The sequence below is a fragment of the Geotrypetes seraphini genome, chromosome 11 (genome assembly GCF_902459505.1).
Source record: "Geotrypetes seraphini chromosome 11, aGeoSer1.1, whole genome shotgun sequence".
NCBI classification, from domain to species: domain Eukaryota; kingdom Metazoa; phylum Chordata; class Amphibia; order Gymnophiona; family Dermophiidae; genus Geotrypetes; species Geotrypetes seraphini.
The window spans coordinates 26,347,992-26,591,807 of NC_047094.1; the positions used below are offsets into that span (position 1 = coordinate 26,347,992).

Consider the following 243,816-nt stretch of genomic DNA (forward strand, 5'->3'; position numbering starts at 1 on the left):
TTAATTACACACTTTTTCCAAATCTGAGCAAGGCAAGCTACATATTCAGGTACAGCTGATAGATCTCTGCTCAAGACTACTTCAAATCTAAGTTGTACCTGAGGACATTGTTCACAGAAAGCTAACTGCTAAATTAGGAAATAAATGATAATGTGAAATGAAAACAACAAAATTAAGGAGCCCTTTCCTTAAAGTACATTATGGACTAGAGAATGACACAGGGACAAATTTGTCCCCATAGGAACTCAATTTTTCCACTCCATGTGTTTTGTCACTGTTCCTATCCCTGCCCCATTCCTGTAAGCTCTGCCTTAACCGCACAAGCCTCGAACACTTATGAGTTTAAAGGGTTTGAGGGCTGTGCAGATGAGGACAAAGCTTAGGCATTGGTGGAATGAGGTATTATGACATCACAATCTGAGCTCTAGAATGTTGCTACTTATGATTTTAAAGTGTTTGAGGCTTGTGCAGATGAGGACGGAGCTTAGGCATTGGTGGAATGAAGCATTATGACATCACAATCTGAGCTCTACTTATGCTTTTAAAATGTTTGAGGCTTCTGTAGATGAGGATGGAACTTGCAGGAATGGGGCAGGGACAGGAAAAGAACTTATGGGGATGGGATGGGAAAATGAGTCCCTGCGGGGACAGGGAAAAATTTATCCCCGTGTCATTCTCTATAATGGACATGGCAGGGAGGGAGAGGGGAACAATAGATGCTACAAATAGCTAGGGGCAGCCCATGGCTGAAAGTTTGCCAGCCACAGAATACCAGAGTATAGCCAATGGTATTTCTAAGCCACTCCATGCTGGCATTTTCCATCAAATCTGTAAGTAGAGTTTTGAGTCAGGACAGGTATACAAATAAATACAACCTTCCTGGAAATATCCAGTTATCTTCTGTAATCCACCTAGAACTGCAAGGTATAAGCGGAATAGAAGTCACTAATGTAATGTAATGTAATGTAAAGTGCTCAATTTCCAGCTAGGGGTGCATTGAAACCTTCAATTTAAAGAAGCGCCAAGTCTTACTGACATATTTCACATAACAAGAATAAAAACCCTGGTTTTCTGTTAGCCCACTTCAGTATATGAAATATAAGGTCAAACAAATTCATGCATTTTCATTGTGGCTGTGGCAACCTCCAATGGCAGTCTCATGAGATTGACACTGGGTTTACGGCAGCCATTTTGATGGGGGAGACAGTATAGGCAGGATTGACTTGGGATCATTCCTGCCCAAACTAGCCACTAGTGTTTCCCAAGTTGATCCGGGAGTATTTCCTTGCCAGTCCGTTTTTCAGGCTATCCATAATGAATATGCATGAAAGATTTGTATATAATAGAGACAGTGTATGCAAATCAATTTCATGCTTTTTCATTGTGGATATCCTGAAAATCTGACTGGCAAGGGGGTACTCCAGAACAGACTTGGGAAACACTGCACTAGCCCACAAGAACTCTAAGGTAGGCCCAGGAGGCCTACAAGTGGGTTGGGCGGTAGGGAGCCAATAGAAGCGCATACACTGCGCTAAACTTTCATCCAAAATCAAAACAGGGCCAAATTCAGATTTTGGATCAGTTCCTCGGCATCGAGCCCAAAATTCAGCCAGCCTCAAGTGTATTTCACTGACACCGATCATTCTTTCCCCGCCACCCATCACAGATTACTGGAAGGATTGCCATCATTTGTCTGTATGTATACCAAAGTTTCATTTCACATATCTTTCCTGTGAATAACTGCGTGGTCAGTGTACGAGGAAACATTTGCAAGTTTTCCCATATGAAAACAAACCCTATTTGTTCAATAAATATTCAGAATTCAGCACCTGGTATGCACATTTGCTACAGGCCGGGGCTTCCAAGCTACTTTCAGCAAAACTCTCCTGACCACGTTGGCACTATCCAGATAGTGTCATGGCGGTCTGTGGGTGGAGCACAGGCAGCCCTTGGGAATTGTCTGGATAGTGGCGATATACAACCCCATATCCAGATAAAGTTAGGACAGCAAAAAGGCTATCCGGATATTTGCACCACCCACCATCGGGAGAAGGACACTGAATATTTTATTTAAAGACCTCCAAAACTTGATGACATGCCTCAGAAAATAGCTGAAGCTTATTACAGCTCAATATAAAACATAACATCCAGATTATATTTGGCAGCTGCAGCCGGCACTTAATCAAAAATGTCAACTGGCAGCTGACTATTGCCCCGTTTAAAAAAAAAATACCCTTGCTATTATGCAAGCCAAAATAAAGGTCGACTCCCCTTACATAACAATCCCCCCCAAAGTAACACAAGATCCTCATCTGTAAAAGTTAAATATACATATCAAAAGTCAAGTTAGTAGGTATTGCAGCATTGAAATGCATTACCCCATGCATGTAAAAATATATTACTCCCCACTCCTCCAGTTTGTTCTTGAATTCATTTCCTTAAAGTAAACCAGAATTAGAAAACTTAGACAGTACAAACACAAATTTAAACACAACACAAATAAAATAAAACCCCTTCCCCCAATCATAAGAAGTCTGTTTTTTCACAGAATACACGAAATGAGCTGCAGTGCTCCTACGGTTCTATTCCTCCATCATCGCCCAGGCCTCTTCGGCTTTCTGGTAGTATTGATTGGCTAACCTGCCCTTCATGGCTTCCATGGCTGCCTCTGCTGCTTCTGTAAACAGGTCACCTGCAAAGAGCAAAGGTCAGAGGTCAAAGACATTTCTGTTCCCACTGGACAGCAAAATCCTCCATCCTTCATTAAACAGAACAAATTAAAGGTATCAAGACCAATAAGGCAATAAGTCTGGCAAAGTGTTCTGTGGCAACACAAGCAATTGGACTGATTTTTTTCTATAGACTAGTAAGACACTGTTCTACGATATGGGTCATTAATTGAATTCCTACTTTTACATGGTGCTAGTAAATAATAGAGGGCAACCAAAAACAATTTTTTTTTTGTTGAAATCGAATCTGTAGAGACAGTGGCGTAGAAAGGGGAGGGTGAGGGGGGGCAGTCTGCCCCGGGCGCCATCTTCCTTGGGGTGCTGGCACCCCATCTCCTTTCCACCCCCCACTGCACATGTGCCTCTTCCCTTCCCCTGTACCTTTTCAACTTGCTTGCCACGTTGGCATCGGCACTCTCTCTGATGTCACTTACTGGGACCCACACCTAGGAAGTGATGTCAGGGTTTAGCACCGAAGCTGACGTGGACAGTAAGTTGGTGGCTGCTCACCCCAAAGTTAAAAAGGTGCGGGGGGGGAAGGGGGGAGAGGGCCAGGGCGCTGCTCACCCTCATTACACCACTGCTTACAGAGTGACCAAAAATGTTTTTTTTAATTTTCTGTTCCTGCTAAAACTGAATCTGCAGCTGAAATTCACTGCTCGGTTTTTAGTGCTCCAACCTAGTCTGCCCTGCCCCCACACAGGAGCAGCCACACTCTGGGACCCCTCTCCCCTACCTTACAAGGCCTGGTGATCCCCAGTTGTTCCTGCTCATGCCGGCCCAAATCTTTGTTTTTCACAGCACATTATAATAGAAATTATAAAATTGAAAAACCAACAAAAAAAATTAAATTTGAGAGTTATTTATTTAAAAAGTTCTTTAAGCTACATATGGGTAATTGTAACAATGGTGAAACCTGCTGGGTTTTTAGTGCAAATTAACTCAAAATGCAGCTCAGTAGTCGACAAGCAAAAACCATCATCCACCATCTGCAGTCGTTCTCTTTTTTTTTTTCGATTTAATTTCTGTCAGAGCTGAAAATCCAAGTTCACAAAGATAAGAAGATCCAAATGGTAACAAAGCCTTGGCTGCTTTGTAGACTACACTTTTATAGACTACTACGCTGGTTGCCAATGGAAACGCAAATAATGTTCAAATTTGCATGTATTTTGTTTCAAGCGCCTTCTTATCTTCTACCACATTTCGTACTACACAACCCCACACGGTCAACCAGAAACTGCAACGCATCTGCATACCCAAGGATCACCGGCTTGTAAATACAAATCCTTTTTGGATAGATCTTTCATGTTCCAAGCAAGCAAACAGCAATCCTCGCTGGGTAACTACATCAATAGAGCCAGGCTGACCTACAGCGCCTTTCGGAAAGTAATTAAAACCGTACTGTTTGACCGATTCATCTCCTAATCAGAAGCCACACCAAATTTATTTTTTCCTTCTGTCTATTCCTCATGAAATATGTTGTACCTTCACCATTTGCTTTCTGTAATTCGCCGATTGCCCAGCTTTATTCCCCGGGTTGCATACTTGAGATCCATATTGCATACTAGCGATTCATATTTTCCTCTTATCTATTTCTTGTGTAATAAGTTGAACCCTCACTTCTCGTATTCTGTAATTCGTTGATTGTCCAGTCCTCTTCAATGTGAACTGCCTAGAAGTCATCTGACTATGGCGGTATAGAAGAATAAAATTATTATTATTATTATTCTAGTGTCCACTTATGAAGGGAATTTTAAAAATTAAAGTAAAATTGTGGAATCTCTCGTGACACACCGAGAATCTCTTTGGTGCACTCCACTGTGCCGTGGGCACAGAGTTTTAGAAATACTACGAGATTGACTCCGGTGACCTCCAGCAGCATTTTGTCAGTGGAGATGGTAAGGGCAGGAGCAACAGGGAATCTGGATGCAAGTGCTCTGCGACACAGCGCAAACTTTCAGTTTCAGAAGGAGAACACACTGGCATTGTCCTCCAAGACCAAAACAAGGCCAAATACCAGTTTCAGCCGATTAACTGTGCAGGAAGGCACCTATTTTTCATCAATTTTATAAAGACACGTAGCTACTTTATAAAATACTAGTAGCAATGCAGCATAAACGATGCCTAGATTTTGGGTGCTGACAGCTATGCCTTCTCAGAAGGTCTAAATAGTGGCATTGCAAAGGGGGGGGCAAGGGGGATGGTCCGCCCCCTCCTCCTAACCACATGCGACCCCCTTTCCTTTCCCCCGTACCTCTAGTTGTTCGCCGCTGAGAACAACAACTTCAACGTGTTCCTTGCAAACGCATCAGCTCTCCCGCTGACGTCACTTCCGGGCGCCACGCATAAGAAGTGATGTCAGAGGGAGAGCCACCGGGGTCTCTAGGAGCACGTTGAAAGTTGTTAGTTGTGGCGGTATGGGCAAAGGGAGGAGGGAGGGGCATGTGCAGCAAGGGAAGGGCGAAGATGAGGGTGGGGAGGGGCCTCGCTACACCACTGGGCCTAAATATAAAGTATTCGAATAGCACATAAACTGTAACACCGCCCATTCCTACCCACCTCCACCTGAGCAGGTCTTCAAGTTCATGCAGGCTTGCACCATGTGTATTTTATACAAAACTCTTCACACGTATTAATCCGTGTTGTTCTTATCTGCACTATTTCCACCCAACAGATACATATGAATTAGTTTGAGCTATCTTTACTTTCTTCACAAAAAAAGACTACTATGTGGATCACATTGCTGCTGATACCACCAGATCCTCCCAAAAACTTAAACTATCCTTCCCCTCGCTAAAAGGTATTCTCTATGCAGGAAAAATTAGGGAAATCTCTCTTCTTCAGAATCACTGAGCTTTGGAATAACCTTACTGCCCCACTTTGGAATCTGGGCTCCTTCCAACTATTCCGAAAGCATCTGAAAACTAGACTATTCACAAAAATGTAATGCTCTCTTCCCTCCTACTCACCCTCCAACCTCACTAAGTTGTTTCTTCCTTATATTAAGCTCTCGTAAACCGTGCCGAGCTCTAAAATTATGGAGAGGATGCGGTATATAAACTTAAGGTTTAGATTAGATTAGCTTCATTAGGGTATTTATCTAAGATTCAGAAAAAAACTGAAGGCCTGGTTGTTTTACTCCCTTCTTTTTAATGTAACTAATTTTAAAATGAATTTTTGAGATCTTCTTAATCTTCTTTTTATTTCATTTCACCTATTTTCTACATTATACTGTAAGTCACATAGGGGTTCATTTGCAAAAAAAAAAAAGACAGACGTCCGAAAGACGGCATAAACCGGCATTTGGACGTCTTACTAGTCAAAACGTCCAAGTGGGCATTTTTGAAACTGACTTTTTAAGACGTCTTTCTGGTTGTTTTGTCTCCAGTGCATCTAAATCTTAAGGGGTGTGTTTTGGACAGGATTAGGGCGGCCTTAGCGCTTGGATATTTTACAGTGATAATCAAACATTTTACAAAACGTCTGGGACACAATTTGGGTGTATTGGGCTAGGCCTGTTTTTAAATGAATAAGGGTCGAAAAGGTACTCAAACTGACCAGATGACCACTGGAGGGATGGAAATATGACCTCCCACACACTCCCCCAGTGGTCACTGACCCCTCCAACCACCCAAATATCTGCATGAAACAGTACATATCTGTCTCTATGACAACTGCAGATACTATGGCCAGTCCTAGTAGAGCTGCAAGCAGGTCTCTGGAGTAGCCTGGTGGGCAGTGCAGTGACCCATATGCCACCCTAAATAGTATGTTTATGTTTATTTAAGACTTGATATACCGCTCCTGCATTTTACTGACCTAAGCGGTTTACAATGTATCAAACTCAAATGAAATTAGGCCCTTGAGAAAAATGACGCTATCTGTCCTGAAGGCTCACACTCTAGCTAAAGTACCTGATTAAAATAAAAATATGCAATACATTTCCAAGCTCAAAAATCAAAGAAATAGAAAATAGAAATAATGAAAGAAGATTAAAAAAATTAAAAATAAAATAAAACAAATTTAAGAGATAGAAAAGTCTCTGAAGCAGCCTGATAGCAAACAGTTATATTTTAGGGCAGGTCTTAATACAATTCCCGGCGCAGCCCACTTCACAGATCCGTTGCTGGCAGAGCTTGAGAGCATCCAAGAAATGAATATTTCTAAAACATATCCACTAAAATTGTTATATGAAATAAGTAAACCCAAATCAACACGAATCAGTACAAATTAAGGCAGATTGCGGTCTCATTTCATTCTTCAATTCGGGAGAGCCATTTGAAAAAAAAAATGTGTCTCTTAAAATTTTGAAATGATTCTTCCTTAACTCTACTGATAAATTGTTCCACAATATTGGAACCAAGTAGAAAAATGCACCATTTCTGGTTGAGGCAAGGTGAGCCTTTGAGATATGGGGAACAGCTACTCTTGTCATTTAAAGATCTCAACGAGCGACTAGATGTGTAAAATAACATTAGATTAGAGAGATATAATGGTTGTAACTCAAAGAATGCCCTATGTGCCAGCATCAGGATTTTAAATTTAATTCTAAATTCCATTGGCAACCAATGGAATTTCAAATATAATGGAGTTACACAATCGTAGATGTGTGCGCGACCTAACAGCCGAAACATGGTAGAAAGTATGAGCACACAAAACCCATTGTACTGCCAAATAGGTGTCACCTGAAGAAACTGGGGTGGGTCATATCAGTGGGATATTGATGGGTTATATAGTTCTCACCCCTTTATTGAAATGTCTGTCCTTAGATCAATCTGTTCCAACAAACTATTGCCCAATTGCTAAAATACCGTTATCCACCAAATTGAGTCCATAATCTCTAAGCAATTATCAAGTTATATAGATAGGTTTTCCATACTATCTCCATTTCAACATGGCCGAAACTACCTTTGATAAGAAGGATGGGACCGTGCGTAAGGACAGCCCCACTTCCATGAACCTAAGGAACGGCTCCTTGCAGGAAACTGGATTCTGCTTTTCTATTTTATTTATTTAGATTTATATTCTGTCCTTTTACATTCATAGTGTTACAATATAGGGTTTACATTAGAGAATGACACGGGAACAAATTTTTCCCTGTCCCCACAGGAACTCAATTTTCTCGTCCCATCCCCGTGAGTTCTTTTCCTGTTCCTGCAAACTTTGTCCTCATCTGCACAAGCCTCAAACCCTTTAAAATCATAAGTAGCAACATTCTAGAGCTCAGATTGCGATGTCATAATGCCTCATTCCACCGATGCCTAAGCTCTGTCCTCATCTGCACAAGCCTCAGACACTTTAAAATCATAAGTGTTCGACTCCTGTGTGCTTAAGGCTGAGCTTACAGGAATGGGGCAGGGACAGGATAGTGACAAAACTTGTGGGGTTGGTAAGGGGAAATTGAGTTCCTGCAGGGATTGGGAAAAATTTGTCCCCGTGACATTCTCTAGTTTACATACAGTGTGAGGTCTGTCCCAGTACAGCAGCTATGTTTTTAATCCTAGAACATATTTCTGTCTACCCCCCCTTCTATTTTTAACTATCTAAATTTCATTCAGCAAATGGGTTAGAAAAAATTAAGCAGTCTGCAGTTTTGAAAGGCTAACATTTGTCTAAACGATTCTCAAAGTCATCCAGACAAATTTGAATATCAACCCCCTGGGTGAGACTTACTGCTTAATTTAGCTTTACTGTTTGGCCACAAAAAAGGTTAAAAATGGATACAGAAACGCTTTATCAATAATAAAAAAAAAAGACAAGGGCCGATGAAGTCCTTTGAGAATACTGTACCTGATCTCTGAGGGTCTTTTTCTAAGTTGAATCCTCCAGTCATTAACATCTCTGCTTCCCGTGCCAGGAGAAGATATTTGGGCTCATCTTGAGTTCCGTCGTACTCGCCGCCCTCGTCATAATCTGTCATGTTCAGGGCCAAGTCGTACCAATTCAGCGCCTCCTGCCAGTCTTTCATTCTGTTTTATTAGCAAGATAAAGGAAAACAATCAATGTTGCAACTTGGAAACCCAATACAGTGGTACCTCGGTTTACGAGAGCACCAGTTTGCGAGTGTTTTGCAAGACGAGCAAAACATTCGCAAACTTGGTGCCTCGTAAACCGAGCTTGCCTCGCTATACGAGCGCCCCCCCCACCATGATCCGGCATCCCCCCCTCCACCGCGATCCTACGTTCCCCCCCCGAGCAGTCAATGACACTTCCTTTACCTGACTTGGCACCAGTGCCGGTGCCCGAAGATTCTCCCTCTTCCTTAAAAACAAAAGGGGCAGTCAAAGGGTCTTTGGCATACATTTTGGTTTTATCACCAGGGTATGCGGTACCTTTCTGGCAACCTTAAGACACCGATATGCAGGAGTCTATATTTAGCATACTAAAAGAACTCTCTTACAGAAATCCACAAAAGTTAGCTGTAGGCCTATTCTCTGGCGTCCATATTGGTGACCGCCTTAAAAGCGGCCACCAATCGCGCGTCAATCGCACATCGGCACCGTTTTCAGAATTGCACCCACGTGAAAGATAGGCGCTGGAAATGTATGCCAAGGTGTTCCAGGCCTATATGTTCGGCACCTACCTTCGTGCGAATTGCACCCTTGTAGGGCGCTTCAGGCTAATGATCTTTCGAGCAGGGACTGTTTTCTTATTCTTTGCGACTCTGTACAGCGCTGCTTGCATCTGGTAGCTCTATAGAAATAACTAACAGTAGTAATGCCTACTTTGGCGTTCAGTGGCCTAAAGCACCTATGTGGGTTCTGGAAGGCACTTCCTACATCACCGTTTTTCACCGTTTCTAACAGCGTTCTTCAATTAACTTAGGTGCCGGTTTGAGAATTTTACCCCATTATGCCACCGTCACGGAACAACTGGGCTACGAAAATCAAGTGAAACGATTTCAAATACTTTGGCTCTTGGACGACAGGGTCCCGAGAGCAGAACTGTATAACCAGGCTGTGACCTGAGAGGGGAATCGGAGAAATGCCGAGAGGAGAAAGATGGTTTTGGCATTCAACCCTCCCCTCCCATCGACAAGGCGTTAAAGCTATACAGTGACCACCATGGGCTCCTTTTGCAAAGCCGCGCAGGCGGTTTTAACGCACGCACCGATTAGCACGCGCGAGTCGGAAATCTACCGCCTGCTCCAAAGGAGGCGGTAGCGGCTAACGCATGCGGCAATTTAGTGCGCGCTATTCTGTTCGTTAAGGCCCTAGCGCGGCTTTATAAAAGGAGCCCTATGTACCCACTGCTATTTGATGGACTATGCCAAAACGCTGTTCTAACAAGCCCGAAGCACACAAAACCAAATTGCCACTTTTCCTTCCTATGGTGGTGCAATAGTGAATTCTCTCTTAGAGCATTTCTCGTTCCATCTCTATTATGTAGCCTTCGTTTCAGTCCCAGTGTATGTCCCACAGTTAAATAATTTAAACTTTGCTCCCTTCCCAGAATCCCCTCCCCCCAATTTAGAAAACCAACCATGAAAGTCTAATGTTCTCTCAATGGCCTACTTTCCTCAAAAGTTTGGTTAAGCTAGGTGCATCAATTTAAAAGGATATTAATGCATAGTATCTACCCTTTTTTTTTGCCTCAAGTCAATCTGGATAGAGAAAGCAATAGGCCCCTGTTCCCCAAATCACTATGGTTGAGATACCTGTCCGAGCCAAGGTTTGCGCCAGTGTCGTAGGATCTGGCGACGTGGATCATAGACGGCCTGTCCCCGGCTTCTGCTGCCATCAGCAAATAGTTGAATCCTTTTCTCCTGTTTTCCTCTGTAGCCTGCAGAAGCGAGGAGCAGAAAATGACCAAATTAGTCAACAGATAACTTCAGCTGTTGCATGGCAAACCCAAATGGTTTGACCTCTTATACTGGAACGGCACTGCAGAATGGAGTATGACAACAGTTCTCCCGCGACATATTCATGGGAGACTTAACCTGACATAGCACCTTCATTTCATATCACTTATGGCGGAATCTGTTCTTAGTTTGGCCCCGCCCCACAATTGGAGCATATCGATCTTGATGTGACTGACATTAAGCAGCCAGGGCATGACCTATAGTGCCTCCTGGACATGCCATTGCCTCCCCCCCCCCCCCCAGTGTAATTTTTTGTAAAATGGAGTAATATGTTCAGATTTTTTTAGACCAAAACTCAATCGTATCGCTGTGTTTTGAATAATTCTCAATCTCTTGATGGGTTTTTTTTAAAATAGGATCCTAAGTAGATGATATTACAATAATCCAAAGTATTCAATATGAGAGACTGAACCCGAAACCTGAAAAATCAATGTATGATTTTAAAGAACGCAATTTCCCAAAGAGTGTGATAACACTTTTTAACCAGAATATCCGTATGAGCCACAAACGTTAACGACTGATCTAAAGTAACGCCTAAGATTTTTATAGTGGGGTTAATGATGTAATTTCTCCCATTCAGTATTAAATGGGTGGTGGAAGAGGCAACAAAAACAGGAAAAGACCGCAGATAAAACTGCAAATGAAGCCTGGCTTATTTATTTATATTTCTAAATCATTTGTCATAGGGAATGGGGAAGGCTCTGACTGGCTTGAAAACACCAAACGAGGAAGCAGCCAGGAGGGAAAACAAAACAAAACCAAAAAAAAACACAGACACAATACTTTTGGGGAGTATTCCAACGTACTTCAACGTTGACATCGGTAAGAATGTGATGTGGGAGTTGGGAATACATGAGCCCCAGGCCGACTATAGCTTCCAGTTCACCACAGTGGGCCGCATGCTCCAGGTGAAAAATGGCGGATTCTTGGTCCCACTCTTTGTCTTTGTCACAGAAGCGTCCACCTTCGTGGTAGCGAACCATAGCCAAGTGAACCTAAGAACAGAACTGGCGTCATTACCATGTGGAAACTATGAAAAAAAAATATCACCATTTCAACCTTGCTGAAAAAGCAACTACTTCTCTCAGTTCAATTTACATAGTAATACATTTCTTTTTTAAAGTTATACAGACTTTTTAATTAAGCTGTAATGTTTGCCCTGCAGTCCTGAATGCCCTCTGCCCCCTGGCAGAGATAGATTAGCAGCTCTCTGCCAGAGATTCAGTAATGCTTAACAGCTAACAAGGGATAAAAGTGGGGGCAGTGATGTAGTAAAAGGGGGGGCGCAGTCTTGGTAGGGGTGCTGGCACTCCGCCCCCCTGCTCCTTTCTGACCCCACTGTCACACGCATGTGCCCCTTCCCTATAATTTTCCCTGCACAAGCGGAATTACGAACTTGCTGCCTGAGTTGGTGTCGCTTCTCTCCGACTAGACACGTGTCTAGGAAGTGACATCAGAGGGATAGCCGACATGACAAGGGCAGCAAGTTCGTGAATTTGGTCCCACCTGGAAAATTAAAAAGGGAAGGGGGAAGGGAGCGCATGCACGGCAGGGGGGGTTGGGAAAGAGGGGGGCAGAGAAGAGGACCAGGCGCCACTCTCCCTAGCTACGACACTGAGTGGGAGGATGGAGCCATTTTGAGTATGTGCTACCATTTTTTTTTTTTTTTTTTTAAAGATGTCAGTCTTCAAGCTACTCGCGTATTTCAGCCTTACACCTTGCTTGCTTCCTCATTAGAGTGTGTGTGTTTTACTTTTATCTTATTTTTGGCTTTGACTGAAGTCTCTGTGCCCCTTCCTGAAGCTGTTGCCCCTGACAACCGCCTACTCTTGCTTTACGGTTGTCTGCAGGTAACTTTTCACCTGTTGCCTCTGCAAGAATAGGCAGGATGGACGTACATACATTCTTTTTCAAAATTTCCTAAGGAAAAAGTGTCCACACACATCTGCATCTGCCCCATCCCAACTTTAAGCAACTTTTATCTCCCTCTCACCCCCTCCGTGTACCTGTTAAGTCCCTGGTGGTCCAGCGGTGAACCGCAGCAGGAGCGTCCTTCCTTCGCTCCTGCCCGTGCAGAGCCGCTAGCTGATTGGCTGCTGTGAATTCTCGCACACAATTGACGATATCCTTTAAGTGGTATGTGTTGCTTGGCAACGTGCCCTTAGCCCGTCTTATGATTGCCCCTCTTATAGTTGCATGTTAAAGCACTTACATGTCACCTTACAGAACAGTGCCTACTGCCAATTAATGCCCCACTTACAAGCAGCTGGTTACCAAACTGTCCTTTTGCAACTAAGAAAGAGCAGAGAAGCTCATCACCTTCCCGAGAATTGACTTTCCAATTTTCTTTTCAAGTTCCAGAGCGTTCAGCCTCTGCACCTCCACTGCAACACAGGAGGGTCGATGAACGTGAACCCGTGAGGAATGATATAAATTCCACTTCTCCACGCTGACCTAAAAGAAAGCAGCATTCGAAATTAAGGAGTCACAAGATTCACACTGCCACAGGCTTTTTACCACACAAAGCCAGCCAGCTAAGATTGCCAACTATCGGCAAATTTGTACACCGAAGACTTTAGTTCAAAGCTAGTATGTTAGTGTCTCGGTAATAAAACAAACAAATCAATGGTTTAAACACAAACGTACACATGGGTGTCGTTCCATTCCAGTTTCAACCCCAGAGTCAAGGCAGCAATAGATACTTTATTGCACAGCACAAGCGGGCCAAAATAATAAAAGAAGAAAAAAAAGCCACGACCATGTTTCCCAAGAGCATATTAAACGCAGGATATCATGGAACCGGCATTTAAAGGAATTTGTAGCTAAGCTAATGATAATATTAGTATATATAGAGATATGAGAGGATGGTTGCTGAAAATTGCTAATAAGATTGTTAGAATAAGCTGCTGATTGCCCTTTCTTGCTTTATAGAGGGAAATCCTTGAAACAGCCTACGTCGGAGTATGTGCCCCTAAATGAGTACTGTTTACATTAAATTATAAATTATAGATAAGAGCACTATTAAGCACTTTATGAAAATAGAAAATGGACCAATGACGAGGCTGGTGCTTATAAACTGTGCGTGTCAAAACTTTATAGTATTGAATGTTCAAAACCAAGATGTCTTACTATCAAGCGATGAATACCAGTACATTTTCTTTTTGTTCATTGGACAGTTCGGGTCATATGATAGGGGGGGTTCTTTATCAGCTCCACTCTGAACGCCTTGGATAACTTTGCCACGGACTAGTGTTATGTTATAAATCCCGGATAATTCTGGAAAATATAACATCAAATAGTTGTTTTCTATGTTTTTTTACCCGGTTTGCTGATTTATTGATTATCTTGCAGCTCTTCATGTCCCCGACCCTGAAGAAAACCTTGAAACGCGTCGGTGGGGAATGAAGCAGACCCGGTTCAAAAGCTAAGTCACTTTAATGCACAGAATATTCAAAAATGTTTGCTTTTAGATAATATCGTCACTTTATAAATTATTAATCACAGTACGTAAATAAGTGCACATTAGTTCAAAAATATCACATAATATAATGTTCCAGTGAGGATGTGTGACCACACTATTCCTTGGTGTGGCATTCTGAGGAGCATATGTGATTTGAACATGTGAATTGTGGTGTAAAGTGGTGTACTGGTATTCATCATTTGAAAGTAAAACTTTATAGTACACACAGGGGCACCACTGAGGTCCCAGAGAGAGAGTGATGTTTAAGGTAGAAGGTCTCAAAATAATAAAGGCCAAAAATACGCTAAAGAGAGACTCAAATACGTCTGTCAGTTTATGTGCATAATTTGGAAACAGCACGTTGTTTGACAAAGATTTAATTTCTTGAAACTTTATGGACTAGAAACAATTCCGTCAAAATCACTAACACAAAAGCTTTTTGTAAAAAGCACTGTGGAGCTTTTTGAAAGTGTACATTTTTTTTGCTTTAACAATTTTTTTTCTGAGAGTCCATCCCCATTGTAAAATATGAAAATACTGGTTAAGAAATGCACTATTTCACATTATGCAAAATGCACCCTCGGAGCTTTTTGGAACTTTTCTTCACCCTTGAATTTAGGGGTCCTTTTATTAAGGCGCACTAAATCAGTTAGCGCGCCTTAATAAAAGGACCCCTTAAGTCTCAGGCCCTCTTTCACTAAGGTGCGCTAATCGATTAGCGTGCACTAATCGATTTAGCGCGTGCTAAAACGCATGCATGTTAATCTATGGACGCGCTAGCATTTAGCATGCGCTAATCAGTTAGTGCACCTTAGTAAAAGAGGGGGTTAGTGTGTGAGAGATGAGCCCTTCTAAACACAGCTCCTAAGAGACATTTTCATCAGGTACAAAGAAATGGAACCCAGCAGGATATTCTACCCTCCCCCATTTCTTCTTTCTGACCCTTCTCTATTTTTCTCACCAACCTCAATCCTTCATCCAATGATTCTTCCTTCAACCCAATTTGTCTCTCCCCCTCTGTCTTCTCAGAACCCAGTCTCCTCCTCCTTCTCTTCTTCAATGCAACTTCTTTCCCTCCAATTCCTAACTCAGGGCTAGAGGTCTGCACGGGAACGGAGATCGCGGGAATCCCCCCCTAACCCACGGGACTCCCACGGGGACCCCCCTCTGGCCCACGGGACTCTGACGGGGACCCCCCCTCTGGCCAACGGGACTCCCACGGGGATGGAAGGCTTTAGAAGCAGGGTTCATCCATATAATATAATGGACACGTCAGCCTTAGTAAAAGAGGGGGGGTTTATAAGTTAATTACCTGAACAGAAAACAAAAAAAGGGTTCCACCAAAGAGATTCCACAAAGAAAACAGCAAAAGAAACTGTGGAATTGATGATCCTGTCAGAAGTAATTGCTGCTTTTTATGGGGACGGGCGGGGATGGAGGTAATTCCTTGCGGGGATGGGTGGGGACGGAGAGGATCCTGGTGGGGACGGGTGGGATTTCTGTCCCCGTGCAACTCTCTACACAGGGCCAGATTCTCAAAGTTCTGGCAACCCGGTAAAAATAGCAGGTTGGGAGTGATTTTTTTTATCAGGTGATGCTCAGCACAGATAGTATGCAAATTATATGCATGTTATTTGTGCAGAGTGGCCTGGTAAAAGGGGGGGGGAGGGGCATCTGCTCAGAAGAACAAATTGTTAAGCACGGCTCTTTCCCCTGTCCCTTGCCTACTGCAAAGTCCCAAACTCTTCTCTTTTCTCCTGCCCGCGATCAGCTGAGCCCGCACAGTCATCGCAACTTCGTATCAGCTCAGCTGAGCGCAGCTCTTCAAGCAGTTTAGGACCTCCCCCTCCCCCCCAAAAAAGCTAAAAATGGGCACAGCTGTTGTGCGTGTGTGTCCTGCGCATAAGGCAGGTCTTGAGAATTTTGCCGTGTAAAAGGGGTGGGGGGTGTTCCCTTTTGTGCATCACAAAGACAGCTCATTTAAATACTAATGAGCTCCTTCTAATGCATTTGCATAGGGTTCTCAGTGGCTGCTACCGGAATCTGTAAATGCCCCCAAGAACCCTTCTGAGCATCAAAGGCTGAGTTTCCGAGCCTGCAAGACTGATTTCGAAGTGTCTCATTGGCATAGAAAGCTTTTGAGAATCTGGCTCTCAGCCTGTTCCCCTCCTCTCAAACTCTGATGTGAGCTAAGATATTACAAAAAACGAAAAACAAAACAAAAACTGCAGGAAATGTACAAGATGCAGGCACTATTTATTGCAACGTCAATGGTATACAACCTTATTACCAACCAGAGGACCCGACACGGTCCGTGTTTCGGAAAACACACCTTCTTCAGGGGTCCATGGTAAATAAGGTATTGAAGGTATTGAAACACACAGCAGTGAATAGCACAAACAAGTGCCGCCATAAAGCACAGTTATTTACCGTAACCGGTGTTATCCAGGGACAGCAGGCATATATTCTCACATGTGGGTGACGTCATCTACGGAGCCCCCATGCGGACAGCATTTCAAGCAAACTTGATTGAAGATTCAAGCTTGCTGGCTGCACCACGCATGTGTGCCTCCTGCTCCACTAGAGGGCGCATCCCCTCCTCGTGGTCTCCAGTTCACATGTCCAGCAAAGAAGCCAACCCTGGGGAGGTGGGCGGGTTGTGAGAATATATGCCTGCTGTCCCTGGATAACACCTGTTACGGTAAGTAACTGTGCTTTATCCCAGGACAAACAGGCATGATATTCTCACATGTGGGTGACCTCCAAGCTAACTGATAAGGGATGGAGGGAGGTTGGCAATTCAAGAAAATAGGTTACGTAAGACCGATTGGCCAAACCGGCCATCGCTCCTGGACAGTGTATCCAGGCAGTAGTGTGAGGTGAAAGTATGAACCGAAGACCACGTGGCAGCCTTGCAGATATCCTCGATAGGCGTGGACCTGAGGAAAGCTATCGAAGCTGCCATCGCTCGGACCTTATGTCCCGTGACTCGGCCATGCAGCGCGAGACCAGCCTGAGCGTAGCAGAAAGAAATACAAGCAGCTAACCAGTTGGACAGGGTGCGCTTGGAAACTGGGCGCCCCAACCTGTTGGGGTTGAAGGACAAAAACAACTGGGGGGCTGTCCGATGGGACTGGGTGTGTTGGAGGTAGAAGGCCAACGCCCGCTTGCAGTCGAGAGTGTGAAGCGCCACCTCTCCGGGATGAGAGTGGGGCTTGGGGAAGAACACAGGTAGAACAATGGACTGGTTGAGATGAAAATCAGACACCACCTTAGGCAAAAACTTAGGGTGAGTGCGGAGGACCACCTTGTCATGGTGGAATACCGTGAAAGGTGGGTCCGTCACCAAGGCCTGCAGCTCGCTAACCCTCCGAGCAGAAGTGAGAGCGAGTAGGAAGATCACTTTCCAAGTGAGGAACTTAAGATGACACTTATCCATAGGCTCAAATGGAGGTTTCATCAGTTGAGCTAGAACCACATTGAGATCCCAAACCACCGGAGGCGGTTTGAGGGGAGGATGAACATTCAGGAGCCCCTTCATGAAACGGGAAACTAAGGGATGGAGTGAAAGAGCCTTCCCTTCCAGGGGCTGATGAAAGGCAGCAATGGCGCTGAGATGGACTCAAATGGAATTGGTCTTCAGGCCAGAGTGAGATAAATGGAGTAAATACTCCAGAACCAAGGTCACAGGGACCGACACCGGGTCCTGGCGGTGAGAGGAGCACCAGGACGAGAATCTAGTCCACTTCTGAGAATAGCAGAGTCTGGTTGAGACCTTCCGAGAAGCCTCCAACACGTCCCTGACCGACTGAGAAACAGGGAAGGAAGTCAAGGGGAAAGAAACCAAGCAGTCAGATGAAGAGACTGAAGATTGGGATGTAACAGTGAACCCCGACTCTGAGATAGCAGAGAGGGAAAGACAGGCAGAAGCAGAGGTTCCCTGACACTGAGTTGAAGTAGTAGGGAGAACCAAGGCTGGCAGGGCCATCGAGGAGCGATCAAGATCAGAGTGGCCCTCAGAGATTTTAGATGGACCAGCGTCCTCAGAATCAGAGGAAATGGCGGGAACGCATAGAGGAACTTTCCCTCCCAATCTAGGAGGAAGGCATCGGCCTCGAGACGGTCCGGGGAGTATATCCTTGAACGGAAGAGAGGCAGTTTTTGATTGTCGGGGGAGGCGAACAGATCTATCTGGGGAGTCCCCCACGTGTCGAACACCTGTCGCAGCACCTGAGAATGCAGGGACCACTCGTGTGGCTGGAGGAGGTGGCTGAGCCTGTCCGCCAGGCAGTTTTGTTCCCCTTGGATGTAAACCGCTCGAAGGGAGATGTTTTGGGAGACCGCCCACTCCCAGAGCTGTAGAGCTTCTTGGCAGAGGGACCAGGACCCGGTCCCTCCTTGCTTGTTTACGTAGTACATCGCCACCTGGTTGTCCGTACGGACGAGAACCACCCGGTCGTGAAGCAGGTGTTGGAAGGCCACCACGGCGAGGTAAATGGCCCGGAGTTCCAACACGTTGATGTGGCAGCGACGGTCCTCTGCGGACCACAGACCTTGAGTGCGGAGACCGTCCACATGAGCCCCCCAAGCGTACTCCGACGAGTCCGTGGTTAGGACCTTGTGGTGTGGAGGGGCGAGAAAGAGCAAACCCTTGGAAAGATTCGAAGAGTCGGTCCACCAACGGAGCGATCTTCGCAAGGAAGGAGTCACTATCACGTGGCAGTTGATCGGGTCCCGATCCTGTCGCCATTGTGATGCCAAAATCCACTGTGGTAACCGCAGATGAAGGCGAGCAAGCGGGGTAACGTGGACTGTGGAGGCCATATGGCCGAGGAGCGTCATTATTTGTTGTGCCGAGACCGAGTTCGATCTCAAGACTTGTCGGCTCAGGTTTACCAATGCCTCCCGACGCTGAGGGGGGAGGAAGGAGCGAAGGCGGACCGTGTCAAGCATGGCCCCGATGAATTGTAAGGACTGAGAGGGGCGTAGCTGGGATTTTGGGAAGTTTATCTCGAACCCCAGACACTGAAGGGAAGTGATAGTCTGTTGGGTCGCTGAGATAGCCCCCTCCCTGGTTGAGTCTTTGATCAACCAATCGTCCAGGTAGGGGAATACCTATAGACCATGGGAGCGTAAGGCAGCCGCGACCACTACGAGGCACTTCGTGAAGACTTGGGGGGGACGAGGACAGGCCGAAGGGGAGGACCCGATATTGCAGGTGAAGGTCTCCCACTTGAAAACGCAGGAACTTGCGGCAAGCAGGGTGCACCGGAACATGGATGTAGGCCTCCTTCAGGTCGAGGGAGCAGAGCCAATCGCCCTCGCTGATCAAGGGGTAAAGAATCGGAAGTGAAAGCATCCGGAACTTTTCCCGTACTAGAAACTTGTTCAGGCGTCTCAAGTCTAGGATCGGGCGCAGGTCTCCCGTCTTCTTCGGTACCAGGAAGTAACGGGAGTAAAACCCTTGGCCCCTTTGATTTTGGGAGACCGGTTACACCGCCTGCAGGCGGAGGAGGTCCTGTGTGTCGGAGAGGAGGAGGGGCAACTGCGCTCGGTTTGGAGGGCACGCGCTCGGTGGACTGTCGGGGGGTACCTCTTGAAAGTTGAGCGAGTACCCTGATGAGATCACGCCAAGGACCCATGAGTCCGACGTGATGGCTTTCCAGTGAGGGTAGAAGGCTTGAAGGCGGCCCCCGATGGGGACGGGGTTCGGTGGAGGTGCGGAGGGGGCCCGCCCCCGTCCGCTCATTCCGTCAAAAGGACGGAGATGGCTTCGCCGACGCCGTGGGCTGTGACTTTGGTGGAGCCCTAGAGTGAGCCTGGGGGCGTCGCGGCGGTGGTCTGGAAAAGGCCGTTGTGGACTTCTGGGGGTAGCGTCGAGGTAATCCCCGGAAGGGGCGAGAGGTCTGTGGTTTAGGCTTCTGTCGGACAAGAGACGCGAATGAGCGTTCGTGTTCAGACAGCTGTTTTGTAGCAGCTTCGATGGTGTCGTCAAAGAGTTCCTTCCCGACGCAGGGGAGGTTGGCTAGTCGATCTTGCAGGTTGGGGTCCATATCGACGAGTCGTAGCCATGCCAGCCGGCGCATGGCCACCACGAAGGCTGCGACCCTGGAAGATAGCTCGAAGCCGTCGTAAGCGACGTGGAACAAGTGTAGCCTGAGATTGGAAAAATCCTCGAGGAGGAGGCTGAACTCTGTCTGGCGAGGGGTGGGTAAGCTCTCCGAGAAGGAGGCGAGCCGCCCAATGAGGTGCTTCAGGTATGGGGAAAAAGTGAAGGTGTAGTTCAGGACTCTGGCGGTCATCATAGAGTTCTGGTACAACCGGCGTCCGAATTTGTCCAGTGTCCGGCCTTCACGTCCAGGGGGGACCGCCGCGGACACCCTCGAGGGGTGAGCTTTTTTCAAAGATGATTCCACCAGCAGGGATTGGTGGGACAGCTGCGGTAGCTCAAACCCGGGTGAGGTACCGTCCGGTACTTAGACTCCATTTTGGATGGGACCGCCGTCACTATGTAAGGAGTCTCGAGGTTCCTGATAAGGGTCTGCCCGAGTACCGGGTTCAGTGGTAGCCGGAGGGACTCTCGGGGCGGGGAAGGCATATCCAGCTCCGCCAGGTATTCCTTGGAGTACCTTGAGTCAGATTGTAGGTCCAAGTCAAGGGCACATCCCATGTCCTGGACGAACCTCGTGAAGGATGGTCGATGGGGTCCCATGGCCCCTTGCGGGGACGGTGACCGAGACCACCGTTTGGCTGAGAAGGAAGGAGAAGCCTCCCTCGAATAGCGGGGCTCTCGCTCGGATCCTCGGTCCGATACCGGAGATGCACTGTGAAAGCGCTCCGGGGTCGAGGACCTGCGTCACCTCGAGGAGCCCCTCGGGGACGACGCCAGGGTTCTGGGGACCGACCGGTGCCTGGTCGGGGATCCCTCCCCGGACTCCCTCGGCAAAAGCCTAGGGCCTCGGACCGGAGCTCCGGACCGAGGGGGAGTCAATAGGAGCTGTGGGTTGGTAAGAGGGGGTGCACCCTCGTACCGGAGGGGAACTCCGGGCTTTCTTAGAGAGGGGTCTCGATTTTCGTTTTGAATGCCTCGAATGCCTCGGGGAGGAATCCGATGAAGAGGAGAGGCGACGAGAGCGGCGCGGTTTTCCTCGATAGGTCTCGGCGCGTTGCTCAGGCTGGTCCGGCGCATGCGAGGTCGAGGCCGAGGCCAGTTGAAGGTGAGCCATGGCAGCGGATAGCTCCGTTGTGATCATCGCTCAGAGCAGTTCCTGGAATACGGGCACGGACAGCATCGATGGCATGTCCAAGGCCGCTGTGCTCTCCACCGGGGGCGATCTCGCTTCGGAGCATTCCCGAGGGGTGGAGGCACGTCCCGAGGCCTTCGGGGTTTTCGCCGGGGCCGTAGGCAAGGAGTTTCCACTCTGTGCGGCCGTTGTCCCCGAGGTTGGCTTCTTTGACGATGTGGAACCTGAGGATGGAAGAGGGGACTTACCCGGGGCAGAGGACTTATGAGAGCTCGAGGTCGAGTCCCGAGGCGGGGCCGATGTACTCGAGGCCGAGATCGAGGCCGGGGCCGAGGCTGATCTCGAGGCCGAGGTTTGATCGGTAGCGAATAGCTCTGCCATGCGGGCCCGTCGGAGGCGGAGCGCCCGCTGTTGAAAAGTTGCACACCGGGGGCAAGTTTCCATTGGATGGTCGGCCCCCAGGCAAAAGATGCACCAGCGATGCGGGTCTGTGAGAGATAGAAGACGCTCGCACCCGGTGCACTTTTTAAAGCCCGTAATGGGCCGGGACATCCAGGCGGCCGCGGCCAAGGCGATCCGGGAGCCCCCGGATCGCAAGAAAAAGGCGCGAAAAGCGCTCTGAGCAGGAAAAATAAATTTTTTGTTATGCACAGCGACTTTTACGACGAAAAACAAAAGAAAATAATAATAAATCGCGGTGCAAGAAGGCACTAGGGCAGCGCTAAGAAAAAACGTGTCTGCTTAGCACAGCGGAAAAAATCGAACTGGAGACCACGAGGAGGGGATGCGTCCTCTAGTGGAGCAGGAGGCACACATGCGTGGTGCAGCCAGCAAGCTTGAATCTTCAATCAAGTTTGCTTGAAATGCTGTCCGCATCGGGGCTCCGTAGATGACGTCACCCACATGTGAGAATATCATGCCTGCTTGTCCTGGGATAACTCAGGTGCTAAGTACAATAGTACCATGGACCCCTGAGGAAGATGTGTTTTCCGAAACACGGACCGTGTCGGGTCCTCTGGTTGGTAATATGGTCGTATACCATTGATGTTGCAATAAATAGTGCCTCAAAACACACTTTCACAAGAAAGATACAAAAAATGTCATATACAACGTAGACAATGCTGCTTTGGTTTCAATGGGATGCGTTTCAAAAAATGGAGGAAAAGCCTCAGACTGAAGCCCTCCCACCACCACAACGGTGGTCCAAGGTGATTGGGTGATAACCTCACTGGCAAAAAAACCTCCATTGCACTCCCAAAGTATAAAAACCTTAAACAGGGCTGTCTATGCAAGTTGATAGAAGAAAGAAACTTATCTTCAGTACACTGAAGGTATAGGCTGGTTTGAAAACTCCCATTCACCAAGGAAATGCTAATATCCAGAAAAGGCACTTGATGATAATCTTTAGTCATGGTAAATTTCAAGTTGACATCACAACCGTTAAGCCATGTTAGAAACTGATCTAATTCTTCTGCGGTACCCGTCCAAACTCCCAGAATGTCATCAATATATCGCTTCCAAAACATGAGGTGTTGCTAATGTACTGAAGGATATAGAAAAGTTTGTTCAAACTTAGAAACGTAAAGGTAGGCTGTGGACGGGGCCATTTTAGCTCCCATGGCTGTGCCCTTAAATTGCTTATAAAAGGTATCTCCAAACTGGAAGTAGTTCATGCCTAGCGCAATGGAGGCTAATCTCGTTAAAAATTTAATCCTGATGTCAGAGATAGTCAGCGCCTGTAATTCAGATTTGATAATATCTATTGCTTCACGTTGAGGTATATTCGTGTACAAGGCTGTGATATCCAAAGTGAAAAGTATAGCACTGTTTGGAATGTTATTGAACGTGGCCAAAAATTTGATCATGCTTGCAGAGTCCAAAACATATGAAGGCACTAGGGGAACTCAATCTTTGAGGTATAAGTCCAAAATAGACGAAAGAGGTTCTAAAACTGACCCTATGCACCTTCAGTACACTGAAGATAAGTTGAAAGTTTCTTTCTTCTATCAACTTGCATAGACAGCCCTGTTTAAGGTTTTTATACTTTGGGAGTGCAATGGAGCTTTTTTGCCAGTGAGGTTATCACCCAACCACCTTGGACCACCGTTGTGGTGGTGGGAGGGCTTCAGTCTGAGGCTTTTCCTCCATTTTTTGAAAGCATCCCATTGAAACCAAAGCAGCATTGTCTACGTTGTTTATGACATTTTTTTTGTATCTTTCTTGTGAAAGTGTGTTTTGGAACATTATTGAGTTTTCACATATCCGAGTTTATTTTGCAATAAATAGTGCCTGCATCTTGTACATTTCCTGCAGTTTTTCTTTTGTTTTTTGCTTGCTGCTTGTTTAACTGCAGTTTTTGTTGGAATATCTTTTTTGTGTAGCTAAGATATTACCCCATACATTATCTGTACTTGAAGCGCAAAGGGTAAGAAATGCTTTGACAAATATCACAGAAAACATGCCCATGTATTCAGGAACAGTTATATCAATCAGAAGAGAAATTTGCAGCCAGACGCTGTGACATAATGCAATGAGAATAGCCAAGTGTCAGACAGTCTGTGAAGATGAGGACAGAAGGCAGGAGGGTCAGAGAGCCCGTGTAGACAGGACATAGGCAGAAGGGTCAGAAAGCTATGCAAACGTGACAAGAGGGCAGGAGGGTCAGGCATCCATGCAGAATCACCAGAGTATGCCGGGGATTGTTTTTAGGAATCACAGGGGGTTTATTTAGGTCAGCTTTTCTCTAGTTGGAAAAAAAAAAAAAAAGAAGGAACACAGATGATGATTAGAAATGAGATTAATTCAGGAAAGCAGATGTGAAAATGAAATGTTTATACTGGGGCATGGGATGGTAAGAAGAGAGGAATGGACTATTTTCTGCTCTCTTTACCTTTCCAAAACTGTCATCATCAGATTCGCAGTGTCTTCTGATGTAGTGCAAATGACCCTGTGTTAATGTAACAAGGACAGTGTGTGAGACTGGTCCATATGGGACTGACAAGCAACAAACAAAACTAATTATGCTGTAAACCATTAAACCCAGGCACCTGAACATAAAACTGTAAAACAGGCTTGTCCAATTTGTGGTCCACAGGACGAAACTTGGGCCAACCTCATTTTTCTGGCCCGCACCAACTTACTGGAAATGTTAATTCCTGCAGCAGAATCCCTGCTTCCCTGCTGTAACTAAACTGCGAGCTTCAAGTTCAAAGTTGGTCTCACACTTTCAAGTCTCGTGAGACTTGAAACTGCAAAACCAACCTGATCAGCATCCCAGCATACCCTCAACGTCCCATCTCTGAAGATAATTGGTACTTGTCGCTCCCTTATTTTTTCAGTAACCGCCCCTTTGACTTGGAACTCTCTTCCTTTATATCTAAGAGCAGAATGTAATTTGTAGAAGTTTAAGAGTGGTTTAAAATGTTTTCTCTTCAAGGATGCATATAATTGCTATTGAGTTAGCTACCTACCTTAAGAAATCCAAATGTTTTTTATTTTCAGGCCACCAATTTTCTAATCTTTTTCATGATTTTAATTCCCTTCTCCTATTGTATTTCCCTTTAATATATTTTTGCTATAAAATTGTATTTCCGCCCCTTCCCCTATTGTTTCAAAGATTAGTGTTTGTCTGTTTAGTCCTGGTTTGTCTAACAATTTAATATATATGTTTTATATTGCAGATGCGTCTGTCTTTCTGTAATTTTTAAATTTTGTTCAACGCTTTGTACTGTTGGATAAGCGTTTAATCAAATATTTTAAATAAAGATAAAATAAAGATAATGTCCAGTGCCGCACAGCTCAAGCTCGAAGTCAGAGTTGCAGCAGGGATCCTGCAGGAGGAATTTGTCACCAAAGTCAAGCGAGCCAAAAGAAGGCTTTAAAATGACTGCATATGTTTCTGGAGAACTAACTTTGTAACACAATCAAAGCATATTGAGAGGTGCTTTGCTGCTACATTTATGATGGAACATGTGCGCCCACCAAAACCTTACTCTACTGCCATATAGCTGCCACCTGCAGCCATAAGGGCTATTGGGGTTGTAGACAGGTGAGTATAGTGGGTCTTGGGGGGGGGGCTCACCATAACCTATAAGGGAGTTCTGGTGAGATGTTTATCTGGCACTCTTTTTGTGAAGTTCACAGCAGTGCCCTGTAAGGTGCCAAACAGCTCTGTTGCCATGTTTGTATGGCCAGTCCGTTACAAGATTGGCCCCTCCCACATCCAAATGGTCTTGTTCTGGGTATTTGGGACTGTGACAAAATTTTGGTTGAAAATGTGGTATAAAGACAGACATCCTCGTGGTCTGGACACATAGCCTGAACATCCAGATAGATGCTTCCTGGAAAAAAAATTTCTAGACGTATTTTTCAAAAATGGGCATTTTCCCACTGCCGACTTTGGGCATCTAACACCATCCGCCCAAATCGGACTTAGACATATGTTTTGATTATGCCCCTCCACATTACTAGGGATTTAAAAAAAAAAATTGTAATTATATTCTGATATTTAGTTTTGTATGTGGCGCATTGGTTGGAGCTATAGCCTCAGCACCCTGGGGTTGTGGGTTCAAACCCCACGCTGCTCCTTGTGACCATGGGCAAGTCACTCAATTCTCCATAGCCCCAGGTACATTAGATAGATTGTAAGCGCTCCGGGACAGACAGGGAAAATGCCTGAGTACCTGATTATAAAACCACTTAGATAACCTTGATAAACCTTGATATAAAAACCTAATAAATTTGAATTCATATTGATTTACTGATTACTGTCGAGACTTGATTATTGCAATTCCCTGTACCTTGGCAAAACAAAGGCAAGGCGTAGGGCATTGCAGGTTATACAAAATGCAGCAGCAATATTGATAATGGGATTGGCAAAATATGATCACATTTCGCCACATCTTCAACAACTGAAACTGGCTACCAGTCATCTTCAGAATGCAATATAAAAACAGTAATGATTTGCCATCGATTCTTGTATGGAAACATACTAAAATTGTTTAAAAAATAATATGCTTAGCTACACACCAAACAGATCACTACGCTCTGAGAATTTAGCTCTACTGAAGCCGAATGTGAACTCAAGGCTTGTTGAAACTGGCAAAAAGACTTTATGCTGTGCAGGAGTTAAAATATGGAACTCCCTTGTAGGCCAAATACGAAACTGTAGTGAAAAGGGCATGTTTAGAAAATTACTCAAGATGCAATTATATTTAGATATCTTTTTTAGCCAATAATTTTCCTCTCTGCACAGTTGATGAATTATTCATGATTCTCATTATATAAGCTGTGGTATTAGTTTGTAGATATGATTTCTGAGGATTGTTTGTGTGTCTGTTTTTACAACATTATGTATGTAAATTATGTAAACCGGTTAGTTTTAAACGGTACAGAAATTTTTAAAACAAATAAATAATTTTTAGGATGTATTTATTTTTTTAACATACCGAGTGCCAATATTACCAAGAGAAAGGTGTGATCCTACCAAAATTCAGTTCAAATTCAGCTGAATCAAACCTTTTTTTTTAGGATTATGAAAGAAAAAAAAGTTGGTAATCTTCAAGTACATTTCTTATCAACATAAGAAAATAAAATATAAATCCTTTTTCTGTCCCAGAGCATGGGGAGCTGAGGAAATCAAGGAAAACAAGGTATGTTATAGTTCCTACTTTCTCTCTGGGGTCCATATCTTCAGATTCACTTCTCCGCTCACTCGGACACCCACTGTCGCCGCCGTTTTCAGAGTCCTGTGCAAAGAACAAAAGACGTTACTGGTCTGTGCAGGTGAAACAAAATCCCGTGCCTGAAGCTCTGTTTGTGAGAAATGCTATATAAAACACTGCTGTGTTGCAACTACCGTGTTTCCCCGAAAATAAGACAGTGTCTTATATTAATTTTGTGTCCAAAAAATGCATTAGAGCTTATTTTCGGAGGATGTCTCATTTTTTTTTTCATGTACATCACTCACCTCTCCCTTCCTCTCCTCCACCCCAATTCTTCCTCTTTCCTTTCTCCTCCCCCCACCAAGTCCAACATTTTTCCTCCCCTCTCACCCATCCCCTTCTGCAGCATCTTTTTATCCCTCCCTCCCATCCGCATGTGCAGCAAAACCCCATTGACTCTCCCACTGTGAGTCCGCTCCGAGGCCTCTAAAAACAGCAGCGGCGGCAGTGCTCTGAATGGGCTGCTTCGCGGTCTTTCCCACCTCTTCGAGACTGCTTTCAACTCCTAGCTCCTCTCACCTCGGGTTCTGCATCCTTGACCCTCTATGTCATGTCTGTCTATCCAAGTTAGACTGTAAGCTCTTCTGAGCAGGGACTGTCTATTAAATATCAATATGTACAGCGCTGTACACGCCTTTCAGCGCTATATAAATGATAAACAGTAATAGTAATTATCAGTGCTGATTAGCTTGTTCACTGATTAAGTTGCACGTGCAACTTGGGTCGCACCATACAGAATCTGGGCTTTAATGTTTACTGACGAACAGATATAAAGAGTTTTAACAGCAGATGCTTCCCAGCATCGTTTCCCGTACTTACCCTCTGATTATCCAATGTATCGCTATCATCATGAACCAAATTGTCATCGTTGAAGACAGGCCAGCCTAAGAAAAAAGTAAGAAAAAAAAAATAAGGCGGTGTTCTGTATAACAACACTCCTAAGAAAAAGATGGGCCAAGTGATTTGAAAGCTAAACTCCCACTGATGCGGACACTTCCTAGAGGAGGTGGTGCTTGGCCAGAAGTAACAGCACCAGCAAAAGGAACACAGGCTCTCCTGAAGTGGTACAGGAGGGGGACAAGTTGCAGATTTAAGTCTAGGGTTCATCTGGAGCAGGGGAGGCAATACCAGTCAAGAGCCACAGGTAGGCCAGGTTTTTCAGGATATCCACAATGAATATATATGAGATGGATTTGCACGCACTGCCTCCTTGAGATGAAAATGCATATTTATTGTGGATATCCTGAAAACCCTGACCTGCCTGTGGCTCTCGAGGACTGGAATTGCCTAACCCTGATCCAGAGTAAACAAATCCCCAGACACTTAGAAAACTGCTCTCAAACAAGAGTTATTTCTCCAATCGAGGGGATACAGTGCACTTGTACTGTTAGAATTCAGTGTGCTCTCAGTCTCCACCTGCTGGCAGAGGAGTGTAAACCCATCCGTCTGTTCCGGTCAGGAGGGACGCTAAAGAACAAAAGAGTCATTTCTCCAATTGAAGGGATATAGTGCAAAGTTTCAAATCAGCACAGCCAAATGGCTCCTTGACATGCTCCAGAAAACTCAAAATAAATGTCAAAATAATAATCTCTGGCTTGCTTACCAAGCAAGTCGAACTTATGGCCCTGTGGTGTGGCGGAGGAGGGGGAGCAGGGCAGGGAGTCAAAGGCCACGTCGCTCATGGTCTCATCTCCAGAGTTCTCGGAGAGGCGCGAGAGCAGCGGCGGGCGGCTCCCCGATATGGTCCTCACCCGGCTGCTGCCACACTTCTCCTCCGAGCCCCGCAAGACTGTCTGGGCAGATTGCTTTAGCAAAGGAACAGGAGAATTCCATTACTTATGCACCACAGGATAACCACGCCCATATCAAAAAGGACACTGATAGAGGCTGCTCACTAAAATATGCTTTTGGGTGGGGTGGGAGGAGGTAAATCTTGCTCCGTGGATTGTATGGATTTTATCGGTCAACATATTTCATGCTTTTATGAATACCAGAAGCAAGTCGTCTCACTGCCTGAACCATCAGAACTGTACTGTCGATATCTCGATTCTGCAGTCGGTACAGTCATGTTATTGATGATCCAAGTTCTGAATTAGCATTTTTCTTTTTAACCCAGCAGCTTCCACTCAGTGACTTAGTAAGGGGGGAGTGGTGGAGGGTGGGGGTGCCGGCACCCCCACAACCACGTGCATCCCTTCCTTTCCCCCGTACCTCTAACGTTCCTGGCGCGAGCAGCAACCCTAAGCTGCTGCTTGCGCCAGCATCAGCTCTTCCTCTGACTTCCTGGACCCACGTCTAGGAAGTGACATTCACTTATGAAGTCAGGGGGCAGCATTTCCATTATTCTAAACTCCTACTAGCAAAATAAGTGGAAATCAATACTTACCAGAAGCTTATTAGAATGGTCTAAGGCAGCTTTCTCCTTGGGGGAAAGGTCAAAGGGTGTAAGTTTCATGCTTTTGCAAATCCTGTTGCAGGCATGTGAATGAAAAAATAAGGCCATGCCTCGCACCCCTAAAAAATTCCAAAGCAAAGGATTTTAGGTGGTAAATGCATATGGTGTAGATAAAAAACAACTTACGGGATAAAAAGTAAATTATGATGCAGAAAGAAATGTTCATCAATAAATCTACAAAGAATCTCGTTTCTTCAACATTACAAATCATTGCAGCAATCTTTTAAACATATCAAAGAATTTAGTAGAAAAATGCACATATCAAATAAGACTGCCAAAGCCACAAAACAGAATTGGCGTTAAGCCCACTGACCTATGGCTCCATCTTGGTGCCAAGATTCTGTTATGGAATACTGGCAAAAAGGTCAGGATTGGAAGGTCTATTGCAAGGACGTCGTCTAATGGTGTACGTTGACGTACTTCGGGGAGTCAAGTGACATGCGTAGTTTATAGCACTCTCTAAACTTCGCGCCTATGTCACATGTCCATGGCCCACCCATGCTCTACCCACACGTAGCGCCCTTTCAGTTATTTGCTACCTTATAAAGTCATGCCTATTGCCCACAGGTGCCTAACTATCAATCTGATGGCACCCTTGATGCACATATTTGGTGAATACTTCTAAACAGAAAAAAAACAGAAGACAAACAAATTATCCGCAGAACACAAACAGGTAAACAGTAAAGGAGACACAAACTAATAGGCTATGATAGAAGAAATTTATTTGGCGATTAAAAATGACTCAACATGATTCATGTTTCGGCCAAAGGCCTGCATCAGGAGTCAAAAGCATAGAATGGATTGGTGATGTTTCAACCTCTTTTAATCACAATAGTAAGGAGATGGCACTCAGTGAGCGTCCCACAGTAAAAGCAATTAAATATATTGTGATTAAAAGAGTTTGGAACATCACCAATCCATTCTATGCTTTTGACTCCCGATGCAGGCCTTTGGCCGAAACATGAATCGTGATGAGTCATTTTTAATCACCAAATAAATTTCCTCTGTCATAGCCTAATGGTTTGCCTCTCCTTCGCTGTGGTATTGCCTGCATACTTCTAAATCCCATTTTATATCATTGCTCCTTACTGTGAGAGTGTCAGCACCCAGTTATATAAAAAACATTTTAAGTCTTTCCGAAAATACTCTTGAGTAAGCGCCTGAATTTGGCCTCTTCGGTATTTTGGAAAAAGTTTACCGCAATGCTCGGTGACAACTCTTGGGCTTCTAACCATCAACTGTTTTACACCAATAATAATTCCAAGTCTAAAACCACGACCAGGCCATACAGAATTACCAGTTTTTACCTAAGTTCCCATCTCCAAAGTCTGTTCCTCTGTCTGTGTGGATCTGTGGATCTGTGTAGAGATCGCCAACTCCCTGAATATCTACGACAATTAGCTGATGCCCTGAGCGTTCGAAGGTAAAGTGACTGAAGGCCTGTAACAGTTAAACTGAAAATTAGAGATAGAGGAGATAATAATGCTGAATAAACATTTTGCCCAGAACAAGGAAAAGAGTGTAATGAAATTTTACTGTAGGAGTACAACAGTAGAAAAAAAACGTAGTCATGAGGCCTTAAAAGCTTGTGCCAAAAGTACGGATTCATGCTCTTCTGTCCATGGCAAGGCAGCACTCACTACTTTCCCAAGAGGGATCTTTGATTTTTCAGGTATGTACATACATGAGACTGTTCTCAGGCAGGAACCCAAAGAGGTAAGTTGGAATTAAAAGGGGGGGGGGGGGGAAAAAAAAAAGGATGGGGGTTGGGCAAGGAAGAAAGTCTTGTAAGTAAATGGAGAACACGGAGTTAAGTCTTAATATTTTTTTAGGGAAATGTGTACGTGAATTGTGCACCAAGTGGCATAAAGGCACAAAAAAAATTAAGGCTTTCTATACTGTTTGTTAAACTCCATGTTCTCCATGCACTTACAGTCTCCAAGGTTTTAAACAGTCCAAGTAACTTAGTAAAACAATGAGGTCAATTGGCAAGCCAGTTCTTTCAAATTCAGTTCCATGAGGGTAATTCTATAAATAATCAATCCTAGAAAAAAGGTCATTAGTTCCAATGTTGTGAAGCAAGAGTGCCCAAGCTCAGTACTCAAAAGCAGCAGATAGGCTGGGTTTTCAGGATATCCTTAATGAAAATTCATAAAATAGATTTGTAGGCAATGGAAAGCATATCCTGAAAGTTCGACTCTTTCCCTAGAGCAAGGAGCACGTGCAACCCTGCCATAAAGCAAATAAAGTAGACACCATTGTGTGACAAGTTCACGTCAAGCTAAACCACAATTAAATATCAGCATCACATTACCATATTAGGCACAGGTCCCCCGAATACTATAAAGCTGTGCGCAAATCCTAGAAATGCTCCTAACTTGTCTGGGTCTAGGAAAATTCATTGCAGCCATTTCAGTGTGATGAACTGGTTGCGTTGAATCCAATTCAGCATTTTTTTTTTTTTTGGGGGGGGTGATGTCCCCCATTCCCCCCAAAATTAGGCACAGGCTGCACGGCGAGGCTGGGAAGCAGACGGCGATGACTGGCAGGAAGCCTAGGCCCTGAAGCTGCCACCAGAGCTGCTCTTGCAGTGGTGGCTGGCAAGGAGCCCAGGTACCCGAGAAGGGGCCGGGGCATCTCCGTGGCGGTGGCTGATGGGGAGCCCAGGCCGTAGCTTTCAGCTGTTCATCTCCCTATTCCACCCATGCCTACATCCTTATTTTCCCCATATTTAACCCTCTCCTGGATCTAAAAGGATGGAATGGAATTCTTGGCCTGAAACACTCCCACTGGAAGAAGATGACTCATCACGGCTGTTTCATCGTAGTCATGCTGAAACGTCCTGCGATGAAACAGCTGCAGTGCATCATCCCATTCCGAACTTGCCCACACCCCTGCCAGGGCAACGCTCTCTTTTCAGATCCACGCGGAAAAATTTATATGCTTATCTTTATAGAATAGCAAGTATAAATTATTGGCGCTAATTGGATCATTAAGCAAGCGCACAATATAGAGAATTAGGGTGTTTCTGTTCTTTTGGAAGCTTTCATTAATATATAGAACACCCTCCCCCAAGAGAAAACTAAACCTATTTCTAAGTTATTTTGAGAGCAACATCTATTAGTTTCCTTGTTTAAAAAAAAATCAACAAAAGCATTAACCAAAACAGTCTTGAAATCATATGTAGGACCCCAATTTGTCCCTTATCCATTTAGGAATAAAACTAAGATATAGGTGCAATTAGCCCCCCATGTCTTTAACATACTTTATAATTAGAGGTAAATCAATTAATTACTTAACTGCACCAAGTGAAGGCAAACAGTCCAGCAAAAACAGAACAATTATTCCAAATGCACATCATCAGAATCTCTCACCTGTGGCGTGAGGCGGATATTGTCGTCCCGCACAAATCCCGAATTTGAATTATATTTGATGTATTTCCCTTCTATGTAATGTTCCAAATGAAACAAGGGTTTTCCGGGTCTGCTTTTCATCTCGATAATGCACATCTGAACAATATCAACCTGGATAAAAGGAGTAAATAAAAGCAGTCATAAATGGTAAACAGTGACCTTGCTCTGATGGTTACTGTTTGCCTGCTGCACTAGGGAACACTTGAGAGATAACTGAACCCAGGAAAAACGTCAGCTAAGCAGCTTTATCTGCTTGTGTACGAAACCCTGTGTGCGTTGTAGAAAGTTCCTGTTAAACAAAAGCTAAGAGAACTGCAGAGACACATACAATGATGCAGACTAAATTTATTTGTATAAAAATAATTGAGTGCGGTTAATAATACTACCTTAGAAACAAACCTAGGGACCCAACACGGTCCGTGTTTCGGTTAACACGCCTTCATCAGGGGTCCCAGGTCAATAAAGGATCAAATAAAACCGCAAACAAGAAAACTGTGAAAATAACCCGTAGCCTGATAAAATAGCAAAAAACAAAACAAAACAGGAACAGTCTGTGGAGATTGTAAACGCAAGGCCGTAGCCTGTAAAGTAGCAACCATCAGGGGACCATCCAAATGGGTTGCTACTTTACAGGCTGCACACTGCTGCAGCTGGAAAGAGAGAGGGAAGGGAAGAGAGGGAATCTCACCTCACCAGGCAGTAGGGCGTCTCTTGTAGCTGTGGGGCCCAAGGCAACTGCCCTGTTTGCCCACCCCCCAGGACAGGAAGTATAGTCAACACATGTGCAGGGATCAATGATACTCCATATCCACAACATACATCATTTTCATAGGCCACAGGAAGTTTTCCTTTGGAAAACAAGTTTGCTTGTCCTCCAAAACTCCAGCTGATATACTGTACCTGAGATTATCTGACAACCAGTGGGTGACTGGGGCCTGTGCACAGTGGCAAGCACAGCTCTAGTTACCTTGTTGAATGAGGGTTTTTTATCTGCTATCATTTACTTTATCTTTATTAATTTTCAATTCAAAAACAGTGCATAAAGTCATACAAACAGTTAACATCACAGAGAGCACTTAGAATCAAGCAAAGAATGCTACAAAATATTTCCCCCCTCACCTTCCCTGCCTTAAGAACATAGACAAAGTGCTTTAAATATCACAAACAGCACTTGTATTCAATCCATAAATAGCACAAAATATATAACCTTTCCTGGATGTGTGAATCAAAAAAGAAATTAAAGGTCTAATCCAGCTAATCAGAGTTAACAAAATTCGCCAATGAACCCCAAGTTAATTTAAATAATTTGTTATGACATGACATTTCTGAATTCATTTTTTTCATATTTATAACATAAACATAAAGTTTCCCACCAAAAGGAGAAATTAAGTCTATCCCAATTTTTCCAGGTCTTGGTAACCATTTGTATGGCTATCCCAGTCATGATGCTAAAGAGGAGGAGATTGAGAGGGGACCTGATTGAAACATTCAAGGTACTGAAGGGGATAGACTTAGTAGATAAGGACAGGTTGTTCACTCTCTCCAAGGAAGGGAGAATGAGAGGGCACTCTCTAAAGTTGAAAGGGGATAGATTCCGTACAAACGTAAGGAAGTTCTTCTTCACCCAGAGAGTGGTAGAAAACTGGAACGCTCTTCCGGAGTCTGTCATAGGGGAAAACACCCTCCAGGGATTCAAGACAAAGTTAGACAAGTTCCTGCTCAACTGGAAAGTGCGCAGGTGAGGCTGGGCTCATTTAGAGCACTGGTCTTTGACCTAGGGGCTGAAATGTGAGCGGACTGCTGGGCACGATGGACCACCGGTCTGACCCAGCAGCGGCACTTCTTATGTTCTTATGTTTTATACATTCTAATGGAAGTTTAGTTGACAACAATGTCCCACAGATAACCACCTCAGAGGACAACGGAATCGAAGACTCCAGTATCAAATTAATTTGTCCCCATATTGAATTCCAAAAGTTGAGTATCAAAGGACAATAGAACAACAAATGATCCAGGGTTCCTGCTTCAAGATGACAATGCCAGCATCTATTAGACTTTGAACTGTCTAACTTTTGCAAATGATTTCGTTTCGTTTGTTACTTCCAACAAATTAACTCATGCAAAACATTATCAAACTCAAGATAAAGAAGAAAGTGCAAGCTGGTTAACACTCAAATGATTAACAATTGTTTTGAGCAAAGGCTCTCACCAAGCATAAGTCTTTCTGCAATATTTGTTTTTAAGGTGACACAAGATCACTACAAAAAAAAAAAAAAATCCACAAAGCTCTCTGCAAACACAGCGAGGCAAAGGTAAAGAACGCAGGAACCTTTACGAGTTTCTGGGCGGGACTAGCAGAAAACACAGCCATCGAATACAACAGGGACATTAAACCGAGTTTTCTCCAAATGCAAAAATTCTTGAGATACGCAATCACCTCAACTCATGTGGGGAAAGAGACCCACCAGGCTTACCCAAATTCTGCTACAGACCTCTCTCCGGCACCAGTACAGTCTTTAATGTTATGGGCAGCAAAAAGGTAGTAGAAAAAAGTGGAATTGTCCAATAAGAAAAGGTGCACAAAATAAAAGTGTCTTTTAACTCATCTGGTTAATCTGGTTATTCTTTATTCTTCCAAAAATACTCGACCCGACATGTACATGTTTCGGCCCTACGGCCTGCGTCAGGAGTCTACAAATCATGTATAAAATCATATGAACACATATAGAAACATATAAACAATATGATGATAAAATATATAATAATAAAAAATATATATAGTAATAAAAACATTATGAAGAAACAGCAAATTACATGTAAAAGTTTAAAAATATAAATGCAAAACAACATATTCTTTAATGAACAGAACATAAAGGATAAAAATGAATAATGACCAATATCATATAAATTTATCATATGGGCAGCAAAAAGATCACATTTCCCCCCAACTTCTCCCAGAGGTAGCCTCTGCTCCTTGTTCCACAGCAAATCCTCCAGCCCAAGACTGCTTGAAGGAGCTGCTAATTAACCGAAGGGCACTTGAGGGGTCTCAGAAGAAGGGGAAAGCTGCTAAGTAGGTTTTTCAGTGCTTTAATAACCAAAATAATGCAACTACTCTCTGACCCTTGGATACTCTGTAGGCCTGTCCACACCATGCTTCCCTGTTTTCCATGGCTTCTATCAATTGCTTGATGTTCATTCCTGTGTCATTCTTGACGGTATCCAGCCAATGGGCCTTTGATCTCCCCTGCTTTTATCATTGACCATTCCGAGTAGCACCTCCTTTTTTAGTGAATTCACCCTCATCACATGTCCAAAATAGGTCAGTTTCTGTCTGGTAATCTTGCCTTCCGGGGATAATTCCTAACATTCTATTTGCTTTCGTAGCAGCCACTGAACACTGAGCTGAGGGTTTCATCATATCCTCAACAATGACACCTAGATCTTTTTCCCGGCAGTGACTCCTAACACAGAACCCAGGTTGAAGCTTGTGCAGGGAGCGGCGCAGGGCCAGGTAGCAACGCGGAAAACTCGCTCCTGCCGATACACCGCTGGACCACCAGGATTTAAAATGGTGCGGGGGGGGGGGGGGGGGGAACACGGAAATACCATAACGATGGGCATTCTTAGACCGGGGGTGGGGGGGGGTGTAAAAACATGGAAATACCACAGCGAGGGGGAGGGATGTGGGACAGGGTACGCCATTTGGTTCAGAATTTCTTTCCCTTGGTTTTTCCTCCTCTACACTTAGGTGCATCTTATGGTCAGGCGCATCTTATGGAGCGAAAAAAAAAAAGCAAATAAATATGGCTACTCCTCAAACCTGCCTGTTGCTCTGTTAAGAATACCCTTAATACCTGAAGCTGTCATACAGCCTGGTATCCCTTGTCATTTCATATTTAGGGGGAAAGGGGAATGCAACCACTGGGGGATTAAGGAAGCTACTACTACTTATCACTTATATAGCGCTGAAAGGCGTACACAGCGCTGATCATTTTAACATTTATAGACAGTCCCTACTTGGAAGAGCTTACAATCTAACTTGGACAGACAGACACGACATATAGGGTTGAGGGTGCAACCTGGACAAGTACCAGGTCTAAATAATAAAAATCCATCTTTTTAGACATCCCCCTTCCCCTTCTGTTACTGGAGTTAGATGTCCATATTTTGAACCTTCCCTAGTCCTACCCAAACCACGCCCCCTTGCAATATGGACGTACTGCAGTGTTCGACATCCACAACCCGTCTTTGTAAAATTGGGATTTGGATGTCCATGCAGTAAGTACACCTAAATGAATATGAGGCCCTTAAGAGGCTGTCACCTGAAACTATGAGTGGCCAGCTGCATCCAATTCAGGCTGCCAATACCTGCTTTGGCGGCTTGTGTCTGTTGTACTCCTCGCCCCACAACTTCGCTTCCATCTGAAGCCGGACATCCTCGAAATACACATCCCTGTCCACCGTCTCTATGTAATGCTTTGCCACGTAGTTGGAGGCTCCCTTCCACTGCAGCTTGTGGGAAAAATTGGAGAGTTTTTTCCTGGTGGAGGGGGGGGGAAAGGAAGAGAAGGGGGGGAGAAAGAAAACCACCCTTTTAACCAGAAAATACAGGATTGCTTTTGCACAAGCAAAGACAAACAACTCTCCCTCCATATTTGCGGTTTTGGGATTCGCAAAATCAGTTATTTGCGGGTCTCAAAACAAGCAGCCTCCCTCCCGCCTCCACAGCTTACCTTTAAAGCCCTGGTGGTGCAGTGGTGAAGTGGGGCGGGAGGGATATTCCTATGCACCTGCCCAGGGCAGATCCGCTATAAAAAATGGCTGCCTCAAGGTCCCGCATTGGTCTCGCGAGTTCCCCCTCCTGTCCCGCTTCACCACCAGGGCTTAAAAGGTAAGCTGTGGAGGGGTCCGGCAGGCAGGAGGGAGTTGGAGTGGGGGCCCTAAAGTTATTCGTGATTTTTTTGGTGTTCGCAAAGGGGCTGTTCCCCTAACCCCTGCAAATACATAGGGAGACCTGTATTAATATATCACACACACATCTCCTCGATACCCAAGAAAGATTATCTGTTTTTTTGTTGTTGTTTTTTTAAACTTTGCTGCTACATGTAGTGGTAAAATAACATGTCTGGTCTTGCATTATTCAGTAGACAACATGCATGAAATTCACCAGCATTGACTGGTTTCAGTTTTGCCTTTACCCACTTCCCCTTGAGGAACAGGCATATAAAGTTTTTGACAAGACTGCTGCTCAGTTTAATCCTGCTCAGATCCGGTGCAGCGACAGTATGGACTCTTTATCAGAGCCTTACAGAAAGCACCACAGTGACATGGTGCAGCATACACAGCCAGGGAAGCTCGAAAGAGAATGACACAGGGACAAATTTTGTCTCTGTCCCTGCGGGAACTCAGTTTCCCGTACTCTTCCCGCGAGTTCTGTCCCTGTCCCATTCCTAAAAGCTCTGTCCTCATCTGCACAAGTCTCGAACACTTTAAACTCGTGAAGTGCTCAAGGCTTGTGCGATTAAGGTAAGGTAACCTGGCAAGAGCAGCTGGAGAGGCAGAAAAAAAAAAAAAAAAAAAATCAATCACATGGTGTATATGTATCTCGCCTTCCAGCTGCAATAGCAGATACCTCCTGGTCATAAGACCGTACTGTGCACAAACACAAAGCCATGTCCCCTGGCCCTGTATAACCTGTTCCATACCCAGAACAACACACTTTGTTCCAATAGAGAGCCAGAGAGGCGCCTAGTTTCCAAATCTCCCTCCAAGTGCGCTGGTTCTTATTTTCAGATCACTGGTTTCCCTGCAACAAGGCACTGCCAATGAAACCACATGATCAGACACTCTGGTGCCTAAAGGCAAAATGTCCACCGTTTCCTTCCTGCCCATTGTCCCCAATTCAGAGAATAACAGATTAGAGATTGTCACGGGGACAAATTTGTCCCCATCTCTGAAAAAACTCAATTTCCCCATCCAATCCCCACATCCAATCCCTGTCCAATCCCCACATCCAATCCCTGTCCCTGCCCCATTCCTGTAAGCTCTGCCTTAACCGCATAAGCCTCGAACATTTATGATTTTAAAGTGTTTGAGGCTTGTGCAGATGAGGACGGAGCTTAGGCATTGGTGGAATGAGGCATTATGACATCACAATCTGAGCTGTACTTATGCTTTTAAAGTGTTTGAGGCTTGTGTAGATGAGTACGGAGCTTGCAGGAATGGGGCAGGAACAGGAAAAGAACTCTCCGGGATGGGAAAATGAGTTTCTGCGGGGACAGAGAAAAATTTGTCCCCGTGTCATTCTCTAATATGTAGTCCTGCGAAATAAGTCTTTTCTTCATAAAAATTCTAAAAAATTACCCCTGCAATTTCCCAGCCATGGTACGCCCTCACCTGGAGTACTGCATCCAGCACTGGTCGCCATACATGAAGAAGGACACGGTACTACTCGAAAGGGTCCAGAGAAGAGCGACTAAGATGGTTAAGGGGCTGGAGGAGCTGCCGTACAGCAAAAAGTTAGAGAAACTGGGCCTCTTCTCCCTCGAACAGAGGAGACTGAGAGGGGACATGATTGAAACATTCAAGGTACTGAAGGGGATAGACTTAGTAGATAAGGACAGGTTGTTCACCCTCTCCAAGGAAGGGAGAATGAGAGGGCACTCTCTAAAGTTGAAAGGGGATAGATTCCGTACAAACGTGAGGAAGTTCTTCTTCACCCAGAGAGTGGTAGAAAGCTGGAACGCTCTTCCAGAGGCTGTTATAGGGGAAAACACCCTCCAAGGATTCAAGACAAAGTTAGACAAGTTTCTGCTGAACAAGAACGTGCGCTGGTAGGGCTAGTCTCAGTTAGGGTGCTGGTCTTAGACCAGAGGGCCGCCGCGTGAGCGGACTGCTGGGCATGATGGACCACTAGTCTTACTCAGCAGTGGTAATTCTTATGTACTTCTAATCAGTGTCCCCTGGGCTGACAACTCTCATGAGGACTATTGAAGTCATTTCAGATCGCTAACAGCATTCATAGACATTGTCATGTCTTGCAACTACATCAGATATTTCAGGAAAATCCATGCTTAGCGTACACGCGGGGGAGAAATTTGTCAGACCATCTGGTCACCTCAGATTACAGGACAAGGACTCAGTTTTTGGAAAATATGGACACTCATTCAACCCATACGGGTCATCATGGACCTTGTGGCCACTGTTCAGTATGTGACACTTCTCACGTGGGGAACCAATGGACTCACCCTATTACAGGTAATGTTTATAGATTGAGATCAAACACGTCTTGTTCCTCCATGTTTGTAGTTTATGTAATCACAAGTCCCTGTGGCCAAATTTACGTGCGATGTACGACAAGAAACATTAGGAAAAGATTAATTGAACATTGAAGTTGTTTAATTACTCAGAAAATGTCAGCTCTAAGTCTAATAGATGCTGGCATTGTCATCTTGAAGCAGGGACATTAGATCATCTTTTATTCTATTGTCCATTCATATTAACATTTTGGAAATCAATTTGGCCCCAAATCAATAGGATGTTAGAAAATCCTGTAGCCTTGACATACGATACAATTCTATTTGGTACTGCAATGAGATCTCAAAGTCAAATTTCATCAAATAACAACAAACTTTTATTTATAATGACTGGAATAGCAGTACAACAAATTACACACAATTGGAAAAATTGTGACAGATTGAACTATAATTTTTGGTGGAACTCAGTTTGCCATATATATAAAATGGAACATACATTTGCAACACAAAAAGGATATATGGATAAATTCAAAAAGATTTGGGGACCATTAACAAAATATTGTAATAATTGAATTTCATTTTCCCATAATAAGAAAATAGTTAAAGAAGAAAGGGAGGGAGGGGATATGGGAGGGGGATTTATACTCTTTATTATAAATTATAAATAAAATATTATTAATAGATGGTATTCTTACATGAAAACAATATAATAAAGGGAGGGGAAAAAGGTTAATAATTTAAAAAATAATTGATAAAATCATTACAATATATATGTTGCATAACTTTATAAGAAAAATAATTACAGTTATATGATATATAAAATCATAAGAAATATAAGATAAGAAATGTTATGTATAAAATACATTATAGAAATATCAAGTGTATTATTAAGATAATTGTATGAAAATTTATGACACTTGTTGTTAAATGAAAAAAAATCAATAAAAAAACTTAAACAAAAAAAAAAAAAAGAAAATGTCAGCCCCTATGGTGACTCATAACGTTATTCGCAATCATTCCTTTTCTCAACTTCACTGGTGTGTTTTAGAACAAATTCCCACCAGTTTTAATGGCGATAAGAACTCCCGTTTACTTACACGTGAAAATTACTGGATTTTTCATCTAAAAGTCTTTCCCCCTTTGGGACATAATAAGAATGTGGACCGGTGTTTCTCAACATGATTATATTCAGATTTCAAATATCTCCTTTTTTTCATGTTCATGCTATTTCAAGCATCAAAATCAGGGTTATGTTCCTGTGGAATTTCTGCTTGTTTAAATAAAGTTGCATCGATGACATCATCATTGTTCAGTCGCCATTACTGTTTTTTTTTTTTTTTTTTTTAACTTGAAAATCTTTATTAAAAGTTTTGTATTATACAAGCAAAATATGGATATCAAGGCTCAAGCACTCCATAGTATTGAACAAAAGACAACAGTCTCAGAAATCACAATACAGCAAAAGAAAACATCATTGCCAAACAGATATCCCCTGCAATGAATCACAAATCCCCCCACCCCTCCCAAGAAAACTGAAATATACAAAGCGGACACCCCCCTGTTGTTCCTTCAGGAAGTTATCCCCACAACAACAATCCCCCCAAACCCCCCAGCCCCAGTAAACTTAAACCAAAGTATCAATCTTGTCCATAATAACAGTCCAAGTTCGCATAGATGAAAAGTAGTGCCCATGACGTTTAGCAATTGATAGTTCCATGGTACACAATTGATGAAACTGCAAATACCATTCTAACATAATAGGTGCCTCAGATCTTTTCCAGGATTTAGCAATTAAACATCTAGCTGCAGCCAATCCCCACCTGCGGAGTTTAGTTTGCCAAGTGTGTTCCACTGGCACCAACGGGAGCACAATTTGTAACAATTGGGATAAACAGCCAACAACCTGTTTCCAAAAGATTTGTAAAGGAAGACAATCCCACCAAATATGCAAAAAGGTGCCAACGGCCCCCCCACACCTCCAACACATTGCAGAAGATCTCGGAAACATTTTATGTAACCTAGCAGGGGTATAATACCACCTGGTAAACACCTTGTAGGCATTCTCCTGTATAAGAACACAAGAGGATGCCTTGCCCACCTCAAGACAAAGTTGGGTCCACTCCCTCTCCGAGAAAGAACACCCCAAGTCCCGTTCCCAAAGACCTTTGTATTTAGGGTGGAAAACAACCGAGCCCCTAAAATATTGATAGATAACTGAAATGGGTTTGGGCAGGTTACGAAGTGTAAGCCACAAATGTTCCAAGGGAGCCCTCGTCCTGATCGGTTCCCCAGTCCAGCCCTGTGATTGAATAAAATGTCGGGTTTGGGAGTAAGCTAAAAAATCCCCCTTAGGCAAAGCTGCACACTTCCGAAAAGCCTCAAAGGACACCAGGATCCCCCTATGAAGGGCATCCGAGAACGTCCGGAGTCCCTGACGTTCCCAGCGCTGAAAAACCGAGCTCTCCCTACCCGCCGGAAAAGATGGTTCATCCCCCAACGCCCCCAGCAGCGAAGGCACCATCCCTGCTCCCCATTTCTTCCGCGTCTCCCACCACATCCGCAAAAGGTGCGTCAAAATTGGGTTTCTCAAAGTTCTAAAAACCACCCGTGCAGATAAAGAGGACCAAATCAAGGTTCGTAAAACCCGGGTACCCATTAATTGCTGTTCCAATTGTACTACACATTTTTGTTCCGCTATATCCCAATCCAACAAAATTCGCAATTGTGCAGCCCTATAATACCAGAACAAATTGGGAAGTGCTCGTCCCCCAGATTCACGGGGCAGCCACAAACACTGACGAGAGATCCGAGGCGGTTTCCCCTTCCATATAAACCGGAAGAAGAGAGCATGAAGTTCTTTTAACACCCCAGTCGGGAGCGGTATAGGCAGTGTTTGAAAAAGAAATAATAAACGAGGCAAAATATTCATTTTAATAACCGCTATCCGTCCCCACCAAGACAACCACAGCCCAGACCACCGCTGCAAGTCCCCCTTAATTTGCCTAATAATGGGGGTATAATTTAAAGTGTACAGTTGAGACAGATCCCGAGAGATATAGATCCCCAAATATTTCAGCGCCCCAGAAGCCCAACGAAACGGGAATCTCCCCGACAGTCTCCTCTCGTCATCGGCAGTCAAGGTGATCCCCATCAATTCCGACTTATCCGGATTAACCGTAAAACCAGACACCACACCAAATTCAGCAAAAATGTCTAACAAGATAGGGAGGGAAAGTTCAGGGTCACGCACATATAACAAAACATCATCAGCAAATAACGCAAGCCGATGTTCCTGAGCCCCGATCCATAAACCCCTCATGTCTGGATGTTCACGTATGTGGATAGCTAAGGGTTCAATAGACAGTGCAAACAAAAGCGGAGAGAGAGGGCACCCCTGACGTGTACCCCGTTCAATTGAAAAAAACTCTGTGTAGTCCCCATTCACCCTAATAGTCGCCCTCGGTGACCGGTAGAATGCTCGCACCCAAGCCAGAAAGAAATCCCCACACCCCGTCCGCTCCATGACCTGCCATAAAAAGTCCCAACCCACCTGATCAAAAGCTTTCTCCGCATCAACTGCTAAGAGAGCTACTTTATCCAAAGTGTGCTGCGCCTCCCAGAGAAGATGCAGCGTTCTTCGGATATTGTCCCCAACCTGACGTCTTTGAATAAACCCCGATTGATCCATATGAATCAGGCTAGGCAAGCATTTCCCCAGCCTGAGGGCCAAAACTTTAGCCAAAATTTTTGCATCGGTGTTCAATAAAGAAATGGGCCGATATGCACCACAACTATCAGAATCTCTCCCCGGTTTAAGCAATACCGAAATACCCGCGTCCCCCATCGATGGCGGGAGTGAATTCCCTTCCCTCACCCCATTAATAACCCGTACCAATAGAGGAGCTAGATGGACCCGATACTGTTTGTAAAAACTATTAGTGTACCCATCTAAACCCGGGGACTTTCCCAATTTCAGCCTGGTGATCACCCCCAGTACCTCCCCCAAGGAAACAGGACTATTAAGATATCCTATATCCGAGTCTCCCAGGCATGGCAACGTCACTTTATCTAAATACGCCGTGATAGAGTCCAAGTGTACCCCCTCCACTTTCCCATATAAGTTGGTGTAGTAGGAAAGAAAAACCTTCTTAATGGTCCCATCAGTACACTGCATTTTCCCCTCCATATCCCTAATTCGGGTAATAGCGGTTCTGGCTTGTTTCAATTTAATGTATCGAGCAAGTCGCGAGCCCGCTTTATTGCTATATTCATATATCGTCTGGCGCAATCTTAGTCTATAAAAATCAATCTCTTCCATCTGTAGAAGAGAAAGTTCATGTCGCGCTCTCAGTAGCCGTGCAAACACTTCTGGGTCAGGAGAGCACTGATGTTGCCTCCCCAAAGATATCAAAGTCTCCCGAAGGGATATAGTTCTACGCTCCCGCTGTCGCTTAAGGCGCGTCCCCCATTTAATAAAGACCCCACGGATCACAGCCTTAAGGGCATCCCACAATATGGAGTCACCCACCTCGCCATTATCATTGTCATGTAGATAATTGGTAATAGCCTCTCCCACCTCCCTGTCCACCTCTGTATGCTTTAACAGTGATTCATTAAGCCTCCAAAAGGTCCGATGATGCCCCACATCCCAACAGCCTTCACAAGCTATCCAGACAGGCGCATGATCAGAGATATGTTTAGCTTCAATTTCAGCAGTTCTGATTCCCCCCCATTGATTACGATGAGTCCAGATACTGTCAATCCTAGCATAAGAACCATGAACAGATGAATAATGGGTATATGCCCTCTGGGAAGGGTGATGCAAGCGCCAACTGTCAATCAAGCCCAAGGAGGACATCAGGGCAAGAAAAGCCTTTCGAGAAGCTCGGGACGATGATCGAAGTCCTCCCCGGGAGTGATCCAGCAGCACATCCGGAGTGACATTAAAATCCCCCCCCCAAATATACAGACCCCCTAACAAAATTGACTAAATCATCTGTAAGAGAACCATAGAAGGCCGCCTGACCCCCATTAGGACCATAAATGTTAATTACAGTGATAGGACGGCCCTGTATTGTACCCTGCAGAGCCAGACACCGTCCCCCAGAATCTCTATACACCTTCTGAACAGTAAAACCCAATCCCTTTCGGATAAAAATTGCCAGTCCTCCCACCTTCTTAGCAGACTGAACACTTTGATGCGTCCATACTTGCTCAAAGTAAGAGGATCGCAAGATCCCCACATGTCTGGGTCTCAAATGAGTTTCCTGCAGCATACATATATCCCATTTTAATCTATTCAATTCACGATATACTATACTACGTTTACCCGGATTGTTTAAACCGTTTACATTCCATGATCCAATAGTAAGAAGTTTACTTTGACTCCCTCCCAACCCCCCCCCCTCCCCCCATACCCGAAGCTGACCCCCTCAGTGAAGGTCTAGCCAACCCTTAGAAAGTGAAAAGTACCCCAGGCGACTAGCCCAAGCAGCTCCCCATGTCAACAACACAAAACCAAAATTTGCAGCAAAACAAGCCGCCAGTAAAGCTAAAGAGAAACATCAGAAAGTGCAGAGTCTCTTTCCAAGAATCAGACCGGAGATGGCACACCACTCAGCACCTCTCCCAGTCCATGCCAATCAAAGTGGCCTCGTTAAAGAATAGTCTAGATGGTAAGTCCTCTTCATCATCAGGTCCCCTGTTTAGCTGCTCGCTTGCCAGAGCGCAGAACTGTAGACCAAGCGCCAGGTACTCCCGAAGTACTAGCTGTAGCCGGCGCTGGCACCGTCTCCGGGATATTCACACAACCCAGCTCTTTCATAGCTATCCAGGCTTCCGTGACCGTAGCCACCTTTCGAGACCTCCCGTTGACAGTAAGCCAGACTCCAAAGGGGAACAGCCACCTGTACTTGTGGCCACCATCCCTCAGCACTTGCGTGACCTCTTTGAACGCCCTGCGCTTCTGTAATGTAGACCATGCTAGGTCCTGGTAGACACCCACTTCCAACTCTTTCCAACGAAACCGGGGGTGGCGCCGTGCCATCTGCAAAATCTTCTCTTTAAGGGAAAAATCCGCAAAGCAAGCGATGATATCTTTATAGCCAGGACTTCTCACAGGACCCAAGCTCCAATGCGCTCTCTGTAGTTTAATCTCCTCAGGTATCTCAGCTCCATCCACACCTAGGAGGCTCTGACAAAACTCCCGCACCACAGTCTTGCAATCACGATACGCCTCCCCCTCCGGGATTCCCTTAAATCGCAGGTTACACCGGCGTGACCTATTCTCCAGATCCTCCACCTGCGCCTGTAGTTCCTGCAGCTCAGATGTTAAATGGTCTGTGGATTCCTTGACCCCAGTAACTGTGGCAGACAGAGCCTCCACGTGCTCTTCAGAGGCTATCACTCTGGCTCCCAACTCCCCCACATCCGCACGGAGCTCCGCCAGGGCAGCTTTCACATCCACTCTCACTCCTACCATTTCATCCTTCAGGTCCTGGAACCACGTTTGAAAAGACTTGTGCACCGTCTCACTGAGCTCCCCCGAGATCGCCAAAGTCCCAGCCTCAATCAGCTCTGCCGGCGCCGACGGCCCCGCGGCCATTTTAAGCGCATCTCCTGCACTCCCCTGTGTCTCACTCGCTGTTTTCTCTCCTCCATCGCCGAAATATTTAAATTTGTCAAGTTTCTTCCGCGTCGCCATGGCTTCACCCGCGAACCGCGATTTTAATAATAAGCGCGTTTTAGCGCTAGAAGCTGAAAAAGCTCTTTTTCTCACCGGCCCCTACGGAGCTCCCGAGTTAGGCAGCCATGCGCTGGGATGACGTCACTTCCCTCGCCATTACTGTTTTCTAATGTGTGGGCTGTAGCGATAGTAAAATCTCTTCGAGTACTCACCTCTTACATTTAATTTTGAATAGATTTGTTTACCGCCAAGAGCGCACATTGATTTGAAAGACTTCAGTCGGAGGAGGTTCGACTCTTGAAGAAGAAAGCGAAACAGAGCACTGTCGGGCACACCATGGACTTACCTTAGAGAGTCATGGACTTTTTCAACTTTTTTACACAGATAAGTTGAATATTTTTTGTGTTGAATTCTTATTATATTTATTGCTATACATTGTGCTGGTACACCTTCATTGGACATTCATTATTGAACTTTTAATTTTGAGGACTTATCGTTGAAAGAGAGAGATGAATGAATGAATTATGAATTTCACATATTTTTTCACTGATTTTGATTAAGTTTTTGATTTGCATGTTATGCAATAGAGACATGATGATGTATTGGGCGAACTCACTCGGGCTTCAATAGTCCTCATGAGAGTTGTCAGCCCGGGGGACACTGATTAGAAGTACTGAATTGTACTATAGTTCCCTGATACTGAAGTCTCTTACACTTATAGATTTATCACATAGGAGATCTTTCATAGACATTTTCATTCACCCCCTTCTTCTTGAGTATATGGGAAGAGGTGTCCTCTTCTCCCCATATTGTTTGCTGATTTTGTTGAGTTTATAGTTTAACAACAAAACAGAAGCACAGACTTTGGTACTTACGTTCTGTAACATTCCCTCATCGCCCCGCGACCAAATGGCTGGGAAAATAAAGAAAGAGTATAAGCATAATGGATAAATTCACAAGTCAATGTACCACTGGCTCTCCCAGAAATACATTTTTAGCAAACCTCAAGTACCAATCCACCCCTCCTCCCTGATCAGAAAATAAATAGGTTTTCACAAGGGGACTGAAATATGGCCATATTCTGTGCATGGATTCTGTCTGGATTAGAGAATGACACGGGGACAAAGTTTTCCCCGTCCCCGCGAGTTTTGTTGCTGTTCCTGTCCCTGCCCCATTCCTTTAAGCTCTGCCTTAACCGCACAAGCCTCGAACACTTAGGATTTTAAAGTGTTTGAGGCTTGTGCAGATGAGGACAGAGCTTAGGCATTGGTGGAATGAGGCATTATGACATCACAATCTGAGCTCTAGAATGTTGCTACTTATGATTTTAAAGTGTTTGAGGCTTGTGCAGATGAGGACAGAGCTTAGGCATTATGACATCACAATCTGAGCTCTAGAATGTTGCTACTTATGATTTTAAAGTGTTTGAAGCGTGTGCAGATGAGGACGAAGCTTGCAGGAAAAGAACTTGCAGGGACTGGAAAATGAGTTCCCATGGGGACGGGGAAAAATTTTTCCCCGTGTCATTCTCTAATCTGGCTGTTACCTATCACTAGACAGGTATGGTTCTAAAATGCCGCTCTGCAAAATCCCAACGCAAGTATAGGTATGCAGGTTAACGTGTATGAATAAACCACCCTTAAATCCACAAAGCTCCTTACTACTACCAAAAATTGCTCTCTGCTCCCTCCAGAAGAAATCAGGCCTCAGCAGAACTGGTACAAGAATTTTAAGTACCCCAGGCAAGCTTTCAGCCTTGCGCCCCCCCCCCCTTAGATTAAAGTTAAGTCATGATTACTCAAAGCCAACACTCCCAAAACAATCATGAAGACGCCTAACTGGACATCACTCTTAAACATAAAATTTTCTTTCATTTGTATTTTGCTTTGAGGCAGATTTCTTCATGGTTTTTATCCTGTCAACATCTCTCCTGTGCTCATCGCAACAGGCACCAGAATCCTTTGAACGTTGTCGCGCTCTATTTTGCTTTCATTACAAAGTAACACCTTGGACCCTTAAGGAAGATGTTTTAGTCGAAACATGGACCGTGTTGGATCCTTGTTTCTCTTGAACGAAGGTGGACCACTTCGAAAAGAACGTTTTATTGATGCAATAAAGTGCCTGCATCAAGTACATCAGATCTGTGGTTTCCTTCTTGGTTTTATGTGTGTACACAAACACAACATAACAAATTCACTTAAATACCGCAGTAACCTCTCAGTTCAACACGGTTAACAGAAATTAAGAGAATGTACAAGCACAATGTATTAAAATCACATTCAGAAGAATTTGTCAAAAAAAATAGGTCTTTAGCATTTTTCTAAAGGAAAGATAGGAGTTGGAGTTTATCAGGACAGAAAAGGGTTTATCCCATGATCCAGTTTGAAATGATCAAATTCTATGGAAAAAATTTTTTGTACAGAATATGCAACCTTTTACATCACACACACACACAGGCATCTTGTATGACTTATGGAATTTTATATTTTGATGTATGTGTGGGTTTGGCCAGTTTTGGCCTTAAATGATATGCGACGTGTATGTTATATGTAATTTGATTTGATATGTAAGTATGTAATTTGTTATAGTGTGTCTCTGAAGTGTTTTGTACGATAAATGTAAATCTTTTATTTTGTATGTTAATATGTAACTTGCCCTGGATAAGGGCGGGTGAGAAATAAACAAACATACCCATTTTAGGAGGGCAACTTCTGAAAGTCGTTTACCTTCTTTATGAATAAAATGTATGCACTGATGTTTGCCAGGATCTATTGCTTTGCTGACTGCAACATCTCTCTCTCTCTGCCATTCCCAGATGCTGCCACCATTTGCATTCGCCCAGTCTGCATAACAACTAAAGCTGGGCCTGGGTCTCCAAACTGCACTAACCACCCCCCTTTACAAAACCGCAAAAGCAGTTTTTAGCGCAGGTCGGCGCAATGAATGCTCTGCGCTGCTCCCGATGCTCATAGGAACTCTATGAGTGTCAGGACCAGCGCAGCGCATTCAACGCCAAGAACTGCTTTCACGGTTTTGTAAACAGGGGGGGGGAGGGTAAGAGTAATACTAGAACTGGAAAAACCAACACCCACCCCAGCGTTAGGCAAGATCCTCTTCTCACCTGTGCAGCCATTTTTATAAGCACTTCATCTTCCACCCACTCCCCAGTAACGGCATTGTACCTGCAAAATCCAGAAACAAAGCAATTAGTCCAAGCTACCAGGAATATCTTCAGCGTAAAAGTTCATTAACTTCTAAACCAAATGCCATTCAGTTATATAAAATTAAAGCAGCAGGTAATACAAGGTCATTTCTTCCACTGAACCAACATTTTGTCACAAACTTTATGCTTTTAAAACGGGATGACTTGTGAGAAAGCTTTTTTTTTTTTTTTTTTAATCTTTATTCGTTTTCATATCTTACAACAAGTGTATAATATTCAATCAAAAATAAATTTTCCAAATCATTTTACATCCTTACTTATAATCATCAAAGCATAAAAGAATCCCTCCCCACCCATCCCACCCATTAGTAATAAACCAGTTAAAACAAATATCATATATTTATTGTGCGAAAGCTTTTGAAACAAGGCAGAGCGACGTTTTAAATTGATTTCTCCCCGGAGCCATTGGCAAATTGCCACGTGCAAGCCTGAACAGTGCATGTCGAGGCCAGGTGCGATTTTAACCTTGCTGGTAAGCTCTAGCCCTCCCAGGGAATCCTCTCTATATAAAGCACAGCGGTGGTCACACAGGCCGAGCACAAGAGCTGCTGGGAGAAGCTGCCAAGCTAAAGCATAGCTGCAAACCTCTCACATTCCACACTGGAAACGTTGGTGCCCAAACCAGGGTGTACAAATCCATCCAAGTCCTAAGCTAAACACAATGCTTTTTCAAGACAGCAGGATGAGCAGGGCAGAGTGCTACTCCCTTCTAAAAAAATGCCCCATTTCACCATCTTAACTATTAGGAGTGGCTGCTTGTGTCAGATGGTTTGGAATAAAATCTGAACCTCACCTCACCAGGGCCGCAGTTCGGTAGATACTTGCAAGCAATGATGACGTAAAAGTTCTCACCTACAGGCTAAAGGGTGGGCATTAACGCAGCTGTGAGGGCCGATTTCCACTGTATTGGTCGATTATACAACAAACTAATGGGAGTACAGTATTCTGTTGTTTTTTTTAAAATCAGAAGTTACATAGTAACATAGTAGATGACGACAGATAAAGACCCGAATGGTCCATCCAGTCTGCCCAATCTGATTCAATTTCAATTTTTTTTTATTTATTTTTTTAAATTTTTTCTTCTTAGCTATTTCTGGGCAAGAATCCAAAGCTTTACCCGGTACTGTGCTTGGGTTCCAACTGCCGAAATCTCTGTTAAGACTTACTCCAGCCCATCTACACCCTCCCAGCCATTGAAGCCCTCCCCTGCCCATCTACCACCAAACGGCCATACACAGACACAGACCGTGCAAGTCTGCCCAGTAACTGGCCTAGTTCAATATTTAATATTATTTTCTGATTCTAAATCTTCTGTGTTCATCCCACGCTTCTTTGAACTCAGTCACAGTTTTACTCTCCACCACCTCTCTCGGGAGCGCATTCCAGGCATCCACCACCCTCTCCGTAAAGTAGAATTTCCTAACATTGCCCCTGAATCTACCACCCCTCAACCTCAAATTATGTCCTCTGGTTTTACCATTTTCCTTTCTCTAGAAAAGATTTTGTTCTACGTTAATACCCTTCAAGTATTTGAACGTCTGAATCATATCTCCCCTGTCTCTCCTTTCCTCTAGGGTATAAATATTCAGGGCTTCCAGTCTCTTCTCATACGTCTTCTGGCTCAAGCCTCCTATCATTTTCGTCGCCCTCCTCTGGACCGCCTCAAGTCTTCTTACGTCTTTCGCCAGATACGGTCTCCAAAACTGAACATAATACTCCAAGTGGGGCCTCACCAATGACCTGTTAGTTGCTAATATTTCATAAAGCACAACAGCAGGCCTTTATTGATGACTTTCCTGGATCTCTCTCTAGTTTATTGTATATGGTTTCCTCCTCTGTGCTTATAATTCTTTTCTGATTCAGGAAACGGTGTTCAACGGTCACCATCTATATAGTTTAGTAAGTTACTCAGTTTTAGATTTTGAATAATGTGTACTAAATTTGTTAAAAAAAAAAAACCCCCATCAACAGAAGAATGCTTTTTCTTAAAACTTTTATGAGGTAATTCTGATTTCGAAATGTGAGCGTATGTTGCAAGAAATATACATTCATGCACAATTAATTGATTCTGTGAGGAGTGGCCTCGTGGTAAAGCTGCTGCCTCAGCAACCTGAGTTTGTGGGATCAAATCCCAGCACTGCTCCTTGTGACCCTGGGCAAGTCATTTATTCCTCCATTGCCCCAGGTACAAAATAAGTACCTGTATATAGGTAACGTGCTTTGAATGTATAACAACAAAAGGGTGGTATACAAGTCCCATACCTCCTCCCTCCCTCCTACAAGTCATAGGAGGGAACTTCCCTCTCCCCGATTGTTTCTGCCCAAATCCACCCCTCTCCCATCTCACTTCCACCACCAACCCACCGAGCAGCTGCAGATGAAGCAAGAAAATTCAAATTTAGGTGCGCAAGCCCTCATGCCCCCCCTGCTCTACCTCCCCCTCCCCCCCTTCAGCACGGGTGTCCTGTTAACATGGAAATTCACCTGAAGGGCAGGGCAGCTCAGGCATGTCAGTGCCTCAGGGTGTGGAGACTCCACTCCAAACTGTCCTGCTCCAATGCTGCGGCAGGGCTGGGACTGCGCATAACAGCGGCAATCACACCTCAGCAACAATACACAACTCATGCACAAGGCAACTGCCTACATTGCTTGTAGCCAATTCTCACCGCAGCTAAATGGCCCTGCTGGGTTTAATACTCTTCTAGTTAGAGCGTAAAATACCAGCTATCAACCAAATCTATCAGAATTATCCCTGTGCCACCTAATTTCTCTCTCACGTATTTCCTGTTATCCCTCCTTAGCTGAGTAATCAGAAGTCCAGAGGCTGTGCATGCCACGATTTAAATTATGCAAAACACATAGATATCTAATATAGGTCTTCATCAGGCAGTTTTGGACTGGTTCTCTAAATTTCTTCAGTATCGTTCCTACTCAAGTGAATTTTCTTGGTAATACTTCTAATTTTTGGCAGCCCCCTTGGGTTCCTCAGGGTTCCCCCACTTTCTCCAATCTTATTCAATCTCTATATGACCACCTTGAATATTTTCAAGCTGCCATCTTGGCAAACTCTATTCACTTATGTGGACGATATTTTTATTTTGATAGAGATAGATCCGGACATTACTGACCTACCATCTAAAGTAAATCTTTGTATTTCAAAACTTCAAGCCTGGGCTCAGTTCGCCCGGATGAAGCTTAATACAACTAAAACCAAATTACTATGGTTAGGCCCAAAACTGGACTGTCTTCCTCTTTCTGTAGTTTTAGTTTCTGGATTCTCCCTTCAGAATGAGTTCTCTGCCAAGGTATTGGGAGTTTTTCTTGACTCCTCTCTCTCTTTTAAAGATCAAATTAACTCTGTGGTCAAGAAATGTTTTTTTAATCTACGTATGCTGAGGAAGGTTAGACATCTCTTTCATCACCGTCACTTTTCCACTTTAGTTCAGTCAATTATATTATCTCGTCTTGACTATTGCAACTTTATTTAACTCGGTGTTACAAAAACTTGCCTCTACAGATTGCGATTAATTCAAAACACTGCTGCGAAATTGATTTTTGGGAAACGTAAATTTGATCACGTGACGCCGTTGCTTCAGAGTCTTCATTGGCTCCCAGTTTGTTTTAGAGTTCAATTTAAGTGTGCCTGTGTTGTTTTTAAAATTTTACCTGGCATTTTTACTCCTCTCCTTCCTCTATCCTGGAATGTTTATAGATTTTCTTTTGCAAGAGATGATTAACAATTCAAATTATCTCTTCCTTCCAAAAAAGGGATTAAGGGAGTTAAGTTTTTCAGTCAATCTTTGATTTTTAAGCTAGCTCAACTGGGGAATGACCTTCCACTTCTTTTAAGGAGTTCCGGCTCACTTCAATCTTTTCGCAAATCCTTAAAAACTACTTTATTTACTAAACACTTTGAAAATTAACTTCATCAAACTTAGTCTTATTCTTTCATGGTTCTCTGTTCGATAACTTAACTATTGTAAACCGAGTCGAGCTTTCCTTGAATGATGATTCGGTATATAAAGTCAAGCATTAGATTAGATTAGAAAACTAAATAAACCTGAAATATGGTCAGACATGCCCAAGGCCGCAAGGTGTGGAAACAAGTTACATGAAAGCTTCAGCATAGATGCAGCACCTGTACAAATACCCCTAGCACACACTCACTGTCATGAGAAGCACGGGCGATTGCTACAGACCTGTGACGCGTCGCATGCTCTGTGGCAATGTCTTCCAGGTGGAATTCTGCCCAGGGGTCAGGCATCTGTTTGGCTTTCTGAATGGCATGTTTCCAGGCCTCCTATAGAAACGACACAGGACTTTGTCACAGGCGTACCAACATAATAAAAACTTGATATACTGCCTTTCAACAGAGTAATCAAAGCAGTTTCAAAATTAAAAACACTACAAAATTTTTTTAAATTGCCATATGCTTAACCCTTTCAGGACCAAGGGACATATTTGTCCCATAACTTTAAAATCCTATACATTTTGATTGGGATAGTCTACAGTTCTAAATTTGATATGTACGGATTCCATAGGATACTGCCTTTATGTAAACAAACTGGTTCCGACATTCATTCATTAGCGTCGTTGCCAGATTGACGAGAAGATTCACTTGCCACACTGTCCATAAGCCAGAAGTGTGATTTTTTTAAAATAAAAATAATGATATTTCACAAAAAAAATCAATTTTTTGGCATCTGCAAGCCCTTTTTACCATAAAAATGTCGTCAAAACCACAAAAATTGGCCTACGATCCTTATGGTCCTGAAAGGGTTAAAAGTTAAATAGTCAAAGAATGGGGTAACATGGTTTTTGCTTGTTTGGTTTTGCCAATCTCATTCGTGTGCGTTTAAAATGACACATGCAGGGTTACTGGCACGCTTGAGTATTCTCTGGTTAGTAAACAGACAAGACAGAAATCACAGGGAAAACGTTGGTACAGATTTTGCTACTACCTGCACACAAACACAACATGCGGTAGCAGAGCAATTATGCAGGGGTCCTTTCACAAAGCTGCGGTAAGCAATTCTTGCATGGCAAATGCAACAAAGCTCATTCAATTTCTACGGCAGTCTCTCTCAAACCTTTTTAGCTCTGGCACACTAAACGGAGCAAATGTTTTTCACGGCACATTATAACTGAAATTATAAAATTGCAAAACCAACAAAAAAATTAAATCTGAGAGTTATTTAAAGTTCTTTAAGCTATGTACGAGTAATTGCAACAATGGTGAAACTAAAGTAGATAGAATAGAATTGTTAATCAATGCGATGGATGTGCTTGTTTTTGAGAGCAAATTAACTCAAAACACGGCTCGATAGTCGACAAGAAAACACGCATTTCATTATCCACCATCTGCAGTCGTTCTCTTTTTTTAAAATTTAATTTCTGTCAATGCTGAAAATCCAAGTTCATAAAGATGACGATCCAAACAGTATCAAAGCCTTGATTGCTTTGTTGCATAAAAAACAAAAGTAAAATTACTTGCCGTTAGTTTTCAAGGACCAATCACGTCAAAGAATGATGCTTGTCTGGGTGGTTACATCCTTACGCACACAGGCGTTCATAACATTGACAGACTCTTGCGTATGCGACTCGCATGTCATCTATTCTAGTGTATATTTATAAAAGGAATTTTTTAAAAAATAAAGTTAAATTCTGGAATCTCTTTGGGCACACCACTGCGCTTGTACTTTTGTTGCCTTTAAGACTGTACCATTTTGCCTACTTTGGATTTGACCTGGTAGTTGCCCAGATTACTGTGAGGTTGCCCACACAATTTTAATCTATTTTTATTAAACTGTTCCTGGTTCACCCAGGAACAACAGTTCCAACATTAGCGTGCTGAAAATAGAAAACTGGCCGTTTTCTGGTCACAATAAAGGGCTGCAGAAAGGTGTAAAAAGGCCACTTTTTGCCGCAGCCTTGTAAAAGGGTCCCATAATTTGTTACCTGATTGGTAAATTCCAAATAGCTATTTAAGGGTTCCTTTCACTAAGGCACACTAACCGATTTAGCGCGTGCTAAATGCTAAGGCACCAATTCTATTCTATGGGCGCCTTAGAATTTAGCGCACGCTACCTCGATTAGCGTGTGTTAAATCGATTAGCACGCCTTAGTAAAAGGACCCCTAAATCTCAATGAAGACACACGAGAATCACTGAAATTTGATGATCCGAGGGGGCATTAAATGCATTTCAAGTGGTGTAGTAGAGACTTTCCTGACACAAACCCTCTCCTAGGATGCTTTATTTGTACATTCTGCGACAGAACCTGAAAACTGCTAGATTTTCTTTGCAATTTTAGCAACGAGCAAATTAAATCAAGAGTAAAATGCTAGCATTCAAACATGAACTCCAAATTCTGCTCTTTTATCGACATCCCAAAGCAGATTTATCCACTCTGAAATATTTTGCATCAAGGAACAGTCCTTGGACAGTTTGCCAAAGTCCGATTGTAAAAACGCCAACTAGGAGGTGGATGCTGGTATGAGGACACTGTGAAATGGCGTACGTGTTCCACTTCACGCAGAAATGTGAAGACAGGGAAAAAATATTAAAGAACGCAAAGATGCAGCCTACTTGGTCACACTATTAGTGAGAGAATTAGAAGAATGGGTTATGAAAAGTGACGATTCAGTTGCATGTGACATACCCGACCTCGTTCAACCAAAGAATCCAGCTTAGGCACCTCTGAGTCAGTCTGGAGAGCACATGAGAAACATTAAAAGGAAGCAAATTCACGTGAAAAATGTAAGTTATAAATAAGCTCATATTTCCCTCTATTTGTTGTACAACTGGGCTGGCATTCAGTAGTTCATCAAGCCTAAAATCAAAGTACAATTACTGTAAAAAATAAATAAATAAAAGAAAGCATACATCCCTGAAGACATTATAGAGATGAGAGCATGTCTATGAACTTCATGCTATCTTCCTAAAACAAAAAAACAAAAAAAAAAAAAACAACAACTTTGCTTCAACCAGTAATATTAACCCTCCTCTTCTATGAAACTGCGCTCCCGACGCGCATAGGAACTCTATGAGCGTCGGGAGCAGCGCAGGTCATTCAGCGCGGCTCTCTGCACTACAAACTGATAGCGCAGTTTCGTAGAAGAAGGGGTAAGTTAAAATGATTTCCTGCACTTCACTTCCCTAGCTGCAGAGGGGGTTGTTTTCCTACCCAGGCATTTGGCTTTTATTAAGTACTCTTGATTTCTGAGATCTCTAACCTACCTGCTAACCTATTTATTTGCAAATTATTAAGAATTCTATTGAGCGTCAGAGCAGCGTTGGAACATTTAGAGGGGCATAATCGAAAGGGACGTGTAAGTCCATTTACGTCCATCTAGCAAGTCATCCAAAGTAAAAAAAACAGCTTAAGACACATTTTTGAAAAATACGTCCAACTTTTTTTTCGTTTCGAAAATCGTCTAATTATATGTCCTGCTGATCTGATCGTTCAAGCCGCTAAATCGTCCATCTTTATACCACATTTCCGTCCAACTTTCCGTCCAAGTCCAAAACGCCTAGAACAAACCCTGTTGGACATGGGAGGGGTCTGCAAAGTGATGGATTGAACACCCAGACATGCCACCTTACAGGGCACTGCTATGAATGTCACAAAAAGGGTGCCATGTCTTCTCCTCCCTACAGCTCCCTTATAGGTTACAGTGAGCCCCCCAAACCACCTCCAGAATCCCCTAGACCCACTATCTACCACCCCAATAGCCCTTATGGCTGCAGGAGCCACTTATATGCCAGTAGAAAAGGGTTTTGAGGGTGTATAGAGCAGTGCACATGTTTAAGTATCAATGCAGTGATTACAGGGGCTTATGGGCATGGGTCCTCCTCTCTATGGGTCCTTAACCCACCCCCAAGATGACTTAAGCCACCTCTGTGCTGGACGACTATGCTTTCCTATGCCAGATGGCCAGGTGATGATGGTCTGGAGGCTGAATTTTAAAAGTGTGATTAATATTTTTATGGGGGTGGGTCGGTGATCACTGGGATAGTATGTGTGGGGGGGTCTGTTTTATGTGTTTGCAGTACTTATCTGGTGAGTTTAGATGGGTTTTTGTGACTTAAGACGATGTTTTACATGGTCTAAGTCACAACGTCCAAGTTCCGTCGATCGCTGGGTGTATAATTTTCGGTTATACATGCTGTACGATTAAGTCTAAACTGGCCCACGTCCCGCCCAACTCCCGCCCTCAACACTCCTCCCGAAATGCCCCGTTTAGCTTTGGTCGTTCAGCGGCACTATGAAGGCCTAGGTCGTTCAGAAATATGTCCAAAACCCGTTTTTAGTATCGGCACTTGGACGTATTTGAGAAATGTTCGTTCAAGTGCCAACTTAGGACGGTTTTTGGATGTATTTCTCTTTCGATTATGAGCCCCTTAGCATTCCGAGCTGTGGTAGAAACCTCTACCACAGCTTAATAAAAGGGGGAGTAAATTAATTCCTGGTAATATCGTTCAAATGAAAGCAGCTATAACCTCTACACTCTAAGTGCTATTTTAATGACATATTTTAAGTCTGGATTCTTCTTTGTAGGGCTCTGGAGTGGAGGTTAGTAAAAATGTCCCCACTCTGACTCCAGCTTTGAGAGACACTGATCTAGGCACAGTCTTTCTCCATATTGATCTTTAATTCTACCTCATGATACATAAAAAGGGCAGGGAGAACAAATTTAAAGAAATACACCTGATAAAGCCCTGGTATTAGAGAACCAAATTAACTGCAAGTTTGGAAAAGCACATGCAGCAATACATGCAGCCTGTTAGTAGGACAAATAATACAAGGAGTAAGAAAGTTTTACATGAATGCGTGGCAGAGGTTTGGTTTTTTTTTTAATTTTTATGAAGAGCTTACCCTAAACTGAAAAGAATTCCTGGGAGAAGAGCTGCTTCCATAGTCCTCGTTTCTCACCAAGTTGTTGTAATAGTTGGAGTTTCTGCCATCAGACGCTTTGTTGGTTGCTGGGTCATCTGTTATGGGACAGATGTAGTAACCATCCTCCTCTTCCTCGCTATCGGAATGGCTGTAATCTGCAGAGCCTCCTCTGGTTGGTTGGGCGTTCTCGATGCCCTCCATGCCAAAAATAAGCTCTTCTTCGGCCATGGTTATAGTAGAGGCGTTGTATTCGCTTACTGCTGGAAGCCGCCAGAATTACGGTACGCTATGCAAAAGGGTGAAGGAAGCCTGCCAAAAGAAGAACACCGAGGTCACAAGCAAGCCAGCATAAAAAAACTCTCAAAAGAGCCCCCCTGTCACAAGAATAACATGCAGCATATGTATTTAAATTTATAGATCACTTTCTATCTCTTTAATAGTTTTTTAATTTGCAATTTTTGATTTATGCTATTGTACTAAAGTTTTGTGAACTGCTTTGATGTACAGTATGAAGAGAAACTAATCAAGTTCAACTCAAAGCAGTTCACAGAAAAAAAAAAGTACAATATATTAGACAAGATGCATAATGCAATACAAACAAAAAAAAGCAAAAATGAAAAACATAAATTGATAATCATCAGATGACCCATTTGAGTCTAGGGATGTGTAGGCCAAAAATGTTGGATTTTATTTAGTTTCCTCCATCATTTATAGCATTTTTCATTTCATCTGGGGTTTTTAAAGATTTTCTTGCGTTTCAGGGGCATAGTTGTCAATAGTTTGTCTTATTCCTCAGCAGAATATCTATTTGTAAACAGGTCGCAAAGAGGAACAGTGCTGTCCTTTCCACAATTCGTATCGATTCACTGATTCAGTTTGGCTGAATCGAGTCAAATCGATTTGTTTTGAAAAATAAAAATTGAACTAGCTGATTCAGGCTTTCCCTCTGCCAGAGTCCTTTCTTTTCATGTAACTTCCTGTTTCGTCAAACAGGAAGTTACATCAGAAGGAAGAACTCTGGCAGAGGGAAAGCCCAAGAACAGGTCTGTACAGATTGGCGGTGAGGACTGAGAACCTCTGATACTGTATGTGCTGCTTTGGCCATCGGATCCACACTGCTTTGAGTCCCACACAGAGGGGGAGGCACTGCCACTGCCAGACTCGGACCCACACAGGAAGGGGGTGTTGCTACCGCTGATGGATCTGGGGGGAGCTGGAAGCTGGAAGGAAGGCCCAGAAGGGAGAGAGAATGCCGGATTTGTGTGTGTGTGGGGGGGGGGTGCGTATTTGATCAGCTGAGGCTGGAGCTGGTAGAAAGAGGAAAGACAGAGAGGGTGCTGGCCACATGGGGTGGAGGGGCTGGAAGGAAAGGGAGAGAAATGATTCTGGTACCTCACAAACTGCCAGAGGTAGCTGGGGGCAGAGAAGGACATAAGAGGGGACAGGCACAAATTTTTCCTTAACACTGGACCCTTGGAGGGGGGGTGCTAGACCTGCAGGGAGGAGAAGAGAGAAGGGAAGGGAAGACACAGAGATGGACGGGAAGCACAGAGAAAATGTGAAATGGGTAGGAGACCCTGGCAAGCAACATAACAGAAGACAAACAGAAACCAGAGGCTGGGGCCAACATGATTTGAATAATAAAATCGCCAAACAACAAAAGATAGACAAAAATAATTTTATTTTCTATTTTGCGATTACAATAGGTCAGATTTTAAATGTGTATCCTGCCAGAGTTGATGTTAGACAGCGAGTGTGAACCAGGACCTAACAGTGTTTGTTTTATTTATATTTGACAGAGCCGGCATGGGGTTGGAGAGGGCAAAGGGGGGTGAATTGGCAAAATCAAATCGATCATTTTATTCCTGAATCAGACAGTTCTAGTGTGCACTACTGACACAGAGAAAAAATATCATCAAATAACACAGGCAATGCTGACATTTCCCGTGTGGTTTCAAACAAAAGTACATAGGGCACTACATGCAGTAGGTAGCCATTTTTAGCTTTGCAGGCCTTTCCTGGGGGGAAGAACCAGAGATCTTGTTTACAGCCTCATCTGCCTCGAGTCTCTCCCGATTTACTGATGCTTTGGTCAACATTGCAAAAATACGTCAAATGTACATTGGTTTCTGTGTAACCACGTGCAAAGTTCAGTTCCTAAAATACACTCTTTTTCTGTTTGGTTTTCAAGACTAGCAAAGGAAAGGCATACCCACAATTTAAAAACCCCTAAAACAAAACCACCCAATGTTTTATTTCTGAAAAACAAACAGACAGACAGAGAAAATGAGAGTAGATGAAGACCATATGGCGTATCCAACCTACCCATTTACACCAACTGCTCAACTCTGCAATGCATTTCCTCTCTCTGAGATCTTCTATATTTGTATCATGCCTTCTTGAATTTAGACCCTCTTCTCTACTGGGAGGCTGATTCATGCATCCACCATCCTTTTTATACCCTCTTCTTTACAAAGCCTTGCTAGCGTTTTTAGCGCCGGCCAGAACTCCGATGGAATTCTATGAGCGTTAGAGTTCTTACCGCCGCGGCCAGTGCTAAAAACATTAGCGCGGCTTTGTAAAGGAAGGGAAAAAAAGAAATATTTCCTTTGATTATTCCTGAATAATCAACCCTCATCCTACGACCCCTTTTCCTTTCAAAGAGGCCTGCCTCCTCTGCATTTAGACTATGGAGATTTTTAAATGTCTCTATAACCTCTCTCTGGACCTGCCTGTACTCTAAATACAGTGGTACCTCGGAATCTGAACTTAATACGTTCCAGAACCCCATTTGAGTTCCAAGACAATTTTTCCCATTGAAAATAATAGAAACTGGATTAATCCGTTCCTTGGTCCCACAAACTCAGATTTTCCGCTGGACACATGGCTAATATAGATGGCCTGAGGGCTGTGCAGGAACAATGCGCTGTGGCATAGACAGCAAGATAGGGCCCCCACCGGCAGACAGCAAGATCGGGCACCCCGACTGGCAGAGACAGCAAGATCGGGCACCCCAACCGGCAGAGACAGCAAGATCGGGCACCCCAAATGGCAGAGACAGCAAGATCGGGCACCCCAACTGGCAGAGACAGCAAGATCGGGCCCCCACCGGCAGACAGCAAGATCGGGCACCCCGACCGGCAGAGACAGCAAGATCGGGCACCCTGACCGGCAGAGACAGCAAGATCGGGCACCCCGACCGGCAGAGACAGCAAGATTGGGCACCCCGACTGGCAGAGACAGCAAGATCGGGCACCCCGACTGGCAGAGACAGCAAGATCGGGCACCCTAACCGGCAGAGACAGCAAGATCGGGCACCCCAAATGGCAGAGACAGCAAGATCGGGCACCCCAACTGGCAGAGACAGCAAGATCGGGCCCCCACCGGCAGACAGCAAGATCGGGCACCCCGACCAGCAGAGACAGCAAGATTGGGCACCCCAACCGGCAGAGACAACAAGATCGGGCACCCCCACCGGCAGAGACAGCAAGATCGGGCACCCCAACCGGCAGAGACAGCAAGATCGGCAACAGCAACTACAAGCAGTACTCCGCTCAAAGCTTCCCTCTGACATGAACCGCCCAGGCGGTAACAGGAAGCTGTGTCAAGAGGGGAAGCTTTGGGCTGAGCAACACTTGCACTTCCCGTACGTTCGGATTCCAAAGCAGCGTTCGGATTCTGGGGCAAAATTTAATTTAAAAAATAGTTCGGATTCCAAGTTGTTCGAGTTCTGTGGCGTTTGGATTCTGAGGTACCACTGTACAGATATTGAGATCTTTAAGTCTGATCCAATATGCGCTACGATGAAGACCATGGACCTCAGCAAATGACCTCTGAACAGACTGCATCCTACTTATATCCTTTTTAAAGATGTGATCTCTAGAATTGCACGTGGTATTCAAAATAGGTCTCACCAGACACTTAAGACACAATCCCCCTCCATTTGTCTGAAGACCATTCTTTTCCCTATACACGCAAACATCATAAGAACATAAGAGTTGCCTCCGCTGAGGCAGACCATAGGTCCATCCCGCACCCACGGCGGCCCATCAGGCCCATTGCCTGAGCAGTGGTCCCTGACTATTTCTATAACCTACCTCTACTACTATCTGTGCCCCTCAATCCCTTTGTCCTCTAGGAACCTATCCAAACCTTCTTTGAAGCCCTGTAGTGTGCTCCTGCTTATCACATCCTCCGGCAGCGCATTCCATGTATCCACCACCCTCTGTGTGAAGAAGAACTTCCTGGCGCTTGTTCTAAACCTCTCCCCTTTCAATTTCTCTGAGTGCCCCCTTGTACTTGTGGTTCCCCATAATTTGAAAAATCTGTCCCTGTCTATTTTTTCTATGCCCTTCATGATCTTGAAGGTTTCTATCATGTCTCCTCTAAGTCTCCGCTTTTCCAGGGAAAAAAGCCCCAGCTTCTTCAGTCTGTCAGTATATGAGAGATCCTCCATGCCCTTTATTAGTTTAGTTGCTCTTCTCTGGACTTTCTCAAGTACTGCCATGTCCTTCTTGAGGTACGGTGACCAGTACTGAACACAGTACTCCAGGTGCGGTCGCACCATTGCGCGATACAGTGGCAGGATGACTTCCTTCGTCCTGGTCGTGATACCCTTTTTAATGATACCCAACATTTTGTTTGCTTTCCTTGAGGCTTAGGCGCACTGCTCCGACGCCTTTAATGTTGTGTCCACCATTACTCCCAGGTCTCTTTCAAGGTTGCTCACCCCTACGCGGTGATCCCCCCATTTTGTAAGTGAACATCGGGTTCTTTTTCCCTATATGCATGACCTTGCATTTCCCTATGTTGAAGCTCATTTGCCACTTTTTGGCCCATTGTTCTAGTGTTGTCAGATCCTTTTGGAGATCTTCGCAGTCCTTCTAACGTTTCCTATTGTCTTAAAATATGACACAAAACATCTCCAGATCCTTCCGTTCTTTCGTGACCAGAACTTCAACCCGCACTACAATTGTCCCCTTGAGTTTTTACAACCAAAATGCATGACCAAATTTTTTTTGCATTGAACCTTAGTTGTCCAACTCTTGACAATTCTTCAAGCTGCTCTAGGTCTCTTCCGACTGTTATCCGTACTTTCCAGGATTGCTTCTTTGTAGATGATACCAAAACCTGCATCTTTCCCGACAGCCCTTCAGTAAAAAATGTTGGTAAAAAGGGATCAAGGACCAAATCCCCAGGGCACACTATTTGCAATGTTCTTTTCCTCCGAGTGAGTCCATTGATCACCACCCTTTTTCACCTTCCACTCAATTAGTTTCTAACCTAGTCAGTCACCTCAGGGCCCTTATCATGGCCACCTGGTTTATTTATAAGTCAATTAAATAAATATATATCAGGAGGAATAATTGGTTTAACTCTGTGATGAGAATCAATATATTGATATTTTCAATAATCACAGCTCTTATAAACAATACACCATAAATAATATTCTAAATAAAATGTGAAGTGCACAGAACCTTATAACCTGTGTAGCTTAGTGTAATCACTAAAACGAGGTTAACAAGGGGACCATCATAGCCTTCACAGTCCCCTGACCACCTGTAGTTATATGAAGAAAGAAAGATGTACTTATCTTGACAAGGTGGTCGTTGGTAAAGGTAATCCTCGTTCAAACCAACTGAAAACGTGTAATGTGACTTTAAAATTTTTTCTCAGCTTGAGCTGTTCAGCCTATGGTCCCAGTCCCCCCGACCTAGGTTTCGTCTCTTCGTCAGGGAGGGACATCAATGCTATTGCTGGGTCACTAAGACTGGACCGGACCAAAGAATCTGCCCTTCTCTTTGGTCCGGTCCAGTCTTAGTGACCCAGCAATAGCATTGATGTCCCTCCCTGACGAAGAGACGAAACCTAGGTCGGGGGGACTGGGACCATAGGCTGAACAGCTCAAGCTGAGAAAAAATTTTAAAGTCACATTACACGTTTTCAGTTGGTTTGAACGAGGATTACCTTTACCAACGACCACCTTGTCAAGATAAGTACATCTTTCTTTCTTCATATAACTACAGGTGGTCAGGGGACTGTGAAGGCTATGATGGTCCCCTTGTTAACCTCGTTTTAGTGATTACACTAAGCTACACAGGTTATAAGGTTCTGTGCACTTCACATTTTATTTAGAATATTATTTATGGTGTATTGTTTATAAGAGCTGTGATTATTGAAAATATCAATTTATTTATAAGTCACCCATATGGAACCGAGTCAAATGCTGGCTGAAATCTAAGTACATGGCATCCAGCACTGTCCCCTGATCCAACTCTCTGGTCACTAGGTCAAAGAAATTGATTGAATTCAGGCAAAGATGATCTTGTCATCATGTCCTATCACCATGACAGGAGGCAGAGCGATTTTGACCTAGAAAAAGCTCACTGTGTAAAAGGACCTACATCATCACAGGCAAGGTTTCAACACAGTCAAGAATTCAGCTGTGCTTAAATGCCGCATGCTGTCACTTTAACAGATGCTTAACATATTCTGTCACTGGCTAATATTACAACTTGGCTTTGTATATGACTAATGTGTGAATGCAGTTCAGCAAACATATTCCATAGCTCGCTCCAAGAAATAAAGAAATTTTAACCTCAAGGAGAGACCAATTTACCTTAAGAAATAAATTTACTGAGGTTGGGGGGTTTGGGTACAATGCCAAGGTTTCAAGTTTTCTTTATTTTTGATATATCGTTTATCAGTCGGTATGTAAACGGTTTACAATAAAATGAGATTTAAAATAAAATGTCAAAATAAAAGAAATAGCATATCAAAAGTTAAAAAGTACGGGAGCATAATCACTCTGACTTACATGAGACGAGGGGGAAATAAGAATAAAGGGAAGTGGAGAAGGGAAATACATTAAGGTAGGGCTCACTTCAAAAGAAGCGTTTTGATTATCCAAATTACTTCAGAGCGGGTTAAGTGTAGGTGCCACACATGGCTCAGGATTTATAATCCACAGGCAGCATTGAGGTCTTTAGCTCTGGAAGAGTACTGCCTTTCTGGACTTTGGTCAAGGAATGAGACCCAAGTTGCTTGGACAGTCCTAGGAGGTTGGGATAAAAATGCCCCCCCCCCCCCTTCCAAAGGTCTGCTGCTCATGGTTTTTGTTTTAATATAGGATAAGTATAATCTGTATAATTTGTATTGTATTATCTGTTTTGTTATATGACAAAATTCCATAAAATATATTACCGTAAACAGAATATTGTCAGAGATGGCTTACGAGAGATATTAAGGAAGGTCTCGTGGTTAGTGGTCTGCTGATTTAGCTAAAAGCAAAAAAAATCTTTTAACATGAATTAGTAAAAATTAAAGATGGGCAGTAAAAATTCATTGTCAAGAAACATACATAAACCATGGGCCAATTTGTCTCTAAAGACTCCTAGATGGGTGTCTTATCACGGTCATGGATCAAGATCTTTACGCATCAGTAAACTTTCCTGGAAAGAGGGGGGCGTGTGGGCACATATTTCATTGTTCAGACGGCAGCAGATCTTTAAAATGTTCAACCAGGGGAAATGATAATTACCAACGCAGAGACATATTGTAAGCATGCCTGGGAGAGATAGAGAGAAGAGTTAACCCGAGTTGGGAGGAAAAGACTAAAGACCAAGGCCTGGATTCTATATACGCAACCACCGGTCGCCGCTCATGTGTCAATCATGCGACGGCACTGTTTATAGAATCGTGCTTTCGGGAAAGGTAGGCCCCAGAAATCTAAGCCAGGGTTTTCCAAGGCCTACATTTCACGTGAATCTCACCTACGGAAGAGCTTTACGATGCCTAACACCACTTCCGACATTAGCCACGCCTATAGTGGTGTTAGGTGTCCTAACATGCCTCCATAGGCATGATTCGGTGCCCACATTTTTTTTTTCTTTTAAATGGTTGGGGTTTTTTTCTTTTTTAAACAGCGTTTTCAACCTAAGTTAGGCACCTAACTTAAGGTGCCATTTATAGGATCCGGACCCAAATATACAGATCCTGAAGCAACTGGGCAGCTTCTGTGGATCTGGAAATTAAACCACATCACTGACCTTTCCAAACCTGAGCTCAGGATTAGCTGCGTTCAGGTTTATTTTAAATGAATAAAGTAGTTCAGAGCTGAAGAGGTGGTAAGGGACTATAGAGGGGATGGACAGACATATGTTGGTTTGGATTTAAATGCAGTTTCAAAAAAAAAAAAAAAAAAGAATAATAATAACAATTTATATACCGCAGGACTGTGAGGTTCTATGCAGTTTACAATGATTAAAAGATGCTACAGACTGAGTGGAATTAACAAAGTTCAGAGTTAGTGATTAACAGTTTCAAAGATCATTTGTTGAGGACTAAGATTGTATAGGTCAGTTACCTAAGTACTTCAGGAACAGATGTCTTTTTAGGTGTTTCCTGAATTCCCTATAAGTAGGCCTGAGCAGTTGTTCCAGATCTTTACCCCATAATGCTGCTTCATGTGAGAAAAGATGTTGGTGATGACTTTTAAATTTACAACCTCTAAACCAGGGGTAGGCAATTCCGGTCCTCGAGAGCCGGAGCCAGGTCAGGTTTTCAGGATATCCACAATGAATATGTATGAGATGGATTTGCATGCACTGCCTCCTTGAGATGCAAATCTATCTCATGCATATTCATTGCGGATATCCTGAAAACCTGACCTGGCTCCGGTTCTCGAGGACCGGAATTGCCTACCCCTGCTCTAACCGGTGGAGAAACAAAGTTCGGATGTGAGCTTCTCTTATGTCTGTTGGTTGTGAAAGAGAAAAGGTCTGTTATATATTTAGGGGGCTAAACCGTAAAGTACCTTAAAGTAGGGATCTCAAAGTCCCTCCTTGAGGGCTGCAATCCAGTCGGGTTTTCAGGATTTCCCCAACGAATATGCATTGAAAACAGTGCATGCATATTCATTGGAGAAATCACGAAAACTCGACTGGATTGCGGCCCTCAAGGAGGGACTTTGAGACCCCTGCCTTAAAGCAAAAACAACCAAATACGTAAGTTTTCAGCCTGGATTTGAATACTGCCAGAGACGGAGTCTGATTTAATGAGCCAGGCAGCTCGTTCTAGGCATGCAGTGCAGTAAGGTAGAAGGAGTCCTTTCACTAAGGTGTGCTAATGTATTTAGTGCAGGGGTCTCAAAGTCCCTCCTTGAGGGCCGCAATCCAGTCGGGTTTTCAGGATTTCCCCAATGAAAATGTATGAGATCTATTTGCATGCACTGTTTTCAATGCATATTCATTGGGGAAATCCTGAAAATCCGACTGGATTGCGGCCCTCAAGGAGAGACTTTGAGATCCCTGATTTAGTGCATACTAATAATAGTGTGTGCTAAAAATGCTAAGAAGCCCATAGGTATAATATGTGTTAATGATTAACACGCCTTAGTAAAAGACCCCAAAGTTTGAGCCTTCAAGGAACAGAAAAAATATATCTTGTGTCTGAATGTACAGCGCTTCAGTAGCTTACAGGTGTGCTGCAGTGGTTAAAGCTACAGCCTCAGCGCCCTGGGGTTGTGGGTTCAAACCCACGCTGCTCCTTGTGACCCTGGGAAGTCACTTAATCTCCAGAGACAAAACACCCCATTTCAGAGTGTCCAGTATAAGAAAGGAGGGTAGAAGGTCTCGGAAACCCGCTTAATTAACACATCAATTTGTAATATCAAGACTTCAAGGGCTAGAGCAGGGGTGTTAGACTCGCGTTGCCTTTGCGATCTACCGGGCCAATCAGCCTTCTCCCCGACGTCAATTCTGCCGTCAGAGAGGAAGTTCCGGGCCAGCCAATCGCTGCCTGGCTGGACCGGAACTTCCTCTCCGACGGCAGAATTGACGTCGGGGAGAGGAATGCTGGTTCTAATCTGCAGGGAGAGCTTGGGGCAGCGGTGGCTTGGGGGCCTGTTTCCAGATGGCGGCGGCATTGGCTTGGGGAAGGGCAGGGAGAAAGAAAAAAATGAATGGAAATAGAAAGAAAGAAAGGGGGGACAGGGAGACAGAAAGAAAGCGGACATGGAGAGAGAAAGAAAGGGGAGGGGGCAGGGAGAGAGGAAGAAAAAGGTGGGGGAGGGAATGAGGTCTGGACGAGAGGAAGCATAAAGGAGGCTGAAAGAAGGGAAGAAATATTGGATGCACATTCGGAAGAAGAAGTGCAACCAGAGACTCATTAAATCACCAGACAAAGGTAGAAAAAATTATTTTATTTTCAATTTAGTGATCAAAATGTGTCCATTTTGACAATTTATATCTGCTGTCTGTATTTTGCACTATAGCCCCCTTTTACTAAACCGCAGTAGCGGTTTTAGCGCAGGGAGCCTATGGCGTCAAGAGCAGCGCAGGGCATTCAGTGCAGCTCCCTGCGCTAAAAACCACTATCACGGTTTAGTAAAAAGGGAGGGGGTATATTTGTCTATTTTTGTATGGTTGTTACCGAGGTGACATTGCATATTTTAAAGTCATCTGCCTTGACCTCTGATAAAACCCACAAATACAAATGATAATTAACATTTTCTCTGTGTAGTATGCTTTGTGTTTTTTAAAAAATGTTATTGTTGGTAGATCATTTTGACTTGGTCATTTTAAAAGTAGCTCGCAAGCCCAAAAAGTGTGGGCACCCCTGGGCTATGGTATTAATCATTGGCCCATATTACCACCTCCTCCTTAATGTCTTCCTTAACACTTGCTGTTGTTAACTGATTACATAAACCGCTCTTAATAAGACATTAAGTATTTTCACTTATCTTTAATGTGCTGGCTAGTGATATTCTGCACACTAAAGATAAGTGAAAATACTTACTGTTGTGATGTCTTATTAAGAGCAGTTTATGTAATCAGTTAACAACAGCAAGTGTTAAGGAAGACATTAAGGAGCAGGTGGTAATATGTGCCAATTATTAATACTCTAACCCATGAAGTCTTGATATCACACACTGATGGGTTTAATCAAGCGGGTTTCTTAGACCCTCTACCCTCCTTTCTTATACTGGACACTCTGACGTTACAGAATAGGTTGCGCCTTTGGGAGTCTCTTCCTTTCTCGCTTTTGGGTCGAGTACACCTGTACAACATGCTACTGGTCCCCTGTTGGCTTTATGTTTTCCAGGTTCTTCCCCTTTATTTGACGTTTCGGGACGAGCGCCGCTTGGAACGACTGGTCCAAAAATTTCTTTGGGCAGGGAAGAGGCCTCGCTTGCTTTATAAGCGGGCGGCCACTCCCTGGTATAGGGGTGGCTTGGGATTACTGAATCTCCGCTATCTGATAGTTGGTTGTGGAATGAGGCATATTAATGATCTTTTAAGGGGTACTTCGGCATTCACTAACTCAGCTCTGGAGCTTTCCTGCTTTTCTTCTACTCATTTCAGTGCATATCTTCATTCTGTCCCTTCTTCAGAACCTGAATCTCTTTCTATGAAAGTTTTACATCGACCCTTAAGGAAGGTTTGGCGTTGGGTCTGTAAATTTCACTCTCTTTCTCCTTCTGTCTCTCCCTTCCTTCCTATTCGTTTCAATGGTTCTTTCTTACCTGGGATTGATGGGCCGAGCTTTGCTCGGTGGGAAACAAAGGGCATTCATTATCTATTTCACTTGGTTAATGATGAAGGCGCCATTAAATCTTTTGCTCAGTTGCGAGCTGAATTTGATCTCCCTGCTATTGACTATTTTGCTTACATGCAAATCCATCATTATATTTCTTCCTTACCTTCTAGCTCCTTGAAGGCCGCTTGTCATGAGACTTTGTCCACGGCCTTTACCCTTGGTTCTCAACAATCGGTCCCTCTCAAGTTTCATCACCGCCACTTGAAGGATGAATGCCCTTTGTTTGACCATTCTAAGCTGCGAGATGCTTGGTCCGGTGATCTTGCTGTTGATTTGCCTTCTGATGTCCTTCTTCAGGCTGTCCGGCGACTGCCTGCTTTTCGTAAATACACTACCTTTTGGGAGCAACATTTTAAATTGATTTTTCGTTTATATATTTCTCCTAAAAGGGCTTATTTGGCTCACTTCCGTCCCCATGCAGCCTGTCTTCGATGTCAGGCTCCGGAAGCCAGCTTAGGCCACATGTTTTGGTCTTGTCCTCAGATACAACTGTTTTGGACTGCTGTATTTGCTTTTGTGGAGTCTATTTGGCATGTTACTGTTCGCAGTTCTCCTTTGCTTTTATTTGGGACTGTTCCTCACTACTTTCCACGTTTCAAGGGAGTTGCCGCTTTCCTCAAGTGGTCTATCCTGATTGCCTTGAAATGCATCCTGCTGAAATGGATTGAAGCTGAGGCACCGGACTATTCCCTTTGGAGGAGCCGCATGATCGCTCTTTTGATGTGGGAGCGACGAGATGTGTCTGACTTGGCTTCTCGACATGGTCGTCTTTTCCAGACCACTTGGGAACCTTTCTGGAATACTTTGACCCCTCTGGCTCGTAGCCGGATACTTAATTGATGCTTTGTCTGTACTTCCCTTTTATGCCTTTTTTGTATAGTTTGTTATTCCATTCTTTGTTAATTTGTGTTTCGAAGGAGGACCCAGGGGTGGGTATGGTGGGGAGGGGGGTTTGAGGGGGGGGGTGGTTCTTTTGGGGACTGTTTCAAAAAACAAAAAATTTTGAGCTGTTTCTGTACTTTGTGTTACTATGTTGTGTTTTTGCTTGCTCAATAAAATATATTTGACCATACTGGACACTCTGAAGTGGGGTGTTATGTCTCCGGGGATGGTTCCAGTTAACCTCACTTGACCATCTTCTGTATCCTGTTAGAAAAGTCACTTAATCCCCACCCCTTGCCCCAAGTACATTAGATAGATTGTGAGCCCACCAGGACAAACAAAGGAAAAACGCTTGAGTACCTGAGTAAATTCATGTAAACCATTCTGAGCTCTCCTGGGAGAACGGTATAGAAAACTGAATAAATAAATTTTATATATAAACAGTTAAATAACATAAAGTACAGCCAAAGCACTGGCCTTCACAACCTCCACTGGTAGACCACTTCAGACTTCAGTCTTTTTACATTACATTAGTGATTTCTATTCCGCCATTACCTTGTCATGGTGTCAGGTCAAAAGCGCGCCGGGACAAATGCACGCCCAGACAATTGAGCGCAGCGCGCGCCACCGCACCGCTCTAAATTACTGTTTTTAGTGCTCCGACGGGGGGTGTGTGGGGGGAACCCCCCCACTTTACTTAATAGACATCGCGCCGCGTTGTGGGGGCGTTGTGGGGGGTTGTAACCCCCCACATTTTACTGAAAACTTCACTTTTTCTCTGTTTTTAGGGAAAAAATTCAGTTTACACCCCCCCAAACCCCCCATAACGCCGGCGCGATGTCTATTAAGTAAACTGGGGGGGTTCCCCAACAAAAACCCCCGTCGTAGCCCCTAAAAACTGTAATTTAGAGCGGCGTGGCGGCGCGCGCTGCGCTCAAATTGTCAGCACGCGCTTTTGTCTTTCACGCCGTTGTCTATGAACCCCTTGTCATGATATTACTAAACACATAAGGAGTAGTTTGAACATTTTAGGTTTGCTAAGGAGTAGACAGTATTGTAGGTGGGACAGATCTGGTTGCGTTATATAGGTTTTATGTATTTTTTGAAGAGTAGGGTTTTTGTTTCTTTTTTGAAGTCTGTGGTCAATGAAAGCAGATTGGCGAGTTGTCCGTCTAGTTTTGCTGCTCTGGTGGCCAATAGGTTGTCATACAGTTTTCTTCGTTTGACATTTTTGGTTGGCGGGTGTGTGAATATTGTGTGGTTTCTCCTTTGTCTGGTTGAGGTGGATTGAGTTAGTCGGTTGTTCCAGTAGGTTGGGCTGTCTCTGTTTATCGCTTTAAATAGTAGTCAATGGAATTTGAAGTGTACCGTATTTTCGCGGATATAACGCGCGCGTTATACGTGATTTTACGTACCGCGCATACCCCTCGCGCGTTATATGCCTGAGCGCGGTATACAAAAGTTTTTAAACATAGTTCCCACCCCGCCCGACGCCCGATTCACCCCCCCAGCAGGACCGCTCGCACCCCCCCCCCCGAACGACCGCTCGCACGCGCTCCCACCCGCACCCGCATCCACGATCGGAGCAAGAGGGAGCCCAAGCCCTCTTGCCCGGCCGACTCCCCGACGTCCGATACATCCCCCCCCCCGGCAGGACCACTCGCACCCTCACCCCGAAGGACCGCCGACTCCCCAACAATATCGGGCCAGGAAGGAGCCCAAACCCTCCTGGCCACGGCGACCCCCTAACCCCACCCCGCACTACATTACGGGCAGGAGGGATCCCAGGCCCTCCTGCCCTCGACGCAAACCCCCTCCCCCCAACGACCGCCCCCCCCCCAAGAACCTCCGCCCGTCCCCCAGCCGACCCGCGACCCCCCTGGCCGACCCCCACGACACCCCCACCCGCCTTCCCCGTACTTTGTGTAGTTGGGCCAGAAGGGAGCCCAAACCCTCCTGGCCACGGCGACCCCCTAACCCCACCCCGCACTACATTACGGGCAGGAGGGATCCCAGGCCCTCCTGCCCTCGACGCAAACCCCCCTCCCCCCCAGCCGACCCGCGACCCCCCTGGCCGACCCCCCCACCCCCCTTCCCCGTACCTTTGGAAGTTGGCCGGACAGACGGGAGCCAAACCCGCCTGTCCGGCAGGCAGCCAACGAAGGAATGAGGCCGGATTGGCCCATCCGTCCTAAAGCTCCGCCTACTGGTGGGGCCTAAGGCGCGTGGGCCAATCAGAATAGGCCCTGGAGCCTTAGGTCCCACCTGGGGGCGCGGCCTGAGGCACATGGGCCAAACCCGACCATGTGTCTCAGGCCGCGCCCCCAGGTGGGACCTAAGGCTCCAGGGCCTATTCTGATTGGCCCACGCGCCTTAGGCCCCACCAGTAGGCGGAGCTTTAGGACGGATGGGCCAATCCGGCCTCATTCCTTCGTTGGCTGCCTGCCGGACAGGCGGGTTTGGCTCCCGTCTGTCCGGCCAACTTCCAAAGGTACGGGGAAGGGGGGTGGGGGGGTCGGCCAGGGGGGTCGCGGGTCGGCTGGGGGGGAGGGGGGTTTGCGTCGAGGGCAGGAGGGCCTGGGATCCCTCCTGCCCGTAATGTAGTGCGGGGTGGGGTTAGGGGGTCGCCGTGGCCAGGAGGGTTTGGGCTCCCTTCTGGCCCAACTACACAAAGTACGGGGAAGGCGGGTGGGGGTGTCGTGGGGGTCGGCCAGGGGGGTCGCGGGTCGGCTGGGGGACGGGCGGAGGTTCTTGGGGGGGGCGGTCGTTGGGGGGAGGGGGTTTGCGTCGAGGGCAGGAGGGCCTGGGATCCCTCCTGCCCGGAATGTAGTGCGGGGTGGGGTTAGGGGGTCGCCGTGGCCAGGAGGATTGGGGCTCCCTCCTGGCCCAATATTGTCGGGGAGTCGGCGGTCCTTCGGGGTGGGGGTGCGAGTGGTCCTGCCGAGGGGGGAGAAGAATCGGACGTCGAGGGGGGGCATCAGGCTTTCAGGATGGGGACAGGACTTCAAGGGGGGACAGGCAGATCTTCAAGGGGGACAGGCACGGAGAGGCGGGGCAGTGCACCGAAAGTCAGGGCGGGTGAACGGTGAGTCGGGGCAACCAGAGGAGAGTCGGGGCAGTGCACCGAAAGTCAGGGTGAGTCGGGGCAACCAGAGGAGAGTCGGGGAGGGCGAAAGGAGAGTCGGGGTGGCCAGAGGAGAGTCGGGGAGAGCGAAAGGAGAGTCGGGGTGGCCAGAGGAGAGTCGGGCAGCATGCGCGTGATATGCCTGAGCGCGGTATAGAAAAGTTTTTGTACATATCAGCGTGATTTCTGCGCGCTATACCCCTGTGCGCGTTTTACAATGGTGCGCGTTATATCCGCGAAAATACGGTACTCTTGCTTGTACTGGGAGCCAGTGTGAGTCGTGGCATGCCTCTGTGATGTGGTCGTATTTTTTTCAGCGAACAGATGAGTCTTAGGGCTGTGTTTTGTATTGCTTGTTTTATCATGGTCGCTGGGCAGGGGAGGTATAGTAATGTTGCTTTCTGAATCTTTTAAGGCCCCCACTAAATTTAGCACCCAGGCCCCCCTTCTGCATCTTATTACCAAGTTTTCTAAAAATACACACATAAAAACTAGTGAGATTCCTAGCTAAATTATCTGGTGTCCTAAGTTTAGGCAGCAGAGAATGACAAGGCCCACACACTCTTCCTATTGAAATACCACAGGCCTGAAGAGATATCCAATTTAACCCTCACTTCCCCAGAGCTCAGAATCCTTTCTACTCATTTTGTGCTTTTTCTCTCTCTCTTATGACTGTTTTTGCCTCCAGTACCCTCATTAGGAGGCTATTTCATGCTTCTACTACCTGTAAAGCCATATTTCACCTTACCTCAGTCCTGAATCCACCCCCTCTAACCTCATCTGAGAATCCCTCATTCTAGCATTTCTCTTCTCACAAACAGAACATCACAACAGCGGATCAGAGCCGCTGTTTCCTTTCTGTTGCTTTTACGGTGTGCACAATGGAATAACACAATAAATAGACTGCAATCATTGAACAGGAAAGAGTAATGTCACGCTAGGAGACAACAGCTCAGCTGGAGAACTCGAAAAAGAACCGCTTTAAAATCCCTCTTAAACTTAAGCATCTGCCACCATCCACTACTAAATCAGTTCAATATAAGCACTATATATTGTCTGGAGCCATCATGTCCTTAGAAAATTGGACCATATCAAAAATATTCTTCCACTTGGGTAGCAAAGAGGTGATGAATGGGGCAGCTTTGTCCATGCCTCTGACAGAAGGACTGATTCAGCTCAGACAGATGCAGCGACAGCAAGCTTAGAACAGAGGGGTTCCTCATCTTTCATCCCTGCAGAAGTTATGTTGATTGAGCTAAAGGGGGAACTGAAAGCAGACATTTGCTCAATAGCTGCTGAGGCAAGGGAACTGATCTCTAAGCTGCATCCTGAGGCTGTTGACTTGGGGAGAAGAATAGAGGGAGCGGGCAAAGTTCTCTCAAAGTTGTACAGGAGTGCTCCGTAGGTGGCGCTGCATCAACATCATGTTTCCAATGGCTAGGGACAGAAAGATTCCATGGAATCCTGCAGAGCTTTACCTGTCCTTCACTACTGAAAACAGCACGTTCGGTGGCTTAGCAAGGGCATGAGGCGTCCTCCCACCTCCACACGCTTCTTCCTCGCCCCTTCCTTCCACACAAGCGGTTTCCCTTCCCCCCGTACCTCTGTTAATGTTCATGGCGCAAGCAGCAACCCCCCAACCTGCTGTCGCGCCAGCTCTTCCTCCGACGTCACTTCCTAGGTGCGTGACATCAGGTTGAGTGTTGCTGCTCACGCCAGGAACGTTACAGAAGTACAGGGGAAGGGAAGCGGCGCACGGCGGTGGAAGTGGAGAGGAGGCCGGGAGTTTGTGCCCTCACCAAGATGGCGCCCGGGGCAGACCGCTCCCCCTTCCTTACTACACCCCTGAGAACCCTCCGGTATCAGGAATATAGTTGGAGGACTCCTGCACAGCTTAGAGCAGTGTATTGCAAACAGTGTGGCTCCTGAGATTCCAGGTGTGTCGTGGCACACTGGGAAGAAGGAGAGGTACCGGCCGACTCTCACAAAGAGAGGCACGTCCTGTAGGCAATCAGCCGGTGCCTCTCCTGCTCTCTGGCCCTTTTCCTTGCAGGCACCCCCCACTGCCGATGCAGGGCCCATTTGAAGAGCCTTTGAGCATGTGTGTGTGACATCATCACGGAGACGTCATGCACTTCCAAGTGTCGCAAGCCGCATACACTAGGTTTAGTGTGCCCTGGCTCGAGAAAGATTGCGAGACGGTGGCTTAGAGGGAACACCGGAAGCAGAGCAGCAGGTGGAAACTCAGGAGCAGAGGTAGCCACCATCAGTAAATACACGGACAGATCGGAGACAGTGTCGAGCGAGGCGCAGGCTAATCTGAAAGATATGGAGAATCACACGGGAGGGACAGACCGCCCCAGGCGCCGTCTTGGTGGGCGGTGCCTGCACCTCTCCGCCCCCCCCCCCCCCCAATGCCATGCCCTGAGGAGTAGTGGCTTATGGCCAGTAGGGGGTGATGTTTATGGGACGGTAATGGAATGGATATCAGAACATGATAGTGCAGTATTTTTGTGGAGTTTTTCTACAAAAGTGCCTGTTTTTTTGTATGATTCTGGGTACTTCTAGTTAGATACAAGCATATGTGTTAGTTAAGGCCACGCCCAATAGAAGCGTACGACAAACTGGTGAATAAAAATTTGAATAAAAGAAGCTAAAGCCAGAAAAACACATTACAGATTAATATAAGGGAAAGAATGGTGTTCTTTTTGTGTACTTTGCTGTTAGGCTAGATCATGGAAGAAATCATAAAGGATACATGGAATCCATTTTGGGTTCTTTGTTTTGCTATATCTGCTCTGTCTTTGGACACCATTTTATGCCAGTGACTAGTTTCTGTCTTCTTTGTCCTCTCTGTTTTTCTTTGTTTAGTTTTCCCGCTCCCAGCATCGTGGTGTTAATTAATACCACATGTGTTTTAGGCTGGTTAGGAAGATAACGTGTCCCAAACTAAGATATAACAGGAATTAAATATAGTTATGAATGAAAATTATGAATGTATGGAATGCTTGGCCAAGCAAATATGACTGAAGTATGTGATTGTGTGACTGTGTATTGAACAAAAGAATGGGTTTTGGAAAAGCATGTTGTGTATCTTTGCAACCTAAAGAAATCCTAAAACATCTGGAAATGAGTAACAGTTTCTAGTGAAGAGAGGGGGGAGACCAGCCCCTCCTCCTCCTTTTCTAGGAAGGCTTCTGTGTAATGGCTATGTAATTTGAACCTGTCAGTTTAGGGAGAGCTTCTCTTTTCCTCTAAGGCTGACTAATTTTCAGCATGGTTCATAGGGCTGAGAACATTTCAGCATCTTTTTAACAAATAATTTCTCTTAATATACTTTTGTGAAAATTATGATTTATATTCAGAAACGACTATAAGCAAACAAATGTACTTTTCTGAAACTTTTGTCTTTGTCTAATTTGAAACACCTCTTTTGTTGATTTTTATTGGTTGTCAAACTGATGATGTCACTGAGCCAAAAGTATATAATAGAGGGTCATGAGATCCTGAGGTGAACTCATTATTCGAAAGCCAGTATTTGGCAACTATAACGATCTCCCATTAGCGCAACTGTTAATGCAAGCAATTATGCTTTATTCTTTTGAATCTCATAATGGAAAAATAGAAACAATAACTCAATAAATCTTAATTATAATTTTTAAAACCTTGCGCTGGTGTCATTTTGCATGTTTTATTATTTTTCAAACCTTGAGCTTTCAAGAAGGCGTCGATGTCCCTTGCTCAGCCCATGCCCTCCCTTCCCTCTTTAAAATCTTCGCCAATGAGAGCAACTAGTCTGGTTGCTGCCCGCACCGGCCTGGCTCCCTCTGAAATCTCTTGAGTCGCGGGGTCAGGAAGTGACATCGGAGGGAAATCCTTGCGCTGGCGAAGATTTAAAGAGTTACGGGGCGGAAGGGAGGGCGCGAGTATGGGGTTGGAGCGCAGCGGAATGAGTGGGGAAGCAGAGAGGAGGGCATGGGGGGTTAGTGCAGAAGGAGCGGGGGGGGTAGAAGACATAAAATCAGACATACAGACGTACTGGTACAAAAGGAGGAGGGAAGAACTACATGTCAATATCGGACTGAAATACATTGAAAGGTAGTACAGTAGAAAGGAACCTGTCTGAATTTGTGGGAATGGAAAGAGATTTGATTAAAAATCGAATGCGTCTTTAAAAAGGAATGTTTTTAATTTGGTTTTGAAGCAATCTAATATTGTTTCTTTCCATAGTTCTGTGGGCATTGAATTCCATAGCGTAGGGGCGGTGACCGAAAATATGTTAGAACGGATCGTGCTAATGAGATGCATCGATGGAATACCAGGGGTAGGCAATTCCGGTCCTCGAGAGCCAGAACCAGGTCAGGTTTTCAGGATATCCACAATGAATATGTATGAGATGGATATGCATGCACTGCCTCCTTGAGATGCAAATCCATCTCATACATATTCATTGTGGATATCCTGAAAACCTGACCTGGCTCTGGCTCTTAAGGACCAGAATTGCCTACCTCTGGAATAGATAGAAGGTGTTGGGTGTTAGATCTTAATGTTCAGGAAGGGGTGTATGGGATGACGAGTCTTGTCAAGAATTTCTAGAAATTTTGTGGATCGTGTTTTGAATGTTAAGAGTAGTATTTTATGCGTGATTCTATGGGATATTGGAAGCCAGTAGGTCTTGATTAGAAGTGGTGTCACATGGTCAAATTATCTCGTATTTTCTATAAGTTTTATTGCTGTGTTTTTGGATCATTTGCAGGCGCCTAAGTTCTTTTTGGGCGATTCCTTTGTATAGCGCGTTGCAGTAATCTAACCTGGAGATGACAAGATGTTTCGGTCTTCCTCCCACTTCCCCCTATCTGATGTTACTTTCCCATGGGGGCTACTGGACCTTCTCTGTTCCTTTATCTAATGCTACTTTGCGCTAGAGCCTTTTGGACTCTCCTTCGTAACGTTTCCTGCATGACCTGATCTTGTACGAGTGCTCCTTTTCTGTCCAAATACTGTAGTTCCTTTCCTTATATTTTGTTCACTGTGTAAACCACTTTGTTCTGCCACTAGCCAAGGCGGTATATCAAATTTAAATAAATGAAATGAATAATGCAATGTATTTTTTTTTTTTTGTTGCCAGTTAATACTGTCTTTCTTTGTTTAAATTACCATCATGTTCCATGACTGGATTTTACATCATAGTTCATAAGGCATTTCATTACTTGTCATATTGTTGTACAGTAAAACCTTGGATTACGAGCATAATCCGTTACAGGAGAATGCTCTTAATCCAAAATGCTCGTTTATCAAAGCAAAGTTTCCCATAGAAAGTAGTGGCAACAGCAACGATTCGTTCCAGAACCCGGGGTCTGTACCTGTCGGGTGCCGGGTGCTGCAGCGCCATCTCCTCCATCCGTCATCCAAAGAAGAACCCCACAATGCCGCTTCGGGGGATGCCTCTAATGTCCGCCAGCCGCCGGAAAACCCCGCAGTGCCGCTTCAGAAGGATGCCTCCTCCATTCGCAGGCCAGCGAGCCCCCACCCGATCCCACGCAGCCGAGTGCCGACCCACCCGCACGCCGCCGATGATTGACGCTGTGCGCGTCACACACAACGCGCAAACGGGATGGCACCCGGCCGCGCAGGCCCAGACAGAGGTCCTCCAACCTACGGAAGGCACCCGACGTGGAAGGCTGGCCGGAAGACGGAAGAGGAATCCCCCGAAGCGGCGTTTCCTGGACTGTAAGTGCTCGTTTATCGGGGTAGTGCTCGGTTTGTAAGTCAAAAGTTTGCTGAGTGTTTTACTTGTTTTGCAAAACACTCGCAAACCGGGTTACTCGCAAGCATGTTCCACTGTAACTTGGTATGCAAGAGTTTTGCAAGACAATCAAAACATTTTATCTTGACATACAAGCAAGGTCTTGCAATACGAGTATATACAGTATACACGCGTCACATCATCACAACTAAACTGATGGTTCTTCTTTCTCCAACGCTGCGGGAGTATAGTGACTGTTCTAAACAAGCAAAGTCTTGCAATACAAGTACATACAGTATACACGCGTTACATCATCACAACTGAACTGATGGTTCTTCTTTCTCCAATGCTGCGGGAGTGTAGTGACTGTTCTAAACAAGCAAAGTCTTGCAATACAAGTACATACAGTATACACGCGTTACATCAGGGGTGCCCAACGCGTCGATCGCGATCGACCAGTAGCTCAGGAAGGCAACGCGAGTCGATCGCGGAGCCTATCCCGGGTTCTGTGATAGACTCGTGTTGCCGTCCTGATCTACGGGCCGATCAGCCTTCCTCTCCAGTTTTCTTTCTCCCTAGGGCCTTTTAGCTGGGCGATCCGCCCAGCTGTCATCTGCCGCTGCTGAACAAAAAACCGGGTCCTGCCTTCGCGGAAACAGAAAGTAGGCAGGACCCGGCAGGAAGAAGAACAAATGCTTGTCTCCCGCATTAGCCCGTAGCGAACGCTTGCTTCAGGGCTCTCAACATGTGCGTGCCGGCTTCTCTTCTCTTCCCTCCGAAACCGGAAGTTATGTCCGGGGGGGGGGGGGAGGGGAGAAGGGAAGCCGGCGCGCACATGTTGAGAGCCCTGAAGCAAGCGTTCGCTACGGGCTAATGCGGGAGACAAGCATTTGTTCTTCTTCCTGCCGGGTCCTGCCTACTTTCTGTTTCCGCGAAGGCAGGACCCGGCAGCATTTCCCCTAATAGGTCGATCGCGATCTTGGGCTGATCAGCCTTCCTCTTCCCGATGGCAGAATTGACGTCAGGGAGAGGAATGCTGGTTGGCCGAAGCAGGGAGAGCTTGGGGCCTGGTCCCCGATGACAATGGCAGTGGCAGTGGCTTGGGGGAGGGCAGGGAGAAAGAAAGAAAAAGGGCAGGCAGGGAGACAGAAGGAAAGAAGAGAAACAGAAAAAAATGAAAGGGAGGCAGAGAGAAAGAAAGGGCAGGGAAGAGGAAGGAAAAGTTGGGGGAAGAAATGAGGTCTGGAGGAGAAGAAGCATACAGGCTAAAAGAAGGGAAGAAAGATTGTATGCACAGTCAGAAGAAGAAAGTGCAACCAGAGACTCATGAAATCACCAGACAAGGTAGGGAAAATGATTTTATTTTAAATTTTGTGATCAAAATGTGTCTGAATTTATATCTGCTGTCTATATTTTACACTAAGGTCCCCTTTTACTAAACCGCAATAGAGGTTTTTAGCGCAGGGAGCCTAGGAGTGTCGAGAGCAGCGCTGGGCATTCAGCGCAGCTCCCTGCACTAAAAACTGCTAACGTGGTTTAGTAAAAAGGGAGGGAGTATACTTGTCTATTTTTGTATGGTTGTTACTGAAGTGATAGTGCATAGAGTCATCTGCTTTGACCTCTTTGAAAACCCTGGAATAGGAATGATGATTAACATTTTCTATGCGTACAGTGTACGTTGTGTTTTTTTTTAATTTTATTGTTGGTAGATCATTGTGACTTGGTCATTTAAAAAGTAGCTCGCAAGCCCAAAAAGTGTGGGCACCCCTGCGTTACATCATCACAACTGAGCCAATGGTTCTTCTCTCTCTGAAACTGCAGGAGTGTAGTGACTGTTCTAAACAAGCAAAGTCTTGCAATACGAGTACATACAGTATACACGCGTCATACCACAACTGAGCCGATGGTTCTTCTCTCTCTGACGCTGCGGGAGTGTACTGACTGTTCTAAACGAGCGAGGTTTTGCAATACAAGAATGTATAATATTTTGTATTAAAGTTTTTGGGTTGTGGAGTTCCATTATTTCTTAAGGGAAAATTTGCTTCGATATACGTGTGTTTTGGATTACAAGCATGTTTTCAGAACGAATTATGTTCGCAAACCAAGGTTTGACTGTACTTTGTTTTGCTATTGCAGCTGTGTTTGCTATGATTCATTTAATAACATGAAGCTATTTTAAACAAACAATCTTACTCTTCTGTGTAATTACTTCCTTAGTATTTTAACAAATGATGCCACCCCACATTCCCTATGTTGTGTGCATCCTACCCATAAAAAAGATCCATACTCTTGTCACATGATTGCTTTTACTGTTTGCATACAGCTACTTCAAATCTGTTTATTTTTAGCTAGTCAACAGAAAGGAGACAGTGTCATTAATAGGTGGATCTTAATAAAGATCCGCCATAGGGAAATAGTCATATTACATAATATAACATAAAAATGTGTTTATATACCCCGGTACCTTAGGAGTTCTATGCAGTTTACAAAAGAAAATTGAAACAGTGACAATAAAAAACAAATGACCTAGAAAGTACAAAAGATTATTAAATAAGTAGGTTTTCATTCACTTCCTGAACTGCTGGTAAGAGACAGAGCTAACAGATTTACAAACGCTTTATCACAAGAAGCTGCCTGAAAAGACAGGAGTCTTTGAAAATAGCTCTTGTATGAGCGACCCTTTACCGATGGAAAAGCAAACAAATTACAATTATGTCTTGGGCGTTGTGAATTAATGAATAAAAAATGATCCGGAAGATAATCAGGACCAAATAAGACTTGGTGGCATATACAACCACATTTAAATCTGATTCTGGCTTCGACTGCGAACCAATGCAGTCTTTGGTAATAAGGTGCGACATGGTCTGATTTTTTTCACATTGAAAATTAATCGGACTGCTGTGTTTTGTTTGATGCAAAGTCTATGAAGATTTTTCTGATAACCTGCTGAGTAAACTATATTACAGTAATCCGAAATACTTAGAATTAATGAATGTACCAACAGTCTAAAAGAAGAATCCTCAATATATGGTCTAATAGCCCATAATTTCCGCAACATATAGAAACCTTTCCTTACTAACCCCCCTCTTTTTTGAACGCAAAGCGCAGATTTTAGTGCCAAACTACGACGGGAGCTCAAGGCAGCCATTTCCTATGAGCGATCTGCATGGGGCAGGAGCGTGGGAAGATCGCTAGACCACCAGGTAAGGCTTAAGGGGGAGGGCTTAAAATAGCCGGGGGAAGCGGGGGTTAGGAATAGAACCAGCCCGAATATTATTCACGGTTTTTTTAATATTCACGGGCCGGCTCTGCCTCTATCCCCCGTGGATACGGAGGGAGAAGTGTATCACTGTATTATGTACATGGCTGCAGTTCATTGCAAATACAGTAGTACCTCGGTTTACGAGTGCACCAGTTTGCGAGTGTTTTGCAAGACGAGCAAAACATTCGCAAATTTGGTGCCTCATAAACCGAGCTTGCCTCGCTGTACGAGCGCCCCCCCCCTGCGATCCGGCATTCCCCCCCCCACTCGTGTTGCCCCCCCCCCCCGAGCAGTCAATGACACCCTTTACCCGACTTGGCACCAGTGCCAGTGCCCGAAGATCACCCCTCCTCTGGCGCGGCCTGGGCTGGGCGGTGCGTCGGAGATCCTCCTTCTTCTGGGCTGGGCTGGACTGGCTTTGACCATTTGTGCATGCTCAAAGCCTTCTGGTCTCGCTCTCAATCTCGGAGAGAGCGAGACCAGAAGGCTTTGAGCATGCGCAAATGCTCAAAGCCAGTCCAGCCCAGCCCAGAAGAAGGAGGATCTCCGACGCACCGCCCAGCCGCGCCAGAAGAGGGAGGATCTTCGGGCACCGGCGCCAAGTCGGGTAAAGGGTGTCATTGACTGCTCGGGAGGGGGGAAAGTAGGATCGCGGTGGAGAGGGGGGCAACATGAGCGGGGAGGGGGATGCCGGTTCGAAGGGGGGGAAGCTGGATCGCAGGGAGGGGTTTGGAACAGCGTCGGATTCCTCAAGGGGGGGAGAATGGAGTAGCGCCGGTAGCTTCGTGGGGGAGGGGGGAGGAGGTGGAACCAATCAAAGCAGTTTCCCTTACTTCCTATGGGGAAACTTGCTTTGATATACGAGCAATTTGGTTTACGAGCATGCTTCTGGAACGAATTATGCTCGTAAACCAAGGTTCCACTGTATTATAGTCTGTTTGCACAGCATTTATTAAAGCAACCTTTCAGTCAATTCCTCTGAAATCATTCACTCTTCCCTTTAGCACAAACATCTGAATTCAAGACACTGGGAGAGGTACACAGAAGCCATCAAAAGGACTCATTTTGAAAGTACTATGACGACAACATAAACTCCTTGTCCCAATTCAATGTTGCCACATGAACTAAAAATTCAAACACAATTATTATAACTACATGTATTGTCAAGCCTACTGGTATTAAGCAAACTTCTGAGTTATTTTTTTTATTACTAAAGACTACGCAAGGCCATGGTGTTTTGCAAAACGGCGTTTGCTGAACGCATCCGACTGCATTCTCTCTTAACAATCACGATCTGGTCATCCGAAACTACAAAATGTTTTTCCTATGGTGCTGGAATTACTGTTATCTGTACAGCAAATCCTACAAATGCACAAAATGACCCCAGGCGGTAAACTCAATGAGCCTCATCTCTTCTGTCTCCCAAGCTCTGCCATACGAAGCCTGCCAACATTAGCACTAGCCATACCGCTGCAATGTTGGGAACATCTTAACATAGTGAATGACGGCGGATAAAGCCCCGAATGGTCCATCCAGTCGGCCCAACCGCACATGCTCCATAAATTAATCATTTCATTTAAATGGTCCTTTTTCTTAAGATATTTCTGGGCCAGAAACCCAGAGCCCTGCTCAGTAGTTGTGCTTAGGTTCTATCTACTGGAGTCTCAGTCAAAGCTCACTCCAGCCGGGAAAGGGTAAAACGCGGACCTCGCGGATCTAAACCCGCACGTCCTTAAAAATCCGAGGTCCATGCCGCTTGTAGTTAAGTTTCTGGCTCTGACAGACCTCGGTGACAATTTAGCGCTGACGGATCCGTCTCAGCATAGGGAGGGAAAAGTATTAGGATCCGTCAGCGCTAAAATGTCACCGAGGTCTGTCAGAGCCAGAGACTAGTGCTGGAGCGGCTCAAACTGGTTTCCTGCAGCCCCAGTAAATCGGCTCTGACAGACCTCGATGACATTGTAGCACTGACGGATCCTAATACTTTTCCCTCCCTATGCTGAGATGGATCCGTCAGCGCTAAATTGTCACCGAGGTCTGTCAGAGCTAGAGACTAGTGCTGGAGCGGCTCTAAAACGAATCCTTTAAACCGGTTTCCTGCAGCCCCAATAAATTAAAAAATCTGAGGTTCACGGCTCTGACAGACCTCGATGACATTGTAGCACTGACGGATCCGTCAGCGCTAAATTGTCACCGAGGTCTGTCAGAGCCAGAAACTAACTACAAGGCGGCACGGACCTCAGATTTTTAAGGACGTGCGGGTTTAGATCCGTGAGGTCCGTCTGGTCCACGTTTTACCCCTTCCCACTCCAGCCCATCTTTAAAAACAAATTGCAATCAGGCCAAGATCAGATTATTTCAACTATTAAAAGTAGACAAAACAAGACACAAACAACAACTACTGCTACTATTCTTAATTATTTCTATAGCAGTACCAGACATACACACAGTCACAAAGAAGACAGTCCCTGCTCCAAAGAGCTTACAATCTAAACAGGATGTCATGAATACAGTTAAGGGGAACGGTTGATCAGCAGGCTGGGTTGGAGGGCAGTGGGGAGTAGGGGCTATATGAAAAAGGTGGCTTTTCAGTCTGCTTTTTAAACAAGGCAAGAGAAGGGGCTTGGCCAGATGAAAGGAATGAAGTCTGGAATTGGCCCCCTCCACTCCACTCCACCCCACTCCATACATGCACACGCGCGCGCTTGTCAAACATCAAACGAACGCCAGGGTATGTCGGAGTCTTGCAACGGGCCTATAGCAACGTAGACCATCACACCACAAGGCTGGAAAGGGGAAGAAGCAGTACTAAATTTAGTTCGCGCGTTTAGAATTACTTTTCCAGTGATCTTCCATCCTTCTTACGCTTAAAACCAGCTCTACCTAGTTCAACGAATGCAAGCGACAACTGGAGCAAAAACAAGCCAAAGACTTGCTAAATCTGGTCTTTTGCACAGTGACACCGTGCATTGATCCGAACTGCAACAGGCCTCTCGGATATGAAGCGGAGAGCAGCAGCGGCCTATGCAACGCAGACCTTACCCTCAGAGGGAGCGGCTGTTCCTGCCACGCTCAGTCTAGGAACGAATGCGGCCAGGCGGGAACGAAAGCTGCAGCAATAGCCTTGCACGGAATCCCTGCACCTTTCTGGGCATCTCACAGGGTCTCAACCAACGGCGCGTGCTTAGCCCCTCCCTCCGAACGTTCCCGGGACAGAGATTGAGCCGAGCCAAGCCACGCGCCACCTCCGCTCTGACGTCACCGGCTCCTCGGCCTCTCCCCGTCCAGACGCTGGCTGGCACGAGGGGGAGGGGAGCGCGTGCGCTCCCTCTCACGCACAGCTGAAGGTGTCCGTCCGCACACAGGGAGCATGTGACTTGACATTGGACACGTCCGGCCTTTCTACTTTATTTTGCAATTTTTTTTCTAGCATGTAGAAAAAAAAAAAAAAAATAAGGTGGAACTTGTGCAAGTAGCTAACATCCGTATTGCTTTATTCGGGAATTGATAGTTCAAGCACTGTTTTAAAAACACCACCCCCGACACACACATCCAGATTTGGATGCCCGGAGCTTTTGTGGCTTTAAAAAGTTATAAGTGGAAAAAAAAAATAAACTTCCTCGCAACAGATCTATCATTTCTGGAACTACGTCTAAAGCGAGCAACTTTTACGGTGCATCGAAATAGAACTTTCCTCCTTTAATATTGAGACTATGGTGAATCGGTACATGTTTGTTTTTTCAATTATTTAAAAAAAATAATAAAATATATATATATATATGTTTTAAAATCCCCAGTTCTCATAAACAAGTGGGTATTTAATTCAAATACAGATGCATTCACAATATAGTGCCACTTGTTAACTATAACAAGGCCAACACAAACAAAAAAAGGAAGAACCAACAAAATCTGCAGTAAAAGGGTCCAAGACAAAACAAAGCAAGGAGAACTGCAGTAACATGTACAATGATACAGGCAAAGTTTATTAAAATAATTGCGGTTAAAAACAACACCTTAAAATTAAACCACGGGTCCGTGTTTCGGTACACGCCTTCTTCAGGGGTCCTAGGTTTGGAAAGGAGTCAAATTGAACCACAAAAAGCAGGCTCTTTTTGGCCTAGGGAAGCTTTCGTGGAGGTGAAAAACGACTTTTTCCACAAAGTGCTGAATGTTGCTGTGCTCCGGCCCTCGGACGAACACCATCCAGTCGTGAGTGAAGCCTTCCACAGTGGGCTTCTTCCTGACCTGGGCTCAATGTCCCAGCTCAAGCTTCACCTGAACAGCACACTGGAATGGAAGCCGAAACTACCCAGAGAGCACAAAGAGGCGAAACAGGCGCAAAATCCACATCCACCAAACTCTCAGATTATCTAGTGAGGCTACAAGGAAAACTTATGCCAAATATCGAGAAATGCATTTTGTAGTAGCCACTGGTCCTAGAAGCGAAAAATGCCGCCGATCTCCCCCCAGCTTTCATTCAATGCAGCAGCTCAGAGCAGGGGATTCCGACACCTATTCACAGTAGGGGAGAGAGCTGCACCGAAAGCAGACTGAAGGTGCTGTCACGGAGGGGGTTGGGGGCTGTGCGCGGCTTCTCTTTCCCCCCCCTCCCCTCCATAACAGTACCTTCAATCTGCTTTCGGTGCTGCATTGAATGAAAGCTGGGGGGAGATTGGCGGCATTTTTTGCTTCTAGGACCAGTGGCTACTACAAAATGCATTTCTTCATATTCGGCATAAGTTTTCCTTGTGGCCTCACTAAATAATCTGAGAGTTTGGTGGATGTGGATTTTGCGCCTGTTTCGCCTCTTTGTGCTCTCTGGGTAGTTTCGGCTTCCAGTCCAGTGTGCTGTTCAGGTGAAGCTTGAGCTGGGACATCGAGCCCAGGTCAGGAAGAAACCCACTGTGAAAGGCAGATGACTTAAAAATATGCAATCAGTAACAACTATAGAAAAATAGACAAATATAGAGCAAAGTATAGACAGCAGATATACATTCTCAAAATTGACACATTTCGATCACTAAATTGAAAATAAAGTAATTTTTCCTACCTTTGTTGTCTGGTGATTTCATGACTCTCTGGTTGCACTTCCTTCTGACTGTGCATCCATAATTTATTTCTTTCTGCCTCCTGCATGCTTCCTCTCCTCCGGACCTCATTCCCTTCTCCAACCAGCATCTCTCAATGAGTCCAACTTTAAACCTGAGAAGGCTCTATGAACAAGATTAGAAGACATATCTTTAGGTAAGTATACATTATTTTGCTCTGAGCTTTGATGGATTTGGGGAGAAAAGCTTAATTGTAGGTTCCCTTCTATAGACAGTTTAGGTCTTAAAAAAACAAACTTTACTTAGCTGGTTTCCATAGGATAATAGCCTTTTATAGTTCTAAGTTTTATAGTTGCAAGCTTGAACCTGCTGCTAGAGAGAATTTCTGGCAGGCAGAGCAGGGAGCATTCCCTCCCACCCACCCCTAACTCATTTCTGTACTTATAGTCTTAATTTATTGTCAGATATTCTAATTAGGACAACAGGAGAGCTCTATATTTCAATACCTGGAAAGAATCAAACAGTAAATAAGCATACAATATAACCCTAAGACTATCTAAGAAACAAACACTAAATAAAGCATATAATAAAATCCTAAGGCTGTCTATACTAGTTTAATATAGTCCTAGTAGCTTAATAAGGTTAATTAATTAATCAGCTCAATAACAAGATGCAAACAGTAGTCCAGCAGCAAGAGGATTGCTATCCAGTCTTTTGCACTGTCACATGTATGATTTTCTCCCGGTTGGCGAGAAGTTATATGTGTGTGCTTGCTGCAAGGAGCTCTTAGCTGTCAGAGCACGAGTACGTTCCCTTGAAACAAGAGTAGCAGACTTGGAGGAGCTGAAGGAGACAGAGAAGTACATAGAGAAGACCTACAGGGATGTTGTAGAGAAGTCCCACCTCTGGTCTGGTAGCCCCAGTTCTGCCTTGGAGGAAAGCCACACCCTGTTGATATAGGAAATAATCCTGTAGCTAGGACCTGCCCACCAGGGGATGCAATATCCTCTTGTACCAAGGATGTGTCTCCAGGGGCTTCTGCCCAGGAAGGAAGGGTTAGGACAGCTGGGGTGATTGAATCATTAGGCATATAGATAGCTGGGTGGCTGGTGGGCATGAGGATCGCCTGGTCATTTTAGCAAAGCCTTTGACAGTGTTCCACACAGATTTCTAATAAATAAACTGAGTGCCCTTGGGATAGGTCACAAAGTGATGCAGTGGTATAGTAAGGGAGGAGTGCCGTGTAGGTGCGAGGCGCCAGCACCTCTTTCCCCACCCCGCCACACCACACTCACACCATCCCTCCCTTCACCCCGTACCTCTGTAGATCTTCTCTAGCAAGAGCAACTTTTCCTTTCTGTTTCCCCTCTGGGTCACGGGGCCAGGAAGTGACATCAGAGGGAAATCCAGCACTGGTGCAAGGAGCATGCTGGAGAAGCAACTCGTGCTGGTGAAGATGTAGAGGTAGGGGGGGAGGGAAAGCGTGAGTGAGGAGTGGAGGGCGCAGAAGGAACGAGAGCGTTGAGGGGGGGGAGCATGGGGTGCACCTCCTACCCTTACGATAGGCAGGATTCTATTAATGGCACCTAGTGACTGATTGAGAACCACGCCAAGCACTGTTTATAGAATCCGACCCAAAATACATCTTTCCAAAGCAGCTAACTCCTCTGTGTTCACCAGCCTATTTTATACTGCTGTGAATTGTTGGTAGGTGGCCTGGAAGAAGGCATCACATAAATGCCGAGTTAGTAAGCATGAGATGTCCTACAGCAAAGCTAAAGTCAGTGTTCAGCGGAAGCAGGAAACTAGGGCTTAACTGAAATCATATGACAATTGTCACACGTTCCATCTCATCTCTCCTGGACTATTTCCAGTAGTAACAACAGCAATAAAACAAACATTGACTTTATTTCACCTGATATTTCATATATCAGAGAGGACTGAACGAATGGGAGGATGTGCCGGGGCCCTTCTGACCTTTCCCAACCCAAAGCATTACAATCTCAAGCAAGAGAAAGTGTTGTTGCATCTATGTCAGCAGAGTATGTTGGTAAAGGAGCTTCCAAGTTACTTAAGTTCAGGAGGGAGCTCTTAAGGTCAATCCTGAATTTTCTGCCTTGTTGTGACTCTTTGGAATAATCTCCCGAAAGAAAATAGGTCAGAAATGGGCTATAAAAAATTCAAAATTTGTTGAAAATGTATTATTTTAAGCAGGCCTTAGAGGACTGAACATGATTTTCAATAAGGGTGGTTAAATATGACTTAGGCATACTGATTTTCTCCTAGGTTGAATGTGTCTACTATGGGTAGGGTTAACATATGGCTCCAGAAAAAGGGAGGACGGATTGAGACATCTGGGTTTTACTTCCATTGAAAGCAACGGAAGTAAAACCCAGATGTCTCAATTTGTCCTCCTTTTTCTGGAGCCATATGGTAACCCTATCTATGGGTGTTTATTTTTATGTGATTCTTATAAGAATGTATGGGTCGTTAGGCTTTCCTGTCTAATTATTGAAGTTCTTTTCAACTAAATATCATATTTTTTTTAAATTTTAAATCACCCTGATCTGATGAGGCTTGGCGGTATATCAAATAAACATGAACTTTTCTGCCAGACTCATCCTGATGCATTATGGGGCCTGCAGTACTCAATGAGTAGAATCAAGGACTACAACTACCACACTGCTCTGGGCTGTAAAGTTAAACCAGGACTGGCCAACGCATCTCACTCCTGAAATGGGATAACTTGGCAGTTCTGATATCAACAGCAGTGAAATACCAGGAGTTCCGCTCTTTCAGTGGTTCCCAAACTGTGGATTAGGATCAGTTTGAAAACAGGACTACTCTCCACCCCTCTGGACTTCCACTGTGATCCATGACCAGTGGTGGGGAGTCAGACGTCGGTTGGTGGCCCTTGCTGTGAGCCAGTGTAGGCTTCCAGTTCCCCTACTCTCCTGGACAAGCTTGAACCGAAAACTCGGGCAGAGTCTGTTAAGGCTGAATTTAAGATTCTGGCAGCCATAGACAGGACTGGAGAGAAGTGACCAGTTTCTCCCAACAGAGATCAGTTGAATCCAGCTCCAGATTTGGTGCTCTAGTCTGGGCAATTGTGTATGTTTAAACTGGGGCCTGTACGCAAATTCACTTGCACTGTACTGTATAGGGATTGTTATTGCTGCCTTCCTGTCTTCGATGCATGGAGGCTGGAGGCCTATTTTATTTGTATTATCTAGGGGTCAAATGCATTTTCATCCATTAAAATGTGATCATATTGGAGGAAGGTGTAAGAAGCAGTGCTCAGGTGCATTAGAAGCCTGAAGGACTGATATAGATAGCCTGGCTGAGCAGGTTTGAATACTGGGCAAACAGCTGACACCGATTTGCCATGTGGATTTTGGCTTTCTAGAATTTCAGCGTTTTCTTTGCTGTTATGCCAGCCGCTGTCCCATGATTTTGTTTACATGTAGCCAGTTTAATCTCAGTCATGGTGGGTCAAAGTAAAACAATCAAGACAAACCAAAGAGAATTGACCCCAGGGAATCCACTGTGGAATGACGATGATCCTGAGATGGACTTTAATGAAAGAATAAAAGTTCCAAATATGCAATAAAACAATCCACATGAAAACAAAATAATCCATATAAAAATCAAAAGGCTCTAATCCGCGTTCTTCTCTCCATATACCAGTTTTTCCACGTATTCATCAACATAGAACTTTTAGGGACCCCTGAAGAAGATATCTTGTCGAAACGCGGACCGTGTTGGGTCCTGCGCTACCAGCGACTAGGTCCTTTTGATTTTTATGTGGATTATTTTATTTTCATGTGGCTTGTTTATTTGTATATTTGGAACTTTTGTTCTTTCATTAAAGTCCATCTCAGGATCATCGTCATTCCACAGTGTTTTTTCTTGGTTTCGCCAGTTTAATCTCCACAGCTCCAGTATCCGAAGATTTTTAAGATCAGTGCTTTCACCTACGGTAGATACATTGGGCTACAAATGCATAATTTTGGTACTTTGTTCTGGGCAAATCCTATGCGGAGAGCATAAAACAGACATCGTGCAAAAAACCCCAACATGCACGTGTGCATGAATTTTCCGTACCAGTAAACTCGGAGTTCTAAGAAGTTGCCCTCCAAGAGTGGGAGCTATTGAATCATTTAAAGAAACGGGAAAAGCAGAATAGGCCGGCGGCTGAGGTGAATGCAACGTGCACTACCTTTGGCAAGCAGCGCCATCTCGTGTTCCGATTTCGAACTTCAAGCGGAAGAACGGTTTTATTACAATCGCTGCATTTAAATGGCTCGTGACGGAAAACTACGAACTACTAAGCTGCTCCCTGCAGCTTCATACTAGTTCTTTTTTTAAACGCCGTATAAAGGTAACTCAATAGCGATCGAATTAATATTTAACAAACGTTCTAAAATAACGATCTTTCCATAGGCAAAAAAAAAAAAAAATTATTCGTTTTTCGTCTTCTTCCCAGAATCAAAAAGAATCTGATCTATTAAAAAAATTAAGTGATTTGTTATTATGAAAAAGTAAATATGATCAAATACTAATACAGTAATAAAAATAAAGAAAAAAAAATAGTGCGATCGCTGCCACACGTAATACCAATTGTAGTGTTCCCGCTCCCAAAACCTTTAGGGCGGTAGCGTGGCCGAGTGGTCTAAGGCGCTGGATTTAGGCTCCAGTCATTTCGATGGCGTGGGTTCGAATCCCACCGCTGCCAAAATAATTTTATTTTCTCTGTATAGCCCATTTTTATTCCCCACTCAGATGTATGGTTAAAAAAAAAGATCACAATAACAAATTGTTGGTAGCTTTTTAACCTCTTATTTGGCAGCTCAGCAGCAACGTGTTTTCTATGGCTTTTATGGGAGATCAAAGGAAGAAAGTCGTGAAGAAAAGCTGTTGCAACACTCAGCAGCGGATTGTTCAAAATGCACTTTATTAAATGGCAGCACCATAGACCCTAAAAGTTTGACATCTTTTCCTCACGACTTTCTTCCTTGGATTATTGTCTTCGTCGTAGAGGCCTCTTTTGACTTTTTCGCCAGTGTCTTATGGGAGATCTGCATCTCCAAATGCATGTTACTTGGCACTGTTTCTCTCTCGTTCAGCAACCAGGGAGGGTGGAACATAAGTGCTATGTGGCTTTATGGAAAGATGTTCTGCTACACTGTCCTAATACTCAGATCCTCTGATTTTCCTGGGCCCAAGAGGGTAATACTCCATTGGATGGCATATTGAGTGGGTGCAAGGGGGTGGTGTGCCTGCAGAGTATCTCTTGTGCATTGTGTGGTGGGAATGAGGACTGTTTGGGTGAAGGGCGTATGTGGGGGAAAAAATGTTAAAAAATCTTTTGGTAGTTGCATTGAGTGTGTGGTCTGGTACCGCTGGTTCTAGTTGGTTCACAGTTGTTCATTTATATCTGCCTGGTACAGTATACTGTCTACTTGTATACTTTGCTAATGGCACGCTCTTTGTTGCAATTGCTAATAAACACAATTAAATTTTTTTATTTTTTTTTTTTAGTTAAGCAACCGTTGTCACCATCTGCAAATTAAAGGGTTAAAGTAGAAGCTGTATCTTCTGAGTCTAGGCTATTGTTTCCTTGAACTATAACGATCCTTTCCACTTGCCTCCAGCGGTAGAGGCTGGGCTCCTTTGATTTGTTACCAGTTCCACCAATTCCCTAGATAGAATCTTCTGCAGTGGTGTAGTAAAAGGGGGCAGTCCACCCCAGGCACCATCTTGGTGGGAACGCTAGCACCCATCCTCCTCTCCACCCCCCACTACCGTGCGCATACCTCTTTAACATTCCCAGCACAAGTAGCAACCCCAACCTGCTTGCGCCATCGGCTCTTCCTCTGACATCACTTCCTGGACCTGCACCCAAGAAGTGACATCAGAGGAAGAGACAACGCTGGCTCAAGCAGCAGATTGGGGTTACTGCTCACGCTGGGAACGTTAAAGAGTTACAGAGGAAGGGAAGGGGCATAAGCAGTAGGAGGGGGCAGGGAAGGAGTGGATGGGGGGCGGAGAAGAGGGGAGGGGGCGCCACTGCCAAGGCATCTCTTACCCTCACTACGCCACTGATCTTCGGCAAATGTAGAATACCTCTCCATAGTCACCAAATACAAAATAAGTGACCGGAAAGAAATATGAAATAGAAAGCTGAAGATAAAAATTGAAGTTCTTCATAAGAATAGTCTATCTATCATAGTATCCCATTTCCAACAATGGCCAATCCAGGTGGCAGAATCCCTCATAATAGCAACATTCCATGCACCAGTCCCAAGGCAAGTAGTGGCTTCCCCCATGTATGTCTCAATAGCAGACTATGGACTGTTCCTCCAGGAACTTGTCCAAAGTACCTTTTTTTAAACCCAGTTATGCTAACCACTGTTAACACATCTTCTGGCAATGAGTTCCAGAGACTAAAAATTATTAATTGAGTGAAAAAATAATTCCTCCTATTTATTTTAAAGGTACAGTATTTCCATGTAACTTCATTGAGTGTCCCCTAGTCTTTGTAATTTTTGAAACCTTTTACAAAGGTGCGCTAAGCATTTTAGCACGGAATTAGCGTGCACTAAATCAACGTATGCGCTAACTGCTAACGCGTCCATCGGGTAACTAGCACGTGTTAGCATTTAGTGCGCACTAATATTTACCGTGCGCTGAAAAGCATAGCGCACCTTAGTAAAAGAGGGGGATAGTGATTCACTTTTACCCAGTCTACACCACTCTGGATTTTGTAGATTTCAATCAAATCCCCCCTCAGCCATCTCTTTACCAAGCTGAAGAGCCATAAGCTCTTCAGCTTTTTCTCATTTGAGAGAAATTCCATCCCCTTTATCATTTTGGTCGCTCTTCTTTTAACCTTTCCTAATTCTCCTGTACTTCCTTCCATTTGGGAAACCAACATGTCTAAATCATTCACCACTAACAATTTTAGAAGAAAAAGTCAAACCCGGGGGTGGGGGATTAAGGGAGAGACTTTCCCTAATCCCTCCTGTATACTTTTATGAGCACTTTTACAAAACTTATAAGTACATGGGAGCATCTGAAATGGATCCACCCTAGTTCTGCCAACACTCCACCTCCTTGCCATATGCACATAATTCTAGGGTTACCAGATGTCCGGATAAACCCAAACATGTCTTCTTTTTAGAGGACTTGCCAGGCATCCGGACAGCTTTTCAAAATTCAGCACTTTGTCCAGGTTTTGAAAAGTGTTGATTTTGGGGACGCATCTGCACATACGCATATGCGATGCAGTGATATTGCACGCATGTGCACGTGTGTGATGAAATCACATCGCATCCATGCATGCGCAGATGTCCTCCAGACGCAGCACTGCAGTGAAAAAGTTTGCATGGGGCCAGGGTTAGGGGGGTGGAATGAGGCAGGGCTGTGGGCAGGATGGGAAATCTGGTAACCAATGTTCCCTCTAAGGATTGATGGTGTGTGCAAAAAAAAAATATGTATGAGCGAAAAGTTACATACTCCACAAATTTATGAGCAGGCACGCAAGCACACTCCTATCTGTGTGTTCTGTGAGGTGTAGGTCTGTGGCCACAGGAGTTCACATGCCCGAGTCCCCAGCCTTACTGGTATGTTCATGCTGTTCTTCGGTCTGCCCTGCTCCTTGCCTTGCCTTAGTGTATTTTTATGCTGAAAGACATGGCAGCGGCTCCTCTCACGATCCCCACCTGGGTCGGAAGTCCGATGCAGTCGAGGATCTTGAGAGGAGCCACCGCTGCATCTTTCAACTTAAAATACACTAAGGCGAGCAGGGCAGACCGAAGCTTCAAAAAACATTTCAGGCGGCGGTGCGGAGCGGCGGATGGGAAAAACAAGGCTCCGAGGAGGACGCGCAGGCACAGTGTCGCCCGAGAACGACAAGCGCCAGACTCACGCCGCTTCCATCCCCATTCGTGGTGCTGCGCCGGCGCTTGGCCTGAGCCGCCGCTTCCTCTCATCTCCGCCCGCGCTCGATTCCAGTCGCGCCCACTGTGTATTTTAGTGAGCAACACGAGAAAAATTATGAGCAACGCCAGTGAAAATAGTGAGTGATCGCTCATGCACTCAGCTAAGAGGAAACATTGCTGGTAACCCTTAGGGGTATAAATTTAAATACTGATACTTATGCGTGTACATCACAACTAGAGATTCCAATATAAGGGACTATAAGTAACATCATTTATCTGGGGTCTTTCAAAAAAATCAAAGACTCCGAATCATCCAAAACTTGGCGATCCGATTGATTTTTGGGTTAAAAAAATGGGAACACCTAACTCCCTACTATCAAAAGCTCCACTGGCTGCCCCTCGAAGCGAAAGTGGTGTTCAGATTTGCCTGCCTCTGTTTCAAATCCATTCTAGGTTCGGCCCCCTTATACTTGGTTCCCCTTTTCAACTTAGAATGTCCATCCAGACCCACACGCAGACTTCACCTATTTAACCACCCACCACTAAAAGCCTGCCGTTACAAAAGATACCTGAACAGAACACTTGCCTTCCAAGCAGGTCAACTCAACAATTGGCTGGGTAACATTATCACGCACTCCTCATCCTATCTAAGTTTCAGAAAACTTGTAAAAACAAACTTGTTTAACCAATTTGTAACCAAGTCCTCTCCAACCCTAATCGAATTGTTCCCAAAATCTCTTATGCCTCACCTCTGTACCATGCTCTCCTGTATTTTGATGATCTTACATTGTACCTGTATTCGCTGTTTGTCCAGCTCTTCTTTGTTGTAAACCGCCTCGAACTACCACGGCTTTGGCGGTATATAAGAATAAAATTATTATTATTATTAAGTACTACCATACAAACTGCAAAAATAACTTTATACTGACTGTTTTATACTTTAGAGTTAGTTCACACTTTTTCAGTGGTAGCTCAAGGTGAGTTACACTCAGATACACTAAGTATATTCTTGTTCCTGGAGAGCTTACAATCTATGACCCCCCTTTTACAAAAGAGATTACTGCGGCGGGCAGCAGTAATCACTCTGATGCCCTTAGGGATTCAATAGGCATCGGAGTATTTGCTGAGCACAGCTGCTACCACACCTTTCCAAAAAAAAAAAAAAAAAAGGAGGGGGAGGGGGAAGTTTGTGCTTATATAGTGGCTGCACTTATATAGCGTACTTATATAGTGGATGTACTTATATATGTATAACTTTACACAGACAATTTGACTATATATAGTTATTTGAATAACACTCTCTGAAAAATGAATTTATTAAAGAATATTAGAGGAAGAACTATATTAAAAACTCTCCTTTCGCCCGCCCAACTCTCCTTTCGCCCGCCCCGACTCTCCTCTCCCCCTTGAAGTCCTGTCCCCCCTTGAAGTCCTGTTCCCACCCTGAAAGCCTGATGCCCCCCCGACGTCCAATTCACCCCCCCGCAGGACCGCTCGCACCCCCACCCCAAAGAACCGCTCGCACTCGCACCTGCACCCGCACCCCCCACCCCGAAGGACCGCTCGCACCCCCACAGCCTCCCCACCCCTCCATCATGGAGAAGCTGCCTACCGTTGTCCTGCTGCTTCCTCTGCCGGCGGTCCCGCCCTTTCTCTGACATCAGAGAAAGAGCGGGACCGCCGGAAGAGGAAGCAGCGCAGACGCAGGGCTCAGAGAAGGGGCGAGGCCGCCGGCAGAGGAAGCAGCAGGACAACAGTAGGTAGCTTCTCCATGATGGAGGGGGGTGGGGAGGCTGTGGGGGTGCGGGTGCGAGCGGTCCTTCGGGGTGGGGGTGCGAGCGGTCCTGCGGGGTGAATCTGACGTCAGGGGGGGGGAGAACTATGTTAAAAAAAATGTGTACAACGCGCTCACGCGTATAACGCGCATGGTTATACACGGTTTGTAAAATCGTGTATAACGCGCGTGTTATATGCGTGAAAATACGGTACTGTATTAGCTTTTTTTAATGTTCATTTAATTTTACAAATAGATTCCTTTAGCGCAGAGATATATTAGCAGTGATGTCTGCAGCATCCTGAAGACTGATGAAGTCGGGAATTTACATCACTTTGACAAAGCAAGATCTACTCAAAATACCAATGCCATCCAGAGAATCTGGGTTTGATTCCTAAGCCAGGTCATCCACTCCCAGGGGGATCAAAAGCTATGGGATGCTGCTGCTCCTGAGGGTAGAGGAAAATCCAAGCACTGATCAGTAGTCAGACTTAAAGCCTGATGCTTCAGGGTTCCAGATGGAGCCTTGAGGACATGGTCCCTGGCCGAGGATAACAATGGGAAACATTTCTAAGTAGTTATGAATAAAGGTTCATGAGGCCACAGCACAACAGAACCAATTTTGACTGAGACAGAAGACCAAAAAAGCTGTCAGAAACCTGTTGGGCCCCAAATCCCTAGAATACTTTCCAGTACTAGAGGAACTTGACTAAAAGAGGAATTCATAAGTCATCACAGTCACATTTTTTTCTTTTGCCTTCTCTCTGGTGCCTCTGTTCACAGAAAGTGCCAGAACTAAAAACAGAAGTCTACAAATATATCATATAAGACAATATCAGCTTCAGCTTCAGAGCAAATGCTTTTTCTTGGCGTGGCCATGAATTGATCTGATGAAAGTACATCTTTTGACTGTTTTCTTTCAGAGATTCTCAGCTTGGAACATTCTCCGCAGTAATCTTATTTGCCTGTCCTGTTAAACCAAACATTAGAATAAAAAGTATGAAAGATATGCTGTTACTACTATATAAAACCAAGACAACTTTAGTTATACATTAGAAAAAGACATGGGGACAAATTTTTCCCCGTCCCTGCGGGAACTCTTTCTCATCCTGTCCTAGCAAGTTCTTTTCCCGTCCCTGCAAGCTCTGTCCTCATCTGCACAAGCCTCAAACACTTGAAAATCATAAGTGTTTGAGGCTTGTGAGGCTAAGGCAGAGTTTACAGGAATGGGGAAGGGACAGGGACAGTGACAAAACTCATGGGGACAGGACGGAGAAATTGAGTTCGTGCGGGGATAGGGACAAATTTGTCCCAGTGTCATTTTCTATTATACATATATTCATCAGTTCTTTAATCAAAATTGTCAAGTGATACAATATTATCATGTAGTCAGTAAAGTAGCGGTATACATTTATTCATTTATTTAGATTTAGTTCATACCATCACAGAAGTAGCTCAAGGTGAGTTACATTCAGGTACACTAAGGATTTCTCCATCCACAGAGTAACATAGTAGATGACAGCAGATAAAGACCCGATTGGTCCATCCAACCTGATTCAATTTAAATTTTTTAATTTTTTTTCTTAGCTATTTCTGGGCAAGAATCCAAAGCTCTACCCGGTACTGTGCTTGGGTTCCAACTGCCGAAATCTCTGTTAAAACCTACTCCCGCCCATCTACACCCTCCCAGCCACTGAAGCCCTCCCCAGCCCATCCCCCACCAAACGGCCATACACAGACACACAGACCGTGCAAGTCTGCCCAGTACTGACCTTAGTTCAATTTTTAATATTATTTTCTGATTCTAAATCTTCTGTGTTCATCCCACGCTTCTTTGAACTCAGTCACCGTTTTACTCTCCACCACCTCTCTCGGGAGCACATTCCAGGCATCCACTACCCTCTCCGTAAAGTAGAATTTCCTAACATTGCCTTTGAATCTACCACCCCTCAACCTCAAATTATGTCCTCTGGTTTTACCATTTTCCTTTCTCTGGAAAAGATTTTGTTCAGTCTAAGTCTGAGCTCCCCTTCGTGTGACCTTTGTGCAATACTTTTGCGATAATTGGCTGGATGCTCACAGGGAAGGCCCGAAAACACGAGGCAGCCTCTGAAAGTGGGTGACGGTGCTGCTACCGCGGTTAGGAAAATAAATTAGATGGGCCGTGGGAAGGGAGGGAGAGGGAGGAACAAAGAAGAACCGGCATGGGAGAAAGGAAAGGGGAAGGATGCTGGAAATAGGAAGGAGGGGAAAAGAGAAGGGGCCCCCTAGAACAGCACATTGGGCCCCCTGACCTCCTCAGGCCCAAAGCACGTGCCTACTGGGCCTACCCTTTAATCCAGCCCTGTGTGCAATTGTAAATAGGCAGAGTTAAATGTCCATTCCCCCACCTACATGACTCACACAATGTTATTCTCTATATTGTACAGTTAATTTGGGTGGAATAAGATTTTATGTAGGCAAACAATGCTGAACACTTTACACATTTGATCTTACTCTTTCCATTAATACAATCTGACCTTGGTATTTTAAATCAATAAACATTCTTCATATAGCAGCTTACCTGAGAGATCACTTCCTTCAAGCACAAAGTCCTTTAAGTCTTGTTTAATTTGCTTTTCTAAGAACAGCAACCTAGTTGAAGTCAAGTGACAAACAAAACTACCGCATTACCTTTAGAGAGAAGGAAACTTATTTCTCATGTGCCATCTCAATATTTTCCAAAAATAAATACAACGTTTATCATCATAAAATCAACTCAAACCAGAGAGCAGTAAAGGGAAATATAATTTATTAAGGAAAACTTTATTGACTAAATTGGATGAAAATATTAGAATTAATCACGTTATTTTCTGCCCAGCATTCCAGGCTGTGTAGATTTGTTTCCTATTGCTGACTGAGGGACAGAGATGGAAAGTCTTCTCTGTGTCTGAAGAAAATTTTTGGCACTGTTACATATGTGCCAATAAGGGTCATTGATGCAGCAAGAAGATTTTTTCATTGAACTGGTGCCCAGACTCCCACAACTGAGTGCTGAAGGGAGGGGATAGAGGTGTTGGACCCAGGGGAAGGGGGCTAGAGGGAAGGGAGAGAGGTGCAGGACCTGTAGGGAGGAAGAGAGAGAAGGAAAGGGAAAGAGAAAAGCTGAACTAAGGGGGATGAAGGAAGAGTGAGTGAAATATAGGGGAGGGAGGGAGGAAAGAGAGAGTGAGAGACACATTGATGTAAGGGAGTAAGAGAGGGGAGAAGCTGGACACAAGCAGATATACAAAAAGAGGGAAGATGGTGGGCATGGACAGGAGCATAGGAACAGGGACTACTGCATCTGCATGGGGGTGGTATATGGACACAGAGGGGTAATGCTAGACATAGGAGGGTATATGGACACAGAGAGAAGATGGCTAGACATGGGAGAGAATAAAAACTTGGAAGATGCTGGACAGGGGTGGGCATAAGAAGATAGTGATACTGTACATAAGAGGAGGGGATCATAGAATGGTGAGATGATGAAGCCACGGAAATGGGCACAGGGGAAATACTAGAAAAGGAAGTATAGGAGACAGAGACAGGAGTTGCTTGCTGAACATGGGGAAAAACATACACAGAGATGGAAGATGAATGGTGAGCATGGAGAAAGAAGACATGTCAAATGGTCAGGAGACCTTGGCAAATGAGTTAAGATGGAAACAGAAACCAGAGCCCGAGACCAATGTTCTGTGAAGAATAAAATGACCAGACAACAAAAAGGTAGAAAAAGAATTATTTTATATTTTGTGATTAGAATCTATCAGATTTGAAATATGTATCCTGCTAGAGCAGATGTTCGATATAACTAGGGACCACAAAGCCCATGCTGTGCTTCTTTAGCTTCCAGCTAGCTTAGAGCTCTCTGACCAGGGGGCAGTTGCCCTAGTAGCACTCTCCTAACACTATTCCTGTCATGTGTGACTGAAGTATTCTGTTAGCTTGATTTTTCTATGTAGCATTCTGTAGTAATTTGACTTCAGTTTTCTCGATAGTGGAGGGAATATTTGTGAAGGGGGAGCAGAAGAGAAACAGGGGTTTTGTTGATCCCTGCTCTGTATTATTTGTGATTTATGTTTAAATTTGTTTTATTATTTTCAATAAACAACAAACATGAAATACAAATCATAACAAAGTGCAAAACCTTGATAATAATCCCCCCTCCCATTCCCCCCCCCCCCCCCCCAGGGAACAGCCACTGTTAACTTGCCTGTATAAATTCACTCCAATAATCGAGCTTTCGCTGCGGGAGACAGAGTTAAACAAAAGGGTCTCCAGCATTTGAGATACTGGACCCCTCTCTTAGAGTGTATGTCAAGGATATCTTGTCTTTCATAACCAGCCCAATAAATCATCTGAGTCCGCCATTGTGATACAGAAGGCGTGTGCGGGGACAACCAGCATTGTAAAATAGTCTTTATGCCCACCAGGATAGCTCGTTGTACAAATGCATTCACCCCAGGTGTAACCGGGTCCAAGGAAAATTTTAATGTAAAGAGAAAAGTCGACGTCCGTGTCCAGGAGCAATTCCATAGAGACTGTATTGTACGTCCTATCCGCCGCCAGTAGGCTTGAATACCGGGGCATAACTGAAACATGTGTCCAAGAGTTGCTCTGGCAGCTGCACATCTGGGGCACCTTGCTGAAGTACTGATGTGGGCTTGATGCGCTCTTATGGGTGCCATATATGCACGAACCAAGAATTTATAATAACGTTCCCTCTCTACTGCTGCTACCAGGATACGTGATCTCAGTGTAAAACCCCTCTTTATCATGGACTCTGTAATTGTGGTTTGCAGGTCCAAAGACCAGGATTCTGCCAAAGCTCTATAGTCCAGGTCTCCTGCCAGCCCCTGCAAATAGCGATGGTAAGCACTAAGTGGGGTGGGGTCATGAGCTGTTAAACAGAGGGCCTCAGATAACGTGTCTTGAACTATATCCAACAAAGCCTGTCTAGGTAAGGAATTTACATAGTGAGACAATTGCCCATAACACAGCCAGTCACTAGCAGTAAGGACTTTAGTATCTAATAGTTTCTGAAATGAATAGAGGGTCCCATCCGCATTTAAAATTTGAGACAAATAAAACACTCCCCCTCGAGCCCACCTAGTAGGAGCCTTAAGACCTATTCCAGGAGCATAGTCAACGTTACCATGTATTGGTAAATAAGGTGTCACTTCTGGGCTGATGTGTAGTTGTTTGCACAGTTTCTTCCAGGTTTTCCTCAACGGGCCCAGTAAAATATCCCCATAGTGTTGTGTGCGCGGAGGCAATGTGGAAGCATGTAGCATGTAGCTGCAATGGTAGGGGGTAAATGCCAGGCACTCGGCCACGGCCTCCGAAAAATGGGAGGTCCCACAGAGCCAATCATTAATATGTCGAAGCTGACATGCCATGTTCATTCTGCCTAAATGTAAGAGTCCTAAGCCTCCCTGTGATACTGGTAGAAATAGTGTTCGGAAGGGTATACGCGAACGTCTGCCACCCCACAAATACCCATTTAACGACTGGTGGAGAACTCTAAGATGACGGTATTGTAACATCAAGGGTAAGGTCTGTAATAAATACAGCCATTGGGGGATAATCATCATATTGTACAGGGCTATGCGCCCTAATAAAGATAGCGGGTAAGAGCGCCAGGCTCGGAGTTTCTGTCCCGTCAGATGGAGTCGGGGGAGAACATTGAGCTTGTATAATTGAGTTAGATCTTGTGGGATCCAAATCCCCAAATAACGTAAAGATTTCGTGGCCCATTCCAATTGAAAGGGCCCCTGCCAGGAAGTTCGGACATCATCCTGCAAAGGCATGACTAGGGATTTTTGTTTATTTAGTATGAGGCCAGAGAATAAATGGAACTCATCCAACAGCTCGAGGGCTCTAGTCAAGGATTGCTGGGGGCAAGCCAGGGTCAACAAAATATCGTCGGCAAATGCTAATACCCGTAATTGGGATGTTCCCTCCATTAATCCTACTAAAACATCATCTTTTTGTATTGTTCTGAGGAGGGGTTCCAGGTATAGTATGAATAGTAATGGTGACAATGGGCAACCCTGGCGTGTCCCCCGGCCTACCCCGAAGGATGGTGTATGAATTCCGTTTACCAATATGGATGCTGTGGGGTACGTGTATAATGCTCGTAGTGCGGCTAGAAAATGCCCGCCTATACCTACATATTCAAGAACCGAGAACAAGTAAGGCCACAGGACCTGGTCGAAAGCCTTGGCCGCATCCAGGCTCACCAAAATGCCCCCAACGTGCGATTCTTGCGCCCTAGCCATAGCCAAAAGAGTGCGTCTCACGTTGAGGACAGAGTGGCGCCCCTGAACAAAGCCCACCTGTGCTGAAGATATGATGTGTGATAAAAGCGGAGTCAGACGGTTTGCCAACAAACGGGATAGGATTTTTATGTCCACGTTTAGTAGGGATATAGGCCTATAGGATTCAACCTCCTCCCTAGGTTTGTTCGGTTTAGGAATCAGTGTAATAGTAGCTAAATTAGCGTAGGCCGGAAAAACTCCGGTTTCTGTTACTTCCTTATAATATGACATCAGTGACTCACAGAGCTGCGGTGACATCATCTTATAAAATTCTGCCGAAAACCCATCAGGGCCCGGGGCAGTGCAGGAACGCAAGGTCTTAATGGCTTTTTGTATTTCTTGACCTTGCAGAGGTCTGTTCAGAATTTCCCGCTGGTGCTCAGTGAAAGTAGGCAAGCCAGCGTCAGTTAGATAATCAAGGACATCAGGGCCTGAGTATGGTTTGGGATTCGCGTAAAACGTCGAGAAGTGCTGATAAAATGCGTCCGCAATGTCTTTTGGTGTAGTGTGGTAGGTGGTGGGACCATGTTTGATTTTTGAAATATATCTGGAGTCTTGCCAGTTCTTGGTTATTGATGCTAGCATCCGACCTGGTTTGTTCCCGAACCTATGATATTTGTATTTACGGTAAATTATAGAGCGTTTGGTGCGGTCGTGTATTAATGTATTAAGAGCTACTTGCGCTACCTGAAGCTCTTCCCTCAAAGCAGTGGTTGGTGTACTTATAAAGTTCGCCTTCAATGTTGTGCATTTTCTTTCCAAGCTGATAATACTAGCCGCTATTCGTTTATTCCTTGCCACAACGTAGGCAATGATTTCCCCCCTGAGAACAGATTTCGCAGTTTCCCAGAAAAGACCCGGTTCTGTTCGATGTTGCGCGTTATTTATTAAGAAATCCTCCCAACGTGTTCTGAGATAGGCCCCAAAGTCCGGGTCCTCATGTAGATAGGATGGAAATCTCCACCGACAGGTTCCCTGAGGAGGCCGTCCCCAAGCCAGGTCTACCCAAACAGGACAATGATCCGATACCTCCATAGGGCCTATAATAGATTCTGTGACTCGACCAAACCAGGATTCCGGAACCAGCATGTAGTCTATACGTGAGAACGATCCATGTGCCCGAGATTGGTGTGTGTAATCTCGCTCTGTTGGGTGTAGTAGTCTCCATGGATCCACCAAACCCAATGATTGACAGAGAAAGGGGATACCTTTGTTTAAGTTTGGCACCGTCAACGTTTGGGGACCGGAACGATCTAAGGAAGTGTCTAGCACTTGATTAAGGTCTCCAGCTATTATCAGCGGCAGGGTAGTGTCTTGTAAGCCCAGGGATACCAATTTATCAAAAAATACTTGTGAGTATGTGTTCGGCCCATATACAATCAGCAGCCTGAAATCTGTGCCTTGCATGGATATCTTTAAGAGTAAATATCTGCCCTCAAGATCTTCCGCAAGTGGCGTCACTGAGCAGTGCAGTCCCTTGCGTATGAGCAGACATACCCCGGCTCTTTTCCCAGATGAGGAGGCTGAGTATACTGATCCCACCCATCCTCTTTGTAGTTTACAGTGTTCATCCCGGGTCAATTTAGTCTCCTGGAGGCACGCTAAGTCAGCCCTATGGTGTTTTATTTGTCTCAAGAGCTTCGTACGTTTAATTGGCGATGTGATCCCCGACACATTCCAAGATAGGATGCGGAGAGAGTGGTCACCCAGGGTCGAAACACCAACAGCTTGAACCATTTAGCCGCAAGTGATCAACACCCAGGTGCCCAGCCTCACCCGGGTGAGCCAATATGTCCCCGCAGTAACTAATAATCAGGCAAATATGGATAAGTAACATCCCTAATAACCAAGCAGTAGGCTGTTCCCCACACACCAACGCCCTCCCCCCCCTTACCCCCAGAAATCCCAAGAACCATATCCCCGAAGGAATATGTGGTAGGTCCGAGAATGGCGCCTCACAAGACCCCACCCCCACCCCTGTAAACAATAATTCAACAGTGCCCCCATCATTTCAGGCTTATAACATTTCAGTAACAGTCAACTTTACGATAGTAGGTTCTGTCTTCCAGTGTGGATCTCACCGCCTCTCCGTCTGCGCTTATGTCGGCCCGGATGTTGGATCAATGGCCTTGTTTATATAGTCAGCGACTGCCACAGCCTCGGTGAACACGTGCCATGAGCCTTCATGATGTATCTTTAGGACCGCTGGGTAGATGAACTGGAAACGATACTTGTTTTCTTCCAGCTTTGAACACAGTGGGTAGAAGGCTTTCCTGCGTTCAGTGAGAGCTGCAGAGTAATCCTGGCTTATTCGGATTGCCGCACCTCTAAACTTCACAGTGTCACGCTTAGCTCGGTACTGTCGCAGAATTTCCAATTTGTGTCGATAGTTGAGGATTTTTGCGATCACCACCCGAGGCCTCGAGTCCTTGGTCTGCCGTGGGCCAAGGCGGTGTGCCCGTTCTAGGCATAGTGGGCCCAGGGATTCAGTGTCTGGAAATTCCAGCTCCAGCCAGCCCTCCAGTTCAGCAGTTAGTTGGTGATCCGGTATTGTTTCAGGGACACCCATAAAACGCAGATTCCCTCTGCGTGAACGGTTCTCCAAATCATCTATTTTTGCTGCTTGTAGGTGAACCGTTTCTTGCAGGGCCGAGAGATCCATTTCATGCGAGTTTAGGGTGTCTTCTGCTGCTGAGACTCGATGCTCCAATTCCGACGTTCTGGCCGTCGTGTCAGACATTAGTTGTTCTAGTCGGGTCATTTGCGTTGTCAGCGCTTCCATTTGGGGGGCCAGGACTTGTGCCACCGCTGCCTTTAATTCCTGCAGTGCTCCTGCCGAAAATTCGGAAACCGCCGTTCCGGGTGCGGCCGCCATCTTGCCCGCCCCAGGGCTTGCACGTTCCTTGTCTTTACGCGCCGGTTTCATGCGCGCCGCTTCTTGGGAACGTGTTAGATAACGTTCCATGCACTCCGGCGCCTGTTACTAAGCCGCGTGTGTCCGTGTGCGGTCCGAATGTCGGCGGCGAACTCGAGGGTAGAGACGGGGTCTTGGAGCCGAGCAGGAACACGTCCTCACTCGCTCATAGCGTCAGGTGACCTCCTTTGTGATTTATAAAATGACAGTTGTACAGAATATTGTTTCTTTTTATACTTTAATGAAATAAGTTCAGTTTAAAACTATTTGAGGCTTGTGCGGATGGGATCAGATGATTTGCGGGGGTGGGGCGGGGACAGGAACTGAGCTCGTAGGGAAGGAGTGAGGATGAAGACTGAGCTCGTGGGGATGGGGCAGAGCTTGCGGGGATGGGGTGGGGACCGGGACACAGTTTTTCCCCATGTCATTCTCTAGTGCATGTCTTGGCAGTAGAGCACGAGATTTAATACATTTCTCACTAGAGCAGGGTGGAGAGCTGTGTCCTTCCCCCAAATCCCTGGTTGGGCCATGGATAAGACCTGTTAGAGGTGCCACTGACACACAAAAGGGCCAGCTCCAGGGTCCGAGAGGAAAAAAACATGTTTGTGAAGCTTTTTTCATGAATCTGTTTCACAAAATGTAACATTTAACACAAAAGTTTATTTTAAAGTGTCAAGCTTTCTGCATAGTTTTGCTCATAAGTGGCTTCATCAGTCTTTAGTGTAAAAGCACTGAAATATTTAAATATTTTAATGTGCAAAAATTTTTTGGGGAAAAACCCAAAACAAAACACAACAACATAACTACCCTAACACCTAAACTTATTTTTTTTTTTTTTATAATTCTTTATTCGTTTTCAATCTTACATCAAGTGCACAAACAATAAAACAATACAATTAAACACATCACTTGACAATCTTTCTGATTTATCTTACAACACATAAAATTACCACCCTCCCCTCCCATCATTCCTCTATTATTTCCCCAATAAGAAAAATATAAAATATACCTTCCCCTCCCCCCAATCATTAGACGGTATATATTACAATAGAAAATGGTGTTTACTCATTATAATAAGAAGTTAATGGCTCCCAAATTTTATTAAATTTCTTATAGTTTCCTTGTTGTATAGCTATTGCTCTTTCCATTTTATATATGTGACAAAATGAGTTCCACCAGAAATTGTAATTGAGTCTACACTTCTCCCTCGTTATTCGCGGGGGATACGGGCAGAGCCAGACTGCAAATGGCGAAAAATTGCGATTATCCGGCTCTGACCCACCCCAACCTCCCTGCCGCCTTCCCGGCCTTACCTGGTGGTCTAGAGGGCTTTCGGGGCAGGAGCGATCTCCCTATGCTCCTGTCCCGTGCAGATCGCCATGAGGAAATGGCTGCTGTGAGTTCCCGTAGTTTCTCGAGACTATGACGGGAACTCCCTACAGCCATTTCCTCATGGAAGATCACTCCTGCCCCGAAAGCCCGCTAGACCACCAGGTAAGGCCGGGAAGGCGGCAGGGAGATAAAAAATATGTTTTTAAAAATTTTCCCCCTCCCCAGAAAAAAATCGCGATTATGTGCGAGTGCAGAAACCGCGAATGGGGAGGGGGAAGTGTATTGTAATTTTTCCAATTACTTGTGATATGCTGAATGGCTGTTTAGTATATCAGTACTAAAATAATGTGCCTAGACAATTTGAAAATCATGACTGACTGCTTAATGTGACCACATAAAAATAAAATGTGACCACATAAAAATAAAAATGGTTAGATAAGATTAATGAACAAAAATGGCAGAAAGGTACCCACTGAAAGGATCTGGCTTGTGTTAAGAAGCATCTGGCTTTTGTTATTTCTTTAGTGAGTTTCATTAGGTCATCCCCTTCAAATAATGGAAGAACTGGATCCTAAAAAAAAACCACGAGAAACATTTCTTAACATTTAATTTATAGGCATCAGCATCCAGAGAGATAATTGAAGAAAAAGCTTAAAAGTAATAAGGAAAAAGGTTAAATGAATTAAGATAAAGAGTATTGAAAGAGAGGGTGGGGGAGGGGTTTATATATATATACAATTGTTATTATCTTGATGGATTTATCAAGTGTTGTTGTTGAACCTATGTATCACTTTTTATTGTACACTTGTTGAATGATTAAAAATGAATAAAGAATTTAAAAAAAAATAATTTATAGACATCATTGCCCATATTAAATCGCAAAACACGCTGTGTTATCCCGGGTACCATAACTAAAGTGCACCGACAAACCTGTGGCGACATTTGCATGCAGGACTAATGTGCGCTGCCGCTTCTGCCAGTTTCAGGCCTTCAGGTTTGCGCTCTGAGAGGGGGTGTTGGGGGGGAACCCCTCAGTACACTTAGAAGTCCTGATGCTCCCGTGGGGGGGGGGGTGATTTGGGGGGGGAACTCCCTGAAAACTCCTGAAGAAAGGAGAACAGGAATTTTCAGTGTAGTGGGGGGTTCCCCCCCCAACCGAGGGCCAGGAATTATAAGTGTAGTGGGGGTTTCCCCCCCCCCCTTCAGAGCACAAACCTAAAGGCCTGAACCCAGCATTAGTCCTGTGCACAAATGTCAGCGCGCCAATGTACAGCGCATTTTTGATGGGTCACTGCTATCCCATAGCATAGTAAAGGGGGCAGATGCCCCAGGTCCTGTCTTGGTGGGGGCGCTGGCACCTCGCCTCCTCCCTGTACCTCTAACTCTTCACTGGCACAAGCAGCATCTTCCACTCGCTGCTCCTGACGGCTTCAGCTCCCCCTCTGAAGTCACTTCCAAGACACAGGACCAGGAAGTGACCTCAGAGGAGATCTGAGGCCAGTGTAGGCAGCAAGTTGGAGATGCTGCTCGTGACGGCGAAGAGTTAGAGAAGTATGGGGGGAGGGGAAAGTGTGCACACATCCTCCTATCCTTGCTACGCCACTATACATCATTTAAATTAGCACATAAATTTAAAAAAACACACTTTGAGGACAATTCTGTAAAGTAGCACCTATTTGGATTCTGTCCTATAAAGGAATACTGGTGTAACTGGGTATATATGTTTGTAAGTTCAGATGCGAGATCTTACATCAGTCATAGAGCTAATGTAAATGTTTGGCCTAGATTCAGGAGACACAAGCATAACATATACTCCCCCTTTTTACTAAATCACGATAGCGGTTTTTAGCACAGGGAGCCACGCTGAATGCTGTGCACTGCTCCCGACGATCATAGGAACTCTATAAGCATCGGGAGCAAAGCGAAGCATTCAGTGTGGCTCCCTGCGCTAAAAACCACTATTGTGGTTTAGTAAAATGGGGGAGGGGGTAGTATTCTATAAATTATATTTATTTAAAATACTTACAACCCACTCTACGCTTTTAACTTTTACTTAATACAGATCGCGCCGCGTTGTGGGGGTGTTAGGGGGGTTTGTAACCCCCCAAATTTTACTGAAAACTTCACTTTTTCCCTGTTTTTAGGGAAAAAGTTAAGTTTACAGTAAAATGTGGGGGGTTACAACTCCCCAAACCCCCCACAACGCCGGCGCGATTTGTATTAAGTAAACTGGGGGTGCTCCCCAACAAAACCCCCCGTCGGAGCCCCTAAAAACAGTAATTTTCTTCGGCGTGCGCCTCCGTCTTGCGCTCAGTTGTCGGCGCGCGCCTTTGTCTTCCGCGTTGTTGTCTATGAACCCTTTGTGAATAAAAGCCAGGACATGTGAACGTCCATCTGCAAAGTATGTACTATCAAAGACATGTGTGTACTTACAGAAGAGCATAGTTGGATTATTATTTACTCAATGTTCACATACCTACACAAATGACTAGAACACTGGCATTTACAGGGTTAAAGTTAGGCAGCTCCTTATAGGAGTCGTCTCCTATATTTATTTAACTTTCTATACCATTCTCTCATGGGAGCTCAGAATGGTTTACATGGGGCACTGGGGGGGGGGGAATTAAGTGACTTGCCCAGGGTCACAGGGAGCAGTGTGGGTTTGAGCCCGCGACCTCAGGGTGCCAAGGCTGTAGCTTTAACCACTGCACCACGCTCTTCCCTTATGTCCATGAAAAATAAAAACAAAAGATCTCTGTGACCAATCTTAAATATCCAATAAACAATATATACTATATACAGAGTTGTGTTTTCATGTGCTCAATTAGGGATCAGAGTGAGTGAGTAGGTTCCCTCCTTCAACCCTTTAATAATTACTTCACTCAAGTCCTTCTATATGTAAGAGAGAAAATCCATGTTCCAAAAAAAAATAAAAAGAAAGAGAAGCTTGTAAGAAGGAAAGATTAGTTTAAAGCGTGCATGTAGGATCTGAATAAAAACCATACATCTTCATCATCAAATCCCTCGTTCAACATCCTGTGTGCCACAAATAGTCCATCCACATCTCCATGACAACGATGGTAGCGTCCTCCTGTCTGCCATGCTAGCTTCTTCAGAAATTCATTAGCTGTTCTATGATTTAAGGAAAAATAAACCAGTGAAGTACAGGAAAAGGGAGAGAGAGGCATTATATGCAATTTGTCTACAAACATAAGAGTTGCTATATTGGGACAGACCGAAGGTTCATCAAGCCCGGTATCTTGTTTCCGACAGTGGTCAATCCAGGTCACAAATACCTGATAAGATCCCAAAACAGTAAAACAGATTATATGCTGCTTATCCTAGAAATAAGCAGTGGATTTTCTCAAGTCCATTTTAATAATGGCTTATGGACTTTACTTTTAGGAAATTAGTCAAATCTTTTTTTAAACCCTGCTAAGCTAACTGCTTTCACTGCATTCTATGGCAACAAATTCCAGAGTTTAATTACATGCTGAGCGAAGAAATACTTTCTTCAGTTTGTTTTAACTTTACTACTTAGTAACTTAATTGCATGCCCCCTAGTCCTAATATTTTTTGGGAAAGAGTAAACAAGCAATTCATGTCTATCTGCTTCACTCCACTCAGTATTTTATCATATCTCCCCTGAGCCATCTGTTCTCCAAGCTGAAGATCTCTGGTTGATTTAGCCTTTCCTCATATGGGTTGTCCCATCCTCTTCTCTGTACCTTTTCTAATTCCGCTATATCTTTTTTTGACTAGATTACACACAGTGATCGAGGTGTGGTTACACCATGGAATGATACAAAGGTGTTATAACATTCTTATTTTCCATTCCTTTTCTAATAATACGTTAACATTCTATTTGCTTCCTTAGACATCGCAACACATTGAGCAGAGGGTTTTAACTTATCAACGAAACCAGATCCTTTTCCTGGGCGGCGACTGCTAATGTGGAACCTTTGATGATGTAAGTATAGATAGGGTTCCTTTTTCCTAGATGCATCACTTCGCATTTGCTCATATTAAGCGTCATCTGCCATTTTGATACCCAGTCTCCCAGTCTCATAAGGTCCTCTTGCAATTTGCACAATCTTCTTGTGATTTAACAACTTTAAATTATAAACAAATTTAATGACCTTGATAGTTATTTCCATCTCTAGATCATTTATAAATATGTTTTTTTTTTTTTTTTATAATTCTTTATTCATTTTAAAACTTTCATCAAGTGTACAAAAATTGCAACACAATAACATAGATTTAACCACTTGTACATCTTATCATTATAACTTATAGCTGTAAATATAACCCTCCCTCTCCCATCCTGAAATCCTTTTAGTAATTTTTATTTTACATGTAATAGAAACCCTCCCCCCACCCCACCCTTATCTTACATATTAAATGTAGAAATATTAGGAAAATGGCATCAATCATGACAAAAGGACGTTAATGGTTCCCAAATTTTAATGAAGTTTTTATAATTTCCATTTTGCACCGCTATTGATCTTTCCATTCTGTATATGTGGCAAACTGAATTCCACCAAAATTTAAAATTGAGCCTACTATGGTCTTTCCAGTTATTAGTAATATGTTGAATGGCTACTCCGGTCAAAATCAATAAAAGTTTGTTATTACACATTGATATCTGACTCTTTTTTCTCATAGACATACCAAAAAGTACAGTATCATAAGTTAATGCTACGTGATTTTCCAATAAACAATTTACTTGATCCCAGATTGAGTTCCAAAAGGCTAAGATATGGGGACAATAGAACAAAAGATGATCTAAAGTCCCTATATCCAGATTACAATGCCAGCATCTATTAGACAAAGAACTATTTAACTTTTGCAATCTAACTGGGGTCCAAAAAGCTCTATGTAACAAAAAAAACCAAGTTTGTTTCATAGACGCTGACATTGTACATCTCATTCTCCAAGACCAAATTTGTGGCCATTGAGATGCTGAAATATCATGCTTAATCTCAATGCTCCAAATATCCCTAAGAGTATTTTTAGGCTTTTTTTTAACCAATTCACTAATAGTTTTATACCAGTGTGCGGCCTGATGTCCCAGAAAGTCCGCCTGAAAACATAAAAATTCTATGCTAGGTTGATTATTCAAATTTTTCCATTCAGGGAACCCTGCCTGAATGGCCTGCTTCAATTGCAACCAACGAAAAAATTGCGATTTGTGAAGCCCAAATTTATGTTGCAATTGTGTAAAATCCAGCAGCTTACCATTAGTAATTACATCATTTAAAGTTCTGATACCTGCAATTATCCAATGTTTCCAGACGATCTTAAAACCGCCAATTTGAATCTTGGAGTTTAGCCATATGGATTGATTCGTTGAATTATTAATAGTAATTGCTGTTAAATTACTGACAAACCGTAATGTTTTCCAAGTATCCATTAGAATTCTATTTTCTTTGTACAATCTGGGCATCTTGATACTGAGCACATGAGAAAGATATAAAGGAAACATGAGTCGCCATTCCAAATATAACCAATCAGGAGTATACTCAATGAGATCCGGGAGGACCCAATACATACCTTGACGTAAAATATATTTATAAATATGTTAAAAATCAGCGGTCTCAGCGCAGATCCCTGGGGAACCTCACTATCCATTCTTCTCCACTGTGAATCCTGACCAGTTAATCTAACTCTCTGTTTTCTATCCTTTAACCAGTTTTTAATCTACAATAGAATACTATCTCCTATCCCATGACTTTCTAATTTCCTCAGGTGTCTTTCATGAGGTACTTTATCAAATGTCTTTTGAAAATTCAGATACACAATATTGACCAGCTCACCTTTATCCACATGTTTCTTCACTCCTTCAAAGAAACATGGCAGATTGATGAGGTAAGAATTTACTTGACTAAATCCATGTTGGCTTTGTCTCATTAATCCATGCTCTGTAATTTTGTTCTTTATAATAGTCTTTGCCATTTTGCCCAATACCGACGTCCATAAATTCTCAGATTACCTTTGGAACCCATTTTAAAAACTAGCACTACATTGGCCACTCTCCAAATTTCTAGTACCATACTGGATTTTAAAGATAAATTACAAATCACTAACAATAACTCTACAAGTTCATTTTTCAATTCTATCAATAATTTGGGAAGTATACCATCCGGTCCAGGTGATTTGCTACACTTCAATTTGACATACTGCCCCATTACATCTTTCAGGTTTATTTATTCATTCATTCATTCAATTTTCTATACCGTTCTCCCAGGAGAGCGCAGAACGGTTTACATGGGTTTATTCAGGTACTCAAGCATTTTTCCCTGTCTGTCCCGGTGGGCTCACAATCTATCTACTGTACCTGGGGCAATGGGGGGATTAAGTGACTTGCCCAGGGTCACAAGGAGCAGCGTGGGTTTGAACCCACAACCCCAGGGTGCTGAGGCTGTAGCTTTAATCACTGCGTCACACTCTCCCCTATCAGTTTCTCTGACTCATCAGCACTGAATACCATTTCTGGCACTGGTTTCTCCCCTAAGTCTTCCTCGGTGAAAACCGAAGCAAAGAATTCATTTAATTTCTCTGCTATGGCCTTGACTTCCCCGAGTGCCCCTTTTACCCTTTGGTCATCTAGCAGTCCAACTGATTCTTTTATTGGCTTCTTGCTTTTAATATACCTAAACAAGTTTTTACTATGTGATGAAATACTTTAAAAACCAAAACCAAAACATACATTGGCCTCAGCTGTGATGATAAATGGTCTGGATGAATATCTCCTTACTCTGAACACATGTGCAACTATTAGGTCTAAATTAATAGGAATCTAGAATCCATGATGAGCGTATATCCCCAACTACCATTTCAGTGGAGTGCTACAGACTGTACACAGGAGGACAGTGTGCAGAACAACTAAGTATAAAAAGGGTCTTTTTGTAAGATCTTTCAACTTACATTGCCCATATCCAAAAGCTTAACCTAAAACCCTACTCTGCCTATCTGAGGACACAAAATGAACTGTTTGCTTACAGAGGAAGAAATTTATCGGATGAATTTGTAAAGGCTGATTGTATGAACAAGAAGGATGTAAATTTGTCTCAGATGTACACTACGGTGTGGAAGATCCAGGTTTGACTCCTATCTTTGGCTCCTAATCCTCAGTTTGGCAGAGGCTGGGTGGGCTTCAAAAGCAGCATTTACAGCCCCCAGGAGGAAGAGAGTCCTAACCACTGAGCATAGGAACATCTACTGGATGGGTTAAAAGAGCATCTGTGCTGGATTCTGAGCCAAATTACTGGCTATGTCTCTCAGCCAAAGGACTTTTGCTGCAATGAGGGAGCTAGCTAAAGCTAGAGAAATCTAATGGGTGGTGGCAAATTAAGGTTTCTGAAACAGATTCTAGATGAGCTGGAAGCTTAAAGGAAAATAAACACTGATGGCATTAAAAGCAATTCCTCCTGAACACTCTTTGTGGAATAAATATTTTTTTTCAACACAGTTATGTATGTTTGATTATATAAGGGAATCAGCAAGGTCAAATACCAGAACACAAGGGCCGGTTTAGTGCTGCACACTTCTATGTGGAAGTCCTAGATTTTATTTTTAGATCAGGTCTACTTCTCCATGAGCTCACTGCAGCTCCTGGAGGAGGTGGGACTCTTTGCCTTTGCTCAGTAGTAGAGAATGACAAGGGAACAAATTTGTCCTTGTCTCCACAGGAACTCAATTTCCTCATCCTGTCCCCGTGAGTTTTGTCTCTGTCCCTGTCCCATTCCTGTAAGCTCTGCCTTAACCACACAAGCCTCAAACACTTATGATTTTAAAGTGTTTGAGGCTTGTGCAAATGACAGAACTTGCAGGAATGGGGCATGGACAGAAAAAGAACTCTCTGGGATGGGACGGGAAAATGAGTTCCTGCGGGAATGGGGAAAAATTTGTCCACGTGTCATTCTCTACTCAGTAGGATACCTAAAGGCCAGACATAGCTGAATTCTATAGGAAACAGTTTCTGGTTCCTGACCTATGTAGGTTAAAATTAAAGGATAATGGCCAGCTCCAACTGGGCTCGAAGGAGCAAGAGGAAAATGACTTGGTAAAGAAATAATATTCTAAATACCAGAGAGGAGGCATAATGAGCATATTGATTTGGCTGATTTGAAGTGCCTCTCAAGGACCAGGATCAGCAGGAGATTCAGTACTACCTAGTTCTGCAGGCATACAGGCCCAACACACTCATTCACAGTCTGCTCCGACTGCCTCTTCCTGTAGTAAAGTCGGGCTACACCAATCAGGAGCTGTGTGTCAAAACAGCTCCTGATTGGTGTAGCCTGACTTTACTACAGGAAGAGGCGGTTGGAGCAGACCGCGAGTAATTTTCTTCACCTGCCGGCGCTCCAAATGCCCTCTCCTGCCTCTAACTGCTCTCTCCTGCCTCCTATGCCTTTTGACAGGCAAAAAACCGTATTCGTGCTTTTTCGAAATTCGCAGGGATTCCTAGAACAGAACCCCTGCGAATTTTGGGGGAGTACTATATCTGTATATGAAAAAGATACATACTCCTTCTGACACTGGAGCAGTACCTCTTTGGAGTGCACTGCAATTTAGCCAGTTTTTTCTGCTATGGACTAAATACCTGTCAGAGCAGTTGAAAGAAATGGTGTGAATTGTGATGTCCTTTTCCTTCCGAAGACTTTCAACTTCATTCAGAACAAGATTACAGCTGGTATCTGGCTTTCCATCAGTCAGGATATACAGTCCCTGCACAGCCTTGTACTGAAAAGCTTTCTGGAAAACAACACCCCTAGATGAATATGCATAAAACATTATAAGATACAAAATTAACACATTTTTGTAATGAATATAACTGATACGTGTTTTCTTGAACTATTGTTTAGCATGTCCATGATAACAAGGAAAGAAAAGAGGATTTGTGTGTGAACAGAGGAGGGTTGCTATATCTGAAACACCAGGACTACATTTCAGAGTATTCCTGAATGTTTCAGTTTAGTCAAAATGGATTCTGGGTATAAATAGTAAAGTTACTGACTTGTGAACTGTGTGTGAGCCTCTCTTACACATACTTGCTACAGTATCTTACCTTATTCTTTCAATTGAGGTGTTCAAGATAAGCATTTACAATTATTTTGTTCTAAACTAAGGCCTTCATTGGGCTAAAAATGCAATTCCTCTGGCTGAGCTAGTAGATGACGCTTGTTAGCTTTGGCTGATTGATGACTCTCCTCCTCTCCCTGCACCTCCCTTCCTCCCGGATCCCTCCGCCAAAGTGGGTCGCGGCCAGATGGGCCTGCGTGGACATAGACGCGATGACGTCGCACATGCACGCGTCGACAACCGCGCACTTCCGGGTGCCTTCCATCAGAGGTTTATTATTTAGGATGATTAGACAAATTGTTTTCTCTCCACAGTATGATGCAGCTAAACTAACCTGCACTGCTTTCAGGATGCAGGTATTACCGTGAGCTTGAACATTTGACACCCACTGCACAGCATCGTGACAGGCATCATCTGAAACTTCTGTTAGGCATTCTCGCCAGGTTTCCACAGTATCTGCAAATGTTATCAGGTTGAAGCTGGGAAGGAAAAAAAAAATGGCTTAATTAGCAAATGTCACCAGCAACATCATTGCTCAGGAGGGGGATGAAATGTCAATAAAGGGCACTTGTATAAAAAGTTAGGGATATCTATTGACTCCTGTAAATTTACCTTCTATGTTGTGAGGCTAGTGAAGATTAAACTTTCCTTGTACTTTCTGTAGTGTGCACTCTCCTTCCTTTAAGTATACCAATTAAGAACATAAGAACATAAGAAGTTGCCTCCGCTGAGGCAGACCAGAGGTCCATCTCGCCCAGTGGTCCGCTCCCGCGGCGGCCCATCAGGCCCACTGCCTGAACAGTGGTCTCTGACTAATTTTACAAATTACCTCTAATCCTATCCCTCTAACCTTACCTCTACTCCTATCTGTACCCCCTCAATCCCTTTGTCCTCCAGGTACCTGTCCAGACCTTCTTTGAAGCCCTGTAACATGCTTCTGCTTATCACATCCTCCGGCAGCGCGTTCCATGTATCCACCACCCTCTGGGTGAAAAAGAACTACCTGGCGTTTGTTCTAAACCTTCCCCCTTTCAATTTCTCTGAGTGCCCCCTTGTACTTGTAGTTCCCCATAGCTTGAAAAATCTGTCCCTGTCTACTCTTTCTATGCCCTTCATGATCTTGAAGGTTTCTATCATGTCTCCCCTGAGTCGTCGCTTTTCCAGGGAGAAAAGCCCCAGCTTTTTCAGTCTGTCAGTATATGAGAGGTCCCCCATACCCTTTATTAGCTTAGCTGCTCTTCTCTGGACTCTCTCAAGTACCGCCATGTCCTTCTTGAGGTACGGCGACCAGTACTGGACACAATACTCCAGGTGCGGGCGCACCATTGCACGATACAGTGGCAGGATGACTTCCTTCGTCCTGGTCGTGATACCTTTCTTAATGATACCCAACATTTTGTTCGCTTTCCTTGAGGCTGTGGCGCACTGCGCCGACGCCTTCAATGTTGTGTCTACCATCACTCCCAGGTCTCTTTCAAGGTTGCTCAAGGTTCCTTGTGGCTGGTTTCCTTCACTAATTAAATTAATAAGCATAGCTCAAAAACAAAGGGGTAAATATTCAGCTGGAAGCAGTCAGTGGGGCTTTTTGGCCACAAGATGTGTTATGCCCTGATATTCAATGCCAGGTCATGTCCAGGCACCAACACTGACTATTCAGTTATGTGTGGCCAGCTATCCCTTAAGGCAGGGGTAGGGAACTCCGGTCCTCGAGAGCCGTATTCCAGTCGGGTTTTCAGGATTTCCCCAATGAATATGCATTAAAAGCAGTGCATGCAAATAGATCTCATGCATATTCATTGCGGAAATCCTGAAAACCCGACTGGAATATGGCTCTCGAGGACCGGAGTTCCCTACCCCTGCCTTAAGGGATAAATTTGATATTGAGCACCACCTAAGTCAGGGGTGTCCAATGTCGGTCCTCGAGGGCCGCAGTCCAGTCGGGTTTTCAGGATTTCCCCAATGAATATGCATGAGATCTATTTGCATGCACTGCTTTCAATGCATATTCATTGGGGAAATCCTGAAAACCCGACTGGACTGCGGCCCTCGAGGACCGACATTGGACACCCCTGACCTAAGTGAACCCGGACAAAGATAGGCAGTCCAATTTGGGTTTTTGCTAGGTACTAGTGTCCTGGATTGGCCAACCTGAGAGTGCAATTTTTTGACCATTTGAACAAGAGCTTTTACTATGTAACTAATGGTAGCTTTCCACATACCTGACACAATTTCTTCTCAGCTGTTCCCACATCAGTGAGGTAAACTCTTTCTTAACCTCTAGTAAATAAGGGTCCATAGAACCAGATATGTCAAGCAGAATACACACCTTCGACTCCAAAATAGTACCAAACAAACGATGACTCCCTATTATAAAAAATGGTTATTTTGTATGTATGAATTTATTTATTTGTAATATTTTCAGCGCTTTAATACATGAAATAATACCAAGCATTTAAAGAAATTATAAAACAAACATTCCAAGAAATGGTATACCTAAACCAAATAAACTATAATCACATAGGGCTACCTTTTATGAAGCCGCGTTAGCGGTTTAATGCGTGTAATAGTGCGCGCTAGACGCTAACGCCAGCATTGAGCTGACGTTAGTTCTAGCCGCGTAGCGCAGGTTTAGCGCACACTAAAAAGCTGTGTGCGCTAAAAACGCTAACGCGGCTTCGTAAAAGGGGCCCATAGTCTCCATTGTTGAGTGAAAGAGAGGAAGAAATTAAACACATAATCCAAAAATGAGTAAAAGAAAATCTAAAATTTGTTACTTGACTAGCGACTACATCATAGTATTCATGTTATAATAGTATAAAATTGTATAATGGACTGTTGCTTCTCATATGCTTTGTAGTTCATCATTGAGGGCTCCTTTTTTGAAGCCGCGTTAGCGGTTTAATGCGTGTAATAGCGTGTGCTAATTTGCCCAGCCACGCTAGCCGCCACTGCCTCCTCTTGAGCAGGCGGTAGTTTTTCGGCTAGCGCAGGGGTTAGCACGCGCTAAAAATGTGCGTGCGATAAAGCCGCTAATGCGGCTTGGTAAAAGGAGCCCTGAATTGTTCAGTTTTTCTTATTTTGTGAACCGCCTAAAACTCTTTGGGTGTTGGCAGTATAGAAAAATAAAGTTCACTTAATTAAAAAAAAAAAAAAAAACAACCGCCACCCAGACAATCGTCTAAAAAGAGGACATGTCCAGGTTTTACCAGACATATGGTCACTCTACCCATGTCCATTATTCACAGCAATGAAAGAGAAGATTCCAGCAATACCAGTGTCCAGCATAAAAACCAAAACTTCTAAAAAGATATAAACAAATATTTAGTGTTTTTGTTGAGATGATACAGTTTGAGAATTTCTTAAAGAATAGAAATGTTTGACCCCGACGCGCTTGCAAAAAATAGATAATACTAGATCTAATAGATGCTGGCATTGTAAAATAGAAGTAGGGACATTAGATCATTTAATTTTTTTTTGTCCTTGCATAAAAGCCTTTTGGAATTTAATTTGGCCCCAAATTAACATATTACTAGAAAATCATATTGGTCTCTCATATGATACCATATTATTTGGTACTGCAATGAGAACACAAAGTCCAATATCAGCAAACAATAACAAATTGCTTTTAATATTGACAGGAGTTGCCATGCAGCAAATCACACAAAATTGGAAGGATTATACCAAGCTAAATTATACATTCTGGTGGAACTCGGTGTGTCACATTTACAAAATGGAGAAAATATTGGCATTACAACAAGGAAATATAAAAAATTTTAAGAAAATATGGGATCCATTGACAAAATATTCTAAAGATCAGATATCTTAACACATTGATAATAATAATATAGGGTTAGGGAGGGAAATATAGAAATTAATATGAGGAAAAATGAAAAAACAAATAACAGGGGAAAGGGATTCAATATATATAATATGATATTGTACATACAACTATAATTATTATAAACTAAATATTATGCTATTCATTTATTGTAAGAATGAAAATTTTATAAATAAAAATTAAAAAAAAAAAAAAAAAAAAAGAAATGTTTGACCATCTAACTGGATTATTATTTTGTTTAGTCTTAGTGAGATGCTTCTGAGTTTGTTAATAAGAAGCATAGATTGGCTGGGACTAGAGGGCATTTGAAACTGCTTTTTTCAGTATCTGCAAAAACCGAAACTGCAGCTGAAATGATAATTTTTATTTGTCCGTCCGGATTTTTAAAAAGGGAATCGGCTGCAAGCCTGTCTACCCACTCTGGGCTCAGCATAAATTATGCATCCAACCTCTCCTCCTTTCCGAAGTCTGGCTTGTCTTCGGTCTTTCTCTCCTTCTGTCTGCCCTGCACTTCCTCTCTAGTCCCTCCCCCTCCATCCTCTGCGGTCTTTCAAGGCTCAGATTGGATGCTGGCAGCGTCCGTGATTAAGACATCCCACTGCCAGTTGGCTCCTCCTATACTCTCTTCTTTGTCACATCCCACATTCTGTTATGCAATTTCCTGTTCCCGCTCAGGTGGGACACGACAGAGAGAGGAGTTCAATAGCGGCAGGTGTCTAAATTACTGACATTGCTGGCAATGTGTAATAGAAGTTGAAGACCGCCGGGGGAGGGGGGAAGGGACTAGAGAGAAATATCGGAGTCCCGAACCGCATGACAGAGAAAGATGCTGCTCGGAGGGTGAGGGGAGAAAGAAAGGAAGGAAACAGAGTTGGCAGGGTGGAGTGGAGAGATTATATAAAGGAATAAAGGAGAGGGGGAGACATTAGAGGCATGAGAGAGAGAGAGATTGATGCTGGGAAGGGTATCAGCTGAGAAATATGGAGATATGCTGGTTCTGGTATAGGAGAAATAAAAATGAAGAGAGCCAAAGCTGGAATTAATCGTAAAAAGGAGAAAGGGGGCACAGGCTGTATGGACAGGGGAGAGGGCAGATGCTGGATGGAAGGGAGTGACGAGAATATGAGGAAAGCAGAAATCAGAGACAATAAAGGTAAAAAAAATAATTTTTTAAACTTTTTTTTCTTTAAGATAAAGAAGTATTGTATTGAGGGCAGGGTTGTGGGTGGAGTGGGATGGGGCTGTAGGCAGAGCAGGGTTATGTGTCCTCTTTTTTTTTTGTCTTCACAAATACGTTAACCCTAGACATGGGAGAAAGTATGTGCGATAAGTTCCAGAGTGAAGGTTTGGGCTATACGCCAGTACACATAAGTGCATCTGAAAGACCTTGTATTCTCCACCAGCAGGAATAGAATGCAAACACTCAAAAAGAATTTATGGTTTTACCTGATAAGAGCCATTGCATTCGCTGTATATATCGCCGCAGTAGTTTCTCAATTTGTTCAATATACTCCTCCAGTTCCTTGGGCTGAAACTGCAGATGTTTCACTACGCCCTGAAATAAGCCAAAAAAAGAAACCTATTTTCCAACCCTTCTGTTGCTCTGTAAGACTAAGTACAAGTAATACTAAATGACACCCCCAAGGTTGGACAGATCCTCAAACAGGGCCCACCCAAGCTCTGTCCGGCCAAAAACGGGGACTAGTAGACCCTAAACAAATTCCAACAGCCAGGGCAGGATTAATTTTTCAAGGGCCCCTAGGCACACAAGTACACTGGGCCCCCTGCTCCGCCCCACCCCACTATGCACCCAGGCTGAAACAGGAAGCTGCATCAGAGGGAAGCTTTGGGCAAGCAGCACCGCTTGCACATTTACAGTTCCCGTTGCCTTTATTACCCACGTTGCTTGCTTGTCTTACTTTCCATTGAGGGGGGGGGGGCGTGTTGCTGATCAGGGTGGGGCCCGTGTTGCCAATCAGGGGTGGGGTGGGGGCGCCCATGTTGCTGATCGATGCTGGAGGGGCCCATCGCCATTTGGAAAAAACAATGTTGATACCCTCCTTCATCGGGCCCCTCTGACCATTTTGGGCCCTAGGCATGTGCCTACTTGGCCTATTGGTCAATCCTGCCCTGCCAACAGCCCTACCTAGAGAGATGGGTACAGCTCACTCACACCTGCTGGAGACTGAAGTAGACTGATAGGAATAGGGGAAGGTATCCTTTATGTACTTTTCCACAGTTTTGTTTCAGTCTCCACCTGCTGGTCATGAGATATATAACCCACTCCTAAAGATTAACCTCTACTGGTCTGGAGAGTGATAAAGAATGCTTTATTATCAAATTTCAGTATTTTGAAATAGAGTTGTTAAAAAAGGGTTCAAATTACAATTTAATGCTCTTTTTAGTCTAATTCCATCAATCTTTTAAATAAGAAACACTATTTTCTTATGGAGGTTTATTTATTATATATGGTATACTGTATACCATTCTGTTGTCATTGACCACAGACTACAAAACCTTCAAGAAAGATACTAAAACCCTACTCTTCAAAAAATACATAAAACCTATCTAACATGACCAGTTCCTACCTAAACACGACCAGTTTCTACCTCAACCCCACTTCTAATTACCCAACTAATGCTAAAATGCCTCTATTTACCCATCACTTACCAACTTAAGATCTTGACAACTCTTTGGTAATTCTTATTACCCAACATTTATCACCTTAAGATAACGACAACTCTTTGGTAATTCTTATTTAACTCTTATGACATCTCTTATACTATTCCTGTAAATTTTTATATAAACTTTTTATGTAATCTCTGAAAACTTTTATGTAATCCGCCTTGAACCGCAAGGTATTGGTGGAATAGAAATCACTAATGTAATGTATTGTAATATATATTTATTTATTCATTCCATTATACATTAACTATTGTTGATAGTATCTTTTTTTTATATCCCTCTATCATTGATCCTGCCTCTGGATATCACTCTCGTTCTCTGAGATACACATTCAGCACTGATTGTTGGTTGGTACAGGCCACCAGTACGGGGGTAGCTAACCTCCCTTCTACGCCAAATGACCCCCCTTCAGGGTTTGTTCTTCATGCAATTATTTCTGAAGCTAACAGTTATTTGTTCCGCAAGAGTTTCCAAGGCAAAAAAAATAGAAAAAAGAATAAAAATCTGGAAGATAAATGTCCAGAGAAAATAGTGACAGTGGAAGAGTATTCAAGTTTTTGTCAATCTTTTCCCAGCAGAAAACACAGAAAATCAAAGTAGCAGGTTTTATTCACAAGACTACTCATTGGTAATATGCTTCTTTTCCAATATGCATGTCACAGCTCAAAAGCAATACACTTCTCCCTCGTTATTCGCGGGGGATACGGGCAGAGCTGGACTGCGAATGGCGAAAAAACGCGATTATCCGGCTCTGACCCACCCCCATCTCCCTGTCGCCTTCCCGGCCTTACCTGGGGGCCTAGAGGGTTTTCGGGGCAGGAGCGATCTTCCTACGCTCCTGCCCCATGCAGATCGCCATGAGGAAATGGCTGCTGTGAATTCCCGTAGTCTCTCGAGACTACGTCGGGAACTCCCTACAACCATTTCCTCATGGCGATCTCCACGGGGCAGGAGTGTATGAAGATCGCTCCTGCCCCAAAAGCCCGCTAGACCACCAGGTAAGGCCGGGAAGGCAGCAGGGAGGTAAAAAATATGGGTTTTTAAAATTTTTCCCCTCCCCAGAAAAAAATCGCGATTATGTGAAATCGCGAGTGCAGAAACTGCGAATGGGGAGGGGGAAGTGTACTGTTTTCTTAGGGATTCAAATACACAAAATGGAATATTTGCCTCTGCATGCATTTTACCATCCTGCATCAATTTCATGTGATTGTTTCTTAAAATATGAAGTTCTTCCTAAATGAAAATACAGAAACCCCACATGCAAACTCTGAACCATTCATCCCACACATACTAATATTCTGTAAGGTTTGGGTTCTCAAACAGCAAATGACTATCCTTCTATCATATTGCTTCTATTTCAAAACATAAAAACTAAGGGGTCCTTTTATTAAGGTGTACTAGATCAGCACGTGCTAAACGCTAAGACATCCATTATATTCCTATGGGCATCTTAGCATTTAGTGCGAGCTAATCTTTAGGGCGCGTTAAATCGGTTAATGCACCTTAATAAACGGCCCCCTAAATACCATACAATCATTAAGCATTAGGTACCTAAAATTGGAAAAAATATGACAGGTTAAATTACAATTTCTGGTGGAATTCTGTATGTCGTATGTACAAAATGGAACTCACCATTGCAACGCAAAAAGGTTCACGTGAGTAAATTTCAGAAAGTCATTTGTTTTATAACAGGTGGACAGGCCTAGATTTTCAAAGAGAATCTTAGCAGACCTTTCAGCCTTTCCAGGCACTTTGATTATTGTTCTCCCAAAGCAAAAACAAATATTTGCATTAAATGAAACTAACTAATCAGGACATAACCCCTGCAGGAATATTACACAGACTTACATTGATCTTCACACTTGGAAAGATGGTACAGTATTTTGCAGATACTTTCTTATTTAAGGTTTGTACCATTTTTTTTTGATGGGTACAATCTGGACCAAACATCAGACTAGGCAGCTCTAATTTTAGTTTCTTTAAACTGTACTTTTTCAACCACTTTATAAGAAAAGAAAAAAAAAATGGTGGATTATAATCCATATAATTGCAGAAATGATACACAAACAGAAAAGTTCATATAGACTGAATCTTCTCTGCATTAGAGAATGACATGGGGATAAATTTTTCCCCATCCCTGCGGGAACTCATTTTCCCGTCCCATGAGTTCTTTTCCTGTCCCTGCCCCATTCCTGCAAGCTCTGTCCTCATCTGCACAAGACTCAAACATTTTAAAATCATAAGTAGCAACATTCTAGAGCTCAGATTGTGATGTCATAATGCCTCATTCCACCAATGCCTAAGCTCTGTCCTCATCTGCACAAGCTTCAAACGCTTTAAAATCATAAATAGCAACATTCTAGAGCTCAGATTGTGATGTCATAATGCCTCATTTCAGCTCTGTCCTCATCTGCACAAGCCTCAAACACTTTAAAATCCTAAGTAGCAACATTCTAGAGCTCAGATTGCGATGTCATAATGCCTCATTCCACCGATGCCTAAGCTCCGTCCTCATCTGCACAAGCCTCAAATGCTTTAAAATCCTAAGTAGCAACATTCTAGAGCTCAGATTGTGATGTCATAATGCCTCATTCCACCAATGCCTAAGCTCTGTCCTCATCTGCACAAGCCTCAGCCACTTTAAAATCAAAAGTGTTTGAGGCTTGTGCGGTTAAGGCAGAGCTTGCAGGAATGGGGCAGTGGCAGGGACAGCAACAAAACTCACGGGGATGGGACGGGGAAATTGAATTCCTGCGGGGACAGGGACAAATTTGTCCCCATGTAATTCTCTAATCTGCATACTATTAACTGAACAGTAGAACAACATACCAACATGCCTACATCCGGTTCATTCTCAGTGCAAAGCAACTGATTATCCATGTCATATCTGAACACATTTAAGTTATGTTTTGGAAAAGTACACTAGCAAGTTACAATTTCTATTACTTTCTCTTTGGTTAAAGGAGCTATTTAAAAATAGCTAATTGGAGTAACAAATAAAATCATAAACAGACTGGAGCCAAGACCTATATAGATTCTCTCTCTGGGGACTATTTTCTGATTTTGTAAGTACAGTAAGTGCAAAATCTGTGGGTTTACCTGTAAACTCAAAACTGATTTCCAAAATTTCCCTTTGACAAGTAACTTGGGAAATAAATGTACACATATTTTTGTGTGCACATTTTTCTCATTTAAAATTTATGTGCAAAAGCACGCATAAAAGTATGAGCATAATTGCAGGGCTGTTTCTGCCTCCAGGTGGATGAGGCGTTCACCTAGAGCAGGGGTGTCCAATGTCGGTCCTCGAGGGCCGCAGTCCAGTCGGATTTTCAGGATTTCCTCAATGAATATACATGAGGTCTATTTGCATGCACTGCTTTCATTGTATGCTAATAGATCTCATGCATATTCATTGGGGAAATCCTGAAAACCCGACTGGATTGCGGCCCTCGAGGACCGACACTGGACACCCCTGACCTAGAGTGACAGTATTTGGGTGTTTATTAGATTTTTGACATCCCATCTTTCTGTGGTACAACCAAAGTAGTTTTACATTTATTATATACAGGTACTTCTCTATCCTTAGCGGACTCACAATCTTAAGTTTTGTACTTGGGATGATGAAGGGATAGAGTCTTGCTCAGGGTTACAAGGAACTGCAGTGGGAATTGAACCCAATTTGCCTGGTTCTCAGCCTAATGAGCTAACCAGGGTGCTACTCTGCCACTCTCTATCTTGGCACTGGTATTGAATACCCAGGTCCAGGGTGGTGCCTGTAAATTATGCAGGTATGGCCAACATTCAATGCCAGACCCATATAGTTACAGTAACCTGGTAAAGTTAGGGCTGTTTTTTGCATGGTTCTATATGCTTGGCTATGCGGATACTGGTGATGAATATTACCGCTGCCCCCATAACTCTCAGCATCTCCCCAATTCCAGCCTGGCAAATATTGCAGTAGTCCTATTGAATTTTCAGCAGCATTGTGCAGATAAGTGTTGCTGAAAATACAGGGATGGCCCATTCACTTTGATTTAACAAAATGAATTGTTCTGACTATCAACCCCTTTATAACTATTGGCATTTCAATTAAGAAAGGTAAATTTTCATTTCTAATTATAAATTCTTTCTATTATTAACACCTCTTTTGTTGAGCATATTTCCTCTTCATTTGGCAAGGTAACAAAAGGAACATACTTTCTCACAGTCCTCATCTTTGGATACTTCTTGAAAATTACACCTAACAAGGAAAATATAAATGTAAATAACAACCAGATCAGTCTATATTGTATAAAATTACTACACAGCGAATATATCCGCTCAACTGTGTGTCATGTGACTGAAGGTATTGGGTCTTTGATGACAACAGTGGGGCTCCCAGATTATGTATCTCTATCCTGAAAAGATTTCCTCTAGCTTAGTGTCTAGGCGACAGAATATCAAGATTTGACACCATTAATATAACTGCCCATTAGTGAGGAAACTCCATTCTACATCATAATGCATGTACGGTGGTACTCCATGGGACTTGTGGATTTCACTCCATATAGGCTCTTAGGAGGAAATTCTTGAAGAAGCGTCGAAGGTTAGCCTGCAGTAGAGCACCCTACCGTTGGCTAAACAACCAATCCAGAAGCACATTTAAAAAAAAAAAAAAAAAAAAATGAAGGTGCCAAATGGCACCTTCATTTACAGCACTGGTGTTGTCGCACTTACAGAAGTGCTTAGGAGCACATAAGTACACCTAAGGCCAGTGTGGGTGTGCCTTGCGCCAGAAGTGGCCTTAAGTGTTCTTAGGTGTTTCCTTAAGAGTGACACTGGCGCCTTAAATATAGGCTTCTAAAATGCTGGCCTACATTTAAGGCGCTGGTGTAAAAAGAACGCAAAATTCTATAATCGGCATTGATTCTTGACTGATATGCTATCGGTGGCTGCTTCTTAGGCTGGCAAAATGATGGATGTTTTGATGAAATTGGGGTTTCTTTTTTTTTAAATTTTATTTATTGAATTTTTCAATTTTTACAATAGTTGAAATTCAAGTGATATAATTAATTACTATATATCATTGTATCTATCATTAATACAACTTAATTTATAAACAGTATATATTATATATAATCAAAAGTTATACATCCCTCCCCTTTTTCCAATTAATGATTTTAAAAATTATACATATCCCACCCCTTTTCTATATAAGTGTTATAATTGTGCTAAGAAAACTAATCATTAGAATAATTAGTCAATGGTTGCCATATTTTATTGAAATTATGAATGTTCCCGTGTTGTAATGCTATTACTTTTTCCATTTTGTATATATGACAGACAGAGTTCCACCAGAACGTATAATTTAATTTGGTATAGTCTTTCCAATTCTGAGTTATTTGTTGCATGGCGACTCCTGTCAATATTAATAGTAGTTTATTATTGTTTACTGAGATCGGACTCTGAGTTCTCATTGCAGTTCCAAATAATACAGTGTCATATGAGAGTCCTACATGATTTTCTAGTAATTTGTTAATTTGGGGCCAAATCATATTCCAAAAGGCATTTACACAGGGACAAAAAAAAATTAGATGATCTAACGTCCCTATTTCTATTTTACAATGCCAGCATCTATTGGATCTAGTATTATCTATCTTTTGCAAGCGCGTAGGGGTCCATAACACTCTATGTAATAAAAACATCCATGTTTGACTCATAGATGCTGACTTTGTAGATCTTAATCTCCAGGACCAAAATCGTGGCCATTGAGACGCAGAAATTGTCTGTCCAATCTCAATACTCCAAATATCCCTAAGACCAGTTTTCTTTTTTTTATTTAAAAATCCATATATCAATTTGTACCATTTTGCGGCTTGGTGACCCAAGAAATCCGCCTGGAAACATAAAACCTGCAGACTATATTGAGTATTAAGATTTTTCCATTCAGGGAACCCTACCTGAATGGCCTGCTTCAATTGCATCCATTTAAAATATTGTGATTTATTTAAGCCAAATTTATTTTGCAATTGTGAAAAACTAAGCAGTGAACCTTCTGAAATGACATCATTTAATGTTCGTATACCTGCACTTATCCATTGTTTCCAGACGATCTTAAATCCGCCAATTTTGATCCTGGAGTTTACCCAAATAGATTGATTTAGTGATTTACAAATTGGATCTGGTGATAGGTTATTTATATATCTTAATGTTTTCCAAGTGTCTAATAATATTCTGTTTTCTTTGTATCTTCTAGGCATTGTTATACTAATTAAATGATCTAAATGTAATGGGAACAGGAGCCGCCATTCTAAATATAGCCAATCTGGTACATTCTCCATGAGATCTGGGAGGATCCAATACATACCCTGTCTTAGAATATAGGCTTGATGGTACCTATAAAAATTTGGAAAATTTACCCCTCCCTCCATAATTGGTCTTTGTAAAGATACTAAAGCAATTCTGGGTCTTTTCCCAAACCAAACAAATTTTGTAATAATATTGTTTAATTTTTTATAAAAGGACCCCTGAAAAAATATTGGTATCATACTCATTTGATAACAAACCACAGGCAATATCATCATTTTAATTGTTTGAATTCTTCCCCACCATGAAAGATGTAAAGGATTCCATTGTTCACACATTTCTGTAATTTTTTTCAATAAAAGTTTTTCATTTTCTTTGACTGTATCATCAATTGTATTTTTGATCATAATTCCTAAATATTTTAATCCTTCCTCTTTCCAAATAAATGAATATGAATCAAATAATCCTTTGGTGCAGTGAACATTAATTGGAAGAATTTCTGATTTACTCCAATTAATTTTATATCCAGAGAATTTTCCAAATTCCTCTAGAAGATTAAGTAAATTTGGAATAGTAATCCCCGGTTCTCTCAAATATAATAAGATATCATCTGCATATGCAGAAAGTTTATATTCCCAGTAAGAAAATGGGATTCCCCTTATCTCCTTAGTTTGATTAATTGCAATTAACAAGGGTTCTAGAACAATATCAAAAAGTAAGGGAGACAAAGGACATCCTTGTCTAACTCCCCTTTGCAAATTAAATTTATCTGATAAATTGTTATTTATATATAATCTTGCACCAGGAGAGCTATATAATGTCTGAATCATTTTAATAAAACCGGGTCCTATTCCAAACCATTCTAGAGATTGATACATAAATTTCCATTCTACTCTATCAAATGCTTTTTCTGCATCCAAAGATAGCATAAAAGTTGGATCATTCATATTTTTTGCTAAATTTAAAGAGTGAAATGCTAATCTGGTGTTATGTGATGAGTGTCTTTTAGCAATAAATCCTGTTTGATGTACATCAATAATGAAAGGAAGAGCTTTTGCCAATCTTATTGCTAGTACTTTAGAAATTAATTTACCATCTACATTTAATAAGGAAATAGGCCTGTAATTTGAAACCAAGGTAGGATCTTTGTTTGGTTTTGGTAAGACAATAATTAATGAATCAGCCATAGTACCTGATATATTTCCATTATTCATTTGATATTGATACAATTTTAATAGATATGGTAAAATAATGTTTTGAAATGATTTATAAAATTCAACCGTATAACCATCACCACCCGGAGCGGATCCAACTCTAAGAGACTTCAATGCTGATTCTATTTCTTTTAAAGATATAGGTTCTTCTAAACTTCTTTTTATATGATCTGGAACATTTGGTCCAATAAATGAATTTAAAAATTTTTTGTCCATCTTGTTCTTTATTTTCATAAGATTCAGAAGAATATAAATCTTTATAAAAATCAAGAAATTGTCTTAAAATGTCTTTATTGTTAGTGTGTGTATTACCTTGTATATCTTTAATTGCAATAATCTTGGATTTTCTTTTTTTTTCTTTAAGGAAATTTGCTAATAATTTTCCAGCTTTATTTGAATTTCCGTAAAATTGAACTTGTCTATTAAATAAATCTTTTCTCACAAATTGAGAAGAAATCTCATTATATTTAACTTTTAATTTTAATAAATCTTGTAATGTTTTATTTTCCCATTTTTCAATTAATTTATTTTCTAATAATTTAATTTGTTTTCCTAATTCAAGAAATTGTTTTTTATGTTGTTTATTAATATATGCTGAATATGAAATAATATTTCCTCTCATTGTTGCTTTAAAAGCGTCCCATAAAATCTCAGCATTAATATTATCTGAATCATTAATTTGAAAAAATTCTTGTATTTTTAATTTAAATTCTTCGAGAAAATTTGAATCCGCTAAAAAAGTATTATTAAATCTCCAAATTGAATTTAAATGTTCAATATCATAATTTTGAAGATTAATCCACACACCAGCATGATCCGAAATTATAATAGGATCTATAACTGCTTTTATCACACGCTGCGCTAGGTTATTAGAAACAAATATATAATCAATTCGTGAAAAGGATTTGTGGACCTGAGAACAAAAAGAAAATTCCTGATCATTAAAATGAAGAATACGCCATATATCTACTAAATCACAAGATTGAATCAAATTATCTAAGCCTAATGATTTCATAATTCTACTTGGTTTTTTATCCAAAATTGGATCCATTACAGCATTGAAATCTCCTTCTACTATTAAATTAGATGTAGCCAGTGGTAAAAGTAATTGTTGAATTTGTTTGAAAAACTCAATTTGATTCGTATTAGGAGCATATAAATTGAATAAATTCATGGTTGTATTTCCCAGATCCATTTCGACATGCACCCATCTACCTAAGGGGTCATAATTTATTAATTTGAAATTCGCATTGCATTTTTTGTTTATCAGAATAGCCACTCCAGCTTTTTTCTTTAAAGCCGGTGCAAATAAACATTTAGAAATCCAACCCCCAGATAATTTTTTAGATTCAGTTTCAGAAAGATGGGTCTCTTGTATGAAGTAGATATCCGCATTTTGATTTTTAAGGAACGATAATATTTTCTTTTTCTTAATAGGATGATTTAAACCATTGACATTCATAGAATAAATTTTTATATCCATCTTATTTATCATTAAATTTTAACCAATATTCTATGATAATATACATGATTAGATCTCAGCACAATTAATATATATTGATTCCCATTCCCACCCTCTATTTTCCCTCCCGACCCTCCCACTATCAATGTTTGTCCTGGAACACACATTGGTCATGCAAAACCTAAATCCCCTCCCCCAGGCAACTAATCATTCATAAAAATATTCTCTAATTCAATACATTTCATATTTCTTTATCCACCTTATTATTCATTTAAACCTTCATTAAATCCCCTTGTATATTATAGTTCATATCAAATTTAATTTGATAAATCATATTAATCTTTTCAAGTCTTAGATATAAATAATATATTACCCCTTCAATAAATTAAATATATTTCATATATAGTTCTAATTTCATATATTCAAATTAGATATATCTATTCCTATATATATAATATATATAATAATAAATATTTTAGTAAATCATTTTATATATTTGAAAATCATCATTTATAGTATCGTAATATGTATAGGTAAATATTTATATCAAAAAAGATTTTATAATTAATACCTATGTTATAATAATTTTCCATTCATTTAACCGAATCCAAAAAAAATTTTTCCATTAATATTAGCAGTATTAAATATAGATGTAGTAATTCATATAAATTATAATTGGATAAATCATCTTAATATTTTCAAGTCTTAGGTAAAAATAATATATTATCCCTACAATAAATTTAATATATGTAAAATATAACTCTAATTCCATATATCATATTGTAATAATAACATTTTTAAACATCATCATTTATAATAACCTAATATGTATAGGAATTAAATATCTATGTTATAATAATTTCCACACTCATTTAATCAAATCTAAAATAATTTTTTTTTTTTTTCAATTAATAATAGCAGTATTAAATATATATGCAATAATTCTATAATAGTATTCAATTCAATTATAATGTAAATTTATCATAACATCCAATATATTAATAATAATTGAATCAAAAATTATAAAATATTTTTTTTTTTTTTTTAAATGGATGGAATAAAATCAAAAATTAATTTAAGTCATAAAATTCAATATATTGTTATAAAATTTGAATCAAAAATTGTCATTCTTATTTTATCTTGCATTTTCTATATCCTTTCTTCAGATGAAACTTCCATTTTATTCTGATTATATGTAGACATTAGTTCCTCTTCTTTTTTCTTTCTTTATTTCCATCTATTTTCATTAGATAAATTTGCTTTATTCTGCTTTATTATGTAGACATTGGTTCTTCTTGTGTCAAAAATTCTTTCAGTTTAGCAGGATCTTGAAAATACATAGATTTATTTCCTGTAGAAATTCTCATTGTAGACGGATAGTAAAGACCATACATGTAGCCCTTTTCTTTTAATTGTTGTCTGAATGTAAGGAATTGTTTCCTTATATTTGCAGTATCTTTAGCAAAGTCAGGAACAAAAATCAGTTTAGATCCTTTATAGTTTAGGTTTTTATTTGCTTTTGCCACTTTTAAGATCTCAAATGCTTGTTGGTATCTTAATACTTTGAAGATCAGAGGTCTAGGAGCTGTCTGGTTTGTTTGTTTTCTTGTGGGGATTCTGTGGGCACGTTCTATTTCCAACGGCCATTTAGAATTCAGCTGCAGCAGTTTAGGCAAAAGATTTTCCAAGAACTGTATAGGGTTTTCTCCTTCAATATTTTCAGCTAAGCCAAGGATTCTAATATTCTTTCTTTTTCCTCGATTCTCCATATCAATTAGTTGATTTTTTAAGGCTGTTACATTTTTCTTTTCCTCTTCACACTTTTGTGTGAAAGTTTCCAACTGACAGATTCTTTCCTCCATCACAGACATTCTTTGTCTGTCAGTTTGGATTTCTTGTTTCAGGTTAATCAACTCTTCCTTCACTTCTGATAATTTGTTGGCATTATCATTCAGCATTATTTTGATTTTAAATAATTCCGCCATGATGTCAGCTTTTTCATTAATTTCATCTGCTTCCAGCGGGATTGGTACGCTGGACGGCGATACAGGGGTTACCTTTGATCTTTTTGCCGACACTCCCGAAGTACAAGGTTTTTCATTTTTTCTTTGCCTTATCGCTGCCATTTCCGCCGTTGATTTTTATTATTTTTAAGTCGGACAAGTGAAATAAATAGTTTTATTTTATTCAGTTGTTGCCTGGGACTCAGGAGCTCCGCGGTTAAGCTGCCATATCGTGCGCGCTCCAAGCCACGCCCCCAAAATTGGGGTTTCAAAAATAAATTATTAGAAAACCATGTAGGACTCTCATATGACACTATATTATTTGGTATAGCAATGAGAACTCAAAGTCCGATTTCTGCAAATAATAACAAGTTATTATTAATATTGACAGGGGTCGCCATGCAACAAATTACTCAAAATTGGAAAGATTATACTAAATTAAATTATACATTTTGGTGGAATTCAGTTTGTCACATATATAAGATGGAAAAGATGTTAGCGTTACAACAAGGGAATCTTCATAATTTTAAAAAAATTTGGGAACCATTGACTAATTATACTAATGATCAGATATCTTAGCACATGTGTAGTAGATATGTGGGGGAGGGATGGGAAATGTATATCATATGGAATTAGGAATATTGATAAAAAAGGGGGGTATTTATTCTATATTACAAAATGATTTGTTTGTAAATACAAGTGATATATGAAAATTGATTATATTATGTTTAATTCACTTGTAAGAATTCAAAAATGAATAAATAAAAAATTAAAAAAAAAAAAAATTGGGGTTTCAGTGCATAGACTATCTCACCCTACTCACCAGACCTTGTTCCATCTGACTATTTTCTGTTTCCAAATCTTAAAAAGAATCTGAAAGGGTGACAATTTTGTAGATGATTGCAGCAGTGAAGCAGTATTTCGGTGACCAGACATCAGAGTAGAGAGCTGCATGGGAACGGGGACGACGGGAATCCTGCGGGTTCCCCCTTCGGGTCACGGAGATCCTGTGGGGATGCCCCTAGGGTCACGGGGATCCCGTGGGGACGCCCCCTAGGGTCGCGGGGATCCTATGGGGACGCCTCCGATGGTCGAGGGGCTCCTGCGGGGCTGGATGTACTCAGTCGCGCGGCTCTTCTTCTCCCTACCTTCTCTGCTTGCAGCACAGAGCTGAACGGAAGTCTTCCCGATGTCAGCGCTGACGTCGGAGGGGAGGGAGGGCTTAAACAAAGCTTAAACAAAGCCCTCCCTCCCTCCAACGTCAGCGCTGACGTCGGGAAGACTTCCGTTCGGCTCTGTGCTGCAGGCAGGGCAGGTAAGGAGAAGGAGAGTAGCCTCGCGGTTCGAGTGGCTACCAAGGGAGGGGGGCGGTCTGCCCCGCCCCGCCCCGCCCCGGTTGCAGCACAGCCGGTCAGGTCCCCTTACTTTTGTGGCACTTCCCCGACCGACCGATAACAGCCCGGGTCCAACAATCCTCCCTTCCCTGTAGCCGCGAATCTAAATTACCTTCTTACAGCAGCTGTAAGAAGGTAATTTAGATTCGTGGTTAAGGGCAGGGAGGTTTGTCGGACCGGGGCTGTTGTCGGTCGGTCGGGGAAGTGCCACAAAAGTAAGGGGACCTGGCCGGCTATGCTGCACCCGGGGCGGTAGAGAAGGAGGGGGGAGAAGGACGCTGAAAGGCCATGGTGAAGACAGGAGGGGGGGGAAGGACTCTGAAAGCACTTGAAGACAGAGGAGGGAGAAGGACACATGGGGGAATACAAAGGGGTGGAGAAGGATGCTGAAAGGCCATGGGAAGGGCGGGGGGGGGAAGGACTCTGAAAGCACTTGTGGAAGACAGAGGGGGGAGAAGGATGCTGAAAGCACATGGGGAAGACAAAGGGGTGGAGAAGGACGCTGAAAGGCCATGGGGAAGACAGAGAGGGAGAAGGACGCTGACAGGACATGGGGAAGATGGGGGGGAGAAGGACACTGAAAGGAAATGAGGAAGAGAGAGTAGGGAGAAGACGCTGGCAGGGAAGAAGACAGATGGGGGGAGCGGAGAGAAGAAGATGGGTGCCAGACCAATTTGGAAGGGGGAAGAAAGGGAGAGGCACAGTAACAGAGCAAATGGAAGATGCAGAAGGAAGAGAGACAGTGGATGGAAAGAATTGAATGAGAACATGAGGAAAGCAGAAACCAGGCAACAAAGGTAGGAAAATAATTCTATTTCCTTTTTGCTTCAAGATAAAGTAGTATATTAGTTGTGTTGATAAAAATTTATAAACATTAGAGGCTCTGGTAGAAACCCGTTTACAAAGTATGTATTCTTCCCAATTAATATTTTCAAATTAATAAAGTCTTTTTGCTTATTTGTAAATGGGTTTCTACCAGAGCCTTTAATTCAGTAGCATAATTAAATGAAATAACTATTTCTGAAGTTTATAGGGACGGGTGGGGACGGAGGGGATTCCTCGCGGGGACGGGTGGGAACGGAGGGATTCCTCACGGGACGGGTGGGATTCCTCGCGGGGATGGGTGGGGACGGGTGGGACTTTGGCGGGGACGGGTGGGATTTCTGTCCCCGCGCAACTCTCTACATCAGAGTACTTTTTGGAAGGGTTACAGAAACTTTCATACACAATGTGCTGAACTTAGGTGTGAATACGTGAAATAACTTGTAAGTTTCATGGTTCCACGTCATTCCCTTCTTAGTTGGGCTGAGAACTTGTCAGCACCCCCTTGTACCATAAATCTATGGTTAAACTTCTTTCACTGACCTTCTATAAAGCTGCTTTTGCCTACTGAAATCAAGCTGCTTTATTCTCCCCTGGAAAGAACGGTTTAAAAATAATTAATTTTGAACCTTCAGTGACTTAAGATGTCCTGAACACATGCCTATCCCAGACTCCCCCAATTAATCTTTTTTTTTTTTTTTTCTGAGTATATATTATTCGCCTTGCTTTTCCATTTTTACTACCTTCTTTATCAGTGAAGAAGAAAACACATGGAAATGAGATTTATCCTTTCTTTGGCAGTTTGAACCCTGACCTGCAGGTGGTGAAGGACAAATGAATTAAAAAAAAATTCTGTTTGGGCTGTGAAACCATTTATTGAATCAGTCAAGGAATGAGTGTTCACAATCTTTATGTACGTGTCGCATAAAGTCTGTATGAACAAGTAAGTTTTTATTGAACAGGATTCACAGATACTACTGCTGGTGACATGGTAAATATTTTAAATTTTTATCTAATAGGGCTTTAAGGGGGGTGGAGAGTAAGCGTGATAGCACTAATCAATTAGCACTTGAGGCACTGCTATGTGCTAATTGATTAATGCAGGGTTAGCACATGGGCCCTCAGAGCCTATAAAATAGGTGTCAGTAGGGGGGTGATTGGACAGGACCTAGGATATGACTGGAATTAATTGAATTAATTAAATTATTTATTATTTTTTTAATTAATTAATTTTAATTTCTTAATCTTTTAAAGTTATAATTAACTAGTTTTTTATTTTATTTTTAATGTAATTTTTGTTTTCATCCTCATTGAATGCTTGTTAGGATATACGTATGTTATCTCTATCCTTCCTATATTCAATGGAGTTCCTTCCTTTAATCAATTGTTGCATTGTAAACTGCTTAGGTTAGTGACATGCGGGAGCGGTATATCAAATCTTAATAAACATAAACAAAGATTTTTAATGGCCGCGTGCTAATGGCAAAATTAGCGCATGGCCACTAATTCGGAAAATGGGAATGCATGCCATTTTCCAGACATGGTGCAAGTGGCCTAAGTGCATGGGAAAGACCCGCGTAAGGGGCACACTAAGGTCACTTTTGCCGTGATTTTAGTTAAAGGGCCCCATGGTCTCTTAAGAGATGCATCATATTTTTTAAAAACCCACTAAAGATATTTTGGCTATTCACGCCATAGAATACTTACCTACATTCTTTCCTCTGTCAGTGTAAAATGCAGAAAGGGAGATCTTGGATGTCTTTTTTGTTTTAACTTCACCAGTCTGAAACCATTCTTTCACCGGATGGGCTTTAAAAGAAACCAGCTTCATTTGATTAATGCTTCCAGTTAAGAGATGCAAGGGATAAACAAATAATAAATATAGAAGTATAATTTTAAAATATCATGTGTATTGATCACTTTGGTCTGTATTTTTATGATTCATAATTTGAGGCAAATAAAATCGACAAATCAGAATACTGTTTTCATCCATATCACTACATAATAAATTGCTTATCGATCCACATGCAGAGGTGACATCACACTGCGGCTGCTCTTCCTGGTTCCTCTTCAACGCTTTATGCACCCAATACCAGTCGGTAACACTGCCATTGCAGTCCATTCAATTAGCTAAATGGGGCTGAGTACAGGAAAAGTCTGGTTCAAGTTTCAAGTTTATTTTAAATTTGATTAAACGCTTATTCGAAATTCTAAGCGATGTACAAATCAATAAAATTACAAATTTTTAGGGGGAAAAACAAACGATTAGAACCAACTTTACCAAACATATTGAAACAAAAGGAAAGGATGGGACGAGAAATACAAGTTGTTGATAGTAAATAAGACACGAATGGGAAAAAATCAATAGGAGGGGAGAGAGCAATGTACTTCAAAAAAGTTATGAATTAGGTTGCATTTCCCTGTTGACAATGGAGAATCCCCATTGGAGTTGTGAAAAAACCCCAATCTTTTCAATTTCAAGTCACAATTACATAAGAACATAAGCAGTGCCTCCGCCGGGTCAGACCATAGGTCCATCCTGCCCGGCAGTCCGCTCCCGCGGCGGCCCAAACAGGTCACGACTTGTCTGAATCACCAGAAGGGGCTCCCTTGCCACCTTGGTTTCTCATTGAAGTCCTATCTTCCCATCGTAGTCCTAACCCTCCGGTCTTGCACATGCACGACCTGTTGGGTTTCTATACTTATTACCTGGTTAGCTTTCTATACCTGTGTTACATCCCAGCACCTCTCTCAGTATCCCACGATCCCTTTATCCCTCAGGAATCCGTCCAATCCCTGTTTGAATCCCTGTACCGTACTCTGCCTGATCACTTCCTCCGGTAGCGCATTCCAAGTGTCCACGACCCTTTGGGTGAAAAAAAACTTCCTTGCATTTGTTTTGAACCTATCTCCCTTCAGTTTCTCCGAATGCCCCCTCGTACTTGTTGTCCCCTTCAGTCTGAAGAATCTGTCCCTATCCACCCTCTCTATGCCCCTCATGATCTTGAAGGTCTCTATCATATCTCCCCCGAGCCTCCTTTTTTCCAGAGAGAAGAGCCCCAGCCTATCCAACCTCTCGGCGTATGGGCAGTGTTCCAGCCCTTTTACCAGTTTCGTTGCTCTCCTTTGGACTCTCTCAAGTACCGCCATGTCCTTCTTGAGGTGTGGCGACCAATACTGAACGCAGTATTCCAGATGTGGACGCACCATCGCTCGATACAATGGCATGATGACTTCCCGCGTCCTGGTTGTTATGCCCCTCTTTATGATGCCCAGCATCCTGTTGGCTTTTTTCGAGGCTGCTGCGCACTGTGCAGATGGCTTCAGTGATGCATCCACCAGCACACCCAAGTCTCTCTCAAGTCTGCTGTCTCCCAACAATGCCCCCCCCAATTTGTAGTTGAACAACGGGTTCTTTTTCCCTATATGCATGACCTTGCATTTTTCCACGTTAAAGCGCATTTGCCATTTGTTTGCCCAGTCTTCCAGCTTGTCCAGGTCCCTTTGCAGGTCCTCACACTCCTCCCTGGACCTAACTCTACCACACAGTTTGGTATCGTCTGCAAATTTTATAACCTCGCACTTTGCCTCCTTTTCCAGGTCATTGATAAATATGTTGAAGAGTAACATTAGCAAAAATATTGTACGGAATAACAAACTCTGTGGAGCAAGCACTGCAGACATGGAGAAGAGTCATATGGCCAAAAGAAATGCTAGGGAAGCACTAAAAGCCCTGCCTATCTCTCTTTCAAATTTTAAAATAAAGGGAGAGAAGGGCCAGCTTTCTCCATACACACGTGCAGGAGAAAGAAATGAAATCCTTGTGATACAGGCAGCCAACTCTGTTATCTATGTGTTTGCCAGAGAAAATGTAATTGCTTATTTCTAATGGGGGTTTCTCCATAGACAGTAAGGGCAGTGGAGTAGCAAAGATGAGCCGCATGCCTCTCCCACCCACTTCCCCGCATCCCCTCCCTGCTGCACGCATGCACCCCTTCCCTTTTTAACTTTAGTGCAAGCTAGAGAATGACACGGTGACAAAATTCATCACCGTTCCCGTCCCCGCAGATAACCGCGGGAAACCATCTTCATGTCATTCTTTAAGGAGAGAGAGAAGAATCAGAGTATGAATGGCCACAACCACTGACCCGCAAGCTTTGCTTGAAGAATGCTGGTGTAGAAGGATTGAAGTTGAGATAGACACTACAGAATGACAGTCTCTGGTATCCAGAGCAGATATTGTGATGTCATAATGCCTCATTCCACCAGTGCCTAAGAGCCAATCACATCAGTGATGTCACAATGGCCTCATTAACCTTGGCTCACATAAGAATCAGAGTATGAATAGCCACAACCACTGACCCTCAAGCTTTGCTTTGAAGAATGCTGGTGTAGAAGGACTGAGGTTGAAATAGACACTAGAAAATGACATGGGATTATTTCCCGCGGTTATCCGCGGGGACGGGGACGGTGATGAATTTTGTCACCGTGTCATTCTCTAGTGCAAACAGCCACCAACTTGACACCCACTTCAGCTTTGGCGCTTTCTCTGACATCACTTCCCAGGTGTGGGGCCCGAAAGTGACATCAGAGAGAGCGCCAAAGCTGACGCGGGCAGCAGAGTTGGTGGCCGCTCATGCTGAAATTAAAAAGGTATGGGGGAAGGGAAGGGGCGTACACATGGCAGGGGGAGGAGTGGGAAGGGGAGGTAAAGAGGAGGAGGGGTGCAGGCGGCCTGCGGAAGACCGGGCCCAGAGCAGACCGGCCCTCCGCATCCCCCTTATTATGCCACTGAGCAAGGGAATGCCAACCACATTTGCTGGTGATGTCCTCCAGATGGATCGTGTGTGCAAAGCTCCATGAGCTAGAGGAGAGCAGAGAACTTCTTTGAGCATGCTGAATTAGCTCTTCCTCCTCAGGCAATAATCTAGCAACTGGAATCAACGTAGGATTGAGGGAAAGGTGGGAGGGAAAAGTATGGCTACATTCTCCTGCACTCTGTGGAGAACCTCCGTTAGAGGTAAGCAACTATGCTTTCTCTTTCAACAAGCAGATGAAATGCAGGCACTCTTGTTTTGTCCAAAGCTAAGGGCTGCCCATCAAATGAAGACCATAATGAGGCAGACAGTGAGAAAAAGGGGTGATGGAATGATTTATTGGCTAAACAGGTTTTTGTTTTTTTTTTGTTTTTTTTTTTATTTTTTTTAATTTTTTATTTATAAATTTTCCATTCTTACAATATTTAAATCATACAATATATATTAATTATTACATATCCATAATATTATCATTATTAATTCATAGTATTTAAAATATAATATGATAAAGATTATACAATAACATATAAAATATAATTCCCACTCCCTTTTTATATAATATATTTCCATTAATTAATCAAATCCCACCCCATTCATATATAATTTTTATCATTGTGCTAAGAAACTAATCATTAGAATAGTTTGTCAATGGTTGCCATATTTTCTTGAAGTTAAGAAGATTTCCCTGTTGTAACGCTAATATTTTTTCCATTTTATAAATATGACAAATAGAATTCCACCAGAATGTATAATTCAATTTGGTATAATCTTTCCAATTTTGAGTAATTTGTTGCATGGCGACTCCTGTTAGTATTAGTAATAGCTTATTATTATTTGCTGAAATCGGACTCTTAGTTCTCATTGCAGTACCAAATAATATGGTGTCATATGAGAGTCCTACGTGATTCTCTAGTAACTTATTAATTTGGGGCCAAATTGAATTCCAAAATGCGTTTACATAGGGACAGAAAAAGATTAAATGATCTAACGTCCCTATTTCCAATTTACAATGCCAGCATCTATTAGATCTAGTACTATCTATTTTTTGCAGGCGCGTTGGGGTCCAGAATACTCTATGTAATAAGAATAACCATGTTTGATTCATAGATGCTGACCTTGTAGATCTTAATCTCCAGGACCAAAATCGTGGCCATTGAGATTCAGAAATTGTCTGACCAATCTCAATACTCCAAATATCCCTAAGACCTGTTTTCTTTTTTTTATTTAAAAATCCGTATATCAATTTGTACCATTTTGCGGCTTGGTGACCCAAAAAATCCGTCTGGAAACATAGAACCTGTAGACTATATTGATTATTTAGATTTTTCCATTCAGGGAACCCTACCTGAATGGCCTGCTTCAATTGCATCCATTTAAAATATTGTGTTTTATTTAATCCAAATTTATTTTGCAATTGTGAAAAACTAAGCAGTGATCCTTCTGATATGACATCATTCAATGTTCTTATTCCTGCATTTATCCATTGCTTCCAGACGATTTTAAATCCGCCAATTCTGATCCTGGAGTTTATCCATATTGATTGATTTAGAGATTTAGCAATAGGTTCTGGTGATAGATTACTGATATATCTCAATGTTTTCCAAGTGTCAAATAAAATTCTATGTTCTTTGTATCTTTTAGGCATTGTTATAGTTATTAACTGTTCTGGATATAAAGGGAACAGGAGCCGCCATTCTAAATATAGCCAATCTGGTACATTTTCTAAAAGGTCTGGGAGGATCCAATACATACCCTGTCTTAAGATATAGGCTTGATGATACCTATAAAAATTTGGAAAATTTACCCCCCCTTCCACAATTGGTCTTTGTAATGATACTAAAGCGATTCTTGGTCTTTTCCCACACCAAACAAATTTTGTAAGAACATTGTTAAGTTTTTTATAAAATGACCCCTGAAAAAATATTGGAATCATACTCATTTGGTAACAAACCACAGGCAATATCATCATTTTAATTGTTTGAATTCTTCCCCACCAAGAAAGATGTAATGGATTCCATTGCTCACACATTTCTGTTATTTTTTTCAATAAAAGTTTTTCATTCTCTTTGACTGTGTCTTCAATTGTATTTTTAATCATAATTCCTAAGTATTTTATACCATCATCTTTCCAAATAAATGAATATGGTTCAAATAATCCTTTGGTACAATGAACATTTATTGGGAGAATTTCAGATTTGTTCCAATTAATTTTATATCCAGAAAAAGTACCATATTTTTCTATTAAATTAAGTATACATGGAATAGTAGTTTCCGGTTCTCTTAAATATAATAATATATCATCTGCATATGCAGATAATTTAAATTCAAAACTGGTAAATGATATTCCCTTTATCTCCTTAGTTTTGTTTATTGCAATTAATAAAGGTTCTAGGACAATATCAAAAAGTAAAGGAGACAGAGGGCATCCTTGTCTAACTCCCCTATGCAAGTTAAATCTATTTGATAAATTATTGTTAATATATAATCTTGCTCCAGGAGAGCTATACAATGTCTGAATCATTTTAATAAAACCGGATCCTATGCCAAACCATTGTAAAGCTTGGTATATAAAATTCCATTCCACTCTGTCAAAGGCTTTTTCTGCATCTAAAGATATTAAAAAAACTGGATCATTTATATTTTTTGCTAAATTTAATGAGTGGAATGCTAATCTAGTATTATTTGATGAATGTCTTTTAGCAATAAATCCTGTTTGATGTACATCAATAATGAAAGGGAGAGCTTTTGCCAATCTTAATGCTAATACTTTAGCCATTAGTTTGTTATCCACATTCAATAATGAAATAGGCCTGTAATTTGAAACCAGAGTAGGATCTTTGTTTGGTTTTGGTAAGACTATAATTATCGATTCTGCCATAGTACCAGAAATATTTTCATTCTTTATTTGATATTGATACAAATTTAACAGATGTGGTAATATGATATTTTGGAAAAATTTATAAAATTCAACAGTATACCCATCTCCACCTGGAGCGGATCCAACTCTAAGAGACTTCAATGCTGTTTCTAATTCTTTTAAAGATATAGGTTCTTCTAAACTTCCTTTTATATGATCTGGAATATTTGGTCCAATATATGAATTTAAAAAAGTTAATCCGTCTTGTTCTTTATTTTTATAAGAATTGGAAGTATATAATTCTTTGTAAAAATCAAGAAATTGTGTTATAATATCTTTTGTGTTGGTATGTGTGTTACCTTGTGTATCTTTAATTGCAATAATCTTAGATTTTCTTTTTTTTGCTTTTAGAAAGTTTGCTAATAATTTCCCCGCTTTATTTGAATTTCCATAATATTGTACTTGTTTGTTGAAAATGTCTTTCCTCACAATTTGAGAAGAAATCTCATTATATTTAACTTTTAATTTTAATAATTCTTGTAATGTATTATTTTCCCATTTCTCAATTAATTTATTTTCTAATAATTTAATTTGCTTTCCCATCTCAAGAAATTGTTTTTTTTTTTGTTTGTTAATAAATGTTGAATATGAAATAATATTTCCTCTCATAGTTGCTTTAAAAGCATCCCATAAGATCTCAGCATTAATATCATCTGATTCGTTAAATTGAAAGAATTCTTGCATTTTTATTTTAAAATCTTCAAGAAATTTTGAATCCGCTAATAAATCATTATTAAATCTCCAAATTAAATCAAAATTTTCAACATCATAATTTTGAAGATTAATCCACACACCAGCATGATCTGAAATTATAATGGGATCAATTACTGCTTTTAAGACACGCTGCGCTATATTATTAGAAACAAATATATAATCAATTCGTGAAAAAGATTTATGGACCTGAGAACAAAAAGAAAATTCCTGATCATTAAAATGAAGAATTCGCCATATATCTACTAAATCACAAGATATTATCAAATTATCTAAGCCTAATGATTTCATAACTTTACTTGGTTTTTTATCCAAAATCGGATCCATTACAGCATTGAAATCCCCTGCTACTATTAAATTAGATGTAGCCAGTGGTAAGAGCAATTGTTGAATTTGTTTAAAAAACTCCATTTGATTCGTATTAGGAGCATATAAATTGAATAAATTCAGGGTTGTATTTCCCAGAACCATCTCGATATGTACCCATCTACCTAAGGTTTTTGAGTAAAGATATATAAAGACAGTATCTTGTTGCAAAGTGAGTCTAGCAGTACTGCTTTGTAATGGTATGAACTGATAACCAAGTCACCATTCTGCAGATTTCTGCAATTAAAGCAGAGCAGAAATTAGCTATAGAGGTTGTTTTGTCTTGGAGATAATGAATTCAGACTTTCCTAGCAGACAAGGTTCTGTTCAGAATAAAATTTGATGCAGTCCAAGATCCAACTAGATAGAATATGAGTGAACACGATAGTCCTGGATAATGGACTGTTCGGATTGAATTTTATGAATAGTTGCAAAGCCCAAAGTAATAGTTCAGTTTCTTTGAGATAATACTTGGCAATCCAAGGTATGACTAAGTGAGTCCTCTAACAAGTTTGAGCACTTACCTACTCATGGGGACTATAAAAAACACAGCTCACAGCCAATCTTTGATTTATCCGCCTCCTTTTTACAAGGTGTAGAGGCTGTGCTGCTTTGTTATTCAGCCCGTTTATCAGGCTGGGCTCCGGAAACCCCAGCCATATTTTCTGCTTGGTGCTTTGTTAGTTTTTTGGGGCTAAACTAAACAAGAGGAACGAAAATATCATATAAAATTTTTAAAATAATACATATACATTTAAACTGGATTCTGAGATAAACCGGGAGCCAATGGAGACTCAAATGCAAAGGAGTCACATGGTCAAATTTGTTTTTTCCAGAAATCAGCTTTGCAGTGGTATTCTGAATCAATTGTAGTCTTTGGAGGCAGATCTTTGTGATGCCAAGATAAATAGCATTACAATAATCTAGCTGAGATAATAGAATTGATTGGACTAAGACAGAAAAATGATTTTGATGGAAAAGAACATAAGAGATCTAACCTTCCTCAGCATTCGTAAACTGAAAAAACATTTCTTAACCAGAGAGTTTATTTGATTCTTAAAGGTAAGGGAAGAATCAAAAAGTATTCCCAAAATCTTGGAGGAGAACTCAATTTTGTAGGGAGGCTCCTGAATCCAAAAGTACAGTGGAAGGAAGATAATCCAGTTTTGGGCCTAATCACAAAAGTTTAGTTTTGGCTGCATTTAACTGAAAGGTGATGGGGAATTTGGATGGAGGAGCAGCCCCTGTTTATAGGGCCATACGCTCCATGTCTGCTGTGCTGCCAATGTGGTCATTATCCCCAGTTAGCCAGGCCCGTTTGTTTAAACTTTCTCCCATGACTGCACTAAAGTACTAAAGGGGATAGACTTAGTAGATAAGGACAGGTAGTTCACCCTCTCCAAGGTTAAGAGAACGAGAGAGCACTCTCTGAAGTTAAAAGGGGATAGATTCCGTACAAACGTAAGGAAGTTCTTCTTCACCCAGAGAGTGGTAGAAAACTGGAACGCTCTTCCGGAGTCTGTCATTGGGGAAAACACCCTCCAGGGATTCAAGGCAAAGTTAGACAAGTTCCTGCTAAATAAGGGCGTACGTTGGTAGGTCTAGTCTCAGTAAAGCGCTGGTCTTTGACAGGAGGGCCGCTGCGTGAGCGGACTGCTGGGCATGATGGATCACTGGTCTGACCCAGCAGCGGCAACTCTTATGTTCTTACGTGCTTATTTGAGAGAGAGCGGCTTGCAGCTGTGAGTGTTCTGCTCCTGTCAGTCCCATAAGGAAGTTCAAACTGGGTGCTGCCACAATCAGTGGCATAGTGAGAGTGAGTGGCACCTGGGGAGGTGGCACTCCTCTCCTTTTCTCCACTCCCCTGCTTCATCCTGATCCCCCCTGCCATGTGCACCCCCCTTCCCCTGTACCTCTTTAATTTTCCAGGCGCGAGCAGCATCATGAACTTGCTGCTCGCATCGTGTTGACTCTCCCTCCGACGTCACTTCCTAGGTGCAGGACCTGGAAGTGATGTCGGAGAGAGCCAACACCAACGCGGGCAGCAAGTTCGTGATACTGCTTGTGCCAGGAAAATTAAAAAGGTACGAGGGAAGGGAAGGGGTGTATGTGCGTGGCGGGGGGGGTCAGAGAGGAGGACGGGAGCTGGCGCCCCCACCAAGATGGCACCTGGGACAGACCCCTCCCCCTTTACTACGCCACTGGCCATGATGGTGGCTTCTACCCAAAATTCTCATCTTTTTATTTTCTATAAACTTCTGTCTGGAATTGGAAGGAAAGCCAACAAGTTTGCTTGGTTTGATGGAGAAAAAGACTGAGGAGGGAAGAGGAGATAAGTTCAGCATCGGAACACCCACCCATGTTAAACAGCATTTTAAAAAAAGTAGGGGAGAGCATGGAACACAGGATCTATCTAGAGTAAGGTTATCAGACGTCTGGATTTCCACGGACATGTCCTCCTTTTAAGGACATGTCCGGAGGTCTGGAAGGCTGTTCAAAACCCGGCACTTTGTCCAGGTTTTGAAAAGCCTCCTAAAATCGCTTTGGGCAGGGAGGAAGTCTGCACGGTTCATAGACAAAAGCGCGCGCCGACAAAGGCGCGTCGAGACAACTGAGCGCAAGGCGGAAGCCCGCACCGAAGAAAAAGTGTTTTAAGGGGCTCCGACGGGGGGTGTTCGTGGAGAACCCCCCCATTTTACTGAATACAGATTGCGCCGGCATTGTGGGGGGGTTGGGGGGTTGTAACCCCCCTCATTATACGGGGAACTTCAGTTTTTCCCTGTTTTTTAGGGAAAAAGTGAAGTTTTCAGTATAATGTGGGGGGTTACAACCCCCCAAGCCTCCCACAACGCTGGAACGATCTGTATTCAGTAAAGTGAGGGGGGTTCCCCCCCACATCCCATGTCGGAGCCCCTTAAAACAGTTTTTCTTTGGCGTGGGCTTCTGCTTTGCGCTCAGTTGTCTCGGCGCACCTTTGTCGGCGCACACTTTTGACCCGTCACCAGTCTGCATGGATAAGAGCAGGCAGCAAGGGCGGGGCTTGGGGCGGGATTTTGGCATTACAGGGCAGGGATGGGTAGAACTGGGCGGACTGAGGGGTCGGGTCCAGGGGTCTGGATTTTCCGATTGGAAAATTTGGCATCCCTAATCTAGAGGATATCACCAACAAGTGTGCCTGTATTTCCCCAGTTTGTCGACAGAAAATGATATCTGCACCATCTTGGTGGCTATGAGTACTGGTTCTGTAATCTATTGAAGCATTTAAAAAATGAGCCCCTATAGGCTTTTGAAATCCCAGAACAAATGTGGTTAGTAACAATATACTTTCCCAGTAATGGTTATTGCGGATGGGCAGACTAGATAGGCCATTTGGCCTTTATCTGCCATCATGTTTCTATGTTTCTGTATATGAGCTGAATAATAAAATGCACCTGGTGGAATGATGGCTTTAGCACTATTTGGTCTCCACATCAGAGCTTTCATGGTATTTTTCTTCTCCCCTTGCTTGTCTTCCTTAATATTCTGAAATGAAAAATGATTTGGCATCACGTGTCTTGGTCCCACAGGACAACATTGCACACATTCCAGTTTATTCCCAACTCTGCTTTGTCCTTTGAGGCCCCTATAATATCTTAAATGACATAATCTAGTTTTGGCAGAAAGTAGCTCAATGGAATATTTTTCATTCATGAAAGAGACTGCTAGAAAATTATAATAACTGTAGAGATATTCAGGCTTTCAACACATCTTTGTCCAAACAATTGCAATCGCTTGAATTTACATATTAATTATGCAACCAATTTTAAAGTGAACATTTCAACTAACCCTCCACCCAGCAGTGACTTGTTTAAAACACCCTCCAAGGATTCAAGACAAAGTTAGACAAGTTTCTGCTGAACAAGAACGTGCGCTGGTAGGACTAGTCTCAGTTACGGTGCTGGTCTTAGACCAGAAGGCCGCCACGTGAGCGGACTGCTGGGCATGACGGACCACTGGTCTGACTCAGCAGTGACAATTCTTATGTTCTTATGGGTGTTATAAAGGAAAAATGAAATATAAAACCAAACAAGTAGGGAAAGCATGCAAAGCATGGCTCATGGAATTTTCTCTAACTCTTCTTTTTTTTTTAAATTAATTTCTTTATTCATTTTTTCATATTACAACAAGTGTATCAGAAAAATACATATAATCTTATAAACACACACTTGATTTTCCTTCATGAATACTTTAAGTACAATATATCACATTTATATTCATATTTTTATAATGTTTTAGATAATATGTAAATCATTTAATATGTATGACAAATATAAATAAAATAAAAAGCCCCCCCAAGCCCTCCCTTCCTATTTCAGAAAATCTAACCTAATACTTCAAAATGCATTAATTAATTCATACATATTGTGGGGTAAATAAAATAATACCCACCCAGATCCCCACTTAACAAATCTCTTATTATGGGAAAATGTTATTAATCATTACAAAAATCTGCTAACTCTTCTACATGTAATACACCTGGCGGAATTATGTGCTACTGCACAATGAAGAATTTCTGTAGAATTCTTGTGACCTGCAGAATTTACATTTTCTGTACAGAATCTTATTGCAGTGGTTCCTTGTACATGATCCTAACTGCTGCACCTCAGACCTTCTTCCTCAGCGGCAGGCAGCGCTCACTAACCCAGAAGCCTCTCCTCTGCTACAGAGAGACTTTTGGGTCTGCGGCAGGTAGCGTGTGGGAATCAATGCTGCTTCCGGGACCTGTTGAAGTGACGCCTTAGGGAGGGAGAGTTGTGAGTGGGGGAGGGGAGGGAAGGAAGGAAAGAAATATGTTGTATATGGGAGAAAATGGAGAGAGGAAGAATTGCTAGACATGGGTTGGAGGAGAGGAAGGGAGAGATGCAGCAAAGAGGTAGAGAGGGGTGAGAAAGGGAGAAATCCTGTATATGGCATGGAGGGGAGGGAGAAGGTGCATGGGGAGAGAGGGAAAAATGTTGCACACGATGATAGAGGGAACGAAAAGAGAGATGCTGCTTGGGGGGCTTAGAGATGTTTGACACAGGGCATGAGGGTGGGAGAGAGAGAGAGATGGTGGACAGTGGGAAAGAAACAGAAATATTGTATATGGCAGTGGAAGGGAGGATTAATAGAACTTTGCATTGCTCTCTTTAAGTAGAGGGTAAAATGAATTAAGAAGAATAGTGTTGGGAGGGAGGGTGGGTTATGGGTTTATATATATATACAATTGTTATTATCTTGATGGATTTATCAAGTGTTGTTTATGAACAAATGTATGATCTTTATTTTACACTTGTTGAATGATTAAAAAGGAATAAAGAATTAAAAAAAAAAAAAAAGAATGTCAAGTGATGAATTAAGGTATTTCTGAATGAATGTTGTACACTTGTTGTAATTTTTGAAAATGAAAAAAGATTTAAAAAAAAAAAAAATAAGTAAAGACAGTGAACCTTGCCTCTTAAAACAAACTACCATTTGATACATTGATTTGACTGTCATCCTAGCAACTATATGAAGCTGAGAAATAAGCAATTTCAAATAATCCATTTTCATGTTAAAATATTAATTTAAAAAAAAAAAAAAATCAAACCATTCTGGCCAGCGTGAGTGTTGTGTGTTTTGGAGGAGATAATTTTTGTCGTCTGCTTTTCTGGGTTTGAAAATCCATCAGTGGCGCATCATCCTGATTATCTGTTTGACCTCCATACCTTTGCTTTAGAGACTCCAACAGGAAGGCACACTAAAAGGATACATTAATGCTTAAAATGTCATGTCATGGAAACAGCAGCAAAATACATTTTAAAGAGACTTTCTAGGATTTTCTATGCATCTTTAGGGGTCCTTTTATTAAGGTACGCTGGCTCAGTGGTTCCCAACCCTGTCCTGGAGGACCACCAGGCCAATCGGGTTTTCAGGCTAGCCCTAATGAATTTGCATGAGAGAGATTTGCATATAATGGAAGTGACAGGCATGCAAATCTGCTCCATGCATATTCATTAAGGCTAGCCTGAAAACCCGATTGGCCTGGCGGTCCTCCAGGACAGGGTTGGGAACCACTGCGCTAGCTGTTTTAGCGCTAAATACTAACGCGTTCATTATAGTCTATGGACGTGTTAGCGTTTAGCGTGCGCTAAACTGGCTAGCGCGTCTTAGTAAAAGGACCCCATACTTAATTATACCTTTTGGTGGAATTCAGTTTGTCATATTTATAAACTGGAGAGAGTGCTTGCTATACAGCAAGGAAATTATAATAGTTTCAAAAAGATTTGGGGGCCATTGATTGTATATTCTAATGATTAGACACCGTGGACACCTTTTTATTACATAGGACTATATTTAATGTGGGGATGGGGAGGTATGTTATGTGATTTAATGGGTTTATTCCTGATGAATGGGATGGGTGGGGGAGGGGTCTTTTTTATATGCATTTGACAATAATTGTTAGAATGTCAAGTGATTTGTACGAATTATCTGATTGAATTTTGTACACTTGTTGCAAGAGTTAAAACTGAATAAAGAATTTTTTTTTTTTTAAAAAAAAGGACCCCATAATGATTTATCTTTACAATTTTTTTAAAAAAATTAACCCCCCTCTTTTACATAGCGCGGGTTTTAGCGCCAACAGCAGCAGTAACTGCTCTGACGCTCAAGCTAACAAAAATGCAATACAATATAATAGTAAAAAATAGTAATCATTTTCATAAGGGAATAGAACCATACAAAAGAAATACCCCCTCCCTCTAGGTGTGTGTATTATACCAACAGAAATAAAGGGAAAGACAACTATAATGAATTACATTACATTACATTACGGATTTCTATTCCGCCTATACCTTGCAGTCCATAAAAGACGTCAATGGGCCCCAAATTAACTTGAATCTCTTAGTATGCCCCAGCATATCCGCATTCATCTTTTCATACCTATAACTTAAACATAAATTTGCCCACCAAAAAGTCAAGTTAAGGCAGTCCCAGTTCTTCCAATTGCGAGTAACCATTTGCATGGCTATCCTGGTCATAATATATCTGTCCAATGAGGGCTTCAGATGTAATATCATCCCTCATATGTCAATGGAATTGATGACTCAAGTATAGCATTAATCTGTCCCCATACCGACTTCCAAAAATTGAGGGCTCCTTTTATCAAGGTGCGCTACGGGGGTTAGCGCGTCGGACATTTCATCATGCGCTAACCCCCGCGGCAAGCCAAAAAACTAATGCCTCGTCAATGGAGGCGTTAGCGGCTAGCGCAGCAGGCGGTTTAACGCACAGTATCCCGCGCGTTAAACCCCTACCGCACCTTGATAAAAGGAGCCCCGAGTATGAAAGGACAATAGAACAGCAGATGATCCAGCGTCCCTATATCAAGATGACAGTGCCAGCATCTATAGATATGCATAAAAGCTGCTGTGAAATAAAGTTAATATTTTGCAAGTGGCTTTGAAAATATAAAGGACAAAGTACCAGATAGAATCTAGAAAAAAACAGAACAGGATATAAACTCAAAAAATATAGGCTCCCTTTTATCAAGCTGCATTAGGGTTTTTTTTTATCGTGGACTGCTGCAGTAAAAGCTCCGATATAACATATAACCAATAATTGGAAGAATTATAATAACCTAAATTATACATTTTGGTGGAATACAATATGTCATATATTTAAAATGGAAAGAACAATAGCAATACAAAGAGGGACATACACTAAATTCATAAAAATATGGGGGCCATTGACAAAATACTGCAATGAATAAATATTAAGATTTCTCTTCTTCTTTTCTTCTTTTAAGTATCTTTTTTATGACACACATAGAGGGGGGATAATGAAAATAATATCTACATAATATGTTATAATATGTTATACAATATGTATGAATGAAAAATAATAAAAGGGTGGGGGGAGGGAGAGGGGTTAAAAATATATTTAGAATATGATGTATAAGATACAAAAATGATATTGTGTATTTATCAATTGTAATTTAAAATTTTGTACACTTTATGTAAAATTTAAAAATTAAAAATATTATATTAAAGTAATAAAAGGGTGGGGGGAGGGTGAGGGGGAAAATCAAACTTAGATAAATAATGTATTAGATATAAAAGTGATATTATGTATTTATCAATTGTATTTTAATATTTTGTACACTTTATGTAAAATTTGAAAATAAAAAATAATGGGAAAAAAAAAAGACATCCCAGAATAAAAAAAAAAAAAAGCTCTGATGCTCATAGAATTCCTATGAGCATCGGAGCTTTAACCACAGCGGCCTGCAATAAAAAACACCCTAAATTATACTAAATTAAATTATACATTTTGGTGGAATTCAGTTTGTCACATATATAAGATGGAAAAGGTGTTAGCGTTACAACAAGGGAATCTTCATAATTTTAAAAAAAATATGGGAACCATTGACTAATTACTCTAATGATCAGATATCTTAGCACATGGGTAGCAGATATGTGGGGGTGGGGTGGGAAATGGAATATGGAATTAGGAATATTGATAAAAAGGGGGGTATTTATTTTATCTTACAAGACTATTTGTTTGTAAGTACAAGTGATATGTGAAAATGGTTTATATTATGTTTAATTCACTTGTTGTAAGAATTCAAAAATGAATAAATAAAAAAAAAAACACACAAAAAAAACACCCTAACACAGCTTTTTTTTTTTTTTTAATTCTTTATTCATTTTTCCATCTTATAAGTGCACAATACTACATCATATTAACTTTTACATATCACTTGATATTCATACAATTATGATTTTACATACATGAATTTATTCCCTCCATCCACACTTCCCACAAGTAATTTAATTCAAAATCTCATTTATATATTATATTTCAATCTATTAATCAGACCTTTAAAAGAACTATTTACCCTCCCCCCTCCCTCTACATGTAAATGTACTTTCACTAGGAAAATGATGTCTATTCATTGCAATAATTTGTTAATGGCCCCCAAATCTTTTAAAAATTATTATAATTCCCTTTTTGTATGGCAATTGATCTTTCCATTTTATAAATATGACATAATGAATTCCACCAAAATGTGTAGCTAAGCCTATTGTAATTTTTCCAATTGTTGGTAAAGCACAGTTACTTACCGTAACAGGTGTTATCCAGGGACAGCAGGCAGATATTCTTGACTGACTGATGGGTGACGGCACCGACGGAGCCCCGGTACGGACACTTTTAGAGTGATTGCACTCTAAGAACTTGGAAAGTTCTGGATACCGCACCGCGCATGCGCGAGTGCCTTCCCGCCCGACCCCGGCGCGCGGTCCCTCAGTTAGTATAAGCCAGCTAAGAAGCCAACCCGGGGAGGTGGGTGGGACGCAAGAATATCTGCCTGCTGTCCCTGGATAACACCTGTTACGGTAAGTAACTGTGCTTTATCCCAGGACAAGCAGGCAGCTATTCTTGACTGATGGGTGACCTCCAAGCTAACAAACAAGAGGGATGGTGGGAAGGTTGGCCATTAGGAAAACAAATTTTGCAAAACAGATTGGCCGAAGTGACCATCCCGTCTGGAGAATGTATCCAGACAATAATGTGATGTAAAAGTGTGAACTGAGGACCAAGTAGCAGCTTTGCAGATTTCCTCAATAGGCGTGGAGCGGAGGAAAGCTACAGATGCTGCCATAGCTCTAATTCTATGGGCCGTGACAGAACCTTCCAGTGCCAGTCCGGATTGAGAATAGCAGAATGAAATGCACGCTGCGAGCCAATTAGATAGCGTACGTTTAGAAACAGGGCGTCCCAACTTATTAGGATCAAAAGATAAGAAAAGTTGGGGCGAAGATCTGTGGGGTTTAGTACGGTCTAAATAGTAAGCTAAAGCCCTCTTACAGTCCAAAGTATGAAGAGCCTGTTCACCAGAGTGAGAGTGAGGTCTTGGAAAGAAAACAGGCAGTACAATAGATTGGTTGAGATGGAATTCAGAGACAACCTTTGGGAGAAACTTTGGATGTGTACGCATAACCACCTTATCGTGGTGAAAGACTGTAAAAGGTGGGTCAGAAACCAGTGCATGGAGCTCACTGACCCTCCTGGCAGAGGTGATAGCAATGAGGAAAAGTACCTTCCAAGTGAGAAACTTGAAAGTGGCAGTAGCTAAGGGTTCAAAAGGAGGCTTCATCAAAGCAGAGAGAACCACATTAAGATCCCAGACCACAGGAGGTGCTTTAAGAGGTGGTTTTACATTAAAAAGACCTCGCATGAATCTAGAGACCAGGGGATGAGCTGAAAGGAGTTTTCCATGGATGGGCTCATGAAATGCAGCAATAGCACTGAGATGGACTCTGATGGAGGTAGTTTTGAGACCAGAGTTAGACAAAGAAAGTAGATAGTCCAATAGGGTCTCCACTGCAAGGGACGTGGGATCATGATGATGAAGAAGACACCAGGAAGAAAACCGTGTCCACTTCTGATGGTAACATTGCAGAGTGGCTGGTTTCCTGGAAGCATCCAGAATAGAACGAACGGGCTGAGACAGAAGAGAATCCTGTGAAGTCAGCCCGAGAGATACCAAGCTGTCAGGTGCAGAGACTGGAGGTTGGGATGTAGAAGAGTCTCCTGTTGTTGCGTAAGCAGAGAAGGAAACAGTGGAAGCAGAAAAGGTTCCCTGGAACTGAGTTGAAGTAGAAGGGAGAACCAATGCTGTCTGGGCCACCGTGGGGCAATCAGAATCATGGTGGCTCCTTCCCTCTTGAGCTTGAACAATGTTCGTAACATGAGAGGCAGAGGAGGAAAGGCATACAGGAACAGATTGGACCAATCGAGGAGAAATGCATCCGCTGCCAGACGGTGAGGAGTGTATAGTCTGGAGCAGAAGAGAGGCAGCTGGTAATTTTGAGGAGCTGCAAAAAGGTCGATCTGAGGAGTGCCCCACTGAGCAAAGATGGACTGTAGAGTTAAGGGATCGAGTGTCCACTCGTGAGGCTGGAGAATTCTGCTCAGCTTGTCCGCTAAGTAATTCTGCTCTCCCTGAATGTAAATCGCTTTCAGAAAGAGATGGTGATCTGTGGCCCAAGTCCAAATCTTCTGGGCTTCCTGGCACAAGAGGCGAGAGCCTGTCCCACCCTGTTTGTTGATGTAGTACATGGCCACTTGATTGTCTGTGCACAACAGAAGGACCTGAGGATAGAGAAGATGTTGGAAAGCCTTGAGGGCATAAAACATCGCTCTGAGTTCTAGGAAATTGATGTGATGTCTCATTTCCTGCACTGTCCAAAGACCTTGAGTTTGGAATTCGTTCAAATGAGCTCCCCAGGCATAAGGGGAGGCATCTGTGGTGATGATCAGTTGATGAGGAGGTAGATGGAATAGAAGACCTCTGGAGAGATTTGAGGATATCAACCACCATTGTAGAGACTGACGAAGAGATGATGTCACAGATATGTGCCGTGAGCAAGGATCCGTCGCTTGTGACCACTGGGTAGCAAGGGTCCACTGAGGAATGCGCAGGTGAAGACGTGCGAGGGGGGTGACATGGACTGTGGATGCCATGTGACCCAAGAGTATCATCATTTGTTTGGCCGAGATGGAACGTTGTGGAAGTACCTGCTGACACAGAGATTGGAGAGTTTGAAGACGGTTGGACGGTAGGAATGCTCTCATGAGGACTGTGTCCAGCACCGCTCCAATGAATTGAAGTCGTTGAGTGGGGAGGAGATGAGATTTGGGAAAATTGATCTCGAACCCCAGAAGCTGTAAGAACAAGATGGTTTGATTGGTGGCCAGGAGAACTGTTTGAGATGAATTGGCCTTTATCAACCAATCGTCCAGGTAAGGAAACACCTGAAGGTGATGGGAGCGTAGGTAAGCAGCTACCACAATTAGACACTTGGTGAATACTCGTGGAGATGAGGCAAGACCGAAGGGGAGAACTTTGTACTGGTAATGACAGTTGTTGATCATGAAGCGGAGGTATTGCCTGGAGGCTAGATGGATTGGAATATGAGTGTATGCCTCTTTGAGGTCGAGGGAACATAGCCAGTCGTCTTGATTGAGAAGAGGGTAAAGAGTGGCCAGAGAGAGCATCTTGAATTTTTCCTTGACCAAACATTTGTTGAGATCTCGAAGATCTAAGATGGGTCTGAGATCTCCTGTCTTCTTTGGAACCAGAAAATAACGAGAGTAAAACCCCTGCCCCTTCTGGTCCAGAGGAACCTCTTCGATAGCGTTTAGAAGAAGAAGAGATTGAACCTCTTGAATAAGGAGAGAAGCCTGGGGAGTGTTCAAAGCAGACTCTCTTGGCAGACTTTGAGATGGAAGTGTTTGGAAGTTGAGAGAGTAGCCGTGGCGGATGATGTTGAGAACCCATTGATCGGATGTTATGTTCTCCCAACGGCTGAGATAATAAGTGAGACGGCCTCCAATGGGTAGGGGAAGTTGAACTGATGGAGGCATAATGGCTATGTTCTGGAGAAACACGTCAAAAGGGTTGAGTAGACTTTTGAGGTGGAGGAGGTTTCACCTGTTGTTGCTGATTTTGCCTAGGTGGTTGACGTTGTTGTTGTTGTCGCTGACGCCTAGGTTGTTGGGAATGCTGAGGTAAAGGCTGAGCAGCATATCGGCGTTGGTATGCCGATTGTTGGCGAAACGGTCTAGCAGGGGGAGTCTTCTTTTTGTTCTTTAAAAGAGTATCCCATCTGGTTTCATGAGCAGACAGTTTTTGTGTTGTTGAATCCATGGATTCTCCAAACAGCTCATCCCCCAGACAAGGAGCATTTGCTAGACGGTCTTGGTGGTTCACCTCTAGCTCTGAGACCCTGAGCCATGCCAACCTGCGCATAGCCACTGACATAGCCGTGGCTCTAGAAGTCAATTCGAAGGTGTCATAAATTGATCTGACAAGAAATTTCCTCAACTGAAGGAGAGAGGAAGCACAGGAATGAAAAGAAGGTTTTTTACGATCAGGAAGGAATTGTTCAAATGAAGACAACTGCTGGACCAAATGCTTTAAATAAAAAGAAAAATGAAAAGCATAGTTTCCTGATCTATTGGCCAACATGGCATTTTGATAAAGCCGTTTGCCAAATTTGTCCATAGATTTCCCTTCTCTGCCAGGAGGGACTGAAGCATACACATTAGCCCCCGCTGATTTCTTTAATGTAGACTCTACCAAAAGAGATTCATGTGGGAGCTGGGGCTTGTCAAACCCAGGAATGGGGATTACCCTGTATAGAGAGTCCAGCTTACGAGGAGCTCCTGGTACAGTCAGGGGAGTTTCAAGGTTTTTATAAAACGTCTCTCGTAAAATATCATGGAGAGGAAGTTTAAGGAATTCCCTTGGAGGCTGGTCAAAATCCAGAGCATCAAGGAATGCTTTGGACTTCTTGGATTCAGCCTCCAAGGGAATTGACAGGGATTCACACATCTCCTTCAAAAAGGAGGTAAAAGAGGTGGAATCCTGTTTAGAAGGAGGGTCTGTTACCAGGTGTTCCTCCTCATCTGAAGAGCATTCTCCTTCAGATAGGAAGGGCTCTTCTGAATCTCCCCACAAATCAGGGTCTCTAACCTGAGAGCCATGGTGTCGAGACTCAGGTGTGGAGGGGTCTACGTGTCGGGTTTTATGTGTAGATTTGCCCGATCTCATAGAAACGGTATCAGGCGATGCAACCTGATGTATCGGTACCGAGGTCTGTACCGCCTGGTGCTGAGACCTAGGTTCAGGAGCTAGAACCGGCATCGATGACGATGTGGTAAGTGCCGGTACCGATAAAGTGGATGCTGATAAGAGAGGGCGTTCCTCTATCGGTACCGGAGGCTCCGACCGAACTGGAACTGGAAGGTTCGGGTTCAAGAGAGCAGGAAACAGCTTTTGAAGTTGATCCTTAAGCTGCACCTGCAGAACGGCGGCGATGCGCTTGTCCAAGGATGGCACCGGCACCGCTTTTTTCTTCTGCGGTGCCTTGGGTGCCGCTCGACACTCCGACGAAGAGCCCGATGTCGAGGGACTAACTTCGATCGGAGCGGAGCGCTTCCGTGGGCGCCTCGAGGTCGGCAGGATTGGGCTCACTGCTGTAGAGACCGGAGGACGCTCCAACGGGGAAGGCTTCTTAGCCGGCTTACCTGTGGGATGCGATACCGGCGTCGAATCACGCGGTGTCGACGAAGTCGGAGCCGACTGGGATGGAACAGATGTCGGTGCCGGAGTTGCGGAGTCGGACATCTCGGCACCGAAAAGGATCCGCTGCTGGATTTGGCGGTTTTTGAGGGTCCTCTTTTTTAAAGTTGCACAGCGGGAGCAAGTAGATGCTCGATGGTCAGGACCAAGACACTGCAGACACCAGTTATGGGGGTCTGTCAGCGAAATTGGTCTAGCGCACCGCTGGCACTTTTTAAAACCGGGCTGAGGGGGCATGAACGGGAAAACAGCCTCTGCCAAATCGAAAGCCGAGGCTTCGATCGTGGCAACAGGCCCCGCCGGGCCGAATCGAAAAAGAGGAGAAAAAATTATTATTATTTATTTATTTTTTTTTTTTTTTTAAAGAGAAAAGAAATAAAGAAATAAAGAAAACTTTATTGTAAAAGGGGGGTTTACGCGAGCGGGAAGGCGTGAAAAAAAAATCTCTTCAACGGCCGTTGAAGTGAACGCGTCTTCTTAGCTCCGCGGAAACTAGAAAACTGACTGAGGGACCGCGCGCCGGGGTCGGGCGGGAAGGCACTCGCGCATGCGCGGTGCGGTATCCAGAACTTTCCAAGTTCTTAGAGTGCAATCACTCTAAAAGTGTCCGTACCGGGGCTCCGTCGGTGCCGTCACCCATCAGTCAGTCAAGAATAGCTGCCTGCTTGTCCTGGGATAATATGTTGTATGGCGACTCCTGTCATAATTAATAAAAGCTTGTTATTATTTGATGAAATTTGACTTTTTGCTGTCATTGACATCTCAAACAAAATTGTATCATATGATAAAGCAACATGGTTTTCTAGTAAATAATTAATTTGAGAGCAAATTGATTTCCAAAAAACCATGATACAGGGACAATAAAATATTAAATGATCCAAAGTCCCTGCTTCCAGATTACAATGCCAGCTTCTATTAGACCTAGAGCTATCTAACTTTTGTAATCTAACTGGGGTCCAAAAAGCTCTATGTAACAAAAAGAACCAAGTTTGTTTCATAGATGCAGACACTGTACGTCTCATTCTCCAAGACCATTGAGACGCAGAAATTTGATGCTTAAAAACAGAACAGGATTAGAGAATGACACGGTGGCGGTTAACCCGCGGCTACCGCGTTTAGCCGCGGGTATCCCGCCAAAAACGGGGAATGAAAATTAGCAGCCTTGGCGGGGACGGGGACAAGGCCATCACCGCCCCGTGGAGCGGTGAATGGTCTTGTCACCGCAGTGAGGCATAAAGGATCGTGCGGTCCCCGAAGCCCCCACCCGCCCACCTGCATGCCGGCTCGATCGTTTAACCAGCTTCCTCTCTCCACCTCACCTTAGTTTGCTGGCTTTCTTTTCTGGCGACCGGAACGCTTTCAAAAGAGCTGCGCATGCGCGGCTGCTCAGTATTCAATCTTCTGCTTTGACCCAACCGGAAACAGGAAGTTGCAGCAGAGCAGAAGATTGAACTTTGAGCAGCCGCGCATGCGTGGCTCTTTGAAAGCGTGGCGGTCGCCGAAAAAGAAAGCCGGCAAACTAAGGAGAGCTGGAGAGAGGAAGCTGGTTAAACGATCGAGCCGGCGTGCGGGTGGGGGCTGCGGGGACCGCGTGTTCCGGCTCACACAAGGAAGGAGGGGGTGAAAGGGAAAAGTTTCTCTTCCTTGGAAATGTGGAAGGCAGAGTGGGGAGAAGACGCTGGAAGGGAAGAAGACAGATGCCAGACTATGGGGGAGCGGAGGGAAGAAGATGGGTGCCAGACCAATTGTGGGAGGGAGTGAAGGGAGAGGCACAGTAACAGCAAATGGAAGACGCAGAGAGAAGATACACAGTGGATGGAAGGAATTGAATGAGAAGATGTGGAAAGCAGAAACCAGACAACAAAGGTAGGAAAAAAAAATTATATTTATTTATTTATTTTTTGCTTTAGGATAAAGTAGTATATTAGTTGTGTTGATAAAAATTTATAAACAAAGCCCTGCCAGCTGAACATCTCTTTCTCTAGTTCAGCAGCAGGAACTTTGATTTATAAGAAAGGAATAAGCTAAATATTACAGTACTAAGGCTTATATGGATGCTGCGGGGAAGGTGACGGGGCGGTGAATGGGATGGCAATGGCGGTGACGGGGCGGTGAAAGGGATGGCGATGGCGGTGACGGTGACGGGGCGGTGAAGGGAACGGCGGTGACGGGGCGGTGCAGAGGATGGTGGGCCGGGGACGGTGCAGTGACGGGGACAGATTTTTTTTCCCCGTGTCATTCTCTAAACAGGATATAAACTCAAAAAATATAGGCTCCCTTTTATCAAGCTGCATTAGGGTTTTTTTTTATCGTGGACTGCTGCAGTAAAAGCTCCGATGCTCATAGAATTCCTATGAACATCGGAGCTTTAACCACAGCAGCTTGATAAAAGGGGGCCATATTCAGGGCATCTTTTGAAAATTTATTCAGTGTAAAAGAGGTTGAGAAGCATCTGTCTGGATGAAATCTTATAGGAGATAACTGATAGCCATGAACATATGTATTTATGGTTATATCTGCTAAAACTGTAATTAATCAGTTTGTGAACTCACCAGGACGGATGGGGAGAAATGCTTGAGTACCTGAATGTAAACCACTTAGGCTATAATTGGTCTATAAATACTAAAATCATGATTGTTAACCACTTAATCATAGGCGGTCTAGAAATTTTAGAAATAAATAAATAAAATAAATAAATCATTCAAGTATAATATTTATATTAAGACATACCTTTTTCGAGTAGTTGACTGCTTTTTCCATTTCTGACAAAATAGCATTGATATCATCGTTATCAATTATGCCTGGAAACAAACAAAAAAAAATCTATAAAAGTTTGTTATTACACATTGATATCTGACTCTTTTTTCTCATAGACATACCAAAAAGCACAGTATCATAAGATAACGCTACATGGTTTTCCAATAAACAAGTTACTTGATCCCACATCTAACATATTACTAATAACTGGAAAGATCATAGTAGGCTCAATTTTAAGTTTTGGTGGAATTCAGTATGTCACATATATAGAATGGAAAGATCAATAGCGGTACAGAATGGAAATTATAAAAATTTTATTAAAATTTGGGAGCCATTAACGTCCTTTTGTCATGATTGATGCCATTTTTCTAATATTTTCTATTAATTATGTAAGATTTAGGGTTGGGTGGGGGGTGGGTTTTCATTATATGAAAATAAAATAAGTAGAGGGATTCGAGGGTGGGAGGGGGAGGGTTATATTTATAATTATAAGATATAATGATAAGATGCACAAGTGCTTAGATTTATTTTATTATAAATTTTTGTACACTTGATGAAAGTTTTAAAATGAATAAAGAATTAAAAAAAAAAAAAAATTATGCCTGGAAACCAATTCAAAACTAATCAGAAACCAATATGAAAATAACACTGAAAAAAAATGTGAACTGGCACTCAGCATGCCACAGTAATGTGGGTGATAACGCTGGTTATTAATTGGAGAATCCAGTCACCCAGTCACTGTCTCTGCAGTTGAATACAGTCCAGGATGCTTTTAGCAGCTAGTGCCTGGGGTAACCCGTCAAAAGCGCGCCGACAATCCCGCCCCGGCATTTGTGCTCAGGATTAATGCGCACCACCGCTTTCAGGCCTTCCCCTTTGCGCCCTGAGGGGGAGGGAACCCCTCCTCTACACTAACAACTCCTCGTGCTCCCACTGAAGGTGGGGTGGGTTGGGAAACCCCCCCCCCACTACACTGAAAACTCCCAAAGAGCAAAAACAGGAAGGAGAATGGGAGTTTTCAGTGTACTGGGAGGGGGAGAGTTGTAAATGTAGGGTATAGGTTCCCCCCTTCAGAATGCAAACGGGAAGGCTTCAAACTGGCAGAAGTGGTGGCACACATTTTGTCCTGCGCGCAAATGACATGGCAGGATTGTTGGCGCGCCAATGTCCTGCGTGCTTTCGACGGTGTACCGATGCCTGGATTTGAAGCTATGTATGAAACTGAGCCTATCAAATAAAAGCCTTCAAAGACTCCAGCGAATCCAGAATACTGCAGCCAAGTTGATCTTTGCAAAACGCAAGTCCGACCCTGTCTCCCCACACCTGGCCAATCTTCACTGGTTCCCAGTGATTTCCAGAATCCATTTCAAATGCTCCTGCCTGGCTTTTAAGATCATTCATGGCATCCTTCCTCCCTTAATCCCACTATCTTATAACTCCTCGAGTCCTGACTCTTCCAGACCCGCCCAAAGGTATAAACTATCCTTCCCCTCTCTACACGATATTCGCCATGCAGGCAAACTGGGAAAATCCCTCCTCTTCAGAATCACAGGTCTTTGGAATGACCTTAGTACCCCGCTGCGGAACCTGGGCTCCCTCCAATTATTCCGCAAGCAACTGAAAACCTGGCTTTTCACTAAAATGTAATTCTATCCCCCCTTACTCTTCTCTTCTATATATAAGTTCTTGTAAACCTTTTTTTTTTTCCTTCTCTTCCTATATTTTAAGTTCTTGTAAACCGTGCAAGCTCCACATCCGTGGAGATGATGCGGTATATAAACTTAAGGTTTAGTTTAGTTTAGAGAGAGAGATAGTATGTGAAGGAGACGTATAAGTGTTCAAGGCTGGCCTTATAAGGAGGGAGGCAAACAGCACCAGGGGGCCCGCATGGGCCAGGATGTCCTTTCCTTCCCTCTACCCAGTTCTGAAGCCCCCCCCCCTCACCTGTAAAAATGCAAGGTGGTCACTGGTGCGGCAGAAGTTTTCTAGCATTGCCCGCAGCCCCCTTGGAGCTGTTCCTTTGCTGTGGTCCGCTCCCTCTGACTAGGGTTAACAGATGTCTGGATTTCTCCAGCCGTGTCCTCCTTTTGAGAACATGTCCAGGGGTCTGGACGGCTTTTAAAAACCCGGCACTTTGTCCGGGTTTTGAAAAGCTTCCGATGTCAGGACAGCATCCGTGAACACGTGGATGCAATGCGGTGATGTCATGCATACACGTGCATGCGCGGATGCCAGCCCGATGCACAAACAGGTTAAGGGGGTAGAGCTGGGGGCAGGACGGAGCACAGGCGGAACTAGACGGGTCTGGGGATGTGGCCAAGGGTCTGGATTTTTCTTCTGGTAACTCTACCCCTGACGCAACTTCCTATTTCCACTTGGGTGGACCACGTCAGGAACAGCGCTGAGGAGGCTGTGCGCACTGTTACAGAACACACCTGATCTGCCCTGAACTGAGGCATGGGCAGTTTAACCAGGTTTTAGTTGGTGCAAATGGTTACTCCTAGATTTTAGAAACGGTGCCACCTGCTACACTTGTTTTGTGTGGATGATTTTAGTGTGTCTTTGGAGCTTTGATACTTTCAGGTGGAGTCCATTTGGGAACATCGTCACTCCACAGAGTTTTTTTGGTTTTCTTTAGCAGATTAAATGCCACACGCCTGACTAGCTCTTATATTTACAATATTAAAAATCTAATTATGCATTTAATAAAGCTGTGGCTAGATATGTTTGGTTTTTGTTTCCTATTTTATTATTTAAATTTCATTTAAATTTCCCAAGTATTCTATAGTTTCAACGGTTCTCCCTTCTGCTTCTATTTCCTATCTCCCCTCTTTTTTCAACCTTTCAAAGTCCTTTAGACCATTGTAGTCTTATTAGAATGTTTATTTTCTTATTTTTTCTCATCTATCTCTATTTTATTTTTTCATTACTCTACTAATTGTCATTTTTCTAGGTACTTTAGTTAGAATGTGAGCTTTCGGGACAGTAAGGGAATATCTAAGTACCTATTTTACTTATAATTTTAATGTACCCTATTGTCTATTTTTCTGTAAACCGCTTAGAATCCTAACGGAGTTTAGCGGTATATAAGAAATAAATTACATTACATTACATTATTCTATAAATCACGCCCAAAGTTAGGTGCGATTTACAGAATAGCACTAAGCATGTTTTATTCAGTTCTAGTATAGAACCTGGCTCATTATGCATGTTCCACTTATAATCTGCCTAATTATATGCAGAATATAAATAATATAAACAAATTAGTATTTTATAAAAAGTCTTGGGTTATTCACAGGGTCTTTTGTAGTATATTGGGGTAAAGTAAACACCCAAGCTAATTCATTTTTGTGTGTACCCATAAAACATTGGGGGGGGATGATTGACAGAAGCGCCAGTCTTGGGGGAAGGAAAAGACAGTAGCATCAGTCATTGGGAAAGAAGAGGGAAGGACAGCAGTTAATAAATGTGTTAAAACTTATGACAAAGACTTCTAGTCTTTGTAGATGGTTCACCACAATGGCCCAAATGTCTTACCTCGGTTAATATTTGAGTCAATCTTTTTTGGGGGAAAAACGTTACCTTGGTTTATAATCAAGTCAGTTTATATTCGAGTATATACAGTATATTTTCATTACATTACATTGTGCTTGTTAACCGCATAACCGCAAGTTCAACGTGGTTTACTAAAGACTATTAATGATAAGCATAGTACAAAAGAATGAATTAATCAGATACTTGGAAAATAGATAAGTCTTCATCTGTGTTCTAAAATGTTTATAAGAATAAGCTGTGAGCAATAACGCTCAAAATTCTTTGTCGTGAGAGGCTGCTTGGAACGCTAGTGTATGATCAAGAATTTTTTTTACTTCTACAGCCTTGGACAGAAAGAAAATTAAACCAAGGATGAGTTTTTCTGCTGTGTTTATATGAAGCTAAGGAAAATCTATTGACCAAATAAGGAGGAGCTGATCCACCCAGTACTTTGTAGCAAAAACAACCCAGCTTAGACAGCACCCAAGCTTCCATATAGAGATTTCACAAGATGGTCACATCTATTGATCCATGTTTAGGGTGCTGCTGACTGATTCAGAGGGATATAGTGGAGGCACATTTGCTTTTAAAAATTTTTTAGCTTATTATGTGTGGCCTGAGGCCTTTTCTATTAATTTTATGGAGTTCCTTTCCTTTATATTTTGAATTTAACCGCTTGAATCTGTCATAAATTAAAGCGGATTATCAGATTTTAATAAACAGACATATTCAATGCCAAAGTCCAGACATGGCCTGGCATTGAATATTTGGGAATAATGCCAGTGGTGGTCAGCAAAATACTCACTGATGTGGGCTGAATATTGACCCCCTTATGCTTTAAAAGCAAATTTTTTTTCATTCTATGTAAATCATTTTTAATCATCTTTCAAGTGGATATGAAATCTGTGGGGTCCAGAAAGGGTTAGAAACAATACCTGCTTCTCCAAAACAATTAAACCTTCCTTTGGTTGCATGTGCCATTTGCTTCAAACAGCTGGCTGTGTCCCTTACAGTGGCATAGCGAGGAGGAATATTAGCATCCAGGTCAAAGTTATTTATAGTGAGGAGACACACATGAAGTCGCAAACTACAGCCTCCACAGACTTCAGTAATGTAAGCACTAACAGTTTGCTAAAAGAAATATAAAACAGATGCCTCCTATTAGTTAAGTAATACTTACGTAATTCTAAAATGGTAGCAACATTCAGAGCTATGCAAAAATTTATGTATTTAGAAAATAAGAGATTAGGTTCTTACCTTGATAATATCTTTTCTAGTAGATATGTGTGCCATTCTGGACAGATGGGTAATTTCCCCATGCTCGCGTACCATGCAGAAGGAATCCATTGCAGCTTTTCAACACCTCCTCCTTTACCAGAAGGCTCTGCTGCCCCCTTCAGTTTGTACCAAAGCAGGCAATAACCCTATATAGAAACACATGAGAAGCAGGGGTATGGGGAATTTCCCTGAACTATAACTCTGTTCTGCTCTGAAATATAACTAATCTAATCTAATCTTCCATTTGTGTATCGCTCATACCTATTCAGGCTCTAGGTGACTTACAGAGAGGGTTAAAGGGGCCGGGGGGAGACTTGGAAAGGAGGTCTTGTTTGAGGGGAAGGAAAGGAGGGGAGCAGGAAAGGCTCTGTTGACAGGTAGGAGTAGTCTGATGCATCCAGAAAATGATGAGGATAGGTTCAATTCAAGGAGAGATGTGTTGGATTCAGCAGTCGAATAAGAGGGTTTTCAGCTTCTTCCGGAATGACGTGTGATTAGAATCTTTTCTGATCATTTCTGGTAGGTAATTCCAAACTTTTACATCCATGAAGGTAAACATGGAATGGAACATTTGCCTGTAATGGAGATTTTTTTGTAGAAGGCAGACTCACTTGCATTCTATGATTCTCCTAGAGGTGAACCAGGCTGTTGAGAATAGCTGGGTGAAAGGATGGGCTGAGTTTCCATGGATTACGTGATGTAAGATGCAAGATATTTTGAAGAGGATCCGTGATGAGATGGGAAGTCAGTGCAGTTGTTTAAAGAAGGCTGAGATCGAGTCATATTTCTTTAGGTTGAAGATTAGCCTAGCTGCTGTGTTCTGTATGACCTGTAGTTTGTGAACTGAAGTGGTATTGATTCCCATGTAGGCTGAGTTGCAGTAGTCCAGCTGGACAATCTGCGCAAAATGATGTTGATGAAAGTATGGTTTAATGAGCTTTAGTTGATGCATGGAGAAGATGGTCTTTTCCTGATACTAGAGACTTGGGGTTCCATCATGAGTGTGTCGTCCAGGATGCAGTCAAGCACTTTTGAAGATTTCTCCACTGCGAGGGTGGTACCGGACTGAAGATGAATGTGATAGTAATGGCATACAGATAGACCCCTCTTTCTCCAAGTCTCCATCGGAAAGACCCACTATAATCCTGGTCAGCCTCTGTTACTGAGCTAGACATGCCCTGGGAGCACAAGCCCCCTCACGCGCCTCCTGGTGCGCTGCCTGACTTTTCCTGGGCATTACATCCATCCAGATAAGCTCTCCACATCAGATTGACAAATTCCAGAGAAAATGCTGTATTAGGCAGTGCGGAATCTCTTTTGGATGACTCCAGCTTGTGTTTCTTGGGCTCCATGGCCTCCACGCTCCTGTGCTTAGGTAGACCACCATTGCAGGTAGACCACCATTCCTGGACTCTGAAAGGGATTTAATCCCAACCGATAAACCTCCTGACCATTCCTCAGTCCTAGAGAGCAAATGGGAGGCTAAGCCAGCCACTCCCGCCCCCTTCAATACTGCATGGATTGTGGAGCAAGGGAATGCGGGCACCTATTCAGTGCAAACCTAGCATGAATTAAGGGTAAAGGAGCCTGAGGACTCCATCCCTGCCAGTTTTGGGGCAAATTAAGGTGATCAGGAGGTTCTGGAGAACTTTAAAAAATATATAAATTGGGAAATCTAAGATGGCTGCTAAGGCAGCATTTTGGCACCAAAAAAATTAACTAAAACTAAAAAAATATTTGAGGGAAGGGTGGGTGGGTGGGGAGGGATTAATTTATGTATTTATGATGACATAAGTAAGAAATTCAAGTGATGTGTCAAAATTTTTTTAATGATGTAATATTATGTTCTTGTTGTAAGATGATAAAATGAATAAAGAATTGGGAAAACCCCCCCCAGAGAAAAAGGGAGTTTTGGAGGTGGGGAACCCTAAGGGAAAGGGCAGAAACCTAAAAAAGAGCTTTTATAGATCAACCCTCCCCCCCTGATTTTCTTCATAGGCTGTAACACTGTGACCTGTGTTGGAGATGTACTGTTGCCTGCCTCAGCTCTTAAAGAAGCTGGATCTGGAGAAGAAATCACTGCCTCAATTTGATTGTTTCTCCAATGCTGAAATCTTTGGGTTGCCTCTCAGACCAAAGTCTGACTGATCCTCTAAGCCCCACAGACCCGCACACATGAAAGGGGGGAGGCAAAACGTAGTCGGCACCCTGAAAAGCTTTGCTGAATCCTCCATGGATGCCTGACAGCCTGTGTTCAAGCCCCTGTGACTCAGTAGGTTAGCAGTGTTACAAAGGGAATGGTTTCTGAGCTCCACAAAAGTTTCTGCAGGCTGGCCACAGAGGGATTGGCCTGTCAGCTACAGACTTCAGTCTGCTTCTCCTCCACATAGGCAGAGCTGGACCCTCAAAGAGGGGATCTCTGAACACCGAAAGCTGCCAAAAACCACGAAAGAAATGAAAAAGACCAAACAAATAAAGAAATATACAAAGCAGATCAGAAAGACTCCTTCCGGCTCATGTGCACAAGGCAAAACTGAATGGGACAGCAGAGCTCTTTGGTGAAGAAGGTGGTGTTGAAATGCTGGAATGGATTCCTTCTATGTGGCTCGTGAGCATGGGAAGATTACCCAGCTGTCCAGAATGACACACCTATTGCACTAGAACAGTGGTTCCCAATCCTGTCCTGGAGGACCACCAGGCCAGTCGGGTTTTCAGGATAGCCCTAATGAATATGCATGAGAGAGATCAGCATATAACGAAGTGTCAGGCATGCAAATCTGTTCCATGCATATTCATTAGGGCTATCCTGAAAACCCGACTGCCCTGGTGGTCCTCCAGGACAGGGTTGGGAACCACTGCACTAGAAGACTCCAACATGATACATGAAATATACAGCATTGCCTCTTCCCTGCTCTAACTCAAATTTATAAAGCCTTGGAGTCTTCATTCCCAATACTTGAGTGCTGTCAATGAGTCAGGATTTCAGGATATCCTTAATACATATATATGCATGTGACCTCCACTGTATACAAATTTCTTTCATGCATATACAGTTGGGATATTCTGACATCCTAACCTTTTGGCAGTCCTCAAAGACTGAGAGTGAAGACCAAGGTTATATATTACATAGGTTACTTGTCTATTTGCATGCAATTCTATGAAAGCTTAAAAGACAGAAAAACCAGAAACACATACTTCATGGTTAAAAGTATTTTTTTGTGAATTTAATACTATTGAATCTATCAAGTGAAGCCAAAAGCAATGGAAGTTAAATGTTTCCCTCTATCCACAGGCATAAATCATAAGCCAAAACATTGCATCAGTTCCAGACCGTCTTATCTTTTTGGAGAGACTAATTGTAAGGCTAATAATTCAATTTACTTTAATTTTTTTGCTTCTCCTGAGATTTCTTTCCAAAATACTATTTTCTGCTAAATGTGCTGGCAGTTTCTGGTGATCTGAACACCTATAAACTAAAGCTTATTTCACATAGACTAATGAAAGATCATCCAATGATAGTAACTTTGGAGTACAATGGATCTAGGCCACAGCGCTGATTATACCATGTTCTGAAGAACAATGGTTGAACTTCACAATATCAAGTTAGTATTAAAACATTTTTTTACTGAGTTTTTCAGAGTGAAAAGCAGAAGGAAGATGAAAAGTAAAATCTAGGTACCAGTAGCAGAAACTGATATAAAATCTTTGAAGACACCATGGGCCAATATTCAAATAAATTCAAAATAAAATGGAAAAAATATTAGCATTACAAAACGGGAATCTTCATAATTTCAAAAAAATTTGGCAACCATTGACTAACTATTCTAATGATTAGTTTTCTTAGCACAATTACAGTACTTATATAGGAATGGGGTGGGTTATGCATAATTTTTGAAACATTAATTGTAAAAATGGGGAGGGATTTATAACTTTTGATTATATATAATTATAATATATACTGTTTATAAATTAAATTGTATTAATGATAGATACAATGATATATAGTAATTAATTATATTGTGATTCAATTGTTGTAAAAATTGAAAATTAATAAATAAAAATTTAAAACAAAAAAACAAAAAAAAAACAACAAATAAAGTGGAATTCCTAAATTATGCTACTAAGTTGTACCTCATTTTCAGCCAGGCTCAGGAGCATAAGTTTTCAGATGAAAATTCATCTAAATTTAGGAACTTAAAATTTATGTTATTATAAAATTTAGGACTGCCATTAATTTGCCTAGATTTATGAACCTATTGCTGAACTGTTTTCCTTCACCCTAAATATACCATTCATATTTTATGCTCTAGTAAATTTTCAGAGGCCAATTTATTAGCATAACTCTCAAAATTAGGAGCATTAATCCTTTGAATATTAGGCCAAATTAAGTTCACAAAAACAAAAGCTATATATTTCCTGCCTGTTACTACTATGGAAAGTTCAGGTCATTACCAATTTTATACATCCAGTTACAGCACGGTGAAAATATACATTGATAACTGATACCAACTCCTTGAAAAGTATCCAGAAGTTAAAGCAAGCATGAACACAACATTCTCCTCATGTGCCCCCCTTAAATGCTTTCTTTACTTTCAAATAATTTATAGTTCTTTTCCCTTCCTTCCTTGTGTTTTTAGTTTTGTCATGTCTGTCAATAGTCCTGCAGGACTTAGCTTCTGTTAAGCATTGTATTGTTCCCCAAATTTTGTAATTTTACTATTGTATACATCACTTAGAATTTATGATTAAGCGATTAATCAAAACCTCATTAAACTTGAAACTTGAACTTGAAACTTGATTCATAGTTACTCACCATCTCCTGGTCTGGAACTCCGCTTGTAAACAGATAAAGTCCTTGGGATTCTTGCTGGTCTTTATCTTTCAAATCTACCTCTACTGCTCTTTTAAGGGCACTCAAGAAATTTCTACTGCCTCCACACTGCAAGCTCAACACCCATCTAAAAGACAGGGCCAAAAACTGGAATCTTCAGAGCTAGGCAAGTAATACTATATTACAATACAGTTGCAGTTACATATTTTATAGAATGGCCTATTGTTTTTAGGTTAATATCTGTGTGGAAATACAAGGCAGGGTTTTCTAAACCACTGCTTCCTCAGTCATGCCCTCATGACACACCTAAACGGTCTGGTTTTCAGAATGTCTGAAATGAATATGTATTGGAAATCCAGTAAATGCAAATCTGTCTCATGCAAATTAACGGGGTCTTTTACTAAGGTGCGCTACCTGATTTAGCACGTGCTAAATTGGCTAGCATGCCTTAGTAAAAGACCACCTAATTGCGGTGAGCTTGAAAACCTGCCCAACTAGGTGTAGCTCCAGAACAGTGCTGGCAAACATTGATCTAGACCACCTGAATTTTATCGCATTGGAATAGTTCATCAGACTTTTAAAAATTGTTTCAACCAGGGCTTTACATGAGGGATTAAGGAAATAAATGCCTTATTTCTGTCTCCAAAATGCATAAAAAAACAAAAATTGCAGCTACACTACTTAAAATCAATGGCACTTTCATCTAGGTTGTTAAAATGAGTCAGCTACAGGTGAAAATGGTGCTACTTGCAAATGGAAGTTGAAAAATTGCTAGTTCCGTGTGGATGTGCGGACACTTCTACACGGAGGGTGCTGAATTTGTGTTATTCATTTTATTTTAAAAAATTTATAGTCCACACAAACCAGTGGTCTCAAACTCAAACCTTTTCCAGGGCCACATTTTGGATTTGCAGGTACTTGGAGGGCCTCAGAAAAATATTACATTACATTAATGACTTCTATTCCGCCGTACCTTGCAGTTCTAGGCGGATTACAAAAGAGACTAACTGGACATTTCCAGGATAAATACAATTTAGGAGTTTTGGATTACAAAAAGATAACTGGACATTTCCAGGGGAATTAAATTAAGGGAGTTGGTTACATTTCCAGGAGATTTGCAATTTGAGGAGTTGTTTACATGGTTGTCTTTGGAGATGAAGAAATTGCAGAATAGGAAGAGGCATTGGGGGGAGGAATTATAAGGGGAGGAGTTAGGAGAGCTGTATAAATTTTTTGAAGAGCAGGGTTTTGATTTCTTTTCGGAATGATTTAAAGTCGTTCATTGTTGTCAGTAAGTTGGAGATGTGGTCAAGTTTTGCTGCTTGCGTTGCTAGTAGGTTGTCAAACATCATCTTGCGCTGAGTACCTTTGAATGGGGGGAAGGTAAATAGGGACTGAGTTCTCCTTTGTCTGGTAGTAAGGTTTTGATTTAGGCGGTTGTTTAGGTAAGTAGGGGCGGTGCCATTTATTGCTTTGAATAATATACAGTATAATTTGAATTGGATTTGTGCTTGTATAGGTAGCCAGTGTGAGTCTAGGTAGGCATTGGTGATGTGGTCATATTTCCTTAGCAAGTAGATCAGTCTGAGAGCTGTGTTTTGTACAGTCTGTAGTTGTTTTATCAAGTTTGCAGGGCATGGTAGATAGAGGATGTTGCAGTAGTCTACTAGACCTAGGACTAGGGATTGGACTATGAGCCTATATTGCTCTTTGCCAAAGAATTTTCTAATTTTTCATAAATTGCACATGATTAAGAATGCTTTCTGGGTAGTCTTGTTGATTTGGACCTGCATTGTGCAGCATCTGTCTATCGTTACTCCTAGGAGTTTAAGAGTGGACTGTATTGGGTATTTGGTGGCATTTATTTCTAGTTCTGTGATGGAGGGGGTTTTGTTTTATCTGAGTTCAGCTTCAATTTGTGGGCTATCATCCATTTTTTCACTGTTTCAAGAGTTTTTTTCCAATTTTTCAGTTGAGGTGGAGTCAGGTGAATCGAAGGGTAGGAGTATGGTGATGTCATCTGCGTAGCTGAATGATGTTACATTTAGGTTATCTAGGGTGGTCCCAAGGGAGGATATGAAGAGGTTGAAGAGAGTAGGTGAAAGAGTAGGCGAAAGAAATGACAGTAGGCGAAAGAAATGACAGTTTGGCATGAAGTAAAACTCTTTATAGTTTATAAATCTTTCCTTTTGGTTAAGTCTTAATAATAATATTGTAATTTATAGCTAAAGAGACATATAATCAAGATACTGTTTTAGTTTACTTTTGTGATTATGATAAACATACCGAGGGCCTCAAAATAGTACCTGGCCGGCCACGAGTTTGAGACCACTGACATAAACCTATATGGATTACATCATTACACACATAATTTAATTACAATACAACAGACAAGGCTCCAACATTATAAAATTACTGCATATTCATGATAAAACTCTCACTCTCACTTGTACAAATAAGTATGTTTTCAACAATTTCTTAAAATTAAGTTTAGACATACATGCCTTAACCATCTTGGAAGATTATTCCACCAAAGAGAGGCCACACATGAAAATGAACTCATTCTTGTATTCTGATAATTATATTCTGTTATATAATGTAAACCTTTTTTTTCCTTCTCTTCCTATATTTTAAGTTCTTGTAAACCGTGCGGAGCTCCATAACATCCGTGGAGATGAAGTGGTATATAAGTACCGTATTTTCGCGGATATAACGCGCACCATTGTAAAACGCGCACAGGGGTATAGCGCGCAGAAATCACGATGATATGTACAAAAACTTTTCTATACCGCGCTCAGGCATATAACGCGCATGCTGCCCGACTCTCCTCTGGCCACCCCGACTCTCCTTTCGCTCTCCCCGACTCTCCTCTGGCCACCCCGACTCTCCTTTCGCCCTCCCCGACTCTCATCTGGTTGCCCCGACTCACCCTGACTTTCGGTGCACTGCCCCGACTCTCCTCTGGTTGCCCCGACTCACCGTTCACCCGCCCTGACTTTCGGTGCACTGCCCCGCCTCTCCGTGCCTGTCCCCCTTGAAGTCCTGTCCCCCCTTGAAGGTCTGCCTGTCCCCCCTTGAAGGTCTGCCTGTCCCCCCTTGAAGTCCTGTCCCCATCCTGAAAGCCTGATGCCCCCCCTCGACGTCCGATTCTTCTCCCCCCTTGGCAGGACCACTCGCACCCCCACCCCGAAGGACCGCCGACTCCCCGACAATATTGGGCCAGGAGGGAGCCCAAATCCTCCTGGCCACGGCGACCCCCTAACCCCCCCCCGCACTACATTACGGGCAGGAGGGATCCCAGGCCCTCCTGCCCTCGACGCAAACCCCCTCCCCCCAACGACCGCCCCCCCCCCAAGAACCTCCGCCCGTCCCCCAGCCGACCCGCGACCCCCCTGGCCGACCCCCACGACACCCCCACCCGCCTTCCCCGTACTTTGTGTAGTTGGGCCAGAAGGGAGCCCAAACCCTCCTGGCCACGGCGACCCCCTAACCCCACCCCGCACTACATTACGGGCAGGAGGGATCCCAGGCCCTCCTGCCCTCGACGCAAACCCCCCTCCCTCCAACGACCGCCCCCCCCCAAGAACCTCCGACCGACCCGCGACCCCCCTGGCCGACCCCCCCACCCCCCTTCCCCGTACCTTTGGAAGTTGGCCGGACAGACGGGAGCCAAACCCGCCTGTCCGGCAGGCAGCCAACGAAGGAATGAGGCCGGATTGGCCCATCCGTCCTAAAGCTCCGCCTACTGGTGGGGCCTAAGGCGCGTGGGCCAATCAGAATAGGCCCTGGAGCCTTAGGTCCCACCTGGGGGCGCGGCCTGAGACACATGGTCGGGTTTGGCCCATGTGCCTCAGGCCGCGCCCCCAGGTGGGACCTAAGGCTCCAGGGCCTATTCTGATTGGCCCACGCGCCTTAGGCCCCACCAGTAGGCGGAGCTTTAGGACGGATGGGCCAATCCGGCCTCATTCCTTCGTTGGCTGCCTGCCGGACAGGCGGGTTTGGCTCCCGTCTGTCCGGCCAACTTCCAAAGGTACGGGGAAGGGGGGTGGGGGGGTCGGCCAGGGGGGTCGCGGGTCGGTCGGAGGTTCTTGGGGGGGGGCGGTCGTTGGAGGGAGGGGGGTTTGCGTCGAGGGCAGGAGGGCCTGGGATCCCTCCTGCCCGTAATGTAGTGCGGGGTGGGGTTAGGGGGTCGCCGTGGCCAGGAGGGTTTGGGCTCCCTCCTGGCCCGATATTGTTGGGGAGTCGGCGGTCCTTCGGGGTGAGGGTGCGAGTGGTCCTGCCGGGGGGGGGATGTATCGGACGTCGGGAAGTCGGCCGGGCAAGAGGGCTTGGGCTCCCTCTTGCTCCGATCGTGGATGCGGGTGCGGGTGGGAGCGCGTGCGAGCGGTCGTTCGGGGTGGGGGTGCGAGCGGTCCTGCTGGGGGGGTGAATCGGGCGTCGGGCGGGGTGGGAACTATGTTTAAAAACTTTTGTATACCGCGCTCAGGCATATAACGCGCGAGGGGTATGCGCGGTACGTAAAATCACGTATAACGCGCGCGTTATATCCGCGAAAATACGGTATATAGTTTATATTCTGCCAAGGAAAGCTTCATTCCCGATTCAGATCTTAATTTACGATTGGGGCAGTATAAAGACAGAAGCTGTTTCAAAACAACTGAAGCATCATCATACAAAACTTGTTGTACCAATACGGTGATACGTTGGAATCCGAACTTAATCCGTTCCAGAGCCCTGTTCGAGTTCCAAATCGTTCGAGTTCCAAGACAATTTTTCCCATTTAAAATAATAGAAACTGGATTAATCCGTTTCCTGGGTTGCACAAACTTAAATTTTAACAGTAAATACACTGGATTTTAAAGTAAAATATTAACAAATAATAATAATACAGTACAGTATTTTCCTCACTACATTACACAAAGGCAAAAATCACACGAGATGCTTTCACTACACCTTCCGACAATCAACTGAACAATGTATGGGTGGCCCGAGCGCTGGGGAAACGTATACACAAACAAATACGAACAGGGTATTCAGATTCCAAAGCAGCATTCAGATTTTGGGGCACAAAAATACATGAACAACGTGCAGGGCGTTCAGATTCCAAAGTAGCGTTCGGATTCCGGGGAAAAATTTGCTCAAATTTTTCGTTCGGATTCCAAGTTGTTCGAGTACTGGGGCGTTTGGATTCCAAGGTATCACTGACTAATGTTTTAAGTTGAATTCAAAATTTAATTGACAACCAATGCAGTTGTTTTTTTAAAATATAGGTGCGATATGTTATCTCTTTGATATTCCCGTAATATGCCTTGCAGCCGTGTTCAGGATCAACCGCAAAGCCCTGCACCAAGAGACATTTATCCCAAGGTGGGTACAGGGCACTTCAGTAGTCCAGACACAAAATCACTAATGCCTGAACTACTGTCCTGAAATCAGATGGTAATAAAATAACTTTTAACCTACTCAAAAGTTTCATTTAAAAAAACCTCAGAACACTTTATCACCTGCTTTATCTGTGTACAATCTAAAAGCACACCCTGTGTTCTCACTTTTTTTTCACAGGTAAATTCACTTCCCCAACATTCATTCTATGTAGGTTATGGTATTTTTTTTTAACATCTATTTGTAAAATGGCTGCTCCCGCTGCACATGAAGCCAATTACTGTACATGTGCATTTCTACAGGTATTTTAGAAAGTATTGATGGAACTAAGCATATCCTGACCTAGACATCTAAATCCTGATCTCTATGTTCAATCTAAAATGGGTCTTCACCAATATTCCCTATAAGGATTGGCTGGGTACGTGTAAATTAAAAAAAATTTGAGTAACAAGTTCTAAAAAAAAAAATTTTTTTTTTCATGTGAGCAACTAGTTCTAAGAACCAGATTTGCAAGTATTTTTGTGAGCGACCATGTAAAATCTGTGAACGACGCTCCTAGAATGTATGAGCAAATGCTCACATGCTCAGCTTAGAGCAAGGGTGTCAAAGTCCCTCCTCAAGGGCCACAATCCAGTCGGGTTTTCAGGATTTCCCCAGTGAATATGCATGAGATCTATTTGCATGCACTGCTTTCATTGTATGCTAATAGATCTCATGCATATTCATTGGGGAAATCCTGAAAACCTGACTGGATTGCGGCTCTCAAGGAGGGACTTTGACATCCCTGGCTTAGAGGGAATATAGGTCTTCACATTTGATGGTAAACCACAACTGTTTTTAGAAGGTAATTGTTACATACATATGTGTACATACTTCCAAGCACTTTGTAAGTTTTCTGGATCTGAGGGAACCATTTCAGGCTTCCAAGGCATAATATCACTTCCAAAACTGAAAAAAAGAAGCACAAATTAGGGTGGGGTAAATTTTCCAAATTTCTATAGGTACCATCAATCCTATATCTTTCGCCAAGGTATGTATTGGGTCCTCCCAGAACTCATGGAAAAGCTACCTGATTGGTTATGGTTAGAATGGCAGCTCATGTTTCCTATTAGGCTTCATCATCTTCTCAGTATTAAAATGCCTAGATTGCGGAAAAACAATAAGATATTAATGGACACATGGAAAACTTTAAAATATGTTAATAATTTAACACCTCTTCCAATTCAAAAATCTACATATCAAAATATCTGGCTAAACTCCAGGATCCAAATTGGCGGTTTTATTTTTTTAAAATTCTTTATTCATTACTAGCTTTATAGCCCGTTACATTAACGGGTGCTAGAATATATGTGTGTGTCTGTCTTTATTTCTTTCTCTCTCTGTCTTCTTAGCCGCTTTCTGTATTTCTGTCTTTCTTTATTTTGGCTGTCCACCACCACCCCTTGCATGTTCCCCCTGTCCATTTTCCCTTCTTTTTACCACCCCTGTGTCCACCACTACCCCTTCACTGCTCCCTTTATCCAGCAGCAGCCCTTTTCCATTTGTTTTACCTCCCCCCTGTCCATCAGCACCTCTTATATTCTCTTGCTCATTAACAGTACTTATCTGCTGTATTTCAAAATTTTCAGCCTCCAATCTCTAGCTGCTTCAGATCATACACACAGCACTCCTAATAGTTAAGCCGCTTCTGTTTGTCCCAACGTGGCCTCTGTTTCGCAGTTCAAAAGTTGTTAACCGCTGCTTCAGGGCTTTATTTGAACAGAGTCCTTGGCGCCCCCCCCCCCCTCTTTCACTTCCCGTGGGCCGACTACAAACCCGGCGATCAAGCAGCGTGTGCAGCAGTCTTCACACGCTGCTTCGGGTCCTTCTACTGCCCTGATTTACTCTGGCACGTCCCTGATGACATCATCAGAGATGCGGCAGAGCAAATCAGGGCAATAGAAAGGCCCGAAGCAGCGTGTGAAGACTGCTGCACACGCTGCTTGATCGCCAGGTTCGTAGTCGGGTCCGCAGGAAAGGAAGGGAAGGGAAGAGGGGGGTGGCAAAGGACTCGGACTCCTCTGGTCTGTCGTGGAGGCTGGCCCGACTCCATTTCTCGGTTCGTCCCGGAGAGAGGAGGGGAGGGGTGGGCAGGAGGCGCTCTAAGTATAAGGGAGCCGGGAGAGGAGCCACCGCCGCCGCAGTGAACTTTAAAATAAGGGAGGCAGAGCCGGCAAGACCGCACATCACCTTGTGGTCTGCGAGAGAGGGAGCGTTAGCCACAGACCTACGGTTCATGGATCACAGATCACGCAGGTATGAGTGCGCATGCGCGGCTAGCTTTTTATTATATAGGATAAATCATAAACAAGTGTACATAAATACATCCATTACAATTACAATATAACACTTGAAAATCTATATCATATGATCTAGAACAATTCAATTCAATTTGGATTCAAGTTAACTGTCTTCTAGAAAACCATGTTGCGTTATCATATGGCACTGTTCTGTTTGGTACATCTATGAGGAAAAAAAGTCAAATTTCATCGTATAATAATAAACTTTTGTTAATCATGACAGGGGTCGCCATTCAGCACATAACCAATAATTGGAAAAATTACTCTAATCTTAATTATACCTTTTGGTGGAACTCATTATGCCATATTTATAAGATGGAAAGAGCTATTGCTACGCAGAAAGGGACTTACAATAATTTTATAAAGATTTGGGGGCCAATGGAAAAGTACTGTAATGAGTAGATATCTTTTTTTTTTATGGGAGATTATATTTACACATTGGGGGATGGGGTAGGGTATATTTAATATTGAATTTTTGCTATAATTACTTTAAGAGTGGGTGGGAGGGGATTGATGTTTTTGTTTCAAACGATTGTGAAGAATTTCAAGTGTTATATTGGAAGTATAATATGTGATATTTGTACATTTGATGTATGTTTTACAAATTGGCGGTTTTAAGATTGTCTGGAAGGATTGGATTAAAGCAGGTATACGAACCTTAAATGATGTTATATCTGATGGTAAACTGCTGGATTTTTCACAGTTGCAAATAAAATTTGGTCTTGATAAAAAACAAAGTTATATATGGTTGCAACTGAAGCAGGCTGAATGGAAATCTCTTAATAATCAATTTAGTTTAGATTTCCTATGCTTTCCTATGCTTTCAGGCAGACTTCTTGGGTCACCAAGCCGCGCAGTGGTATAAATTATTATCTGGCTATGTAAATAAGAAACCAAAAACTGGACTTAGAGATATTTGGAGCATTGAGATTAAGCATCAAATTAATGCATCTCAGTGGCCACGTATTTGGTCCTGGAGGCTGAAGTGTACAATGTCTGCTTCTATGAGGCAAACATGGTTTTTCCTGTTACATAGAGCACTCTGGACCCCTGTTCGTTTACAAAAATTGGATTGCTCTAGGTCTAATAGATGTTGGCATTGTAACCTTGATGCTGGAACTTTAGATCACTTGTTGTTTTATTGTCCATTCATTAAAAATTTTTGGATCTCTATTTGGGATCAAATAAATCATTTAATGGAAAATTATGTAGCATTATCATACGATACAATTTTATTTGGCATGCTGATGAGAGCTAAGCCTCAAATATCTGCTAATAATAATAAGCTTTTGATGATATTGACAGGAGTTGCCATTCAACAAATAACATATAACTGGAAAGATTGTACAAGGTTGAATTATTGTTTCTGGTGGTATTCAGTATGTCATGTGTTTAAAATGGAAAGAGCGTTGGCAGTTCAAAAAGGTTACTATAATAAATTTAAGGATGTGTGAGGGCCATTTTTAAATTATTATAATGAATAATTTACACTTTTCCCAATTTTAATTGGGGGGGTTGGATTTCTATTAATAATATATATGAATGATAAGATATTATATTCATGTGGTATATTTTTTGTTGTATATGGAAGTGGGAGGGGGTGGGGGTTATATCTTTTTGTTGTATGATATGGAAGATTTTCAAGTGAATAAAGAATTAAAAAAAAAAAAAAGTAGCACAAATTAGCTGAGCCTCTTTGATAATATGCAAAGTATTACAAAACTATACTTCTGTAGCACAGCACCAAGTTGGCAAAGCAATAATAAGGTTGTAGATTTATAAATATTGACTTTTAAATATTTCTAAGGTTTCTCCTTAAATGACAAACAGGGAAAGAACATGAAACATGGCTCATAGAATTCTTTCTAACTCTTTTGTGCATTTGTGATCTGTGTCTTCGACTTACAGAAGAGGGGTGGCAGCAGCTTTGTTTAAAAATCCACACACACATAACCTCTCCAGAAGTAAAGTTGAGAAAAATGTTGGGTCTAGTTCTGAGTGCAGTGGCAGCAGCAGCTTGTGAGTGAGCAAGGTTTGAATAGAGCAGCCTAGAGGGTGTGGGGTTAGGGATATGACTGGGGGCCAGATGCACAAACTCTGGCACTGTTTCTGTACAGCACTAGAAAACCAACAGGTTTAGTGTTGAGCACTGGTCACTAATGGGGTCAGAACTTCCTGGGACATACCCACAAGAACTGTGCAGTAGCCACTACTCTTGTGTGCATGTCCATAGAACCCCCAACCCCACCTTAACTTAGAAATCTCTGGTGGTCCAGTGGATCTTTATCTAGCCTGACACTGAGATCTGACCCCTCCCCCTCAGGCAAAAAGAATGAATCCCTGGTGGTAAAGTGGACCCAACCCTTATCCCCAAGCCCTGCCATGTCAGATCAGGCTGGGCCAGGATCCAAATCAACAGCCCCCACCTCCATAGGCCCCTCAGACCATGTGGGCCAGGGCCCCTGAACTAAAGAACCAATCCAAACCCCTCCCCCCATACCTTTCCTAGCATCAGGAAAGATGCCTACTGTCTCTTTAAAATGGTGCTGCCCTGCCCCTGCCTGATGCATCCTGGGATGCACAGGGAGGGGCCTATTTTCTTCATTTCCTCTTCTGTTTTCTCCTTTCCACTTTATATGAGTTGTTCTTAATTGTACACCACTCAGATGCTCTGAATGGGTGGTATATCAAAACTATAATAAACTCGAACTTATTATTGCAAAGAGTTAATTTGCTCCCAGACAGACATTAATTTTCTTCGAATGATGTTGAGTGCTTTCCATCCCTTCCTGATGCTCTTGCTTACTTGCAGAGAACAGCTAGGGAGGATCAGATACTTTCTGAGGTAATTTAGAAGTGTCCCGAGGAGGCAACTTTTGTTTTTTAGAAGGTGGGCCTCCAGGTCTATTTTCAGTCAAGGTAATCTGTTCTCAGAGGTACTCCTTTAATTTAAGAAGCCTTAATTTTAAAGCCATGGATGGGCATAATAAAAAAAACGTCTAAGTCCCTTTTTGGCCTAAGGTCTTAAAAATTGAAAGTAGAAGCAGGGAAAATGTCCATTATCAAAAAAATGTCCAAAAGGAGGTTTTTTTAAATAATGGCCTGGCTCTACTTTCAGCTGTTTAAGTACAGGGGTTTAAGAAAGGATTGGACAATTTCCTGCTGGAAAAGGGGATAGAGGGGTATAAATAGAGGATTACTGCACAGGTCCTGGACCTGTTGGGCCGCCGCGTGAGCGGACTGCTGGGCATGATGGACCTCAGGTCTGACCCAGCAGAGGCATTGCTTATGTTCTTATGTTCTTATGTTTAAACGCACAGACCACCACTACGTCTAAACTTACACCATATAATCAACCTACAAAAAGCCTAAGTCCCAAACGCCCAAAACAAGGGCTTTTAGGCGAAGGAACAAACTGAGCATGACAGGAAGCTACCAGGCAGATAGCCTAGAGGGGAGGGAACAAGTTTTATTAGCCCTGCAGCCAAGGCTAAAGAGGATACAAAATCCCACGAGTTCAGCCTCCAGAGGGATTGTACAAGAAGTCACTTAGAAGATTTCTGTCCACTGAGAATTGCTACTGCTGCTGCCAGACAGTAGAGAGGAAGGGGGTTCATAGAGAGGGGGGAACTGCCAGGCCACAAGAGGGGGAGGGGCAAGTACTTGAGATGGAGAGAGAGAAAGAGAGGAGTGAGGCAGCTACTGCAGATATGCTTGGGGGTGGGGTCCGAGACTGGGTGGGCATATGCATAATAAGGCCCACTTGTAGATATGCCACTGATTATAGCCACAATTTTTACAAGTTCGGTGGAACCTATGTATCTTTATGAAAGAAGCTTAAAATAGATGCCTTCTTGAATTCATCTTGCCGCATATTTACTCTCCACATGTTACAAAAGAAGGAACTGAAATGTAAAGAAGTATTCTTGCAAGAGCAGGAAATATATTTGGACAGTTATAGAATGACAAGACAAAATACTATTTAAAATTGATGGACAGTTCCAACAGCAAACATTAAAGAACTCTAAAGCTGGAATAGGGCACTGGTGGTGAGGGGGTGAGAAGAAGAAAATGGTTCAAGTTCCTGTGACAGAGAGGAAAGCAATCTTTAGAACATTAAGTAGAACCAAAATCAGTTTGGAGATAATTTAATTGGAACAGAGACAATTGATTCTAGCATTTACTAGTAAGATGAGTAGTTTAAATTTGAATAAATGGTGAATAGATTGTGGGGAAGTGAGCAATGCGATACATATTTCAGCCTGGCTATAAATAAACAGAATTAATCATGAAGTAGGCATCTTTAATCCAGCAGTTCTCTCTTGCTTCTTTGTACTTACAGCTCAAATCAGAACCAGTGCTGGGATTTGGTACCATGAACCTACAACTACTACTATTAATTATTTCTCTAGCGCTACCAGACACACACAGCGCTGCACAGAGTCACAAAGAGTAAGAAAAAGTTTACAATCTAAACAGACTAGACAGACAAACAGGATGCCAGGGATACAGTGAAGGGGAATGGATAATCAGCTGACTGGGTTGAAGGGCAGAGGAGTAGGGGGAAGTTATAATAAGTTCAAAAAGATTTGGGGGCCATTGATTATGTATTCTAATGATCAGACATCTTAAACACCTAGATATTAGATAAAAAAAATAGGGGGGGATGGGTAGAGATAGATAAATTGATAATATATTACTGCTAATAAATGGGGATGGGGATGGGAAGGGGAGGGGTTTCTTTTATAAATATATATTTTAAAGAATATAAATAAGATTGTCAAGTGATTTGTGAGAAGTATATTATGCACTTGTTGATGGATTTGAAAATGAATAAAGAATTAAAAAAAAAAAAAAAAAGGTGGGTTTTCAATCTGCTCTTAAACAAGGGAAGGGGCTTGATGGACAAACTCGGGTAATTTATTCCAGGCATAGGGGGAAGCTAGATGAAAGGAACGAAGTCTGGAATTGGCAGTGGAGAAGGGTAACACTAAGGGCTCCTTTTATCAAGGCGCGCTACGGGGGTTAGCGCGTCGGACATTTCATCATGTGCCAACCCCTGCGGCAAGCCAAAATACTAACGCCTCGTCAATGGAGGCGTTAGCGGCTAGCGCAGCAGGCAGTTTAACGCGTGGTATTCTGCGCGTTAAACCCCTACCACGCCTTGATAAAAGGACTCCTAAGAGTGACTTATCTGAGGAATGGAGTTCTCTGGGAGGAGTATAAGGAGAGAAAAGCGAAGAGAGATATTGAGGGGCAGCACAGTGAACACCCTTATAGGTCAGCAATAAGATCTTGAACTGTATGCGATGGCAGATAGGGAGCCAGTGAAATAACCTTCATTCGTAATGCCATATTTATGGTTTATTAATCTTGTTATACCGCTCGTTCATTTTACTGGTGCAAGAGGTTTACAAAATACAATCACATAAAAACATGAGCCCAGAATCTGGCCATTCAAGCAATAACCAGACTTAATCCTCCCTTCTTTCTCATGGGCTATAAATGATGCCTTTGAAGCATAGCTCTTCTCAGCTAACCTGGTGCTCAGAAGATCTAACTTGGAGGCCAAGCTGGGGACTATACAGAGTTTGAAGTGCTACAATTAAGTCTGCAGGCTGGCCTGACACTCTCAGAAGATATTTTACACATTTGTTGGGGTCCACCCAATATAATAATAAAAGAAAGAATTTGTGTGGGATTTTTAACATAGTGACACATTCTCTGTTACTACCTAAGAACACAGCTGTTCGGTTGATTTTCAATTTGAAAAAATTTGATTACGTAACAATTCTATTGGAAGCTACATTGGCTCCCAGTTGAGGCAAGATTATTACTCAAGTTAGGTTGTATCTGTTACAAGACATTGTTTGGCCTTATATCTGATTATAGTATTGATCACTTTAAATTTACTGACAGGAAACATTTTTCTCAGCATTTTAAATTATTTACATTTCCTACTGTAAAAGGTTGCATATACAAAAGATTTTTCCTTAGAATTTTATCTTTTCAAACTGGATCATGGGATAAACCTTTTTCTGTCCTGATAACAAACTCTAACTCCTATCTTTCTTTTAGAAAAATACTAAAGACTTACTTATTTGATAAATTCTTCTGAATGTGATTATAATACACTGTGCTTGTACAGTCTCTTGATTGTTGTTCACCGCATTGAACTGAGAGGTTACTGTGGTATATAAGTGAATTTGTTATGCTAAGATTAGAGAATGACACGGTGACAAAATTCATCACTGTTCCCATCCCAATGGATAACCGCAGGAAACAATCCCATGTCATTCTTTAGTGTCTATCTCATCCTCAGTCCTTCTACATTAGCATTCTCCAATGCAAGGCTTGAGGGTTAGTGGTTTGTGCCCATTCATACTCTGATTCTTCTCTCGCTCCTTAAATAATAACACGGGGATGGTTTCCCGCAGTTATCCGCAGGGACAGGAACGGTGATGAATTTTGTCACCGTGTCATTCTCTAGTTATGATCATACTGCACAACTTATAAGATACAGTTGGAGAAAGTACTCAATATCCAGGAAGTGGAAATAACAGAAAAGAATGTAAATATTATTGAAAAGCATGAGCTGAAATGGACTTTTAAAAAATTACTATCCAGTTCTAAACAATCTGTATGCACCGTTTGTGCTTCCAGCCCAATTTGAATCTTCCCCAAAGAAGCAGAAGGAAACTGCTAGGCAAATAAAAGGATAAAACTTACGCAATTACATTGAAGAAATCCTTGTTGGAAATTTGCTCCTCAAATAAAAGCCTCAGTGAGTGTTGTATATGAATAATGTACATGGAGTTTGTTATTGAAATGTCAACTAAGATAACAACCCTAAAAAAGAAAACCCACAAACACCTCAGTGATAACATTTTAGAATAAAAAATTGTCTCATTACACTTAGCTTTTGACAGCTGTTAAAAAGCATTCCTATCAAATTATAAATACATTTTAATAATGTTTATCTTCTAATAGTAAGGATTAATATCAGATCTTTGAACGTGATGAAGCAATAATAAAAGAAAGTTATATTGACAGGGGTCGCCATGCAACAAATTACTCAAAATTGGAAAGATTATACAAAATTGAATTATACATTTTGGTGGAATTCAGTTTGTCATATATATAAGATGGAAAAGATGATAGCGTTACAACAAGGGAATATTCATAATTTTAAGAAAATATGGGGGCCATTGACTAATTACTCTAATGATCAGATATCTTAGCACATGGGTAATGTATATGTGGGGTGGGATTGGGGTGGGAATATTTATCATATGGAATAAGATTATTGGGAAAAAGGGGGGTATTTTTTATAGTATATAGGAATATTTGAATGTAAATACAAGTGATATATGAAAATTGTTTTATTATGTGTAATTCACTTGTTGTAAGATTTTAAAAATGAATAAAGAATTAAAAAAAAAAAAAAAGAAAGTTGAAAAACATTTCAAACGCTGAAAATATAAAGAAAGGATACCTCTGTTCACAGACAGTACCCCAAATCCTTCGACTGTCAGTTGAAAGCCAGTTAATTCGCTTTTCATACATTTTCACAGTTTTATCAAGTTGTTTCTGTGAATTGATACAGAATGTAGATCATTACTATGCATATTTAGTGAAATGAAAGACCAGGCAGTGTAAACTATACATAAGCCACAATTTGCAAAATTTCTCACTTGCATAAAGACATTTTTCTCTTGCTGGAAAAAAAATTGTCCTAGCTCAGAAAATACTTGGTTTACACCTCTGATTTTTTTTTTTTTTTTTAAGAAAACCTTTGAATTTTGCAGAACAGAAGTGAAGTAAGCAAGAAACCCTTATTTCTCGATAAACTTCTCATTCCCCAATGTTCCCCACGCACTCTAAGGTCAACTGACCAAAAACTTCTCTTCATTCCCTCCCTAAAAGACTTTTACTACACCCGGAAAACAAATTTTGCAGTAACTGCTCCAACATTATGGAACTCTTTACCACAGCAACTCCGTGATGAACAGCATTTAGACAAATTTAAGATAAGCCTAAAGACTTTTTTATTTCGTGACGCCTTTGGCTACGTTTAGACTTACCTTTAACTTTCCCTTCTTGTTTCTTCTCTTATTTTCTTTCTCTTTTTTTTTTTTCCTTTCTTTCTATTCTCTCTCTCTTTTCCTTTTCTAATTACAACTAATCGCTTTGATAAAGCGACCCATCCTATATGTTCCTTCCCCTTTCCCACTGTCTCCATTTCTTCTCCAACATGTAACTTTTCCCTTCCCTTCCCTTTTACCCTCACTTTCAAGTCTGTCCAGTCCATGTTATTTATGTTCACCTATTTATTTTTAATGCCTAACATTTTATCTTACTTTTATCTCTTTTTAGATTTATTGTAAACCGTCCAGATATTCTTTTGATGGTCAGTATATTAAAAACCAATAAACTTAGAGTCCGATTACAGCAAACAATAACAAACTATTATTAATATTGACAGGGGTCGCCATGCAACAAATAACTCAAAATTGGAAGGATTATACCAAATTAAACTATACATTTTGGTGGAATTCAGTCTGTCATATATACAAAATGGAAAAAACAATAGCATTACAACAGGGAAATAGTCATAATTTTAAGAAAATTTGGGAACCATTGACTCGTTATTCCAATGATCAGATTTCATAGCACATTAGTAATGATTATATTAGAATGGGGAGGGGAAAGTATATTATATGGATTTAAGAAATGAAAAAAAGGGGGAGGGTTATATTTTATGTGATAAGATGAATTATTTGTAATTACAATTGTTCATGTGTTAATTGAAGTTTTATGTACAATTAAATTATTGTAAGAATGAAAAATTTATAAATAAAATATTAAAAAAAAAACAAAAACCAATAAACTTGAAACTTGATTATTAGCAAAACAAAGAGGGGAAAACAGTATTAAACATTAGAGTCCTCCTATTGTTAAAAAGGAATACAGCTGCAATTTTCAGTGATTATCCTTTAAATGAAACAAAAGCTAGTCACCTGATAGTCATATAAGATAGGTGGATCCACATGAACATTTTTTATAGAACCATCATGCCACTCCAACTGCATCATTGCTTTCTGCAATTATAATAAACACATTTAAACAGTTATGTGCATGTGTGAAACTGCATGAAATACCAAACATGCAATTTGTGATGCATAGAGTGTCAATGAAGTGACTATTAAAAGCAAAGATACCTACATAGCTAAGAAGAAAATGTATCACGAAGAGAGGGTCTGCTTCATTGCTTTCTCAAACATTACAAAAGGAGGACTTAAACTGGGTTGGGATATGATTTTGGGCCCAAAATATTCAAAGGTCCTAATAGAGTTATTGACTCATAAATTGGCCGGATTCTGTATAGGACGCCTAGTCTCAGCAGCCGCCAAAGTGGCTTTTGAGAATTGCTCACGGGTGTCCTATATAGAATCGCATCTATCCTGATGCCTAACCCTGCCTAACCACCCCGATTCTCTAACTGGCGTCCATGTCCCCCCCCCCCAACAAATGTCTGCAACAGGAGGAGTGCCCAATTCCTCCTTCCACCACAGAGACATTCCTCGGCAGGAGGGATACCCACTTCCTCCTGCCACTACTCCCAACACATCCCGTGGCAGGAGGGATGCCCACTGCCTTCTGCTGCCACCCCCCCAAGACATCCCTGGGCAGGAGGGATGCTCTCTCCCTCCTGCCGTTGGCCCCATTATCCTCCAAACCTCCCAAGATCCTCCTGCCATCCCCCCTCCGAACATCCCTCATACCTTTCTCTGATGGTTGACAAGAGGGATGACCACTCCCTTCTGTCAGTAGGCCTGTGTCCACAGAATGACAGGCCTTCCCCTTCCCAGTGTATCCTAGGATGCACCAGGGAGGGGCCTAAGGCCCTTATTGGCCCAGGCGCTTGGGCCAACTGAAATCTTAGGCCTCTCTCCCAGTGCATGCTGGGATGTACTGGGAGTGGCTTAAGATTCTGGTTAGCCAGATCCCTTGATGTCTCGGTGGCGGCAGGAAGAATTGGGTACTCCTCCTACCGTGGACATTCAAGGGGGGACTTTGGGGGTTCCGGCAGGAAGGAGTGGCCATCCCTCCTGCCTGCCAACTTCACGGGGGGTAAGGGTTCCCTGCTGAGGCTGCTAAACTTATCGCAGCAGGGATATTCCCTTGCCGAGATCCGCTTAGTGGCCGCGTCTATATGAAATATAGTCCAGCAGGTAATATACGGTATAAAGCAGCCATTTGAGAGTCCCTGAAATGCTGTTCCCTGTGGGCCTCATGCTAGGAGGTTAAATACGCTACCTCATGTACAGTTGATGACACTGTCTTTTGAAGAATAGGCACAAATTCTTCTACAAATGAGAAAGCATTAGGAGCCAGAATTTGGTAAAAGCTTAGTTTCTTAGCTGTAAACAAATTTTAAAAAAGCCACAGTCAGAGACAATACATCTACATATATAACAAGAATAACCAAACTAGTGCAAAGTTGTTCTATTACCGTTAAATTCAATTGCTCATATGATGCGTCACTTTTAATATAATATTATTTTGACATTAATAAGAGGATGCTTACTAAAGTAATGTAAATGAACTGACAGATTGCATTTAACATACTGACCAAGAAAGTCAAACATCCTGCTTTTAACTGTGTGCCAGAGATGCATGGAGATGAAGCTTTGAACTTAAACCCAGGACTTCTGTACCAAAGCCCAGAGTTCTAGTCAGTAGACCACTACTCTTCCCTGGTCGTAAAACAAGGTAAAAGAAGGAAACAGGTTTTTCCACATCAAAATATAGATCATCAAATCTTTTGAGATTTCCCTCTGACTTAAATATTTTCTTTTATCAAGCAGCTAAGATCTAAAACTCTCTCCCATATGAAGTATGACCTTGTAATTCTTATCTTCGATTTTGCAAACTTTTAAAGACCCACTTGTTTTGTAAACATCTTTTGCAATAGCTGTTTCTGTTATTAATGTTCACTCTTGCTGTACTATCCCAATTTAGGTATACAATACTGATCAGTTTTCTTATTATTGCCTTGCTCTGAACCCTCTATGGGGACAAAGTGAGTTATAAAAGCAAATATACCCATGTTTTTTTTATTACAAGAGCTTAGGAAAGGTGAGAATAAAGACTGTCCCACTGTCATCATATAATAACAAACTTTTATTGATTATGACAGGAGTCGCCATGCAACATATTACTAATAATTGGAAAAATTATACTAATCTTAGTTATTCATTCTGGTGGAATTCATTGTGTCACATTTATAAGATGGAAAGAGTAATTGCTTAAAAAGGGAATTATAATAACTTTATAAAGATCTGGGGGCCAATGGCAAATTATTGTAATGAGTAGACATCATTTTCCATTGATAGTATATTTATACATGGGGGAGGGAATTGGTAGGAAATTTTATCAAATAATTAAGATTACAATATATACATGATATGTTTGTTTGAAATAATTGAGGAAGGGTGGGTGGGAAGGGAATAAACTATTTATTTATGTTGATAAAGCACAGTTACTTACCGTAACAGGTGTTATCCAGGGACAGCAGGCAGATATTCTTGACTGATGGGTGACGGCACCGACGGAGCCCCAGTACGGACACTTTTAGAGTGATTGCACTCTAAGAACTTGGAAAGTTCTGGTAAGCCGCACCGCGCACGCGCGAGTGCCTTCCCGCCCGACAGAGGCGCGCGGTCCCCAGTTATGATAAGCCAGCTAAGAAGCCAACCCGGGGAGGTGGGTGGGACGCAAGAATATCTGCCTGCTGTCCCTGGATAACACCTGTTACGGTAAGTAACTGTGCTTTATCCCAGGACAAGCAGGCAGCTATTCTTGACTGATGGGTGACCTCCAAGCTAACAAAAAGAGGGATGGAGGGAAGGTTGGCCATTAGGAAAACAAATTTTGCAAAACAGATTGGCCGAAGTGTCCATCCCGTCTGGAAAATGCGTCCAGACAATAATGAGAAGTAAAAGTATGAACTGAGGACCAAGTGGCAGCCTTGCAGATTTCCTCAATGGGCGTGGACCGGAGGAAAGCAACAGACGCTGCCATAGCTCGGACTTTATGGGCTGTTACTGAACCTTCCAGTGTCAGTCCGGTCTGAGCATAACAGAAAGAAATGCACGCTGCCAGCCAATTAGACAATGTACGTTTAGAAACAGGACGTCCTAATTTATTCGGATCAAAAGACAGAAATAGCTGAGGAGCCCTCTTACAGTCCAAAGTATGCAGAGCCTGTTCTCCAGAATGCGAGTGAGGTTTCGGAAAGAAGACAGGCAGAACAATGGATTGGTTGAGATGGAATTCAGAGACAACCTTAGGGAGAAACTTTGGATGAGTACGCAGAACCACCTTGTCGTGATGAAAGACCGTAAAAGGTGGATCTGCAACTAGTGCATGTAGCTCACTGACCCTCCTGGCAGAGGTGAGGGCGATGAGGAAAAGAACCTTCCAAGTGAGAAACTTGAAAGGGGCAGTAGCCAAAGGTTCAAATGGAGGCTTCATTAAGACGGAAAGAACCACATTAAGATCCCAGATAACAGGAGGTGTTTTAAGAGGTGGTTTCACATTGAAAAGACCCCGCATGAACCTGGACACCAGGGGATGAGCTGAGAGGAGCTTTCCATGGACTGGCTCATGAAATGCCGCAATAGCACTTAAGTGGACTCTGACAGACGAAGACTTGAGACCAGAGTCAGACAAAGAAAGGAGATAATCCAATAAAGTTTCCACTGCAAGGGAAGTGGGATTATGTTGACGGAGGAAGCACCAGGAAGAGAAACGTGTCCACTTCTGATGGTAACATTGCAGAGTGGCAGGTTTCCTGGAGGCATCCAGAATGGAACGAACAGGCTGAGATAAAATTGTATCATGAGAAGTCAGCCCGAGAGATACCAAGCTGTCAGGTGCAGAGACTGGAGGTTGGGATGTAGAAGGGTCCCCTGCTGTTGTGTAAGCAGAGAAGGAAACAGAGGAAGAAGAAAGGGCTCCCTGGAACTGAGTTGAAGTAGAAGGGAGAACCAATGTTGCCTGGGCCACCTTGGAGCAATCAGAATCATGGTGGCTCGTTCCCTCTTGAGCTTGAACAAGGTTCTCAGAATGAGAGGCAGAGGAGGGAAAGCATATAGAAACAGATTGGACCAATCGAGGAGAAATGCATCCGCTGCCAGACGGTGAGGTGTGTAGAGTCTGGAGCAGAAGAGGGGCAGCTGGTGATTGAGAGGGGCTGCAAAGAGGTCTATCTGAGGAGTGCCCCACTGAGTGAAGATGGACTGCAGAGTGAGAGGATCGAGTGACCACTCGTGAGGTTGGAGAACTCTGCTGAGTTTGTCCGCCAAACAATTCTGTTTTCCCTGAATGTAGATAGCCTTCAGGAATAGATGGTGATTTATGGCCCAAGTCCAGATCTTCTGGGCTTCCTGGCACAAGAGGCGAGAGCCCGTCCCACCTTGCTTGTTGATGTAGTACATCGCCACCTGATTGTCTGTGCACAGCAAGAGAACTTGAGGAAAGAGGAGATGTTGGAAGGCCTTGAGGGCATAAAACATCGCTCTGAGTTCCAGGAAATTGATTTGATGTTTCTTTTCCTGGGGTGTCCAAAGACCCTGAGTTTGGAACTCGTTCAAATGAGCCCCCCAGGCATAAGGGGAGGCGTCGGTAGTAATAACCAGTTGATGAGGAGGTAGATGGAACAGAAGACCTCTGGATAGATTGGAGGATATCAACCACCATTGTAGAGACTGACGAAGAGATGATGTTACAGATATGTGTCGTGAGCAGGGATCCATCGCTTGGGACCACTGGTTGGCTAGGGTCCATTGAGGGATGCGTAGGTGAAGACGTGCAAAAGGGGTGACATGAACTGTAGACGCCATGTGACCCAAGAGAACCATCATGCGCTTGGCAGAGATGGACGTCTGCAGAAGTACCTGTTGACATAGAAATTGAAGCATGAGAAGACGGTTGGAGGGTAGGAACGCTCTCATTAGGACTGTGTCTAGAACTGCTCCAATGAATTGAAGATTCTGAGAGGGAATGAGATGAGATTTGGGTAGATTGATCTCGAATCCCAGCAAACGGAGAAATAGAATGGTCTGGTTGGTGGCCGTGAGAACAGTCTGAGGCGCATCGGCCTTGATCAACCAATCGTCCAGATAAGGAAACACCTGAAGGTGGTGAGTACGAAGAAAAGCAGCTACCACAATCAGGCATTTGGTGAACACTCTTGGAGAGGAGGCAAGACCGAAGGGCAGAACCTTGTACTGGTAGTGACAACGATTGATCATGAAGCGGAGATACTTTCTGGATGCTAGATCGATCGGTATGTGAGTGTATGCTTCTTTGAGATCGAGGGAGCATAGCCAGTCGCCTTGATTGAGAAGGGGGTAAAGAGTGGCCAGAGACAACATTTTGAATTTCTCTTTGACCAAGCATTTGTTGAGGTCCCGAAGATCTAGAATAGGTCTTAGATCTCCTGTTTTTTTGGGGACTAGGAAATAACGTGAATAGAATCCCTGCCCCTTTTGATCTAGAGGAACTTCCTCTATGGCGTTCAGAAGGAGGAGGGATTGAACTTCCTGAAGAAGGAGGGAGGACTGAGGAGAGTTCAAAGCAGACTCTTTTGGAACACTTTGGCCCGGAAGAGTGTGAAAGTTGAGAGAGTAGCCGTGGCGGATGATGTTGAGGACCCACTGGTCCGAGGTGATGGATTCCCAGCGGCTGATGAAGACAGTAAGGCGTCCTCCTATAGGCTGTGGAAGATGGGTAGCAGGATGGAGACTGGCTATGTCCTGGAGAACTAAGTCAAAAGGGTTGAGTGGATTTTTGCGAAGGGGGAGGCTTCACCTGTTGTTGCTGCTGTGCTGGTCTAGCAGCTGGCCTCTGTTGTTGTCGCTGACGTCTGGGTTGTTGCTGGGCTTGTGGCAAAGGGCGAGCAACAAATCGACGTTGGTAGGCCGACTGTTGGCGAAAAGGCCTAGAAGGTGGGGTTTTCTTTTTGGTTTTGAGGAGAGTATCCCACCTAGTTTCATGTGCCGACAACTTTTGAGTGGTGGAGTCCATGGATTCTCCAAAGAGCTCATCCCCTAGGCACGGTGTATTAGCTAGTCGATCCTGATGATTGACATCTAGTTCTGACACTCTGAGCCACGCCAGTCGACGCATAGCCACCGACATAGCTGTAGCACGAGAGGTCAGCTCAAAGGTGTCATAGATCGATCTAACCATGAACTTCCTAAGCTGCAACAGTGATGAAGTAGTGCGGCGAAAAGCAGATTTTTTACGGTCAGGGAGGTACTTCTCAAAAGTAGTGAGATCTTGAATTAGATGTTTAAGATAAAAGGAGAAGTGGAATGCATAATTCCCTGACCTGTTGGCTAACATGGCATTTTGGTATAGCCGTTTGCCAAATTTGTCCATGGCCTGTCCCTCTCTGCCAGGAGGGACTGAGGCGTACACACTAGCTCCCGTGGATTTTTTCAGAGTGGATTCAACCAAGAGGGACTCATGTGGGAGCTGTGGTTTGTCAAACCCAGGAATTGGGATGACTTTGTATAAGGAGTCTAATTTGCGAGGTGCTCCAGGAATAGTCAAGGGTGTCTCCAAATTCTTGTAAAAGGTCTCTCTCAAGATATCATGGAGGGGTAGCTTGAGATATTCCTTTGGAGGTTGGTCAAAATCCAGTGCTTCAAGAAAAGCTTTGGATTTTTTCGACTCAGCCTCCAAGGGGATAGAGAGAGAGTCACACATCTCTTTTAAAAAGGATGAGAATGAAGATACATCTGGTCTAGAAGATGGATCTAAAGTAGAAGGGTCCTCATCACCAGATGAACATTCCCCTTCAGAGAGCATAGGATCCTCTGAATCACCCCACAGATCAGGATCTCGAATTTGAAAACTGTGTCGAGAATCTGGAGTGGAGGGATCAAGATGTCGGGACTTGCGTACCGATTTTCCTGATCTCATAGAGACGGTACCGGGAGATTGCCGTTGCACCGGTGCCGCAGTCTGAACAGCCTGATGCTGAGCAGTCGACTCTGGTGCCAGGACTGGCATGGAAGTAGACTGTGTCGGTGCCGACAAAGAGGAAGCCGAGAGCATAGGCTGTGCCACTATCGGCACCGATGGCTCAGACCGGACCGGTACCGGAAGGTTCGGTACCAGGAGTGCAGGAAGGATTTGTTTTAGCTGAGTTTCCAATTGCACTTGTAAGACGGCAGCAATGCGCTCGTCTAAAGTAGGCACCGGTACCGCTTTTCTCTTCTGCGGTACCTTTGGTGCCGCTCTACACTCCGAAGAGGAACCCGATGTCGAGGGGCTTACCTCTATCGGTGCGGAGCGCTTCCGCGGGCGCCTCGTGGTCGGCAGGATTGGGCTCTCTGCTACTTTGACCGGAGGACGCTCCAGCGGGGAAGGCTTCTTAGCCGGCTTACCTGACTGGTGCGGCGCCGACGCGGTATCGCGCGGCGTCGATGAGACGGGTGCCGACTGCGTCGGGATCGAAGTAGGGACCAGTGCCGCCGTGTCCGACATGTCGGTACCGAATAATAACCGTTGCTGAATTTGACGGTTTTTTAGGGTTCTTTTTTGGAGAGTGGCACAGCGTGTGCAGGAGGATGCCCGATGGTCAGGTCCGAGGCACTGCAAACACCAGTTGTGCGGGTCAGAGTTAGAAATAGGCCTCGCGCACCGCTGGCACTTTTTAAAGCCGGGTTGGGGGGGCATGAACGTAAACACGGCTTCTGCCAAATCGAAGGCCGAGGCCTCGATGGTGGCAGCAGGCCCCGCCGGGCAAAACGAAAAAATAAGAAGAAAACCAAAATTCGGGTTTTTTTTTTTTAAAGAAAATAAATAAATAAAAAGAGGGAAACAATATTTCCCAAGAAGTTTACGCGAGCGGGAAGGCGAAAAATAGAAAAAGTTCAACAGCCGTTGAAACGTGCGTCTTCTTGGCTCCGCGGAAACAAGAAAACTGGGGACCGCGCGCCTCTGTCGGGCGGGAAGGCACTCGCGCGTGCGCGGTGCGGCTTACCAGAACTTTCCAAGTTCTTAGAGTGCAATCACTCTAAAAGTGTCCGTACCGGGGCTCCGTCGGTGCCGTCACCCTTCAGTCAAGAATAGCTGCCTGCTTGTCCTGGGATAATAGAAATAATTTTAAGTGCTGTGTAAAAGTTTTCAATGTTGTAATCTTGTGCACTTGTTATAAGTTTTAAAATGAATAAAGAATTAAAAAAAAAAAAAGACTGTCCCGCTGCTTTCAATTACTTTTGGTCCATTAGTCATCCACACCGGCTGACTGCCTACAGGATGTGCCTCTCGCGGCAAGAGGCATGTCCTGTAGGAAGTCAGCTGGAGTAGGTGACTCTCCTCCTGGCCGGAGTATCTCCTCCTCTCCCCGCACCTCCCGGATCCCTTCACCGAAGCGGGTCACGGCCAAATGGGCCTCCGCAGACTTCTGGGGTCTTCCGGCTGGGGGCATTTAAATTTAATGTGCTGCCGGCCGGAAAGTTTGCACGACACTCCATTAGTCTGACATACCTTTCAGTCCATTTTTATGCAGCCAGTCTGCTGAAGTTTTGGGTAGGAATCCTGGAATTACTATACTAAGGGGACCTTCATGATTTGGAGGCTGGGGTAGATACTGCATAGGTGGCAACTTTGCAACCTCTGTGGAAATCTGAAATAGTTTCAAGATACAGAATAATAAAGTACTGTGGCTGCTGTGTTAATCCATTTAAACACATTGAAAGAAGAGGATGGGATATAAATCCAAATAAATAAATAAATAGGTCTCATTGCATACAATAGGACTTGTGCTAAAATGTCATGAGTTGTGGCAAAATAACCCAAAATAACTTCCCCCTAAATGTAAAGATGCTCTAGAATGACTCCTTTACTTCTTGCATCATGCCAGTGAGTGTATCATCAAGAGTTCCCTGTGTCATTTCTTTGATCTTGCTGAGAACATCCCAGGCTTTCTGACATTCATGAAGTAGCATCTGTACATCACTGCTGGTATTCAGATGATCCTGTAAAAACAAAAAGTTAAGTGTAATCACAAATGTACATTTTACAGAAAAATTTCTATAGGAATTTTCCAAGCTATATTTTGTGTTAGCAAACATAGGTTCGTTTGGTTTTTTTATATTACATTACATTGATGTCTTCTATCCCACCAATACCTTCCAGTTCTAGGCGGTTTACAACAAGAAATTAGCCTGGGCATTCCCAGGGAGATTACAAGGTTGATAGCTATAGTATGCGTCGGGATCTGGGAAGGGTCGATAAGGTTTGGTTAGATCATTTGACAAATTTCTTGATTAGTATAGTTTTCAGTTCTTTCCTGAATGTATTGTAGCTGGCCGTCATGGTCAGCAGATTTGAGAGGTGGTGGGCTATTTTTGCCGCTCTGGTGGCTAGTAGACCGTCATATATTTTTTTTTTTTGAATGCCTTTGATTGGGAGTGGGTAAAGTGTGCTTGAGTTCTCCTTGGTCTGGATGTGTTTTTCATGATTAGGCAATTGTTCAGATAGCTTGGACCATTTCCATTTAGGGCTTTGAATAGAGTGCAGTAGAATTTGTGTTGTATGCTGAGACCAGCCCCACTTTTCAAGGCTGCATTGTTTGTTCCCCTGATGAGCCAAACATTGGGGAAACAAGGTCGATTGTTGGGAAGACTGGAGAAGACGTGACAGCGTTGGAGCTCAAGTCGTCTTTTGTCAGCTTCCTTGAGCGTGCCTCTGGGTGACTTTGCCCTTTTCTAAACCTGAGCTGTTCTGTGAGGGAGTTTTTTGCCAGTGAAAGTATTTAAAGCAGTTTTGATCTGTACCTTTTGGTTCTATATTGCTACATTAGTCTGAGGCTTTTCCTCCCTCTTTTTGGGTGCATGCTGGGTTTGAAGAGGGGGGTACCTGGGTGCCATAATCACACAACATTTTTAATCATTATATGATGCTCTACAATACAAATGGTTACTGCCACTGGTCTCTGGGGGAGTGGCCAAGATGGTGGCGTAAGATGGTGGACACTTTTTAAGACACTTTAATTTCAGATCGGCATGAATTATCCTAGCCATAGTTGTCTGGATTCTCTTGCTTTTTGGCAAATGGTCCAGTGTGTTTGTGACACATCCTCCTGGCTCAGTACAAGACTGCGTACAACGTCAACATGCTTTTATGTGTGAATCGAGCGTGGTCATCCGCTGCCTGGCATACGATCCACAATGCCCGTTGATCGGATCTTGCATAGCAGCACATCAAGGCTGTTTTTGTTCCAACCTCTCTGTGGGAACTCTTTCAACAATCGTCGACTGCTGTAACCTTTTAGCAGTACCAAGTTCTTTATCAGAATTCAGTCTTCTGTAGTGAAAACCATTTTGATACAGAGACTGCTTACAAACTATTGTCTGCTTCTGTGCATTTCCCATAGGAACAATTCATTTTCACAAAGTAGTGTTGTGGTGCGATGGGAAATATTTACAACATTTTGCATTAACTTCATTCAGGACATAATGTACTAAATTTCATAAGAATCGGCCGAGTTCAGTGGAGGATACAACAAAAAACATTTTGGTGTGGGTTTTTTTTTGCAGTTCACAGTGTAGTAGAAAGTGAAGTGCCTGAGAGCACAAATGAATTTAAAAATAAAGTCAAAATTTCTGCACATTATCTACTTACCTCATTACATGAGGAATAAGAGTGGTAACGTCCTTTAACATTTTCTGCAAGGCTCTTTAAAGCAGCCTGTATAAAGAGATAGAGAAGCCAGGTTTCTGCTTAGATTGTTGAACTGGACATGATTTTCAAGACATAACATTATTAAATTGTTATATTGTATTTTTATTGCCATATCTTAAAAATCTTACAATTCAATAAACAAATGCAAAAGATATAGGAAATAAAAAAGAGAAAGAAGTAAATTCACTAAATAAAGATTCTAGGCCTAGATTTTCATAGTAACATAGTGGATGACAGCAGATAAAGACCCGAATGGTCCATCCAGTCTCCCTAACCTGATTCAATGGTCCATCCAGTCTGCCCAACCTGATTCAATTAAAAAAAAAAATGACAGGCTGCTATCACAGCCATTAAAATAGAGATTTTAAAAAAGTGAGTCATTCTCCAAAAAAACACTCATGCAAATGAGGTTGGTGGAGAGTAGCGAAGATTCGCTAAATTTGCATGTGCCCATCGCTGGTTATAGTGATGGACACATGTGCAGAATAAACAAAACAAAACACACCAACAGAAGGAGAGATGCACAATCTCTACCACTGCCTACTGACACACACACCCTAAAGCTGCAGTGGCATCTCTAGTTTAGTTACTATACCCCTTTTGCTTTTTAAAATCATAATCATAAAGCAAAATAAACCAAAGCCAACCACTCCCATGCTGCTAACTTATGAAGTTCACTAAACTTGTTCACTTGGACTACATCTAGGTGACAGTACAGCAAAACAATGGCATGCAATCAAGAGAAAACATGTCATACTGTATAAAAGTGTAATTTTCAAAACTTTTTAATACAATGAAAATCAATAATGTCGCCATACAACATATTACCAGTAATTGGAAAAATTACAGTAGACTTAACTATACCTTCTGGTGGAATTAGTTATGCCACATTTACAAATTGGAAAGAGTAATTGCCATACAAAGAGGGAATTATAATAATTTTTTTTTTTTTTTTTTTTTTTTTTTTTTTTAATTTTTTATTTATAAATTTTCCATTCTTACAATATTTGAATCATACAATATATATCAATTATTACATATTCAAAATATTATCATTAATAATTCATAGTATTTATAATATATATATAATATAGGAATTATAATAATTTTAAAAAGATTTGGGGGCCATTGACAAATTATTGCAATGAGTAGACACCATTATCCATTGAAAGTACACTTATACATAGGGGGGAGGGGTGGGTATAAAGTTATATTAAGGTTTGATCAATTGATAATATTTATATGATATTTTTGATTAAAATATTTGTGGGAAGGGTGGGAGGGGAGGGTATAAATGTATGTTTTTAAGGATGATGTTAAAAGAAGTACAAGTGATATTTACAAGGTTTAAATGACGTAATTTTTGTTATTGATGTAAGATGGAAAAATGAATAAAGAATTTGAAAAAAAAAATAATGTAACTATCGCAGGCAGTTAAGGTTGCCAGAGGGAACTGCTGAAATTGGACAACATAAATGATGATCAGAAGGAGAAAAGAGTTAATAAACAAAAGATGTAAGAACTACTCTAAATTAATTTGTGAAAAGGCAAGGTCCTCAGTCATCTTAAAACAGTGCAAAAACACAGCTATCAGATTGATATATTCACTGAAAAAATACGCTCCCATTACCACTGCTGTCCATGACTCCCACTGGCTCCCACTACAAGCACGCATACAATACAAATTCTTCTGCACCCTCTTCAGAGCCCTAAATGGAACTGGTCCTAAACAACCACCTAATCAGAAATAACCCATCAAGACTGAGGAGAATGCAGGCTCTCTTCACCCATCCCCCCAGCAAAAGGCATACAAAGCGAAAAAATTATATGACGAACTACTATCTACCAGAGCGGTGAAAATAGACCGCCACCTCTCCAAGCTGCTGACCAAGACAACCAGGAAAGAACTGAAAACTATACTTTTCAAAAAATTTGTCAAATGAGCTAACTAAAACCTTATAAACCCTCCCCCTGATCAAGTTTCAAGTTTATTAAAAGATTTTATAAATCGCTTATCCCAATTTCTAAGCGGTTTACATTATATAATTACATAAAAACAAGTATTACTTTGGGGTATAATAACGTTAAAAACACAATAAAAACACTAATAACATGAACAGACTCACTCAAACAGCAGGGTAGTAGGGCAGAAATACAATTCTGATAGGATAGGGGTAACATAAAAGGAAGGTACGGTAGGAGTGGGATGATAGCATTCTTCTGGTGGTTTTGTCCTTAGAAGGACAGTTTTTATCCGAAAGCATCTTGGAATAGAAATGTTTTTAACTGCACTTTAAATTGTTTTAAGTTGGACTCGCTCATGCTAGTCTTCAATTCGTGTAAGCTCACTCTATCTATCAACTCCATAAGCTCCCTGGGAATGCCCAGGGCAATTCTTTTTGTAAACCGCCTAGAACTGAAAGGTATTGGCGGGACAGAAAACACTAATGTAATGTAATCTTTTGGTTATTTTCTACAGTCTGTTGCCCCTCTTTTCTCCTTTACAGTGCTAGGGAGGGAAGATCTCCTATTTTGATTATTTTGCTCTCTTCCCTTTTTGGGTTCTCTTAAGAGGATCTGAAGTTAACATCTATTCCAGTTAGAGCTTATTAAAATTTTGATATTCCACCGATCAAGGTCTATTCTGCTGCACTGCTGAAAAGAGCCCCGGACCATCATCTATACGTAGGAAAAATGCCAGCATTTTAGCTTTACAATCACTTACCCGAGTTCCCTGATTGCTACATTTATATGCCACGACATGGATTAGCAGACTTCTTCCCAGGACACACTGTTGAATGTAGTCTGACAAAATTTCTGATGCTTGATCAGGGCTAAGAAGAAAAAGATATTATTTTTTTTTAAATCTTTATTCATTTTCAAAAATTACAACAAGTGTACAACAATCATTCATAACTATCTTAATTAATCACTTGACATTCTTATTTGTAATATTCCAAATAGATAATTATATAAGAAGCCCACCCCTCCCACCCATATACTAATAAATAACAATTATCAATTATTATCCTTCATAATCCCACCCCACCCCCTTATCTTGTCCAATATTTAGGTGTTTAAGATGTCTGAGCATCAGAATAAATCGTCAATGGCCCCCAAATCTTTTTAAACTTATTATAATTGCCTTGTTTTAGAGCAAATACCCTTTCCATTTTATAAATAAAAAGATATTATTAACCACAACGAAGAAGAAATTTGTATATATGCACTTAACAAAAATTTTGCTGGAGTCAGTTCATGACACTATAAGTTCCCAATCTGAATTACAATTTTTAGGAATAAAAAGCAATATAGTAGTTGATACATGGAAGAGGCGAATTGCTCAGCTATTTCCAAACATTCTACTCGTACTAAAGGTCCTTCTACTAATGTGTTAGCGGTTTTAGCGTACGCTAAACGCTAACGCGTCCATAGACTATAATGCGACAAAACGGCTAATGCGCCTTAGTAAAAGGATCCCTAAGTCCATATTGCCAGAGAATATAATAGACCTACCAACTTCCTGTTATAATAGCTAAAGAATCCAGTCCTTTTATTGTCATGATCTTCTTGATTGCTTTAAGCAGATTGCAGCCCCCATTTGGCTTCATTTCCTGTATCCACTGTCTTGCTTCATGCAGACTAAAATAAGAACAAAAAAGAGGCATTTGGAGTGGCATAACCGAAAACAAAACATACCAAAAAGATACATACCGTGTTTCCCCGATGGTAAGACACTGTCTTATTTTTTTTGGAAGGCCAAAATATGCTCTAGGGCTTATTTTCAGGGGGATGCCTTATTTACCCATGAAGAAGAGGGAGCCCAAATCCTCCTGGCCCTGGCGACCCCCCCCTAGTTGTTCGGGCCAGGAGGGAGCCTAAATCCTCCTGGCCACGGCGACCCCCTAACCCCACCCCGCACTACATTACGGGCAGGAGGGATCCCAAGCCCTCCTGCCCTCGACGCAAACCACCCTCCCCCCAACGACCGCCCCCCCCCCAAGAACCACCGACCGCCCCCCCAGCCGACCCGACCCCCCTGGCCGACCCCCACGACACCCCCACCCCCCTTCCCCGTACCTTTCTGTAGTTGGCCGGACAGACGGGAGCCAAACCCGCCTGTCCGGCAGGCAGCCAACGACGGAATGAGGCCAGATTGGCCCATCCGTCCCAAAGCTCCGCCTACTGGTGGGGCCTAAGGCGCCTGGGCCAATCAGAATAGGCCCGGGAGCCTTAGGTCCCTCCTGGGGGCAGGGCCTGAGGCACATGGTTGGGTTGGGCCCATGTGCCTCAGGCCCCGCCCCCAGGAGGGACCTAAGGCTCCCGGGCCTATTCTGATTGGCCTAGGCGCCTTAGGCCCCACCAGTAGGCGGAGCTTTGGGACGGATGGGCCAATCCGGCCTCATTCCATCGTTGGCTGCCTGCCGGACAGGCGGGTTTGGCTCCCGTCTGTCCGGCCAACTACAGAAAGGTACGGGGAAGGGGTTGGGGGGGTCGTGGGGGTCGGCCAGGGGGGTCGCGGGTCGGCTGGGGGGGCGGTCGGAGGTTCTTGGGGGGGGGCGGTCGTTGGGGGGAGGGGGGTTTGCATCGAGGGCAGGAGGGCCTGGGATCCCTCCTGCCCGTAATGTAGTGCAGGGTGGGGTTAGGGGGTCGCCGTGGCCAGGAGGGTTTGGGCTCCCTCCTGGCCCGAACAACTAGCGGGGTGGGGTCACCAGGGCCAGGAGGACTTGGGCTCCCTCCTGGCCCGATATTGTCGGGGAGTTGGGGAATCGGCGGGGCAAGAGGGCTTGGGCTCCTTTTTGCCCCGATCGTGTCGGGGAGTCGGGGGGGCAAGAGGGCTTGAGCTCCCTCTTGCCCCGATTGTGTCGGGGGTGCCAGGGACCACACGGAGTCACCCACCGTACCACCCGATTCGGGTAAGCGCAGGTATCGGTGGGTGGCTTATTTGCGGGGGGGTGCCTTATTTTACATTTTTTTCTAAAAAGGGAGGGCTGTCTTATTTGATGGCCCTGCCTTATCATCGGGGAAACACGGTAGCAGCCTAACCCCTCGGAAGTACTACTAGGGGGCCCCAGGGAGTGTGTGGTGCAGTAGTTAGAGCCATAGTCTCAGCACCCTGAGGTTATGGGTTCAAATCGCACACTGCTCCTTGTGACCCTAGGCAAGTCACTCAATTCCCCCCATTGTCCCTGGTAGATTATGAGCCCACCAGGAGAGACAGGGAAAAATGCTTCAGTACCTTAAGCTATAAGTGGTATATATATATTTAAATAAATTTAAAAAAATTTGGAGGTTAGGAGGGTCTGGGAATTTCTCCTGTCTTTTGAATACCTCCTCTTTTAAGTTGCTCCTTAGGAACATCCTGGTGCTCCCAGGAGGGAAAGACAATGATGCCTCTTGAGGTGACATTATCTTTTCATGAATAATGTAGCTTGTGAGATTTAATACAAGCTGCATTATTCATTTTGCATAATGAACAGTTCTAAGTGCTTCTGTATGCTTTGCATATCACCACTATTTTAACATGTGTTGAGGTAAAAAAAAAAAAAATCCTGCCTTAAGGGTAAATAAAACAAAACATTTTGGGGTTTTATATTGTTTAAGGGTAAATAAGGCATATCATAGTCAATTAATGCATGTTATTTGGCAAATAAAATGTGTTATTTCATTAAACTCACTTCAGTAACTCTGGCTCTCAGTGCAAAAAAATCCACAATAAAACCATCTTTCTAAAGGATAACATGGTCAGCATGCAAACCAACAGAACAGACAAGCTAAGAAGCTATGCTAAATCTTACTGTAGTCTTACTTTTAACTTTCTCCCAAATATTTATTACAGCCCTGGAACTATAGCAAAAGTTCTAGTGCAGGAATTAAAGTAATTTGTAGTAAAGTGCAGTAGTTTAGCTGAATAACCCTTTAGCTACCCGGAGAACCCCCTCCCCTGAGACAATACCTGGTGGACACATTGGGCCCCCAAAGTTTCCTCCCAAATCTGCAACTCAGTTCAAAGTTCATCTTTATCTGATATAACACCTGTGAAATCGCTTATCTATGAGGCACAAAATAAAATGAGGGAGGAATTGCAAATAGGAAATCATATTGAGACCTGGGTTACAATCTAACAAAATAATCCAAACTTACAGAAAGATGGCATTTAATTCTTAGACAGAAGTGATGCCCACTCACACCTGCCTTTGATGATGTTTTCTTGGAAAATGCAATGTCTGACCACTACAGGTTATCAGAATGTACTACCAGAGGTAAGACTGCCAAATAAGGGAGTGCTTCCTTATTTCATAGGCTGACCCCAATGGTGTAGCTAGAGCTGAATGGGCCCCCCCTTACGCAAACACCATCTTTCCCAAGTTATCAGAGATACACATTTCCCAAAGCTGACATATACACAATTAATAAATTCAGAAAAAAATACTTTTTCTATCTTTGTTGTCTGAGCAATGCATTGGTCTCTTTGTCTCTCTTCTGCTTTTGTTTTTTAAATCTTTATTCATTTTTTTATGTTACAACAAGTGTTACAAATAAACTCAATGGAAACTTAAATACACACTTGACTAACTCATATATTAATATCAAGTTTAACATTAATATAATAATCCCCTGTCCCTCCCTCCTTCCCAACCAATAATACATAAATCAATTTTATTGTACATTCTTTAAATATTAATTTAGTATGTAATAATCAAAATTGAAAAGCCCACCCCGTTCCCCTCTTTACAATTATCTTATCATGGGAAAAGTTGATTTTTATTAGAGAAATCATGTTAACGGTCTTCAGATATTTCCTAGTTTTATTTATAGGAAAAAATTATCTTTCTTTACAAAAATCAGTTAATGGTCCCCATATTTTTTGAAATTTATTCATGTATCCTTTGTGTGTTGCAATAGCGAGTTCCATTTTGTATATGTGGCATACCGAATTCCACCAGAACATATAATTCAATCTATCATGTTGTTTCCAATTGGATGTAATTTGTTGTATTGCAATTCCAGTTAAAATAAATAAAAGTTTGTTATTACTAGATGAAATTTGGCTTTTTGCTCTCATGGTTGTTCCAAATAATATAGTATCATATGTCAAGGCTACCGGATTTTCTAACATTCTGTTAATTTGGGGCCAAATTGATTTCCAGAATGATAGGATAAATGGACAAAAGAATAAAAGATGATCTAATGTCCCAATTTCAATATGACAGTGCCAGCATCTATTAGATCTTGAACTATCTATTTTTTGTAAACGAGTAGGGGTCCAAAAAGCTCTATGAAGAAGAAAAAACCAAGTTTGTCTCATAGATGCTGACACCGTACATTTTAGCCTCCAAGACCAAAGTCGTGGCCATTGAGATGTACTAATTTGGTGTTTTATCTCAATGCTCCAAATGTTTCTAAGACCGTTTTTTGGTTTTTTATTTATATATCCGGATATTAATTTATACCACTGTGCGGCTTTGTGACCAATTGAGTCCATCTGGAAACATAAGAATTCCAAACTGTGATATTTAGCGAGATCTTTCCATTCAGGGAACCCTTTCTGAATAGATTGCTTCAATTGCAACCATTTAAAATATTGTGTTTTATTGAGACCAAATTTTTGTTGCAATTGTGAAAACTCCAGCAATTTATCATTTTTAATTACATCATCCAAAGTGCGAATGCCTGCTATCATCCAATGTTTCCAGATGACTTTAAAACCGCCAATTTTGATCTTGGGGTTTAGCCATATAGTTTGGTTGGTTGATTTACTAATTGGAATTTGAGTAAGATTACTTATGTATTTTAAAGTTTTCCAGGTATCCATAAATATTTTATGATCTTTGTATAACCTTGGCATTTTGATACTAATTACATGATTAAGACGTAATGGAAACATAAGCCTCCATTCTAGCCAAAACCAGTCTGGAATATTATCTGTGGGTTCTGGGAGGATCCAATACATACCATGACGTAAGATATAGGCTTGATGATACCTATAAAAATTGGGAAAATTTACCCCTCCCTCCTTAATTGGTTTTTGTAATGACGCTAGAGCAATTCTTGGTTTTTTATTGAGCCATATAAATTTTGTCAAAGTCCTATTTATTTTTGTATAAAATGAATCTTGAAAGAAAACTGGTATCATCCCCATTTGGTAACATACTACCGGTAAAATCATCATTTTTACAGTTTGTACTCTTCCCCACCAAGATAAATGCAAAGGATTCCATTGCTCACACATTTCTATTACTTTTTGTAATAAGCATTTTTCATTAATTTTCATTGTTTCATCTACTGTTTTTGTTATCAAAATTCCAAGGTATTTAATATATTCTTCCTTCCAAACAAAAGGGAATGTATCAAATAAACCTTTTGTACAATGTATATTTAGTGGAAGAATCTCTGATTTATTCCAATTAATTTTATATCCTGAAAAATTTCCAAATTTCTCAATCAATTCAAGTAGATGTGGAATGTTGGATTCTGGATTCTTCAGATATAGTAATAAATCAACTGCGTAAGCAGATATCTTATATTCTTTATCTGAATGAGGTATACCCTGTATCTCCTTAGCTTGTTGGATGGCTAATATTAAGGGTTCTAAAACAATATCAAACAGCAAAGGGGATAAGGGACATCCTTGTCTAACTCCTCTCTGTAGATTAAATTTTTCTGAAAACGTATTATTAATATATAGTCTAGCAGAAGGGGAGCTATACATTGTTTGTATCATTTGTATAAATCCAGGACCTATACCAAACCATTCCATTGCTTGATACATGAAAGGCCATTCTACTCTATCAAAGGCCTTTTCTGCATCTAATGAAATTGCAAAAGTAGGTTCATTCATTTTCTTTGTTAAATATAACATATGGAATGTTAATCTGGTATTGTGAGATGAATGTCTTTGAGCAACGAATCCTGTTTGATGCATACCTATTATATGGGGGAGAGCTTTAGCTAATCTTAGCGCAAGTATTTTTGCTAATAATTTTCCATCTACATTTATTAAAGATATTGGTCTATAGTTTGAGACCAAAGTGGGATCTTTATTGGACTTTGGCAAAACAATAGTCAAAGATTCTGCTATAGTGCCTTTGATACAACCTTTATTGAGTTGATATTGATAAAGATTTAATAAATAGGGTAATAAAAAATTTTGAAATGTTTTATAAAATTCCACTGTATATCCATCACCACCTGGAGCGGATCCAACTCTAAGGGACTTCAAAGCTGTTCCTAATTCTTTTAGTGATATTGGTTCTTCCAAACTTCGTTTTATATGTTCAGGAATTTTTGGACCCTCTAACATTTTTAAAAATTCAAAACCATCTTTTTCTTTATTTAGATAATTTTCGGAAGAATAAAGAGATTTATAAAATTTTAAGAATTGTTTTAAAATAGGTTCAATTTGTGTATATGTATTTCCATTTTCATCTTTTATTGCTATTAATTTTGTTTTTCTTTTTTTCGCTTTAAGATAATTTGCCAATATTCTTCCTGATTTGTTTGAATTACCATAGTACAATGTTTGTTGAGAAAATAAATCTTTCCTAATCATCTTAGATGAGATCTCATTATATTTACCTTTTAATTTTAATAATTCTTGTTGAATAGAATATTCCCATTTTTCTATAAGTTTTGATTCTAAATTTTTAATCTCTTTTTCTAAGATTAAAAATTGTTTTTTAATTTGTTTTTTTAGAAAAGCCGAATAAGAAATTATTTGTCCTCTAATTGATGCCTTAAAAGCATCCCATAAAGTTTCTCTGTTAATATCATCATTATCGTTTATTTGAAAAAATTCTTTCATTTTTGTTAGAAGATTTTCACAAAAGTTTTGGTCAACCAACAGTGTATTATCCATTTTCCAAATTGGTCTGTTATTATTTTGATCTGTAGTTTTAATTTTGATCCACACTCCACCATGGTCAGATAGAATAATTGGATCAATGGCTGCTTGTGTCACTTGATGTGCAAGATGATTTGAAGTAAAGATATAATCTATTCTTGAAAAGGAATTGTGAACATGAGAACAGAAAGAAAATTCCCGACCATCAAAATGAAGTATTCTCCATATATCTATTAAATCACAAGATTGAATCAAATTATCTAGTCCCATAGATTTCATAACTCTACTTGGGTTTTTATCTAATAAAGGATCCATTACAGCATTGAAGTCCCCTGCTACTATAAGATTTGAAGTAGCCAGTGGTATGATTAGTTGTTGAAGAGTTTTAAAGAATTCATTTTGGTTCGAATTAGGGGCGTATATATTGATTAACGTCATGGTAGTATTTCCCATATTCATTTCCACCATTATCCATCTTCCATGAATATCTGAAGCTTTTAGTTTAAATGAAGCAGAGCATTTTTTATTAATTAAAATAGCAACACCTGCTTTTTTCCCTATAGCTGGTGAGAAAAAACACTGTTTGACCCAGCCTCCTTCTAGCTTTTTAGATTCTATATGTGAGAGGTGGGTCTCTTGTATAAGGCATATATCTGCATCTTGCCTTTTTAAAAATGATAGTGCTTTTTTCCTTTTTATCATATGATTTAGACCGTTAACATTTAAAGACATAATTTTAATATCCATTTATTTTTAAATTCTCAGATATTAAATTATGTATATTTTCCCAATGTTTTAAGTATTTCATTTCTCTTTTTTCCTTTATTCCCATGATTACCTTATATATTTCCCTTTTATTCCCTCCCATCCCTCTTTTCCCTCCCTTCCCCCCCTTATTAATTACGAAAACTTGGATACGCAGGTTGAGGTTAGATTTAGATAACTCCGATAAGCTATTAATAATTATATAAAGTACTACCATTTTTTATATATTTCTGTATATTTTCTCTTATTTTATTATTAATTATAAGAATAAGTAAAAAGTTTTTCATTCTTATGTATTGAAAGATTATTTTCTGTATTTGTATATCTTTAAATCCATAAGAATGATTATATTAAATCACTTATATCTAAGAACATTTCAATTACATTTCATTTCTTTTCAGGTGGTATATTATTTTTACTTTAAGAAGCTTTCCAATTTAGCCTCTTTCCTCAGAACTGTAACAAGAGTCTTCAGCACAGGAATCCCCCCATCTTTTATACTCATTATTTTCTTATGATTCACGAAAGAGTTGTCAATTAAGAGAAGCTAACATTCTCATCAGTATTCTTGTAAGTTCTGTCTCAATAGTATACTCTCTAGATATCTATGATTTTAAAGTATCTGAGGCCTGTGCAGACAAGAGTGAAGTCCTGTGCTAAAAAACTCTCCTTTTATCTCCCATAGAGGATTGCCTGTTGAACAATTGTGGGTACTAAAATTCAACTTAATAAATAAAAGAACATAAATTTTGAGATATATATATTTAAAAAAAATTTTTTCCAGGCAATTTTTGCGTCTAAGATACATTCTTTTCATATATTTCGTATTTGAAACGCATTTTAATGTATCTTAAACACAAAATTAAACCCGAAGTACCACCTTCAAACGGAAATATAGCAAACCAATCACTTCGTCTTATTTTTTTTTTTTTTTATAATCTTCTTTGTGATTGAAGGATGATTCTCTTTCTTATTATTACTCCGCTTTCAAAATTTCTCATTCAATCAGTACATCTTTAAGTTGTTGAAAAAACTTTCTTCGTCATCATTTGAGTTTGGAGATGTGTTTCACTTTATTTTCGTTCCTTCCAGTAAGTTTATTCTATTTATTCTGAGTAAAATTCTAGAATTTTTTTTTTTTTTTTTTTTTTTGTATTTTTCAGTTTTCTTGTTTTCCATGGAGAATGTTGCAAGTTGTTTAAGTCTTTAATTCGATCTTTGTGTGTTCTTTTTCCATTGCTTTCCGTTCTGAACTATCTTTAACCGTCAATAGTCTTTAGTATGAACTTATTAATTGTTCTTTAGATTGTCATAGGTTGCTCCAGTTGATTTATAAATTCCTGTAGTTTTTTTGGATCCGTAAAGTTTTGCGTTTTGTTAGCAATGGTAACCTTCATAATTGCCGGGTAAAGGAGCCCAAATCTAGCTCCTAGAGATCTTAGTTGTGGTCTCATGTCTAAGAATTGTTTTCTTTTTGTTGCTGTTTCTTTTGCAAAGTCCGGGACGATGTATATTTTTGAATCTTGGCATTTAAGATTTTTGATTTCCTTGGCTATTTGGCATATTTCAATTGCTTGTTGGTGCCTTAAAAGTTTGAAAATTAAAGTTCTTGGACCTGTTTGAGTGTTATTTCTTTGTGTTGGAATCCTATGAGCTCTTTCAATTTCCAGTTCCGTTTTAAATTTCAGTGGTAGTATTTTAGGTAGAAATTTTTCAAGAAATGCAATCGGATCATTCTTTTCCACTCCTTCAGGTAATCCGATTATTCTTAAATTATTCCGTCTTTCACGATTCCGGCTATCTTCAAGATTTTTTTTTATCTCTGTTATTTCTTTCCATATGATTTTGCTGTGATTCATATCTGTATTTAATTGTTCTGTAATATCTTCTAATGTTGAAATTCTATTTTCTGTGATGTCCACTCTTTTAGTTAGAATTGCAGCATCTTCCATTGCTTTTTGTAGTTTTTTGTTACTATCTAAGACAATTTCTTTTATTTGTCTTAGTTCTTCCATAACATCCATATTTTTTTCTGTTGGTAATGGGATTTTAGAGGGTGTACCTGGCTCAGGTTTCGACCTCTTATTGCTTCCCGATGTTCCAGCTCCCAAGTCAGTTTTATTTTGTTTAGTTGAAGTCATATTTCAATATATATTTTAGTTTCTTTAAAATATTTGGTAGTAATTCTTTTTAATATATTTGCATATAAGAAGCTATTCGTTTATCCAATCATTCATCCAAGCCACGCTCCTTTTTTTTTTTTTTACAGTATTCTTAAAGCAACTGTAAGTTATTTGTCTTAGGCTCTATTGCAAATTCGTTGTTGGCATCCAGCCTCAGCTGAAAATCGCAGCCTTTCTTTCTTGCTCTCCTCTTACAAGCCCAATCGCAGCCTTTACCGAGGAGAGCAATATTCCATCCAATATATTTACTTTAAACTTTCAATGTGTATGTATATGTATTTCAGTGTCTCTCAACTGCCTCAATGTCACTTTTTCTTCAGGTCAAAGAAATTAACAATCCTTTTATTTGACCTTTTTTCAGAGCCCAAAAACCTACAATCTCCTATATCTGAGATTGATATTTATACTGATCCTTCACAGTTTATTTTTGAAGTTAGCAGCAAGGAAATAGTTAAAAAAAAACCGTTGCCAATTAGATTTCATTGCAGACCTCACCTCATCTCCAGTAGAGGACAGCTATTTAAAAGCAGCCCATTTCTCTAGTTTGACAGGCATTAGGCATTTCAAAAAAAAAAAAAAAAAAACCTTTATCTCTGTCACTAGGCAGCTCATCGACAGACTTTGTCAATTTTTTTCCGATCCAAGATGGCCGCGGTCGCGGTGCACCGAGCAACCGCCTGCAAGACCCCAGCTTCGGGAAATCTTTCCTTCGCCGGAGAGCTTTGACTGTGCCAAAGAGGAGGGGAAGGAAAGCCTCCCTGGCCTCACGGCGTCTCGGACCAGCCCTCCCTGGCAACACTGAAAAGCCGCTGAAGACGGCTTCAGCCCTCCACACCTCGCTTCCCAGGAAACAAAAACAAACAAAAACGGCACCTCTTTCTCCCGATTTTCCCTTTCAAATATCTCTCCGACCTAATCAAAGAGGCAAACTCCAATTTATTACACCATTAAGAACGTTTTTTTTGTAGTTTTTTCTGAAAATTAAGCTTGTCTGTACGGAGCTCTTTCTTCACCCAACCGTCATCGTTCGCGTCCAAGCCACGCCCCCCTCTCTTCTGCTTTTAACTTTTTTTTTTTTTTTTTTTTTCTCAACTCTCTTTCCAGAGTCTTCTGTCCTTTTGACATTTCTTCTCTCTCTATGTCTACCATCTATCTTCCTTCTGTGTCCCTTATCTGTTCTGCCCAGCATTTCCCTGTGTCCATGTTCCTATGCCCCTTCATGCCCAGAATTTCTTCCCTGTGTCCTTGTTCCTCCCCCTTTTTTCCCCTTTCTCCTGCATCTTCCATCCAGGGGCCTGTCTGTCCTTCTTTCTCTTCTGCTTCAACCTATGCTGGGGTCAGAATCTCTCCCCTCTCCCCCATCACCCTTTTCCCCACCCAGGCCAGCATCTCTCTCTCTCTCTCTCTCATACTCCCTCTCCAGGACAAAGCAGAAGAAAGGCCCTAGTGAAGGCAGCCAAAGATAACCTGTTTTCATTGCTGCCTCTGCTGACTGCCCACCATGAGACTGGTGGATTGCAGGGGAAGGGCTAAAGAGTTATGCTGGACCTAAAGGAGGAAGAAGGAAGAGAGAGAGATACTGGACAGAGAGCGCCTCAATTCAACAGCAGGTGACCCCTACCATTGAGCGGTCCTAAGCTTTTTGCTGGTTGCTTAATGGTAGCTATACCCCTGGCAGTCATGCTCCTGAGATGCACCCACTAATTGATTGGATAACAAGCTGTTAACCATCAATAACTACACATTAACAAACAATTATATGTTAATTGGCACTAATTAGGATTTGCATGTACAACTGGCTGCATGTTATTCTATAACACTGGGCACCTACTGTATAGCCCATCATGTGCATCTCAAAAGGGGACATGGCCATGGGAGGGGAATAGGCAGTTAGGAGCATTCCAAAAATTTGCATGCAGTGTTAAATAATGGGTCTCCACGCCTAACCTGGGTGCCAGCATTCATACCAGGTTTCTGCAAGCATAAGTTTGGTGCCCAGAGTTTAGGCGTGGGAATATAGAATACTTTGTGCCAGTCTTTTCTGGTGTCCATTTCTGAGCATCATTTATACAATTCCCCCCATGTCCTCTGTTCTGCTTCCAGCAAGTTGGTTGTGTATTCTCTTCTACTTCTCCTTGAATGTCTTCAAATTAATCTTACATTGTGTTCACTTTATCAAGAGCCATAATTTGTTGGCAAACACTAAAAATGCTATAGCTTCTAGCTTCTTCTTTCAGTCTCCACCTGCTGGTCATGATGAGATATATACCTGCTTATAAGATCCTATACCGGTCTGGAGAGTGCTGAAGAGTGAAGTTTCTATACACAACTCATAAGATGGATATACTAGGAATAATATATGGATATGAATACTCTAGTAGTTTAGAATCAAAGGCTGAAAAAAAGAACACTTACGTGCGTATATTAACATCTCTTGCATTCTCCCATAGAAATGCAAAATCGGTAGCAAATGAGAGGAAATATAGCTGCTTCTTGTAACACAGCTGCTGGTCTATTAGACACTTCAGGAAAGAAAGTCATATTATTTTTATAAACAACATGTTAGATACACAGAGGTTATATGTATAGGAAATGTTAGACATTCATATCTTGGCTTTACAAAATCGGTATTTGGACATCCATGTAATATGGATTTCTAAATGCTGGTTTTAGAGTTTCTAAAATAAGCACCATTGTGTAGCCTTTCCTCAGGACAGACTATATGGTATATGTGAAATATGCATTACACACAATATTCATTTATTTCCTAAGCTGTTCACAGTTCAGGTAATGGATTCTCTTTGCTTAAGCTTTCACCTTTGTGTCCATTAATCTCTGTCAAATGGAAAGTCCTTCTTAATCATTGATAAGATGAATATTTTATTGTTAACCTCCAATTTTATTGGTCTTCTTTTAACTAAATAAAATTTTAAGTTAAAATGTTAAAATGCAGATGCCAATACTGAGTAGAACAGCAATTTAAAAAAAATTAAAGAGATTAATTCTTGTAAAGCCATTTTCACATGGCATTCAAATTTCATTTAAACTCAAAAATTACCAAAATTTCTCTTTGAAAATCAAGTCTTCCAGGCCCAAAGTTTATATCCGAAGTGTCAACCAGAACACCAACTCTGTCTCCTTTAATCAGGCCAAAAATCTAAAAAGAATTACAGTTATTTCTCATGTCTATAAAGTGTTTAGCTTTAATAAATGCATATACTGTATTACATAAGGTAATGTTTAATCCATCAATACATTTTTTTATTCTGTTATAATGTGAAGGAGAAATACACAGCTAATAATCAAAAGCAGATCATCTATTTCTACATTAAATAATCCTTATAACTGATATTTTACCAGTTCTGTTCTATGACAGGCCAAATGCACTTTTTTTAAAAAAATATTTTATTTATAACATTTTACAATATTACCAAGCATATACATCTTGTACAGAAAAGTGAGATCAAACTACATATTAAACTATAATTCCAAAATTAATATTTGCTACAAGGAAATACCAATCTAGCTGTTCTCACACTAGTCCTCAATATTATTGGATCCATTATTAAGAGCAGAACTTATATACTTCAAATTAATTAAGCAAGAAAAATCCTTGTCTAACTAAAGTGCGGGGAACTAATTTCTCATAGGCGTTATTACGTTGTTATTCCTTTTTCAAGACGTTTCATTGAGAGAAAACTAATCAATTGAGATGGCTCTGTAAATATATATTTCAATGATAAATATCTAACTACACATTTACATGGATATCTCAAGAAAAAACTACCCCCTATTTGAGTCACTCCAGGTTTTAAAATTAGAAATTCTTTCCTTCTTTTTTGAGTCTCTCTGGAGACATCAGGGAAAATCTGAATATATTGCCCCAGGAAGTCTTTAGTCCTATTTTTAAAGAAAAGTTTTAATATCCAATCCTTGTCTGGAGCCAAAGCCACAGACAACAAGAGAGTAGCTGGAACCGCCAACTCTCTATCTGATTGTTCCAATATTGCTGAAATGTCCAATGACCTTTCTCGGGGTTCCTCCATGTTTTCTTCTTTGAATTGGGGCTTAGCAGATAAGTAATACACTCTTGTAAGAGGAGGTAAGGAATTTTCAGGAATTTATGCTGCACTTTTTAAAAGGTAGTTTACTTATATATAAGGTGGTATACTAAGAAATCAAATAAACATAAAGGGCTTTAAGCCTTTAGGCCCGGCAGCCAATAATCATGTATCAACCAAGCATCAGTCGTTTGGATGGCCTTTTTAATGGAGGTATGGGCAGGGTTGAGGCCTAGATTCACTAACCTTCCCGATCCTGTCCAATCCGTGGCACGCTGTTCCACAAATGGGGGCGATCGGAGGCACGCCCCCCACCGACAGCACAGATCAGTGGAGAGCAATCCTTACGCATGTGCAGACCACCTTCTTTGCCTGGAAACCTTTTATTTAGTCTTTTTACTTTTTTTGTGAGCCCGTGGTTTTAACCCACAGGTTTAAATCAAGGCTGCACTAAGGTGTGTTCTGGAACTTAAAAGAACACGCCATAGTGCAGCCCCGCTTTAAACCCATGGGTTAAAACCACGGAGTCGGGGGGCAAGAGCAGAAGAGTCGGGGCAGAGAGCGTGGCGGCAAGAGCAGGAAAGTCGAGGCAAAGAGCGCAGGAGAGTCGGGGCAGAGAGCGGGGCGGCAGAGCGCAGGAGAGTTGGGTGGGAAGGGCGGGGCACAGCAGTGCTGTCACGGGGAAAGAGGAAGGGGGTGAAAGGTTCAGTTTTAGCCAAAAATGCACAGGGATTTCCATCCAAATCCCAAACCAAGATTTCAGATCGGTTTCAGCACCAAAACCGAAACTCGACTGGCCTCAACTTAGGCTCCCAATAAAATCACCCCCCATGTAGAAAATCGCCATGATTACAATTACTACAAACAGTTAATGCCAGCTAAATTGCACATTAAGGACCAGGTTTAGTAAATGGCATCAAAGTTAGGTGCCGAAAAGATCTGTGCTAAACTGGTATCTGCAGAATACTAGCTTAGTGTGGATTTGTGACTAACTTTGGGTGCAGATATGGCATTATTTTATATCATCGCACCTAAGTTCTGGGAAAGCCCTTTGATCTGTCCATACTCCTCTTATAGCTACGCCCCTTTTGAGTTGCGCATTATGAAATTTAAGTGCGGATATTTTTTTAAAAAATTTTTTACATATTACATATTAAGTGCGGATGTTACTGAATAGTGACTAGGGCAGATATGCACACAAATCCAAATAGTTGCTAATTAACTTCAATTATTGGTTGTTGATACCTCATTAACTAATTAATTTGTGTGCACATCTATCCTGAGCACCTAATTTTGGACAACCTGTTCAGAATCTAGGGGTATATTCTTAATGCATTAGTCTGTTCCTCTTGACCTGGAGTCTTTTTATTAACATCAGTATTCATTTAAGGCTCAATTCACGAAAGGGCGCTAAACCTTAGCACCCAAAATTTGGACAATAAGTACCAATTCTATAACAGCAATATTGCATGTACAGTAGTTGCTATTATAGAATATTTTATTGTACACTTGTTGAAAGATTTAAAATGAATAAAGATTTATAAAAAAAAAAAAAAAAAGAATGTGCATTTTGATACCCATCTCTAGGCATGAGCACTTATACCGTGTCTATGGCTGCTGTAAATGTTCACACCCAAATATTGCCAGTTACATACATAGCCAGTGGCGTGGCGAGGGCAAGAGGAACCTGGGGCGGTGGTGCCCCTCTCCCGCCCTCATCTCAGCCCCCCTGCTCCTTCCCTGATCCCACATACCACGCAAGCCCCCCTTCCCTCACCCCGTACCTCTAGTTGAAGTTGTTGCTTGCCGCGGTCAACGACGTGCTCCTCATGACCCCGTCCCTATGACGTTGCTTCTTATCGTAAAGAGCACGTTGTTGACTGCCACGAACAACTTCATCTAGCGGTATGGGGGAAGGGAAGGGGGCGCACGCATGGAGGGGAAGAATAGGAAGAGGCGAGGGCGGAGAGGAGGAGTGCCGTGCCCCCATCAACATGGCGCCCAGGGCGGACTGCCCTCCTCGCCCCCCCTTACTATTCCATTGTATATAACTGCCAATATTCTATAACTTAGCATCTAGTTATGTGGCGCTTGACCTGCCCATGCCTCACAAGTTTCTAGTTTATTAAAATATTTTTTAGACCGCTTATTCTGGTTTCTAAGCAGTTAACAATATAAAATTACATAAAAACAAATAATAAATTACATAGGAACATATAAAAACAGGGATAATAGATAAAAGTCAAAGACGTACAGACTACACAACAATGGGATAGTAGGGAAGAACTACAATTGATATAGAAAAGGTGAGACATAAAAGGATAAGACAATAGGTTAGGTAAAAAGTAGCAGAAGTTTAAATTTAAATTTAGCCCTTAAAAGGGCAATTATTATCCAAAAGCATCTTGGAATAGAAATGTTTTTAATTTAGTTTTAAATTGTTTTATATCAGATTCGTAGCGCAGATGGATCGGTAATGAATTCCACAGAGTGGGGGCAGTAACAGCAAAGTTATTGGAGCGCAACGTATTAATAGATTTTAACAAAGGTATAACTAAAAGATTTTGGGAAACTGAGCGGAGAGATTTTGGTGCGCTATACGGGATTAGAAGTCTGTTAATGAAATCAGGTTGATTGTTCAGTTTAGTTGTGTTAAAAATTTAATATAACGTTTATAGAATAGATGTCTATGTCATTTATACGTGTAATTACAAATTAGTGCCAATTGGTTTTTACTGGCTCCAGTTATTGCTACATAATGCCAATTAGCTAATTAGCTACTGACTACTCCAGACTATCTTCCTTCTCTCTTGCGGCACCGTATGCCTGGAACAGACTGTCTGAGTCAGTGCATCAAGCTTCGTCCCTAGCAGTATTCAAATCCAAGCTTGCTTTTAACGCCTAACTCCCTCTTGCTCGTAAAGCACCAATGCCTGAGAAACTCCCTGACTCCCCTACTTGTACTGCTTGTCTGCTTGATTAGATTGTAAGCTCTACTGAGCAGGGACTGTTTCTTGAATGTTTTAATGTACAACATTGTATATCTAGCAGCATTAGAGAAATAAGTAGTAGTAGTAACTTAGGTACGCACATAAATGACCCCTACATTAGAGAATGACACAGGGACAAATTTTTCCCCATCCCCGCGGGAACTCATTTTCCCGTTCCTTCTCGGTGAGTTCTTTTCCTGTCCCTGCCCAATTCCTACAAGCTCTGGCCTCATCTGCACAAGCTTCAAACACTTTAAAATTATAAGTCATTCTCTCCCCTGCATGTCTAACTGCGCACCCAGTTTTTAGTACATTTGGAGCATTGAGATCAAGCATCAAATTACTGCGTCTCAATGGCCGCAAATTTGGTCTTGGAGGATGAAATGTACAGTGCTGGCATCTATGAGACAAATTCGGTTTTTTTCTGTTACATAGAGCATTCTGGACCTCTGTTCGTTTACAAAAATTAGATAGCTCAAAGTCTAATAGATGTTGGCACTGTCATCTCAAAGCGGGGACTTTAGATCATTTATTATTTTATTGTCTATTTATTTAGGCTTTCCGGGAATCAATATGGGGCCAAATAAATTCTTTATTAGAGAATCCGGTAGCCCTATCATATGATACTATTTTATTTGGCTTGTCAATGAGGGCAAAGAGTCAAATATCCTAAAAAAAATAACAGGCTTTTGCTAATTATGACTGGAGTCGTCATTCAACATATTACATTTATTTTTTTATTTTTTTTTAAATAATTTTTATTTATTCATTTTTGAATTCTTACAACAAGTGAATTAAACATATTATAATCAATTGTCATATATCACTTGTATTTACAAACAAATCATCTTGTAATACAGAATAAATACCCCCCTTTTTATCAATATTCCTATTTCCATATGATATACATTTCCCACCCCGCCCCTACATAACTACTACCCACGTGCTAAGATATCTGATCATTAGAATAATTAGTCAATGGTTCCCAAATTTTTTTAAAATTATGAAGACTTCCTTGTTGTAACGCTAACACCTTTTCCATCTTATATATATGACAAACTGAGTTCCACCAAAATGTATAATTTAATTTAGTATAATCTTTCCAATTTTGAGTAATCTATTGCATGGCGACCCCTGTTAAAATCAACAATAGCTTGTTATTGTTTGCAGAAATCGGACTCTGAGTTCTCATTGCTGTACCAAATAATATAGTGTCATATGAGAGTCCTACATGATTTTCTAATAATTTATTAATTTTTAATTTTTTTAATTTCTTTATTCATTTTTTCATATTACAACAAGTGTATCAGAAAAATATAAACACACACATATTACATTTAATTGGAAGAATTGGAGTAGATTAAGCTACAATTTTTGGTGGAATTCTTTATGCCATATCTATAAGAATGCCCTACAAAGCCTATGGCAATCTACTTAGTATCAATCTATTTCCAGTCCTAACGTTCATAGATCAAATCTGCCATTCGGAACTGGATATCAAAAACTCATATCGTTTATGAGTAAGCCTCAGCCCCACCACTCCACCGCTATGTTACCTCATACCTGCGGGAAGAATTACGTGGCACTTCATCATTGGCACGTGCGACCTCGGGAGACCCTTGATACAGCACTTTTCGGTGCGAAACATGTCATGTCAGGTCAGACTCCCAGGCGTTGGCTGATAGATATAAAGCTAAGTACCCACACAAAAAATTTTACGGATATACAACGGAAGATATTAGAAAACAAATATAATATCAATAATTTATTGTTAAATAATAGAGCGTATATGGGCAGCCAATGATGAAGTGCCACGTAATTCTTCCCGCAGGTATGAGGTAACATAGCGGTGGAGTGGTGGGGCTGAGGCTTACTCATAAACGATATGAGTTTTTGATATCCAGTTCCAAATGATATTTATAAGAATGGACATTTTAGTAAATTTCAAGATGTTTGGGGGCCATTGGCAGATCATTGTAATGAATAAATAACATTTTTCCCGTAATAATATAATTGATAATGAGGGGGTAGAGTTGGGGGGGTTTCTGATTCTTTCTTAAAGATTTGACTGGAGTAGCAGTTCAACAAATAACATACAATTGGAAGAATTATGACAGATTAAATTACAACTTTTGGTGGAATTCAGTTTGCCATATATATAAGATGGAGCGTACATTTGCAACACAAAAAGGATATATCGATAAGTTTAAGAAGATTTGGGGACCATTAACAGATTTTTGTAATGATTGATATAATTTTTCCCATAATAAGATACTTGATAAAGGAGGGGGGGTAGGTTTATTCTCTTTATCATAAAATATAAATAAATTATCATAATAGTTGTTATATTGTGTGCAACTAACAAAATAAGGGGAGGGAAGGGGATTCATAATTGAATAATAGTTGATAAAATTATTAAATTTTATAAGATGTCTAAAATTGTAGTAAGGATTATATAAGATATGTTGTATGTACAATATGTTATGGAGATATCAAGTGTATACTTAAGGTAATTGTATGAATTTTTATGATACACTTGTTGTTATATGAAAAAATTAATAAAAAATGTTAAACATCAAAGATTTGGATGAATAATTAAAAAAAATATTGTATAATATAAGTGAATGTATATGGAATGATAGGGAGGGGAGGGGATAAATTTCATTAATTTACAATGGATGTAATAGAAAATCAAGTGATGTTTTTAAGATCAAATGTTATTTCTTGATTCACTTGTTGTAAGTTGTAAAAATGAATAAAGATTTTATTTAAAAAAAGTACCCTTCAGAGAACATCAGTTATGCTTTTATCAAGAGCTTCTAAAGCGTTATTATTCACATAAAAAGTCATTTGAGAAAAACAAATCATTACCTTCCTGCTGTCTTTCATAAGCCACTCAATTCGCTGGTGATAAAGTTCGATGGCACTAACAAAATTAAATGCAGAATTGAAGTTGACTAGATAAAGCAGCTCCATTTAAACACTTTCTTTATACAGCTAGAAAATTTAATTACAATTTATAGATGGCTGAGTGACAAAGATTAAATATTAACATTGTTGCTCGTACGTGTATTTGGTCTGATTTTCTGACAGAAGTACAAAAAGATTCCTATTTCCTACTTTATAATCTAATCTAATTCTTAGGCCCTCTTTTACTAAGGAGCGCTAAGTGGTTTTTGTAATGATTAATAACATTTTCCCATAATAAGATATTTGTTAAATGGGATGTGGGTGGGTATTATTTTATTTATCTCACAATATGTATGAATTAATTAATAAATTTTAAAGGATTAGGTTAGATTTTCTGAAATAGGTAGGGAGGGATTGGGAGGGGGGGTTATTTTATTTATATTGGTCATACATATTAAATGAATTACATATTATTTAGAACATTATAAAATATGAATATAAATATGATATTTTGTACTTAAAGTGTTCATGAAGGTAAATCAAGTGTGTATTTATAAGATCATATAAATTTTTCTGATACACTTGTAATATGAAAAAATGAATAAAGAAATTATAATAAAAAACCAATAAAAAAACGTATGCACTAATCACTAATGCATCCATAGGATAACATGCAAGTGTTAGTGTTTAGCGCTTGATTAGCGCGCGCTAATATTTATCGTGTGCTAAAAAGCATAGCGCACCTTAATAAAAAAAGGGGGTTAGTCTTATATACCGAATCATCTCCTAAAAATAGGAGCTCAATTCAGTTTACATAATTAGATCACAAAGATTAAAGTCACCTACATTTCTTCCTCAGATTTATTCTTATTTATTCCTGCGGTTAAAATAAAAATGGCCATGGCGTTTTTGTGTTACAAATTGATTATTAGCACCTCCTCACTAATTGCCTTGCTATTCAATTACCGTATTTTTCGCTCCATAAGACACACTTTTTACACTCCCAAAAAGGGTGTGGATAAGTGGGTGCATCTTATGGAGAGAATACACCTCCCCCCGCCCCCCGGTACCTTTGTTTTTAACTGGTGTGGTCAGTGCTGGACGGCTGCCTTTCTTCCTGCAGAGCAGCGCATAAGGCAGGAGCGTGACCTTTGCACTTCCTGCCTGGTCCCGCTCTGCTCTGTGATTGGCTTGCCATCAGTTCTCGCGATTTGCAACCACTCACTGTTCTTAATATGCACAACCACACACAGCATGCACAACCACACACTGTTCTTAATATGGCCATGCATCATTCCTGAACCTGTTGCAGGAGAAGTGTGGGAGCCTATGCCCTACTGGAAATTCTGCTCAATGAATCAAATGAAGCAACGACCGTGTTTTAAAGTATGAATCGTACTTAAGTCAGGTGTCTGTAATTCGGGGACTGCCTGTATATACACATATACTGCAGGACAATTTTATAAAAGCCCTTTTCTTTGTGTACAATAGTCTTATGTGTGGAAAAAAACTTTATACGGAAAATTACCCCCATTAGAAGCTGCATATATTATATGGGCAAATAATTTATAACTGGCCAGAAATCACAAATCACTTCCAAACTAGACAGCTAATATTTTTCTCAGTTATTTTTCTCAATTATGCATATCTGATATACTAAGGGCTCCTTTTATGAAGGTGTGTTAGGGCCTTAACATGCGGAATAGCGCGCGCTAAAATGCCGCCCACGCTAGCCGCTACCGCCTCCTTTTGAGCAGGCGGTAGTTTTTCGGCTAGCACGCGCTAATCCGGTGCGTGCGCTAAAAACGCTAGTGCACCTTCTTAAAAGGAGCCCTAAATAAATTTAATTTAAATATTTTTGAATTTTTAAAAATTTGTTAGCTTTTTTAGAAGCGGCTCTCATACGGGACTTATTCAGCCCGTTGAGACATATTTATATCGACGTAAGTCTCCTCTAAGGGGTTCACATTTATTATAAACCCCAATTTTTATTTTTTTTTTAATTACTTTTTCTATTATTTTTTGTCTATTTAAATGAGATTTATTTAGTGCATCAGATATGCATATTGAGGAAATTAACTTTTAGCTAGCTATTTTGGAAGTGATTTATATTATATAACTGACATGTTAATTAAATATATTTTGAAGGGTGTGTATTATAGAAGGCTATTTTAAGAATGATGTATCAAATATGTTACTGGATCCCTTAATATCATATCTTACAATATTTTATTTTATACACATAAAACTGCAATGAATAAGTTTTAGAAGAGGATAGTTTTTTGCAAACATTTATATTAGAAAGGTAGTTTCTGAATGGATAGATGATAAAATATTGATTTTTTTTCAAAACCTGTCTCCTAATAATTGTTAATTATTAATATATGGGTGGGAGGGATGGGATTCTTTTATATTTATATATCTGGAGGATTACAAATAAGATTGTCAAGTGATTAATTAATATATTTCTGAGTGATTATTGTACACTTGTTGTAATTTCTGAAAATGAATAAAGATTTTTTTAAAAAACCCCAAAAAAAACAACCTGTCTCCTAGTCTAGTGGATCTAGGTCAGGTACACTTATACTTACTGATATAATCTTGATTCAAAATCATTAATTGTTTCTGAAGCAAGCTCAATATGTTTTGCAGCTTTGTCATCTGTGCCCCTAAAAGAAACACATGGACATTTAGGCACAAATTCTATAAATGGTGTCCTGGTTGTAGGCAGCAGTAGGTGTCCTACTGCTGTCTAACCAGCCAATCGTGATGCATGTTTTAAAAAAAAAAAATACACCCTGAGGAGGGTCACTTCATTGTAGACATTTTCACGAGCCTAGGGCCACCTAAGCTCGAACAAGGCTAGGTGTGGGCATGCCTGTAGAGGGGGTTCCAGCAGGAGGGAGTGGGCATCCCTCCTACTAATGATCTTGGGGGGGAGGGGTTTCTGGCAAGAGGAACTAGGCATCCCTCCTGCCGGGGGATGTCTCAGGAGAGGGGGGTTCCCGGCAGGAGCAACTGGGCATTCCTCCTGCCGGGAAATGGCTCGGGGGAAGGTGGCAGCAGGAAAAATTGGGCACTCCTCCTGCCATGGACATTCAGGGTGTGGGAGGAAGCTTCAAGGGATCTGGCAGGTGGAACTGGGTATCCCTCCTGCTGGTGGATGTCTTGGGGTGGGAGGGGGATGGGTTCCTTGCCGCTTCAGTGCTGCGTGCGTCTGGTAGCGCTATAGAAATAATTAATAGTAGTAGCATTAGTAGCCGCTAAATTGATCGCGGCAGGGAGATTCCTTTGCGGCAATCAGCTCAGCGGCAACGCGAACTGGTGCCTGTGACATGGACACCGGTTAGAGAATTGTGGTGGTTAGGCGGGCATTGGCGTATGTCTGTTAGGACAGATGCGATTCTATATAGGAAGCCTGTGTGCGAATCTCAAAAGCCGCTTAGGCAGCTTCTGAGACAGGGCATCCTATACAGAATCTGGCCCTTAGAATTCATAACCTAGATAAACATAACTGACCAAAAATGTATTATATACCGTATTTTCACGCATATAACGTGCGCGTTATACACGATTTTACAAACCGTGCATAACCTTGCGCGTTATACGCGTAAGCGCGTTTTACAACTTTTCTTTTTTTCATTCTGATCCAGCATTCCCCCTGCGAACCGGCATCCTCCCCCCCCCGCTCGCGTCACCCCCCTCCCCCGCGATCCTACATCCCCCCCAGCACCGCAAAGCCAACTCTTACCCGATTGGCCACCGGCACCAGCACCAATGCACAGGATGTGCCAGTGCCTGAAGATCCTCCCTCGTTGGGCTGGGCTGGGTTGGGCGGTGCGAGGGAGATCCTCCTTCTTCCCTGTGCCACGCTGGACTGGGCTTTGAGCATTTGCGCATGCTCAAAGCCTTCTGGTCTCGCTCTCTCCGAGATAATCTCGGAGAGAGCGAGACCAGAAGGCTTTGAGCATGCGCAAATGCTCAAAGCCTAGTCCAGCCCGGCACAGGAAGAAGGAGGATCTCTCTCGCACCGCCGAGCCTAGCCCAGTCCAGCCCAACCCAACGAGGGAGGATCTTCGGGCACTGGCACTGGCACATCCTATGCATTGGTGCTGGTGCCGGTGCCCAATCGGGTAAGAGTTGTCTTTGCGGTGCTGGGGGGGAAGTAGGATCGCGGGGGAGGGGGGATGACGCGAGCGGGAGGGGGGGAGGATGCCGGTTCGCAGGGGGAATGCCGGAGCCCAGCCCAGCCCAACAAGGGAGGATCTTCGGGCACTGGCACTGGCACATCCTGTGCATTGGTGCTGGTGCCAGTGCCGGTGCCCAATCGGGCAAGAGTTGTCTTTGCGGTGCTGGGGGGGATGTAGGATCGCGGGGGAGGGAGGGTGACGCGAGTGGGGGGGGAGGATGCCGGTTCGGAGTAGGCGGGAGGAGGTTTTAGCATGCGCGGTATACGCGTGTGCGCGCTATATTAAAATTTTATTACATAAATTTCTGTTCCCCGCGCGCTATAAGCACATAAGCATGGCCTCTGCCGAGTCAGACCATAGGTCCATCATGCCCAGCAGTCCGCTCCCGCGGCGGCCCCCCAGGTCAATGACCTGTAGTGATCTATTACTCAAGAGCATTTTGTCTTGTATAGTAACCCTCTAATTGTACCCCTGGATTCCCTTACCCTTCAGGAATTCGTCCAATCCCTTTTTGAAACCCAAAACCGTACTCTGCTCAACCACCCCCTCTGGAAGCGCATTCCAGGTGTCCACCACCCTCTGGGTGAAGAAGAACTTCCTAGCATTTGTTCTAAACCTATCTCCCTTCATTGTTCTAAACCTATATCTCCTATACCCGTGTGCACGTTTTACACGGGTGCGCGGTATATGAGTGAAAATACGGTACTCACATGACAATATTCCCTTGATTTATTAAATCTTCTATTGTTAATTTAATGGATTGTAAACTGTGCTTATTTAGCCATTCCTCTGATGTTTGTGTGTCTTGAGGTTGTGCTTTTCCTTGCACTCTCTGTGCATAAAAAAAAAGAAAAAAATATAGAACAATTAGAGGTAAATAAAACTCCAAATGCAAACTTATAGTTCAGTTCTTCTCTTTTAGAAATTTTCCCTACCTCAATTTTCCACTTACTTCTTAGCCTTAGCGAAATAATTTCCTATGACAACAGTCATTAGAGGGCTGGTTAATTTTTTTTTTTTTCTCCTTTATTCATTTTCAAATTTGACAATAAGTGCACAAAATAATATATTTCAACAAGTTATTACACAATAGCACTTTAATATCTACTACATAAAAATCTAGTGATACGTTTACCCCCCCCTCCGTACCTCCCAACCTTCATCATATTTTATGTTTATATTTGTTGATTTCATTTAATGCTGAAATAACTAGTTTAAAGAGCCTTGCCTCTTGCACTTGGACCCTTCTTAGCCTTAATAACAAACTTTTACCCCCTTGTGTTACTTTTCAGTTCTCCAGTTTTTCAGCATTCAGCAGAAGATGGTTGCTAGACTAATTTTTGTAACTAATAGGAGTTAGTCCTTTATTATCTGATCTTTACTGGTTACCAGTAAAATAAACGTAAACAATTTAAAATAGTGTGTATGGTCTTGCTGTTCTGTCTTGTTAGTGCATGCAAATGTGGTACCTTTCTTCCTCTGGCCATTTATAACATGGATGATTTTTTTTTTTTTTTTTAATAAATCTTTATTCATTTTCAAAAATTACAACAAGTGTACAACAATAATTCATAAAAATCTTAATTAATCACTTGACATTCTTATTTGTAATATTCCAATATTATATAAAAAGCCCCTCCCTCCCACCCATATACTAATAAATAGCAATTATCAATTATTATCCTTCATAAACCCCCCCCCTTATATTTTCCAATATTTAGGTGCTTAAGATGTCTGATCATCCGAATAAATCGTCAATGGCCCCCAAATCTTTTTAAACTTATTATAAAGAACTGGCTTAGGGACATTTGGAGCATTGAGCTTGGGCATCAAATGGATGATTTTATTAAAAAAACAACATTTCCTTAAGATTTACTTTTATGCAGGGAAAGGGCCTTTAAAACTAACTTCTATGCTTTAGGGCAAATATAAGAAAGTAAAAGCAATGAACAAAACAATAGATAAGATGCTAATTTGAAGATGTTGGTTTTTGTAACGGTTTTATAGTATTTCCTTCCTATAATTTTAAAGGGCAATATACTGTATAACCCGAGTATTCTCTAGATGTCACTGTTCCCACAATTTTTATAGGAACAAAGCAGCTTAATTTCCCATGCAATAGAAATGTTTGTCATTTCATTTTTTTGTGGGATTTTCATTACCACTGTAAAGTCAATAAATTAAATGAAATTACAGTGCCAAAAACCACAAGCATTATAAAGAATTGTTTATATTTATAATTATATACTATACTGTTATAATCATGGTGGAAATTTTCAAAGGGATTTTTAAGAGAACTTGATTTGCATGCCTGCAAGTAAGCCTGGGCCTATAAGCACCATGGGAAGTCTTAAAATTGGCCTTCATGCGACATATTAAGCATATACTGTATACAGATATTCTGATAAGTTATTGCATGATGAGTGCACATTTTACCAGCAGATCCCTCGTCTGGTTGACATGGGTAACCAATAACCCATTGTCAGGCTCTAAATCTGTAAGTGTCACATCTTGCCAGGAGGGTCGGACTCTCAGAGTAACTGAAGATGATACTGGATCTGAACTGCAAAACAAGAATGATTTCTCCAAAAATTTAGTAACTTTAAAAACTAAAAATGCACCATTATTATTACATCACCACTGGGCTACATGCAAAAACTTAATGGTCTCATTTAGTAAAAGTGCATTAATTCAGATTTAAAGAGTGTTATATAGCATAAGCCCCATTATTTTCAGTGGGGCCTATTTACTACAAGGGCTGATTGAAAAAATAAAAAGACCGCCTCTGTTTTTCTTTCCAAGAAGTAGACATGGCAATACAGTGCTGGTTCTTGTGAAGCTCATATATCAACGTTTCTGAACCTGTAGTTGGACTGCCGTAGTCTTCATTATTGGGTACAGCAAAGAGGAATAGCTTCATACATTTCGTCATGGCAGATGAAAAAGACATGTTTGTAATAGTATGCCAGGGTGTGCGACTGAATTTTGTGTTAAACTTGGAAAGAGCAGTAAAGAGACTCTTGAAATGTTACAGCAAAAATACAGTGGTAAAGCAATTAGTCATGCTGTGTACTCTAACAGACATGTCTTCTTCATTTGCCATAACGAAATGTACAAAGTTCTTCCTCTTGCTGTGACCCAGCAATGAAAAGTATGGCAGTCCAACTCTGGTTCAGCAGCATTGCCATGTCTACTTCTTGGAAAGAAAACCAGAGGCAGTCACATTACTTTTCAATCAGCCCTCGTACCTATACAGCTAATGCAAATTAATGTGCATTTACTCAAGTTACTAAAGGCAATAAATTTGTCATTATGATTTATAATTCTATTAATATTTCACTTTTTACAACAAACTGCACTGCTTGTTGTACAGTCTGAGGGCTGGAAAGGACTTGAAAGATTATGGAGTCCACAAGGATCGACAATATTTTAACCACTGTGGAAGAATGTTTGTCCAATTTGCTCTTAGAACCCTCTGAAGACACAGATTCCACTAACTTTCCACAGATATTTGCTTGGCAGGAGTAGGATTCAAACTTCCATTGTCAAAATATAAAGGTACCTTAAGCAAGCCCTAGGTCATGTTCGGCAAGAACTAGTTCTTGTAAAACAGTACTTGCTCTGTGTAAGGCAGGGGTCTCAAAGTCCCTCCTTGAGGGCCTCAATCCAGTCGGGTTTTCAGGATTTCCCCAATGAATATGCATGAGATCTATGTGCACGCACTGTTTTTAAAGCATATTCATTGGGGAAATCCTGAAAACCCGACTGGATTGCGGCCCTCAAGGAGGGACTTTGAGATAACCTGGTGTAATGTATTTGTACATCTACTGTATACTAGAATCCTCCTTTTACAGTACTACACCTAGACTCTCACCAGACTCTTTTGAAAAGCTGCTCATCATCCAAAACCTGAGCCATCTTTTGTTGGGTGCAGATCTTTTACTAAAAGAAAATGGTGAAAAAATAGAGTTATAGTTATGGTATAATATATGTTTATACAGGTTGATATTCAAACGATTTCACTAAGTGCTTCTGGGACTTACCAAGAAAAGGGGGTTAGTTAATAAAGTACATTATGGCTATAGTATACATTATTTGGCCCTTAACACGTTAAATGGCAATATAGAGAGATTAGGTTCTAACCTTGCTAATACCTTTTCCAGCAGATAGATGTGTCATTCTGGACAGTATTCTCCCCGTGCTTATGAGTTGTGCAGAAGGAATCCATTCCATGTTTTAAACTCCTCCTTCTCCAGAGGACTCTGCTGCCCCCTTCAGTTTGTACCAAAACAATTGATAGCCATATATAGGAACAGATAAGAAGGAGGGATACAGGGAGACTCCCCAAACTAAATCTGTTCTGCTTTGAAAGTATAACAACCATTTTAATTGAACAATCAAAACACTGAAATAACCATACCAATTAGAAACATTTATGGAGCTCAAACATTCTCTCAATGTGTTATAGCAATAGATTATTCTTCATACCCTTAAGGTCTGACTGACATCAAAATCTCAGTTTTGACTCGAACTTCCTGATTGAGACAGTAGGCAGGCAGTGTAAATAATGATAAGGCGGTGCTCCAGAATGACTCACCTATCTACTAGAAAATATATTAGCAAGGTAAGAACCTAATCTTTTTCTAGTGCAATAGGTGTGTCATTCTGGACAGTAGGGACATACAAAAGCAGTCCCAGAAATCTAGGGTGGGACCTCTTTACCTGTCCATCTAGGTGTATGCAGAGATCTGTGCCCAGACCTCTGCATACACCTAGAGCCTTCCTCAGGGGGAAGACTTAAGCTCTGGCATCATTGCACTTTCTTGGCGGTTGATGTGGGATGAGAACCAGAGGCTTGGCTTCACCTAGGTCCTGTAAATCTCTGTCTTGGTCCCTGATAGATCTCTGAGATGAGGCTCCTCCTGAGTACTGTTGAAAGCGCCTAGAATTACAAAAATTAGACCACCCAGAACCTCTAGAGCAGGTCCGGGCCAGCCAAGCAGCGATTGGCTGGGCCAGAACCTTCTCTCCAATGTCAGAATTGACATTGGGGGGAAGGCTTGTGGGCCGGCAGTGTGCAATCGCTGAACACGTCTGGCCCTTCCATGCCCGGAGTTGCGGCGGCGGTGCGAGATGATTGAATGGAGCTGTTGGATTGCGGCTGCGGCGGGGAAAGATCCCAGGCGGCGGCAGTGTTTTTATGTTGTGCGGTCTCTCCGTGATCGACTTGCGTTGCCTTTGTGATTGACCAGTAGATCGCGATCAATGTGTTGGGCACCCCTGCTCTAGAGGTTCACGGTCTGCTGTCAGGCAAAGATTTTGACCAGTGATCTGCCACAATGGATAGCAGAACATCAAGACCCTTTCCAAACAACATCTGTCCTTTGAAAGGGAGTCTGCTGAGAGTAGCCTTGGAGGTGGAATCTCCTGCCCATTGAATAAGCCAAGATTTTGCTCATGACTCTGATGATGTTGTAGAGAGCATCGGCCACAAAATTCACCCCTGCTAGCATCAACTGGGCAAAGGCTCGCCCTTTGTCAGAGTGAGTCCATGCATCGTAGTATGACAAGCACATGCCACAAAAGAGGCCGCTGCAGCTGCTTTGATCCCTAAGGCCAAAGCTTCTAACTGCCTTTTTAGAACCACATTCACATCTGTGATCCTGCATATCCTTTAATATCACGCCTCTCTCTACGCCGAGGGTAGAGTTCTCAGAGATCCTGCCGGTATCCAGGTGCCGACGAGAAGAGGCAGACGGAGCTGCAAGAAGTTAACGCTGTTGCGAGGAAGAAGGATTCCACTTTGTGCGCAACTGGACAACGTTCAGCAAGCTATTGAGCAAGCTATTCAGGAAGGATGGACTCCACCTCAGCGGAGACGGAACGAGGCTACTTGCAAGCAACATCAAGAGAGAAATTGAGAAGTTTTTAAACTAGGAAGAAGGGGAAAGCAGACAGTCGACCAAGAGTCGATGGTTCGGGAACCAGTATACCCAGAGGATACCGTTCAGCTGGGACATGAACTTGGTTTTCTGAGCTACCAAGGAATTCAGCTTAGGCTGAGCAAACATCTGTTGTCACTCCTGTACCACAGGATACAGCCTAGTCATTGTTTTGGCTACCTTTAAAGAGCCCTCAGGAGCATCCCAATGCTCCGTGACTAAAATATCAGGATGCCAGGGAAAAGACGTGGGCTGCTCTTTCACTCTGCTCAGGATAAAACACTGAGTGAAAGGAGCCTGTGCTTGGAGTCTATACCGTAACTCCTAAAAAGAGTCAGTAATGAGCTCTAATAGTGCCGAAGGCTTGAACAGCCAGCGTACTGTGGGATCTTTCCCTTGGTCGAGGGACACCACTGCTTCCTGTGTACTTATTCCTGTTTGTGATCCTATATCACCCAGCAGGGAAGACTTGTTATGTGACAGCAAGGGCATACAGACTGATCCTTTGCCTTCAAAGTCCATGTCAGAAAGGTCCACAGGATCCTGGTCAGCCTATGATACTGATGCGCTCTGCAAGCCCAAGTCCCCTTAAACCACCCCTGGCTCGCTGCCAGACCTCAGGAGAAGTTTGGCTAGTCAAATAAAGCTCGCCATATCAAATTAAATTCAAGAGAAAAGGCTTTACAAGGCAGCACTGAGTCCCCTTTAGGTAACTCCACCTTACGTCTCTTGGGTTCTGCTGCTTCCACACTCTTACTGCTGTTCCAGGGCTCTGGGAGGGATTTTCTCTTTAAAAAAAAAATTTTTTATTTACATCAATTGTCTTATTACATTCAAGTATAACTATAACTTGAAACAGATCCATAATTCCAAGGAGAATAAAAGAAAACAGGAGAGAAAAATGACTCATCCATTATTTAGACCACAATATTGAGAGAAATCAACAGGAAAATAGTCAGTAGAAATACATATAATCAAACAAAAAAAACAGCAATACTCTGTTTATCCTATAGCCGGTTATATGGCAAGTTACACATTATCAGCTACGGATGCTACTTGTTCATTTGATTCTATAAATTCTAACAATTGCTTAGGTTCAAAGAACAGATAATTCTTATTTTGATATGTAATAGAACATTTTACAGGAAACTTCAACAAAAATATCCCTCCCAGGACGAGGATTCTTGGCCTTAATGCCAAAAATTCCTTTCTACGCCTCTGAGATTTCTGAAACATATCTGGAAATGTACGCGCTTTGAAGCCTAAGAACTGATCATTTATATGACGAAAATGTATTCTTAATACATGTTCCCTATCGCTTTCCAAAGCGAGAGTTATCAACAAGGTTTTCCTCTCTGTTATAACCGGTGTCAGGTCAAAAGCGCGCCACGACAAAGGCGCGCCCAGACAATTGAGCACAGCGCGGAGGCGCACGCCGCTCTAAATTACTGTTTTTAGGGCTCCGACGGCACTTTACTTAATAGACATCGCGCCACGTTGTGGGGGGAAAAAGGTTTTAGGGAAAAAGTTCAGTTTACAGTAAAATGTGGAGGGATACAACCCCCCAAACCCCCCATAACGGCGGCGCGATGTCTATTAAGTAAACTGGGGGGGTTCCCCAACAAACCCCCCCGTCGGAGCCCCTAAAAACTGTAATTTTGTGCGGTGCGCACCTCCACACTGCGCTCAATTGTCGGCGCGCGCTTTTGTCTTTTGCGCCGTTGTCTATGAACCGTTATAACCTCCAAAGAACTCTCCAGAAAAGAATTCTCCAGGGAGGGATTTTCTCCTGATAGACAGGCCCCCCCAAAGTTCCTCAGTCCTAGAGACCAAAGGGGAGGATAAGCCTTATGCTCCTGTCCCCTTCATGTGCTGCATGGTGAAAGGGCAAACTGAAAAAACACCATGAATTCCTTCTCTCACACCAAGCAGCATCATGGGGTAAAGACCTAGAACAATTACTTTCGCCCTCTACTTATGAGGAATTTAGGAAATGTCTAAAAACACACCTGTTCCTAAAATATCTTGACAACTGATCCAATTATCTCTTTCCTCTCAATAGCGACCTACTGTCCTTTTGATCACTTTTCTCCTCAACAATGAATTTCCTGTCTAATTACTTCTCTTTCTTCTTCCCCTCTTGAAGTCAGTCAATTTGTACCTTTGCTTAATCTTTTGTAAACCGCATAGAACTTCATTATATTGCGGTATATAAGCTGTTATTATTATTATTATTCTGGCATCCAACCTGTGCAAAAATTACTTTACTAAATGTATAAAACTTAGAAAACAGGATTTTAGAGGTGGGGAACCTTACAGGATGTGGTAGAAACCTTCCACAATAGGTTTTACAGACCCCCCCCTGATTTTGCTCATATGCTGTAATAAGAACATAAGAAGTTGCCTCCGCTGAGGCAGACCATAGGTCCATCCTGCCCAGTGGTCCGCTCCTGCGGCGGCCCATCAGGCCCATTGCCTGAGTAATGGTCTATACCTATCTATACCCCTCAATCCCTTTTTCTTCTAGGAATCTATCCAAACCTTCTTTGAAACCATTTAATGTTTTCTTGTCTACAACAGCCTCTGGAAGCGCGTTCCATGTATCCACCACTCTCTGAGTGAAAAAGAACTTCCTAGCGTTTGTTCTAAACCTGTCCCCTGTAGCCTTACTCACTGTGACATGTGCTCTGAAGATGCTGCAGCCTGCCTCAGCTCTAGGCAGTAGCTGAATCTGCGAGAAGAATCCCTGCCTCAAGCAGCCAATCCTTCAAATGCTGAGATCTGTGGGCTGCCAGTTGGAACAAAGTTGGACTGATCTTAAACTCCCACGGAACAGTGCACGCGAAGTGGGGGGAAGCAAAATCGCAGCCAGCATCCTGCGAATAACTAACAGCCTACACTCAAACCTCTACTGGTTGAGATTGGAATGGCAGCTCATGTTTCCACTGAGATTAAGCCATGTTCTGAATATCAAGTTTCCAAGATTATGGGCTCCTTTTATCAAGGGGCGCTACGGGGGTTAGCGCGGACATTTCTTCACATGCTAACCCCCGCGGCAGCCTAAACTCCTAGCGCCTCATCAATGGAGGCGTTAGGTACTAGCGCGGCAGGCAGTTTAACACGCAGTATTCCACGCATTAAACCGCTACTGCGCCTTTGTAAAAGGACCCCTATGTAGGGACAACAGAATTTTACTAAATGCATGGCAGACATTGAATTGAAATATATAAATAATTTGACACCTATTCCAATACTTAAATCCACCTGTCAGTCCCTCTGGCTAAACTCCAAAATTCAAATTGGCGGATTTAAGGTCATCTGGAAACACTGGATGAAGGCAGGTATACACACTTTAGATGATGTGATATCAGATGGTAAGCTGCTTGAATTTTCACGATTGCAACAAAAATTTGGCCTTAATAAATCGCAAAGTTACAGATGGTTGCAGTTGAAGCAGGCCATTCAGGAGGGGTTCCCTGGATGGAAAAAAATCTTACAAATCAATATAGTTTGAAGATGATATGTTTTCAGGTGGACTTTCTGAGGCACCAGGCCACTCAGTAGTATAAATTAATATCTGAATTTTTGAATAAGAAACCAAAAACTGGTCTTTGTGACATTTGGAACATTGAGATAAAGCATCAGATTACTGCGTCTCAATGGCCACGAATTTGGATGTGGAGGATGAAATGTACGGTGTCAGCATCTATGAGACAAATTTGTTTTTTCTTATTACATAGAGCATTCTGGACCCCTGTTCGTTTACATAAATTAGATAGTTCCAAGTCTAATAGATGCTGGCATTGTCATCTTGAAGCTGGGACTTTGGATCATTTACTTTACTATTGTCCCTTGATACTGCAGTTTTGGAGGTCTATTTAGGAACAAGTAAATAATTTATTAGAGAATCCAGTGGCTTTATCTTATGATACTATTTTATTTGGTACACTTATGAGAGCTAAAAGTGAGAAATAACAAGCTACTTTTTGTAATGACAGGGGTTGCCATGCAGCTTATTTTGAGAAATTGGAAAAACTGGGATAGGTTGAACTACACATTCTGGTGGGAATCCTTGTGTTATACTTATAAAATGGAGCATTGCATGGCCATACAATAAGAACGCTTTAAGAATTTTATGGATGTTTGGGAGCCATTGGCTAAATACTGTAAAGAGGAATAATTAATTTAATTTTATAGACAAGTAAACATACTAATCCGGGAGGGGGGGTAAGAGAAGGGAATAGAATTGGAATTGATTCAAGGATTTTATGAATAGTTTCATGAAGGTTTTATTATATTTGTTTATTAGTTGGGAGGGTGGGGGAAATTTCATTGTGCAGTAATATTTGTAAGTTTTGTTCCGCTTATTATGTAAGGTGCAAATATGTGAATCATTTATTGCACATTTGTAGTCTGAAAAATCAATAAAGAATTTTAAAAAACCACAAAAACAAAAAAACCTCTACGATTCAGTAGGCGAGCCAAGCTACTAGAGATATGGACTAGAGAATGACACGGTGACAAAATTCATCACCATTCCCGTCCCCGCGGGTAACTGCAGGAAATAATCCCATGTCATTTTTTAGTGTCTATTTCAGCCTCAGTCCTTCTACACCAGCATTCTTCAAAGCAAAGCTTGAGGGTCAGTGGTTGTGGCCATTCATACTCTGATTCTTCCCTCTCTCCTTAAAGAATGTCATGAAGATGGTTTACCGCGGTTATCCGCGGGGACGGGAACGGTGATGAATTTTGTCACCATGTCATTCTCTAATATGGACCTCGAGCTCCACAAAGTTTTCTTTAGGTTGGCCAAACAGGTCCTCAAGGGATTAACCTGCTGGCTGCAGATCCACGTCTGCTTCTTATCCACGGAGGCAAAGCTTTCCCCTGCACTGGGGATCTCTGGTGCACTGATAGCTGCAAAAGACTGCAAAAAAAATACTGAAAATAATAAAGAAATATATATAGCAGATCAGAAAGACACCTTCCAGCTCAAGTGCTAAAGGAAAAACTGAAGGGGAAGCAGAGCCCTCTAGAAAAAGAGACCTTCCAGCTCAAGTGCACAATGAAAAACTGAAGGGGAAGCAGAGCCCTTTGAGAAGTTGAAAACCTGGAATGGCTTCTTTCTGCACGACTCAGGAGCATGGGGAGAATATCCTACTGCCCAGAATGACACACCTATTGCACAAAACATGCATTATGGTGATATATTATCATGGGATACTTAGTAACAACATGCAAAGCATGCAAATGCAAACAAAACACCTCATTACTATGCACATTGATTAACACAGCTTGTGATGAAGTTACTTCTGAAAAAATAACAGCAGTTAAAAATGGCATTTTTTCTAACTGGGAGCATCAGGCCCCCAAGCTGTAGCATGATGCTCTTGGACTACATCTTAAAGGGGCCAGGCATAAATCTTCCTATCCATATCCTGTCCTCCTGAAGACCCACCCCATACTGTACACACTCATCCATAAAAAGGCACCCCTCTCCTCTACAGCCCTTCCCATACTCCCTTAGGTCTCCTTGGACTTAGCTTTACAAATCCCCAGTCTAGTGGTTACAGGACAGGCGCCTTCCATAGAGGCTAGTACTGCGAGACTAATGCTAGGAGTTACTGGTGCCATTTTGAACCTGGTGTGGTATCACTCGTGACCTGTACCCATTAGACAGCAGTAATGTTATTTTATGCAAGATGCCAGAAAATAGTTCACAAGAAACTTCAAACTGCCTTCAATCCTGCTGCTTGTTTGAAATATAGGGTCCCTAAATTTGGAAGAGTTACTTCATTATTTGTAAAATTACACTAGTTGTGTGTGAAGCATGATGTGTTTTTAAACTATGCTCTTTTGTATATTGGATATTATACAACAATGCGCTTAGTTATATGATTTCATGGTTGTTATACCTTTTCTAGGAATAGTGATATTTTGTCTAGACATTATTCTCTTGATACTTAAGCCATGCTGAATTTATATAATAATAATTTTATTTTTTATATACCGCCAAAGCCAAAGTAGTTCGAGGCAGTTTACAACACGAAGAGCTGGACAGTCAGTGAAGAAATAACAATGAAGTCCTTGAATACAGTGAAGTCTTAGAATGACAATGATGTCTAACTTGTATGGCTATATAAATATTAAAGACCATTTGTAAAGAATCAATAATAAGCACTGATTTTAAATCCCTATAAATTTTCATTAAATTATTTTAATTGAACTATTGGTCTTTTTTAATTAAATTGAATTAAACTAAATCTAATAGTAATAGGGGCAAGCCTCAGACTTAGGAGTGTATGTTTCCCAAATTTGGGATTACTCCATGAGAGAAATAAATTGCTCTCCTGCCTCCTTATAACATCACCGGCTATTGCCCCACCTCCCTACCAGTATAGATTAGTTAAATCAATATTTAATTATCTTCACAAATAAATATTTAAAAACCTATTCCCACTCTTTTATTAATTTATATCCTTAAAACCTTTTTACATTATATATATATATATTTTTATTTTTATATATATGTTTTTTATGATTATTTATATATATATTTTTATGTATATATATATATATATATATATGTGTATATATAGATAGATAGAGATAGATAGATAGATTTTTCAAACTCATCACAAGATAACCTCTTGTTACAGAAACTCAGAGCATTAAAAATAACAAAATACACAAGTAAATTTTCCCCCAAAAGACCAAAAGGTATTTCTTTTAGGATATATGTAAGCATTTAAAAATTAACCCCTCTACTACTACTACTTATCACTTCTATGGCGCTGAAAGGTGTACGCAGCGCTGTACATTTTGACATTTAATAGACGGTCCCTGCTCCGAAGAGCTTACAATCTAACTTGGACGGACAGACATGACATATAGGGTAGGGCATGCAGAACCCAAGGTGAGCAGCGTTAGTAGTGAATGAATCTGTCTATGTAGGGAAAGGAGTAGCAGTGGATGACAAGCATTTATCAAACGGGTTTGTTACTCTTGCGAGCTCTAAACATCCCCGCCCCCAAAGTTCGCCCGGGGAGGGCGGCGAAGCCCCCAGTCGACCTACCCTTCAACCTCGGACACCACCTTCCCACCGACCGAAGTGAGAAGTCTTTAGTTAACTCACTCCGCCGCCCAATTGTAGTTCCCAGCGCCGCGAGCAGCCGCGATCTGTTGCTCCGTATCCAGTAGCAACGGACTGAACCATTGCGGCACGTTGCCTTTTAGCAGCAAAAAAATAAAAAGACAGCCGACAAAAAGCACGTTGCTCGCAACGGCTTTCCAAAACTTTGTAGAAAACTCAGCGAACCCCCCCCCCCCCCAGTAAAATAAATAGGCAGCCTCGCCATTTAATTTGGACCTCTTATGGCCCTGTGGTGCTCATGGTTCAGCTCGTTTCCGGGCTCGCGAACTTTGACTATTTTAGCTGGTAGTATGTTGAAGCATGGGCTCTGGAGGAGAGGCTTGTGAGGGGAAGTTTGACAGTGAGGCACACGATCATAGGCCCACAAAGGTGTGCGCTGTGCAGCATAGGGCTAAATAAGTCGTATGGAAGCAAAAGCCTGTCCTTACCTCTTGATACTTCATTCACACTTTCAAAATATTATAAATAGATACATTTTGGGATATAATTGAATATTTTCAATAGTGTGCTCGTCTGTAGGTTTCGCTGTAGTTTTCACCTGTGAAGAACTCTTTATAGTAATTTTTTTTTCCATTATAGCAGCAATGTCACATATGCACAAACCTTTACACGTTTATGCTCTATTTTGGAAGACTGAGCACCATTAACAGTAGATGAAAATCCCCCAAATTATGGTTTTTGTTTGTTTTTACTGTCATTTTCAGAAAATGACATGAAACACAGGAAATGCAGTGGACATTTCCCATATTGTTTTAAAAGAACATCCCTTGAAGCTGCATTTGATGCTCCTCCCAGCAGAGGACTCCAGAGCACACCACAATACCCCTAGGCTTTAGTTTCCATAGTCCCACACTTTTTCCAGCAGTAGAGAATCAAAAAGGAATACATCTCATTGCAAGCACCATATACCCACTTTCTGTAAATTTGCAACATCCATAAAGGTTTGCATCTGTGAAGATTATTGACAAACATAAAAAGTTACCTAAAATGTACTTTAGCTTAAAAAATAGCTACATGTAACTCAGCAAACTCTGATTCTGACATGCAAATTAATACTAAAACCAGGCATCTGATCCATGCTCTAACCTTGCATGCCAGAATTGGGTCAGTACGACCGACCTGGAAAACCCGACAGGTCTAGACCTATCAGATGGCCTTCCACAACAACTACCCCCCTGAACCAGAATGGAGACAGGAGGGATACCACTACGATACTCCTCCCCCCCCCCCCCATGCCAGCCAAAATCATCAGTAGGAATGCCCTACTCGCTCCTGCTGCCGCAAAACCCCCTGCAACCCCTCCCGGCAACCCAAACCGACACCTCTCCTCCCCTGCTCCCTTTCAAAACAAAAAAACCCCCAAATCATCAGGAGGGAATGTCCTCCTACCCACCCCCAAACCTGGAAATTAGGTGACAGCAGGAGAGATGCCCAGTCCTTCCTGCTCCTTGGGCTTGCTACTTAAAAATGGCAGACCTTCCACTTCCTAGTGCATCCTGAGATATCTGAGCCAATCAGGGCCTTAGGCTCCTCCCCATGGAGGGAATGGGAAGGCCCATCATTTTGGAGTGGTGGGGCCAAGGAGCAGGAGAGACTGGGCATCCCTCTTGCTATCACCTAATTTCCAGGTACAGAGGAGGTTCAGGGGTGTGGAGAGTTCGGGGGGGGGGGGGGAGACAGAGGGCATCTGGTGGCAGGAGGGAGTGAACATCCCTCTTGCAGATTTTGGCTGGTGTAGGGGTGGGTTTCCGCAGTGGCAGGAGCAAGTGGGCATCCCTTTTGCCTCCATTCTGGTTCCAGGTTGGGTCCAAACAAGCTCTGCACATATATCTAGTCACTCTCAGAGTGACTGGTCCGACAGGGATGATGGAGAACCTCCACGCAAATCATTTGCATGGAAACTTGTTGGAACATCAATCGCTGTTCTACAATCAGCCCCCAAAAATCGGCCAACAACAACATGCACGGTCTTAGCCACTGTGTTTAGTGCATCTTGCCCAAGGAGACCAGGGTACAGATGATATCACAATAACAGGGTGGTGCTATAGGTTAAAGAATACTGAATCACATTTGACACTTTCCAGAGTTTCTTGCCACACTATACAGTATATTCTCCACAAATCTGGACCAGTGGTATTCATTTAGGGTGAGCATAAACCAAAACCACTATTCATAAGAAAATTCTATATATATATTTTTTTTTAACTTCAGATTTGTAAACATATCAAATTGATATATTTCTTAACATTGTGTTTGATGCCAAGATTCACACTCTTAAAAGGACCCACTGGGGAGAAGACTTTATCATAAGGCTTTTCTTGAACATCGGAGTCAGTACATGTAAAAATCAAAGTGCTAAGCATTATCTAGAAACACTAAGGGCTCCTTTTACTAAGGTGCGCTAGCAGTTTTAGCACACGTTTAGCACATGCTACAATGCCGCATGCGCTAGACGCTAACGCCTCCATAGAGCTTGTTAGTATTTTTCATTTAGTGAGGGATTTGCACGCGTTAATCTAAAGCATGGGCTAAAAACGCTAGCGCACCTTAGTAAAAGGAGCCCTAAGGGCCTGTTTTACAAAGCTGCGGCGCGGTAACGGCGCCGAAGGCCATAGAGATTTAAAGGGCTTCGGGGCTGTTGCTGTGCGGCTTTGTAAAACAGGCCTTAACTGGGGAAGAGCCAAATGGCCCATATCTCCATAATACACACACATCCACTCAGAAACAAAAAAAAAAAACAAATAAAATTGTGTTTTATTTCCATTTTACAACACAATCACAGTGTATAAAGAGTGAATGTAAATTGAAGTTTGACAGTTATCCTTTATTTTGATGATTGAGTTAGATCAAACCAATAATATTTAAAGCTTGACTTTAAAAATTAATCCAAACATTTCTAGTTCCTTCTGTAAACAATGTTGTTTTTTAAAAAAATTAATTTGCATGTTTCTTCTCTATCACAAAACTGTTTGAGCTCATGTGAAACTTGTTGATTATTGATGTTGGGTGGTATTTGCTATTTCTGCTGAGTTCAATAAAAATGATTTAAAACCATAAAAATAAAATTTGCTCAACACAAAGGCAAGTGAAGAATTTTGTTCATTACTGTATTTTTTTAAACTGAAAATTGCAACCAAAAATAAAACTTATGGCCTCTTTTACAAAGCCATGCTAACGGCCCCGAAGCCCATAGAGATTTAAAGGTCTTCAGGGCTGTTGCTGCGTG

The 243,816-nt window shown here is 42.2% G+C and overlaps 2 protein-coding genes and 1 non-coding gene across 10 annotated transcripts; 1 reads left to right on the forward strand and 2 right to left on the reverse strand.

Annotated features, from left to right (window-relative positions):
- Positions 1–1,585: 1,585 nt before the first annotated feature.
- On the reverse strand, positions 1,586–86,784 carry EEF2K (eukaryotic elongation factor 2 kinase). 4 transcript variants are annotated; one of them, XM_033963432.1, is made up of 20 exons: positions 86,605–86,784; positions 58,930–59,259; positions 56,713–56,760; positions 54,252–54,352; positions 49,951–50,011; positions 47,705–47,742; positions 37,257–37,428; positions 32,847–32,996; positions 30,780–30,912; positions 29,404–29,531; positions 28,621–28,822; positions 27,837–27,901; positions 26,964–27,041; positions 24,185–24,241; positions 23,978–24,037; positions 12,910–13,044; positions 11,397–11,585; positions 10,387–10,511; positions 8,520–8,698; positions 1,586–2,692 (listed from the first exon to the last, which is right to left on the reverse strand). In XM_033963432.1, the coding sequence occupies exons 2-20, from the start codon at positions 59,176–59,178 to the stop codon at positions 2,583–2,585; spliced, it is 2,280 nt and encodes a 759-aa protein (XP_033819323.1). In that variant the 5' UTR covers positions 59,179–59,259; positions 86,605–86,784; the 3' UTR covers positions 1,586–2,582. The 4 variants fall into 4 exon arrangements, with proteins under 4 accessions (XP_033819323.1, XP_033819324.1, XP_033819325.1 ...); XM_033963433.1 differs by lacking the exon at positions 56,713–56,760 and having other exon boundaries at positions 86,605–86,782; XM_033963434.1 differs by lacking the exon at positions 23,978–24,037 and having other exon boundaries at positions 86,605–86,782.
- Positions 86,785–93,263: 6,479 nt separating this feature from the next.
- TRNAL-UAG lies at positions 93,264–93,345 on the forward strand. Its single transcript has one exon. It is a non-coding gene; the product is annotated as a tRNA-Leu (tRNA).
- Positions 93,346–98,451: 5,106 nt separating this feature from the next.
- Positions 98,452–240,609, reverse strand: VWA3A (von Willebrand factor A domain containing 3A). Of its 5 annotated transcripts, XM_033914788.1 has the most exons (34): positions 240,513–240,609; positions 231,370–231,437; positions 229,932–230,058; positions 228,206–228,327; positions 225,897–225,974; positions 223,267–223,321; positions 216,403–216,501; positions 215,760–215,866; positions 204,069–204,194; positions 203,278–203,386; positions 200,493–200,558; positions 198,713–198,844; positions 198,354–198,492; positions 191,103–191,206; positions 189,803–189,883; positions 188,278–188,372; positions 187,512–187,631; positions 179,317–179,391; positions 173,044–173,188; positions 167,888–168,083; positions 163,392–163,462; positions 152,121–152,270; positions 149,944–150,034; positions 139,409–139,510; positions 128,664–128,761; positions 126,370–126,522; positions 123,283–123,391; positions 120,218–120,362; positions 118,333–118,477; positions 117,520–117,671; positions 111,920–112,046; positions 109,388–109,485; positions 100,891–100,961; positions 98,452–99,297 (listed from the first exon to the last, which is right to left on the reverse strand). In XM_033914788.1, exons 2-34 carry the CDS (start codon positions 231,411–231,413, stop codon positions 99,257–99,259), a joined length of 3,573 nt encoding a protein of 1,190 aa, XP_033770679.1. In that variant the 5' UTR covers positions 231,414–231,437; positions 240,513–240,609; the 3' UTR covers positions 98,452–99,256. The 5 variants fall into 5 exon arrangements, 4 of the variants coding, with proteins under 4 accessions (XP_033770679.1, XP_033770680.1, XP_033770681.1 ...); XM_033914789.1 differs by lacking the exon at positions 139,409–139,510; XM_033914790.1 differs by lacking the exons at positions 228,206–228,327; positions 240,513–240,609 and having other exon boundaries at positions 231,370–231,436.
- Between the last annotated feature and the right edge of the window lie 3,207 nt (positions 240,610–243,816).

Bases quoted from the DNA above. Each gene is read 5' to 3' on its own strand.
- VWA3A (XM_033914788.1), bottom strand. From the start codon at position 231,413: ATGGCTCAGGTTTTGGATGATGAGCAGCTTTTCAAAAGAGTCTG. The intron at 187,632-188,277 runs GTATCCTTTCTT...TTTCTTTTTTAG, and splicing joins GGTACTGTCTGTGAACAGAG to GGTTGTTATCTTAGTTGACA. The intron at 123,392-126,369 runs GTAAGTCTGTGT...GGCTTATTTCAG, and splicing joins TTCCAAGTGTGAAGATCAAT to GGCGTAGTGAAACATCTGCA.
- EEF2K (XM_033963432.1), bottom strand. From the start codon at position 59,178: ATGGCCGAAGAAGAGCTTATTTTTGGCATGGAGGGCATCGAGAACGCC. The intron at 47,743-49,950 runs GTGAGAAGAGGA...TTATTTTCCCAG, and splicing joins TTATAAAAATGGCTGCACAG to CCATTTGGTCGCGGGGCGAT. The intron at 30,913-32,846 runs GTGAGAGATTCT...TAACTGTTACAG, and splicing joins ATATCCGCCTCACGCCACAG to GCCTTCAGTCACTTTACCTT.